General features: G+C 40.6%; 4 protein-coding genes across 20 annotated transcripts; 2 read left to right on the top strand and 2 right to left on the bottom strand.

The window, feature by feature from the left end:
• The first annotated feature begins 59041 nt into the window (after positions 1-59041).
• NFASC (neurofascin) lies at positions 59042-183411 on the top strand. Of its 16 annotated transcripts, XM_072137533.1 has the most exons (32): positions 59042-59300; positions 108782-108819; positions 110761-110897; positions 114042-114059; positions 115050-115155; positions 117707-117903; positions 118770-118892; positions 118979-119149; positions 125505-125616; positions 126058-126242; positions 126871-127002; positions 127537-127680; positions 128409-128520; positions 128598-128764; positions 130747-130894; positions 131134-131258; positions 134524-134568; positions 135019-135120; positions 146022-146219; positions 146375-146445; positions 148772-148994; positions 152169-152284; positions 152594-152798; positions 153017-153139; positions 154172-154345; positions 154871-154885; positions 159286-159474; positions 166095-166202; positions 168539-168694; positions 171526-171657; positions 172652-172721; positions 181145-183411. In XM_072137533.1, exons 3-32 carry the CDS (start codon positions 110816-110818, stop codon positions 181374-181376), a joined length of 3981 nt encoding a protein of 1326 aa, XP_071993634.1. In that variant the 5' UTR covers positions 59042-59300; positions 108782-108819; positions 110761-110815; the 3' UTR covers positions 181377-183411. The 16 variants fall into 16 exon arrangements, 15 of the variants coding, with proteins under 15 accessions (XP_071993634.1, XP_071993636.1, XP_071993637.1 ...); XM_072137535.1 differs by lacking the exon at positions 114042-114059; XM_072137536.1 differs by lacking the exon at positions 134524-134568.
• Positions 183412-205576: 22165 nt separating this feature from the next.
• Positions 205577-258344, top strand: CNTN2 (contactin 2). The gene is made up of 23 exons (XM_072137532.1): positions 205577-205753; positions 224207-224268; positions 226870-227011; positions 227141-227316; positions 227411-227506; positions 231124-231333; positions 232644-232746; positions 232960-233135; positions 234043-234179; positions 240093-240222; positions 241343-241493; positions 241908-242035; positions 243113-243288; positions 244091-244211; positions 244919-245077; positions 249771-249920; positions 250905-250975; positions 251668-251902; positions 252149-252258; positions 255225-255411; positions 255484-255596; positions 256913-257081; positions 257928-258344. Exons 2-23 carry the CDS (start codon positions 224214-224216, stop codon positions 258017-258019), a joined length of 3087 nt encoding a protein of 1028 aa, XP_071993633.1. The 5' UTR covers positions 205577-205753; positions 224207-224213; the 3' UTR covers positions 258020-258344.
• A 1181-nt stretch (positions 258345-259525) lies between these two features.
• On the bottom strand, positions 259526-260431 carry TMEM81 (transmembrane protein 81). Its single transcript, XM_072133126.1, has one exon. It carries the CDS (start codon positions 260402-260404, stop codon positions 259601-259603), a length of 804 nt encoding a protein of 267 aa, XP_071989227.1. The 5' UTR covers positions 260405-260431; the 3' UTR covers positions 259526-259600.
• Positions 260432-263046: 2615 nt separating this feature from the next.
• RBBP5 (RB binding protein 5, histone lysine methyltransferase complex subunit) lies at positions 263047-287747 on the bottom strand. Of its 2 annotated transcripts, none has more exons than XM_072137530.1 (14): positions 287455-287747; positions 285330-285355; positions 284478-284650; positions 283660-283800; positions 282219-282381; positions 282019-282128; positions 280715-280834; positions 280460-280613; positions 279278-279349; positions 272586-272703; positions 270676-270745; positions 268580-268809; positions 266325-266516; positions 263047-263807 (listed from the first exon to the last, which is right to left on the bottom strand). In XM_072137530.1, the coding sequence occupies exons 1-14, from the start codon at positions 287471-287473 to the stop codon at positions 263779-263781; spliced, it is 1617 nt and encodes a 538-aa protein (XP_071993631.1). In that variant the 5' UTR covers positions 287474-287747; the 3' UTR covers positions 263047-263778. The 2 variants fall into 2 exon arrangements, with proteins under 2 accessions (XP_071993631.1, XP_071993632.1); XM_072137531.1 differs by having other exon boundaries at positions 266439-266516; positions 287455-287746.
• Positions 287748-288358: the final 611 nt, after the last annotated feature.

Below are 288358 nucleotides of genomic sequence, written 5' to 3'. Positions count from 1 at the left end.
TGTTGCTATTTTTAGGACTGTACAACCTTTCAATAACTTTTTATAGAATTTTTAATATTTTTTTAAAATGGCAAAAAAGCGCTATTTTCCGTTGCGGAGTTAAATGCAGTGAAAAACCGTTATTATATTTTGATACATCGGGCATTTTCATACGTGGCGATTCCTAATGTATTTATAATTTTTACTGTTTATTTATATTCGTATCAGTTCCAGGGAAAGGGGGGGTGATTTGAATTTTTAGGTTTTTTTATTATAATTTTTTTTAACTTTTTTATTTTTACTATTTTTCAGACTTCTTAAGGTACTTTAACCTTAGGTTTTCTGATCGATGCCTACTACAGTATGGCAGTATATGGGGATTTTCCTCCTCGTTCATTACAATGTGCTGATAACACATTGTAATGAAAGGGTTAAAACGAGGCAGCCTCGGGTCTTCAATGACGTCACGGGGATCGACGATCCTTGGAAAGATGGCGGCTTCCATGGTGACGGTGTTACTGGCGGCGATCAACAACATAGCACCCGCGATCGGTGCTATGATTTGCTTTAAAGGACATCTACCACCACAATGAGGGATTGTAAACCAAGAACACTGACATTCAGGTATGTGCCCCCACTGACAGGATCTTGTGTTCTTTTAGCTTCTTATTCCCTGTTTTTTACAAAAAAAAGGAATTTAAAATTATGCAATTGAGCCTGAGGGGCTCCAGGCTCTATAGGTTTTAATGGAGCCTGGAGTCCTTTAGGCTCATTTGCATGATTTCAAAAGCCATTTATTCTTAAAAACAAGGGCATAAAAAGTTTAAAGAAAAGTGGATCCTGCCAGAGGGGACACACACTAGTATGTCAGTGTGCTGTGTTTACAATGCTTCATCATGGTGGTAGATGTCCTTTAAGTGTATCTGCACGAATCAACAAGCGAAGAACTGCAGAATTCATACAGCTAAATGGACAAGCTATAACTACTCAGTACTTGACTTGGTTTCACCTCACTTAGCGCTTCACCTTGGATTCCACCTCAACAGCCCTGACTTGTAGTGTATCCACTGCCATGTGTAACCATCATTTCAAAAAACTTTTGATATGTTGTAAGGCAGGTAATTTTAAGCCCTTTTGCAATTGGATTAGTTACCCGAATCTTGCTTCTTCCTTTTGTATTCTGCAGACTTCCCCTAGATGTCAGTAACTGCTCAGATAGCTGTTACTATGGACATTCTGTCTTCATAAAGATGCAAAGACTATGGAAGGAGAGACACGCCCCCATCACCCTCTCTGCTCACAGCTGATTACCTCATGTGTCACTGCTCCAGCACTGTGCAGGGAGAAGCCCTCACTAATGTAATAACCACACAACTACACTTATCTCTCCCTCAGCTTTCCCTACACTTGTATATAAACAAATAATCCACATAGACAGAAACTGCAGCCCCCTCTCCCCCCATCACCTCACACAAGGAAGTGGCAGGAGACTCTCCAAGTCTACAAGCTGTGTCCTCATGTGCTGTGCCCTCATGTGCTGTGCCCTCATGTGCTGCCCCCTCATGTGCTGTGCTGGAGTGTTACATAGATAGATAGATATGAAATAGATAGGCGGATAGATAGGAGATAGATATGAGAGATAGACAGATAGATTGATGCATACAAGATGGATAGATAGATAGATATGATGTCATTGGTCAGCAGCATTTGCTTGTGATGAGGTGACAGGAGGCATGTCCCGCCCCTCCATCTTGCTGATTGTAGTTTTTTTGAGAGCTGGAAACCCTGGTTGCAATGGGCCAAAAATGATACTAAATGAGAACCGAGAGGCAAAATACTTAGAGTTTTTTTTTTGTTCAAAATGATGGTTACACTTTAAATAAAGTAAAGGTGTCACTGTATCATTGTGTTTTTCGTAAATTTTGTAGGTTAGTAAATTGTTTCACCCCTGCTTTATGCTACTGGGTACTGTGAAATGCTGTAGACCATTTACTTAATCTGATTCTGCACAGTTTTCATTTTTTCATTAGATTTTCAGTCTAACATAATTTATATAAAATACAACCTAAAGTAAAAGGCAGACCTGAATAGACAAGTTACTATTGTAAGGACTAGGGTTGCATACTGCTGTCCTATCTGCATCCACCCTGTATAAATAGAGAATAGAGGACTGAACTGCCATTTTCCATATAGCCAACTGAACGCATGGATTGGGGAATGGGGTTTGCTATCCTTTTAATAGCTTCTTAAAGTAATGGCTGTGTGTGGGCAGTGCTGCAATAAGGCAAGTTTTAGATTAAGGTAAAAATATCCTTCAAAATTTATTTTTGCACCATGCTCCTTTTATGATAATTAATGCTGCCTTATAAGTTCCTTGCGCCTTGAAATAATGTATATCCCATAATAATCTTATTTCCTGCATCACTTTTAATTTATGCACCCTCTGTGACTGTGATACCAGGGATTAGCTCAGAGATTACATGCTGAATAAACATGATGTCAGAACCTCCAGTCTAAAGAATCTAGAAACACTGGAGCCCCTTAGCCTCTGTTGGAGTCACATGTGGGCTTTCAGAGGTATGTTTTTAACAAAAATCTCCTATAGATATAACCTGCTAAAGATACAACATAAAAAAATAGCTGAATAAAGAATGGGAGATATCTAAGATTGTGTTATGTAACCCCCATCATCGCTACACATATGAAGCAAGACCATGTTTGACATATCTTAATTCAAAAGAAATAGATCATTTTTTATTAATGGATGCAGTTTCTATGGTAGAGGTGATTGTGTTGAAATGACTGACCACTTTGATCCCAGCGATAGAGGCAGGTAAATAATGAATAATTTATTACATGCAATTAGAAAGTGGATGAGGAGAAAATGAAAATGATGGTAGGATATTTTAAAAGCCAGTACAATACTATAAGCCATTTCAATGTCAAGAACTGCTTCAGTAAAAACTTCATTGGGGAGCTCTGCATTCACTGAGAGGTGATGCCTACCCCACGCTAGGGAATGGACTCAAGGTTTTGACTCAATAAAACCAGATAACAAATTGTATCACCTTATCCTTATCTGTTTTTATTTTCAGAATACATTTGCAGGCTATAGTACTTTATTTAAAAAAGGGACCTGGAAAATTAAAAAGAAAAAACATTATTTTAGTGCAAGCTTTATTTCTAAAAGTAAATCTATCATCAAAATCAAGCCTGAAAAAACAAGGGGCACTTACTCATAGATCCAAGCACCGTGACTGTGGTAAGCTTCTTTTTGTATATTTGTTATCCATGGCCTCCTTCCTTCTAAGAATCAACTTTTAAAATTATGCTAAGTCTGAAAGGAACTGGGTGGTATTACCAGAGCCCCTCTGTGCTGTACATTCACAGGATGTCACACTGTGCAAGAAGCAATTCCCTCCACCAATTGTACCAAAACTTCCTCTTATGCCATGAAATTACATCAGGCAGAGAGAGCAGTGAAGGTTTCAGAGGATAAGGGGGAGACAGTGTAAAAGCCTATGAAGCTTCAACACTGAGGTTCTCTGGTAAAGGCCATCAAAGCCCTTCTGACTCATTAGCATCATTTTAAAAGTTGATTTCAGAAGGAAGGAGGCCATGGATAAAAATAGAAAGATATTACCACAGTCTCAGTGCTTGGATTTGTGAAAAAGTGCCTTTGGTTTATCATGCTTCATTTTGTTGGTACATTTCCTTTAACTGTGGGTCATGCCCATTATGGAATATAAACTTGGTGTATAAATTACATTGAAAGCTAAATGTGAGATATTCTGATATGTGATTCTATTTGAAGATGAGAGCTATGAGTGAAGCCCTTATTTGTTGTGAGAAGGACAGTCTCCTCTGCACAATATAGGCATCAAAGCTCATCCAGGGACTAAAGGTGTGAACATGAAAGTGGTTCATTATTCACGTGTAAAGAATGTCTTATCCTCTGTAATTGAACCTTTGGTCTGCCTCATTTGGGCTCTGTCCGCTCCTTGTTAAAGGTGAATGAGAAATGATCCGAACCAATTAAATTAATTTGTCTTCTTTGTTCAGTGCTGCCAGGCAGTCGGTTTTGTTAGTTCCTTAGTAGGAGATTTTTTTTTCTTCCATCAGGTAAATTTGTTCCTTACACATTTTATAATAAAAAACTACACAGAGGTGTCTACCATAAATCTGAATTTAATTGGTGTTTAGTGACAGTTGTATTGTTGAGTTCATTTTAGCACTGTATAGTATGACACATAAAATGATACATTGTATTATTAAAGGTGCAATATCTACACAATGGCATGCCGTTTAAGGAAACCAAACATCAGGAATATTAAGGTAGATCTGATAGTAGGTTCCTAGTAGCATTCTAAGCCCTAAACTATTTTTCCGACTCCTTAGAAGCTCTGCGCATGCCCAGTAGCTCTGGCTTCAGTGCTGCGCATGTGCATATTGTTGCTACTGCCACCACTGATGCCGGAACTACTGCACATGTGCAGAGCTCTGACGCAGCCAGTAGCGTGCGAGAAGTGCAAGTAGGACGTGCAAATTAGCATATTAGTTAGATAAGGCTAGAAATAATTATAGGATTAGGGAAAGATCAATTAGGGCTTAGAATGTTACTAGGAACCTACCATCAGATCTACCTTAAAGGGGTATTCTCATCTTGGCATTCACATTCAATTTAATTCATCTGCCATATATAGCCATATATATATACATTTCTTCAATTAAATGTTATTAAAAAAAATGTACTTGTGTGAAGATAATTTCCCATAAATGTAGTCATATGGTCCTTTAGAAACAAGACTGTCCTTAGATATAGCCACCTCTGCTGGAGTGATTGCACTAAGAAACAAAATGTCTGGGAGTTGCTGCATAACCCACAGCCGTCCTGTGGTAATGATTGCTGAATCCTGGTGGTCAGGCAGGACTCAATACAGCATGTCTGGTCACTGCTGCCAGAGTGTGGGGTGGTCGTATCCGAGGAAGCTATCTCGTTTCTAAGGGACAACATGACTACATTTATGAGAAATTATCTTCACACAGTAACATTTTTCTTGATAAAATCCAATTGAAGAAATGTTTACAGATGGCAGATGAGTTGAATTAAATGTGAAAGCCCAGGTGGGAATACCCCGTTAGTAGTACAGTAGTCCAGACAGTAAGAAATCCTCAATAAGAGAGATTTCTTTGATTTTACTAATCTGTCCAAGTTACATTGGTTCACAATGGTATTATATAGATTTGTACTGTTTCCCTGATTCTGGGATATTGATGGCTATTAGTTTGTAGAGCAACTATAAGAACTGCTTAACTTTAAAGGGGTTTTTCCACCAATCAATTTAAGTCCTATAGCGCCGCGCTATCTGTCAGCTCCATAGAGATGAATTGAGCAGGACGGATATGCAAGGTCGTCTGCTGCATTAATCTCCAGGAACACGAGGACTCCGACAGAAGTACCTGGAACCCTGTCGGACCTCACTTTCTCGTGATCTGTGCGGGGTCTCATCACTGAGACCCTCACTGATCAACAGATTAGGCCCTATCCTGTGGATAGGCCGTAACTTGATTGGTGGGAAAACCCCTTTAAGTTTAGGTTACACTTGTAACCTCCTCATGGAGGGGTAGGCATGCAGTTTGTACACCCCAGTAGTTCTGCCATCAGTTTTCCAATATGTTTGCAACCATACTCCAGATATGTCTCTTCTGTTCCATAGTAATCTGCAATTTTAGAGAATTTCTTTCCGATTATGCTGATTATGCTGTGTAATAGTTTGCTATTCTATGTGTTGAATACCACCAGTAAAATACTTTTTCTGGATAATATTATGCCTTATAGATAAGACTTCTATTTTAATGTCACTTGCATATTGCATCAAACACCCACAGTTAACACCCAGTAGCATTTGCCCTGCAATCTTGGATTCAATTGTCACCCCACATGAGGTACTGTATATAGTAGAAGTGCACAGACCCCCAAAGAATAAAGTACCCTTGGGGTATGAAAAATAGTAAATAAAAGTACAAAAAATACAAAAAATAAAAACCTAAAAGTTCAAACCCCCCCCCTCTTTTCCCAAGAACGGATCTAGACATAAACAAATAAGAACATAAACATGTTAGGTATATACAGAGCCTACAAGAAAATGGTGCAAATGCACTTTTGACAGATTTGACCACATTTGGAATATTTTCCTACTTCCCAGTGCACCGCATGGAATATTACATACTATCATTGGAAAGTACAATTTGATACACGGAAAACAAGCCCTCATATAGATTTGTACATTCAAAAATAAAAATGTATGGATTTGTAAAGGTGGGGAGCAAAAAGTGGAAACACAAAAATGAAAGAGGGCCAACTTGTTAAGGGATTAAATTGATTCCCTCCAAAAATTGGGAAGGAATTTTATGTGAAGCCAGTACCTGTGATGACAGCACCATAAACGGAACGCATATTGCTTTCTTTCAGAGGGACTTCTCTGTAGAGGTACAGAAAAAAAGGATCCAATTCCTGGATATCAAGTAGTGCAGGACACTGGAGCTTATGTATCACGTTATATCTAGAGCGCCTCAGAATGCCAACTTTGGAGACTATGCATTTCTTTGACACTTAGTAGATTAACAGTGACTAGATGCCTATGAGCAATGTGTAAGGAGACTGAATGCTGTTTCGGGAGAGGGCTAAAGCTATGGGACTTTCAAGCCTTGATATGTTGTGAGACGTTTTCTTACTTTCCTTTCACATGGGAGGTCCCGATTTTAGGGCGCTGTTCTGTGGTCCAGGTCGGTGTTAACATAGCGTTATATGCAAACCCATGGTGCCAAACGTATGCCTGTCCGGCTATGGCCTGGCCGGGATACCTTTGTGTGAATTCAGCCTAAGTGTGTATTTGCTGTGTGTATATGCTATATATAGATGCTGTATATACTGTATGTATGTGTGTATATATGTATATATATGTATATGATGTATGCATACTATATCTAAGTGTATAATGTGAAAGTACTGTACAGTATGTGTGCAAACTTGATGTGTGTATAAATGTATGGATGTGTAATTACTGTATGTGTGTATATACTGTATGATTTTGTGTATACTGGTTGTATTAGTGTATATGTCAGTGCATAAATGTGTGCATATAAGTGTATATGTCTAGTGTATACAATATAAATGTCTGTATATGAGTGTGTTAATGTGTGTGATTGTATAAACGTGTGTGTACAAATATATTTGTTTAATTTTTTAAGGAAAATGGGGGGCCCATGCAAAAATCTGCTATGTGGCCCAAGCTCTCCTAGTTACGCCTCGATCTCCGTGATGTAGTGATGCTGTGGCTGGTTGCTTAGGTAACAAGTCACATGATCTGGAGAAGGGGATGAGACGAACTGTCCACCCACATGACCCACCCCACGTGGGGGATTCTGGAAGGGGTGGGGCCTTGGTCCGGGTTATGGACGAATAGGCGCTGCACCCATCTGGACCCACAGAATGCTGGGGATACGTCACTATGTGGCAGGTGAAGCGACCAAACACATAAAGGTAAGCCTAGCCAATATTCACCACTATGGGCTAATAGCCTTCCCATTGGTCAAGAGTTCAGTGTGCCATTGGCCTGTTCTAACTGCATGGAAATGGGATACGCCCCAGGCAGGTGTGCTCATTTAAAAACCCTTCAGCTTTTAATCACTTCACACTAGGGCCGGAAGAAGCACAGCACAGCGAGAAACAGCCGTTGCCTTTTAATGGGCATTCAGCTCCCATTCGTTACCTTGCACTTGTTATGTGAGTATATGTATATGTACTTTATTCAATAAACATAGCGTTATATTCAAACCCTTCCTCCTCTCCATTGCGCCATGTATTTGCATCTACAGTCTAGTGAGTGCCATCCTTGCTTTATATACTGCATCCCTTGTGTATTGGACTTTTGTCTCTTTTCCAAGGAAGATATATGTCTCCACACATATGGAACCCATGCACTCCACAGCTTGACATTGTACCCCTTTTTCTCTGTGAATAGGAGTAGTGCCGTATAGTATTTCTGTTTTACTAATGATGGAAAAACATGCAAGCTGTGTCATTGATTTAGTTATAAGCTCTAGCTCAGGGGTTGTTGCATAGCTGGGAAAAAAAGAAGCAGAATGAGGAGCTTTGCCAGTATCTTAAAAAATTTGGATATAGCAATCATCGGGATCTTTGAGCTACTTGCCTTAGAGAAAGCTTTCTATTGCTGTTCATGTTCCCGTTCCTATATCTGTTCCTGAGTTGATCTCCCGTTGTCACCTCGGACCTGACCTTGACTTTGCGTTGCCACCAGTCCTGACTATCTGCCTGTCCCCGACCTTGAGCCTGTATTGTGATTCTTTATCTTGACCTTGACTGCCGCCACAGGCAAGTGGCTGATCTTACCACCGTTGTGGTCCAGCAGTCCCAGCAGATTGCTTTGCAAGAACAGCTAGAAAAAGTCACCGCCGTGCTGCAACAGTTGCTGGTCACTCTGTGTCAGACTCCTGTGACTAATCATGTGACTTCTCCTGCTACCCTGCCGTTGAACCTAGGCTAAGACTGTCTATGCCTGACAAGTATGATGGGGACGCCGAGTTGTGCAGGGGCTTTATTACTCAGTGCTCCTTGCACATTGAACTTATGCCATCCCAGTTTGTAACTGAATACTCAAAAGTGGCATTCATTGTCAGTATCCTCTCTGGGAAAGCCCTGGGCTACCCCTCTATGGGACAGAGGAGATCCAGTCATGGCTACCCACACTGCATTACTGGAGGAATTCCGGTCCGTGTTTGAAGAACCCGCACAAGCTTCCTCAGTTAAGACTGGGCTGCTGAACCAGCGCCAAGGGGACTTGTCTGTTGGAGAGTATGCAGTTCAGTTCCACACCCTTGCTTCTGAACTCTCCTGGAATGATGAGGCTTTGTCAGCGACCTTTGCCTGCTCGTGACCTACCGTCTACCCTGAGTGGTCTTATCACCTTAGCCACTCAGATTGACGTGCGGTTTATGGCGCATGCCGTGGAACCAAGCTTCTCCATGCTTGACTATTCCTATGCACTTCCGTTCCATCTCTCGTTCTCCGATTCAAGTTTCAGCTTTCTTGGACTCTGGTTCTGTGGGGAACTTTGTGGATGCCGCTCTGGTCTCCTGTTGGTTCCTCTCGAGAAGCCTCTCATCATTTACTAAGTGAGTGGACAAATCCTGTCCGATCTGGTCACGCACTGAGCCAGTCTCTCTGCAAAAAGGAGCTCTTCACAAGGAAAGACTATCCTTCTACTTGCTGCCACGCTCTACCTCGTCTCTCCTGCTGGGTCTCCTGTGGCTGCAACTCCACGCATTGGTCTTTAACTGGAAGACAGAGGAGATCCTTCTTTGGGGACCAGAATGTCTGTCCTGCTGTATGGTGGCGTCTTTATCTGTCTTGGCTTCCTCCGTGACTCCCAAGCCCTTGGAGGGCCTACCTACGTGTTACCAGGACTTTGCCAATGTGTTCTCCAAAAAACAAGCAGAGACTTTGCCACCGCACCGTTCCTATGATTGCCCTCTGAATTTCCTGCCAGGTGCCCCTCTCCTAGAGGCAGTGTCTACCCCTTTTCTGTTCCTGAGATGGCTGCCATGTCCGAGTACATCGAGGAGAACCTGCAGAGAGGTTTCATACACAAGTCCTCCTCTCCAGCTGGCGCAGAATTCTTTTTTGTAACCAAGAAGGATGGCTCCTTGCGACCCTGCATTGACTATCGTAGGCTGAATAAGGTCACGGTTAAAAAACACTACCCCCTGCTGTTGATCTCCTGCTTTGACTGTCTGTGCGGTTCCAAGGTGTTCTCCAAGTTGGATCTGCGTGGGGCTTATAATCTCATTCAGATCCGCAAGGGTTAAGTGGAAGACAGCGTTTAACACTTGTGATGGACACTTCGAGTATCTTGTGATGCCAATTGGAATATGTAATGCTCCAGCTGTCTTCCAATTTGTGTCGTGGTTTACCTAGACGACATCTTGGTGTTCTCCCTTGACCTCGAGACCCATAAGTCCCAAGTACAGCAAGTTCTTGGTCACCTCAGGGATAATCATCTCTACGCCAAAATGGAAAAAATGTCAGTTTCACCAACGGAGCCTTCCTGTTAGCCATTAATCTTGCTCCTATATCTCCTGACAGCCCAGCCCCTTAATCCCAGGCAAACCTGTCGGTCACTTTTTTTTTCACGCTTCAACCTGTTGATCCATTTCAGTCCTGCGGAGAAGAATACCAAGGCAGATGCTCTTTCCTGTGCCTCTGATGTCATTGGAGAAGAGCCGGTCCCTCGGCATATTATCTCTCCTGAACAACTGGTAGTTGCCGCTCTGGTGGATCTCCGGCAGCTTCCTCCGAGCAAGACGTATGTCCAACCTTCACTCCAGAAGAAGATTCTGTCTTGGGGACATTCTTTGCATCTGACTGGGCACCCTGGGGTGCAACAATCTGTGGCCCTGATCTCCCTGCACTTCCTGTGCCCAGAATACGCCTTCTCGCCCAAAACCGTCTGGCCTGTTGCTTCCATAACCGATACCCAGTTGCCCAAGGTCTCAAGTGGGTATGGACTTTGTCACAGATCTTCTTCTGCCTTGGCAATACTGGGTGGTCATCTGGGTGGTGACCCAAGATGTCCCATTTTGTTTCTCTTCCAGGCCTTCCTTCTGTTGCATGTCTTGCCAGTTTGTTCATACAGCATATCTTTCGGCTGTATGGACTTCCTCAACACATCGTGTCTGACCTAGGGGTCCAGTTTGTGTCCAAGTTCTGGCGTTCCTTGTATACCCAGCTTCAAGTAAATCTGGACTTTTCTTCTGCCTACCACCCTCAGTTGAATGGTCATTTAAAAAGGGTAAATCAGATTTTGGGCTGTTACCTCCGCCACTTTGTCTCAGCCCGTCAAGATGACTGGTCCTGCCTGCTACCATGGGCCGAATTTTCCTATAACTCCCTGGATTCTGGGTCTGCTGGAGCAGTGCCTTTCTTTGTGGTCTATGGTCGAATCCCTCATTCTCCTTTCCTCTGTGTACTCCTTTGGAGGTTTCTGCAGTAGAGGAACTGGTACAGGATCTCAAATTGATTCGAGCCACAGGCCGCACCAAGACCCAGGCTGATAAGAAGCGTCGGACACCTCCTGTCCTCTCTCCAGGTGACAAGGTGTGGTTATCTTCCAGATACGTCCGGCTGAAGATACCTATCTACAAGTTTGGTCCCTGCTTCCTTGGCACTTTTGAAGTCATTAAACACATCAATCTGGTGGCGTACAAGCTCCGCCTTCCTCCTACGATACGCATCCCAAACTCCTTCCATGTCTCCTCCCTGAAGCCTTCTATCTTGAACTGCTTCTCTCAGCACTCTCCTCCTCCTGCTCCAGAGGCTGATTCCACGAATGTCTACAAGGTTAAGGAGGTACTGGACGCGAGGACTGTGAGAGGTAAGTGATTCTTCCTTGTTGACTGGAAGGGGTTCAGGCCCGAAGAGAGATCCTTGGAGCCAGAGGAGAATATTCTGGACCCTAGTCTCGTCCAAAGATTTCTTGGGACCAAGAAGAGGGGGAGGCCAAAGGGGGGTACTGTCACGAGTGTCCCTGCGCTCCACGTCTTAGATCGCAGGCATACCTGTGCCCCTCTCTGTGGTGGCGCCCTGTCTGGACCCTCACTTCTCTCTCCATGCTCCTGCTTCCTCCCCGTCCAGTCGTCGCTCAGGTACTGCTACAGGTAAATATTGCATGTACAATGCAAAGCTGCGATCACACAATGCATTGTGTTTTGAAATGCTCTGAAAAAGCGACTTGTGATACACTATTACGTCAACCAGTCAGAGCTGGTGATTTCTTTTGTATACAGCTATTTTCTGCTCTCAGACACTTTTGATACATCTCTCCCATGATGTGAACGCAGACTCAGGCCTCATGTAAGCAACAATTTTTACAATATAGGCCACAAACAGAGTAAGTTCTGAAAGAACTGAACGCTCACGCATGTCTCATGGTTAGGTGAGACATGGTGCAAGCACTGTGCCTTACTGTGCTGTGACCATGCAAAATAAACCTGTGGTGCCACGGCTAGCTTATGGCTCACAAATATGTTTGCGTGCATGGGGCCTAACGTCAGGTTCACAAGTTGCACTTGAATTGTGTTTTGAAATGCATTTCAAAGAACAATTCAAGTGCTACCTCCAAATATGGCATATAGCTAATAACGTAAACCTAAAAATTAAAATCACCCCCATTCCCTATAACGGATATGAATTTAATTAAACAGAAAAATCAAACATGTTAGATATTGCCACGTCTGAAAATGTCTGATCTATCAAAATATAATGATGGAAAATGCCACTTTTTTGTCATTCATTAAAAATAAATTTTAAAAAAAGTGATTAAACGGCTGTACAGTGTTAAAAATGGTAGCATTGAAAACGTCATCAAAAGTCCCCAAAAATATGACACCACCCACAGCTCCGTACACCACAGTATAAAAAGCCATTAGTGCCAGAAAATGGCAACATTTTTGTAAATGTATGAAAACATTATAAAACCTATACAGATATCGTATCTACGTGATTGTACTGACCCAAAGTATAAAAGAGACATATCATTTGGGGCACATAGTGAAAGCTGTATATCCAAGCCCACAAGAAAATGGTGCAAATGCATTTTTTCACTAAATACCGTCTAACTTGCTACAAATTAGACGGGCCTGGGTGGAAAGCGGTTAATTATACACTATACAGTGGCATAACAAGATACCTGTGAGCCCTGATGTGAACTTTGGATTGGGGCCCCCATATATCTAAAATTGCGCTGCCACCCACAAACTAATAACATATCCAGCAGCAGTCTCCCTTCACTAATAACATGTACAGCAGCGGCCTCCCTTTACTAATAACATGTCCAGCAGAGGCCTCCCTTTACTAATAACATGTCCAATAACAAGTTCACCTTCTTCTTCCCGATGTATGTGCATTGGTTGCGGCAAAATTTTAATATTAAATCCCGCGCTCAGTCCGAATTAGTCAGATTGTCCAATGGCCCGCCCCCCGATTATTGTTGCGTGATTGCACCAAAATCAGATCGCCCCTTCTTTTTTTTTTTTTTTTATAATTTCCTTTATTAATGACAAACAGCAGAACAGATTACACAGAACTAACTTGCTACAAAATTTTTTCATATTAAATACCGTCACTATAAAGTGCAATTTGCTACACAGAAAACAAGCCGTCACATAGCCCTGTACATGGAAAAAAGTGGGGAGTAAAGAAATTGAAACAGAAAAACTAAAAAGGGACTGTGTGGGAAGGGGTTAATTATACACTATACAGTGGCATAGCAATACAAGCAGCGGCCTCCCTTTACTAATAACATGTGACGCAGCGGCCTCCCTTTACTAATAACATGTCCAGCAGCGGCCTCTCCTCACTAATAACATCTCCACCAGAGACCTCACCTCATTAATAACATGTCCACCAGCGACCACCCCTTACCAATAACATATCCAGCATCGGCCTTCCCTCACTGATAACATGTCCAGCAGCGGCCTCCATTCACTAATGACATGTCCCAGCAGCGGGCCTTTCTTCACTAATAACATGTCCAGCAGTGGCCTCCACTCACTAATAACATGTCCAGCGGGGGCCTCCCCTCACTAATAACATGTCCAACAGTGGCCTCCCCTCACTAATAACATGTCCAGCAGTGGCCTCCCCTCACTAATAACATGTCCAGCAGTGGCCTCCCTTCACTAATAACATGTCCAGCAGTGGCCTCCCCTCACTAATAGCTTATCCAAGAGTGGCCTCCCCTCACTAATAACATTTCCAGCGGTGGCCTCCCCTCACTAATAACATTTCCAGCGGCGTCCTCCGCTCACTAATAACATGTCTAGTGGGAGCCTCCACTCAATAATAACATGTCCATTGACAGTACCCTTGTGGCGTCCCATGCAGTAGTGGGGGCATAGACATGTCTGTGCGCTATCCCACTGCATACTGTATGATGTTACGCAGTGGGGTACATTAACTTACCTGCGCCCGATATCCTGCATGTGTCGTTCCCCGCTCAGGTCCACTGGAGTTCACCTTCTTCTTCCCGATGTATGTGCATTGGTTGTGGCACAATTTTAATATTAAATCCCGCGCTCAGTCCGAATCAGTTGGATTGTCCAACGGCCCTCCCTCCGATTTCTGTTGCATGGAAGCCGGCGTGATTGCGCCAAAATCCGATTGCGTGCTACACAATGCCCTTCTTTTTTTTTTATAATTTCCTTTATTAATGACAAACAGCAGAACAGATTACACAGACGAGAGTTCACAAAAGTATTTACAGAGCAGAAATTGTCAAATGGTATCAAATGGCTATGTGACACAACAAAAGTAATGTCCATGGGATACAATACTGAAGATGATTTCCGCAAAACATTATAAAGTTTGAGATCGGAAATTGTGCAATCACGTCCAATCGGCCTGTCTGTCTGTCTATTTTTCTCCAGCACAAAAGAGCCAAAGCAGAAGTCCCCTGTGGTCCTATGGTCTGCCAGGGGCACGAAGAGAAAGAAAAAAAAAAGAGCAGGAGAGGGAGAAAAAGAAGAGAGAGAGAAGAGTTTCGCATTTTGCCGAGAAGGGGCGGCAAGGGTGCAGGGGGATTACTGAATAAGAGTGTGGAAAAAAGAGAGTGATGGAAGGGGAATGAGTGGAAAGGGAGGGGGGGATGTCTCAGCCAGGAGGAACGAGGGTCACTCAATATTTTACAATATTTTACAATAGCTCCCTGCTTAAATTGAATCCAGGGTTGCCATGTTTTGAAGAACTTATCGTGTGTGCCATAAAGAGAGGAAGTAAGATCTTCCATTTACATCAGATCGTTCACCTTCGCCGTCCACATAGCCATTGTCAGTGGTACAGTTTGCTTCCACAGATGTGGGATGCAGGCCCTACAATCTCCTTCTAAAGTCACGGCCGCGCAAAACCCGAAAATTTCTAAAAGCCGACGAAAGTGTAAATATGTAAATATATAAAAAAAATCTAAGTAAATATGCCCCTGTGTGCACGGGCAGAGTGCACAGAACTCAAATAATCAATTGTATGTGTGTTATCTTCCCGTAATAGACCCACAGGTATCGGGCCATTTCTATCACGAGGCCTGAATGTTACGCCACTGACACTCTAACTACATATAGGTCCACGCATCAATGGATAGATACCATATGAGAAACATCAAGAAGATAGATATGTTTATAGGACAAACAAAATTATACAAAGATTTATTTATTACATATTCCAAAATGACAGACATCAAATAACAGTGAATGAATATTAAAACCACTAAAAACACAAAAGAAAAATTGTGTGTAGCAACCCAGGGCTATAAGTGTGGTAGCCCAGGAACCCCCTAATACACTCTGCCTCATATGAATCATATGAATGCAGGGGCGGACTGGCCATAAGACCCACCGGGAGAAATCCCGGTGGGCCGATTGGTTTGGGGCCGGTCTGGGGCCGGTCTGGGACAGGTGGGGCCGGTGGAAAAGTAAAAACACATGGAACTCACCTCTCCGATGCCCCAACGCTGCTCCCCTGCTTGATTCAGTCCGGCAGCGGTGACAGCTCCGTACGGGTCGGGGTCGCACAGACCATGACGTCGGCAAGCGGCTGACGTCATGGACTGTGCGACACAGGCGCGTACGGAGCTGTCTCCTCGGCCAGACTGAATCAAGCAGGGGAGCAGCGTCGGGGCATCGGAGAGGTGAGTTCCATGTGTTTTTATTTTTATGTACTGTGGTGGCGCTGTATACTGGGGGATTTGGCTGTATACTGGGGGCAGTGGCTGTATACTGGGGGCAGGGGCTGTATACTGGGGGCAGTGGCTGTATACTGGGGGCAGGGGCTGTATACTGGGGGCAGGGGCTGTATACTGGGGGCAAGGGCTGTATACTGGGGGCAAGGGCTGTATACTGGGGGCAAGGGCTGTATACTGGGGGCAGGGGCTGTATACTGGGGGCAGGGGCTGTATACTGGGGGCAGGGGCTGTATACTGGGGCTATGGGTTGGCAGGCTGTATACTGGGGCTATGGGCTGGCAGGCTGTATACTGGGGCAGGGGCTGTATACTGGGGCTATGGGCTGACAGGCTTATACTGGGGCTATGGACTGGCAGGCTGTATACTGGGGCAGGGGCTGTATACTGGGGCTATGGGCTGGCAGGCTGTATACTGGGGCTATGGGCTGGCAGGTTGTATACTGGGGCTATGGGCTGGCAGGTTGTATACTGGGGCTATGGACTGTTTGGCTGTATACTGGGGCAGGGGCTGTATACTGGGGCTATGGGCTGGCAGGCTGTATACTGGGGCTATGGGCTGGCAGGCTGTATACTGGGGCTATGGGCTGGCAGGCTATATACTGGGGCTATGGGCTGGCAGGCCGTATACTGGGGCTATGGGCTGGCAGGTTGTATACTGGGGCTATGGGCTGGCAGGCCGTATACTGGGGCAGGGGCTGTATACTGGGGCTATGGACTGTTTGGCTGTATACTGGGGCAGGGGCTGTATACTGGGGCTATGGGCTGGCAGGTTATATACTGGGGCTATGGGCTGGCTGGTTGTATACTGGGGCTATGGGCTGGCAGGCTGTAAACTGGGGCTATGGGCTATATTCTTGTACATAGGGGGCAGTATTATAGTAGTTATATTCCTGTACATAGGGGGCAGTATTATAGTAGTTATATTCTTGTACATAGGGGGCAGTATTATAGTAGTTATATTCCTGTACATAGGGAGCAGTATTATAGTAGTTATATTCTTGTACATAGGGGGCAGTATTATAGTAGTTATATTCTTGTACATAGGGGGCAGTATTATAGTAGTTATAGTCTTGTACATGGGGGCAGTATTATAGTAGTTATATTCTTGTACATAGGAGGCAGTATTATAGTAGTTATATTCCTGTACATAGGGGGCAGTATTATACTAGTTATATTCTTGTACATATGGGCAGTATTATAGTAGTTATATTCCTGTACATAGGGGGCAGTATTATAGTAGTTATATTCCTGTACATAGGGGGCAGTATTATAGTAGTTATATTCCTGTACATAGGGGACAGTATTATAGTAGTTATATTCCTGTACATAGGGGGCAGTATTATAGTAGTTATATTCCTGTACATAGGGGGCCGTATTATAGTAGTTATATTCTTGTACATAGGGGGCAGTATTATAGGAGTTATATTCTTGTACATAGGAGGCAGTATTATAGTAGTTATATTCTTGTACATATGGGCAGTATTATAGTAGTTATATTCCTGTACATAGGAGGCAGTATTATAGTAGTTATATTCCTGTACATAGGGGACAGTATTATAGTAGTTATATTCCTGTACATAGGGGGCAGTATTATAGTAGTTATATTCTTGTACATAGGGGGCAGTATTATAGAAGTTATATTGCTGTACATAGGGGGCAGTATTATAGTAGTTATATTCCTGTACATAGGGGGCAGTATTATAGTAGTTATATTCTTGTACATAGGGGGCAGTATTATAGTAGTTATAGTCTTGTACATAGGGGGCAGTAATATAGTAGTTATATTCTTGTACATAGGGGGCAGTATTGTAGTAGTTATATTCTTGTACATAGGGGCAGTATTATAGTAGTTATATTCCTGTACATAGGGGGCAGTATTATAGTATATATATTCTTGTACATAGGGGGCAGTATTATAGTAGTTATATTCTTGTACATAGGGAGCAGTATTATAGTAGTTATATTCTTGTACATAGGGGGCAGTATTATAGTAGTTATATTCTTGTACATAGGGGCAGTATTATAGTAGTTATATTCTTGTACATAGGGGCAGTATTATAGTAGTTATATTCTTGTACATAGGGGGCAGTATTATAGTAGTTATAGTCTTGTACATAGGGGACAGTAATATAGTAGTTATATTCCTGTACATAGGGGGCAGTATTATAGTAGTTATAGTCTTGTACATAGGGGACAGTAATATAGTAGTTATATTCCTGTACATAGGGGGCAGTATTATAGTAGTTATATTCTTGTACATAGGGGGCAGAATTATAGTAGTTATATTCCTGTACATAGGGGCAGTATTATAGTAGTTATATTCTTGTACATAGGGGGCAGTATTATAGGAGTTATATTCTTGTACATAGGAGGCAGTATTATAGTAGTTATATTCTTGTACATAGGGGGCAGTATTCCAATATATTTTACTTAGGGGCAGTAGTATTATAGTAGTTACATTCTTGTTTATTGGAGAAGGTATTGTAGTATGTTTTTAGTGTACATATATGGCAGTATTAAGTTGTGTGCTCCTAAAATAGAAGTATTATTCCTGTACAAGGAGGCAGTATGAGTCTCTTTCTCTGTGGTGTACATGTTGATTTAGACCATCTATTAACAGTTTGAATGGAGTTTAGTAACTCACATCACAAGGCCACACCTACTTGTTTTGACCCCGCCCACAGAATAGGGCCACTTTTACAGTTTTTTCCAGGGCCACTTTAAACTCCCAGTCCGCCCCTGTATGAATGCATACCTAAATGCAGATAAACCATAAGGAAACAATATGCATTAAACAAAACACAACAATTCAGTATAATACAATACCAAATATAGGCCATGCAAATGGCAAATGAGCAAAGGCAGTAGAATGAGAAGGGAAGCAGTCCCTTTAAAGTTTAACTGATGCTCCTCCTAAGAAGTTCCTGAGGATCAATGTTACGCAGGACTTCTTTTATCAAAATTCTTTACACCGTGATTGCAGCAATATAAAGTTATAAGAATTATTCTAATTAGTCTGGGGCACTCTGGCTATGTCACCGGAGTGCCTCAGAGTGTCTCGTATTTTAATTTATTCACTCCCCCCGTTGTGCTAGCACAATAAATTAAAATACTGCTTTATGATACGTAACTGCAAATAGCACTAATACTGGACCTGCATTATAACAGTCTATGAGTAGCAACATACAATTCTCGCACTATGGAGAGCAGTTGTTTCATATTTCCACTTGCTCACCTACCTAACTGCCCTTAAATGAGCAGTACATGGTGGCCTTGATTGGCAGTCTCAGTAAGGAGAACTCTTACTTCCCTACCTTAGTCACAAGCCTCTCAACCTCTCAAGCCAAATCAGTTCCCTACGCTGTACTGAGGAGACCCAATCAGGTCGAAACAGTTCTGTCTACAGTTGGGAGTCTGTTCCTTCTGGAATAGATATACTGGTTTGGTTTTAATCCTGCATCATGTCATTAGGCCTCTTTGAGGTCGTTCTTGATGTCAAGGGAGCTGCCTTGGTAACTAAAAGAGGTGTTGTTTTCTTTATCCCATCCTGGAAAACTTTGCATATTTTCCCAGAATCCCCCTAGTGGAGCATCCATGGCTATAAGAATCCACATGCCTACATGTCGGCCTTAATTGGCAGTTTTCCTAAGGAGAACTCTTACTTCCCGAAGCTATGAAGAGCAGCATCCTGTCTCTAGCTAAGGTTAAAAAGAGAAAAAGTCAGGTAACAGCTCCCCCCTTGACGACTGCAGTCTTTTCAGAGTGTTAATCCAGGCCAGGTGCACGGTGTATCCCCTATCACTGGTCCGGAACACACGTCAAAGAAGGGCGGCACAGTGAGATAGCGGATTCAGATCCAAAGGTGGGTGCAGGCTCAGAGGATCTGATTCACGGACCCTAGAAGTTTCAGAGGAAAAGGCAGCCGAGCAGCGATCCGTGGAAAAGAGTGTCTTTATTTCACAAGTGGATACAGCGACGTTTTGGCTGACTCTATGCAGCCATTCTCAAGCCTGCTTGAGAATGGCTGCATATAGTCAGCCGAAACGTCGATGTATCCACTTGTGAAATAAAGACACCTTTTTCCACGGAGTGCTGCTCGCCTGCCTTTTCCTCTATCACTGGTCCGGAAATTCACAGTGATGCATGATAATGGCAAGAGGCTTAAAAAGCAAAAAGGAAAGCGGGGAATCCAGCATCCGTACACAGAGAATCCAAGGTAGACGACTGTTTAAAAAGTAATACCGTAACGCGTTTCGGACTTTTTTGCGCGTTAGTCCTTAGTCATACCTAACTGGCTCTGACCCGTGGCAAGATTAAATAGCATTAATCCTGTCTCTAGCTCTTTCTCCTGTCTGTAATGGTGCCTGGACATGTGATCCTGTGTCTTATACAGCAGAGTTACATGTCCCACCTAACCAGTCACAGCCATGCTCAGATTGGTGTATGGCTATGGTTGCTGAGAGGCTGCAAGTTGAGTTGCTGTTCAGCAGTCAATCGACCATCTTGTTGAACATGAACCCAAAGTCAAAACGAGAGACTGTTATTCAGCTTTGGGGTTATGGTGAGGACACAAATTTGGCAGTTCAGGTTTGCTCATCACTACCAGAGAGACACTTTTGATAAATCTGCCCCTATGTGTTACTTATGCTACACAGTGTACTTTCCAATGAGGGCATGTATCAATCACCAAATGGCAAATAAAATGTCCCAAAACACTGGTATGTGTCTTTCTCCTCCATTTGTATAGACAATAATTATAAAAAAAAATGTCATTGTGGCTCAAAACAGGATGGTACCTAAGATGTTAATCATAAGAATCATTAAGAATCAGTTTAATACATTATTAGGAGACCTAAAATAAGCAGGTTGCCATAGCCTATGATTCATAATTAGCTGTCAATGCAGCAGACCCAGAGAACTTTCACTGCTGATTCTATTACTGCAGAGACAACTGCGAAGCATATTCATAAGTCATGTTCAACGCCAGGTGCCATTGTGTTAAATAAAATATGCTGCACTGATGTCCCTTTGGAACATGAAGCCAAATGCTATATAATTAGAGAGACAATCTAATGTGTCTTCCACCAGCCATGATTTCTTATATGCTAGTGTCAGAAAAAATAAAAAGGGAAATTTATTATGCCCATCATCTCATATGCCAGTCTTAATCTGAATTAGAATGCAAAAGAAGCGTCATAGTCTACAAAAGTTGTTGCATTTTTGGTTGTTTATGCACTAAAAAATATAATAAAATAACCCCAAAAATTTTTTATCAAAAGTGTCTCATAAGTAGTCCACCATGCTGCCGTCTAGGAAAATGTGGCTTGCTCTTCCAGTGTATTTCTATGTAGTGATTCACATGCCCACATCTATGGCATTTTGCAGAAATTTTGAAGCAAGTCTTATTCCTGCCCATATTTGCAGCCAAAGAAGTTTGTGGTAAAATACTGATGCCACACTGGTGTCATCTTTATGTACTTTGTATTTGCGGATCAGCTCCATTAGGTAATCCATTAGATCAGCTCCATCGGGGCTACACATTTAGAAAACATGAATGACTACATATCAGCTTTACTGTACAAGAAATGATGTTGGCCCATTACAATTTGTTTATATGTTATAAAATGAATGGTTGGTAAGATGTTAATTTCTGTTTAATTATGTGATCAGTCTCCACGCGCCTATAAGGCAGAAATAATTGGCAAAGTCTCCATTAGGAAAACTTTTACTACCTGACCGTAGTTGTCCCCTTGGAATGGAAGGAGGCATGTCTTGCCTTGGTTTTAGATTTAAAGGGTGTTTATGGTAATATACTGTATTTTAATCAATCTTTATGTCTCTAAAAATTATTTCATTAACATTTTTCAACTTTATATCCTCCTAGCAGAACCAAGTTAAATACCAGAGGCAAATTCATTCCATAAAAACAGCACCAGGAGCAAGTGTACAAATATTAAGTCAGAACTGTGAGTTCATGGGTAATACCATTGCCTACTGCAAATCCAGCAACACACACATAACAAGAGAAGACTCTACCACAACTTGTCTCTGCAGACTTCATTATCATCTTTTCTATCTTCTTATTCTGTTTTATTGTTCCCCTAGAAATCCCTATTATGCTCTACAGCAGTTAATGTAGTATCCACAGTAGCCAATATAATATTTATGCCCCACATTAATCAATTTAATAAAAGTGCTACCACATAGCAGCTAAGATAGTCACAGCCCCCCACAGTATCCAATATAGTAGCAATGCTCTCACATTAGTGAAGTAGTGCCAAAGTGCCTCCGCACAGTCACAGTACCCATACACAGTAGCCAATAGTCGCATTGCCCCCACATAGTAGCCAATAGTCATATTGCCTCAACACAGTAGCCAGTGCTAGCCCCACAAAAGCTAATAGTGACATCCCCAGTAGCCAGTAATCACAGTACCTGTCCTTAGACTCCCATAGTCAAAGTGCCTGCCCCCAGTAGTCCTTAGTCACAGTGACTGCTTCAAGTAGCCCACAGTCATAGTGACTGCTTCCAGTAGTCACAGTGCTTGCCCTGGAAAGACAATAATCACAGTCTTTATCAACAGTACCCAAAATTGAAATTACTTGCCACTAGTAGCCAATAATCATGGTGCTTGTTTGATGTAGCTAAAAGTCACAGGGCATGCCCCAATAGCAAATACTCACAGTGGTTGCCCGTAGTAGCCTATAGTCACAATGTCTGCCCCCAAATTCTGGTAGTTACAATGCCTTCCTCAGTAGCCAATCATCACAGTGCTTGCCTCACCACAGTTCATAGGTAAAAAAAAATCACCTACCTTTTGGTTGTCAGTCTGAATTTTTTATGGTTGATTTCCTAAATCCTCCATTATTTATACCTACAGTATACTATGACGTTCTCACTCTCATTCTTATGAACGGCAGAGCGTTCTTGGCGCACATCTAAAAGTGACTTTTGTTATCTCATTAGCTTGGATATATAGTTATTTTTTTGGGTTACTGTTGTGTAAGGGAGCAAACAATGATAGTCTGTGAAGCGCAGTACAATTTTCTGCAAAAATTGTTTGGTGTCCCCTGTGAATTTAACTTTACCTTAGTAAGTGTTCTGGATTTGTACATATTTTAGAGGAAATTTAGAATATTCTTGCAATTTTTGCCTTTTAATGCTGTTTGCTGCAAAGTTGCATGAAGGCGGTTAATTAAAAAGTTATTCTTGTTTACATGGTGATTTTGACAGCATAGGAGCTTTTTATTTTGTGTGTGATATATTTTTAAACACATTTGTGGATAGCAACCAAATATGTCATGGTTTTTGTTTTAGCATTATTGGGAGTGTAATTTTTTGATGTTGTGTTTTGTGGTATATATAAATCTGGTCATTTTGTTTTATTATTTTTAAATCCCTTTTTGTGCATAAACCTCCACTTCGATGTGTGTTTTATGTAAAAACTTATGTTATCAAGGAATTTTCAATGCACTTTTTGATTAATAATTTGTATTTGTTACAAAGTTACATGAGGGTGGTCCGGGCTGTCAACTGTTAATTAAGGCAAATGCATCACTTGGTTTTCTGCTTTCAAAAATATGTAGGTTTTCTGTTAATCTGTTGTTATATTTTGCAGGTTGTGACCATCTTAAAATTTCTATCTGAAAAGCAGATATTTAGTTATTTCAGTTTTAGTGATATTATGATGATTTATTCATGTGAACATATGACTATGAGGTATCTGTGAACTACACATGTCCATCTATTTCATTTAAGAGATGTGCAGGTAAATATTTTCTGTATGGAGCAAATTTTTTGCCATCAAAGTCAAATTTTAAGTATTTTTTATAAAATGTTTCAGTTTGAATCAAAATTGCATGAAGGCGCAAATGTCTGTACACTCTTTATCCAATTTTGAAAATGGGGCAAGTGTCTGCTTTAATTCTTTTTGCTGTAATTTTGTTTTTATTTGTAAACGTAAAAACTCTAAAAATTGATCTGGCCAATAATGCAACAAAATATCTAGAAATGTCTGGCAGTGAAACGGTTAAAAGCCCTTGGTTGAATTCCCCGGTGAAGATTCTTATCATCTATCTCCTGCCTATGTATCTATTATCCATCTGTGTAGTTATCTATCTCCTGTAATCTGACCATTTATATATCTCACTATATATCTATTTATCAATCAATCTTCTATCTCTCTTTTTCTGTATTTATCTCTCATATCTATCTACTGTATATATCATCTACTTTATAGATCTGCATCTAGAAATCTCTTTGATCTTTCATATTTATCTTCTATCATAATAATAATTAATAATTTGTTTTTTTAAAAACTGTATTTATTGAATCATTTTCATTTTTATGAAAAAGAAACAAAACAGAACCCCAACATAGGGTCATCAATACAAACGTTGGGTCTGGACCCATAGGAAAGAATGGGAGTTAAAGAAAAAAGGGGAGGGGGTTCATCCGGTCGTTGGGATTTATTTAATTCCCATTGACAACTTTAGCTCTCTCCAGCCAGTAGTGAGGTCCTCATTCAGCTTAAAGGTCCAGATCCATAAGGTATAGGCTGGAAAATTGACATGTTTACGAAGAGAACATACAAAGTCTTTGCAGATGTTGACCTGGGACTTGAACCCAGGACCCTAGAGATGCAAAGCTGTAGTGCTAACCACTGAACCACCGTGCTGCCCATCTATCTCCTATCAATATCCCTATGATCTATCTCCTATAAAACTCTCCCATATTACAGTTTGTTTTACCATACTACCGTATTTTTCGCCTTATAAGGCGCACCGGACTATAAGGCGCATTAGTCCGATGCGCCTTATATATGTAATAATTCCATATATAAGGCGCATCGGACTATAAGGCGCGGGGTCCGGGGGCGTGGCGGAGACCCGACGGGACGTGACGCCGAGACGCGACGCCGAGACGCGACGGGGAACGCGGGGAAGGTGAGCGGGGAAGGTGAGCGGGAGGTGGAGGAGGGCAGCGGACCATACTTACATAGGTCCCCGCTACCGGAGACAGCAGATCTCCAGCGGGAACTGCAGACCACGCGGCAGAAGTTGTTCATGCCGCGTGGTCTGCAGTTCCCGCTGGAGATCTGCTGTCTCCGGTCCTATGTAAGTATGGTCCGCTGCCCTGTGCCCTGTGCCATACATAGGGCGCACCGGACTATAAGGCGCACTTTGGATTTCCACGGAAATCCAAGGCTTTTAAGTGCGCCTTATAGTCCGGAAAATACGGTAAATGGAGCCTCTTACTGACTGTGACTGGTCATAAAATAGTTTTATTTTGGGGCCCCACTTTGTCTAAAAACAGCCCTGCATATAGAGTGTTAAAGGTCTACTAAGGGTGTATCATACTTTGTGAATTTTGTGATTCTATTGGAATGGGAGAAAAAAAAAGTCTCTCTCCACTGTTCTTTTGTTTACATATTGTAATCCATCCTCGTAAAATACATGGTTATACTTTGTTGGCCCTGAGCCTCCTCTCCTTAGTGCTGGTTCAAGACCTTCCTTTTTGTTCTCAAGTAGTTGGGGACAACCAGGCAATAATTTTACAGTACAACAAATTACTCAATCCTGTCTATCTGGGAGGAAAAATTCTCTTGTGATGTCCACCAGGGTTTTTAGTTTTATTTCAGTGGTGAGTAAAATATGTTGGATGCGACTGATCTCCCCTCAGCATCAAAGTCTAAAAAGTCTATTTGAATTTGAGGATATGCTAAGGGCTAAGTTATAGGATAGTAGGTACGGCAGCTAAAAATGTTTGTGTAATACTGTTTTGTGTCCTTGAAGAGTAACAATTCTTTGGAATGTGGAGTACTGCGGCAAGCCCACAAGGGGTGCAGCAACACTTCCTTTAATTTTGTGTGAATTTTGTGCTATTAAGCCATTTAATTGTTGTGTAAAACAGGCCAAGCTGTATCACTTTACATCAGGGAAGTTTAAACCTCTAAAATGCTTGTGAGTAATTAACCACTTGCGGCAAACCGAAGTTATAGTATGACAGCTGTGTGCAGCAAGGGGTGTATGGAGAGAGCTTATTGGCTAAATGTGTGCTGTTGGCACATTGTAACAGATCATGTGCAAAAATGCTAAATGTTAAAGCAACCTGGGGGGGGTCTAAAAAAATTGTAAAAAAACACTAAAAAAATAAAAGTTTAAATCATCCGCCTTTCACTAGAACTGATCTAAAAATAAATAAATAATAGACTCTATAAACATGTTAGGTATTGACACTTCCCAAAAGTCCTGATCTATAAATATATAAAAAGGGTTATTCCTGGTGGTGAGCCCCATAGCTGAAAATTGTACCCGATGTCTAAAACGCCACTATTTTGTCATTTTGCAACTCCAAAAAATGTAAATAAAAAGTGATCAAAGGGTCCTCCAGTCTCACAAATAGTATCAATGTAAACATAAGAATTATGGACTGTGAATACTAAAAAACCATCTGGAAAAAGGGGGATCTTCAGTTGGAAGTGATATTACTTTCTTTTATTTGTGGATTTTTATGAGTGGGTGTTGAATCGGCCCAGGACTTTGAGCTCCAAGAGAAGAGATTCATAAGTGCAATTGTACATCTTTATATATTACAGTACACAGGTACTGTGAATGTGGTTATCCTTCCTTCTAAAATAAACTTTTAAAATTATGCTAAAGGGCCTGATGAATATATCTCTTCCTCCCCCTGCTCTCTTCTTCCTCCCTCTGCCTCTGTAATTTAGCAGTAGCAGGAAGTGCAGGGGGAGATTAGACGTGTTTTGCTCATTATAGCAGCAAGTGAAAAGACAACACTAAGGGGCATTGGAAACACAACCAGAGCCCATCAGACTCATTAGCATACCGTATGTATACTCGAGTATAAGCCGGATTTTTTAGTAAAAAACTGTGCTGAAAATCTAAAGCTCAACTTATACCGGAGTAAAAAATACCAATGCCCCCAAGTCCTCTTATTACTTACAGGAGTGGCAGGGCCATACGTACTGGCTGAGCATATACTATAATGCCAGAGGCGGCCAATGGAAGTAAGAATAAGCCCTGCAAAAAGGTGAATTTTGACTTTATTTTTTTAAGTGTTAGGCATACTGGGGGCTTGCTATATAGGGAGGCTGGCTGGCTGTATATGGGGGGAGGTGCTGGCTATATACAGGGGGCAGGTGCTGGCTATATACTACGGACTGGCTGGGGGGCATGGACTGGCTATATACTAGAGGCTGGCTGACTATATGCTGGGGGCAGGTTGCTGGCTATACACTGGGGGCATGGGCTGGCTAGCTATATACTAGAGGGTATGGTTTGATTTGCTACATACTAGGGAGCATGGGCTGGCTATATACTAGGGGGCATTGGATGGCTATATACAAGGGGGCATGGGCAGGTTGGCTATATACTAGGGGCATAGGCTGGCTATCTATATACTAGGGGACATGGACAGGCTGGCTATATACTGAGGGACAAGAGGCTGGCTAACTATATACAGGGGACCTGGAGGCTGGCTAGCTACATACTGGGGAACATGGTCTGGCACCGATGCATTTCCCACCCTCGGCTTATACTGGAATATAAGGGTGTTTCCATTTTTTTCCGTAAAATTAGGTACCTCGGTTTATATAAAAAAAACATATAAATACTGTATATATATATATATATATATATATATATATATATATATATCGTATATATTAATACAGACACGTTTATGCACACACATATATATGCAAATATACATATATATATATATATATATATATATATATATATATTTATATATATATATATGTGTGTATTTAAACACACATGTGTGTGCACACATGTATTGTATATGCATATATATTCATATATTATATATATATATATATATATATATATATATATATATTTATATAAACACACATGTATATGCATATATATACACACACATGTATATCCTTATATATCCAGTATAAATACATGCATATGCATTTATATACACTCACATGTATATAATAATAATAATTCCTTTATTTATATAGCACACACATATTACGCAGCGCTGCACAGAGCTTGCCAAACAGTCTCTGTCCCCATTGGGGTTTTTTTGGCGTGTGGAAGGAAACCAGAGGCCCAGAGGAAATCCAAGTAAACACAGAGAGAGGGGGACTGTATGTAGTTATCATAGGGGGACTGCATATAGTTATAAGGGACTGTATGTAGTTATTATAGGGAAGCTGTATATAGTTATAAGGGACTGTTTATAGTTAGAGGGGGTGTATATAGTTATTATAGGGAGACTGTATATAGTTATTACATGGGGACTGTATATAGTTATTAAAGGGAGGCTGTATATAGTTATAAAGGACTGTATATAGTTATAGGGGGTGTCTATAGTTATTAAAGGGTACTGTATATAGTTATAGGGGACATGCTGTATATATTTATTGTAGGAGGCTGTATATAGTTATTATAGGGGGCAGTATATAGTTATTATAGGGGCTGTATATACTTAAATCGGTGTGGGACTGTATATAGGTAATGTTGGGGGCTATATATAGTGATTGCTGGGGAGCTGTATATATTTATTACTGTGGGCTGTATATAGTGATTACTGGGAGCTGTATATAGTGATTACTATGGAAGCTGTATATCATGATTACTGGGAGCTATATATAGTGATTACTGGGAGCTCTATATAATGATTGCTGGGGGAGCTGTATACAGTGATTACTGGGAGTTGTATACTGTGATTGCTGGGGGAGTTGTATATAGTGATTACTGGGAGCTGTATATAGTTATTGCTGGGGGGATGTATACAGTAATTGCTGGGTGGCTGTATATAGTGATTGCCGGGGGCTGTATACAGTGATTGATGGGGGAGCTGTATATAGTGGTTGCTGGGAACTGTATATAGTGATGCCTGGGGGCTGTATATAGTGATTACTTGGAGGCTGAATATAGTTACTGCTGGGGAGCAGTATATAGCGATTGCTGTTCAGTGTCTGGACTACATTCAATGGGGCCCCCCATAAGATTTTGCACCCAAGTTCCCCCACCAACCTTAATCTGTCCCTGATACAAACTCTTTGCAGATGTTGACCCTGGGACTTTAACCCAGGTTCCCAGCGCTGCAAGGCTGTAATGCTGCTGATAGATGAGGTGGGCAGGCAGCTGGTGGTGAATAAGGTGGACAGGCCATGGCTGCCAGAAGAGGTGGGAGAGCAATGGGCAGCAGATGAGGTGGGCATGCCCAGAGGGACCTTGATGTACTAAGGAAACCACAGCAGGGAAAAGGGGGTTGGGCCCGGGGTTACTGCATGAATAAATAAATAAAAAAATCGGTGGTTACGGCAGTAGTTACGCCCCTGCTTGACAGTACCAAACAAGTTTGTAGTCATTATACATTCCTAGGATCTCAGACAAGATGGCCCATGCTACTTTGATTAAAGATGTCTCTATAAACAGGTAAATGGGTGGCCATCCTCCAGTGAAAATGTCACCCTTATTGTGAGAAGTGAAGTTCATTCAGTAAAAACTCTTCTTAGTCTTAGTAATCCCAGCAGCACAATTTCCCAGAGTGTATGTATCCATTATTTACAGCATTAGATAAGAATGCAAGCCAGTCTCTTGTTGTCATTACTATCAGCTGTCTGACTGCTGTTTAGGAAGCTGTGATCCCTTCCTAAAGAAAATGAGACAATTAGTGGCTCCGCTGTAGAAGAGTTCACAGCAGTCAGTTAATCAATGCAGAGACAGTGTTTAAAGACAGAAGTACTCTGACAAGGTGACAGCGAGGCTCCCCCTCCATCATCCAGCAGCTTTTTCAGGTGCTTGCAATGTAGACACAAGACTGAAAAGTTCAGGTCTGTATAACAGGCTAATTGCTCGTTTTAATCAGTAACGCCGGCTACATTCCTTATTATTGTCACTTATTATGAGTTAATGCGGCCGCATGTATGTCCACATAGATGGCAATAGCGGCACCGATCCGGGCCGCACACCGCAAAAAGATAGAGCCTGCTCTATCTTTCGGCGGATGTGCGGCCGTGTGCCGCTATTTCCTATGGAGGGAGGAGGGACCACCTCCTCCTCACCTCCAGCACACGGCGGTATGCCCGCACGGCGGGCATACCGCGTGTGAATGTACCCTTACCTTTACGCGTGGTCAGTTAAATTGTCAAAAAAACAAACAGCATATTGCAGATTAATATATATATATGAATCTACACAAAATGTAATTCAAGCACTCTAATATGGAAAAAAGGGTTTTAATGGGGCATATGGCCAAACTTCAAGCGTAAATGATTTCGGCTGGTACAACAGCCTTTATCAAACACATAGGCCAGTAAAGAGTGCAGAATGGTGGCACCTGCGAACAGTACTACAGTACTCCTGTACTGTAGTACTATCCCCAGGCTATTAGGAATAACCTATTAGGTTATAGGATTAGGGACAGAGATCAATGCATTTAGAGTGGCACACATTTATATTGTGCAGTACAAAACATCATCAGATTTTTGACAAGAATAGTCAATAGAAAGAGCATATGAACCATCATGTTTTATATGCTTTGCTTGTGTCCTCTATTTCTGTGTTTACACCATGTAGATCATTCAATTTAGTCCATCCTCCTGATGTCCATATAGCACAGAAGCTAAATAAAATCAAAGCAGATTCATAGTAAAGACCATTGAAGCAGGAAAATACCATTTAAATTGCATTTATTATACTCACAGATTTCTAATGAAAAATGTTTTGCACATAAATCCTGGAAAAAACTTGAATTAGCAAAACCTGGCTCAGGAATGTTTTTGCTGGTATTTTTCTGATATGTTCAAAGTGCTTTTCTATTGGAAATCTTCGACTATAATAAATACCATTTAATGCTTACTCCAGTGGTCTCACCTATAGATTTGTGATTACCACAGAGGGCAGGAACTGATTTGATTTTCAATTCTCATTACAAAAATCTGGTGAAACGTAAACTTCTTTTGAAACCATTATTAATGATTAAATATGTTATGATTTTAAGACTCTTAAAACATTGGGGCACATTTATATACCCGGTCACTGGAATTCACAAAAACTGCATTGCCCGACTAAAAAGCACTGTGCAGCGATTCACTAAGATTGTGCCAGAAAATCATGAATGTGTCGCTTCCCCGCTCAGGTCCTCCATCAGTCTGAATCAGTTGGACAGTCTGATGGCACACCCCCTAAATTGTGTCACAAAAAGGATCGCGTATGCCACATTCCCAGCGCACAAATACCTTTCAGCCTCAAAAAAGGTGCACAGTCCGACAAAAGTGTGAACCCAACCCTTAGTTAATGAGCCCCATTGTGTGCTATGCACACAATTACATTTTATTGCTCTTGGCACTACTTTGCTTTGGATCTTTATATTGGAGCACACAACCAGACTGAGGACCCAGGGCAGAGTAGGGCCTGAACCAATCATTGATGGAAACTCTCATTGGTCTCTTATGCTGCCACTACTGGATAGGAGGGTGCACACTAGAGGATGTTCAAGAGGTGTTCAAGTCCCTAAATCAACTGATGATGGCAAAAGACCACACAGTACCACAGCAAACCAACTGCAAAACCCGCTTGGACCCCAAATTCTGGACCTCCCTTCATTCCTACCCAACTTAACTTCTTTATGACCTACAGTACATAGTAACTGTGCTCATCAGATTTGTCTATTCAAATAAGTTGTCCCAAATGTGTACCTCTTATAATAGTAACGCCCCTTTCAGTGCCCACAGATACAAGTATCACTCTTATTTGTGCCCCACTAATATTAACCGCTTAGTAACCAGCCTGTTTTGATGATTGCCCCCCTACCCCATCATTCTGCCACCACTCTTATGTTACTTACATGCCTAAAAAGGCTGAATTGCAATATGAGGCACAATGCATGGACAATAGTGCTACTAATAGGGTTTACAGAGGTCTTTACACAAGCTGAATAAAAATGTAGGAAACAGATTTTCAGACACAAAGATTTCTGCAATAAATCTGAAATGAATAAATATTGTGTCAGATCGTTCATTTACATGAATTTTGGATAAGAACCAAACTAAATTCAGTAGGTCTCTTCTCTTCTGGAACTCAGAATATATATATATATATATATATGAAATAGAAAACTATATTCACTCCACCTAGTTATCCCTTAAATGGCTTTTAGGCAATGTTTTTTTTGGGAAAGGCAAATTGGGCTATGGCTCATTCCCTCCATGCTCACTGGTTGCAGAGTTGCAGATAAGCAGACCCAAGGTTCTCGTACACTGTATATAGATAGCCCCTGCATTGCAAATACCCCTAAGTATATAGCCCCAGCTATATAGCGCATGTGCCCCTCAGTATATAGATAGTTTCAGCAGATGCGCCCTTCAGTATATAGATTGTCACAGCATAAGCCTCCTTGGTATATAGATAGCCCCAGCACATGTCCCCTCATTATATAAATAGCCCCAGCAACTTCTCCCCTACTTAAAGGACACAGGCAGCGGAAACATCTAGAAAAATATAGATTCACATAGATCATTATTGAGGACTGTGACTGCGTTGGCAGGTTTGTGGGCTCTGTGCCTCCTGTGGGTATTCTCTTTAATTGCAAATCAGGGGGTCCCCAGGAACACCGTGGTTGCAGGGTTGCATTTTGACCACTGCTACATTCCTAAACTCCTTAATCTAACATGGGATAACATGGGTAAGCAGAGCCACTGCTCTACAATGTGGAAGAAGGGAGGAGTAAGTAAAACCTCATGTGCTGTGTTAAAACTACCCCAGTCATCAGGGAACTTTTTGTTCTCCCTAGCTGACCTGACCTGTTTGGACCCTAAGGACAAATCATTAGCACATGAATTGCTGTCAGTGGCATATTTTTTACATGCATATAACGGAAATAAATGTGAACCCGCAGAGGATATTAAAGACAGAAATACATGGAACCATAGGGATGAAAAAGAGAGTCAGCCCATCACACACCATCTGTTGGACTCCGCACGCCAACAAGTCCAAAGGCCATAAACAAATGAGCACAGACAATGGAAAGTATCCAGTACTTCAAAGTTGTAAGTAAAACATTTTCATATCTTTATTTAAATATCTTCAGATAAAATAACAGTGCCCATCACAAACACAGTAAGTAACACCAACTCTAGAGTACTGGATAGTGTCCACTTTACATAGGACTATGGTATAGACACATAGAAATGTATATGGGCCATATAATGGAGCTATACAACTTGGATACAACAGTGTGCATGAACCTTAAGGGCATCAGAAATGAATTTTAATTTTATGTTGCTTCTGTGCCTTATGCCTTGCTGATGCTGCCAGCTAAAGTTCTCTGGCCATTAATAATGGATTGGGAAATTAAGAATCAGGCCCGGCGCCAGCACCCGGCCAACCCGGGCAAGTGCCGGGGCCCCGGGGTACTGGAGGGGCCCACTCGGGCCCCCGGATCAATTGTACCAGTGTCGCTATAAGACACTGGTACAATTGATCACCATCCGGAACGATCGCTTTTCTGCCTCTATGCTGCGCTGGTCGGGAGCGCAGCATAGAGGCAGAATCTAAAACTTGAGGAAGAATCTAAAACTCACCTGTCCCGGTTCCCACGATGCAGCGCTCCGCAGGGTATGCGACGGCTTTGAAGCCGGCGCACATGATGACGTCATCGGATCACGTGTGCCGGCTTCAGAGCCGGCGCGTACGGGAGGCCCAGGCAGAGACAGCTGCAGGCGCTGCTCCGTGGGAACCAGGAAAGGTGAATTTTTTCTTTTTTCTTTTCCGGAGGGGAGTGAGGGTGTCCACGGGGGGTGGGGGTGGGGGTGGGGGTGGGGTCAGTGTGTATACAGGGGGAGAGGGGGGGGTGTTAGTGTGTCAGTAGGGGGGGTCATTGTGTCCACAGGGGGAGGGGGGGGGGTTCAATGTGTCTGGAGGGGGTCATTGTGTCAGCAGGGGGGTTTCAGTGTGTCCGGGCTCAGTGTGTCCGCAGGGGAGGGGGGGGGGTTCAGTGTGCTGCCGGGGGGGTGGGGGCGGGGATCAGTGTGTCCCCAGGGTCAGTGTGTCCGCAGGGGGAGGGGGCGCAGTGTGCCAATGGAGGGCAGTCCACGGAGGGGCCCACTAAGGCTCTGTCGCCCAGGGGCCCACTAAAACCTGGAGCCGGCCCTGTTAAGAATAAAGCACCTCACTACCTTTAAACTGTTAGAATTCTATAATATTAAGCAAAAATAATTATATCCTGTAGCTTATACTATCTGGTACAATAACTAATAATGCACCAGTGACATCTTTTGGTCAAGGGGCATATTTACCTTATTTTAGATTTAACCTTTTTAGATATGTTAAATTATCTTTATTAATTTTTTTAACATACAAAAAAGAGAATAAAATAATTATATTGTTCCATGAGAAGAGTGAAGAAATCAGGCGATACCTTTTTCAGGCTTACTGAGTGTCATGGGTGGCCGGAGCCATGCTCGCGCCACTTACCTGTCCTCGTTCCTGCTCTGGCTCCTGCAGCCCAGCATGTGCAACCCTGTCTTCTAGGGCGTGCATGCACCGGTGCTCGAAGATTTAAAGGGCCAGCGCACCACTGATTGGTGTTGGCCATCCCAAGGAAATTACATAAAAGCAAGCCTCTCCCAGCATTCCCTGTCGGATTTTTGTGCTTAGTGCAACTGAGAAAGCTATTTCATGCGATTTGCTGTGTTTCCGAATTCCTGTTGTGACCCTGGATCTTGACTCTGATCCCGTGCTGCCTGCCTTGACCTGTTGCCATGTCCCCAAGTCTGATCCCGTTCTGTCCTAAGATCCTGCCTGTCCCTGACTACGATTTCTGTCTAACGTCTGTGTACCTCACCTTGGCTGCCACCGCGGATCTGTGCAAAATCTGTGGAATGACCTGATAGTACCACATCGGAACAAGTCCAACTCAGCTTTGTGGTGGGCTCGGGTGAAAACCGGGTGCCACTTAGATTCTGGTCCCAAGTATCACCTTAAGTCATCATCCGTGGTGGTCCAGTGGGTCCACTACCCCTGGAGCCTGACAGTGAGTATATTTGATGGTGAGCTTTCGAGAATACTAGTTCTCTTCGTCAGACACGATGATATGCATGAAACAGAAAATTCACAGAATTTTTAACACCTGAGGTAGTGACCATCAAAGCATTTTTTTAAAAAAATGTAAGACATCAGATTTATATATGCAGAGACATCTTATTTATGACATGATGGCAATAAACAATGATCAACAACATAAAGAAAAAGCTCCACAGACAAAAGGTCACCAACACCACAAACAGAAGAGCTCAGCCAGGTCAACAGAGCTGCATTTTGATCCTTTATCCTATGAGCAAAGTCGGGCTGGCCCACCCGAGGACCGAGGAGTCCACTGGTGGGCCCGCAACAGCTGGAGCTCTGGCAGGAACCATTGCCCGTTCCCACAGAAGGCCAGTGATTATTATAGTACTTTGAAAATTATGTATGTATATATAAGAAGGATGTTCAAAAGAAGAGGGTCTGTAAAATTTTTTATTTTATTGATACAAAAAAAAAAACACTTAAGCTCAACATCTTGTGCACAGAACAGTGTAAAAAGTCCCTCATATCAAAAAGATTATACAAATACTATAAGGGGCATAAAGACATGCATACGTCCTACAGCACAAATAGATATAGTGTATATCAATCAAGGTACATAAGCTATGGGCAGGGATGTAAAACAACATACAAGTCAATGGATAATATGCATTATTAAGTCTATTTGTCACCCTGTCCAAAGTGTACAGTTACCTGATCAAACATACTAAGCCCTGCTCCAACTAGGCAAAGGCCTATTAGAAATTCAGAGAGTCTCCACTGTTGTTAATGCTGCCAACAGTAACCTACAGCATCAAGAAGGCTGGTAGGATTGTGGTGGAAATATAGGTAGAAAAAACTGTTTTTGTTTTACCTGAATGTCTAGAAGGATCTTATTGACATCAGAAAGAAAGCCGGCAATGGATTATTTTCTCCTGTTTCACATGTCTATAAAGAGAATTATTGGAATGGACAGTGCTGTTTGTTTTGCTTACAGCCCAGTTAAAATTAATCTGATGATTATAGAAGCCCCCTGTGGTTTAAAAACTTTTTCAGGCAAGTGGGCTGTGGGAGTAGCGATTTTAAAATAACGTAAATATGTATTTCATTATTCTCCTGTGTTACTTCTTTTAGTTTGAGGAGGTCACAAAGCTGCGTAAGCTGCGTTCTAATATTGTGCTAAGTCAGGGATGGCAGCATTCCAGCACAAAGCCCACAGCACAGTGTTATATTGTCTTTTTACACACAAGGTCAAAGAGGGGGGACTATGAGATTGTGGTTTACTCTTATTAGTCCTCTGGAGTTATATTCCTGAGGAAATATTCTGCAGTCCAGTTAAAATATTCCACGTTTCCAGGTTTATTTGTAGATGTTGAACTCAAACCAGGGCATACATTGCCACAAAAATTAAATTGAGTATTATACATTTTATTTAAAGTATTCAGGATTTTCCGTTTACAGAAGTAGTGTGCCATTATTTTAGAGCAAGCAGTTGCAGCTAGTGTCCACAACACACACATTTTCTGGTTTAAATGCTGTACTTTTTGCATTTTTGCATCCAGAGTTCTGGGTTTTTTTTGTTTTCACACATTAAGGAAAGTATTAAGTGTAGAAAGTCTTGCCACAAAGTGGTCAGGATGCTTTAAGCAGGCCCGGCGCCAGCACCCGGCCAACCCGGGCAAGTGCCGGGGCCCCGGGGTACTGGACGGCCCACTCGGGCCCCCGGATCAATTGTACCAGTGTCGCTATAAGACACTGGTATAATTGATCACCATCGGGATCGATCACTTTTCTGCCTCTATGCTACGCTGATCGGGAGCGCAGCATAGAGGCAGAATCTACAACTCACCTGTCCCGGTTCCCACGATGCAGCGCTCCGCAGGGTATGCGACGGCTTTGAAGCCGGCGCACATGATGACGTCATCGGATCACGTGTGCCGGCTTCAGAGCCGGCGCATACGGGAGGCCCAGGCCGAAGACAGCTGCAGGCACTGCTCCGTGGGAACCAGAAAAGGTAAATTTTTTCTTTTTTATTTTCCGGAGGGGAGTCAGGGTGTCCGCGGGGGGGCGGGGGTCAGTGTGTATAGAGGGGGGGGGGGAGTGTTAGTGTGTCAGCAGGGGGGGGTCATTGTGTCCACAGGGGGAGGGGAGGGGTTCAATGTGTATGGAGGGGGTCATTGTGTCAGCAGGGGGGGTTCAGTGTGTCCGCAGGGGAGGGGGGGGTTCAGTGTGTCCGCAGGGGAGGGGGGGGTTCAGTGTGTCCGCAGGGGAGGTGGGGGTGTTCAGTGTATCCGCAGGGGGGAGGGTTCAGTGTGTCCGCAGGGGGGGGGGGGATCAGTGTGTCCCCGTGGGGGGGGGGGATTAGTGTGTCCCCAGGGTCAGTGTGTCCGCAGGGGGAGGGGACGCAGTGTGGCCACTGGAGGGCGGTCCAAGGAGGGGCCCACTAAGGCTCTGTCGCCCAGGGGCCCACTAAAACCTGGAGCCGGCCCTGGCTTTAAGTATATAGTAGTTATTCTCTCAAAGAGTAGAACATCGGTCCAAATAAGGGGCATTGCTAGGTCAATAGATCCAGGGCCCGTGCCCTGGATTTTTTTGGCCTATGCCCTGGATGTTTCAGTGCAGTATCAGTTTCTATGGTGTCCCCTACCTCCTGTCGCTTGCAGTCCCTCTTTTTCATGTAACTGTAAACGGTGCCTGAACAGAGATAAACACTTTCCTCTGTTCTGGACACAGGCCATGCCCCCAGCTCCTCTGCCTTCTCTAAAAATCCTGGTTACCGATTTACCATCTGTGGAGTAGTCTAACATTGTGCAAGACAAGCTCTCCACATATGAGCCTTTCCTTGAAATGCAGTGTGATAACAGAAGTCCACATGGAGGAAGAGAAAGGATTCCTTCAGTTACTACATCAGCCCGAGTGCTAGACACCTTATGCAACAGAAAGCTAGCTACTTCCAATTATCCTCCATTAAAGGACAACTACCACCAGGATGAAAGACTGTATGCAAATGTGCCGGAGAAACTCCAGGTGGTAGATGCCCTTTAAACGTAGTAAGTGTGTTATGTGAAGAAGTTCATACTGTAGTTGATGTACACACTGAATGCATATTTGTATTTATGTATTTCTGTATTTTATGTACATTTATAGCTGACTGTGCAACAGGAGAGCTGCAAGTAAAAAATAACTTATTCCCCTACACAAGGCACATGTAAAAAATTTGACACAATATTTGCCAGCTGTACATAGAGCTTTATATGTCTGTAGTTGAATATTAGCAGATGGTCTCTAAGGACAAGGAAGCAGGGCAGTGATTTGAAGAGACACAAATCTGTCAGTCAAAATAATGGGGTGCCAGTCTGAGAGGGAGAAGAGTCACAGATACCAGACAAGAGTCACAAAAGCTAATTTGTATATCAGAAAAACGACTGTAATTAAGGTACAGTGCCCCACTGGCAGCTAATTTTAGCTGATATGGGGAGGACTTGTAACCCTTCATCACCAGGGATTGTTAGTCAGGGTAGTCAAATATGGCGACAGGTCCTCTTTAAGGGTCTTTGGATACTCAAGGCTTTAACAGACCCAGACTTAGTCGATCTCCAAATCATACAGTTCTCTGTTACCAGCGCTGGGATGAATGAGCAGCATAGAAGACACACACACAAGTCATAGCTGAAACTCACTCACTCATAGTTTATTTTTGGCATGGAGCCCCCTTATATAGGAAGTCATAAGGCACTTTGCATAGGGTGTTCAAGCACAAAAGGCAGGTAATACTATTGGGTGTCTTGAAATAAAGGAATGTAATACTATTGGATGTCTTGAACAAACATAAGGAAACACCCAGGTACTCTCCTGAATAACTCTAGTGAGCTCTAAGTTTTGTGCCTCTGAAAATGTACTTTTCTTTGTTAGAATAGAGACCTGTAAGCAGAAGTGAAACTAAGAAAGGAATCACTAGGCAGGTTATGTAAAATAGATGCTGAGCCTAATATGGCTGACAGTGTACAAGATGGCATCCGAGAACACTGTGATCTCCTTTACAATTGTTTAAAGTGCATTTAAAACATGTCCCTCATGTTTTATCAACTTGATGTTGTCTGGCCCCAGATACTGTAGCAGTGCTCTGTAGGAGGTGATGATATTACTACATCATATCTCCTATTACGGGCAGCTCACTGCTACCTCCTAGAGCAGGAGGCGTGATATAGAGACATCATCACACCTCGTCCTTCACGGCAAGAAGACAGAGAATGAATTGGGAATAGAGGCAAGTATTAATATTTATTTATTAAATTATACAGTTGGGGGTCTAATGAATGGAGTCTTTGGTGTGGGAACATTATTCAATGTGAGCATTAGTGAATGTAGGGGAATTATTCAGAGTGGACGGGCAAGGCGCACATTGAGGGGACTTTTGTGTGCCAGCATTTTTTAGTGGGAGCGTTATTTAGTATTTTTATTACTAGGTGGGTGGTTTCTTACAGTCTGCTTTATTAGGAAGTGGGACACTTTTAGGTGTCCAATATGGATTTTTCATTGGTGGGCTTTATATGGTGAGGAGCATATCCACAGGACATGTCATAAAACATGACAGGTGCAGATCACCTAGGCCTTCTCTAAAACAGGGGTCTAAAGACACCATTTGTGCGGCCAGACCAAATAAAAATTCAATTTGTTTGGCTATCTTCATAACTCCCATAGGAGTTGAATGGAGAGTGACCATGCATGCATGTAAAATGCTGCATTCTGCCATCTGTGTGAATGGGGTCACCTGCCACTCATTTTTGAGATTTTCCCTTTTGTGTTTTCTTGCACATTTACTAAAGGTCCACAGACCGCGATTCCGTCAGGTTTTCCCGAATATTTCCATTTTGCGCACGCATTAGAAATTGGGGGGCGTGGTCGTCGGACAACCTGACGGATTCAGAAAAACCGCGGAATTTAAAAAACAAAATGTGTCGCAAGATCAAGCACTCACATGCACCAGGAAGAAGAAGGTGAACTCCGGCGGACCTCGGCGCAGCAGCGACACCTGCAGGACCCGAATCCTCATAGGACAACGCACCGCAGGATCGCGACAGGTCCGGCTAAGTAAATCTGCCCCAATATCTTTTAAATATCTAGAAAATTCCAGCAGTGAGCTTTTTCCAAGGTCACCTCTGTCCAAAAGTACTGGCCCTAAGTCAAAAGCAGCAAAGGAAAAAGATAAGCTCACTATTTAGTAAGATGAGACCCTCTAGTGTTAGAGCAAATAGTGGCAGCTCATTCAAGTTTTCTTTTTATTTCTGAGCAGTTTATGTACTTTTTTATGTATCTAGTTGATTTACTGCCTTTGGAGCAAAGGGGTTGAAAACAATTGTGTGGCCCATATGGAGACGGTTGGATTTTCTTTGTGTTACAGACTGTGAAGATGAAGGCCCCCTCCTCATCCCCGACACACCCAAAGACTTTTTGTACCTTTCCCAAAAGTGGGAGTCCATGAGTATATTTTGGGGCACATTGATTTTTTTTCAAGTTGGCCCAAAGACAAAACAAAAATCCTTGTCAAAAGTGGTCTACATGTATGAGTTACCAGAAGTGACCAAAATACCCACTTCTCAACATATGTAAAGCTTTAGGGACAGATTATGCAATTCACATGCCAAACCATCCACAAAGTAGCATGAAGGTTGAGGGTTGATTGGGACTCAGAAACTAAGGATCCAAAAGGCAATGGTGGAAACCGGGAAAGCATGGACCGAGGGTCTACCATTAGCCATTACAGTAAGTAAAAAAGACAGGTATTGAGTCCCTTTGAAATTTAATTTGGTTTGGTTCCTAGATTAGGATGTCATTATTCATAATGCTCCAAATGCAGTATGGAAGATTTACAGACTATATGATAATCTTAAACATGCACTGTACATGCACTAAGTATGTTTTTGTATTTTCTCTTCCATTCTAGATAAACTTTTAGGACCTCACTATCTTCAACCTGGAAATTGGTTGTTGATAAAGATAAGTGTGGAAGAGAGATGCCGCTAGATTTGATGATTCCTTACATGTTCTGTTGACAAGAGGCACCTCAGCAAAGCTAGAAGGAAGACCTAATTGTATGTACTCAAGTCAGGATTTGTTGCTTTTATGGCTGATTAAAGTTTTGATAGGGACTAATAAACTTAATATCTAAGGCCAGTGAAGCCATTAGGCCTATCAGAAAAGGAAAACCAAGAGAAGGGACATGATATACACCGAATTCCAAAGGGCCCCTTACCCCCTAATAACAAGTGCCACAGGCTTCAACTGTGGGGATGTTGGAGTCTCAAACCCCAAGTGGTATAAAGGGACATCTAGAAAGGGAAAGGAAAAGAGGAGTCTGGCCAGCAGACAATCTAAGTAGAAAGGGGGGTGGAGCATAAGGCTCTCTTCGGCTCAAACTGGTGAAGAAGTCCTATCCCCTTCTCCACTGCTGACTTAATCCTAAGGGATTAACTGGGGAGTGAGGGAGAGACTGTGAAGTATTGCTGTATGATTAATGAAAATGCATTTATTTTTATATGCTTGCTGAATATGCTGAAACTAAGATGACGCCTGACCGTTTAGGAAAGCTGATCACAGTGCAAGCCATTTCATCTTTTTTTAATTTGCAATATTAGACAGAAAACTGGCGCAACAAGTTTAATATATGTGGCCTATAATGTTTATAAGCTATACTGTTGCCCTGAGTTGAATACCTATATTTTATAATGTGTATTTGACCCTGTCCTGGTAGTACACTGTTATTTTATTTACATATTTCTGGTTTCTAGTGGAAAGGGTTTGGACATACTAGCTACCTTTGACAGTCATCTTGTAACAGAAATGTGACAGACTTCACTGTATTGCATTTATAACAATGCTTTATAGTGTAACTGTAAAGTTACTTGACAAAAATTACTTTTAGTACAGCAAGAGAAAGCATTTGACAACCATTCCAACAATACTTATATCATGCTTCTTCCTATCCTGATATATATCCTCATATATCTATCAGCCCTATCTGTAAAATCCTCTCAACTTTTCCTGATGTGGGCTGAACTTCCTGGTTGTGACATTTCCATAACTTATGTGCAGAGTGTGCCAGATTATTGAATTCTGATGCGCGGTCTTCAAAAATCAAGTGCACCCTGCGTGCGCCAATGCACTTAGACTGAGTGCACTAGTTTTTTATGGGTGTTTAATGGGTGTGCGCCACAATTATGTCAGGACTTCTGGTTTAGGTGCACAGTTTTGTGTTGCGGAGGACACAGTGCAGCTGCGACACAAAACTGATGAAAACACTACAGAAATACATGTGCAAGCAGTTTACACGAGCATTAATGTGAAAAGTGCCCTAGAACACTGGAGCAGCCAGTTTGAAAAATCTGGGCCAATGTTTTTCTTTTTTTAAAAGCTGCTACCTAATGAAAATTAATATTATATATCACAAATATTGTCAGCAGTAATATTTTAACTTTTCACTGATCCTTTGCCCATTGTTTGCATTGGAAATGAATCGTGGCTTTACCATTTAAGTCACTGTAAAATTAATAAATTCACATAGACTATAATAAAAGGTGACACTTAAATGCTATTTTAACACTAACCACTAGGTGGAAGGAAAGGATTAGACAGATTCACAACTTTTCCTATAATACTGATGGTCTAAAAGAATCTGTTATAAATAGTTAAGAGCTTTCAGCCTTAACATTTTATAGAAGTATATATGTATATATATATTTAAAGCTCCTGGCGTGGAGGTGGCGTAGTCACGTTGGCGTAGAAGCTGGGATAAATCTCCCCCATGATGTCTTGCATATAATAAGCATATACACAGACATCCAGTGGGTATGGAAAGTATTCAGAACCCTTTAAATTTTTCACTCTTTGGTTCATTGCAGCCAATTGGTAAGATCAAAAAAGATCTTTTTTTGCTCATTAATGTACATTCTGTACCCCATCTTGACAGAATAAAAACCAGAAATGTAGATATTTTTGCTAATTTATTATACAAGAAAAACTAAAATATCATAAGTATTCAGCCCCTTTGCTCAGTATTGAATAGAACCAGCTTTTGAGTGAGTACAGCCATGAGTCTTCTTGGGAATGATGCAACAAGTTTTTCACACCTGGATTTGGGAATTCTCTGTCAGTCTTCCTTGCAGATCTTCTCCAGTTCCCTCAGGTTGGATGGTGAAGGTTGGTGGAAGGCATTTTCTAGTCTCTCCAGAGATCCTCAATTGGGTTTAGGTCAGGGCTCTGGCTGGACCAGCCAAGAATGGTCACAGAGTTGTTCTGAAGTCACTGCTTTATTATTTAAAGAGTACCTGTCACCCCCCCCCAAAAAAAAAACACCAAATATGTTCCCCCAATCCTCTCCTCACCCTCGTTATATTTATTCAATTTTAATTAAAATTTTTGTGTGCAAAGTTTGTTTTAATGGTACAAGAAAAATGGTACAAGAAATACCTACCAGATGTGCCCCTTCAGCCTTTGTCAGGACGTGTGTGGGGATTGAGTGATGATAGCTACCCATACAGAGGATATGTGTCTGTCATACTACGTTTTCCAAAGACAGTTGCTGGAGTGGATAAAGAGATACCCATCATAGCACTAGTCTGCCCAGAGACGGAAGGAGACCAGAGATCTACACCTGTCATAATAGGGACGAATGCCAACATCTTCCGTACCCTGGCGCAGTGGTGCAGAGAAATTGGGGGCGATAATTATTCACAAACCTCAACATTTACCTAGCCTGTCTGGTGCTTACCTGAGAAAGGAGGAAGAAAAACAGGAGCTACAACCCCCTTGCGTGTTTTGTTCCCTGCTTTGAAGACAGTGACCTGAGAAAAGATGAAATGGAGTCACTGGTAAAAGACATGATGGAACGTAGTGCAACCTTCTCCTTAGGTGATTGGGATCTGGGCCTGGCAAATGGAGTTGAGCATCGCATTAGGCTGACTGATGAGAAGCCTTTACGAGAAAGGTCTCGAAGGCTAGCTCCTGCAGATATTGAAGACGTCAGGCAGCACCTACGAGGCCTAATAGATGCAGGAGTCATCATTGAGTCCAATAGCCCATATGCTTTTCCCATCGTTATTGCCCGCAATAAAAATGGAGAAATTTGGATGTGTGTAGACTACCGCACTTTGAATTGGCGCACAGTCCCCGACCAGTATACTGTCCCTAATATAGACGAAGCTCTGGAATGCTTACAGGGCAGCCAGTGGTTTTCTGTGCTGGATCTTCGAAGTGGTTATTACCAAATACCCATGAACAAGGAGGATCAAGAGAAGACTGCTTTCATTTCATTTCATTTGTCCCATTGGATTCTTCCAGTTTCAAAGGATGCCTCAAGGGGTTTCCGGTGCCCCTGCCACTTTTCAAAGATGCATGGATTGGGTGATGGGAGACATGAATTTTCGGGAGGTTTTGGTCTATTTGGATGACCTGATCGTGTTTGGGCAAACGCTAGAAGAGCACAACCAGAGGTTGTAGTACTTGACCAATTACAGAACGCTGGGCTAAAGTTGTCCCTTGAGAAATGCCGGTTCTGCCAGAAGGGCGTGAAATATGTGGGACACATTGTTAGCCGGGAAGGGATCTCTACAGACACTGCCAAAGTTGAAGCTGTTATCAACTGGCCCAAACCCACCAAGTTGGGGGAGCTTTGGTCCTTTCTAGGATTCTGTGGGTACTACAGAAGGTTTGTACCACAGTACTAAAAGATTGCCAAGCCTCTAACTGCTCTCACCCAGGGACATCCTCCTCCCAGAAGAAATATGCACTCTATGAAGGCAGAGAAAAAGACCTTCTTCAAGGTCAATGAGCCATTTGAAGATAGATGGACATCTGCTTGTGATGATGCCTTTGAGAACCTGAAATCCTGCCTAACCCAAGCCCCAGTGTTAGCCTATGCAGACGCTAGCAAGAAATATGTTCTGCATGTGGATGCTTCCTTTGATCATCTTGGAGCAGTCCTATACCAGGATCATGGTGGCGGTTTACGGCCTGTCTACTACATCAGTCGAGGATTAACTCCCAGTGAGTGCACGATGATCATGGGCACCTTGGTGTTGAGAAGACTACAGGTCTTTTTACAGACAGATTTTACTCTCCAAGGATGGAAGCTGACCTTAAGGGTTATCGCAAATCATGCACACCGTGTGTTCTGAGGAAAACTTTGCCAACTCGGTCAGCTCCTTGGTAGAACATCAACAGTGGCAGTCCAGTTGACTTAATATGTATTGATTTCCTCTCCATTGAGCCAGATGAGTGCCAGATGAGGGCAATGTCAGCAATGCACTCATTATGCACAGGCCTACTGTACCAAAGACCAGCGAGCTGTCACTGTGGCTAGAACATTGTGGGAAAGGTTCTTTGTACATTATGGTTTGCCAGCCCGTATCCATAGTGATCAAGGAAGAGGCTTTGAGAGTAGATCAATCAAGGAGTTATGTGGGATTAACAAGTCTAGAACTACACTGTTTCAAGCTCAAGGGGATCCTCAACCAGAGAGGTTCAACCGTACCTTTCTCAATATTTTGGGTACCTTGGACCATAAGGAAAAGGGACGTTGGAGCCGTCACATATGTCAGTTAGTCCATGCTAACAATTGCACCAAAAAAATGAGTCAACAGGGTACTCCCCCTACTTCCTCATGTTTGGGAGAGAAACTAGGTTACTGGTGGATATAAGCTTTGGAGTGTCTTCTGACCATTCAAGACCTACATGAAGTATGTGTTTCAGTTAAAGGAAGAATTGAATAAGGCCTACAGATTGGCTGATCAAACTTCTGGACGAGCCGGAACAAGAAATAAGGTTCGTTACGATCGCAGAGTTCGAGAACACATTCTGCAGCCAGGAGATAGGGTTCTCATTCAACAGTTTTTCAGGGAAAACACAAGATTGCTGATCGTTGGAAATCAGAATCCTATGTGGTGGTGGAAAAACTGCCCAGTGTTCCGGCTTACAGAGTAAGACCTGAGAATGTAGGTGGGATCACAAAGACCTACCATCGCCAACATCTGTTGCCTGTGGGACAAAACATCAGATTGCAACTGTCCGAGGAAGATGAAGTCCAGTCACTCGCCCGGCCTCCAAGAAGAAGTCACCGTCATAGGCACATGGCCAATCCAGTTGTCAACCCTGAAAGTAGTGATAGTTAATCCAATGATGAGTGGGGGCTAAACTATAGAAGGACTAGAGCCCCATACCCTATCATTTATAACAATACTCATCAGTGTCTTCATGTGGACAACCAAGATAAATACCCTCCAAAGGCTAGCATCCACTGTCCACAGTCGGGTGAGAACTTACAAGAAATAGATTCACCAGGCGAAGAAGTAGCCATCACAAAACCTGAGCCTATAAGCCAAGAGCTGGGGGTTGAGGAGGGGACTCCTGCAGTACACACTCATCCCAAAAGGAACAGTAGAACACCCATGATGCTAACTTATGATACAATGGGTCACACTACTGAGGCCTCTAGAATTGTACACCTCAACTTCACTGGTCAGTGGCCATATTTTCTCTCTACGTCTATGTGGCCAAATGATGTGTGTGTGTCTGGTAGTGGTGTTAGTCAGGATGCTTTAACACCCATTTACATTTCAGGGGGTGAATCATCATATTGCGGTGGCCTTTTAGTACAACTCACCAGGGGGAGGGTGTAACCCCTTCTGGGAGCACAGCATATACACTCACCGGCCACTAGTAACGGGTTGGACCCCCTTTTGCCTTCAGAACTGCCTCAATTCTTCATGGCATACATTCAACAAGGTGCTGGAAGCATTCCTCAGAGATTTTGGTCCATATTGACATGATGGCATCACACAGTTGTCGCAGATTTGTCGGCTGCACATCCATTATGCGAATCTCCCGTTCCACCACATCCCAAAGATGCTCTATTGGATTGAGATCTGGTGACTGTGGAGGCCATTTGAGTACAGTGAACTCATTGTCATGTTCAAGAAACCAATCTGAGATGATTCCATCTTTATGACATGGCGCATTATCCTGCTGAAAGTAGCCATCAGATGTTGGGTACATTGTGGTCATAAAGGGATGGACATGGTCAGCAACAATACTCAGGTAGGCTGTGGCGTTGCAACGATGCTTAATTGGTACCAAGGGGCCCAAAGAGTGCCAAGAAAATATTCCCCACACCATGACACCACCACCACCAGCCTGAACCGTTGATACAAGGCAGGATGGATCCATGCTTTCATGTTGTTGATGCCAAATTCTGACCCTACCATCCGAATGTCGCAGCAGAAATCGAGACTCATCAGACCAGTTTTTCCAATCTTCTACTGTCCAACTGTCCTGTTCTTAGCTGAAAGGAGTGGCACCCGGTGTGGTCTTCTGCTGCTGTAGCCCATCTGCCTCAAAGTTCGACGTACTGTGCGTTCAGAGATGCTCTTCTGCCTACCTTGGTTGTAACGGGTGTTGCCTTTCTATCAGCTCGAACCAGTCTGCCCATTCTCCTCTGACCTCTGGCATCAACAAGGCATTTCCGCCCACAGAACTGCCGCTCACTGGATGTTTTTCTTTTTCCGACCATATTCGGTAAACCCTAGAGATGGTTGTGCGTGAAAATCCCAGTAGATCAGCAGTTTCTAAAATACTCAGACTAGCCCTTCTGGCACCAACAACCATGCCACGTTCAAAGGCACTCAAATCACCTTTCTTCCCCACACTGATGCTCGGTTTGAACTGCAGGAGATTGTCTTCACCATGTCTACATGCATAAATGCAGTTTCCACCATGTGATTGGCTTATTAGAAATCTAGTGTTAACGAGCAGTTGGACAGGCGTACCTAATAAAGTGGCCGGTGAGTGTACATTGGACAATGTAATTAATGTGAAGAAGGGGTTAAGACCAGCAGTCATAAGCACATGTTTTCCTAGAGTAAACTGAACTACATATCTCAACACCACCTGCCTCCCTGTGCCACTGCCACTCAGAGAGCTGTAGAGGAGAGGGCTGAGAGGAGAGGGATTGTGGGGAAGAGAAAATGGAGAGACCTCATGTGCAGCAGAGAGGACTGACAGCACATGGCAGAGTGTAGAGCAGTGGTTCTCAACCTGTGGGTCGTGACCCCAGCAGGGGTCGAACGAGCAAAACACAGGGGTCGGAAAGCCTTCGGAGCCACGATTTTATAGTGTTTTTACTGCATGGTTTGGGGTCACCGTAACATGAGTAATTGTATTGCGGGGTCACAGCATTACAAAGGTTGAGGACCACTGGTGTAGAGAGTCCTGCACTGAGACAGACACAGCAGAGGACAACAGACAGCCCAGCAGCTGAGCCCCAGAGAAGAGGACCTGCTAGAGAAGCTCCCCCTTTGCACAGTAGCTCAGCTTCATAGGAGAAGAGGACCTGCTGGACAAGTTTACCTCTACACCACAGCCTGATCCCAACGAGGTCTTCACATCCATCACAAAGGAGGTTCCTGCCTGCCCCTCCATTACCATCCAGGTGCCTGAACCCTGCAGCCACAAGCAGAAGCCTGGGTGCGGTTACTCATATTGGTCCCCATTGATGTCTATGGAGACCGGTCACTGTGCGGTGAGCACACATTGTCTCACTGTACCATGACCACGCACGGCGAAATATAGGACATGTTCTACATTTCACTGTGTTATGCCGCTGGTCGCTCGGTTCTCTATGGAGAGAGGAGTAATGAGCAGCACCTCTCCTGCGTGTATGAATGTACCCTTACAGGAGAAATCTCTGTCCCATACACAAGTCCTGCCTCTTCAGTCTGACGTATACCAGCACCATCTTGGATTTGTTAAAAAGAATGGGAGGCATTTATCAATTTGGGCGCAGGGTGACGCTGGAAGTGTATATTATTCAGTGAGAGTTAAGTTTGTGGCTCAAGGGATTAATGATTTGGAGCAGGAACCAAAAGATTAAGCACATTAATAAAGGTGAAAATGAGTCGAAAAAACTGGAGCCCACCAGCTTCAAGTTACGCCACTGGGTAGGACTAGTGGTACTAAGTTGCTCAGAGATATACAACATAGGGGTTGTAGTACTGAGATGTACCCATATATACAGGATAAGGGTATTAGTATTGATCTGTGCCCATATTTACAAGATAGAAGTTGTAGTACTAAGCTTTGCCTATATATACAGGATAGGCAGTCACGTAACTGCCGCCCATGAGGTTAAGGGGCCCGGGGATGCACGGCCCCTCCCTCTGTGTCCCTGCTGCGCTGTTAGGCTTATGTGCCTGTCCCGACCACTGCCTCTCATCTGTCGGCCGACACAGGCGACAGTCCGCTTACCCCATACATGACTGACACAGTGCATGGTCCTCCTCCCTGCCTGCCCAAACACTGAACTTTCCTCCCCGCAGAATGCCCGCCCACCGAACTTGCAGATCTCCCGCCCGAGCACCAAACTTGCCGATCGCCCACCCATTGGCCTATTGATCAGAGGCCCACCCACCTTCCGAACATCCCACCCACTGAACTTGCCGTCTGCTCAATGAACTTCCTGCCGACTCACTGGACTAAGCGAATTTACCGCCCACTGAACGTACTGCCCGCACGAAATTCGAACCACCAGCCTGATGGCCTGCCCAAACACCCACCTTCTGACCTACACAGCCGCCTCACTGGACAAAAAGCTAGTACCATTATTTAAATGTATGCATATATATGTGTGTATATGCATATACAGGCGGTCCCCTACTTAAGAACACCCGACTTACAGACGACTCCAAGTTACAAACGGCCCTCCGGATTTTGGTAATTTACTGTACTTTAGCCCTAGGCTACAATAAACAGCTCTAACAGTTATCACATGTATCTGTAATTAAGATTTATTGTTAATCTTGGTTCTTATGACAATCCAATATTTTTAAAGTCCAATAGTAATAAAGACCCAAAAAATTCTGCCTGAATCTACAATTATAAAGTATACAGTTCCAATTTACATGCAAATTCACCTTAAGAATAAACCTGCAGAACCTATCTTGTACGTAACCCGGGGACTGCCTGTATATACTGTATGTATGCATATATATATATATATATATATATATATATATATATATACACTTACCGGCCACTTTATTAGGTACACCATGCTAGTAACGGGTTGGACCCCCTTTTGCCTTCAGAACTGCCTCAATTCTTCGTGGCATAGATTCAACAAGGTGCGGGAAGCATTCCTCAGAGATTTTGGTCCATATTGACATGATGGCATCACACAGTTGCCTCAGATTTGTCGGCTGCACATCCATGATGCGAATCTCCCGTTCCACCACATCCCAAAGATGCTCTATTGGATTGAGATCTGGTGACTGTGGAGGCCATTTGAGCACAGTGAACTCATTGTCATGTTCAAGAAACCAGTCTGAGATGATTCCAGCTTTATGACATGGCACATTATCCTGCTGAAAGTAGCTATCAGATGTTGGGTACATTGTGGTCATAAAGGGATGGACATGGTCAGCAATAATACTCAGGTAGGCTGTGGCGTTGCAACGATGCTCAATTGGTACCAAGGGGCCCAAAGAGTGCCAAGAAAATATTCCCCACACCATGACACCACCACCACCAGCCTGAACCGTTGATACAAGGCAGGATGGATCCATGCTTTCATGTTGTTGACGCCAAATTCTGACCCTACCATCCGAATGTTGCAGCAGAAATCGAGACTCATCAGACCAGGCAACGTTTTTCCAATCTTCTACTGTCCAATTTCGATGAGCTTGTGCAAATTGTAGCCTCAGTTTCCTGTTCTTAGCTGAAAGGAGTGGCACCCGGTGTGGTCTTCTGCTGCTGTAGCCCATCTGCCTCAAAGTTCGACGTACTGTGCGTTCAGAGATGCTCTTCTGCCTACCTTGGTTGTAACGGGTGGCGATTTGAGTCACTGTTGCCTTTCTATCAGCTCGAACCAGTCTGCCCGTTTTCCTCTGACCTCTGGCATCAACAAGGCATTTCCGCCCACAGAACTGCCGCTCACTGGATGTTTTTTCTTTTTCGGACCATTCTCTGTAAACCCTAGAGATGGTTGTGCGTGAAAATCCCAGTAGATCAGCAGTTTCTGAAATACTCAGACCTGCCCTTCTGGCACCAACAACCATGCCACGTTCAAAGGCACTCAAATCACCTTTCTTCCCCATACTGATGCTCGGTTTGAACTGCAGGAGATTGTCTTGACCATGTCTACATGCCTAAATGCACTGAGTTGCCGCCATGTGATTGGCTGATTAGAAATTAAGTGTTAACGAGCAGTTGGACAGGTGTACCTAATATATGTCCAAGAATAGGCAGCACATAAGTGGTAAAGTCAAAAAATCAAGGGTGAAGTTTTATTCCATTGCAATGTTTCGGTGCTTGAAAAAGGTGTGTGCCACCACTGAAACGTCGCAATGGAATAAAACTTGTGTATGTAATTGCTGTATGTACTGAATGTATGTGAATGTATGCGTTTGCTGTATGTGTGTGTATATGGTATATATACTGAATGTATGTGTGTAAAAGGAGTAGATACTGTATGTAAACACAGTATGTGTGTATATGGTGTGCTTATAGTGTATGTATAAATATATGATATATACTATGTGTATGTCTGTTTATGTAATATACAGTCCATGTGCAAATTTGATGTGTATATACTGTATGAGTTTGTATATACTCAATGTATTAGTGTATAAATGAATATATGACTACATAAATGTGTGTGTATAAATGTATACATGTGTGTATGTGGGTGCGAGTATGGAAAAGTGATTGTATTAGTGTAGAACTTTTTATGTGTGCAGATATGTCTGTACAAATTTGCATATATCTTTTAAAAGGGAAAGGGGGGCCCATGCAGAAATCTGCTATGGGGCCCAGCCTCTCCTAGTTACGCCTCTGAGGAGAGGAGTGGTAGTATTGATCTGTGCCCAAAGAGTGAATGAGTTACAAAGACAGAAACAGCATACACACAGACAAGACACACAGAAAACACGTACCACTTACCTCACACTTGTACTTGGTCTCCCCTCAGCAGGACCTGTGGATGACTCATCTTACAGGTCCTGAAATGTCAAATGTAATATATGTGTGTCAGGAGCTGACACACATGTATCACAGCAGGGAGCAGAGAAGGGCAGCGCTGGTCCCTGCATATAACTTAGCTAAGAGCTCCTCAGTGAGCCCCTAAATGTCCCTGGGCCCTGAAAGATGCAAAGTATTGAAGATCTACCTGGAATCTACAAAGCGTGTACATAATTCAGCAGGTGGGAGGTCCCCAGTGATATGACTATTCTTATATGAACAGTGACCTTGCTGGAGGAAATACCCTAAACATTGGCAGCAGCCAGTGCAAGTGCCACTACTACCGACTTCCATTTATCTCAACCACAAAAAATAAACAAACAATACAATAAATCACATATAAAGTAAAGTGTCACATAACTGGAACAGTGAACAATCTAAAAAAAAAAAAATAGGACCAGGCCATTTTGGTTTTTTTTGCATTTCCATTTTTTACTCCTTAAAAATCCAGAACAATTTTGTTTCTCTTTGTATCGAGCTCTTTGATGGCTTGTTTTCTGTATAATAAATTGTATTTCCAAGTGTCAGTATTAAATATTCCATGCCATGTACAGGGAAGAGATTAAAAATTCCAAATGCTGTGAAGTTAGTGGCATTTATTGTTTTTACAGATTTTATTGTGCTTCAAATGACAGCTCCCCTAAATTCTTTGGATTGGTATGATCATGGAAATAGCACATTTATATAGTTTTTTTTTCATCACTGTTTCATACTGTAATGTGCAAACCTGAGAAAGGTGTAATATCTTGTGGCACATGATGATGCTTTCATTATTACGATTTTGGGGACTGCAGGACCTTTTGATCACTTATTATTATTCAAATTATGTGTTGCAAAATGAAAAGGTGATGTGATATTGGGGCTAGATTTTCTGCTACAGAGTTCAGCATGGAGAATAACAATTTTTTTATTTTGATAGATTGATACTTTTTTTTATTTTTAGACTCCCCCTAGGTACTTTATGCCTTGGGGTCTGATTGCTCCTACCAAATACTACACAATAGGCCTGGTTGTCTCATATAGACTCCTGGCTGCCACAACAACAGATCGCCGCCCCCAAGATTTTCTGAAGGCGTTTAAAAAGTTAACACATATTGGGGCACATTTACCAAGGGTCTGTGGACTGCATTTCTATCAGGGTTTCCCGACTATTTCCGATGTGTGCTGGATTTAACGTTTTTTTGGCGCTGACTTTCATGCAACACAAATCGGGGGGCGTGTCTGTCGGACAACCAGACTGATTCAGACTAAACGCGGGATTTAAAATTGTAATTGTGTCACAAGACATGCACTCACATACACTGGGAAGAAGAAGGTGAACTCTGGCGGACCTGAGTGGGGAAGCGACACATGCAGGATCTCGGGCGCACGATCTTAGTGAATAGCTCCAGACTTTGTCCTCGTCGGACAACGCACCTCGAGGATCGCGAAAGGACTGGGTAAGTAAATGTGCTCCATTGTATGACACATAGGGCTAGTAAATAATTAACATTTATTATAGATACTATGGACAGTGATGTCATATATGTACAGTTACATACTTGAGGGATCAGCTTCTCCAGGCTAGTATGGGCTCTATAAGACATATACTTTAAAAGCAGGATGAAAAAACGCTGGATGAGGTCTATATTGATCAGAAGGAGGTCTCCGTCTGATAGTATGTGTCAAGAGCTCATTGACTTGATACGCACATATCCTAATATTGCTACAAAGTAACAAATCAGCATCAGACACTGAAGTAGTGTAAGGCCCCTTTCACATTAGCGCTATTATTTCCATTATGCTCTTTTTTATTGAACAGGTTTATGGTAGTCTTAAGTTCCCCAAAGAGGTGCAGAAGGCTATTTTCCACCATATTTCCAATAATAATAACTACAAAAATGACTTTTCAGATTTATTTATTCAGATTTTATTTTTTTGACATAAAGGTGATAATGTGAAGTATTACAGAAAGTATATAGATCCACATTTACACCATCTCTTGCTATTGTTGTTCCTACTACAACCCCAAAAGCATAAAAGGAGGTGCTAGATATATGTGTAACATTTCTCCATTTTACCAGAACCAGAAATTTTCAACTAATTTGTAGTAGAATGCAAGTAGTAAAGGAGTGGATGTGGTGACATCCCCAAAGCTCTGCATGTACTGGTGACAATGATGCAGCTGTAGTAAGAATCATGAATGCTTGTCTAACTAACCCTTAATGTCTATATAAACAGGACTATTGAGTGTTCCACAGCTTTGCATGTTTCTAGGGGTTTTGTGTTGCAATTATGTACAGGTGCTGATCAAGTAAAACATAAGCATAAGTTCTTGGTTGAATTTTCCATATTATTAAAGGAAACCTACCATTTGAAACCTATGATTTGATGCAAACTGAGAATGCTGTAGCTACACTGATGCAGGATCATGTCTTGTTTAATCCATGTGCTGAGTGGTTTTTCTGAGAAAACAGATATAACATTATGATAAAGAAGGTCTGTCGCTTCTATGGCTGGTTCAGCGCTTCTCCTAGCACATTAGTTATTCACAGGATGATGTAATCCCTGGGTTGTGCCTGAAGGCAGAATAATAAATTGCTGCAGCATCCCCCAGCTGCTGTGTATGAGTCATCCAGCACAGGTTGATTAGTCATGTCTTGACTGAATGTTATAATTTTTTTTTCAGAAAAACCACTCAGCTCAGGGATTAACCAAGATCTGATCCTGCATCAGCGTAGCTACAGCATAGCAAGCCACATCCCTAATCACGCCCCACATTTTTATTACTAATAATCATCTCCATAATAATAATAAACTCCATAATAATAAGAGTAATAATCCTCTCCATAATAATAAAAAATTGCCCAATTTGGATTTTGAACAAACTTTATACTCCACATGCAATAGAGATGGAGGCCTCTATCCACTAGACCAGTGATGGTGAACCTTTTAGAGGCCGAGTGCCCAAACTACAAAAAAGACCCGCTTATTTATTGCAAAGTGCCAACACAGAAATGTAATTTGTGATTTATAATCCCTTCTCTGTCACAGTTTTAATTGATAGCAGCCCCCTGAGGACACCAATAAAGCAGAAAATAGTCCCAGGTAGAGCTGTCACTTTAAAATACCTCTGCACAGCAAGTCCTGGGCTGTCTGGGACTGCAGGAACATACCTGGAGTCATCTCTGGTGATGGCCTGAGTGCCCACAGAAAGGGCTCTGAGTGCCACCTCTGGCACCAGTGCCATAGGTTAGCTATCACTGCACTAGACTATTGGCTTAGTGGATATCAGAGGGAGGATTTTATGTAACTAAGTCTTTTACTGTTACACAGTGACACTGGCTTCATGCACAGGACTGGACTGCGGGCCCCTGACCATCGCCGGGCCCGGTCGCACCTGCTGCGACCACGATTGTTATGCCACTGGTAAAAGGAATTATTGTAACAACTGTTAGGTCAAATTGCTCCCTGTGCCCCTTGATTATTTAATTGAGGGATGTAGTTTCTATTTCCCCTCCAAGACTCTGGAATAGTTAGCACATCCTTTGTAATTCTCCAAGTTGTGCCTGAAATACACATGGTGCTTTATCATTGCGGAGCCCTGTTGTATTTTCTGGCTAGCGTTAAGGATCACATGTTGTGTTTTCTTATGTCAGGAAACATGATTCCTAATCAGAGACCTGACACTTCACAGAGGCACAAAATGGGCATCACATAATGGACATGAAACTTTAGTATTTCCAGAAATAAATGCAATTTCCATCTTAGGCATCCATTGCACATCATATTTGGAAACCACCTGCAGAGGTCGCACTAACAGTTTGCCAGAAGCTTAATAATACTCTCACCGTTTTTGAGGAGTATTTTAAGCTGAGAAGGAGTATGAAATTTTCAATAATACAACTATATAACTCCTAGTCGTATATAGGTCTAACCCCTCGCATTGCAGTATTTTTTTCATTCATTTTTCGCTCTCCACCCTCAAAAATACCATTCCATGAACGGAGCAGTGTAAGGGATTATTTTCTGGTAACAATTTTTACTTCTCAGTGACGTTATTTATAATTCCATGTTGTGTACTGGGAGGCCGGAAAAAAATTCCAAATGTGGTGAAATTGGTAAAAAAAACACATTTGCGTCACTTTCTGGTGGGATCAGTTTTTACAACTTTCACTGTGCAATACAAATGATACATCTACTATTCTTTGGTTCTTTAGGATCACAGTGATACCAAATTTATGTAGATTTTATTAATTTCTGAAAATGTATTCAAACAACATTATGCCATCTGACGCTAATAACTTCTTCATACATTGGTGTACGAAACTGTGTAAAATGTCATTTTTTGCAAAATGAGATGCCGTTTTCATTGCTGCCATTTTGAGGATTGTACAGCCTGTTGGTCAATTTTTATAAAAAATTTTCTGTAATGTAAAATGGTGTAAAAGTGGCGTTTTACACATTTGTGTGCTATTCCTGTGCTATAACCGGTTTAATATTTTGACAGACCGGGGCATTTTGTGACCTGACGATACCTAACATGTTTGGGATTTATTCGGCTTATTTTTCTGTCAGTTCTAGGGAAATGGGGGTGATTTTAATTTTTATTATTTTTTACAGGGGCAAATTTAGCCCCAGCTTTTCTTTTATATAGATCACAGATAACAGTGATCTAATGGTAACAGCCCATTGAATGACTGTTATCAGTGATCTGTATAGAGAGACCTGCAGAGAGGATGCATATAGCATTCTCCCTGCAGCCTCTCACTGTAAACAGGGGTAGGGTAAAAGGGGACTGATAAAATTGGCCCCTTGTCATAGTAAAGGATCGGGCTGTCGCACACAGCAATGGGTATGGGCGGAGATACTCCCCATGGCCGCTGGAGCACATCATGTGAATATAAGCTCCGGTCACATGACCGTCTATCTGAGCCGCAAGCAGGCCTGGCAGGGGGCTCTGGTGACGGTTTGCGCTGCGATCCGGATCACAGTGAGCGCTGGCACCGCTCGGAGTCGTCAGCCAGTGCCTAAACAAGAAAATCACCAAGCTTATTTATACACTTGGTAATTTTTTGGGGGAGTAAATCAGCCTCTACATGCGTCAAAGACCTCTGACCACCTGTATGTTCAAAATGCTCACTTACCACATATTACGCCTTGCTAAATTCTCAGAGTGTGCGTTCAAAAATTAGGGTCACTTTTTGGGTTCTCCTCTGTTTTATACCACTAGTGCTCTCCAAATTTTCACCTTTTTCCCTTTTGTTGCCAAGTTTATTCAAGTACCATTACAGGCAAATACCCATATTACACCTTTGGTAAATTCTCTAAGGGGTGTACTTTCCTAAATGGTGTCACTTGTTGGGTTTTCCCGTTTTGGGCTCTCCAGATGCATCCTGACACGCGTAAAGGATTTCTGTAAAATTTGGCTTCTAAAAGGGGAAGGTCCCTCTTCCCCCTTCTGAGCCTTACTGCTTACCCATACAATATTTAATATGCACATGTGAGGCAATCAAGAGAAATAGTTTTACACATTTTTGGGGTTTGTTTCATCTTTTATCCCTTGTGGCTTATGAAAATTAGGGTTAGGGTAAAAATGACTATTTTGGAAGAATGTCATCTTTTTCCTTTTTAGGGCAAAATTTAGGGGCAAATACACATATTACACCTTGCTAAATTCCCCAAGGGGTGTACTTTCCAAAATGGTGTCTGTGGTTGGGGTTCTTCTCTGTTTTGGTACCACTAGGGCTCTTCAAATGCATCCTGACACATGAAACGTTTTTCAGCCATATTTGTCCTCCAAAAACGAAACAACGCTCTTTCTCTTCCAGGTGCCCCCCGTACAGCAATGTACAGTGACAACATGGGTATCGGAATACTCAAGAGGTATTGCACCAAACATTGCAAAATTTCATTTTCCTTATTAACCCATTGTAAAGGTGCAAATTTAAATGTGTTCAATGAATTTATTGTTAAATAAAATATCCAGCCCTCTCTTGAACATGTACATAGATTCCTCCATAACAATCTCCTGCGGCAGAGAGTTCCGTAGTCTCACTGCTCTTACAGTAAAGAATCCCGGTCTATGATTCTCTCCTCTAGGCTGCTCTCACCCCTGGGCATATAAAGATATTTGGATAGATCCTTGTACTGCTGATTCAGGTATTTGTACATTGTAATGAGGTCTCTCCTCACAGTCTTTTCTCTAAACTGAATAACCCCAAATTTTGTAACCTGTTATTGTAACCCCTAATAATGGTTGCTCTCCTTTGCGCCCGTTCCATCTCTATGTCTCCTTATACACCGTTGCCCAAAATTGTACATAATATGCCATGTGTGGTCTGACCAGTGATTTGTATAAGGGCAAAAATGGTGTCATTTGTGGGGGTTTTCTATCATATAAGCCTTATAAAGTCACTTCTAATTAAAATTGGTTCCTCCAAAAATAAGTTTGATGATTTTCATTAAAGTCTGAAAAATTGCAAAGTTATACGCCTCCTAATATCCTAAAAAAGGGAAAGGATGTTTGAAAAATGATGCCAAGTTAAAGCAGATGTATGAAAAATGTTATATGACTAACTTTCCAAAAAGTTGAACATTTTGAATTTGGAAAACATTTCAGATTTTTTCATAAATACAAACTAAACATATTGCTTACAGTTCTCAACCAACATAAATTAGAATGTGTCACGACAAAACAATCTCCAAATCACCTGGATATGTTCAAGAAGCTAAAACCACTTATAGTGACAAAGGGCAGATTTAAAAAAATGCCATGTCAGGAAGGTGCAAAATGGCCAAGTCGTTAAGGGGTTAAACAATGTAAGTGTGAACAGAGGCTTACATTTCGCATCACCTTAATAATCATGTCATGTTATACAAATCTCATTCATTTTGGCCCAGAAATCTGACCTGAGCGCATTGATAGCTCTTCCCTATGGACAATGCAGTGGAGGACCACCTGATTGGTAATGGTCGCTCGCTATAGACTGGCAGGGGGTGCCCGGGGCTGCATTCACCATATGGCCTTATGCTCTCTAGCTATAGGGCCGTGCATTGTTCCGCTGCCATCCATTCCCACTCCTCTCCACACGGGAGCTCGCACCCCCCCACAGCAGCTGTAGAGCGGGGGCGCGCTCCGCTCTGTCCTCGGGCACGCGCACGCAGGTTTCTGCCCTAATGCGGTGCACGAAGAGAGGAACAGCTCCCTGACAGCCTGTCACAGAGCACCTCGTCCTATTCACCTCCAGTGCAGCCTGGCAGTGTGCACGATCCCAGCATCTGGATAGAGCAGCACTGCAGCGGCCATCGTGCCTGCACATTCCTGCATCATCCAGCATCCTCATCCAGCCCGGGGATTGCGCAGTCATAGGACCATCGGGCGGCCGGAGACATGACAGGTCAGCACTGCGGCTCCAGGGTGCAGGGAGGGGGGTTCTGCGGATGTGTCCCGGGCTATGTGTCCTGTATCCCCCTCCTCGTACCTGCCTCATTGTCCCCGCTTTGTTTCAGGGCCACCTCTCAGCTTCCTTCTGTCACACTGGGTCTTTGTGCGATCTTCTTGGTGTCCTGTCCTGCTCCATATCCATTGTCCCTCTCTATGTATTCTGTCAGCTGGGATGTTCTCAGGGTGTCTATACCCACTACCGCTGGCATTTAAGAGGTTAATCTAAATTCCCCTTTTTCTGTGTCTTTGCCTTTAAACATGCTCCTCATCTCCATGCACCCTTGACTATGTATACCATGGGTGAAATCAAGGTGTATGCAGTAGGGGTGTGCCTGGGGGAGAGGGGCCTCATAACTGGTGCAGAACCACACCGCCATACTGCTCCATCCTAGGGTACCAGGGCCCAGACTTTACTCACCCTAAAGTCTTTGAGAGAGAAGGACGTGACCCAGGGCCTACGGCGTTGGGGGAGAGGTTCACACCTGGACACCCCAATCACAGGCTGTGGGGGGCCTCACAGTAGCTGCTCAAACTGCTGGAGTTTGGACTGTCCTTCTGTGATAGTTACATGAAGAATGTTTCCAGCTCATTCTATGGTTATTTTCCTTCTATTAGTCTGATTATTTCAATTGGATGAATGGACCATTTATTACCATTTGTAGGAATATGGTTATATTGATGGCAGAATGTCTGTAAACCTTTTCATGAGATGTTGTATGAATAGTGGTGTACAAAGTCAATTCTGGTTTAAAATCATTGACGTACTATGCAAATATATGGTAAAAGTGTATATCTGGTGTGTATGAGGAGTTAGTTTTCTAAAAGTGGAGGTATTCTGGAGAAGATGGATGCAATTTACACCTGAGTTATTGATTACCTATCTATAAGTTCAGAGAATTGAATCAGTTAATCGGTGGAGTCATCTAATCAGTGGGGGTCTTAGTGTCAGATGCCCTCTGATTTCATATTGATGACCTGGACAATGGATAGTTCATCAATATTTCAAAGGATAACCCCTTTAAGTATACCAAATTTTACAAGGTAAATGTTGTGATCACTTTCTCTTGAAGATGACAAGTCAACACTTCCAAATATGCTAGTACCCGTTCCTATATTAGATTAACTTAGATTGCCTTGTACACACATTGGCATGACATGAATACACTACCAGTGACCCTTATATGATGGGAGGCTGGGGTGATCAGTATTCACAAACAGAACAGCATAATGACAATGGTGCATATGGCCCTTTATGGGAAGTCTTTAGCATAATTTTAAAAGTTTATTTTATAAGGAAGGAGGCCATGTATATAAAATATAAGAAGATTACCACAGTCACAGTGCCTGGATGTATGGATAAGTGTCCCTAGTTTATCATGCTTGATTTTGATGGTAGTTTTCCTTCAGGACCTTGTTATTTTGATTAAAAAAATTAAATCTTTTATTATCACTACGTTCACATTTACTATGATTAGTGAACACGGTTGAAAAAAGTGGTTGGAAAGACATTGGGGCTTATTTATTAAGGGACAGGGATTTAGAAGGGCATTGCGTCTCACGCGATCAGATTTTGGTGCAATTGCGCCGGTTTTCATGCGACACAAATCAGGGGGGGAGGCCGTCAGGCGATCCGACGGGTTTGGGCAAACCGCGGGATTTAACTTTAAAATTGTGTTGCAAGCCAAGTACTTACATGCTTCGGGAAGAAGATGGTGAACTCCGGCGGACCTGAGCGGGGAATCGACACATGCAGGATATCGGGCGCACGATCTTTGGGAACCGCGGCAGAGTTCATTCTCGTCGGACACTCCGGATCGGGGTTCGTGCAGGGACCGGGTAAGTAAATGTGCCTCATTATGTAAACATGCATATGTTTTTTTGTAATTTCAAAAAAGCTTCAAAAGCAGTAAAGAAAAAGTCACACATACCCCAGACAGTACCAATGAAAATGACAGCTTATCATGTACAAAAAAATCTTCACCTAGCTTTGTCAGCAGAAAAAGGAAAAAAGTTATGACTTCAAGGGATGGCAATGTAAAAACTCATTGGGGCACATTTACTAAGGGATTTGCCCCGCACTTTTGTCGGACTGTGCACCTTTTTCTAGGCTGAAACAGCTTGCAAAGGTATTTAGGAAGTGTCTGCGCTGCTATTGTGTCAAACGTGAACCTTTTGTGGCGCAGCTGCGCTAGCTTCCATGCAACAGAAATTAGCGTGCCGTTGGTCCAACTGATTCAGCCTGAGCGTCGTATTTAACTTGTAAATTGTGTCACACGCCCTCTGTTAAAGGTGCACAGCAAAAAAGATGGTGAACTCTGTCGGGCCAGTACAGGGAAGCAACAGATTCATGATTTCTGGCGCACAATCTTAGTGAATCACTGCACGCAACATTTTACACGGAAATGTACTGAATTTCTTAGTAAATGTGCCTCATTATTTTTGTATGAAATGTGTTTTTATCATAAAAAAAACCCTGTCAAAAAATAACTAAATAAATAAATTAGGTAACACTAGAATCGTACTGGCTCAAAGAGCAAAGGTAAAATGTTATTTATGCAATATGGTAAATGATGAAAACATTTTTACTAAAAATAAGATGCTCGAATTAGTGGTTTTCTTTCATCCTGTCCAGAATTTTTTTTTTATAAAAGTCAGTCTATAACTTATAGGCACCCAAACGGACACACATACGGCATTAATATACATACAGTTTATACCCACCAAATATACATACATACATTATATACACACAGACAAACTGCACCATACACACCCAAGCAAAATATACACAGACATACAGCATAAACACATCACATATGCACACACCTATAGATCATGTACACATCACCATATACAGATATACAGCATATACACACCCAATACCCCAGGGCCAGGTCCCCATGTCACATACAGGGGTATAGTTACACCCCTGATCGTAGTCCATAATATTCTGTGTGCTAAGGCATGTCATAGAGCATGTTTTTCCCTAGAAGTATCAACAACAGTTTTATATATATATATATATATATATATATATATATATATATATATGCAGATGACCTATATATAAGCTATAAGCAGATGACTTTGTCTAAAATGTTTATCTGTAGGATTTAGAAGGAAAACTTTTCACATGAATGCACAAATTCTGAATGTCTCACCTGCTGGATCAGCCCATGCTTCTCTGCGGGCTTGTCCCGGATTAAGAAAACATGGCTCCCTTGTTTATAGGTTGTATATAGTATTGTTTATTTGGCCCCATTCACATCCTTAAGGCTGGGCTACAATACCACACACAGTCAATGGACAGGGGTTAAGCCGTTTTTAGAAAAGATTTACTTGCACCATATTAAGGACAGGACTGCAAAATAAAGTGATGTCCAGGAGACTTTTTACATTTATTGGTTTATCACATTCTTATTTTAGTAACAGATAGTTACAATTTCCCCCATAGTACACACCAAGTACATGATTTTACATGAAGGACTCAATCATGCGAGTACATACAGCTTCAGGAACAGGTCTGCCTATCCATGAATATACACTCACCGGCCACTTTATTAGGTACACCTGTCCATCTGCTCGTTAACACTTAATTTCTAATCAGCCAATCACAAGGCGGCAACTCAGTGCATTTAGGCATGTAGACATGGTCAAGACAATCTCCTGCAGTTCAAACCGAGCATCAGTATGGGGAAGAAAGGTGATTTGAGTGCCTTTGAACGTGGCATGGTTGTTGGTGCCAGAAGGGCTGGTCTGAGTATTTCAGAAACTGCTGATCTACTGGGATTTTCACACACAACCATCTCTAGGGTTTACAGAGAATGGTCCGAAAAAGAAAAAACATCCAGTGAGCGGCAGTTCTGTGGGCGGAAATGCCTTGTTGATGCCAGAGGTCAGAGGAGAATGGGCAGACTGGTTCGAGCTGATAGAAAGGCAACAGTGACTCAAATCGTCACCCGTTACAACCAAGGTAGGCAGAAGAGCATCTCTGAACGCACAGTACGTCGAACTTTGAGGCAGATGGGCTATAGCAGCAGAAGACCACACCGGGTGCCACTCCTTTCAGCTAAGAACAGGAAACTGAGGCTACAATTTGCACAAGCTCATTGAAATTGGACAGTAGAAGATTGGAAAAAACGTTGCTTGGTCTGATGAGTCTCTATTTCTGCTGCGACATTTGGATGGTAGGGTCAGAATTTGGCGTCAACAACATGAAAGCATGGACCAATTGAGCATCGTTGCAACGCCACAGCCTACCTGAGTATTGTTGCTGACCATGTCCAATTCTTTATGACCACAATGTACCCAACATCTGATGGCTGCTTTCAGCAGGATAATGCGCCATATCATAAAGCTGGAATCATCTCAGACTGGTTTCTTGAACATGACAATGCGTTCACTGTACTCAAATGGCCTCCACAGTCACCAGATCTCAATCCAATAGAGCATCTTTGGGATGTGGTGGAACGGGAGATTCGCATCATGGATGTGCAGCCGACAAATCTGCGGCAACTGTGTGATGCCATCATGTCAATATGGACCACAATCTCTGAGGAATGCTTCCAGCACCTTGTTGAATCTATGCCACGAAGAATTGAGGCAGTTCTGAAGGCAAAAGGGGGTCCAACCCGTTACTAGCATGGTGTACCTAATAAAGTGGCCGGTGAGTGTACATCAGCTGTGAGGCCAGGCTTCACAAGTTATGATAGTACACACCTGGCTACCTGGTCTGCTACAGGAGTATGACCTGCTTATTTATGATGATACATACAGTACTGTGTTACTCAGCCTAGGAGGACCTGGTTGCAGCAGCCACAGGAGTATGAACTCCAAATTTATAATAGTAAACGTTATTGTGCTAGATACACTTGAGCAATAGTTTTCCAATTCATTTTAGTAGATACTTTTGTAATAAAGATACATCGGCTGCAGGAATCTGGCCTCCCAATTCATGATAGTGCGTCATTTTGAAATAAAGGTAGTAGTTCTTGGTTATATCAGCTGCAGGATTATGGCACCCTGAATCATTAAAGTTTATGCTATCATAATTTATGTACTAGTGCCCTCATGTTTTTCCAAAAATAAGACATGGTCTTATACTGTTTAGGGCTTAATTTTAGGGGATTTTCAGGGTATTTTTTCCATGAACAAATCCACATTTATTGAAACACAATCATATCTTTTATACTCCAAACATTGATTTTAAAGAGGAGAATCTCACCTTTGAAATCACATAAGAATTGTGTTTTCCACAGACACAGAGGTATCTACTGTTAAAGTTACAGTTGGAAGTGAGAGCTGCATATGAGAATGCAACTTTAACAGTGGGTATTTAGATGTCTAGAAACACAGTATTTAAAGAAAATCTACCATCAAAATCAAGCATGGATAAACCACTTACTCATAGAGGCACCGTAACTCTGGTGATCTACTTATATTTGCTATCCATGGCCTACTTCCTTTTAAAATCAACTTTTGACCCCTTACCAACGCACGCCATAATAGTACGGCGCGCTTCGGGTGCGGGTACATGAAAAGGGCTCACGGACTCCATAGCCGGTAAGTCGATAGTATGGCAGTATATGATAGGATCGATCAGACAACCTAAGGTTAAAGTACCCTAGGAAGTCTGAAAAATAGTAAAAATAAAAAAAGTTTAAAAAAAAATTATAATAAAAAAACATAAAAATGCAAATCACCCCTTTTCCCTAGAACTGATATAAATATATGCCCGGTCTATCAAAATATAATTATTTTTTTTACCCTGTAATGGAAAATACCACCCAAAGTCGAAAATGGCAATTTTTTGCCATTTTGAAAATTTTTTTCTAAAAATTATAGCATTGAAAATGACACCACCCACAGCTCTGTACTCTAAAGTATGAAAAAGTTATTAGCGCCAGAAGATGGCAAAATAAAAAGGAGGTACAGGAGGTTTTAATTTTTGTAAATGTATGAAAATATTATAAAACCTATACAAATATGTTATCGTCATGATCGTACTGACCCAAAGAATAAAGTAGACATGTCTTTGGGACGCACAGTAAAAGACGTAAAATCCAAGCCCACAAGAAAACGGCGCAAATGCGGTTTTTCACCATTTTCACTGCATTTAGATTTTTTTTCCTGCTTCCCAGTACATGGCAAGGAATGATAAATACTGCCACTATGAATTGCAATTTGTAACGCAGAAAAAAGGCCATCACAGAGCTCTTTATGTGTAAAAATAAAAAAGTTATAGATTTTTGAAGGTGAAGAGTGAAAAATGGAAATGAAAAAACAAATAAGAGCCAGGTGGTTAAGGGGTTAAAGTTATGCTAGTGAGCCTTAAGGGCTCTGGGGCTTTACCAGAGCCCCTCAGTGCTGCAGATTTACAGGCTGTTACAATAAGCAGAACATGTCTTACCCAACCCCCTGCTCTCTCCGTTCTCCTTCTTCTGTGTAATCTAGCAGCAGTAGGAAGTGCAGAAGAGGGGAGACCTGCTCTGCTCATTGTAACAGCCTGGGAAGCTACAGCATGGAGAGGCTCTGGTAAGAACCCCCAAGCCCTTTCTGCTCATTATCATGATTATAAAAGTTTCTTTTAGAAGGAGGACGGCAATGGATAACAAATATAAGTGTCCCTGGTTTTAAAATGACACCAGGGACACTTGGTGTCAGAGTATTGAATTTTCTTTTCTTTTTTTTAAAATTTATTTTATATTATAGCCCGACTCTGAAAAGGCTGGGAAATCTTGCTAGGTGTTATTTTCAGAGGAACATGGTACTTGGTTACACCTGCTGTAGGTGTATGTCCTCCTGATTCATGTTAGTACATTCTCTTGTCATAAATGCACTTTTACTTGGTTACAACTGCAGCTTGAGGATGGCCTCTCCATTCATGATAAATATAGTAGTGCCTGGTTACACCTGCTGCAGGAGCATCCCAGGCTACCGATTCATGTTAGTACTTACTGTACACATATTACTGTAACAAAATGAATGGCACCTGCTTGGTTCTTTGTTAGGAAGTGGCAGATTATCAGTATTTGTGGACTATTATGTAATATAACTGTATTATCTATCTGTTTTGCTCCAAAACATTTCAGTAATAAGCAGCCTTTGATGTGTAAACATAAAAATGCTGGTGTTATTGCACAATAAATACTTAAGTGGCTAAATAAGGAATAACTAACTATAATGGATATACGCACTAGGAAATAATGTATAAATAATATCTTTTATGTGGCAAGTGGGACTGCAACCCGGTTAGCAGTGTATTATGGATGGATTATAATAAAATATTCAGTGAAATGGCAGGGAGGATGAAAAGGATTTAAATCGGCAGATTAGGGGAAATAGAATAATTTTTGGACATCATCTTTTTTTATCAACATACGAGTGCTGGGACGCATGATAGAACTGTAGAGTAATGATATGTTAATTCCAATCAGGGATTACTTAGAAGCAGGATAGTCATTTGCAGTGTTTGTTTCATTCTAATACTAGATTATCCATATTTTATTCCTGGCTAATCTCTACATTATTAATCATATGTATGGAAAAAGGTCACCAAATATACAAAGAAATTATATCAGGAACATACAAAATTCTACGGAATATCATAAAGATGGTTTACACAGTATTGCTCCATGTACCTGCTCATTGCTATTTCATACTAAACTTTCATGAACTTGAGTTTCTAAACATTTCGTTCATGCTATAATGTTTCTTTATTTATGGGTATTTTGTTCAGTTCATTATTAGTTATTATAAATTACAATATATTTTAGCATTTGGAACCTGAAATTGAATAAACTTTCATTTATTGCCTCTGAAATATTTTTATAATGAAAACCCTTTTTAGTAGAATTAGATCCCGTGCAAGGCTGCAGTAGGGGATTTCTTACCAACTACGCTCATCACCTACATCATAGAGAATAAGTGATGGATCAGCTATGGAACCTCTGGAAAACACTTGGCCAAGAACGGGAGTTTCCTAAGTTCCATTTTTATATGAAGAAGTATTGCAATAATGTATACTTCACTATAAAGGGGTTTCTTGGTTTAAAGGGGATTTTTGAAGACAGACTCTGTATAGGAAACGTATAAGAAGCAGTGTTGTACTGCTTACAAGATAACACTACATGTTGATCTACTTGTTGATCCTTTCTTGACATGCCGGATGAAACTTCCCTGCCATTCACTTCAGTGTCTGGATGAGAGGACATTTCTGTGTCTTTATTGGGTATTTCTTTTTTATTCTTTTACCTGTGTGAAAATGTTTCCCCTGCTGGACAGCGCCTATTAAACAGCAATGTACTTTACTTTGGATATTATAATAGTAGTTCTAGTTTCCTTGTAGCTGACCTACCGTATATGATTCTGTGTTCTTTACTTTTAAAGCCACTAAGAACTTCAGGAATAGAAGCCAGTGTAGAGTGAAAGTGGTTTCTTGTGTCCTATAGTCATTTCTATCAACTTTTGTTAAAATAATTGGTTGATAATGACAACACTCCCTTTTAATTCCTATGGATTGAAAATAGCCTCCTAGTGAGGATTATAAAAAATAGATCTCTCAGGTCATGGAAATAAATCTTGTAATGTCTCTAAAAATATGTAACAAGTGAAAAGGAAAACATAACAGTGTGTATATTTCTTTCCAGTACCATCTAACAAGTTTCCTTATTTTCCCTCCTAGACTCCACCTCCACATATGTCCTGTCCCTCTTTTTATCTCACTGTATCCTTTCTCCTTGAGCCTATTTAGCTTTTTCTCCCCATTAGTTTCCATATCCCTTTCAGTTGTTTCCAAGTACCCCTGCTGTTTCCCCTTCTGTCATTCTCTCAACTTCTTCTACTGGATGAGACATTGACTCCCTTCTGTCAAACATTTCTTTCAATTTGGTGGCATGTACCTCTAGTGTGCTACATGAATACTGCAGTGCTGATAGGGTGACAACAAAATTTACTGAAAAGAGTGGGACCAACTGTGTGGAATCTTCATCTATTAGCTGTATTGGCAACCAAAACCATCCAAGATGACAACTAGTGGATCACATAATATATCAGTGGGGGTTTTCAGTAGTGTTCATCATCCTTTATTAATAATTAATAATAATTTCTTTATTTATATAGCACCAACAGATCATGCAATGCTACACAGAATTTGCCAAGTCGGTCCCTGTCCCCAAAGGGGCTCACAATGGAATCAATCTACCAGTATGTTTTAGAGTGTGTAACGTTAGAGGCTGTAACGCAACAACACAATCTGTATTTAGTTTTTGCCAGTATTAGTAGGGTTGATCCGAAAATTTTCCATTTCTAGTTGTTTATTTGAAACATTGGCCTTGTCTGTTCATTCTAGTTGTAAAGAACATCTGTTTTAATGGGATAAATCTCTGCCTTTGACTACATTCACACGATGTATGCCCACCGTACTGAAGTATGGCGGGCACTCATCGGTTCCAGGGGGAGGAGGCGCTGCTCAACCCCACCCTTCTACATAGTAATATATGGCGTACGGTGCCGTATTCCAGAGAAAGATAGGACATGTCCTATCTTTCTCCTGGCTACAGAACAGTACAGTGCCTCACGTGTGCAGCACTGTGCGCCTTTTGCTGTCTATGGGGGACATATATACGCCGTATATACGCCTCCCATACGTTCGTGTGAATGTAGCCTTTATTTGTATGGATCAGACAAAAAAAGATTATCACATATAAATTCAAGCAGATACATTATGCTGAATAGGAAGCAAATTTTCATTACGCACCAGCAGGTCATAAAGAATGATAATTTATTGGCCTCTTTTATTTGATCAGGGCCTTTCATATCCATAACCACATCCACAATGTAATTATAAGCCAGGTAGTTTACCCTCCTCAGGGCCTTCTAGAAGAGACTAGGAAATAAAATGATATCACAACCCCTACAGCTGCACTATACAGCACAATTATTACACAGGCATCTATGACATGTGAGCTCATGGACTCGTAACCAATTTGATGAAATTTGACAATTGCCAAACTCAGATTGACTATTTGGAAGGTGTCAGAGCTAGAGAAATAGAAGGGAAATATCCAAGGCAGTAATATCTGCAGATACATTCTTGTAACACCATCTGGATGGACATGAACATTGCTCAGTGGTCAGAAGGCAGAAACTTCTCTCTATTTTGTATTGTAAAGGACAGATGTCCAGCAGGAGACAGCTGGAGTCTTATTGTCCAGTTACATCACTGGGACCCCACAAGCATCCGGCCAGTGGATAGCAGCTGCACAGAAACCATGGATAGAGGGACGTGTACTATAGGAGATACAAGGGTAAACAATTTTGTTTACAAACATGAAGGACATTTAGTGGTCTACAAATATATGTTTGGCTTCCCATGAAATATATTTGTAGAATTAGTTTGCTTTATACATATTGTTATTTTCTAATAATGACATACTAAAAATACATTTTTTACATTCTATCTGTCCACTGTAAGTCTGCAAATTTTGTACAATTTCAGTGTCACTTCCGTCTGGGAAAGTTACCCTAAGCACTTGGATCCAGATCTTCCTGGTTCACAATCAGGACACCTAAACTTCTATAAGGATTGAGGGAAAGGAAAAGGTTTTATTTACTATTATGACTGCACATAAGATTATACAGTTTCTACATCACATATTGTCACGTTTGCTTTGTGTTTATGCAAGAAGAGTACCAGTAATAAATGCCTAAAAGGATAAAATAGTTTCCTCTGCTTACTGTCTCCCTCTGTTTCCTTCTGGAAAATGTTTCCCTTAGGGCTCATTCACATGGACGTATGGGGGAAATATGTACAGCAGCAAGCTTGTGCCATGGCCCGGTTGGCAAGTGTTCCTGTGAATGTAGCCTTAAAATGTATGGTACATATTTTTACATAGACAACTGTGGACAGCAGGGGAATTTTCATGGCATTTGTCAGGGCGTCTGTTAAATGTATGTGTTGGCAGTGTTTCCTGGCATATGTGTTCAATGAAACTCATTAATATGATGAGAATGTAAAATTATTTATAGGAAGCTGTGCAAAACAAGTCTAAAATATGGACAGCATTTGCTAAATTGCAATATATATAATTCTGTTAAAAATAAATTCCTATGTCAATAAGTTTGGCTTAATTTCCTTACCCATCCTGGAAATAAAAATATGGCATGTGGTTTCACTGGGTGACATGGTCCCCACCTTATATAAGAGATCATCATATGGTTACTAATAGTGTTCTGCTCATATAAATATGAGGTAAAATATTAGGCATATAATATAGCAGTAATCCACCAGGCAACATTGAGAAATGGTTAATTAACCTCATCATTGTATGTGTGCATTGCCACTCCACAGATGTCCCATCCATATGCAGTGGTAGAAGGGGGTAGTGTTTTCTGTGTCTGGCAGATGTAGGATTATAAAGAATGAGGCAGTGATGGGAGGCGGGGGTGAGGGATGAGCTGAAGAAGGAGCAAGCACCAGCCTGGTACCCAGCACTTTCTGACACTGTCTGCAAAAAGAATTCCTCCACTCAGCCATTATACCAAGCAACATTTCATAAGCTGTGAAGACACAGGCTAATAGTAATTCCCATTTAATGTCTATCTCTAAATATCATTACATAGGCAGAGTTTGCAGGGCGTATTACCCGGGAATGACTGTATTTTATAATGAGATATAATGTATCACATAACGCACATATTGATTTCATCATTCGTAGTTACCACAACTTATATTTAATAATAGGACTTTGTTGTGTTGTACTTACCTTTTCAGTGGGCATCACTGTACATGAAAATTTAACAAACAGCAGCATGACCCAATGCCAGGGAGATCTCAGATATTTTATTTGTATAATATGGCTACAGCCAGTCCACGTGTTACGTACAAGATATGTTCAGCAGGTCTGTTCTTAAGTTGAATTTGTATGTAAGTCAGAACTGTATACCTTATAATTGTAACCCCAATCAAAATTTGGATTTAAAAAAATTTTAACCAGGTTTAACAATAAATCTTCATTACAGACACCTTTGATAACTGTTACAGCCCGAAGCTAAAGTACAGTAAATCACCAAAATCCAGAGATCCGTTTGTAACTAGGGGTCGTCTGCAAGTCAGACGAATGTACCAGATAGCAGGATGGGACTTATTCCCAGCAGAATTGGATGTATCTGGACATATATTTAATAGTTTTAGTGCTTTTGTGTGTCCATTTTTAGCCCCCCTACTTCCGAAAAGCCATAGCTTTTTATTATTTTTCTGTTTACAGAGATGAGGTAGAGATGAAAAGACCTCTTTTCGGTGGAGCAAATTCCTAGAGGTACCATTTAATATTTTACACAATGGCCCACATTTATCAAAACTAATGCAGTCTGTACTATGTGTAGTTTGCCTGTGGAGTGTGCAGGGAGCTCCAGACTGTTAAAAACTGGCGCACGGTCTTCATAATTTGGCGCCCCCTGCACTGCTCGGGAAGTGTGCACTTTTTTTTTCTTGGTGCACTTTGTTCATGCTGCAGAATTATGGCGCACATCAGTAATAAATGTGTCGCACGGTCCGACTAAGCACTAACACGCCCCTTTAGGTGCACATTTTTTCTTCCATGTTGGACACAGTGCATCCGGGACACAAAACTTCATAAATATATGTGTAAGCAGTTTGCGTGTTCTTTCTAGTGAAAAGTCAGACAGAAAACTGGTGCAAAAGTTTCAATAAATGTGGCCCATTTTATTAGGGAACTGAAAGAAATCGTCACATTTTGGCATATTTCTTTATATACATTGGGCTACTTGTTTTATATAAATATATATATATATATATATATATATATATATATTTATATTTATTCTGGACACCACTGACTGGTGCTCATGCTGTATAAACATTGCACTGTGTGCTCACCAACATTTCACTAAAATATTCCTGCTGTTCTATATCTGGTTTATATTAACTGTATCTTGCAGTAAATGTAACTGAATGTAGAGACTAGAGACTATGGACTGAACAGTGTCTGTGCAGACCCCAAGGAAGCCTTTTACAGTGAGCTATTTGATATTATAAAGTGACTTGGATCCTGTAGCGATCCTTCCAGGCCCTTCATCTTCTACAATACAAGTCTGTTCCTTCTCCAATCACTGGTAATAGATTGCATACACAACTGATACATTGATTGATACAAAGTGACACATCATTTACATGATATATTTCTCATCAGTTTTAAGACATTGGGCACATCTGCGATGCTTGATAAATAGCGCCTTCATCTTCCGAGGAATAAATAACATTTGTAAAACCATTAGCTTTGTACCATATGAGGGAACTGTGTATGTCAATTTTCCACACAAGAGATAACTGGCCTTTATCAGCATACACAAAGCCTTATTTGTGTGCATTATTTTATTTGTAGGGCATTCTGGATGTGATACATGTGTGGCACACTGTCTACTAAAGCATCCTTGTGGGCTTTATTCTGTCTTTTGTAAAATTACTATATAAATGATATAATGGAAGAATACTCTGTAACAATGATTTCTTCTAAGCAGAAATAGGTTCAACCAATCACAACCATCGTTTTCCTCGTGGTGGTTCCATAGACTGTATGACCACAAAGCAGATGGGCAGTGTGGAGGCAAAATGCTATAATGACCATGAAAGTGCAACACTAGATGAGTGAAAAGCTTTGTACATAAACACAACAGCAAAAAAAAATATTTCTACAATTTGTAAAAGTCACAATGACTTTCGTGTGAATGCCGCCTTGATGATGCCTCATTTTACGTGTCAGCCTTGTGGCCTTTATGGAACAAATCCATTCCATTTATGGGCCGTGACCTGGAGACCTTTTCTAGTAAAGTATATATATTATGCCCTATATCTTAACAGGGATCTTAAAGGACATCAACCATCGGTGGTAGCATGGTAGCTCAGTGGTTAGCATTATGGCCTTGCAGCGCTGGGGTCCTGGATTCAAGTCCCATCCAGGGTCAACACTTGCAAAGAGTTTGCATGTTCTCTCCATGTTTGCATGGATTTCCTTTGGGTCCTCCGCTTTCCTCCCACACTCCAAAAACATACTGGTAGGTTAATTGTGAGCACAGTATAAATAACGGCATTATTATTAGCAGTTTTACTGATGGTAGATGTCCATCATGACATACTCGTTTCTTTATGCACTAATCAGAACAGTTTTTAGTGCATAAAGAAACAGCATATTTGTTGCTAAAACGACTTTAAAAATTGTCAAATCATCATATTCCTTTAAATGTGCTTTACTCTACAACATTGCACTCACATATTAATAAAGCTGTCCTCTGTGACCTACATATTTAATTCTCTTGCTTCTATAGTGCCAAGATGTTCTGCTGTTCTGTAATGACTCACCATCCTTACCAGGATGGATCTTTTCACAAATCCACGTTGAGTCTCCAGTGCATTGCAAACTATAGCATGTCCTAGTTTCATCTGATCACTCATAGACAGTCATTCACCAGGAACAGTGAAAATGCCACACACATACAAGTCAGCCATGAAAAACAGCAATCTCGGTCAGCTCCATAGAGATGAATTGAGCAGAACTGACATGCACGCCCGTCTGCTTGGTGGGAAAACCCCTTTAAGGATACAAAAAAACCTCTTTTTGACCTCCAGGGTACCCACTGAACATCTCAGTAAATAAGACTATACTTACCTTTATGGTTTTTAGCAATACGGTGCTTCCTGAAAATAAGACCTACTCCCATAATAAGCACTAGTATGATTTTGCATCCTTTTTCGAGAAGGGTTTAAAGGACATCTACCACCAGGATGAAGTTTTATAAACCAAGCACACTAGCATACTGGTGTGTGCCCCCTTTAGCAGGATCTGCTCTTCTTTAAGCTTTATAAGGGGAAAAAATATTAAAATTATGCAAATAGCCTGAGGGGATCCAGGCTCCATTAAAACCTATGAATCCCGGAGGGTGCATTTGCATAATTTTGAAAGCCTATTTTTTCTAAAAACCAAGGCATTAAAAGCTAAGAGAAGAGAAGATCCTGCAAGAGAGGGCATACACTAGTATGTCACTGTGCTTGGTTTACAATCCTTCATCCTGGTGGTAGATGTCCTTTAAATGCAAGCCCTACTCTGAAAATAAGCTGTAGTTACTGGGAGGCAGACTATCAGACTGCTACGGTATATCTTCTCAACTGTAACGTTACAGTCTGCAATGGTATTTTTATATACAGCACCCACTTCCCACTGTAACTTTAACTGTGTTTGTGGAATGGAAATATCCATAGTGCCATTAAAGGGGTTATCCGGGTTAAAAATTTTTTTTATGTCCGGGCTGGGGAGGGCTAGTTAAACATAATAAACATGTACTTACCCCCTCCGGCGCCGCCGTTGTCCCGCGCCGCGGCCCGTCTTCTCTGTGCGCCGGTTTCATTACATCGGCGCACAGGGAGCTTCCGGCCGGCCGGAAGCTCCCATGCGCACCATCTCTCAGCGCTTACAACGCTGAGAGATAGGGACGCATGGGAGGAGCCGTCCGCGGGACAACGGCGGCGCCGGAGGGGGTAAGTACATGTTTATTATGTTTAACTAGCCCTCCCCAGCCCGGACATAAAAAAAACTTTAAACCCGGATAACCCCTTTAAGATGACATGAGAACCGTGTTTATAGGTGACAGAACTTATTACTGTTTGAAGTGTGCACCCTCTAGTCTGTCATCTAAAGGCAGCTTGGAGGAGGATGAGGAAGCTGCAAGGAAGAGGGAGCTGACAAATGTAATGCGCTACAAGCAGCTACATAGACAAGTAGAGAGAGCTCTTTCAAGGAAGTGCCATTCAGGGGTGTTGCTAGGGTGGTAAAAGATCCGGGGCACGGACCCCAATGCATTTATATCAGACTTATAGTAATGCCCGCTCCTGTACATAACCCCCTCACATGTGGTTGTGCCAATAACAACTTTACTGAGGGTATATACAGCTACAGAAACACAGGAGAAATCCTGACTTACATCCAGTGACTGCAGGTGACATGTCCACTTCACTATTAGGGTGGTGGCACACGTGACGTTTTGAACCCGCTGTTAGTCAGTTTTTAGTCATGCGTTTTCAGTCCGTTAAAAAAACACATGCGTTTTTGTCCGGTTTTCCCAATTATCTTAATTAAAAACAAACAAAAATGGATGTGTTTTCTAAAAACGGGTTCAAAAAGCCATATGTGCCACTACCCTTAGCCCCGGCATCACCACGTCTCCTTCCTGTGGAGTTCACCGCACAGACATCTTATGTCCTTCACTGTCCCGAAATCTTGGTTCTCCGAAGTTGCGTTCACATGTTGCAGTTAGAACTGCATCACAATCAGCTTTGAGGTGGCTTTAGGCGCAGTTTTGTTATTTTATCAAGTGAAAGACATTTGTGGAGCAGGTTTCCCCTTCAAACTCAAATTCACCAGTTCATGTCTTTCACTTGTTAAATCAACAAAACTGCACCTAAAACCACCTCAGAGCTGATTGTGATGCAGTTGTAACTGCAATGTGTGACAGCACCCTGAGGGTGCGTTCACACGTTGAGTTTTGACCTGCGTTTTCATTACGTTTGAAACGCATATACAACAGCTAAGGAGAGATGGTTTGCCTAATTACATCACTGTTAACATTTCCGTTTACAAAACACATGCTTTAACAACGTGTTAACGTATACATTTTGTTAACGCATGCGTTAACATTGTGTTAACAAATGTAAACGGTAATTTAATTAGGCAAATGACCTCTCATCAGCTGTTGTAAAGCGGTTCAAACACAATCAAAACGCAACGTGTGAATGCGCCCTGACAGTGTTATCCTGCTGCTGCCCCTAACACTCTCCCAAAATACTGTAAGGGTGATGTCACACGTGGCATTTTGAACGCTTTTTTGGCCCGTTTTAAGCAGCCTGTCAAAAAAGTTTTACGTTTTGACCAGTTTGAATTTAGATAATTGATCAAACCTGTCAAAAACTGATGCGTTTTCAAAAACAGACAGCTTAAAAACGGGCCAATACACGTTCAAAGCGGCACGTGTGTCATCACCCTAAGCCCCGGTGGGTGCGGCTTTGTCTGCGCTTGTGTTTGCAAACGCAGACAAAGCCGCACCCACCGGGCGGGCCGCGGGCCAATCACATCGGTGTTTCTATGGTAACGCCTGCGATCGGGAACAAGCCAGGGGTGTTTTGCGATAATTTAATGCAAAACACCGGCGGCTCGTTCCCAATCACAGGCGTTTGCAAACGCAGACAAAACGGCACATGTGCCACCACCCTAAGGTTGCGCTCACACGCATGGATTTAAACAAATACAAGTCACCAGGCGCTCCTTATGCATCTCATGCATTTCACTGGAAACTCATGTGAGATCAAACCTAGGCCCTTCCTACTGCCACATGTGAACACGCCCCAAGGAATGTCCTCACACAGCCCCCAGTAAAGTCTCCCACATATCCCTCCTAGTAATGTCACCCACACAGATCCCCCTGTAATGTCCCCCACACAGATCCCCCTGTAATGTGCCCCACACAGATCCCCCTGTAATGTGCCCCACACAGATCCCCCTGTAGTGTGCCCCACACAGATCCCCCTGTAATGTGCCCCACACAGATCCCCCTGTAATGTGCCCCACACAGATCCCCCTGTAATGTGCCCCACACAGATCCCCCTGTAATGTGCCCCACACAGATCCCCTGTAATGTGCCCCATACAGATCCCCCTGTAATGTGCCCCACATAGAACCCCCTGTAATGTGCCCCACACAGATCCCCCTGTAATGTGCCCCACACAGATCCCCCTGTAATGTGCCCCACACAGATCCCCCTGTAATGTGCCCCACACAGATCCCCCTGTAATGTGCCCCACACAAATCCCCCTGTAATGTGCCCCACACAGATCCCCCTGTAATGTGCCCCACACAGATCCCCCTGTAATGTGCCCCACACAGATCCCCCTGTAATGTGCCCCACACAGATCCCCCTGTAATGTGCCCCACAAAAATCCCCCTGTAATGTGCCTCACACAGATCCCCCTGTAATGTGCCCCACACAGATCTCCCTGTAATGTGCCCCACACAGATCCCCCTGTCATGTGCCCCACACAGATCCCCCTGTTATGTGCCCCACACAGATCCACCTGTTATGTGCCCCACACATATCCCCTTTTCATGTGCCCACATAGATCCCCCTGTAATGTGCCCATATAGATCCCCTGTCATGTGCCCATATAGATCCCCCTGTCATGTGCCCATATAGATCCCCCTGCTATGTGCCCCATATAGATCCCCCTGTTATGTGCCCCATATAGATCCCCCTGTTATGTGCCCCATATAGATCCCCCTGTTATGTGCCCCATACAGATCCACCTGTCATGTGCCCCCCACACCTTTTGACCTGGTGACGCCCCTGGTGCCATTGTTAGACATCAAAATTGGGCCAGTCATTCTAAATGCAATAAAGTCACAAGAAATTCACAATGGAATTCAGGGTTTGGAGAATTTTAATGTTCCAGAATGCAATGAAAAGGCTATATATTAATAAATGTTGATTTTTTAAAAATTATTATTTAAGAATAAATGCAAGACATTTTTTTGGAATAAAAAAATAATATAAGATCCTGTCCTATTTTCCAAAAACACAGAAATTCTAAGATGTACATATCTACTTGAAGTCAAAGACTTGAGTGTTTAAGCTTGCTCATATTTTGATATCACAAACAAGTGCCTTTCTGGTGGCAGTATGGACTAACACATGTGTGTCACCGTATCGCACCATAAATGGGGAAAAGATAGATCATGTTATAACTTTCCATGTTCATACGGCTGTGCGCCATGCATCCTTATGGGGAGAGGTGAGCAGCGCTCACCCCTCCTTCCCTCCAGCGCGCCTGCTCTACCGGCTAAGGCCTAAGGCCGTGGTCACACGTACCGCTAGACGTCCATTCATAACGCGACGCTAGCGCATAGGGGGAGGTCCTCGGGCCGGATCGCATGCGTTTCTCTGGAAACGCATGTGCGTTCGGGCCGAGGACCTCCCCCTGTGCGCTAGCGTCGCGTTATGAACGGACGTCTAGCGGTACGTGTTACCGCGGCCTAAGGCATACGTGTGTGTGAATGTAGCCTAACTCATTTATCAAAAGTGTTGGAAAGCAAAACAGTTCAGTCAGAGCTCTGCTTTCATTTCATAAACAGTTGTGGGAAAATTAAAGCTAAGCTCTGATTTGCAACAGTTTTGCTCTCAGACACTCTCTCCCATCTGTATGCCTCCCTAGATTAGGCAGCCTATGATGTTAACCCACAGCCAAAGCATACATACAATGACCCAGCCTAGTATACAGCAAAGCAAAATGAAGTACTCATTGCTGGTGAATAAAGTGAGAATTTTTCTACAGATAAAAGGAAACCAACCATCTTAATTAGCATAAATGTTGTTTATCTCAAAAATGTGCAAAATACTGGTGGATGCTACTGGGGTATAGAGTAGCACCTTCATGGAGCGGGAGATATGGCTACTACATGCCCCAGTAGCCCCTTTTGATCCTTTCCTACCCGCCTGTCTTCAGCGCCGACCCACTATAGCTGTGTGCACTGTTTCCAAAGCCGGAGTTCTGAGAATGGGTAGTGCCCACAGCGACAGCAAGCTACGCTGAAGAGAAGTAGAAGGCTACTGGGGTGTGGGGTAGCTGTAGCTCCCACTCTACAGCGCAGCTACTCCACACAGCAGTAGCCTCCAACCAATAATATCTTTTTAAGATAAGAATTTTCAACACTTCAGCTAAATCTTACCTTTTGCAAATAAAAGGATGAGGTGTATCAAGGATATAGCAATCAACCATCGGATCTACCTTATTAGGTAGATCCGAGATGGTTGATTTCCTTTAAGTGTATTTTGGGGTCAGTATGCCAAGACTTCATGGTTACTGCCATCCTTTCCAAATGCAAAAATATTATTCTACAATAATGACAAAACTTAAAGGAAAATGCAAAGCAAATTTTGTAAATGCTCACAATTTTCAATATGGGCTGCAACTTATAGGTGACCCATTGGATTTACTCCCTTAATTGTTTAATTGTGTGGTAAAAATACATGTAGAGATGTTAAAAATCTGTATCAGAACTGGCCAATTTATCATATTCAGTTCATTATGTGCTAAAGGGGAATGACTGCTACCACTGAACATATACATTTATACATATGCCCCAAAGTTATTAGAGAGATGTATAGGTACTTTACCACAGGGATGTATCACAGATTTATCACAGATATTGTGATATATCTTTGTAAAGACTATGCATTTACATACCTTGGTCTAAGTCACAGATGCCATGCTAATGGGTCATTTCTTACTTGCACTATTTGCATATTCAGTTTTCAAGTAGCATAGTATACACTCAACATTTTGTGCTTTTATGTGGTTTTTGCATGGTTTATTCCTAAATGACTATTATGATCAGGTGCAGAAGCCTTAAGCGGGTATTCCGGGAATATGAACGCCTGATACAAAAACCCAAAATGCTATAAATAAATGAATAAAACAAAACCCATTGTCATTAGTCACAAAATGGAGCTTAAATAGTTTGATTTTATGATTCACAAAATGTTATGGGCTTTTTAAAGTAGGCGGAATTATCACAAAGATGGCCGCCACTGGAAACTGCGAGTCCCATGATCCTTTAGTTCTCAGTAACTCCTCCTCCCTCTTATGCTCTGATCCCAGTGATGATGTAACAGACTGTCCTGCTCTGTTACCATCGTAATGATGTGGAACTGCCATCACTGCACATTACCTCACTGGATGTACTGCAACCAACAGACTACAGCCAAACATAGTGCTGATCACATGACCTGCCCATGATGTGGATATGTGACCAGCGGACATGTGTCCACAGCATTTTTCAGCTAAGGGAAGCAAAATTTTAAATAACCACTACTGTAATTACATATAAGCTTATATTCTAATGACCCATTTGTATATGAATTATGCTTATTCCTGGAATCCCCCTTTATGAAAACATATATTATCATACAGGGATATCTATGTCTATTAATTGTCCAGTGAGTATGCAACCTTTTCAAGCAATGCAGCGTGCAAATGTCTGCTGTATTTTAGCTCATGTGAAAAATAAAGATGTTTTAGAACACGATTAATTTAAGCAGTAAGCAATGTGTCTAACCAGTCTGCAGTACATTGCAGATGAATCATAAAGAAAATCTATGCTGGTGAGTGTCTTTCCTGTAATGGGCCGGTAAATAACGCTGACGCATTCTTGTCTCAAATCTGGCCCTATCAGGCACTTAACTGCTTTGTGAAAATAGCACTAGAACAAGCTAAATATACATTTTAATACTCTGAAAGACAAATCATTTTGCAGAAATTCTAACGGCTTTACATTTTGTACATATACAACGATTTATTATTCAGTGAAATGTATCTACACAACTTTTGTGTCATTTTACTCTATGGCGTGGCCATATCTTGTATTATGTCTCTGGTCTAATGCTATTTCTACACTCACCTGAGACAATTTTATCTGTTTTTTGATGGCTGACCTTCATCCATGTGACATCTGTTTTTCGCAGATCCAAATTGTAGTGTATAAGTGATCTATGAAAAATTGGTTAGGATTAGGACTTAGGATATGCTATACTTTCTAACAGGATAGCCCCACAATCTATTAATAAAACCGCTTTGTATATTAATTTGTTAGAAGTTATAGCATTTGGTAGTTAAAGGAGATATCGCAATAGGTAGAAGAATTCTTAATAGGCCGTCTGCAAGAGTAAGAAGTGACGAGGAATTTTTCAACAAGAGATGATTCGATGAACATTCAGGGAGATAAGTGTTTAGTGTGTAAGCTGAGACACCAGGACAGCACAATAGTAACCCAAAGTGTCAGGAATGCCTAGGCTTCATACTGCTTTATGTTTTATAAGAAGATTCAACACCAAGAAGTGTTTCTTCAGATTCTGATATTAAGGAACAACTGTAAAGTATAAAAACTTTTGCCTAACTCTGGACTAAGCTAAAACAAGCAATTCTCTGATTTGCTCTTATAGCTATCTGCAGCCATTTGCCTGCTAGTAGGGGTTTCACCTTGTCCTTCTGACTGCCTGTGTTTGGTTGGTTGCCATGGGAATCCATATCTAGACAGTGGAGAGGAGTAGAAGGTTGGTGGATCTTGCTGGAAGGGAGATGTGCACGCTCCTGATCACAAGCCTGCTGTAGTGGTATCCCTTTAAGAGCCTGATCACTTATGTGAACAATGGGAGTTGACTACCTGGAGTTAGCCAATGCCTCACTAAACCCTTCCCCTAATCGGGTAACCATGCCCCCTTTAACCTGATAAAATCAGGTTAAAGGGAACCTGTTAACAATGCAGTATTTTACACTAATAACATGTTCCAAAAGCCCATAATATGATAAAAGTATATGTGCTTTTGTCATGTTTGTGGGATGTTTACATCGGCGGGTTGGGAAGGTAAGTTTTGAAAACATAAAGCTGTATTCACCTTTCCCATTGATCCCAGTGTCCCATGCCACCGTCTCGCTGATCAGTGCCCCTGGTTGTTTCAGGGGCAGGGAAGCTCCGTTGAGTTCAGCTTCCGGCTGGCCAAGGTGGACAGACACACCCCCCCCATGCCTATTCCCAGTGCTGTATCATGCGCTTAGATATGGGGACAGGAATGCACCAGGAATTGTGACTATTGTGGCCAGAAAACTGGTGTACAAGCCCTGCATCCAAATGTCTATGGAGGGAGGATAAGATGGAGCTGAGTAACAGTGAAACCCACCACTCACGAGCAAGTTAGCAGAATGTTAAGAAAGCTTGGTCTGTTAAAGTACAGAAGTTATTTTCTTCTTCTTAATGGATGAGGAAAATGTCAGTGGATTTCCTTTGCCAAAGAAGGAACACCCAAAGTGTCCCGGAAAATAGTAGTCAATAAAGTTTTTGGTATTAAAGGGGCGCTGGCTGGTAAACCAATGATGTAATGATTTATATACTTTGAGTGGGTCTTTATCTAAGAATATGTTTGTCAAGAGGACTTTTTTATGTATTTTATTCCAAAATAAAGCAGTTTTGTATATTCTGGGAGTTGATTTAGAAACTTGCTGATGTTCATATTCATGTATCCTTTGGAGCCAGCACATACTTCAATGCCAATAGAAAACACACTTTTATCTGTGTCTATGCACTACCGTCCTCCTCATGAAAATAGATCTAGACAGTGAGTGACCAGTTTAGAAGGCAGAATGGAGCTAATAAGAAGAGACACAGGCATTTTCTTCTAATATTACACATATATTAAACTGAATTACCATATTAATTTAAAAAATAATTAACGACAGCTACTCTTGAAGCTGTTTATTATTATTAGTTATTAAAGGACATCTACCACCATGATGAAGGAAAGTAAACCAAGAACACTGACATAGTGTTCCTATGTTATACCCTAGTTTTTACAAAAAAGGCTTTACAAATTATGCAAATGAGTCTGAGGGGCTCCATTCTCCATAGAGCCTAGAGCCCCAAAGGCTAATTTGTATAATTTTAACTTTAAGCTTAAAGAAGAGCAAACCCTGCCAGAGGGAGCACACACCAGTATGTCAGTGTGCTTGGTTTACAATCCTTCCTCCTGGTGGTAGATGGTAGATGTCCTTTAAGATCGTTAAGTGGTCACGATTTTATTCCAGCATCTGTCAGTAGAAGAACATATCAGTACACAGATTAACAGATGGCAGATGTTGTGACGGCTTATTTCAGATCTGTTCTTTAACAGAACCTTTCACTTAAGATGCTGTGTGGTGGAATTATGCATGAAGTAGCACAAGAATTTTGTCTTGCAGAGTTTTTCTCATCTACAAAAATAAGATCTTAATACAATATTTTGCGTGTTGAGTTCCGTAAGTACATTTTATGCTGTGTTTTTTTTATTTCAAATAATTTTTTTTATTAAGAAAAAGCAAAGTTCATATTGCATTGGGGATATTATTTTCTATGCAATAGGAGATGGCAAAGGCAAAGGGCATGGGTTACAAATCTTCATATAACGATACATGAATGTGCAATTATTCTCACTTAGCACAGGTAATATAGTCTATTTTACAGAAAATGAGACTAGTGCATCAGACAATTCTGCCATTTTAGGGTTAGCTTTATATGACATGTCCAGCACAATTTTGTACCGGTTGACAATAAAATCTTACGTGCTCTGTTAATAGGTGGTACAGCGGACTCACAGTTGTGGGTACACTGTGATTGTGAGAAAACTGCTTGCCCGCCTCCCACCCCCTCACCAATAATTGGTGGCTCTAACTATGAGTCAGCTTTCATTTTTCTAGGGGCTATTTACCAGATGACATATCCATGTTTTTTGTTATAAATTCACAGCATCGTGCCTTTGGTACATGTTGCCCTTTAAGGGGTCACCAAAGTATCATCATATTCTGATCTGTTGGGGTCTGTTGCCAGGATATCTATAGGGCAACCCAGCCCCTAGAAAGGTTTACATAGGCAGTAATTATTGTTTTTCCTTAAAGCAACAGAGGGGTTAATTGTATCATGACAAAGAAGAAAAGCTCTTTTGTAAAAATAGAATATGAGATGGAAGCTTTGTCTTGGACTGAAGGAGAAACAAATAAAAGAAAAGCTCCTTTGTATCAAAGAAGTATGGCCCAGCGCTATAAATATTTTAAAGCCCTCATCCCAGTGACCGACTGTAGAGGCTCCTGGGCTCTCTGCGGCTTGCACGAATGACACTACACAATGCACATTAGCATTCCTAGAAAACCCAATGGTCACAGAATCTGAAAAATGAGGGACACGTCTTAAAAGTATTGACATAGTACATTGCTTTATAATGTTATGTACACCCAACTGTGTTTAATGTGTTTAAAACTATGGTGATTTCTTCTTGTTTTCAAATTTTGATGTCCTCGGAGAAGCGTGGTGTTGGTTTCCACGGAGACCAAATTTGAGCTGGTCCCTTGAGGAAATTCAGAAGATTCACAGAAAGGATGGAGTCTATTGATTTATCCGTGACAGGTGCATACATGCAGAAAACTGCAGATTAATCCTGCCCATAGGGACCCGTCATGTGTCTCCTAGCTCTACATGGACAGACACCATAGAAAGCAGGATATGTCAGTGGTACGGACAGAAGAATATTTTTTTTATAACACACCATGAATTGACTAACAGATCCATAACTGCATAGGCTGACTACTCCCACTCAGCAGCCACAAATCCATATGGATGAGGCTGTGCTGCCTGTGGGGAGAGGGCAATGTTCTGTACTCATCTGCATATTAACCGGTCTGCCTGCTGATCTGCTGAAACCAGGCCCTCTGGCCTCGCTCCATCTACACAGCATACACTCAGACCCCTGCTTGGTTTCTTCTTTTCTTTCCTAGAAGTACCAGGATTGAATATTTGTAGCTAGTTTGCCGGCAGAAAAGGTTAGAGGGTAAATGGATTCATTTTATGCCATAAAAATAGAGGCAGAACGAAGAAACTATTTAGGCGCGGGCCAGCTGCTATGTAAATAGTGGTTAATGAATGAGGGAATGCATCCTCGTACATTATAAATGTTAGTAAATGCTGCACAGATTGTCTCCGGAGCGCTGAGAAATATGTGAGTAGGATCCAGGAATGTCGCACTGAGGAGACTGAGGGAGTAGTCTGCTACATTTATATGGAGTATCCACAGTTTCCATAGCAGAGCAATTGAGGGAATGGAGATTGTGTCTGTGGATATAGTGTTTACTGAAATATATTATGTAACTGAGTAGCATGCAGTTTCTGCTAAAATGCTTTCCGGGGATTCTCAGACATGTCCTATCTAATACTTGTCAGTGCCATGCTTATTTATAGAGGTGGGAGGACTCAATAGGCATTCACACTGGAGGCTCACTGTCTCATAATGTATACATTATGGACCCTAACCCTTTATGCTTTATAGATTTTGAACCAAAGTCATCAAATTATCATTGAATATAAATTTACAGGTCCAGGTAGTGACTAGTCACAAATATAAATACAAATATATATAGAATTATATATTATCATTTCCTTATGTGTCATTAAAATGTAGATTTTTTTTTTATATTCCTGTTTCATAGTTCTGTTTCAATCAGCACTTATTCTGAAGGCTGCCATGCAATACTTGGGTGTTTTACAGTGATGTATGAAAGCCTTCAGAGGTCGAAAAACAAAAGCAAAAGGGCATATTCACATTTCCGTTTTGTGTGGAGTGTCACAGACTGCACATGGATGGCATCCAAAAGTTTTATAGATATATTTACTTTAATGCAGCCTGTATCTGGTGATTTACAGAATTTTAACACCAGACTGCAGTGATCAACATAAGAGTTATCAAAGGTGTCTGCAATGAAGCTTTAGTGTAAATCAGGACTTACAAAATAAAATTCAACTTAAAGGGAACCTACCACCACGATTCTACCTATAAAGGTAGATCGTGGTGGTAGGTGGATGAATGGGACGTGAGGATAGCCCTTTTTTGGGCTAATCCTCATGTCCCGGCTATCTTTAAGAAAACTTTAATTGCGGGATATGTAAATTCTTTTAAGCGGCTACTGGGGTGTGGAGTACCCAGATATGAGGCCACACGTCGCGGCTACTACAAGCCCCAGTTGCCTCTTTTCTCCACCTACCATTGCATACGCAGAACGTAGGCCTGCGGGTGCGCGACCACTCATGCGCAGATGTCGGGTACGAAGAGCTGCCCGCCGAAGATGCAATGGTAGGGCGAGAAAAGGGGCTACTGGGGCGTGGAGTAACCGCGGCGTGTAGCATCATGTCTGGCTAATCCACTCCCCAGCAGCCGCTTAAAAAAATTTACATATCCCCCGATTAAAGTTTTCTTAAAGATAGCCGGGGAGTGAGGATTAGCCCAAAAAAGGGCTAATCCTCACGTCCCATTCATCCACCTACCACCCGATCTACCTTTATAGGTAGAATCATGGTGGTAGGTTCCCTTTAAAGGAAACCTACCACCATGGATCTACCTATTAAGGTAGATTCGGTGGCAGGTTCCTCTAATCATTAGTAAGATAGCCCTTTTTAGGGCTAATCCTTTAGTCACCCAAATCTTTTATAATTCTTTATGACCCTAACATGCAAATTTACTAAAGAGGTTACTGGGGCATAGAGTAGCCAGAGCTGGGGCTACACAGAAAGGCTACCCCACACACCAGTAACATGGCCTGTTTGGGGCTGGGGTTCACAAGACTAGTGATCAGAACGGCAAACTTAACTGTTTAGTGAAGCAGCAGGGTGCATGTGTTATCATTGCAATATTTAGGTTTTTTTATTATTTTTTTATTTATTACTGCCATATGTAATGCTCTAGTGATTGGTGGTAGACCTCACAGTAGTTTTACTTTTATTTTTTATTTGAATAAGGCTAAATGCATATAGCCGTGCACGGTCCATAGCCCACAAATGAAAACAGTACATGCTTAATTTTTGACAAACCAATTCATGTTAACAGTTATTTTTTGTGATTAGATTAGGTTATAGGAGCCACTGTTTTAACAAGGCAACTTGTGAACTTTGTGCTTACTGAATCTTGTTGATCTAAACCCAGTAATATTAATTTAATGGGAAAATCAAGGACATTATACAAAAAAATATGTGGGAGGGGAACAAAGTGACGTGCAAGGACTAAATGTGGGTAACATTCCATTCCATTGATGACCACATTGTGGGCTGCTGAGAACATTTCCCAACCTACTGAAAAACAGAATTGCTCAATGAAGTTAAACTTGTCCTTTGTATGAAATGCCAATGGTGTGGGGTGTAAGGGTGGAGCTAATGCTCAGGGTAAACATGGACAATCGGAGTCAAAATTTATTTCCAGGCAAACAGAGCATGGAAGGGCTGTACAGCTTGTTCCAGGGAGGCTGGAAAACCCCAGCATGATCTCATGTTTTAGCACAAGAACTGCAAATAATAATAAATATAGCAGATTCACTATTTTCTGTAAATGATTACCTTGAAATAATTGTAACAAAGTCTCAGTTATAAGAAGTATCAGGTCTGTAGCATTTCCATCCTCTGGATGTTGTTGAGAATGTTTCCATTCCCTGAGAACTAGCAAAAAAAATGGGCTTCCTCCTTTTACACTGCCCAGTACAACAAAGATTCATTATTTGTAAAAGGCATAGGAAGAAGAAAACATCAACAGACAATGTTCGACCCCATTGCAAAAATATTTTTGGAACACATTCTAAATAGACAAATATCTTAGAAACATGAACATTTGTGTTCATTAACACAATGCTGATGTGCACACACAGAGTTTATAGTACTTGTACAGTGGATTAGAGTCCTTGCTGTGTTTGTAGGAATATCGTGGAGCTGATGCAGAGGTCAGACATAGAAATGTTCTCGTCTAACCTGTGCCTGCTTTCCTTTGTAGGAGAGCAGTTTATCTGCAGTTTACATTTGAGGTTATGACATGTATTAAAGGTGTTTTCCTGGAGGGAAACTTGTTCTTTGTGATGATAATACATGCTGATGGATGCCACAATGTTTTAACTTTAGCTTATAAAAGCAACTGATAAGGAGATGCCTTTTATTTGACAGAACCTGAGGGAAGAGAATGTAAAAATAAACCTAGTGTGAGGGCAATGTGTCCCAGGAGCTATGAAGATCATGACAGGTCTAGCACTCACTGTAAATCACAGCTGCACCTCTCCCTAGCTGCTAATTTATTTCCTATTTCCTAATTTATTGTCACTGGCATCTATTGCTTATATATCATCGGATACCTCTCTCAGGGATGTGGATTTGCCTAATTTTACTTCCAGATTTGTGTGCCATGCAAAATATGACAGGTTTGTCGTCAGAGTGGGATTTATTGGTCAAAAAGGAATTTGCATGTAAAAGTGCACAATACAGTGTACACCCTATATCTGACAGTATAGTATCTACTGTAGCTTAGTGAAAACATCTCTTCTCAGTTTTTCATGATTGATAATTGTGGAAATTGATAAATAAGCCATTGGGGATACAATTAATTGTGGGAATAGGAATAGTCACCAAGGACCTTTTACTTATCACCACTTCTAGTAGGTCTTTTTAACTCCTTCCCGCCATTGCCCTTTTTCGTTTTTGTGTTTTCATTTTTCACTCCCCACCTTCAAAAAACCAAAACTTTTTAAATTTTTCCATGTACAGAGATGTGTTATAGCTTATTTTCTGCGTAACAAGTTACACTTCAAAATGGTGGTATGTAATATTCCATGCTGTGTACTGGGAAGTGGGAAAAAAATTCCCATGCGCCACCCTTGCTTAGCCATCTTTTTAAAGCCGCTGGCAGCTTCGGCAGCGGCGATCGGTGGGGAAACACCCACAATTGGTGCTAGCACTGATCAAGGGTGTTTCCGGTAAGTCTTTGCTAGAATATGCCCGTGAGCCCTCTCCATGCACCCGCACCAGGCATGTGATGTAAAACTACATCACATGTCGGTAAGGGTTAAATGCATTCATGCAGTTTCTACTTCCACAACATCTCTTTACGGATACATGAGTAGTTTTCCATGGTAGTGTTATAATATTTTTAATGTACATACTTTATATGTTTATATGAGTATGTATCTGACTATTTAATATACCGTAACCTGCTCTCACCACCTGAGGCATGAACATTCCGAGCATAGCCCCTGTGCATTAAAACCAACTTTATTAATATACAAAAGAACAATACACTGACATATATTCTGTGCAAATGTCGCCAGTAGATCCAGTAAATTTATTATTAGCTTTCCTAGCATTTGTTACAAATATAATTTAAACACCTATCCAGATTATTATAGGATCTATATAACATTCTTTCACCAGATTTGTGGCCAAAAAGATTGTCCCTTTCCCCTGGGTTATTTAGAAGTAAAAACAGCAATGGACAAAGGAATTTGTGGTTGGATCATCCAGGATGTTACAAATACGGGCATAGCTGTTGTAATACATGTGAAGATAAACAACAACAAATTTAAATATTTTGCTACCCCAAAAAATTATAACGTGAAATCATCAATCAACTGTAATTCAACTTACATTGTATATTTGACAGCATGTTACCAATACAGGCTACAGTATGTGGGATGCACCACATGTCCTTTGAAGATGCGAATCAGGCACCATATATCTGATGTTATTAACACATCGGTAGGGGTATTATCCCTGGCTCATCATATTAGGGAAGTACAGGTAGTTACATACTACCTGTTACATACAAAATAGATTCTTTAGGTTTGTTCCTAAAAGTATATTCCCATGAAGACTGGATTTTTAAAATATACTCAGGATAACAAAATTACAAATTCACTTACACACTGTTATTAACAAAAATACAGCATTTTGAAAATTTTAAAACTTTCTTTCATTGGCAAACCGCTTTAAGTTAAATTTGTATGCAAGTCAGAATTGGCATATCTTATAGTTTTTTTTGCCCCAGTGACAATTTGATTTGCAAAATTTTGTGCTGTTATGAGAAGAAGGATTATCAAAAAGCTTCATTACAGACACCTCGAGAGAGCTTCACCAGAGGTCTCAGTGGGCAGAGGGGTCTGTCTGTAACTAGGGGGTCAACTGTAACTCAAGTGTCTTTAAGTCAGGGACCGCCTGTACATGCGTTGTTGGTGCGGACTTTATTATGGATTAAACAAGTTACTAAGCCAATAAGAAGAGGTAACCATCAACAAGTTCATGAATAAAAAATCATTTTGGATTTTCATATTGAGCACTAGACAGGCGCAAGGTGTAAATTCATGTCATAATGTGATTTTTAGGTATTAAAACAAAATGGTGTTTCTGGTCTTTGCAAATAGCAGAATATAGTGATGATATAATTGTGTATGATAAGGTGTACATGGAAATGAATTAACATGCATACATATGATCACATAAAATCACATCAGCCTCCATGGATTTCTACTCCGCTCCATCCTCCATGGATTTCTACTTCTCTCCATCTTACATGGAGGCATGCTGTGATTTCATGTGATCAGATACATACATGGGCTAGATGTTGCAGATGTAACAGGTCCTTTGATGACGTCATCGTAGTCACATGGCTTTAAGTGCCCAATGATGTAACAGAACTCTCTATACAGTAGAATATCATAGCCTGTCAATCAGAAAGGAGGCAGGGCAATGCCAGTAACTCATGAATATGCAGGGCTTCATTGGACTCAAGTTATTAATTGACCTCAGGTGAGTATAAGTTTCCAAACTGATTTGTTAAATGTTTTCAAGTGGTTAGAGATGACATAGACTAGAGGAGAACTCAGTGGAGGTTGAGAGAATAAAAGGTGGCCACGAGGGCCAGAAAGGCCAAGAAGTGTCTTATAGAAGCCCCCTGTACTGCAGCTTCACAAGCTGTTATTACAATGCAGCAGCACTACTCAGTCTCACCCTTCCCACTGCATTTCCTGTTATCTTGGCAGGAGTGAGCACACAGTAGGAGGGGGAAATGCTCCTTTACAGCATAGCCGGGAGACGCTGATGGCGTGAGAACTGCGTGCCTTCCGTCGTTTATATTCATAAGAGGGCTGGCACTACCGGGTTCCAGTTCTCGCGGGCTCACTGGATTCCGGTGATGATGGCATCCAGTGCGCAAGCACTCTCAGTGAGGCCATGTCAGTGAAGCCGGTTGCATCGTATGTATTGTGCAAGTGCTGCCGGCTCTCTGATGCGGCCCACATGTCCGCTCTCTTTCTTGACTGCGCCAGTGGGGGACCTACTGCGCATGCGCTGGGCAAACGTTTACAGTCTCCTTTGATGGAGACGTAGTGGAGCCGGAGACGCCGATGGTGGCAGGCTGACAGGCGCCCTGTTACCCTGCTGAGCCACCACTGATCTCCAACCAATAAGGTAGCTACTTTCTGCCACTATTTTATGGCCACCAATGAAGTAAAATATACATGTGTACATACACTCACCGGCCACACCTGTCCAACTGCTCATTAACACTTAATTTCTAATCAGCCAATCACATGGCGGCAACTCAGTGCATTTAGGCATGTAGACATGGTCAAGACAATCTCCTGCAGTTCAAACCGAGCATCAGAATGGGGAAGAAAGGTGATTTGAGTGCCTTTGAACGTGGCATGGTTGTTGGTGCCAGAAGGGCTGGTCTGAGTATTTCAGAAACTGCTGATCTACTGGGATTTTCACGCACAACCATCTCTAGGGTTTACAGAGAATGGTGCGAAAAAGAAAAAACATCCAGTGAGAGGCAGTTCTGTGGGCGCAAATGCCTTGTTGATGCCAGAGGTCAGAGGAGAATGGGCAGACTGGTTTGAGCTGATAGAAAGGCAACAATGACTCAAATTGCCACCCGTTATAACCAAGGTAAGCAGAAGAGCATCTCTGAATGCACAGTACGTCGAACTTTGAGGCAGATGGGCTACAGCAGCAGAAGACCACACCGGGTGCCACTCCTTTCAGCTAAGAACAGGAAACTGAGGCTACAATTTGCACAAGCTCATTGAAATTGGACAGTAGAAGATTGGAAAAAACGTTGCCTGGTCTGATGAGTCTCGATTTCTGCTGCGACATTCGGATGGTAGGGTCAGAATTTGGCCTTGTATCAACGGTTCAGGTTGGTGGTGTCATGGTGTGGGGAATATTTTCTTGGCACTCTTTGGGCCTCTTGGTACCAATTGAGCATCGTTGCAACGCCACAGCCTACCTGAGTATTGTTGCTGACCATGTCCATCCCTTTATGACCACAATGTACCCAACATCTGATGGCTACTTTCAGCAGGATAATGCGCCATGTCATAAAGCTGGAATCATCTCAGACTGGTTTCTTGAACATGACAATGAGTTCACTGTACTCAAATGGCCTCCACAGTCACCAGATCTCAATCCAATAGAGCATCTTTGGGATATGGTGGAACGGGAGATTCACATCATGGATGTGCAGCTGACAAATCTGCGGCAACTGTGTGATGCCATCATGTCAATATGGACCAAAATCTCTGAGGAATGCTTCCAGCACCTTGTTGTATCTATGCCACGAAGAATTGAGGCAGTTCTGAAGGCAAAAGGGGGTCCAACCCGTTACTATCATGGTGTACCTAATAAAGTGGCCGGTGAGTGTAGATACATGTGTTCAGAGATGACCAGTGACATCAAAGCTGATAGGATTTGGGACGAGATTTGGAGAAGAGGAGGAGGGGGTGGGTGTATCCAGAGTTTAGGGCAGTGATGGCGAACCTTTTAGAGACCAAGTGCCCAAACTACAACCAAGACCCAATGATTTATACTCCCTTCTCTGTCACAGCTTTCATTGATACCAGAACCCTGAGGACGCCAATAAAACAGAAAATAGAAGAAATTTGGATGATTATAGTAGCTTTCTTCCAGGGTCCCATAAACAGGAAGAATTGTCAGGGCCGGAACAGGAGCTACAATGATAATGCAGATCTGTCCACACCTTTCCACTCCTCCAGAAGTCCCAGGTAGCACTGTCACTTAAAAATAGCTCTGTGCACAGCAAGTCCTGGGATGTCTCGGACTGAAGTCATCTCTGTTGATGCCCTGAGTGCCCACAGAAAGGGCTCTGAGTGCCACCTCTGGCACCAGTGCCATAGGTTAGCCACCACTGGTCTAGGGCATGGATTAATGGCCACATAATGATCACACCCTGCATTTGAATATTACTCCAGGACAATAAAATGCAAGTTATTCAATGATGGTACAACCCAGGAAAATAAAAATTAATTACATTTATCGATTTGTCTCTTTCTCTCCAGTCAGCAGTCTTTCTAAAAGTTTTCTCAAATCCATACACAGCAGATAGATAAGAAGTGGTGGATAAAGTTTTACTCATTTCAGAATATTTTAATTGAAATTTTAGCAGGGACACTAACTCATAGATCCAGGCACTGTAGCTGTGGCAATCTTCTTATATTAGTTATCGATGGCCTCCTTCCTTCTAAAAGCTATGTTAACATTATGATAATAAGCCTGAGGGCCCCCATAGCACTTAAGGCTCTTTAACATAATTTAAAAAGTCTATTTTAGAAGGCATAAGTCCATGGACAGTCAAAGAGCTTAGGTCTATGACTAAGTTTCCCTGGTTTATCATGCTTCATTTTGATCTAGATTTTCTTTAAACTTTGTTAAAAAATTTTATTCTTATGCCTGTTTTTTCTCCCTTCTTTCTTCATTTAGCAGTGTGTCTAGATAAGCTTTCCCTTTAATACTCATACTGATGCTTGCAGACTTCTAGTGACTGTCTGTAAGCATTTGAAGGAAATCTACCATCAAAATCAAGCCTGATAAACCAGGGCCACTTACATATAGAACCATGCACCGTGACTGTGGTAACGTACTTACCGTATATACTCGTGTATAAGCCGAGTTTTTCAGCACAAAAAATGTGCTGAAAACGTCCCCTCGGCTTATACACGAGTCTACTACAAAAAAAAATGACCACTTAAAAAAATAAACTTAAATACTCACCCTCCGTTGTCAGCGCGGCTCCCCGATGTCGGCGCGGCTTACCGATGTCCCCGATGTCAGCGTGTTCCGTCTTCTTTCTTCTCCGCGGCTCTTCTTCTTTCTTCTTTCTTTCGGCATGGACGCGGTCATGTTTTCTTTGTGGCCGCGCATACTATGACGTCAGCAGCGGCCGCATCATAGTATGCGCATGCTAGAAGAAAACATGGCCGCGTCCATGCCGGAAGAGAGAAGAAGAGCCGTGGAGAAGAAAGAAGATGGGACGCGCTGACATCGGGGACATCGGTAAGCCGCGCCGACATCGGGGAGCCGTGCTGACATCGGAGGGTGAGTATTTAAGTTTATTTTTTAAGGGCCGTGGGGGCAGGCTGCTGTATACTACTAGGGGCTGCTGTATACTACTAGGGGCTTGCTGTATACTACTAGGGGCTTGTTGTATACTACTAGGGGCTTGCTGTATACTACTAGGGGCTTGCTGTATACTACTAGGGGCTGCTGTATACTACTAGGGGCTGCTGTATACTACTAGGGGCTTGCTGTATACTACTAGGGGCTGCTGTATAGTACTAGGGGATTGCTGTATACTACTAGGGGCTTGCTGTATACTACTAGGGGCTTGCTGTATACTACTAGGGGCTGCTGTATACTACTAGGGGCAGCTGTATACTACTAGGGGCTTGCTGTATACTACTAGGGGCTTGCTGTATACTACTAGGGGCTTGCTTTATACTACTAGGGGCTTGCTGTATGCTACTAGGGGCTTGCTGTATACTACTAGGGGCTTGCTGTATTCCCACCCTCGGCTTATACTCGAGTCAGTAGTTTTTCCCAGTTTTGGTGGTAAAATTAGGGGTCTCGGCTTATACTTGGGTCGGCTTATACTCAAGTATATACGGTATATTTGTTTTCCATAGCCTCCTGTTTTTCTTCCTTCTAAAATCAACTTCTTATGTTATGCAAATTAGCCTTAAGTGCAATGTTAAAGTTGATTTTAGAAGGAAGAGGCCATGGAAAACAAATATAAGAAGATTACCACAGTCACGGTGGGTGGATCTATGAGTAAGAGTCCTTGGTTTATCAGGCTTGATTTTGATCATAGATTTCCTTTAACTATTTACAGACAGTCACTAAAATTACAAGTGAAATATTATATAGGTATTAAAAAAGAAACATTTTAGCCACCATTTCTTATCTGTGTATGGTCTTGAAAAGACTTTAGAAACACTGATGATTGGAGAGGAAGAGAGAGGAACAGCTAAATGGAACAGGGAAGCTTTCCATTATAAAGGATGATATACAGTTCAGACCCTTGATAGATCTTAAAGTTATTTTTCTTTGGGTGAAGTCACATCTTACCACACATATTGCATTATACAGAAATATGGCTGTCTATGTAACACATGGATGGGTCTCATGTGCCAGAGTGGCTCTCTATCCTTGCTCTTAGGATGAGAGGGGATTCCAAACATAGTACATGTATTTCACCAATTAGACTTGTGAATATGAGACAAACCGATTAAAGAGGTATTCTCACGAAGACAAGTTTCTTATATGTACTAAGCACAACAAAATAACACATTCTCTAATTCACTGTTATTAACAAAAATACAGCATTACACATATATAAATCCAACCTGTCTCTATCAGTCCTGCTGTACACAATTTCAGTTGCCCCTAGACATGATGTATGTTAGAGCAAGGTGGATAAAATGTAACTTTTATTTACAAATTCATTAAAAATTCTTAATTAAATCCAATTACAAACAAGATGCTATTATAGTATGAGCCGCTACATATAGGGTATATCCCGTGTTATGTGATGCTCAAAAGTTCAAACCAGATATATGGAAAGGACGACAATGCGCTTCCATAATAAATTATCCTGACACAATAAGACACCTATCTATGCATCATAGGGCAACAAAATACAAGTTGGACTTAGTATATAAGGGTGGACTTGGTATATCAAGTTGAGTATTCAATTTAATCCACTATATATCATGCTCAATAAAGATGCCTGGTATAGACACTGAGTGGACCTATTAGCAATGTGGGCATAAACCATTAGATATCAGGTAACATGTTCTTACCTTCTGCCAATCCAGACATGAGAAAGACTGTAAAAGCATGGGGTGATCTTACCATTCCTGTAGATCTCAGGTCATCGATTCATACCATTCATGTCGAGACTCTGTAAAACCCTCAGCTTCTAGCTTGTCCTTTAGGTGCCCAAGCTCCCGTCCTGACAAGGACGGTCCACAACTGTCCCTACTAGATAACTTGCCCTAGCTTAGGTGGTCTCAGACACACAAAGATCCCAACGCGTTTCCTCTGCTGTGATGCAGATTCATCAGGGGAGATAGATAAGATTAAATCAATTCTTGTCAGAAATCATGAACGATGTATAGCTGGTTAGAACAAAGCAGTGGCTCCATTCCACATGCAACCCGGCATAGTGAGTACCGGATGCTCGGCTGGCGTGTGCAGAGAGCATCTGCGCATGTCCGACTGTTTATACCGTTTTCGGCGCGCTCAAGCCGCTTGCTTCCGCCTTCGTCACGTGATCCGGTCACATGACTGGTCACGTGATTCAGTAGGGCGGCGCCCAGGGGTATTGACGCGATGTCGGGAATCGTAAGTGAAACGCCCCGCTCCAGCTCGCTGTCAGTGTAACCAGGGCATGCACCAAAACACAAGAATCGACTATATAAGTATGTATAATTCAAGAAACGACACTTAGTTTCGGTATTAGAAATGAAGGTACATAAAGTGATACTTCTGGCAGTGGTCTAACCCCTGTCTAGAAATGTCATTACAGGGGCAGATATCAATTATTAAAAGGAAAAAGAATGCTGCGCCTCGAGACGAGCCTATCAGAGAGGTTCCGTCAGAACTAGGTAATACATCAACAATAAATTATCACGCAAAACATATCCAGAATGAGTGATCTGTCAAGAGTTTTATGCAAAGATGGATAATGCATATTCGTCACCTTGTAGACCATGTGGTACAGGAGGGGGATACATCATGTATCTATAAATGCGGCAAAGCTCAGAGTTTCGTTAAGTCCTGCTGGGGCTACCGTTCCAAGTCTAAAAATCCACCTTGTTTCCATCTGGAGGATTTTTTTATCCCAGTTCCCTCCTCTTGCATTCCGTGGTATATGGGCAATACCATGAAATCTCAGCATATTGGCATCACCATGATGGTGGTCAAGGACATGTCTGGCGACTGAGGTGTCCCTGGAGTGTCTGATGTCGGCAAGATGTTCGCCGACTCTTCGCCTAAACTCACGGTAAGTCTTGCCAATATACTCCATCCCACATCTGCACACCACCCTATATATCACACCTTCCGTTTTACAATTGATAAAGGCCTTAATCGCAATCTGTTCCCCCGTCACATTCGCCTTAAATTCCTTAATCACTAGGATAAAGGGACAAGCCACACATCCACTACATTTGTACGAGCCCTTGGGTCTTGCCTCATCAAGCCAGGTCGCGTTATTGGTGTTTGAGAAGTGACTGTGGACTAGTCTATCCTTTAGGGAACGGCCTTTTCTATAGGTGATGGCAGGTGATTCACTAATGGCATCAGCGATGTCAGGATCCATTAGGAGAGTGCTCCAATGCTTGGAGACAATCTCCCTTATTTTTTCTGAGCCATTACTGAAAGTGGTGATGAGTCTAACAGTGCGGTCGGAGTTCTCTTTATTGGTTGGAGTCAACAAGTCCTCCCGATCCTTACGTAGTGCGTTCTGAAAAGCGTCTCTTAGGATACTATCTGGGTATCCCTTTTGTAGAAACCTTTGTCTAAGGTCATCCGATTGTTTAAGAAACGTGTTCAGGTCTGAACAGTTTCTTCGCAATCTGAGGTATTGTCCTCGTGGTATCCCTCTCTTGAGTGGTACAGGGTGGCTACTTTCCCACCTCAAGAGAGAGTTTGTCGCTGTTGCCTTTCTGAATACCTCAGTATGTATTGTACCATCCTGGTCTTTGGAAAGTAATACGTCCAGAAATGGTAGTTTATCGTGACTAAGATCATATGTGAATCTCAACCCGAAATCATTCTGGTTGAGATTTTCCACAAACTCAACAAAGAGAGACTTAGACCCCTTCCAAATCACCAGTACATCGTCAATATACCGTAGCCAAATTTCAATATGCTGAAAAAAAGAAGAATTTTCCTGTGCAAAAATGACGGCATCCTCCCACCAGCCCAGGAGCAAGTTGGCATAGGTTGGCGCGCAAGGCCAACCCATAGCCGTGCCCCTGAGCTGGTGGTAGAATTTGCCGTCAAACAAGAAATAATTGTGAGTAAGACAGAACATGAGGGATCTAAGTACAAAGTCGTCATGCTGTCTGAATTGCATCCCTCTTGATCTTAAAAAATATGCAACTGCAGCCAGTCCTTTTTCGTGGGGGATTGATGAATACAGGGCTTCTACGTCAATTGACGCCAAGAGCCAGTCCTTCTCTATCAGTACCCCGTCAAGTCTCCTCAGAAGGTCTAATGAGTCTCTAGTGTACGATTGAAGAGATTCCACATATGGTCTCAATACTCTGTCCAAATAGACCCCCACATTCTGGGTAATGTTGTTGATTCCGGAGACAATTGGCCTCCCCTTTAGAGGATCAAGCCCTTTATGGACTTTTGGTAAACTATAGAAAGTGGCTACCATTGGGGTGACAGGTTCCATAAAGTGGAATTCCTTCTCATCAATAAGGTCTTGACTCAATGCATCATTGAGGATTATCATCAGTTCCTCTTTATACTTAACAGTCGGGTTCGTTTTCAGGACTTCGTATGCCGACTTATCTGATAGTAAATTAAGACACATCTTTTTGTAGTTTTCAGAATCCATTACAACAACGTTTCCACCCTTATCGGATGGTTTAACCGTTATGCTTTTATCTTTTTCTAGTTGTTCCAGGGATTGAATTTCGCCTCTAGTGCAATTAAAGGGTACAAATGATGTTTCCATCTTTTTTATGTCGTTTGTCACATCCCTTAAAAACACATCAATAGGCGAGATATCGGAAAAGGGTGGAAACCTTGTACTTTTTCTATGAAGATCTGTAAATGGACCCTTACCCTCAGTCTGCGGGCTAGAGTCCTCCAGGCCATATAGTAATCTAACATCTTGCAAGAGATCGCTGGGGATATCTAGTTCCCTACACATTTTTTTATCTCTTTTTGCAAACTGTTTCCTCCACTTAAGTTTTCTCGTGAATAGATGTAAATCCTTAACGGTTTCAAAGATGTCAGTTTTACTAGAGGGGACAAAATTCAGACCCTTTGCTAACAGTTTAGTTTCTGTTTCAGAGAGTACCCTTTTAGATAAGTTTATGATTTGGGAGTCCCTGTCTGAGTTGCAGGAGGTCTGCTCCTTGCTCTGGTCTGATAAGGTTGGTCTAAAAAATCAGTCCTAGTTCCTCTCCCTCTTTGTGTACCTCTTCCTCTCCCTCTCCCTCTCCTCGATCTAGAGTGCTTCCCTGAGGATTCTACGTCAGAGTTGTCCGTTTCCGAAGAGGAAATATCTGTCTCAATGTGTCTACGGTTGTAAATCAGTGAGTATGCCTTATTATCTCTGAAGTCCTGGAGATCACGTAAAAATTGATTATGTTTCCGTTCCTTCAAATGGTATTGATATTTTTCAATCACCAGTTGAAGTTGGCTTTCTTTCGCTTTAAATTCGGGTTCGGATTCAAATTTTTTTGTAATTTTGATCTGTTCATTCAGTCTACTCTCTAGGCCCTGGAGGATCCCTTTCTCTTCCTCTAGTAAAATCTGCATCAATTTCAAGGAGCTGTTGGTAGCCTCCTTCTCCCATCTCTTCATTAAATTTGGTGTCCTACATCTGGCTGCTGGTACTAGCGTAATTCTCAAACCTCTTGGAACAATTGAGTTCTTTATATAGTTCTCAAGAGATGTAAGTTCCCACCAAGACGTTATTTTGTCTTTGTATAATTTCGTTAGTTCCCTAAATGCTGCATTGAAAGTTGGAGTGTATTTTTGCTGTGTGTATTCCCTATCTGAGAACACTTCCCTCGCCTCATCTAGCCAGGTCTGTGTATTTAGTCCTGTTGTCAAAAAACCTGCCATATCACAAAAACAAACTGATATAGAGTAGGTAAGGTGCCACACTCTCCGTTTTGGGTAAATATGGGCCCCCAACTGTACCAACCACCAATATAAAATTAGTATGTTAGAGCAAGGTGGATAAAATGTAACTTTTATTTACAAATTCATTAAAAATTCTTAATTAAATCCAATTACAAACAAGATGCTATTATAGTATGAGCCGCTACATATAGGGTATATCCCGTGTTATGTGATGCTCAAAAGTTCAAACCAGATATATGGAAAGGACGACAATGCGCTTCCATAATAAATTATCCTGACACAATAAGACACCTATCTATGCATCATAGGGCAACAAAATACAAGTTGGACTTAGTATATAAGGGTGGACTTGGTATATCAAGTTGAGTATTCAATTTAATCCACTATATATCATGCTCAATAAAGATGCCTGGTATAGACACTGAGTGGACCTATTAGCAATGTGGGCATAAACCATTAGATATCAGGTAACATGTTCTTACCTTCTGCCAATCCAGACATGAGAAAGACTGTAAAAGCATGGGGTGATCTTACCATTCCTGTAGATCTCAGGTCATCGATTCATACCATTCATGTCGAGACTCTGTAAAACCCTCAGCTTCTAGCTTGTCCTTTAGGTGCCCAAGCTCCCGTCCTGACAAGGACGGTCCACAACTGTCCCTACTAGATAACTTGCCCTAGCTTAGGTGGTCTCAGACACACAAAGATCCCAACGCGTTTCCTCTGCTGTGATGCAGATTCATCAGGGGAGATAGATAAGATTAAATCAATTCTTGTCAGAAATCATGAACGATGTATAGCTGGTTAGAACAAAGCAGTGGCTCCATTCCACATGCAACCCGGCATAGTGAGTACCGGATGCTCGGCTGGCGTGTGCAGAGAGCATCTGCGCATGTCCGACTGTTTATACCGTTTTCGGCGCGCTCAAGCCGCTTGCTTCCGCCTTCGTCACGTGATCCGGTCACATGACTGGTCACGTGATTCAGTAGGGCGGCGCCCAGGGGTATTGACGCGATGTCGGGAATCGTAAGTGAAACGCCCCGCTCCAGCTCGCTGTCAGTGTAACCAGGGCATGCACCAAAACACAAGAATCGACTATATAAGTATGTATAATTCAAGAAACGACACTTAGTTTCGGTATTAGAAATGAAGGTACATAAAGTGATACTTCTGGCAGTGGTCTAACCCCTGTCTAGAAATGTCATTACAGGGGCAGATATCAATTATTAAAAGGAAAAAGAATGCTGCGCCTCGAGACGAGCCTATCAGAGAGGTTCCGTCAGAACTAGGTAATACATCAACAATAAATTATCACGCAAAACATATCCAGAATGAGTGATCTGTCAAGAGTTTTATGCAAAGATGGATAATGCATATTCGTCACCTTGTAGACCATGTGGTACAGGAGGGGGATACATCATGTATCTATAAATGCGGCAAAGCTCAGAGTTTCGTTAAGTCCTGCTGGGGCTACCGTTCCAAGTCTAAAAATCCACCTTGTTTCCATCTGGAGGATTTTTTTATCCCAGTTCCCTCCTCTTGCATTCCGTGGTATATGGGCAATACCATGAAATCTCAGCATATTGGCATCACCATGATGGTGGTCAAGGACATGTCTGGCGACTGAGGTGTCCCTGGAGTGTCTGATGTCGGCAAGATGTTCGCCGACTCTTCGCCTAAACTCACGGTAAGTCTTGCCAATATACTCCATCCCACATCTGCACACCACCCTATATATCACACCTTCCGTTTTACAATTGATAAAGGCCTTAATCGCAATCTGTTCCCCCGTCACATTCGCCTTAAATTCCTTAATCACTAGGATAAAGGGACAAGCCACACATCCACTACATTTAAGGCGAATGTGACGGGGGAACAGATTGCGATTAAGGCCTTTATCAATTGTAAAACGGAAGGTGTGATATATAGGGTGGTGTGCAGATGTGGGATGGAGTATATTGGCAAGACTTACCGTGAGTTTAGGCGAAGAGTCGGCGAACATCTTGCCGACATCAGACACTCCAGGGACACCTCAGTCGCCAGACATGTCCTTGACCACCATCATGGTGATGCCAATATGCTGAGATTTCATGGTATTGCCCATATACCACGGAATGCAAGAGGAGGGAACTGGGATAAAAAAATCCTCCAGATGGAAACAAGGTGGATTTTTAGACTTGGAACGGTAGCCCCAGCAGGACTTAACGAAACTCTGAGCTTTGCCGCATTTATAGATACATGATGTATCCCCCTCCTGTACCACATGGTCTACAAGGTGACGAATATGCATTATCCATCTTTGCATAAAACTCTTGACAGATCACTCATTCTGGATATGTTTTGCGTGATAATTTATTGTTGATGTATTACCTAGTTCTGACGGAACCTCTCTGATAGGCTCGTCTCGAGGCGCAGCATTCTTTTTCCTTTTAATAATTGATATCTGCCCCTGTAATGACATTTCTAGACAGGGGTTAGACCACTGCCAGAAGTATCACTTTATGTACCTTCATTTCTAATACCGAAACTAAGTGTCGTTTCTTGAATTATACATACTTATATAGTCGATTCTTGTGTTTTGGTGCATGCCCTGGTTACACTGACAGCGAGCTGGAGCGGGGCGTTTCACTTACGATTCCCGACATCGCGTCAATACCCCTGGGCGCCGCCCTACTGAATCACGTGACCAGTCATGTGACCGGATCACGTGACGAAGGCGGAAGCAAGCGGCTTGAGCGCGCCGAAAACGGTATAAACAGTCGGACATGCGCAGATGCTCTCTGCACACGCCAGCCGAGCATCCGGTACTCACTATGCCGGGTTGCATGTGGAATGGAGCCACTGCTTTGTTCTAACCAGCTATACATCGTTCATGATTTCTGACAAGAATTGATTTAATCTTATCTATCTCCCCTGATGAATCTGCATCACAGCAGAGGAAACGCGTTGGGATCTTTGTGTGTCTGAGACCACCTAAGCTAGGGCAAGTTATCTAGTAGGGACAGTTGTGGACCGTCCTTGTCAGGACGGGAGCTTGGGCACCTAAAGGACAAGCTAGAAGCTGAGGGTTTTACAGAGTCTCGACATGAATGGTATGAATCGATGACCTGAGATCTACAGGAATGGTAAGATCACCCCATGCTTTTACAGTCTTTCTCATGTCTGGATTGGCAGAAGGTAAGAACATGTTACCTGATATCTAATGGTTTATGCCCACATTGCTAATAGGTCCACTCAGTGTCTATACCAGGCATCTTTATTGAGCATGATATATAGTGGATTAAATTGAATACTCAACTTGATATACCAAGTCCACCCTTATATACTAAGTCCAACTTGTATTTTGTTGCCCTATGATGCATAGATAGGTGTCTTATTGTGTCAGGATAATTTATTATGGAAGCGCATTGTCGTCCTTTCCATATATCTGGTTTGAACTTTTGAGCATCACATAACACGGGATATACCCTATATGTAGCGGCTCATACTATAATAGCATCTTGTTTGTAATTGGATTTAATTAAGAATTTTTAATGAATTTGTAAATAAAAGTTACATTTTATCCACCTTGCTCTAACATACTAATTTTATATTGGTGGTTGGTACAGTTGGGGGCCCATATTTACCCAAAACGGAGAGTGTGGCACCTTACCTACTCTATATCAGTTTGTTTTTGTGATATGGCAGGTTTTTTGACAACAGGACTAAATACACAGACCTGGCTAGATGAGGCGAGGGAAGTGTTCTCAGATAGGGAATACACACAGCAAAAATACACTCCAACTTTCAATGCAGCATTTAGGGAACTAACGAAATTATACAAAGACAAAATAACGTCTTGGTGGGAACTTACATCTCTTGAGAACTATATAAAGAACTCAATTGTTCCAAGAGGTTTGAGAATTACGCTAGTACCAGCAGCCAGATGTAGGACACCAAATTTAATGAAGAGATGGGAGAAGGAGGCTACCAACAGCTCCTTGAAATTGATGCAGATTTTACTAGAGGAAGAGAAAGGGATCCTCCAGGGCCTAGAGAGTAGACTGAATGAACAGATCAAAATTACAAAAAAATTTGAATCCGAACCCGAATTTAAAGCGAAAGAAAGCCAACTTCAACTGGTGATTGAAAAATATCAATACCATTTGAAGGAACGGAAACATAATCAATTTTTACGTGATCTCCAGGACTTCAGAGATAATAAGGCATACTCACTGATTTACAACCGTAGACACATTGAGACAGATATTTCCTCTTCGGAAACGGACAACTCTGACGTAGAATCCTCAGGGAAGCACTCTAGATCGAGGAGAGGGAGAGGGAGAGGAAGAGGTACACAAAGAGGGAGAGGAACTAGGACTGATTTTTTAGACCAACCTTATCAGACCAGAGCAAGGAGCAGACCTCCTGCAACTCAGACAGGGACTCCCAAATCATAAACTTATCTAAAAGGGTACTCTCTGAAACAGAAACTAAACTGTTAGCAAAGGGTCTGAATTTTGTCCCCTCTAGTAAAACTGACATCTTTGAAACCGTTAAGGATTTACATCTATTCACGAGAAAACTTAAGTGGAGGAAACAGTTTGCAAAAAGAGATAAAAAAATGTGTAGGGAACTAGATATCCCCAGCGATCTCTTGCAAGATGTTAGATTACTATATGGCCTGGAGGACTCTAGCCCGCAGACTGAGGGTAAGGGTCCATTTACAGATCTTCATAGAAAAAGTACAAGGTTTCCACCCTTTTCCGATATCTCGCCTATTGATGTGTTTTTAAGGGATGTGACAAACGACATAAAAAAGATGGAAACATCATTTGTACCCTTTAATTGCACTAGAGGCGAAATTCAATCCCTGGAACAACTAGAAAAAGATAAAAGCATAACGGTTAAACCATCCGATAAGGGTGGAAACGTTGTTGTAATGGATTCTGAAAACTACAAAAAGATGTGTCTTAATTTACTATCAGATAAGTCGGCATACGAAGTCCTGAAAACGAACCCGACTGTTAAGTATAAAGAGGAACTGATGATAATCCTCAATGATGCATTGAGTCAAGACCTTATTGATGAGAAGGAATTCCACTTTATGGAACCTGTCACCCCAATGGTAGCCACTTTCTATAGTTTACCAAAAGTCCATAAAGGGCTTGATCCTCTAAAGGGGAGGCCAATTGTCTCCGGAATCAACAACATTACCCAGAATGTGGGGGTCTATTTGGACAGAGTATTGAGACCATATGTGGAATCTCTTCAATCGTACACTAGAGACTCATTAGACCTTCTGAGGAGACTTGACGGGGTACTGATAGAGAAGGACTGGCTCTTGGCGTCAATTGACGTAGAAGCCCTGTATTCATCAATCCCCCACGAAAAAGGACTGGCTGCAGTTGCATATTTTTTAAGATCAAGAGGGATGCAATTCAGACAGCATGACGACTTTGTACTTAGATCCCTCATGTTCTGTCTTACTCACAATTATTTCTTGTTTGACGGCAAATTCTACCACCAGCTCAGGGGCACGGCTATGGGTTGGCCTTGCGCGCCAACCTATGCCAACTTGCTCCTGGGCTGGTGGGAGGATGCCGTCATTTTTGCACAGGAAAATTCTTCTTTTTTTCAGCATATTGAAATTTGGCTACGGTATATTGACGATGTACTGGTGATTTGGAAGGGGTCTAAGTCTCTCTTTGTTGAGTTTGTGGAAAATCTCAACCAGAATGATTTCGGGTTGAGATTCACATATGATCTTAGTCACGATAAACTACCATTTCTGGACGTATTACTTTCCAAAGACCAGGATGGTACAATACATACTGAGGTATTCAGAAAGGCAACAGCGACAAACTCTCTCTTGAGGTGGGAAAGTAGCCACCCTGTACCACTCAAGAGAGGGATACCACGAGGACAATACCTCAGATTGCGAAGAAACTGTTCAGACCTGAACACGTTTCTTAAACAATCGGATGACCTTAGACAAAGGTTTCTACAAAAGGGATACCCAGATAGTATCCTAAGAGACGCTTTTCAGAACGCACTACGTAAGGATCGGGAGGACTTGTTGACTCCAACCAATAAAGAGAACTCCGACCGCACTGTTAGACTCATCACCACTTTCAGTAATGGCTCAGAAAAAATAAGGGAGATTGTCTCCAAGCATTGGAGCACTCTCCTAATGGATCCTGACATCGCTGATGCCATTAGTGAATCACCTGCCATCACCTATAGAAAAGGCCGTTCCCTAAAGGATAGACTAGTCCACAGTCACTTCTCAAACACCAATAACGCGACCTGGCTTGATGAGGCAAGACCCAAGGGCTCGTACAAATGTAGTGGATGTGTGGCTTGTCCCTTTATCCTAGTGATTAAGGAATTTAAGGCGAATGTGACGGGGGAACAGATTGCGATTAAGGCCTTTATCAATTGTAAAACGGAAGGTGTGATATATAGGGTGGTGTGCAGATGTGGGATGGAGTATATTGGCAAGACTTACCGTGAGTTTAGGCGAAGAGTCGGCGAACATCTTGCCGACATCAGACACTCCAGGGACACCTCAGTCGCCAGACATGTCCTTGACCACCATCATGGTGATGCCAATATGCTGAGATTTCATGGTATTGCCCATATACCACGGAATGCAAGAGGAGGGAACTGGGATAAAAAAATCCTCCAGATGGAAACAAGGTGGATTTTTAGACTTGGAACGGTAGCCCCAGCAGGACTTAACGAAACTCTGAGCTTTGCCGCATTTATAGATACATGATGTATCCCCCTCCTGTACCACATGGTCTACAAGGTGACGAATATGCATTATCCATCTTTGCATAAAACTCTTGACAGATCACTCATTCTGGATATGTTTTGCGTGATAATTTATTGTTGATGTATTACCTAGTTCTGACGGAACCTCTCTGATAGGCTCGTCTCGAGGCGCAGCATTCTTTTTCCTTTTAATAATTGATATCTGCCCCTGTAATGACATTTCTAGACAGGGGTTAGACCACTGCCAGAAGTATCACTTTATGTACCTTCATTTCTAATACCGAAACTAAGTGTCGTTTCTTGAAATATACATACTTATATAGTCGATTCTTGTGTTTTGGTGCATGCCCTGTTTACACTGACAGCGAGCTGGAGCGGGGCGTTTCACTTACGATTCCCGACATCGCGTCAATACCCCTGGGCGCCGCCCTACTGAATCACGTGACCAGTCATGTGACCGGATCACGTGACGAAGGCGGAAGCAAGCGGCTTGAGCGCGCCGAAAACGGTATAAACAGTCGGACATGCGCAGATGCTCTCTGCACACGCCAGCCGAGCATCCGGTACTCACTATGCCGGGTTGCATGTGGAATGGAGCCACTGCTTTGTTCTAACCAGCTATACATCGTTCATGATTTCTGACAAGAATTGATTTAATCTTATCTATCTCCCCTGATGAATCTGCATCACAGCAGAGGAAACGCGTTGGGATCTTTGTGTGTCTGAGACCACCTAAGCTAGGGCAAGTTATCTAGTAGGGACAGTTGTGGACCGTCCTTGTCAGGACGGGAGCTTGGGCACCTAAAGGACAAGCTAGAAGCTGAGGGTTTTACAGAGTCTCGACATGAATGGTATGAATCGATGACCTGAGATCTACAGGAATGGTAAGATCACCCCATGCTTTTACAGTCTTTCTCATGTCTGGATTGGCAGAAGGTAAGAACATGTTACCTGATATCTAATGGTTTATGCCCACATTGCTAATAGGTCCACTCAGTGTCTATACCAGGCATCTTTATTGAGCATGATATATAGTGGATTAAATTGAATACTCAACTTGATATACCAAGTCCACCCTTATATACTAAGTCCAACTTGTATTTTGTTGCCCTATGATGCATAGATAGGTGTCTTATTGTGTCAGGATAATTTATTATGGAAGCGCATTGTCGTCCTTTCCATATATCTGGTTTGAACTTTTGAGCATCACATAACACGGGATATACCCTATATGTAGCGGCTCATACTATAATAGCATCTTGTTTGTAATTGGATTTAATTAAGAATTTTTAATGAATTTGTAAATAAAAGTTACATTTTATCCACCTTGCTCTAACATACTAATTTTATATTGGTGGTTGGTACAGTTGGGGGCCCATATTTACCCAAAACGGAGAGTGTGGCACCTTACCTACTCTATATCTGCCCCTAGACATGACCCTTTAACTTCTGACTTCTGGGTGGGGTGCCATCTTGGATTTCTGTGTGATAGCATGCAGATGAGAATTCTGTGTCTTGTGCCTGTAGCCACGCCCCCTGCACGGAGCTCAGCAACACGTACACTGATTCACTTCCTAGCAGGAGATTGTGAGGAGAGACAAGCTGCAAACTACAAACTTCAAAGAAATAAGTGATCCGGGAGAAGGGGGAGGCAGGCACATATCTTTGGGAACATAGATGTAGCAATGCTGTGTGTGTAATAGGCATCTAATGGATCTCATGCATCTCTGATCTGTCTCATCTCTCTCTCTATGTGTCAGTGTGTAAGTACAATGTCAGAAGCCAGATGAAAGTGTATATACACCTTGTACCATGATAATGTAAAGACAATGTCACCCCACCGAACTAGATGGATCATGAAGTGTCTGCTTAGAGAGGCTCACCCACCCTTGGATTTTTAAAATTGTGAAGTAAGGGGTTAAAAATTATATTTATTGTGTTAACATCACTAGGGGATTGCGATGTGAGAATTTTCTTTCGTAGGAAAACCCCTTTTAATAATATTTGGTAGAATAATTAAGCTTCCTGTAATTAACAATAATATCTTCTCTTGCAGATTAAAAGAAAATCCAAGTAATAGGAATACATCTAAAAGTAAGTTACTGTAAGATAGGAAATCTGATGTGAGAATTATTGCCCACACACAACCAACAACAGGACAGGACAGTGACAGAACCACAGTGATATCCTTCTATATTCTGGGAGATTCACCATTACACAAAAATAGAAATGTGAACGTTGTATTCAATTTACCTGCAAGGAGTTATGGGGGGGGAAAGGATGGGAGGGCGTAGCCGTCCTGGCATCAATAATGTTTTACAGTACCAGCAGTTGCCAATGATGCTTGTGATGATTTACCTGGACTATAGGACATAAATTAAGGTAAGATAAACCTGTGTATGTGTTCTGCACTGCATTATATGGCATTTAACTACATCCTTCAAAGTTTTTGTGTATTATGCTGAATCTCCCAGACTATAGGACATCATTATTATCTTGATGCTGTCCTGTTTCTGGTTTGTGGGCTTAGCCTCATGACAGGTTCCCAAATCTTTTTTACACCAATTTGCAAGGTATATTGATACTTTGTGATTTAAGTTTTAGTGAGTGTAGATGTAAAAACTTGCATAATGCACATGCAAAGTTGACATGGATTTGCATGTTTGTTCAAAAGGGAGATGGCAATAAGCTGTACCTCCCAAAATAATCAAGGATGGCCATTACACCAACATCTGCCGTAGGAGAGTTTCAGTATACCTTTATACATATTGGGGCACATTTACAAAGAGTGGTGCAAACTGCACTAAATGCGGTTTGCCTGTGTACTGCCCCGACAGAGTTCCCCAACTTTTTTTTGGTGCACCTTTAACATAAGGCATGCAACAGACTTCTTAAATACTGGTGCAAAGCCCTTAGTAAATGTGCCCAATTGACTGTTTATTGGAAATCAGCAGCTTTCATATCTAGGACTACCGAGGTTGCCTGAGCTACTCTTTGACATTGTAGGAAGGGCATAGTCTAAATCGTTGTTTCTCAATACCAATAATAAAAGGGGAAACCCTTTCTTCCAGCTTGTAAAAGTATCAGTCATTCTGAAAACTTCTTAAAAGATTTTGGTTAAGATGTTAGTGATAGAGCTGTTCCAGATTTTAGATTTCTTGCACATGAGCTTACCATTTATGTCACATCTGGAAGGTGTAAGTTTTTCTTTACTAATTCTGTATATGGCACCTGCAGTATCCAAGCCACCTTGTGATCAATGATAAGATAATGTTTATTCATGCTTCATTTGCCCAAGTGACATCTGAGAATAAGGAAAGTACTTTGACTTCTCAGCTAGAGATGTTGTCAGGTTATTGTCACACAATACCTGCCTCTCATTGGATGTGACATCTTGCATGTGGGTATGCTGCATTGGTCAGATGAACTTTCCAGGGTTAGGACCACAATAGCACTCACTCCAGATGGGGGTAGTGCTGTGACGTAGGCAGCAGCTGGCTTCTCAAGCAGATGGGCGAGAGCACAGCCTGAGGCTGTATGTTAAACTTGTGCAAATTAGAGTTGAGAGAGGGGGCAGAGAGAGAGGGAATCAGTGACGTTGTAATGGAGTCTTATTGCACAGTTTCACTCCCCTTCCAAAAATGCAAAAATGTGTTATTCTGAAAAAAACGGGACCATAACATAATTATGTATTTCTTTATTCATTAAACCACTGTGCAGCAGTGAAATACTTTATACTGTATGTGTCTGTTAGTACAGTATAAAGATTTCAAGGCAAGTATTCTCCTATAAGATGTATCACAGTAAAGCAAATATCTATTCAAAATGCATTTAGCAAAACCTTGAGGGCCATGCCTAGGGGGTAGCTTTATGCCAGTATATTTTGTAGTTTTTCAGAAAAGCTTCCATGATGCACTCACAATAGAAAGCTACACATTGCTAACAATGTTAGAAATGCTGGTAGTGAGTCTGAGGATGCATTGGTAGACCATTTTGTTCTACATTAATACTTTTTTTTTTTTTTTTTTGCCATAGATCTGCTTTGCAGTGGTGAAAAAAAGTCTTACTCCCCCACATCCCCAGGAACAAGATGAAGTCTCACCCTGGTTTATGGATATCTTTTATCATACTCATTCTCCAGTTGGTCTGTGCTATTAAAGTTCCTCAGGACCGTAAGTTAAAGGGGCGTGATGTTTCCCATAATCTGATATTCTTTGTCTTCATTATTTATGTCATATATGTTGGTAGGTCCATTTTCCATACAAATGCAACATTTTTATTCAGCTATCTATAATCATGTTCATTCATGTTTATAGATCCATGACCAATCTTTTACCTGTCCTGTCTTAGAAGAGACGTGAAACAATCCACATTGTGCAGATGGTACTGTGAAGGGCTTTAAGAAGCAGCTGTGTCTTTTAACATCCACCACTGCCCCCATACAATAGCTCAATGACCCTGTCATGTTTAGGCTCCATTGGTGACAGGGGACTAGTGAGCATATACAATGAGGACCCACTCCGTCCAGCATTGCAGGTGCTAGATAAGAATAAGCGGAGCAGCTGCCTTTTTCTGGGGATACGCAGCCCTATAAGCTAAACTTTATGGTTGTCACACTCCTCTTCACAAGACAAGGAGGCATCATCTCTAGACATCTTGAGTGTCAGGCTAGACAGTACATGCAGACGTGAACTTGAGAAGATCTCAGTACAATGAGAAGGGTAGGGTAAAACATACTAAGTGCAAGTCCATTGCACCTTACAGCTGATCCACTGCACTTGTGTTTAATCCTGTTTCTGCTATGTCAGAGAGAGTAATGTGTCTTTTTCTTTAATAGTTCAGAATTGGAACAGTAGAAATTTGCCCAAAAAATATAAAAAAATATTAGGATTGAACCAGTTAAAGAATTGTTTCTATAAAAAAACATTCTGAAAGTAAAATTTGGTTTAATTTAATTACCTTTAGGACCAAAGTAAAATTTGGTATAATTTAATTACCTTTAGGACCTTTTTTAGGACTTCTAAAATGTGGTTTTGATATCAATTTTAGTATTTTTTTTTTTAATTTAATCAATTATTGATAGGATAAAGATACAATTTTCCTTACTGTTTCATTCTATGTTAAATCAACAATGAATCCTTCTCAATCTTTATCATATGGAATATGTGTACATTGTATAATGAGAACAAAAGCCCTATTTTACCCATAAGCACCTCCCTTCCTAAGCAGTGGCCTCTGTAAGTGAATGATAAGTGTACAAGCAGTTTTGTGAAGACACAAAAGTATATAGATTTAGGGTTCGACATACTGAGCCTGTTGTTGGGACCGAAAGGGTTGCATTACAATAAAGCACCGACTTCATTTCACATGGTCTCTCTCTTGACAGTCGGCAGGTCATTAGATCACGTGACAAGGGGCTGTGGAGATCTAGCTCCGACTCACTGCATAGTATTTAGACTTTCCAAAAAGGTGTCATTTTTTGCAACTTTTGATGACATTTTCAGGTACGCCATTCTGGTCACTTTTTATTAAGTTTTTAATATGTTTCAAAATGACAAAAAAGTGTCAAATTTGATTTTGAACTATTTTCTTTATGGTTCAATAAACTTTATTGCAAGCGAGCGAAAAGCCTACAAGTCAGGCACATGTTCGGGTCGCAGCCCCATATTTAGTTATGACAGAGCATCATATACGAGTAGGTTTCAAGCTCAGCAAAGCAAACATGAACATACCTATAATTAACCAAACATCCAAAAGTGAAAAAATAAGGGGGGTAGGGAAGAGAGGGAGGGAAAGGGGGGGGGGGGGGGACAAGGAATCTATCACTACATCTCCAGGTTGGGGTGGTGCCCCATGTTACTGGGTCAGCGAAACCAACTATTAAGTCACCTGTATCCAGGAGAGTAAAGCAGGTGAGTTCCTGAACGTCTCCCACCTGTACCAAGTTTTATGAAAAACATCGTATTGGTTGTTATCTAATGCTCTCAATTCCTCCATATGTCTCAATCGGTCCATCTCTTCCACCCACAGTAATCTGGTAGGAGGAGAGGTGGATTTCCACAGTCTAGGGATTACCAGTCTCATTGCCACTATACAGTGACGTAGGAGACCTTTTTTAATATCTTTAAGCCTTAACTATTTTCTTTATAGGGTTAATCGCTGGCACTAACCGTTATTATATTTTGATAGATTCAATATTTTGGGACATGGCGATATGTAACATATATTATTTATTTTTATTAGATATTTATACTTTTATCAGTTCTAGGGGACGGGGCAGGGGGGGAATGGTTAGATTTTTGGGCTTTTTTAATTAAAATTTTTTTACCTTTTTTAAAAAATTTGTTTTTACTATTTTTCAGGGTACTTTAACCCTAGGTTGTCTGAATGATCCTACCATATACGCCATGCTACAGTTTACCACATGTGCATGTTTATAACAATGTGAAAATCGCACATTTAAGATATGGGTTAAAACAAGACAGCCTCAGGTCTTTGAATGACCCGAGGCTGTCATAGTAACTGATTGCCGCCCAAATGACCTCACAGAGGGGAGGAGATCGAATCCAATATGGCAGCGCCTTCCTCAGGCAGCTTTTTACATAATTACCCAGTGGGTGTTTGCTGCAATATGTCCGTGAGCCCTCTCCATACTGCAGGAGCTGACGTGTGAGGTACCACCATTACGTGACACGTCAGTAAGGAGTTAATACCACTTATAGGTAAAGAGAGATGTTCTTTGAAGACAAATTATTACATCTTCACTGTGCTTTCAAGATGTCAACACAATACTGGTGCAGACACTTTATAAATACATTTGCAAACAGTTTGCACGTTCTTTCTTTCAAAAACTTTGATAAATCTGGGCTAATGTGTTATGGAGCCAAATGCAGGCCTAAATGGTCTGAATAATTCCCTATTTGAATGGGTATTCCAAGAATTAAAATAATCAAGGTACTGCAAGCATTTATATTAAAGTTTTGGGCTCCCCCTTTAAATATATATAACTTTTCACTGTTATTACTGCAAAATAAGAACAGTTCTATCTCATTCTGATAATAATCCTTACACTGATGTCTTGATACTAATATCATGTAAATCATACGTAATGTCAGACATATCATTGTCTTTTGTTTACATCTCATAGGATGTTCTAATTTTGTAGGAGAGAACATATGTGTTTTGACTCATTAGACTCCTCATAGTAGTTTATGTCTTTTGTTTTTGTCTTTAGGTTTAGGTTTTTAAATGTAATTTTCTGTTTGCTAACCTTGTCTATTTTTTAACTTCCCATTTGCTTTCATGGAAACTAACAGCAACCATTGAACGAGACCGTAAGTTTCATTCATCAGTGTGATTTGCTTCTGACTAATACAGTTCATGACAACCTGGACTTATTACAATAGTTTAATGAATGTGTGAACCATAGGGAAAAATATATTAAACTATAAGGAATACTGTAATTCAGGATGATACGAGTATATATGGTGATAGTGGCTAGTGAAGCTAGCCACAGACCATAGGATTTGCCCTGATCAGCATAGCAGTTTTTTTTATTTTAATATAATAAAACATACCAACTAATTGCTAGATCCATTGTACAATGGTTATTGTGAGTATTATGGGTTCCTTAATCAATGTAAATATACTGGGAAAGTAGAGGCACCAAGCAACCATAGCTCAAAGATTTAAGGGGTGTTCCAAAGGGGTCTTTGCTTATACACAGTCATCAGACCCCCACCATCATATTGTATATTGGACATTATGTTCATTTCCATATTGCAGTTATTTGCTCCACAGGACAACTGGCTGGAGCAGATATTTATTACGGACCTCTGGCACCTCACTTTCTAGCTATTGATAGGGCAGTGCAATGCATGCATACAGAGTGGAGACACGGTGACTTCATATCTCAGCTCAGAGCAAGCTCCCTGTGCAAGTGCAGGCATTGCTTGCTGCGGTAATCTGGCATCAGTGGTGGGAGGCAGAACGAGCAGCCTGTGGGATGGAGAGGGAGGACCTGGAGCATGTGAGATGGGAGGACGGATCCAGGAGTGGACGGTAGCTTAATATAATGGGCTTTGGGAACCTGGTGACAGGTTCCCTTTAAATATTTTACTACTGGTGTGTATACAATGCTCAAAAATTTTGTAGCAAATTAGGACCATAAAAAACTTTTAGAGAATCTTACTTGTCAGAAATGGGTGTCAGCATCTTTCTAGTAGCTAGATAACTGTTATTTATTGTATTAGGTAACTAGTGATTTCAATGTTGCATGTTGTGTCATAAGAAGATTCACTCTTACATTTTTGTCCTCTGTGTAGTGTATCAGCCCCCAACCATTACCAAGGAATCAGAAAAGAATTATATAGTTGACCCACGTGATAATATTAACATTGAATGCGAAGCTACAGGAAACCCATTTCCAACGTAAGTAATGTCACATTTAAGATGAAGCACCTTTTTTCTCTTTGATAGCAACGTAAGGAGAAGAGGTATAGTGTCTAGAGTATATAAAGCCCTATTAAACAATCAAGAAATACCTCCAGTTAAAGGAGGATTTGAAGAATGGGGGAAAGTGATCCCCGATCTATCTAAGGAAGCATGGGTAGATGCACTCAAAATGAATAGAAAAACCACAAGAAATCTGGCCCACATTATTTCCCAAATATTCATCTTCCATAAAGCTCACTACACCCCAAAAAGAGTTAATAGATTCAGTAACACAAGAGATGAAAAATGTCCAAAATGTAATCTAGTGGATGCAGATCTAATACACATGCTGTGGCGATGTCCTAAACTTCACCTATATTGGAATCAAGTCTTGGAAAGATTGGCATCAATATTCGGCTGCACAATTCCAGACGAAGAAGTGGTGTGTATATTAGGTTCTAAAATCGGGGTGATAGGGTCCCCTAGTGGTGTGCTCTATGTGATGAAGGGCATGTTACTAGCAAGGAAACTAATTCTATTTAAATGGAAGGAAAATAATACCCCAAACGTGCAAGAATGGGAAGAGAGAATGGATGTTTTACTACATGCTGAACAGCTAGAAAAAATAGGTAAAGGAACCGAATTGGAAAAATTAAGGGAAAAATGGTTCACAAGAGCCCACATGCACTAAAAATAGGGAAGGGTGCAATAATATAACTAGGTACCTGATTTCCTTTTTCTCCTTTTTGAGCATTAGATAATTCCTATTTGCTGCAGATTATTTAAAAGAATAGATACAAGAAGTCGTCAACCACCAAGAGAGGGTAGGGGTGGGGAGGGAATATATAGATAAAAAAAAAATAAAAAAATGGAAATTGCAATTTGTTATATATTTATAAAGGGAAGCAAGAATTGTTGTTAATGTCACAATGTACAAGGATAATGATTGTTGAAAATAATTAATGTCATATTTTATATTGATGTACACTTTTCATATTAGATAATAAAAAAAAAATTTAAAAAAAAAAAAAAAAAAAAAGATGAAGCACCTTTAAAAGCTTAATAAAAGGACATCTACCAATTTGCCATGCTTTGTGCAACGCTGCGCAATCTGTGTGTGCTATATAAATAAATAATTATTATTATTACCATAATATTCAAATGATACTGAAGTACTCTGCAGAGAACCTCCAGGCTCTGCATAATGTAATATTTTCATGCCCCCAGCTCGAGAGTGTATAGAGGTGACATCGCCGGCTCTCTCTCTACAAATCTAGTGCATGTGTGATCACAACATTCCTTGCCCTGTAAGTGTGCGAGATTTAACAGTGACATCACTACCTCTCTGAACGCCCTGTAGACTTTGCCAGCTAGGCCGGGGGAGTGAACATATTACATTTCGATGGAGAGTGGCGCTGCTCTGCACAGCACCACAGTCTCATTTGAACATTTTAAAAACATATTTTTTCCTAAAATGCGACCGTTCGAAGATATATCAAAATAAGATTACTGCATAGAGGGACAGGAAGTGATTACTAATCAACTACCATCAGGGAATCTGATGGTAGATGTCCTTTAAACACAAATAAACATTTGAAGGTAATATTTCAGAATTTCGGTAGTGCAGGGGATAATAATAAAGTTTGTCAAATACACTATTAAGGAAAAAAGTTTCACTGTCTAATGTTTTTCTCCTTTATACTCCATTAGTGAGCAGTGTATCTGAAAGCCTTCTCAAGTCCACGCACATCAGATAGTTAATCATTAGCCATCCGCCCTTATCTCTTTCCTTAATCAAATGTTTTAATTGATAATTTACCTCTGTAAGGAGATGAGATAATCTATGGACTGTAAGGCGTTAATTCATGAAATACTTTTTGAGCTTCTTATCTTATCAGCTGTCGATGTGTGTAAAGAGAAAGCTGCATTATACACATTGCTAAAAGCATGAAGAAGTGCGGGACACCGTAATTAAGACTTTTTTCACTTTTATAATCTTAAAGGTTTAGTCACACTTAGAGATATTCTCATCTGGGCATTCACATTTAATTTAATTCACCTGGCATACACATACATTTCTTTAGTGGGATGTTATTAAAAGAAATCTACCTGTATGACAATAAATTCTCATAAATGTAGCAATGTTGCCCCTGATGAGAGATGAGATAGATGTCCTTGGATACAGCCAGCCTGCACCCTAGGAATTGGTGTTCACACTTGCGCTGATGAGCCCTGCCTCAGCACCTGGATTCAGCATTCATTATCACAGGACAGCTGTGGGACATGAAGTAACTCCCATCCATTGCATATGCAAGAACTATTTGTTTCTTTGAGGAATCACTCTAGCAGAGGTGGCCACATCCAAGGACAGTTTGTAAGAGTCAAAATTACCACATTTATGGAAAATAATCTTCACACAGGTATATTTTTCTGAACATCCAGTTGAAGAGATGTATATACCCAGCAGATTAATTTAATTTAATATCAATGCCCAGATGTGCCCAAAATATGTAATAAAATATGTTATTTTATGATTTCATCCCCATAGATTTACCTGGACACGGAATGGGAAGTTTTATAATGTAGCCAAAGACCCCAAAGTCTCATTCCGCAGGCGGTCTGGGACGCTTGTCATAGACATTTATGGTGGTGGTAGGCCTGAGGACTATGAAGGGGAATATCAGTGCTTTGCTCGCAATCGACACGGAACAGCCCTTTCAAACAAGATTGTATTGCAAGTTTCAAGTAAGTACGCAGAATATATGCAATGTAAAGATCGTGAATTCAATAAGCTTGTTTCAACAACATTATAGCCTTATAGTTTTTTTTAGTTTTAGTATGACATTTGCCTTTGAAAGTGAAGCCGAAGCTGCACCTGTTAAAACCAATGGGACTGTGCAGCTCTTTGATGCACTTGAGGATTGCCAAAGTGTACCTGCCATTTCTGAAGACAATTAAAAGATTTTGATTTAATCAATGTTACGTAGCTTTAATGCAGATCAGGCTATGGATTCACATTAAAGAGATAAAAAGCCATGACAACCATGACATAATTGACATCCTTTGCCATCCACATGTACCATTATTTTATATATTTTGACACTTCTTTCACAAAACTGTACAACAATTCCAAAGCATCTAACCATTTTTCCTTGTGAGGTAGAATAATCGTTGTGCAATAACCCTGCCAAAATCACTGATAGCTACCTTACATCGAATTACAGTGACCTCGTTGTGGATGGGATTTATACAGACCCTGTCCACATGCTGCATAATAAAACCTGCAGCGTAAGGATTTACATTGTGGTTTTAAAACTACAACTTGTTAATGAACACTGTAGAATCTTTGTGTGGAATTCATTCCTTGCTGCAGGTAAATCACAGCTAAAAGCCCTGGCACAAACCAGCTATTTTTCGACCAGACATTCTTCAGGAATTATGTTTTGTGTTTGCCCAGCCCTTTATAGGTCTTTGTTATCATTAATAAAAGAGCGTGACATTTCTTGGTTTAGAAACAACAAAGTAAAAATATAAAATTTGATTACACATCTTACTCAGAGGGTTCTGTAAATGTGATGCAATTTAGTTAAAACTTCTTTAAAATTCAACAGGATCACCATTGTGGCCAAAGGAAAATCTGGACCCGGTTGTTGTGAATGAGGGCGCTTCACTCATACTTCAATGCAACCCCCCGCCAAGCCTTCCCCCTCCAGTGATATTTTGGATGAGCAGCTGTAAGTTGAAAATAAAGCTGAGCTACAGTATGTTATATATTTGGTGTTCTATTCTTTTACAGTATAATGTTTTCCACATGTTTTAGCAATGGAGCCTATTGCACAGAATAGACGAGTTTCTCAAGGTTTGAATGGAGATCTGTATTTCTCTAATGTCCTGCGTGAAGATGCACATACAGATTATAGCTGTAATGCTCGTTCCCATTTCACACACACCATCCAGCAGAAGAATGCCTACACTCTTAAAGTGTTAACCAGTAAGTGCAACTTCATTCTCTACAGTATATTCATTGGAAAATCATGTCAAATGTTGCCGTTTTCTTTGTCACGTTTCCTATATCTACAAATAATTAAGAAAAAAATGGGCTATGAAGTAAGAGTTCTCCTTGTGAAGATTTTGCTAATTAAAACTGCCTTGCAGGCGTGTGCAGACTTAGAGCCATTGATGCTCCACTAGGGGAATCTGGGAAACATGCAGATATGTTTTCCAGGATGGGAAAAGGAAACATTGCCTCTTAACTACCTTGTAAGACAGCCCCCTTAATATCAAGCATGACTTTCAAGAAGCCTAATGACATGCAAGATTAAAGCTGAAGCAGTATATCTATTCGAAAAGGAACAGATTCTGAACTGTAGACAGCACTGTTTTGTTGTGTTTGCATCTCTTCAGTACAGTGTAGGGAACTGGTTTAGCTGAGTGAGAGTTTTTACACTAGGGTCTGGAAGTATGTTTTCCTTGTACCATCCAGCAAAACATATTTGCATATTTATAAGAAAGACACAATTGACGAAATGTCCTACATGACTTGTCTTAATTCATAATAGTGTAGCTAAATTACAGTTTAAAATGCTAAATAATTATCTAAATATATACACTTTTCATAAAAAACATTGTTAATCATGATAACATACAACTTTCTCCTTTGCTCAAGATTGAAAAAAATACCACTGGATACAAATCTGTCAAAAAATGTTTATGAGTGTGTACTACGTAAGAACACTTGTTAAAAATGTTTAGTTTTTTCTTTTTTTATTCTATGCCCATACAAAGCTAATACACAAAAAAATAGCTTACACTTCTATTATATAGTTCTATTTCAAAGGTTTCATTAGGAGGTCAAAAATGTTCTTCATGCACGACTCTTCCATCTGCAAATTGTAGGACACTCATATGAAATCCCAACTGACCCATTTATGGTCTATAGTCTTCTGGGGTTCCATTTTGGACAGATGTGGGCTTACAAAGACTGTCAGGTTGTTTCAATGTCCACATCTATGAGGTTTGTGGGCATAATGTGGGCTGGTAGTTTGTGGGGCTAAGTAAAGCATACATGTGGCTACTAGTGACTGATACTAAACTAAATAGTATTGTACAACAGAATAGGTTCTACAAGTTTATTATGTCAGATTTCACACTACCTGAAGGCTACATCTGCAGAAAACTTCCCCGCTGCTGCTGTTGGTTTGTTTATTCAGCATCTTTTTGCTCAGTTTGACACATTTGCTTGGAATATTATAACCCACCTGCAGTTCCTTTATGCCCCTTTTTGCAGTTTGTTTGAATTTGTCTTGTATTTGCTTGATGTTGCTGTCACTGTATATTTTCTGCTATTTTTATGTGTTGTTTTAACTTTATACGCCACAATAACTCATTTTCCATGTAATCCTTCATTCATTGTCTATTTCGCTGTTGTTGTTTCTCATTGGAGAGACAGAAACTTTTATTAAACTATGGTTAGATTATCAGGCTTGAAATAAGGATATGGACAAGTGTATGGGTCCTATATGCACTTCCTAATACTCCTGGGAATCCTTGAGATCTTAACATTTAGCCTATAACAACTCCATTTATTGATTTACACTTTATGATACCCTTCAGCTATAACTATCTACAAGCACAAATCTTAAGCCATTGGTTGTAAATTTGGGATTTATGTAATGTTTAATTGTGTGCTATACACAGCATACAGGCGCATCATCCCTCTATATTTAGTGAATGCCCCTTGTTTTACTAGATATAAGCACAAGTGTGCACCAGTGGCAAGTTTAGTTCTTTCCTCGGGCACAACCACTTCCAGCAAGATATATTTCACTTATATAAAATTTACCACCAGGATGAAGGATTGTAAACCAAGCAGACTGACATACTGGCACACTGACATACCCTAAGGGGCTCCTGGCTCCATTGACATCTATAGAGCCTGGAGCCCCTCAGGCTCATTTTCATAATTTGTACAACTTTTTTTGTTAAAACAAGGTCCAAAAAAGCTAACGAAGAGCAGATACTGCCAGAGGGGGCACACACAAGTATGTCAGTGTGCTTGGTTTACACTCCTTCATCCTGTTGGTAGATGTCCTTTAAAGGGAACCTGTCACCAGGGACCTCATTTTCACTAAAGACAGGTTGCAGAAGCCCTTCACACCAGCAGTGCAAATCTGCCTTTCTGCCTTTTCTAAGCATTTGCATTACAATATAATTGTGTGTTATAACTTACCTTGCTCCCTGACAAAATCCTGGGGTAGTCACGGGGGGTTGGACTTTGCTTTGGATGCATTTCAAAAAACAACATGTGGCTTGTCTGTGTTACCCACTCCTCAGAGCTTGGCCCCCACCTTTGTGCTTCTGTACAGCTCCTCCTCCTGCTCCTTCTCAGAGGTCACAGCCTGGTCAGCCTGACATCAGTGGGGGAGGGACAAGCTGTACATGAGCACAAACATGGAGACAGCCTGCAGCACAAACAGGTCACATGTTGTTTTTTGAAATGCATGCAAACCAAAGTCCTGTCCCTGTGACTACCTCAGGATTTTGTCAGGATGCAAGAGTAAATTATTACACACAATTATATTGTAATGCAAATGCTTAGAAAAGGCAGAAAGGCAGATTTGCACTGCTGGTGTCATGGGCTTTTACAATCTGTCTTTAGTGAAAAATGAGGTCTCTGGTGACAGGTTCCCTTTAAACATAGTGTCTCTTAACAGCCAATGTCAGCATGGGTGTTAGACATGGCATGGTTAGATCATGTAACCTGATATATTACTACTGGAATAACATACTATTTAACATTTTCTCTACCTTTCCTTAGGCAGCAGAGAACTTAGGTTCACTCCTGTTTAAGCTTAATACCTCCCAAATTTTTCAGGGTATCTCCTGTTGACATGCATGTGTTACATTCACTGCAATTTATCTCTGTACTTTCTGCATTTTGCCTTCTCCAGCTGCATGCTTCCAGCACATGTATGTCTCACTTCATTTCTCCCCTCATCCTTCATCCTCACTCTCTACTACTCATTCTTTTACCTTATTGACTGCTTCTATGTATGTTACCCTGGGGCTCTCACCCTATCTTATTTATTACAGAGAATTCCCGTAATGACTCTGCAGTACATTCCACAGTGAACTTCACTATTATGTACCAGGGTGAGTCATTGGAGTCTCCAGACCTCCATTTTACCTCACCTTCTAGCTAACCACTCTCACTATATTCATAACAAGTCCCAAAAATGAATCTTAACTGATCAGTGAGATGATCTGGTAGCACATATCACTATATAGAAGCACTGGTTATATTATACTGTATTTCCACCAGTGAGTTGTACTAAGTTTAAAGAAACTCCTTAAGGCTACTTGCACAAGAAAGTGTGCTTCTCAGGGCCTCCAAACAATGGACCCCTGGTTCATTGTTAGCGACCTGCGTGTTATCCGCTGATGACCGTAGAAGAGGATTGCCACAGCCACACAGGCACCAATAGGACCTGATCCATAATCTGCAGCCCAAACTGTCAGCTCACACAGGGGACTGTTGAAACATCCATCGTGTGAGAGCGCATTGATGTACATGGTGCCATCTGCTAACTATATTGAAAAAATGGCCAAAAAACAGTTCATGTGCATGTAGCCTAAACCTGCCCCTCAGTCAATGGGGAGGCATCTTTTTCAGTTCTTGGTGAATAAATAAGCCTTTTGGGGTATCTTGCTGCAGTTTCATATAATTACTGCGAGTCACATAAAATACATATCATTTGAAATATAAAAGTTTTTGAAGAGTTTAAATACTGCTCTGTCAATAACATATGACAGAATAAACTCCTTTCATTTGCAGGATACACGCACATTCCCATATCTCTTTGTTTCTTTCCTGCTTTGCAGTTGCTTTATGTGCCAATGTTAACTTTGTGCTTTTGACATCTGGCCTTTGCCAACTTGACCACAGCACGAAAAACATACCACAACCAGTAATTTTCCACACTGTCATACGAATAGGGGTAATTGTATGTTCTGTGGGGATCCAGTCACATACTGACCTCTCCAGGTGCCCCATGTCATTGGTGCAAATTTCCATCAACATGGGGCCACAGGGACCATATTTGTTTTGGTCTCCAGCGGGAATTAGAAACATATTCACTATTCATATTGTATAGAATTGTATTAAGACAATTTTTAGGAGAAATTGAACTTCTGCAAAAGTGCAGGTAATGAATAGTATAAGATGAATGTCAATGAAAAAATAGATAATACAGTAGTTGCACTTCCTGAAAGATTAGTAGTCACCCTTAGGAATTTCAATGAAAGGATTACTTATTTCTGGTTTTTAATCAAAATGTACAAAAAAAAGCAAATGAAATAAGGGTTTAAAGGGAACCTGTCAGCAGAAATGTACCCATTAAACTACTAGCAGTATGCTGTCAAGCAGCTGAACACTTTCTAGATCATGTTCAGTACATGGTCCTGTGTGGCTGCATCATACATAAAAACAACTTTGCAGACAGCTGTAAATTGATTGTATAAAGTCAAGGAGGCGGCAAGTTTAACACTGAAGTCAGGCTCTCCCAACCCATTCTCCTGGTGCATGATGTCAATTGCATGGGTGGAGGCATTCAGAGGTGGGAAGAGTTTGACTTCAGTCTCTCTGCCAATTTACATCTCACTTCAAGGTTGATTTTCTTCATGATTTCACCATGCAGGGCCATGAAAGAAACACAATGTGGAAGGTGTTAGTCTGCTTGACAGCATACTGGTAATAATTAATTATGTAGATTTTTGATGACTGGTTCCCTTTAACATAATGTATGCAGAAAATATTATGTACGTCAAAAGCAATAATCATCTAACAATGTGTTTAGTCCTATGTCCCAAACCTGAAAATGAGCTGTCTTTAAGGGGTTAAAGAAATATGTTCCTTCTGCCTTTCACCTTATTTAAAAGTTTGTGTAAATCAGTTTTCTGTTCTGTACTGCAATGACAGCTGAGATATAAAGGATGCTGATGAGGTTTTTAATGACACTACTGTTTACTGACAGCTACTGGATGGTTTAATCTCCTTAGAGAGCCGATTATGTGAAATATTCTCAAGGTATCGAAAGAGTTAAAGATCCTGTCCTTAACTGTCTGAAGTGGATAGACCTCAGAAGGCCTTCATATACAACGCTCACAACAAAATAGCATATGTGTCCCAGAAATACTGTGGGGCAGTTGTAAGGCACAGGAAAAAAGGGGCAACACCAAAATTACCGATAACCATACGTTGTTGCAAGGAACAATAGATGACAAAGATGCAGTTAGAGCTTTATCTTTTGTCTTGATCTTTGTTCTGCCAATTTTAATTGTAGATAAATCACATGATTATTTTCTCTAACATTCACTATAGTGCAAGTTTAAGTCGGAACATTTTGTGAAATAAGAAATTTAAAAATATCCACTTGATGAAGAATAAACAAAAATATTTTGTAAGATTTCTAAGTCCTTTGCTTTCAATGAATTTTACAGTATATTTTGTATTACAAGAAGTTTGTGTTTGTTGTCATATTTTATTACCTCATTTCCAGTCTTTTCATTTCAGTACCCACTTAGTTTAATTATAAAGCTATCACTGGATCTAATACATATTAGTGGCCTCAGAAGACAAAGCACATGAAGTGGTGAACACTGACAAGCAGGAATGAGATGTTCATATAATAAACCTACTGATGGGTTTTCTTGAATTAACAAGTAATTAACTAACACTATTTTCCAGACCCAGTGAAAGTCTCAAGAGGCCAGTAAATAGATCCTTAAACAGACAGCAGGTGCCTCCAATAACAGATTAAGCATTGCCAAAGAGACTGAATGGTTGATTTCCAATGGGACTGTATCTAAAACAGCAGTTTAGTCAAGTAAAATGGAGCGATAAACATTTGGACATATGGATCACACCCTAGCACTGAGGTCTTTACCATCTAAAGGGATGATTTGTTAGAATATATGCCGTGGAGTTTGGAAGTGTGCAAAATTTAGTAATAAATTTGCACAAAAGGTTGTCTGAGACTGTGTGATATTTTTCTTTATGCGCACTTGTCTTGGAAGTACTGCAATACCAGGTCAGTGCATGGAGTGGACAGAGGAAGCTCTTTTTCCATATCCCTGTTCCATGTCTCTATAGTTCTAGTGCATATCTACTGATACATTTCTGTCCTTAAAGAATTAATAAGAACACCATTGCAAAATGACACAGTTTTGGTTAGAAAATAGGCAGCAGTTGATAAATCATGGTTTTAGTTTGTGAAGTTGAAGTTACTTTTGGTAACTGTGGACTTTATATATGCTGCAACTTACTTGTGGTTATTATTTGTGATTAGCCCGTGGAGTACCAGAGAGAATTCCAACATTCTTGTTGCCTATGGGCACTTCAAGCACTAAGCTGGTGTTGAGGGATGAAGATCTCCTGCTTGAATGTATTGCCTCTGGAGTGTAAGTACTGCAGTGGTGGTCCTAATCCTATTCTGTGCGTCAGCTACTGGTTCATCTACAAATAAGACAAGATTTATTGTACACACATCTGATTATTCACTTTTTTAAACTATCCGTCTGCCACTGACTTCAATGTAAAAATGCTAACATCAGCTATGCAAAAAAAAAAAACTACTGCAGCCACCATAAATTCAATAGTATAATGGATAACTGCATAACTGGACATAATGGATGATATCAAATTTACATTGAAGTCAATGGAATTTTTAACTGATGCGTTAAACCTCTGTTCTTTACTTTTTTTTAACAGAAGTAATGAACGGCGGTTTAAATCATAGTGTGAACTGAGCCCAATATAGTAAGAACTACACCTTACACAGAGTCAGTGGATTATTTGGGATTGACTAAATCTTCATCTTATTCATTTGTCTCCTTCTAAAGACCAACTCCAGAAATCATGTGGTACAAGAAGGGAGGCGAATTGCCGAACCAAAAACTGAAATTTGAGAACTTCAACAAAACTCTTCGTATTTCACGTGTGTCGGAGGAAGACAGCGGAGAGTATTTTTGTCAAGCATCTAACAGGATGGGCAGCATAAGGCACACCATCACTGTTCGGGTGAAGGGTATGAATCACAGCCATGGAATGAGTTTTAAGGCACTATAAAACCACACATTTCACAAACATTTGTTAAGATCAGTTGTAAAATAACCTCAGAGCTGAAAAATATAAATGCTTGTTAAAGGAATTTTCCATGAATACGGAAAGCGCATTTAAGCTGGGGTAACAAAAAAAAGAATACTTACCCTGATCTGGCTCCCAATTACCACTCCACTACTTCTGGTTTTCGTTCGTCTGAAAGAAGTGGCCTCTTTGAACAGGGGATATTGCTTAATTTTTCAAGGATTTTCTAGCTATTGCATGATAGACACACATATATACAGATTAGTATAATTAATCTCCCAGAATATAGAAGGACACGCCTGTGATCTTGGATAACAGGTTGGTGTCGGTTTGTGGGCCTACAGCCTTATTCACACTTGTGCAGGTTGCCATAGACTTCTATTGTGTTAGTAAGGCCTAATCTTCTTGACAGTGGCAACCTACTTTCCTAATTTACATAAGTGCAGTGAGTAGATGTACACAATAAGCACTAGGATGTTTTACTATAGACATGTGGTGGTTACAGGTATATATTCCTGCAGGGACTGTGGTTATATTTGCCTTTTCTCACATCTGTTGTCTTGTGGCAGCTGCACCTTTCTGGCTGGATAAACCTAAGGACCTGATCTTAGCTCCAGGAGAAAATGGTCGTTTGGTGTGTCGCGCTAATGGCAACCCTAAGCCTACGATTCAGTGGATGATGAATGGAGAACCTATCTTAGGTACGGGTCTATTTGTTAGGTTGATTTCAAGTTACTCTGTGACTGATAGGCTATAAAGTATAACTGCAATCACAAATACTGATACCAATGGGGTGTAATAGGACATATTTGCATTTATGATTTTTTTCCTGTGTAATCCTTAGAGGTCTTTTCTGTGGGGTGACATAACATGCATTGAAACTTAGAGCAGTATAAGTTGCTCTTGTGTATGCTACACTTCTGCGTAGTTTACTGATTACGAAGTAATTCCATGTCCCTTACTTTTTAACCTTTCTCATCCTTTTGTCAAATATTCAGTTTTATCAGGTTATGACAGACAGTCTGCTACGCTGTGAATGGGTTAAGCTGTAAAACTAAACTAGAACCATTAGTGCCCCCTTGTGGTGGAATGAAAAAAATGAAAGGACGTTCATTGCGCTGTCCAGGGTACTTGAAGCAAATTGGAATGCTGTGTTGTTAGATATGTTATTAATACCTGAGCCACCAATCTACGTACTGTCATTATATTCTAACTTTCCTTTATTTCTGTTGTAGCAACAGAACCAAACCCCAATTTTGAAGTTGCTGGGGACACAATCATCTTCCGTGAAGTTCAGAGTGGAAACAGCGCAGTGTTTCAGTGTAATGCATCCAATGCCCATGGCTATCTGTTGGCTAATGCCTTTATTAACATCCTAGGTAAATCAACATTCTATATATCATTATTATTAGTATTATTCTTGTCGCTTACAGTTTACCAATGTTAAACAGAACGTATTGTAATCTTAACACTAGGATTTCTAAATATAACGTATATATAAATTTATTTTATAGTAACTGTAAAAAGTAAATAGATCATGGTCTGGATTATGGTCGACATTGAAAATCTTAGGGTATGTTCACATGGAAATGTATTGACACAGAAAATGATTCCAGAATCTGTTCCCCATTCATCTTAAATTATTCGTACAAAAAAAAAAGTCCAACCTATTTTACACCAGGTTGTGGAAAGACACCACCACAGATAAGAAGCTGGGGCAGACACCCATAGAGGCAACTGATCTTGCGAAATACAAGCCAAATATTTATTTCCCCCAAATCTTACATTTGAGGAGATCCTTCCTTCCCAAATACATATAGCTTTAAAGGAAACCTACCACGCATGCGCAGAACCCAGGTTCGCAGATGAGTACGTGCAGCTCCTGGTAGCTGAAGATCTCAGGGTAGGAGTAGTAGTATAATAAGAGGAGTAGTATAATATTGTCAGTATGTGATATTTTTCTACCCTTTATATTGTTAATTTTATATATTTGTACAGAATGTTTGATCATAATATGATTATTACCAGTAGATGCTTTTTGGGTGCACTAACGCTTAATGAAAGGGTGACATGTTCCATATGTTTTCATTGTACGTCCTCACTGCAGATGTGCCATCACGAGTACTGGGCCCTCGAAACCAACTAATAAGAGTTATTGAGTACAACAGGACTCAACTAGACTGTCCGTTCTTTGGCTCTCCCATTCCCACTCTTCGATGGTAAGTACTTGTTCTGGTGTTATGCTTTTAGCAATGTGAAATGATCAGGTAAATTAACAGATTGTTTATATGTGCAGGTTTAAGAATGGCCAAGGCAGTAACCTGGATGGAGGAAATTATAGAGTACATGAAAATGGTACCCTAGAGATAAGTGTTGTAAGGAAGGAAGATCAAGGCAAATATACCTGTGTTGCCACTAACATTCTTGGAAATGCTGAAAATACTGTGCGGCTGGAGGTCAAAGGTAGAATTGCAAGAATAATGCTATTGAGTTCAAAATTGTTACTTATCATTTTGGACATTGTGTCTATTTTATTCTCAAGCTTTTGACCTTTAACATGACATTTGAATAGAAAATGATATGTTCACCCTCAGTCTTGCCACTTTATGCCACAGACCAGACACTATAAGAATACAGGAATTTGATATCAAATATAGTACACAACCAGAACATACTAGAAATTCTTGGAGCTCCTTTAATATTGATGTAGACCTCTTATCAGCCTCTCTTGTCTCTTGTCATTTTATCAATTTTTTGAGGGATGTCCAGATTTTGGTATTCTCACTGTTGCATCAAGTGTAATGCCTTGAAAATTTTCTTGTTCCCTTGTCCTTAGTTATTGCTGAAGTGCTGTAAGCTAAAATCCAAATTCAAGGTTTATAAAACACTATTAATAAAGAGCTCCTAAAATCAGTCAACAAACCAGCAAGAGAGAAAAACTGTCTGACCAGTGGCACAATCAACCTGATGCTGCATCAGCTACTCACCAGTAAGAACACATACCTGGTGGGCTATGTCCAACGTGGCCCATGAAGGTTCAGGAGGCCAGGAGTGCAGGTGTATGGTAATACTCTAGATTGAGGTGTGAGGTGTGCAGACCGAGGTCAGGTGAAAAGAGGGTAGGAGAGACAGGATGGCGAGGTGCATAACATATAAGATCCAGGGTGCATAGGAACATTTATAATGTTGGGCAGAAACCTGAACAGACCTTAAAGTAGTGGTTGGGGCCTAGGTCGCCCTAAAAGTCCTAACCTCTGAGCCGCAGCCCTAAACAGCTGCCACTCCGACTGCAACCTGTCCCTTGAATCGGGCAAACTATCCTTAGGCTATAATACCAAGAGAGACAGAGATAATAGTGTGCCCAATATAGGGATAAGAGATTCTAAAATTTGGGGCCAGAAGTGTTAGCACAAGGTCAGTTTGTACCCTACATGCCATGTTTCGCCTACAAAGGCTCATCAGGGATATGATAAATGACCACTAAATCTCATAGCAATAAGGAGAGTAGAATGTAACGAATCACGATTATGTCCATGCAATATGAACATGGGGTGCTTAGAGCATTACAGATTCAGCCCTGTGTGCCCTATTGATGGGGGCGATCAAAGAGCGGCACAATCGCTCCACGTGCGTTGCCTGCTGGTCAGTGGACCTGCATCACACCTCGATCTCGAGTATTACCATACACCTGCACTCCTGGCCTCCTGAACCTTCATGGGCAACGTTGGACATAGCCCACCAGGTATGTGTTCCTACTGGTGATAAGCTGATGCAGAATCAGGTTGATTGTGCCAATGGTTTTATAAACTTTGAAGCACCGTTTGGATTTTGGCTCTAGCATCTAGTGGTGTTGACGGGGCTGGAGGTCTACTCCACCCTACCCTCCTTTTTGTACTTTTTGAAGTGCTGTAAGCTGTTTACAGACCATGGCTTTTGCTGGAAAATTCAACTAAACAAAAGTCAAGAAATTTTGACTAGATCGACTGAACTGTATATGACCTATTAACTCACGTCCTCATCATGGTGGATGTTTACTGCAGCATGGTGCTGTCGCCATCTTGGATTTAATCAGCAATCCCCGTAATGTGGGGGGCGCCCACTTTCTATGACAGCTGCCCCTTCATTTTTTGTCTTTGATTTTCAGGGTTTTTTATTTTTTGGGGGACTTTTTAGGTACATGTATGGAATTAAGCATGAGGTCAGTTGTACTTTGTTTTGGACCTTAAGTCTCTAATTTCCACCTGAAAAGTCACAAAACAAAAAAAAATTCTATCTTGGAAAGATACATTTAGGAACACTGCAACAGACACAACCACCGACTAACTTATTAAGACCCCTGGCATAGCAGCAAAAATGCACCTCAAATGACCCAGAAAACCTGCAAAAAGAAGAGAACAAAAACAGATCAAAATAAAGATACATATCCCCCATACACTTGTTTGCAGAGCCTACCCGTATTATAAAGGGTCCTGAAGATCAGATAGCCAAACGAGGCACCACTGTACGCCTGGATTGTCGCGTCAGGAGTGATCCAACACTAAGATTAATGGTGACATGGATGAAGGATGATACACAACTGCACATTGGCAGCAGGTGAGTATGAGCAAAAAGCTAAACTGCAATACATGACCACCTTATGTTAGTTAAAAGGAAAAATTCAAAGGTGGTTCTCCAGATAAAATATTACCTATGCACTTAATTTACTTCTGTGAGACCCCAGGAATTCTGCTTTTGTGGCCTTACACATTCTGTGTGGTTTACGCTGTATCTATCTACTGCAATGCCTCTTAAATACTTGACTTCCGCTTCGCTGTCTTTTATGGGTCTTCTAGAATGTCGAAAGAAGGGGACGCTCTCACTATCTTTGGGGTAGCAGAAAGAGACCAAGGCGCATACACCTGCGTGGCTAGAACAGAACTGGATCAGGACTTTGCTAAAGCGTATCTCACTATTCAGGGTACTTACATTTATTACAATTCTTTTTGTTGTTGATCTGGTAATGAAAATGATAGGATTCATACAAATCTGCAAATGCTGTTGGACAAATGTCTTTTTTCAACCATATTATGTAACTATGTAACAATGTAACTATGATGTCTTGTGCTTAGGGTATTTGTAAAACATAAAATAGAGAAATATTCTCAAAATTTACCTCTATCACTATACTCCTTTAAGTGTATTGAAAAAATGTATATTTTTTTTGTCGTTTTAAGAACTTTGGATGTAAGCCAATAAGTACTAGATTAATATAGTCTCATTTTTATGTATAAAAATGCACACATTGGCCCACATTTTTTATAGCCCCTGTCTCTTATGCAACACATTTGTGGCGGCACTATATCCGACACAATAGAAATTTCCGGTGCACAGTCGAAGGGGGCGCCACATTTATCACGTAGTGTCTGACAGAATAATGTTGCACACTCCATGTTAAAGGTGCACCAAAAAAATGTGCAGTGCGGGGGGCGCTACAATTCATGAATCTGGCACACACTGCAAATTACACAGGCAAACTGCACTGGTAAATGTGGGCCATTGAGAATTGCACACATGTTTAACAAAAAAAATGAAGATAAGTGTTACTAATTCTTGCATATATTAGATCTTATAGATATATACACTCACCGGCCACTTTATTAGGTACACCTGTCCAACTGCTGGTTAACACTTAATTTCTGATCAGCCAATCACATGGCGGCAACTCAGTGCATTTAGGCATGTAGACATGGTCAAGACAATCTCCTGCAGTTCAAACCGACCATCAGTATGCGGAACAAAGGTGATTTGAGTGCCTTTGAACGTGGCATGGTTGTTGGTGCCAGAAGGGCTGGTCTGAGTATTTCAGAAACGGCTGATCTACTGGGATTTTCACGCACAACCATCTCTAGGGTTTACAGAGAATGGTCCGAAAAAGAAAAAACATCCAGTGAGCGGCAGTTCTGTGGGCGGAAATGCCTTGTTGATGCCAGAGGTCAGAGGAGAATGGGCAGACTGGTTCGAGCTGATGGAAAGGCAACAGTGACTCAAATCGCCACCCGTTACAACCAAGGTAGGCAGAAGAGCATCTCTGAACGCACAGTACGTCGAACTTTGAGGCAGATGGGCTACAGCAGCAAAAGACCACACCAGGTGCCACTCCTTTCAGCTAAGAACAGGAAACTGAGGCTACAATTTGCACAAGCCATGCGCCATGTCATAAAGCTGGAATCATCTCAGACTGGTTTCTTGAACATGACAATGAGTTCACTGTACCCAAATGGCCTCCACAGTCACCAGATCTCAATCCAATAGAGCATCTTTGGGATGTGGTGGAACGGGAGATTCGCATCACGGATGTGCAGTCAACAAATCTGCGGCAACTGTGTGATGCCATCATGTCAATATGGACCAAAATCTCTGAGGAATGCTTCCAGCACCTTGTTGAATCTATGCCACGAAGAATTGAGGCAGTTCTGAAGGCAAAAGGGGGTCCAACCCGTTACTAGCATGGTGTACCTAATAAAGTGGCCGGTGAGTGTACAGACATGGAGTAAAAAATCCAGGAAATTATTTTCCGTATTTATTTCCTGGAAACTGTAAATAAGACATCAAGAATGCACATATTGGTAGAAAGCAGGAGCAGATGGATTATTCCCTTCTAAAAAAATGGAATATATGAAGCTATATACCGTATATTCCAGCGTATAAGACGACTTTTGAAGACAGAAAAATCTTCTGTCTTGTCTGGGGTCGTCTTATACGCCGATTATCCCGACCGCCCGCCGTATTCACGGCGGTGGTCGGGTCCCGGTGCATGGAGAGGGCTCATGAGCTGAGCCCTCTCCATAGCCGGTAAGTCTTTGCTGCATATTGCAGCAAAGGCTTACCGGTAACACCCGCGATTGGTGCTAGCAGCCGGCAGCCTCAAAAAGACATCGGGGCGCATACTCACCCTCCGGTGGCCCCGATGTCTGCGCGGCTCGTCTTCAGTCTTTCGCGCCGTCTTCTTTCTTCTGCTGTGTTTTGTATGCGTTGGAAAAGGGGTAGTCTTATACGGCGAATATATCTTAAACTCTATATTTTAAACAGGAAAGTAGGGGGGTATTCTTATACACCAGGTCGTCTTATACGCCGGAATATACGGTAATCTATATTTGGCTCCATTCAACAAGGCAGCTGATATTTTCAACTGAAAGGCTTTTGTTGTAGATCATTAATGATCTATTCTTTGAATGGCCACAAATATTAAAGCAGTGTTGGCCTCGATCCTAGCCTATTCCCCCAATCAATGTTTTTTAGTGTTAGGGCTGTGATCCCCAACCATTTTTGTAATTAGGGAGAGGATACAAACACATTTCTTTTCATGGGACAGATCCTCCCTCTGATCCTTTGGGAAAACAAATTTGCATGCCCTGCCCTTACCCTATAACTAACCCCAACCATATGTTAACCCACAAACTATATTACCCCCACTTACTGGCCCCTTTTCCTTAAGCTATTCTTATGATGTCTCCTGTAGCCCCCTCTTATAATGTCCCTTTCTTGATGCTATTCCCCTTTTATTGCCCTCTTTTCTGTAGCTGCTGTGTATTGGGGGGGTTTAAATTCAGATTTATATCAGCAGTTCAGTCACATTTCGGGACCAGGTGTTCCACGACCCGGTGTTGGTGGTTTTATAATCATTTTCACATTGATTTTGTGGTGGAACTGGGGTGAGGAAAAAAATGTGATATGTTAATTATTGCCACAGTTTCTTATGGGGGTTGGAGCAGGAACCCAACACTTTGCCCTAGATTTCTTTTGTGATTTCTGTGACTTTATTTACATGTATTTCTGCTGCATGAACAGTGCACCATACATCAGCCACAGTGCTGGGTACTACAGCACTGGTTTACTAAAGTGGAAGAGACAACGTAAGGGACTTGTTTTATGTTATGCAATCTATTCATGGTTATAATTGCCATATATTTAATATCCCTAAAGCACAGGCTTATCTGTAGATTTCAATGTAAACCCATAAATAGTTTTGAGAACCAATAACCAGGTGCCTCAGAACTGCATTGATACAATCCTCTTTGATACAACTCACTTTTGGTCTGTAAGGTTCATCAGGAGAAAGATTACCAAAACATTTTACCTTAAAAACTAGTTAACATGTCTAAAATCTGAGACCAATCTGCTTGTTTCGCTTTTTGATCCCTTAAATACATTAACTGTGTTAACATATCCGTATTTGTTTTCAGAGTCCTCCACCTCACCTACTAGCCCACTGACATCAGAACAAAGAGGTAACCTTTCCCTACTAATATTCCCACCCTGTTGGCTACACCATGGCATGTTGTCCAAAATACAGTACAAATGCTTGTTGCTAAATCAGAATAAGATCCTCAGAATGACTTTTTAACATTATCTTAACATGCACAGTAGTTAACTTAAAAGGGTTTTATAACTTCACTTTATTGTGGGCCTATCCAATATCAGATCAGGGAGGTCCAGCTCTTGTCATTGAAGGACCTACAGCATTCTGAGGACTGAGGCAACTCCTTCAAATGTCTGATCGTCAGTCAGTGATACCAAGAGTCTGACCACCATCATTTTGTTTTATGATGTTTGCCTATCCTAAGGGTACTGGAAAACTTTTTAGCATCATATATTAAGGAACCAAGCTGAAGTTATTCCTTATGAAGGCATAAGGCCTTAAGCTGTATCTATCGTAATTTCATGTATACTATCTGTAGATAAACCAGACCCTCCCATGGATTTGGAGCTAACCGACCTTGCAGAAAGAAGCGTCCGACTCACATGGACACCAGGTGATGATAACAACAGCCCAATAACAGGTAAGTAGAAAATTGTATATTTTTTGGACACAGAAGAAACTACCTAGGAATCACATTTATTAAAAACCTTAGTTTAACTAAGCCTTGGTGTATTTTGTGCTTCTTTGTTTTTGGGCTTATCAGTAAGGCATGTTACAAACCATATTAATTCAATTTGCTTATCATTTGTGTTTTTATCTTTTTTTACCACCAAAAATAAATAAATGCATTTCTATAAATGATGTATTATATGTGTGCTCATTTGAGATTTGAGTGCATTTTTGATTAATGCATAGAATTAATTGAAAAAAGTTGTACAAAATTGCTGTAGTAAAGATAACTGGTTGGTGGTGGTTTGAGGGCCTTCGTGTTCGTGACAGTGTCTGGTTAAACAAAAACTCACTGAAATTAATAAAGCATTATTATTGATTTGATTTTGTGTGGGTTTTCATCATATTGCTACATTTTTGTGTTGATCCTAGACAAACACTTTATTTATGACAATTATGTAACGTGTGAGAAGACCAGGCATAATTCCCCTTACTTTTTATGCTAGATAAGCTTTGCCTGTGTTAAAAACACTGAAAGCTACATTGCCTGGTTTGGCAGGTTCCTTTTGACACGAGTCACGAACAGTGAATGGGACCACAACACTTGCCATGGTGTATAGGTGTAATCATATTGGCTCTGAATAATAATCTGATAAGTTATTTATTTGTCACTTGAATTTAAAAAAAATCCTACTTCCCATAACATGGCACACAATATTATAAACTATATTTTATAATATAAATAGTTCCAGTTAGATGTAGAATACAAGCTGTTATAGGGTTCTGTAAGCTAAAAATTAAAAAAGTTTTTTTGGTTGTGGAAGGTGGGGAATAGAAAACTGAAACATTAAAACAGAATTTACTGAAATACTTTTCAGTGTTAAAGCAAATGTGTCTTTAGGACACACATTTTCACCTAATGATTGGTTCTCATAGCCTGTTTACTACTATACCTGATCTGCTTTTATATTTAACCCCTTAGCGCTCCGCGCCGTAGCTGTACTGCGCAGCTTCCCACTATTGGCGCTCAGCGCAGTACAGCTACTGCGCGAGCGCATACTATTTTAGAATTGTCACCACGTCGCGAGACGTGGTGACATCGGGCTGAAATTTGGGTGACAGAGGCAGGAGGAGTTCCTGTCTCCGTCACCCGACCAATCAAATTGGTCCCGCCCGCCGATCGCCGTGATTGGCCAGTCAAACCTGACTGGCCAATTACAGCGATTTTAGGCTAAAAAACGTGCTTTTAGCACTTTCCTCTTCCTCCAGCGGCACCATTTTGGTTTGGTATCGCTGGAGAGAGGAAAGAGCGTTACTGTGTGCACCAAAATACACTTTTACACTATAAATAGTGTTCTGATCCTTATCTGATCCCTATTGTTCCCTACAAATTCCCATCCTATCTGTTTTTTCCTGTGTCCTGTGTGTTCCCTGTGTGATCGCCTTGTGTGATCCCACGTGTCTTCCGTTTTTCCCTGTCTGTCCCTTCTGAACCCAAACGCACTTTTCAGTGCGCTGTGTTAGCGTTGTTCTGCACTGGACGCACTTTTCAGTGCGCCGTGTGAATAGCGCTGCACAGAATCTTTAGCAATCTTAGCGGTAGTTAGTTTGTCTTAGGGCAAGCTAGGTGCATTTGTAGCGCCTTTTTGCGCGGTGCACATAGGTTTTTTTTCGGTGCCTGGTAATATTTTTTTCCAGAACGCCGTAGGTGTACCCGTACATAGCTACTTTTTGTGTGTGCCATCTGTGCGGCTGGTCCGTGTGGCTTGGTGTGCATTATCTTTTTTTTTTGTGTGCTATCTGTGCGGCTTGTCCGTGTAGTTTAGTGCGCATTATTTTTTTTGTGTGCTATCTGTGCGGCTTGTCCGTGTAGTTTAGTACGCATTATTTTTTGTGTGTGCCATCTGTGCGGCTTGTCCGTGTAGTTTGGTGTGCATTACCTTTTTTTTTGTGTGCTATCTGTGCGGCTTGTCCGTGTAGTTTAGTGCGCATTATTTTTTTTGTGTGCTATCTGTGCGGCTTGTCCGTGTAGTTTAGTGCGCATTATTTTTTTTGTGTGCTATCTGTGCGGCTTGTCCGTGTAGTTTAGTGCGCATTATTTTTTGTGTGCCATCTGTGCGGCTGGTCCGTGTGGCTTGGTGTGCATTATCTTTTTTTTTGTGTGCTATCTGTGCAGCTTGTCCGTGTAGTTTAGTGCACATTATTTTTTTGTGTGTGCCATCTGTGCGGCTTGTCCGTGTAGTTTGGTGCGCATTATCTTTTTTTTTTTGTGTGCTATCTGTGCGGCTTGTCCGTGTAGTTTAGTGCACATTATTTTTTGTGTGTGCCATCTGTGCGGCTTGTCCGTGTAGTTTGGTGTGCATTATATTTTTTTTTTGTGTGCCTGCTAGACGGTTTATCCGTGTAGTTTGGTGCACATTATCTAATTTTTCTTGTTCTCTATTTTTTTTTGTGTGCAATGTCTCAGAAGACGTACACCGTGTTGGAGGCATATAACATGCTTGCCTCTGACACCGAGTCAGCTAGTGGGGATGATGGTCCCTTTTACCTATCATCATCCTCCTGCTCATCTTCCAGTGACCTGGAAGGACCCCCAAGAAGGCGCCGTAGGGTTCCAGGGACTTCTGCAATTGAAGTGCCTGGGACTTCTGCAGGAGAAGTGCCTGGGACTTCTGCAGGAGAAGTGCCTGGGACTTCTGCAGGAGAAGTGCCTGGGACTTCTGCAGGAGAAGTTTCTGGGACTTCTGCAGGAGAAGCGTCTGGGGCTTCCACTGACCCCACATGGGTAGCCCCAGATAATTATACCCCTCAGGTCCCTGACTTTTTGGGCCTTCTTGGCATTAACTTTGACACGACAGGGCTCAGAGCTGTAGACTTTTTTAAGTTTTTTTTTGATGAGGAGCTGCTAAATATTATTATATTTCAGACAAATCTCTACGCTGCACAACATATTGCCCAAAACCCCACGTCCTTTTATGCACAACCCTACAGGTGGACCCCTGTCACTGCAGCAGAGATGTACAAGTATTGGGGCATAATACTCCTTATGGGGATAGTAAAGAAGCCTTCAATCAGGGACTACTGGAGCACAGATATACTGTACCACACCCCCATGTTCCGCATGGCAATGGGCAGGATGCGCTTTGAAGCCATCCATAAGTTTTTGCACTACACTGACAACACACAGTGCCCACCCAGAGGTGACCCCAGTTATGATCGGTTATTTAAGGTCAGGCCCATATTAGATCATTTTAGTGCCAAGTTTGCCCAGGCATATACTCCCGCCAAACATGTGAGCATAGACGAGTCCCTGGTACAATTCAAAGGGAGACTTCAATTCCGCCAGTACCTGCCCAATAAGAGGGCAAGATATGGTGTGAAAATGTATAAGCTGTGCGAAAGTTCATCAGGGTACACATACAAGTTCAGGGTATATGAAGGGAAGGACTCCACTATAGTGCCCCCAGAATGCCCCCCCTTCCTGGGTGTTACAGGGAAGATAGTGTGGGATTTAGTGCACCCACTGCTGGACCAGGGCTACCACCTCTACCTGGACAATTTCTACACCAGCACCACCCTGTTCAAGTGCCTCACTTCCAGAAATACTGCGGCATGCGGCACTGTACGCAGAAATCAGAGAGGTCTCCCTAAGTCGCTGCTTGGGCAAAAACTTAAAAGGCACGAAAGCAGGGCACTATGCAGCGACTCTGTATTGTGTGTTAAGTACAAGGACAAGAGAGAGGTCCTTGTATTAACCACAATACATGAGCACACCACCACCCCTGTCCCAGTACGAGGTGCCAGTACAGAAACCCCCAAGCCAGACTGTATTTTAGATTATAACAAATACATGGGAGGGGTGGACTTGTCTGACCAGGTGCTTCAGCCGTACAATGCCATGCGGAAGTCGAGGGTGTGGTACAAGAAGCTGGCCGTGCACATCATGCAGATGGCATTGTATAATGCTTATGTGCTGCATTGATATGCCGGCCAGAGGGGAACTTTCCTGGAATTTCAAGAGATAGTAATAAAGTACTTTCTTTTTGGAGACCAGGAAGGGGGGAGTGCTAGCACATCTGGAAGTGAGGCCACATCACGTATTGTACCAGGGCAGCACTTTCCAGGAGTAGTTCCCCAAACAGCCAGCAAGGGAAGGTCACAAAAGAGGTGCAGGGTGTGCTCCAAAAATGGCATTCGGAAGGACACCATTCATCACTGTGAGACATGCCCAGAAAAACCAGGGTTATGTATGAAAGATTGCTTCCGAATTTATCATACATCCCTGGATTTTTAGAGTACCCTGTTGTTACCCTGACGCACAGCTTATACATCATGCCGCACCTTCCCTTCTAAGCCCTGCCATGTGCCCAGCCTCTAGATTACTGTCCCGTATGCTTTACCCGGGAAAACATGCATCATGATTTTTAGGGTGTTTGTCTCCCATGGCAGCAGCTGGGCACAAAATGACATAATAGATATTTTTTACTATGCACTATCCATTTTGCACTTTTTCAGGGGTCCACCTGTGGGGTTAAAATGCTAACTATACCCCTAGATTAATTCATGGAGGGGTGTAGTTTCCAAAATAGGGTCAGTTCTTAGGGGTTTCTACTGTACTGGCCCCTATTGGCATCTACAAATCTTTCATGATGCCAAAAAGAAAAAAAAAAGTACAATGTCTGTGCTCCAACAAGTTATTCCCTTTTGAGCCCTGCCGTGTCACCATCCTACAGATTATTGCCTCCTATGGGGTATTGCCCTAACCGGGGTAACCCGCAGAATGATTTTTGATGTGTTTTTCCCTAGTGGCATGAGTTGGGCAAAATACTTTTGTCACTTCAATGGCATATTTGATAAATTGCAATACAACTGTTTCTCTGCACTACTCACTTTGTATTACATTTGAGCCAGCACCTTAGGGGTTAAAATACTCATACAAGCCTACATACATTCTTTGAGGGGTGCCCTTTCCAAAATGGGTTCACTACTTGGGAGTTTCTATTGTACTGGTACCTGGGGGGTACCCCCCATTACCAATCTAGTGAAAACGAAGCTTGAAAACCTAAATTGTGCTTCTTTCTTCCTGACCCCTGCCGTGTGCCCAGCCTGTAAATTATTGGCACATGTGTGGTATTGCCGTACTCAGGACAACCCCCAGAATGATTTTTGGGGTGTTTGTCTAAAGTGGCATGGGTTGGGCACAGTATATGAGGCACAAAAATGACTTTTTTGAGATAAAAACACAATTTTTACTCTGCACCATTTACTTTGCATTCAATTTTGACCAGCGTGTTGGGGGTTAAAATGATCATACAAGCCTACATACATTCTTTGAGGGGTGCCCTTTCCAAAATGGGTTCACTACTTGGGAGTTTCTATTGTACTGGTACCTCGGGGGTACCCCCCATTACCAATCTAGTGAAAACGAAGCTTGAAAACCTAAATTGTGCTTCTTTCTTCCTGACCCCTGCCGTGTGCCCAGCCTGTAAATTATTGGCACATGTGTGGTATTGCCGTACTCAGGACAACCCCCAGAATGATTTTTGGGGTGTTTGTCTAAAGTGGCATGGGTTGGGCACAGTATATGAGGCACAAAAATGACTTTTTTGAGATAAAAACACAATTTTTACTCTGCACCATTTACTTTGCATTCAATTTTGACCAGCGTGTTGGGGGTTAAAATGATCATACAAGCCTACATACATTCTTTGAGGGGTGCCCTTTCCAAAATGGGTTCACTACTTGGGAGTTTCTATTGTACTGGTACCTCGGGGGTACCCCCCATTACCAATCTAGTGAAAACGAAGCTTGAAAACCTAAATTGTGCTTCTTTCTTCCTGACCCCTGCCGTGTGCCCAGCCTGTAAATTATTGGCACATGTGTGGTATTGCCGTACTCAGGACAACCCCCAGAATGATTTTTGGGGTGTTTGTCTAAAGTGGCATGGGTTGGGCACAGTATATGAGGCACAAAAATGACTTTTTTGAGATAAAAACACAATTTTTACTCTGCACCATTTACTTTGCATTCAATTTTGACCAGCGTGTTGGGGGTTAAAATGATCATACAAGCCTACATACATTCTTTGAGGGGTGCCCTTTCCAAAATGGGTTCACTACTTGGGAGTTTCTATTGTACTGGTACCTCGGGGGTACCCCCCATTACCAATCTAGTGAAAACGAAGCTTGAAAACCTAAATTGTGCTTCTTTCTTCCTGACCCCTGCCGTGTGCCCAGCCTGTAAATTATTGGCACATGTGTGGTATTGCCGTACTCAGGACAACCCCCAGAATGATTTTTGGGGTGTTTGTCTAAAGTGGCATGGGTTGGGCACAGTATATGAGGCACAAAAATGACTTTTTTGAGATAAAAACACAATTTTTACTCTGCACCATTTACTTTGCATTCAATTTTGACCAGCGTGTTGGGGGTTAAAATGATCATACAAGCCTACATACATTCTTTGAGGGGTGCCCTTTCCAAAATGGGTTCACTACTTGGGAGTTTCTATTGTACTGGTACCTGGGGGGTACCCCCCATTACCAATCTAGTGAAAACGAAGCTTGAAAACCTAAATTGTGCTTCTTTCTTCCTGACCCCTGCCGTGTGCCCAGCCTGTAAATTATTGGCACATGTGTGGTATTGCCGTACTCAGGACAACCCTCAGAATGATTTTTGGGGTGTTTGTCTGAAGTGGCATGGGTTGGGCACAGTATATGAGGCACAAAAATGACTTTTTTGAGATAAAAACACAATTTTTACTCTGCACCATTTACTTTGCATTCAATTTTGACCAGCGTGTCGGGGGTTAAAATGCTCACCACAACCACCGATAAATTCTTTGAGGGGTCTAGTTTCCGTAATGGTATCATTTATTGGGGGTTTCTATTGCACTGGCACCTCACGGGCCCTGCCAACATGACATGGCACTCCAAATCCAAACGTGTGAAAACGGAGCTGGAAAATCAAAATTTCACTCCTTCCGTTCTCATCCCTTCTGTGTGCCCAGCCTGTAAATTATTGGCACATGTGTGGTATTGCCGTACTCGGGACAACCCGCAGAATGATTTTTGGGGTGTTTGTCTGAAGTGGCATGGGTTGGGCACAGTATATGAGGCACTAAAATGACATTTTTGAGATAAAAACGCAATTTTTACTCTGCACCATTTACTTTGCATTCAATTTTGACCAGCGTGTCGGGGGTTAAAATGCTCACCACAACCACCGATAAATTCTTTGAGGGGTCTAGTTTCCGTAATGGTATCATTTATTGGGGGTTTCTATTGCACTGGCACCTCACGGGCCCTGCCAACATGACATGGCACTCCAAATCCAAACATGTGAAAACGGAGCTGGAAAATCAAAATTTCACTCCTTCCGTTTTCATCCCTTCTGTGTGCCCAGTCTGTAAATTATTGGCACATGTGTGGTATTGCTGTACTCAGGACAACCCGCAGAATGATTTTTGGGGTGTTTGTCTAAAGTGGCATGGGTTGGGCACAGTATATGAGGCACTAAAATGACATTTTTGAGATAAAAACGCAATTTTTACTCTGCACCATTTACTTTGCATTTAATTTTGACCAGCGTGTCGGGGGTTAAAATGCTCACCACAACCACCGATAAATTCTTTGAGGGGTCTAGTTTCCGTAATGGTATCATTTATTGGGGGTTTCTATTGCACTGGCACCTCACGGGCACTGCCAACATGACATGGCACTCCAAATCCAAACATGTGAAAACGGAGCTGGAAAATCAAAATTTCATTCCTTCCGTTCTCATCCCTTCTGTGTGCCCAGCCTGTAAATTATTGGCACATGTGTGGTATTGCTGTACTCAGGACAACCCCCAGAATGATTTTTGGGGTGTTTGTCTAAAGTGGCACGGGTTGGGCACAGTATATGAGGCACTAAAATGACATTTTTGAGATAAAAACGCAATTTTTACTCTGCACCATTTACTTTGCATTTAATTTTGACCAGCGTGTCGGGGGTTAAAATGCTCACCACAACCACCGATAAATTCTTTGAGGGGTCTAGTTTCCGTAATGGTATCATTTATTGGGGGTTTCTATTGCACTGGCACCTCACGGGCACTGCCAACATGACATGGCACTCCAAATCCAAACATGTGAAAACGGAGCTGGAAAATCAAAATTTCATTCCTTCCGTTCTCATCCCTTCTGTGTGCCCAGTCTGTAAATTATTGGCACATGTGTGGTATTGCTGTACTCGGGACAACCTGCAGAATGATTTTTGGGGTGTTTGTCTAAAGTGGCACGGGTTGGGCACAGTATATGAGGCACTAAAATGACATTTTTGAGATAAAAACGCAATTTTTACTCTGCACCATTTGCTTTGCATTTAATTTTGACCAGCGTGTCGGGGGTTAAAATGCTCACCACAACCACCGATAAATTCTTTGAGGGGTCTAGTTTCCGTAATGGTATCATTTATTGGGGGTTTCTATTGCACTGGCACCTCACGGGCCCTGCCAACATGACATGGCACTCCAAATCCAAACATGTGAAAACGGAGCTGGAAAATCAAAATTTCACTCCTTCCGTTCTCATCCCTTCTGTGCGCCCAGTCTGTAAATTATTGGCACATGTGTGGTATTGCTGTACTCGGGACAACCTGCAGAATGATTTTTGGGGTGTTTGTCTAAAGTGGCACGGGTTGGGCACAGTATATGAGGCACTAAAATGACATTTTTGAGATAAAAACGCAATTTTTACTCTGCACCATTTGCTTTGCATTTAATTTTGACCAGCGTGTCGGGGGTTAAAATGCTCACCACAACCACCGATAAATTCTTTGAGGGGTCTAGTTTCCGTAATGGTATCATTTATTGGGGGTTTCTATTGCACTGGCACCTCACGGGCCCTGCCAACATGACATGGCACTCCAAATCCAAACATGTGAAAACGGAGCTGGAAAATCAAAATTTCACTCCTTCCGTTCTCATCCCTTCTGTGCGCCCAGTCTGTAAATTATTGGCACATGTGTGGTATTGCTGTACTCGGGACAACCCGCAGAATGATTTTTGGGGTGTTTGTCTAAAGTGGCATGGGTTGGGCACAGTATATGAGGCACTAAAATGACATTTTTGAGATAAAAACACAATTTTTACTCTGCACCATTTACTTTGCATTCAATTTTGACCAGCGTGTCGGGGGTTAAAATGCTCACCACAACCACCGATAAATTCTTTGAGGGGTCTAGTTTCCGAAATGGTGACATTTTGGGGGGTTTTCTATTGTACTTTTACTTCAGGGGCTCTTCAATTACACTGTGGCACCACAAAATATTTGCAGCCAAATTGGCCTTCCAAATTCCCGGTATCGCTAACTCTGTTCTGGACATCGATGTGCGGGGAAACAGCAGCTGACATCCACATGTCTGGTATTGCCGTACTCGGAAGAAGCAGGGCAAGAAATTAGGAATATATATTTACCTCAAATTCCTTCTGAATGTATCCGTTTTAGGGCTAAATTGGAAAGATTGAAATCAAAAATTGAAATTTCAAAATTTCCACTCCATTTTCATATGCTTCCGGAAAAATAATTAAAGGGTTAACAGACTTCTTAAATGCTGATTTGAATAGGTTGAGATGTTAGGTTCATAAAATGGTGTTACTTGTGGGGGTATATAGTACATAAGCCTTTATACGGCACTTCCAAACTGAATTGATCACCAAAAAGTTCGCATTTTTCAAATTTCAAGAAAATCTGAGAAGTTGCTACTAAAACTTCAAACCTTCTCACATCCATAAAAATAATGGAAACGTAAAACAAATAATGGATATAAAAAGAAGACCAATGGCAAAAGGTTTCTATCAAAAAAAATTTGTGGTATCACTTTTTGTCTAAAAATTATAACATTTGAAACTTTGAAAATAGTCATTTTTTTCAAATTTTTCCTAAATTTTTGAATTTTTACCCCCCAAAAAAGGAACGGATCACCGAAATGACACTACTAACATAAACTACAATGTCTCACGAGAAAACAATCTCAAAATCACAGAGATATCTTAAAGCGTTGAAAAGTTATTACCACAGGAAGAGACACTGGTCAAATTTCCAAAAAAAGTTGCGAGCCTTAACCTGCAAACAGGCTGCGTCCTTAAGGGGTTAATATTACTGCTTACATTCATTTTTAAAAGTTGATAAAAAATATATTTTGCTCCCTGCAAGCAAACTGCATTGAGTCACAAAGTCTTCTTCATTATCTTTACGTAAACGACCCAATAAACAGTGGACCATAGAGCACTCTGCGCTCAAGAAGACTTCTGATGATTGTTTTAATCTTTAGGCAGATAAGAATTTACTTGGCAATGCATTTTCAGCTCCGAAAATGGGCCTTCCTAAGGCATAAGCCGTTTACTGGGTCGTTTACGTGTTGTCAAGTATCCACTCCGTTTCCTGGAACAAGGAGTGGGTGTGGGACATGGGAAGGAATCGGCTACCTCAATGCTCTTGGTGGAATTTTTATCCACTGATGGTAGAGTTCACAGGTTTGTTCCATATTTATTATATATACACTGCTCTAACAACTCTTTAAAACTGAGTGGAAACTCTAATGTTGATTATAAGACCAAATTGGGAAGCAGCATTATAAAGGCTATGGGAAAATGTAATTAAGTGAAAATGTGAATTCCTGATGACAGGTTCCCTTTAAGGGATCAATGACTCCCATCTTATATATGAGGACTGTATGTTTGACTGTATGTTTGGCATCCTACAATTTCCTTCTTATTGATCACAAGTTTATTATTTCTCATTTAAAGAAACTCAAGCTCCTTTCCCCTTTGTTCTTTTCCTAAGCAGTTATTTGGTCAGACATTCTGAATATTTTTTTTTTTTTGCTGTCAGGTTTTATTATACAATTTGAGGAGAACCGTTACCAGCCTGGAACCTGGCACAACCTTGCCTCAGTTCCTGGTAATGTGAACTCTGCTTTGCTTCGTCTTTCTCCTTATGTCAACTACCAGTTTCGTGTTCTGGCACTAAATGATCTTGGAAGCAGCATGCCGAGCCCATCATCAGAGAGATACCAAACTAATGGGTCACGTGAGTGACAAGTTTATGTTTTGATAATTTTTCATGTAGCTAAGCTTTTGTTACTATTCCTGTCATTAAACTGATATTTTTTAGTATTTGAAGTTAAAATCCCTTTATTATACCATTGTATTGTCATATGCTTAAGTCTTGTTTCATTTTTTTAGCCCCAGAAGTTAATCCTGGTGACATACGTGGAGCAGGAACTCGCAAAGACAACATGGAGATTACATGGACAGTAAGTAATTCTTTTGCTACCAGTGTGAGAAGGGGGAGGGAAACCTGATTTACACTAACTGTGGAATAGCGGGAAGACAGGTAGGAATTAAAGAAGCAAACGGGAACATTTTTCTTTAGAAAAAGTATTAGAAAATGTATTATTATAATCATTTATTTATGCAAATGTGTTAAAAGTTAAAAAGTGTTAAAAGTTTAGTTACGTTTCAAATTAAGCTACCAAAGGGCCCCTCCATTATTATAAAGAATAGACCCAATAAAGATTACCAAAATTAATCAAATTATTTTATTAGTCTAAATATGTTGATACTTTATAGTTAGAATCTTTTATTTGCACCACGTACGTACTGGTAATTTTTTTAAAACATGTAATATTTTTTCTCTTTTATCCTGTTCATAATCATTATTAAACCAGCATTCCTGGCGAATTGTGTGTTTTTGATAATGTTAGCTTACTTGCTGTGACCAGTTGCTGCTGGTCTCAAGATGGCCGCCCCTCTATGTTGTTATACTACAATTTCCATGAAGCATTTCCTCTTTCTTCTTTCTTGCTTGTTCACATTATGCATATTGTGTCATCTTGCTGGGTGCCACATCCCACATGCGTGTGCGTTTTGGGGATTTAGTCATACAGTTTCGATGAATCTGACATACAGATTCTGTCAGAATCTGGTGTCATCTGCTATGAAAGAGGACACACAAGCTGCTACATTCAGGTTGTACACTGGTTGTTACAATGAAAATCGAGTACTAAACAAAGTGGAGGTCTGTTCAAAGTGATAAATTTGATCTTGAGAAAGGTGTATTATTTTTAGTAACATTAAATTGGGTATTTTATAATACAGGCAGTCCCCGGGTTACGTACAAGATAGGGTCCGGAGGTTTGTTCTTAAGTTGAATCTATATGTAAGTAGAAACCGTATACTTTATAATTGTAGATCCAGACAAAAAAAAAATTTTGGCCCCAGTGACAATTGGAGTTTAAACTTTTTTTGCTGTAAGGGGTACAAGGATTATCAATAAATCATTACAGACACCTTACAGCTGATTATTGCAATCGGGGACTATAGTAAAGCATTCAGCAATCAATAATAAAGCATTATTAGCCAGTGGAGAACCCCTTTAAGGTTAAAGCACAATTTCAGTGTTATTCAGTGTTGTGATTACCAAATTGTTATATGCGATCGCCCCTTTAAAAAGCGACTTGTCTTTTTCTTTCCAAAGTTATGGCATTTTCTTTTCTGAAGATTAGAAAATTTAAAAAAAAGTAAAAATCTTCAGCTGCAGTGAAGTGCAGGGAGACTAACCTCCTCCTGTATCTCCCCTGAAGCTGAGTCAATTTGAGATTGCCCTTACTTCTTATGATACCTTGTGTTCACTCATTCCATAATTTAGCAGTAAATCCACTAAACTAAAAAGAAGTAAATCCACTGAACACTGCATAGTGTACACATCGGATGTATAAAAAGACTACTCATACAGGTTTCATCACATGGAGGAACATGTGGCATGTAATAAGTAGTAGAAACCAGCATTGAAATAGTCTGGGATATGTGAGCACTAAGTGTTCATAGCTCCTCTACACTTTGCAGAAATGGGCAAGCTGGCCAGGCACTTAAGACCAGATTAACACAACATTCTCAATCTAAGAAACATGGTCTGTATGGTGAACAAATTTACAGCCTGCTTGTACCAAGAATAGTAAAAATTTCACATATGACTACGGCAAATAGATTATGTATTCACATGCCAATATATGTGTAGTAAAACTCAATGGAAGCAACACTTTGCTTTGGTACTTTGGTACTTCTTCTCCTGGGCTACTATAATGTGTCTTTGTCCTCATGCACACATGTGCATTAGTCATGAGGTAGCCAAACAAAATTTGGCTAACTCACAGCCCAATAGCCTTCTGTTGGGCATTTTCTAATCACATGCACCCTGAGGCACCATGCCTCCCTACTTGTAAATGTGCTGACTGCCCTCAATGATATGCCTTTTAGAGGGCTTTTAAAATATTGGTAAAATAATCTATTTGTAAACAAAATAAAACAAGTGTTACAGCAAACAGCAATTCTTGTCTCTGGGAAAGCTGGTGCTCCAGTACTTTATTATGATACTGCCTAGCTCTAGACAGTTGTATATTCTTGTGTGCCGCCTAGTGGTAGTTACATATCAACCGAGCACCCAACAAAAGCTTACAAAAATGGAAATACCAGCTTTTTGATATCTGTTTTCATACAGATAGGAAAAGGTTTATTTTTGTCAGTCATTATCATCATAACATATTTGCTTTGACACTGCCTCATCCTGTTCTTTACCCTCAGGCACTGAACTCCACGCAAGCATATGGCCCCAATCTGCGGTACATTGTAAAGTGGCGCCAACGTCATACAGGAGAGCCATGGAGCAATGTCACAGTATGGACAAACAAGCATGTTGTGTGGAACACCCCTGTATACACCCCGTACGAAATAAGGGTGCAGGCAGAGAATGAGTTTGGCAGGGCACCAGAACCTGGCACTGTGATTGGATACTCTGGAGAAGATTGTGAGTGGTAGAAACAATTATATCCATTTTATCACCAAATCCATGTAATTACTGTAATGTCACAATTTATAAATTGTCTATTACTCACGGCGTACTTGACAAATACAATGAATTATTTGAATGGCTAGCATCACCCACAATAAAATGTACATTAAATGTCAGCAAATGGAGGGATCAAACTTAGGGTAATGCTGAATGATAATAATATATGGCAAGGAATTATTATAAATTCAGTAAGCAGTTATGTGCCTTATATTGTAAGACAAAAGCCATAAAGGGATATTCTCACCTGATCTGATATTGATGACATATCCATTTAATGTGCCAAGATTTCTGATGGATGAGAAACTGTATCCCCTGACCTCATTTGCAATGCTGCCATATCCAGCCTCTAAAAGGACATTTATGAAAGCTGTAAATAACTGGCATGCAGGCGCACTCAATGTAACAGTCCAAGAGGTGAACATTGCATTTATCTGCAGTAATATATGGCATGTCTAAGATGGAAATACCCTCAAAATGGTCATGTGATATCACACAGGTGCACAACTTATTATGAAATATGCACCTGTGTGACGTCACATGATCTTGGACTGTTTTTTTTTTCCCACAGAAAGTAAACAGTAAAGTTTCCTGTAGAATTACAAGTAGAGATCTCAAAACCATTAGGAACTGATACCAAAAGTATATTGTAAAATTGTATAGCTTTTTATCACACAAACAGTATCAATTATTGAAAACTCAACTGCAGGGGTGTAACTAGGAAAGGCAGGGAGCCATAGCAGACTTCTGAATGGGGTTCCCCTAACACCTTAAAAATATACATATTTTTATGCTCATACATTTGAGTTATAATCACACACATTTTATAAACTCTTACACGCATATTTATACACCCATGTGCATGCATTAATGCACTTATACATACAGTATATATACTTCTTATACACACCCACAGTATATAGGAATCATATATACACATAAAGTATAAACATACAAATATACAGTATATACACACACCCAGGGGCATTGCTAGGGTAACAAAAGATCTAGAGCGCAGGCCCCAGTGCATATGTGCAGAATTTTCTGTTTAAGTCACTTCTGTTCTTACCCTCACTTTATAATTTCCGCTCACACAGCATTATACTCCAAATTCTGGTTTACTATGTCCCAATTATGGCCCACACGCTTCGGCTGTTTAACATTACTCGGGGATCACAGCTGTGACAAGTGCCATGCCACAGATTGGTGGGGTTTGAATTCGGTGTATTATATTGATATATGGTACATAGAGGTCATATTTCCCCAATACCCAGCAGAGCCATCAGTCTATGGCATGGCACTCATCACGGCTGCGATCACGGACTAATCACAGAATATAATAAAGCCTCAATTACGACCCCACACAGTTAATATTAGCCCCTATATTTAGTACTAGTCCTCAAACCCCCAAACGTACGCTGTATAAAAAAAAAATCAATACCTCTCATCACTTGTGAATGTTCTCTTCTTCTCTGTAAGGAGAAAGAGGCGCTGTGATGTCACTACATTGCGTCTCCTGCCCCAGGCTGCTATAGGGAGATGCTTGAAGCAGGAGAAGCAATGTCATCGCCTCCTGTGGAGCTCACTACTCCACAGACTATTGTAGGCTCTGTAGTGGAGCAGTCCTAGGGGTTGGGCTTTTGTTTTGATGCATTTCAAAAATATGTTCAGTACTGCTCACTACTGAGCTCTTGGCCCCACCTTTGTGCTCCTGTACAGCTACTCCCTCCTGCTTCTTCACAGAGCTCATAGCCTGATAAACTGACATGAGTGGGAGAGAGGGGAGCTGTACAGGAGCATCCAAACCAAAGCCCAACCCCTGGGACTACACAGAGAATTCTATCAGGGTGCCAGGTAAGTTATAACACACAATTATATTGTAATAATGTAAATTCTTACAGAAAGCAGAAAGGTGTATTTGCAATGCACATGTAATGGGCTTTTGCAACCTGTCTTTACTGAAAATGAGGTCCCTGGTGACAGTTTACCTTTAAGGAGGCCCCCACACACACACACACCTCCAACACCTCCAGAAAAGAGAGCTGCTTCTTGAAAAATGATTGGTGGGCTTGGTAGAAAGGAATATCTTTTTTTATATTGTTACGCAAAGGCAACCACTTGTAATGAACATTTGCGTGTTTTTTACAGAAGTATTTTGTGAAATGTAACCATAAAATGCAGTTCACATAAAAGTTCTACACTCATTGGGGAGATTTATCAGAAGTGTCTGAGGTAAAACTGTTCTAGTTGCCCTTGGAAACCAATCAGAGCTCAGCTTTGGCAATGGTATGAAGGAAAACAGTAGAACGGCACTCACCCAGAAACTTCTTTTTCGATCCGGTTTATTGAGTAGTACTCACACAAAAGTAGACATATCCAGTATAACATGACGTAGGTAGGGATGAACGTAGGGACTCACGATACAACAAGGTGCATGACAGCTGTTTTGCGCCGCAGCGCTTCGTCTGACTTGCCAGGCAAGATCGAAAAAGAAGTTTCTGGGTGAGTGCCGTTCTACTGTTTTCCTTCATACCATTGACAATACATTTTCTTAGAATAAGAGCACCACCCTGCCGGATTACTCCTTCCGCCTTATCTTCCTCATACAAGTCTGACCACTAGAGACCTGAGTTTTTGAGCATACGAAGTGGTGCCCCCTGTTTTTTCTTTTTCTGTTACTTTTCCATTGAAGAGCTCAGCTTTCATTTTATAAACAGATGTGGGAAAATTAAAATTGGGCTTTGATAGGTTGCTATGGGCAACTACAACAGTTCTCCTCTCAGACACTTCTGATAAATTTCCCCCATCTTGCGCAGTATAAACTGCCTATGCTTACAATATTCTTGCTCTGGTCATGTTATACTACGACTATATCATACTTTCAGGCCACGAGGTGGCACAATTCTAGTTAGAGGTCATATACCATGGACTCTCCTCTCATGAGGAGATGCATGTAACAATAAAAAGCAGTAGCACTTATATTTTTCCATTATTTTTATAATAATAATAATGTGGAATGCCCTGCAGGGTGTGGAAAGAACTAGGAAAATAATAAATTATTTCAAATTGATCTGCAAAGAGTGGCACAGAAGTCCAGTGTGTGGTTCTGCTAAAAATTGTCTTTACCCTCAGATCCTAAAGCAGCACCAACTGATATAAAACTGAGGGTCATGAACAGCACTGCTATCTCCCTTCAGTGGACACGCGTGGCCCCTGCTTCTGTCCAAGGAAGTCTTGTGGAATACAGAGTGAGCAGATCCAGCTCCTATTTAACAGCCCAAATAAGTCTAATTAATAGTTAATCCAACTAGAGGAGGGGGAGGGACAATGATGTAACTGCCCATTAATTTATCCTTGCGGATTTATTAACCATTGTGAACCCCAAGCATGTAAATACTTTACATGAAACTTACAAACCAGGAAAACTAATTACTAAACTGATATTAAAGTGGAATAATGTGGTCTAAATGATAACATGGACTGACAGGCTGCCAAAATTCCCCCTTACTAATATTTTGAGGCTTCTTGTAAAATGATTGGGATGTGTATTTCAAAAGGCATATTACTGGAGGGAGAATAGTTTGCTGAGGGGAATTTGGGTCTCTCGGAAGAAGCTACAGCAGAGTTTTATCGGGGATCGTGTACGAGGGATCGTGTCCTTCCTGATACCTTACAGCAACTACAAAATATATATGGTAGCTGTGAACGGGAGAGGGGATGGTCCGAAGAGTGACATTAAAGAGTTTACTACGCCAGAGGGAGGTAGGTGACCAGTATAAGAACATTTCCTCTATGATACATATTAGCTGCTAATTTCAGTGTGAATGTCTGAACTGGTCAAGAATGTATCCAAACTAATTATACAACCCCTGCAGTCTCACACCGTATGAAGCCTTATACCCCAACATTCTAATAATAATAATAATGACTTTAATGTTACTTTCATTTGACATTTATTTATTTCCTTCTCACTCTTCCAGTGCCAAGTCAACCTAAAAATTTTAGATTCTATGACCCAAACCGCGAACTCATTATCCTAGAATGGAGTCCTCCAGAACACCCAAATGGAAATCTTACAGGATACAGCCTGCGCTACCAAGCATGTAAGTGAACAGCAGTTTAATAATTTTTTTCTGTTTCATTTTTATGAGTTATAATGTTGGCCCTTGAGAAGCTTATACACATTAGATAAACAGTGACCATATTATGAGTAGTAAAAGAAGGATTGGACATTTTGGATTTCTGCCTGCCCTCACCCTTTGTTCTAAACATATCTTCCGCCTATAGAAGTGTCTGACAGCAACACATATACCTGTCCAAATTCAGAACAACTGCATAATATTGATATCTGCGTGGACTGGTTTCAGGGGAACCTGTCGCCACATTTGCACATATGCAGCCATTGGCAGGTTCCTATAGAGCTCTATTAACTGACACCCTTCTTTCAGCCAAAAATTCTTTCGCTTACATCCACATAATCACCGTTTATCTTATATTACCTGGCATCAGAGAGGGACGTGCCCTGCTTGACCGGCTCCTCCCATCTACTCCTCCCCATGCCTTATGCCTACCTACTAGTCACAGTGCATCTCATGTGACCAGAGTGACATCATATCAGGTTGATGATGTCACTCTGGTCACATGTCATGAATGTAACACAAGGCACCATGTAAAAAATTTACACAATATTTCCCATCTGTACATAGGACTTTAAATGTCTGTAGTTGAATATTCGCAGAGGGTCCCTAAGGACAAGGAAACCAAGCAGGGATTTGAAGAGACACAGAGCTGTCAGTCAGAATAATGGGACATGGTTCACTGGTATCTCTGACTCTCCCCTCTCAGGCTGCCAGAGATGAGTCAGTAAAGCTAATTTGCATATCAGAAAAAAGTCTGTAATTAAGGTACAGTGTCCCACTGGCAGCTAATTTTAAGGGATATGGGGAGGACTTGTAACCCTTTATCAGCAGGCATTGTTAGTCAGGGGGTCATAATCTGGTGACAGGTCCTCTTTAAGTGCAATTGCTACCTCTTCCCGTGGTTGTTGCTCTACATTTATTAATATGTCTTTCCTTTGTATAATATTTGCCTCCTATTTAAAGATAATCATGACAACCCTTATGTTTTCCTAACAGTCAATGGTTCCAGGTTTGCAAGACCAGTGGTTGAGATACTGTCACCTAACCAGACCAAGTACACTTTAACAAGGACTGACCCGATATCACGTTATCGCTTCACCTTAAGTGCACGGACACAGGTTGGAGCTGGGGAAGTGGTCACAGCTGACACTCCTTTGAAGCAAGATGAAGGTAAAAAAATGTGATCTGATAGCATATTCTTCTAAGTATGTATACATTTAATTTTAACACATTTAAACATCTCGGAATGTAATGGAATATCACTGGGATGTGCTTCAGGATTCAAATTTCTGGCAGCCCCACAAATACTGGCAACATGCTCTTGCATAGCAGCACATGCCAACTATTTGTTGTCCGAGGAACTAATGATGTTGTGTTGTACAGCAGTATCCATAAGAGTCAATTTGTGGAAACATCAGAGAATTTTTAGATCCCAACAGGTGCACGGGACCCCACTCATAGATGAGTAAAGGATGGTGTAAGTCCAGCCACTCCACTTACTTTTGCAGTACTATTGGAGATAACTAAGTGTAGTTAATCGCCCACAGAGAAGGGAACTGCACATATCTCAAGGGAATTAAGAGGGGCTCAGTGTCTTATTTAGCTGTTTTCTTTGTGTTTATGTGTTCCACTGTTTTTTTTCTCTTCTCTTTCTCTTTGCTTTTCCCTACTCTTGGCTTTCTGTGAGGTCTGCAGTTCCCCCAACTTCAGGTAAAGTAATAAAATAACAGGGTAACATGCATGGTGCTTCAAGCATGCTTAGCTTGTGGCATGGTATTCTGTCTTTCATAGCACCACCATGTTTGAAAAACACAGTAGATTGCTTGTAGTACAGCCTTTTTCCTCAGCACTATTAAACTAAAATCATCATCTACAGGGACATTTTCTTTTAAAAACTGGTTGTGTATTGGACACAGTGGGGCACATTTACTTACCCATCCCTGCATTCCCCGATGAGCATTGAATAAACTCTGCCGCAATTCACTAAGATCGTGCGCCCGATATCATGCATTTGTCGCTTCCCCGCTCAGGTCCGCCGGAGTTCACCACCTTCTTCCAGGTGCATGTAAGTGCATTGTATGCGACACAATTTGAATGTTAAATCCCGTGCTCAGTCCGAATCAGTCAGATCATCCAGCGGCCCGCCCCCATCTTTCTATTGCATGAAAGACGGCGCTCCTGCGCCAAAATCTGATCATGTGCAACACAATCCCCTTTTAAATACCTGTCCCAACGGTGCAAATCCAGAAAACCTCGGGAAGTCTGACGGAAATGCGATCCACAGATCCTTAGCCCCAGTATATTATGTACCAACCTTTTCTGTGGTACAGTATCAGATGCTTTGTCTAGACAGACAGCACCCACAGTCTCCTCCAGGTCCAGTCCAGAACTTACCTCCTCACAGATTAATCTGACAGAACCTATCCCTCACAAACCCCTGATGTTATGACTATTATCATTGAGATACTACAGGATAACATCGCTAAGGAATCTTCAAATAGTTTTACAAAGTTTTTATTTCACTAATAGATGCCCGAAAATGTGTTAAAAATGCCCCCCCCCATCTTCTAGACTGTTCGAACAGTCTAATTAGGACACTCTATCACCAGTAAAGTGATGGTAGATGTCCTTTAAGAACTATCCTGTCCTTAAGGAATCCTCAAATATAAGGTTCTGTCTATCACAGTAAATAAGTGAAAGAAAATTAACTAAATCAACAGGGCATCAAGCCCAACAACTTAGTGCTACAGATAGGTCACATATACATCCACATATAACAGAAAGCATGTAACAACCACAATAGTATAAAGAGCTTAATGATCTTCAGATTCCCCTTTCACTATCCCTCTGCATCACAGTAAATAAGGTTCTTATATCTACGTATTTGAAAAATTATTTTTATTTCCTAAGCAATATTTCTTTCAGTCTCTGTTTTTTGTTGCCTTTATTTGAATGTATTTTTTTCTCTTTATCCTGTATCTCCTCATCACTACCTTCTTGCTTGTTTTTTTTTTCTCTTTGTAGTTAGTTTTTTGGCATAAGGTATTTATGTTTACCTGATCTATTCATAATATTTTTAACCTCCTCCCATTTATTTTGTGTACTTTTATTTTTGAGAGCATTGTTTAAATTAAGTTTTTGCTCTCCTGAACTGTAGATCTTTTGTAACCCATTATATATCATATCAGGAATATCAGGAAATGTACCATCAAAATCAATCAGGATAAACCAGGGACACTTACTCATAGATCCACACACTGTGAGGTTATCTTCTTATATTTGACCTCCATCCTTCTAAAATAAACTTTTAAAATTTAGTATTTAATTTTAAAAGTTGCCCATCATCCCTTAGATGTCACTGACATCTCACTTATAAACTATTTTTTCAAGGTATTAGTACCAAATAGTCTACTTTTGTAGCCGAATCTTAGTCCTCTGTCTGCGGAGCAAATATATATTCTTAGGGTGACATGGGCATTTATTTATCCTTACCTTTGTATTTTTACACAATTATGATACCCATGAGGTGATACAAACACCATTTTATTCTATTTATTTTTATATTCATCTATTTTTTCGTTTATTTTGCAGTCTATTTGCCAACTACAGGACATTTAAAGGAAATCTACCACTTACAAAAAAAGCTTTTTAAACCACAAAGGGTTTTTAAACCATCAAAGGGTTCTGCCACATCACACTTTGCTGCTGGGGCACTGTCCTCTGCTCCTAATTATGCACGCCTCCAGCCTGGATCAGATAACTTCCTCACTTTCCTCTTCCTGAGAGCAGGAGACATCACAGAGCTCTCCTTTGTTTGTTTAGCAGAGCTGACCAGTGCCTTACACTATGCTGCACAGCAGGCAGCATTCGTTAACATTGCATTAACAAATGCATTTGTTAACGCATTAAAACAAGTAAAAGCGTGCGTTAATCCTGTGTCACTGGTGTTATCTGATGCAGGCTGGAGGAGTGCATAATTAGGATTAGAGGAGAGCACCCCAGCACCAAAGTGTGATGTGGCAGGAGCCACTTATAGTAATTAGCATAATTCTAAAAGCAGGGTTTTTTCCATCAAAATCCCTTGGATTTATGGTTTAAGAAGCTAATACCCTTCCTCAGCATGCCTGCAGCTAGCTAGAGGTATGTGTGGTTTGAAAAGTTTTGTAAGTGGTAGATTTCCTTTAAGTTCTACCCCTGTACCTGCTCAAAGAATACCCAGTTACATACCTAAACAATATAGACTACCCACTTTTCTCGCTGCAAACCCAAACTCTTTTCATAATGGGACATGCCAGTAAACTTTCTATTAGAATTGTCATTCATGCAGAGCACTGATTGAGCTGCTTTAATGCTGCGATATATACAATGTACACAAATACAGAAAGTATCTTGTAAATGAGCTGTACTGCATGCGAGCAATGGCTAAATTATCAGTGGCGATCCCAAGTATACTAAGAGAGGTGTGCATGGCAGATGAATGAATGTATCATTTTATGTGCTTTAGAAATGGGAACATAAGGATGTGCTGCTTCATTGCCACTGATTCACTGGACCTCTTTAGTCATGTTGCAGAGTTGTCGCTACAGGCAGCGATAGTCTGTCACAGTATGGCAGATCTTTAATATGTTAAACGCAGGCTGGGGAGGACCACTGTATTGGAAGCAAGGATGTGGCAATGGAATTATAAGAAGGCTGCAAGCTTTCTTAGTTTTTAACCTGAGAGCATCTGTCTCATAAGCTCCTTTAGTATAAAATGCAACATGTACCTGGCAGCTATAATACATATGTGTATAGTGTGCTGTGGAGACCAATGCATTTTGTCATTGCTATGCAACATATGTGAATTGCTTAGTCAGCTTTGCATTTGTGCATGCTTATTTGTTGCTATCTTCCATCTGTTACGTCTTGTACTTAGAGCAGCTTCTCTCTTGATAAGGCGGCTTGGCTGTGATAAATATTTGCTTTTTACCTGCCTGCTTACCAGTGGAGTGTCATTGGCAATGTTTTCTTCTCTGTAATGTACCTAAGCATCTCTGTTTCAAGCAGACATTGTTTCACCAGATGACTTTTTTGTCTTTCAGCCGTAAATTGTTGTTGTTACATATGTCAGATTTTGGCACCTTCTCACTGGAGAATCCTCTTATTTATTGGCTTTATTCAATAACACAAAGTATCCGACCTGAATTAGGACTGTGAGGATGGTTAAGAAGGCAGATACATCTATATAAATTAAAAAAACAGGGAGTAGATTGAATTCTTCATCTAATATCAACACTGGTAATTGATATTCTGAAACAATTTGAAACATGCTGAAAAACAGCAAAAAAAGTTTTGATTTTATCCATTGCAACCTAGTATCCGCATCAGTAATAGAACTGCTGCAGATTTTAAGCATTCTGCTTAAATCTTTTTTATTTCACAGCATTTTGACAAATCCCTTCTAATTTTCTGGCACTGTAAATAAACGTGGGTTAGCCACTGATGATTCAGCACTTCCCCACAAATTCTGCAACCTTCCAAAATGGAACTCTCACTGCTAAAAAAAACCTGTGTAATGAGTAACCATCTTGCAGAAAATCCCTTCATTAAGCAATAACTGAGGCATTGATATGTTTCTAGGACATAAGGGAAACACATCAATAAAACGCAGTAAAAATGCCACTTGTAAACACGGCCTAAGCCATAAAAGGTGCCGGGAGAAATACTAACATTTTTCCTATATATTTCTTTAAAAATCCCATTTTGGTAGTTGAAAATCTAAGTCAGATATTACAGCACCTTAACATTATGCTGAATTTATTCTTAGCAGCCAATCTGTTGCACACCTTTTCATCTGTCTCTAAAAAAAATTGCAGCTTTTCTGTGTTCAATTTCTCCCTATTTTAACTCACAATATCTGAAGGAGATAACTGAAGGCAAAACAGAGATGTGGACTGGCCCTTAGCGTGTTCTGACTTAGACCACTCTCCAAAAGACTGAATTTATCGAAGTTGTCGTATTTCTGTGTGTGAGAGGTGTATTATATTGAGATGGTTGAAGAGGTCCATTAAGTCCTGGAGGACATGCATTTCTCTTCTCTTTATTCAGTCTGTTTTTCACCTTGTTCTCAGTTCCTCCTACGTCTCCAGTACCTGTTACAGATGCTCCCACAGAAATCCAAACTGTTCCCCCAACCACTCCCAGTGCTGCTACTACTGTCCTCACCACAACTATTACAGCCAGACCCACTACTACAACTGTTCTTACCACCACTGCTACTGAGAGCCTTGCAACAACTGTGGCTAGCATCCTTGAAATAGGTACAGCACTTTATAAGAAATCATTATCATCCTTAGTAAAAAAAAAAAAGTCTGACAATATCAAAAAGTCAAGGCAATAATTATTATTAAAGAATATGCCACATACTTTATTTGAGATACTAGTATTGTATTAGTATTGAGTTAAACTCAGTGTCTATATGCAGTGAACCTTAAACTCTATGGGTAGGCATATATCTAGTTTTTTGGTTTTTTACTGAGGTTAATCCAGATGTGGATGTCTGAATTTATAGGTATAAGGGCTGCGACCCACTATAGTTCTATAAAGATTCACTCAAAAGAGGCCATGAATTTTCTGTAATAATTCTTTCTACGACAAAGTAAGCTGAACAAAACATTGTTCAATGTGCTCCTAAGTATATGGAGTTTCATTGCCCACATCAAGTTGCTTACCCCCGCACACCTTCAAACATTCAATTTCTCATCAGGATAGTGGTATTCTGAGCAGTCATGTATAGTGGTGTCCAAAGGTCACACTGAATTTTTTCTAAGAGAGCAAAAGTACTCCTCTTACCATTTTTGTTCAGTATTTTGAGCTGAGGAGGAGTATGGTATTTTCAGTAATAGAAATAGGTGTTTAAAATGGTAGTAGATTGTTGACTGTAGGCCACAATTATTTAAAAAAAATTACTGGGGAGGGGGAATTGGGAGGTCTTTAACTCTTCCATTTTTGACAGTTTTTGTTTCATAATTAATTTTTTATTTACTTTATTACTATTACTCTTTAACTGGGGCAGGAGACAGCAGAGGTCACATTATGAGTTGCATACTGATTTTATGTATAGATCATACATAGTGGTGATCTAATAGAAACAGCCCAGTAGATAACTGTTACCAGTGATCTGGACACACAGATGTGCACAGAGGATGCACATGGCATCTTTCCAGCATGGCTTTTAACCCTGTCTGTTGGTGTAGGTTCATTCATGCTTCCCTCTGCAAACAAGCTTTTTGCAGAGGAAACTCACATGACCTTAACCCCATAAAGAATCTAAGGGATATTGTCAAGAGGGAGATGAGAGATTCCAGACCCAACAATGCAGACAAGCTGAAGGCTCCTATTACACAACCTGGGCTCCATAACACCTCTGCAGTGCTATCAACTGATCACCTCCATGCCACGCTGCATGGTTGCAGTCAAAAGTATTGAGTGCATTTACTGTAGACCCCAAGCAGCTTGGATTGTGCCTCTCCACTCTGTCTCCAGACTCTGGGACCTTGATTCCAAATGAAATCACCTGAAAACACCTTGGACAACCTTGAGCAACAGCCCAGTTCTTTTTCTCCTTGGCTCAGGTAAGATGCTTCTTACTTTGTCTATTGGTCAGGAGTGGACATGGAAAGCGACACCTGTCGCCCATGTCCCATATACGTCCAGCAGCGTCTACTCCTTGTGAATCTCCCCCTAATTTTTGAATGGGCTTTTCTTAACAGTCCTCTCAAGGCTCCTTTTTCTACCACATTTTTTCCTTCCACTCAACTTTCCCTTTATATCCTTAGATACAGTATTCTGTGAACAGCCAGCTTCTTTAGCCATGCAGCCTTTTTTTCATAAATTTTTTGCTCCCCAACTTCAAATATCTATACATTTTTTGCATTTTTCCATGTACAGAGTTGAATGCGGGCATATTTCTGAGTAACAAATTGTACTTCTAAGGCCGATTCCACAATTGCGAGTGTGATGCGATGAACTCACATCACACTCGCAATGCATGCTGGCCAGATCGCACGGCCCGAACGCTGCACACCAGGACTGAACTCAGCATGTCAGTTCACTCCTGGTGTGCAGTGTTCGGGCTGTGCGATCCGGCCAGAATGCAAAATAATAAGCCCTCACATGACCAAAAAAAAAAATGTATAGCTTGTACAATGTGACAATACAAATCTGCTGTGAATAACACAGCTTCTATTCTATTCCCGGCCGTGCGCCCATACAGCAGTTTACCACCACATGTGGGGTATCAGTACACTCGAGAGAAATTGGGCATCAAGCGTTGCAGAGCTTTTCATCATTTAATTTATTTTGAAATTGTCAGTTTTGGCCTAAATGAATGTATTTTCCCCAAAAAATCTAAAGTTTCTAAATCGCAGGTCCATATTGTTTTAACCCATGCGAAACGCTTAAAGGGTTAATAGACTTAGAAGTTGTTTTACATACGTTGAGAGGTGAACTTTTTATAATTATAATTTATGGGGTTTTACTATTATTTAGGCCTTTCAAAGTCACTTGAAAGCTGAGTTGTCCCTCAAAATGTGAGTTTGACGCCAGAAGACTACTTCCTATGGCAGTGGTGGCGAACCTATGGCACTGGTGCCAGAGGCGGCACTCCAAGCTCTTTCTATGGGCAGCCGGGTCATTGCCCCAGCACTCCAGACAGGACTCAAAGAATTTTCCTACAGTTGCAAACAACTTAAAAGATGCTGCTTTCAGTGATATTTTAAAGTGATACTAACTTGGCTACTTGGGACTAAGAAGAGGGAGAATGTGTAGGCAGGGCCAAATTATCTTTGGAGGACACTGGAGAGAAGCTACAATGATGCAAATGTTCCCTCTTCCTTTCTATAGTGTTGGTGTCCTCAGGAGGCCAGTATGATTGAAAGTTGTTGAAGAACAGGGAGCAATAAGTTACTGCATTAATTTTTGGTTGGCACCTCACGATAAATGAGGGGGGATTTGGGGTTGCAGTTTGGGCACTCAGTCGCTAAAAGGTTCGCCATCACTGTCCTATGGGGTATGCTCAAGGAAAAAAAGCCTTTCATTCTAAAGATATGAAGCAAAACATCCTTGGGGAAATTATTGCTATTCATATGTTTGGCAATATATTTAGAAACGTGGAGCATCACATCTACATGTGTCTGACAGAAAACACTAGTAATAAAGTCGATTACACATACGTTAGGGAAACTTTGGTTCAAATTGCTTCACTTTAACTGAATACTTCATGCCTCTTTTGAGTGACTCTCCTGAAGAAGGAGCTTGCTATAAGAGACAGGTACACAGCAAGAAATTGAACTTAATCCTGAGGTCTTATTAATAGCTGTTGTGGTCAGCTTTATGGTTCTAACCTCTATTTCATACATCAAATAAGTTATTAGAACGCAGATTTCTACAGATGTAGTCCTTACCAAATGAGGAGATATCTCAGAGGGGGGTGGTTTCACAGCACTAGTTATAAAATATAACTTTAAAAAAAAAATTAAACAAAAATGACATCAGGCAAAGTTCTCTCTTACATTTGTGTAAGTGAGCAATCAGAGGAGTTTCCCATAGATAAGTCATTGCCAATTAGTGTAGGCAAGGGATGATATCTTGTTCCCCATCCCTTACATTTAAACAAGTGACCTTCTGCAGCCACAACGAATTTCCAGCAGGATGAAGCCCATTTGCATCTAAAGTGCGCTGATGGTTAGCACTAGTGTCACTCCATAATAAAAAGCCACCATGATAAGATGTGTAGCTATATATATATATATATATATATATATATATATATATATATATATATACACATACACAGTATATATGTTATAATCAGTACAACATCTTGACACGTTTCTTCACCTAATTAAAAGTAAGGCAAGTCCTAAGCAGACACTATTAGTACATAGAGCATTAACTAACTAGCTGTAAATAGGGACCATGGACCGATAGTGTGTCTGGTCACAAACGTAGCTGTCTGACTGCCTAGCACACTGGGAGCCTGAGGTGGGTGCCGGCATGTGACGTCAGGACACACGCAAACACCCACCATATGTGTCTTGGCGTGATAGGCAGTCAGTCAGCTACTTTTGCAAACAGACACACCATTGGTAAAACTGCTCTTTGTAAAACAAGTAAAACTGTTCTTGTTGCCCATGGCAACCAATCAGAGCTCAGCTTAAATTTTATGTACAGTTATGGGGAAAAATATATATATATTTGCCAGCCAGGGGCCCCAAACTTACTAGTGGTGGCCCTGATAATCAATACAGCTCCATCTTGCAGTGGTAGCTATCAGTACACTTTAGATGCATTTTGGCTGCTTCCTAGTGGCTGTACTTTGTCGCTGTGGGATGTCACTTGTTTGGATGAAGGGAACAGGTATATCATCCCTTGCCCACACTCATTGGAAACAACTTATCTGTGCGAGAGTCCTCTGATTGGGCACAAATATAAGAGCAGACTAACCCATAAAGTTGCACAATAAACTTTTGCATTTGTCATAATTTTTGTGTAATTTTTAAAGAACAATAAATTAAAAGTTACATTTCCAATCTAGTCCTGTGAAACCACCTTCCTCTGGGATATCAAATAAGTGATAGTGGTTATTCATATTTACTATATATTGGTGGCATATTTCTGCTTTAACGGTAATGTCCCACTATACAAATTAAGTTTTGCTCTTCCAATCTTTTCCTGTTCCATGTCTTGGATGCAGTAATTGATCTATACTACAGCGGTGGGCAAAATTAAGGAACTGACTTGAAGGGTTCATGTTTTGCAAATTTTCATGCAAAATTAGTAAACTTTATGTTTTACTTAATTCAAATGTATTTGATGTATTAAATGTTTTTAATGTATTAAATTTAATACAATTAAACGAATATATAAAGCACAAAAATCTCACGGCCCAACAAACAAAGATTGTGTGAAGTGTATTGAATCACAAACTTTACCAGCCAAAATCTGTTCTTCTTCAGGGGTATAATCGAACAGTGCTGCAATATATTGGGGGTCATTTACTAAGGGCCCGAATCGCGTTACCTGATTATTCCTGATTTGCGCCAATTTTCCCTGAATTGCCCCGGATTGTGGCGCATCGGTGCCGGCATGCACGCGACGGAAATCGGGGGCGTGGCCATAAGAAAACTTGGCGGATTCGGAAAAACCGCCGCATTTAAAAAAAAAGGGTCAAGCGCTTACCTGCACCCAGCGTAGGACAGTGAACTTCAGTGAACTCCGACGGAATTCAGCGCAGCAGTGACACATAGTGGACATCGGGCGCACTACCTTAGTGAATCGCCGGAAGACCCGAATCCTCCACATAGAACGCGCCGCTGGATCGGGACAGGACCGGGTAAGTAAATCTGCCCCATTGTATCAAAGTTATTGGAGTAACTGAAAGGAAGTCATAGATTGAGTAAATAGTTGAGTGAATGCATTAGCGGACCTGCACTATTGTAGATTATGAATGCATTTTTGTAATAAAATACCAAATGATGTAATAAAATTCCAAGTCATAGATAGTTTCTTTACACAGAAAATGACATGTGGAACAAGATTGTCAATTTTGACTTAGAGATTTGTAATTCAGATTTCTTTTAAAATGTACCTCACCTTCCAACAAATCAGTAGTCCAATTGTACTGTTTCTGGGCATTTGCAACCTAAACAGCATAAAAATCTGTGACATAAACCACATATATCAAATACTTAATAGTTGTGGATTGTTGTGCAGAGTAATCATTACTATGTCCAGGTACCCTTAACCTTTTTTGTAAAAAAGCAGTGGCTTGAGAGACAACTTCAATCACAAACCAATAAGTTATATACCGTAGTTCATGGTATTTGAAGCCTTAAAGAAAATCTACCACTTAAAAAAACTAAAACACACATACTTACCTACACTCCGCTTTATCTTAATCTCGGTGTTGTTCTTCGGTAAGCTTGACACGTTGGGATAACTTAGAAAAGAAGCATAATTAGGAGGCCGAGAGCAGGGACAAGATGTCCAGCGATCTTGGCTGCTAATTATGCACGACCCCTTAGTGATGTCATCTTCCTCTTCCAACATGGGAGAGGGAGACCTCTATCACATAGGAGGCATGAATTACATCACCTCCGTCTCCCAGCATAGGAGGTGCGGGGGCGTGCATAACTAGCAGCCGTGCTGATAATTATAAGTTTCTTTTGTGGGTGATCCCGGCGTGTCAAAGCGCCAAGATCAAGGGGAAGAGGAGTGTAGGTGGGTTTCTTTTAGCTTTTTTAATGGTAGATTTCCTTTCGTTTAGTTTTCACATAATTTCCACAGCTCCACCTTGGGGGGAGGGGAACTGTTCCTGGGTTCATGTAGCAGGGAGCCGAGTAACATCTCCCAGAGAACTTGAAATATATTTAATTCAGATGACAGAAGAATAAAGAGACTATCTCAAGAAAGTGGAAATTTTATCTGAGATTGTTAGAGATGAACTGGATGCAGACAGTGTCTGTATCAATTCAAAAACAACAAGTAAAAGATCAGATGTTGAATGAAAGCTGACCATGAATATTAGATGTTTGGCAAGCAAATCCACCTCCCAGAAACTGGTGTCAGGAGCTATAAGGATTTAAATTCCCAGGTCTTTTTATTCTTGAGTAGATAATGTTCTGCCAGAAGTGACTTTAAACATATTTCTTCCCTCTCATATTTCTACAAGCATGCAGAGCTGCAAAACATGAGAATTTCAAGGATCCTTAACAATTTGGCCACCGCTGATCATTATAAAGAGTTAAAGAGATGATTTAAGCTTGTCCCAAAGTCAGCTGTTTTATTGTATTCATAAAAAATGTCACATTAATTTGAGAATGTTTTTTCTTATAGTATGCTGCTTTATCTAACTTGTTGTAAATCACCTCCCCAACAGCACCTGAACACTGGGACATCAAAATTTCTCCCAACAGTCACTGGGCAAACATCACCTGGGTATATAATGTACAGATGGGCTCTGAGGTTATGGTTGAGTATATTGACAGTAAGCATCATATTGCATGTGGGGTGTGTGTAGCTGGAATGGATCAACAAGCCACCACCGACAACCGACCTCGGCTGCACTCTGCCCAAGCATAATATAGGATGGCACTTCAGGAGGTGGTTGTCACATAAATGGAAATAATGCAGACTTACATTGGTGCATTTCTGAACATAAATTATTATTTGCCCCATTTTAGAATGTATTATACCACCTCTCCTGGATTGTCAGCATTTCATTTATTTAGTTTTTAAAATAAAAAGGTCAAAAACATGCTACCATTTCTTTACATAGGCATTTATGGGAAACCTTTTTTAAAGTAACAGTGATAATCTGTGATAAAATGTGAACATTGTTATTGGATTTCCTCTGTCAAAAGAGGTATTGTACAAATATAAAAAACAAAAAGTCTTAAAGTTTTAAGACTTAAAAGTTTTAAAGTCCCATAAATGAATATGTACACAGTTTTGTAAAACATTACATGAGCATATATATATATATATATATATATATATATATATATATATATATATATATATGTATAAGGCGGCAACGTGCATACATTCTTGGAATCACCCTCGGTTGTTTCTTTTCTGAATGAAAGATCTTGTCACCTCATATATGAAACATATGATCAGCATGCCTTGCTATGCATATACATCATCTGCTTGTACGGCAGTCATGTTTGATAAGGTCGGCTTTACATACTGCAGCGCTGGTAATACACATACAAACAGAAAGCATGTTGCATTGTGTGCTACTTAAGTGAGACGATTCCGGCTTATTAAACCTATGGTTCTTAGGGAAACTCTGCCACAGGTTTGGTTATACAAAGAACAATTCTCATTCACCACTATCAGAGTGTTTGTGGAGACAGCATAGAATGTCCATGTTTAGTTGTTTGTTTACCACCACCTCAGCGTGAAGGAGACAGGGCTGTTGTATTTCGACGGGAATAACCCTTCAATCAGTTTCCAGTTGGTCTGTTACATAGTGATCTGTATAATGATGTTCTAAAACCTCTGTAGATTGCACTTGTTGTTATAAGTTTTAACTAGGGATTATTTTGTTGAATATGTATTGTTAAATGCATTTACATCAAGTGTTGGCTTCATCAAGCGATTGAGGGAAATGACTATAATGAAACGTTTTGAAGGTATTTTGGCTGGAGACTGCGTTGACTTAAAGAGTGGAGAGTGAAGTTATTCACTAACTTGTTTTCCTTTCCTCTTTGCTCCAAATAATGTATCCAAGGTATAACAAAGCATTCCCTTTATACTGCCTTGCAATGATGCTCTAACTCCCAGTCACTTAGTCTTCCCATCTCAAGAGCATCATTGCATCTGGATTCAAGCTACTGTACTAAAAACATCTCCTCAGTCACAGCTCAGTGTACTGTGTTGCCAAATGGCACATCTCTGCATGTGCCTTCCTGGCAGCTACTGAGCCTGAGAGGGATGGATGTCCTTAGTACAGAAGTATGGATCATAACACTAGTCATATAATGCTGGGAAACTATATGAACTGATGTCAGTAGCTGCTGGACTGAAACTTTCAGTTGTACTGTTTTGGAAACTAAATACACCATATTTGGCTGATGTCTTCAGTACAGCAGCACAAATCCAGCCTTGGTCACATGAGAAAATGACAATATATGTCCAGAGGGTAAACCATGCGAGCTGGAGCTTCCTAGTCCCTTGTACCAGATGAATTATGTTATGAGTAGAGCAAACAGGAAGGAAGAAACAAGTTCCGAAATAACATAACTCAGCATTGAATACACTGCTAAATTTTGCATTCACATAAATATGGGAACACAGCTTTAATCTGTCCTGAGATGATACTACACTTTCTATGCCAACTTCTCAATGGATGAGACTGAATGAACTGTTGTTATAAAAATGTGAAATGTTTGTAAGTTAACAATTTTGTGACTATTTGAAGCTAGAATTCTGGAGTGAAGGTGTTATTTATTCCCCAACCCTTTATATCCATTTACTCCAGTTTTGTAATATCTTGTATGGTAGTAACATTGGAGGTTTAAACTACTAAAGTAGGAATTATGGAGGTGAATGTTCAATATTTGGACCTGGTTGCGTTGTACATGGATAGAAGAAGGAATTTGGCAGCTTTGGCCTTGTTAAATTCATAGTTGTGGTGTTTTTGTACCAATATTTTTTTGCTGTGGATGAGATTAATGATGGACTCTGTTCAGGATAAGGTCTTTTGTTAGGGTCACCATGTATGTGAACGCTATTTTTAATTCATTTGCATGCGCTTGCTCTGGCCTACCATTTCCTGTCAAGAGGCAATATTCATCCTCAGCTCTTTCCTATCAGGTAATAACATGAGCAGAATTCTTCCTGTTAGGGGTCATGCCCCTACATCAATTCAGCTGTCTGATCTGGTCCCTGGGATGACCTACAGAGTACGGGTTTATTCCCAGGAGCACCATTCGGTCACAAGCCCATTTGTGACTTTTGAGACCAACTCAGGTGAGGGATTTATCCTTTCTGTGATAGCATGGACATATTGTCTTTCATCCTTATAGTAACAGCAAGTTTGTGTGAAAGATGCCTCTAGCAGCAAGTAAGAGAGTGGTTTGTTCTTTTGCATAAAGGGAGACCTAAATGGTGCCTTTGCAGCCAACTGAATGTTTAGTTTTATCCATTGATTGTTGTTTTTCACTATTTAGTTCTTGACAGTTTTTTTTTTCTTTTTTTTTAGCAATAATAATATCCATTTTTCTGAAATGTTTAATTCTAATTTGCATAAACCTAGTATTGTTTCTGCTGAGCAATTCAGTGATCATTTTGTTGTCTTAATAAGCGCTGATGTTCATCTTCTTTATGGAAATGGCAACAATCAAAGTTAATGAAAGATTAAATGTGAATTGTGCTCATATGCCTGTAATTATAAGCAATGGCCATACACAGAGGGGCAGATTTATCAAGCTGTCTGAAAGTCAGAATATTCTTAGTTGCCCATGGCAACCAATTACCAACCAATCATTTTACCAGTGCTTATAAATATTTTAAAGGGCAGCTGTGATTGGTTGCCATGGGCAACTAGGAATATTCTGACTTTCAGACAACTTGATTAATCTGCCCCTGAGTTTTTATATAAGATAACCAGACAATTCAGTGTATTCCCATGAGAATATTTAAAAAGTAAAGAAAATAAATGTTTTGTTTTTTTAATTATATTTTAATTAGACTTTGCAAAAGGACAAATAAGTGGATTTTTATAAGTAGACAAAGATCTCTCTCCTAAAACAACCCTTCAGTCTAAAGTAAAAATTCAGCTTCAGGTATAGTTCATATACTTGGTACAATCTTATTTGAAATCTGCAGCCATCGTTCTCCACTATGGAGCACTGTTTGTCACAAAATGCCTACCACTTGCACTGTGTGCTATTAAAGACCTTGTTTCCCCTAACATATTTTGTCGAAAATTGACCATGACAGGTCCTTAAAAGCGAACACAAATTGACCAAATCCTACGCACATACTGCACATACTAAAGAAAGCAGCTCCCTAACCCTCCTCCACGTATTGCATCAATAAAATCAACTTAGAAGTGAGATGTTGTGAAGAAGAACTCAGCACTGAAGTGAAGCTCTCCCCGCCTCAGAATGCCCCCTGTTCTGTAACTGACAGCCCTGCATCCAGAGACATCTCTAACTGTCTCTTATGAAGTCTAGTACCTTATGTCAATTTCACTGGAGGGGGTGTTCTGAAGCAGGATGAGCGTGCTAAACTCCGCCTACATCTTACTTCAAAGTTGTCTGCACCACACTGGGCCATGAAAGAGACATGATCCTAAATTAGCTCTATTGCTAGATAACATACAGGTAAGTGACTTATTAGATCAATTTCTTTTAACGGAAAACAATTAAAAGATTTTTCCAGTACTGTGATAAATTCTAAATCTTTATTTTAATCCATTAAAATTAATTTGTTTCATGGTAGTAAAAAGCTTGGCTTACATGTTTTGGGCAAAAACAATCATTCTTTAAATTTTGAATGTTATTACGTTACAGGAAAATCTTTTCATTATTTTCCTCTCTCTAAGGAGAACAATTTGTACTGACAGGTTCCCTTTAAACCAGCATCTAGCACCTACACCCATTCTCAGTAATTTTTTCTTGTTAATTTTAACAATCTATATTCCAATAAGACTCTCAACTGCCAAGTCAGCAGTCATAGGCTGAAGCAGATAACCCTTGCCTATATCACAGAAGAGGGCAGGGGTCTAGAACTTACTATACTGCTACAAGCAAGCGTTCAAAACAATATACAAATCTATTACCCCAAACATATAGTATATCAGCGGTTGGTAATAATTAAAATTCAAAGTTTATTATAGAAAACTCTAGCAAAAAATAGCAACACCCCTATACACCACTACACAGAGTGAAACACACCACTATTGTAAAACCACATCTGGTTTAAGTACAAAAATAACGTAAAGCATCAGTACTTATTGGTAACTAAAATATAGGGTAAGAAAAATTGGTGGAAGGTGTACCCACATCATGAACAAAAGTAGCCCGTCAGGCTGATAAGTGATGTTTTAGAGTTTTCTATAATAAACTTTGTATTTGTAGCTTATATAAAAATATAACTGCACAATTTGAGAGATTGCTATGTAAGAAATCTTTAGTCTTTGAATCTTCTAGCAATTTTATGTAAGATTTCTTCTGTATATGGTCAATCTCCCACTGATTTCTATAAGTAGCATGAAGTAACTTGATGTTAAAAATTCATTATAAAAATGAGAAATGTTCTACTTATTCCTTTGTTTCTCCATGTGTTTAGAGGATTATTTGTGGTGCTGTAAAGTTTGTGCAGAGGTCCCTTCCATTCTCATTGTGGTATGTTGTAATGGTGTATGTGTACACGCAACATGTGTAGATGTTTCTATGTATTATTGTTCCACCATTGGTGAAGACCTTTTGTCTTTTGATTTCCACTTTCTCTTGAATATTTAATTAGAGGACTTCCCATCTCTGGTCCTCAACAGCCCCCCCAAAATGCCCAATGTCTCTTCACATGAGCTCCAGAGAATCTGCCTGATTGACTCTTATGTAGCCAACTTCTCTGCTGTAAAAAGATCCTTAAAATGACTGTCTGGGTTGCTTAAAAGACAAGGTCAGGGATCAGAATTCCACAGATTACAGATTTTCATCATTTTCAGTGCAACTTCTTATAATCTTATAATGTGTTTTATCTCTATGTGTTGATTCTGTGTTATACATGTCATCAGTATATTCCTATTATATTCCTAAATGTATTATAATCTGCCTTTTGTATGTTTCTGACAGCATATACAAAGAATCAGGTGGACATTGCTACACAGGGCTGGTTCATTGGGCTTATGTGTGCGGTTGCTCTTCTGGTGCTCATCTTATTAATAGTTTGCTTCATTAAGAGGAGTCGAGGAGGGAAGTACCCAGGTAAGGGGCAAATACCCAAATCTAAGCTTGTATAAAATTATGCATATACCAAAAACATTGTGTACTGTTGACATTGTTGACTAATTTGCCATGGACTAGTGACATCTAACCACAGAAGTTTTGACAAAAAGGAGGTGTCCATTTAATAAAAAAGCTGCTTTGTGATGAAAAAAATATAAAGTAAACATACCTCAGTTTCAGTTTTTCCATTCATTTCTCTGATATTTCTCTGATATTAATTGATATTGTAGCTCTTGTCTGTTATGGGTGCAGACAGCATTCTCTCTCTTGTACCTGGTAAGCCTATGCGTTACACAGACGTACCTTGTATTCAATGGACACTGCACACTGCCCCTTTTAATGAAATGTCCACAGCAGAGCCCCCCCTTTAATGAAATGTCCACAGTAGAGCCCCCCTTTAATGAAATGTCCACAGCAGAGCCCCCCTTTAATGAAATGTCCACAGCAGAGCCCCCCTTTAATGAAATGTCCACAGCAGAGCCCCCCTTTAATGAAATTGCCACAGCAAACTCCCCTTTAATGACATGGCCACAGTAGAGCCCCTATAAATGAAAAGCCTACGACAGGGCCCCCCATAAAAGTAATGTCCACTGCAGGGCCTCCAGAAATGAAATGTCCACTGCAGGGCCCCTCCCTTTACAAAAATGTCCCCTTGAAGAGCCCCCTTAAAAAAAAACACTATACTCACCTCCGTCTTCTCCACGCAGCTCTGTCATTGCCTTTTCCATCCCGCGCTCAACATTATGACATCACGCGGCCGCGATCCGCCGTGTCATAGTGATGCGCCCGGGCCGGAGGTGGAAAAGACAGAGTCACGGGAGAGAAGAAGCCAAAAGGTGAGTATATGGTCCAGTTATACCGCCTATATGAAGATCCGCCATTGCTGGTGGAGCAGAGTTGTTGACGCAAAAATTTGCAAGATCTGTTTGATAAATGGCAGAAACATAATTATCTTTTTGTTTGTACCATTCAGTTAGGGAAAAGAAAGAAGTGGCTCTTGGTCCTGATGATCAAAAAGATGAAGATGGTTCATTTGATTACAGGTAAAAAAATAAATATAAAGGGTGATACATGAAGACATTGATACACACTTACAAATTCTATTACAAATTTGCAACATACATAGACATAGAAACGTACATGTACAGATACACATTCACTGTACATTGATACATACAATGACCATTGTTTTATACCTATATCACTTGCTCCTGATTGATGACATGAACAAAATGTGAAATAAATAATATGCCACCATTCCTTAGTATCTCAATGTCACACTTATTCAGTGCCCAACACAACGGTCCACAGCATGACACACAGGACAGTCCTTCTCCACTGTCCCAGACCGGCCTGTGCATGTAACGGCTGTGCCCTTGTCTCCCACTCGCTACGCAGGAAGGAGCACAGGTGAGGGACGTCACTGCCTCCGTGTCACCCTCTGTGCTTTGTGTGTGACAGACACTTCCCCCAAGTCCTAAAAAAATCCTGACATTATCAAATAAATGTATGAACATGCTGTAAAGATAGTTGGGGCACAGTAGTGCCTCTCCATCCAAATTCTGTGCTAACAGCAAAAAAGCTGGATATACACTATACATCTAACACCTAAACTGTGTGTACTGTAACTTCATCTCACAAGACATACATTTTTCATAAGCCAGAGTGGTGCAACCCTGCATTAGATTTTCTGAGTGGTTAGTGTCAGCATATATGTCCATGTGACATGGTGTCTCTAACTGGTATTACAGTGTCTGCTTTTCTCTCCCTCCTCCACATGTCTCTTTCTATTCTATCACTATCTCTTATAAAACATGTACATGTGTCCATTTGTTCCATGAAGGTTTTTCGGAAGGTAGGATAAATCCTTTTTGCCTTTTAGGCCTTAAGCTACTGCCATTAGCCTAATATAATATCTGCATTAATCCCCATAACAACTTCAATTGATCACTGCATAATGCAGCAATGCACATTACTCTTTATAACATATAATTGACTAATGTAACTGGTAAAATACAGCTAATGTAGATTGTAGATACAGAAATCCTAATGTATCCTCCTTTTTATAGAAATAACCAAAAACCCACACACATTTTCCACCAGCTGCATAATGTACTGGTTGTAACTAAGAAACGATGTAGATAAACCCGAGTCCAGACTATTGAGGATGCAAGCAGCAGCCCCTAAACTGTGATATAATCCATGGGTTGTGTACAAATTGGTTTACAGTATTTTATGTTCTCCATTTGGTCTAAATCAATTCTAAATCTAGTAGGTATTTATTTTCATTTGTTTGTCTTTTAAAACCTTTATATTTTCACATACTTTGTTTTATTGAGAGAAGTGAATAGAGTCTATAACCCTTACCATTGTACCACTGATGGCTTATACATTCTCATATAGTCTGAATTCCTATCAGCTTAATAATAATTTTTAAGAAATGTTAATGAATTCTTAGGAAAATAGAGGCTGAACTATCAAAAACCAAAGAAATAATATTCAACAGTAATATTAAAAAATAATCATCATTTTGAAAAAGTGCTCTTTAAAGAAATTCTACCATTGCCATAGGGCTGTATTCACCATTAACACTACAGGTTAGCTCCCAGCAGGGTGAATACAGACCTATGTTTATTATGCAATGTAGTGCTGTACTTTTGTTAAAAAAATTACTTTAATACTGGTGATGTCCCCACAAAATATTAAAGTTAGTTTTTAATGAAAGTACAGACCACAATACATAATAAACAGGTAAATACCTATTGCAATAGTAGATTTCATTTAAGTGTTTTTTTCTTATGTTAAACATGTACCTACTACAGCAAATGGAAGAATATATGTGTATTTGTACCATATACAGGCAGTCCCCGGGTTACGTACAAGATAGGGTCCGGAGATTTGTTCTTAAGTTGAATTTGTATGTAAGTCGAAACTGTATATTTTATAATTGTAGATCCAGACAAAACAAATTGTAGCCCCAGTGATAATTGGAGTTTAAACATTTTTTGCTGTAATGGGACCAAGGATTATCAATAAAGCTTCATTCCAGACACCTTACAGCTGATCATTGCTATCTGGGACTATGGTAAAGCATTCAGAAAGCTTCACCAGAGGTCAGAGGGGTCTGTCTGTAACTATGGGTTGTCTGTAAGTCGGGTGTCCTTAAGTAGGGGATCGCCTGCACATGCATACACTGTAGTTTAACACTAAAGAACAAGTTCCTTTCTGTCTTCTGACCCTGCATACTGCGTCAGACACCATGACCTCAGCTGCTTGCCGGCATCATAGTCTGTGCGCTGCCATTGGCACATACTATGATGTCAACAAGCGGCTGGTGCGCAGGGATCTGAAGCATCAGAAGAGGACCTGCGGGGGGCGTTGGAAAGATGAGTACAGAGTCTTTTTTTAATAGGCTAGGCATACTCAGGGAAGGGGGATAATGTCTATATACTAGGGGGCAGGGGCTGGCTATATACTAGGGGGCAGGAGCTGGCTATATATTAGGGGGCAGGGACTGGTTATATACTAGGGGGAAGGGGCTGGCTGTATTAAAGGGGGTGCTGGCTATATACTAGGTCGCTGCTGGCTATATACTAGGGGGCAGGCGCTGGCTATATACTAGGAGGCAGGCACTGTCTATATACTAGGGGGATTCTGGCTATATTTGGGGGCTGCTGGCTTTATACTGGGGGACATGGGCTGCTGGCTAAATAATAGGGGGCATGGGCTGCTCGCAATATACTGAGGGGCAGAGGCTGGCTATATACTGAGGGGCAGGGGCTGGCTAGCTATATTCTGGAGACTGTCTGGCTATATACTGGGTGGAGACTATGACCAATGCAATTCCCACCCTAGGCTTATACTCAAGTCAATAGGTTTTCGCAGTTTTTTGTGTTATAATTAGATACCCCAACTTATACTCGGGTCAGCTTATACTCAATTATATGCAGTGATTACGATTGATCAACATTTGATGGATTTGATGGGGTACACCATGCCTTTAGAACTGTGTTTTACCAAATGACCAAAGTATCTCCAACTAAAACCTTTATTTTGCAAAAAAGAATTTGATGATCATAATTGGAAAACAGCAATAACTACAGCAAAGAGAAAGATTAGAACTAAAGTTCCTGAAGATTACAACAGTCACCAATCTTTAGCACATCAGAAACTACAGGACATCACTAGTCTTTCACACTGCTCTGGTGAGATTTTGGTCCACACTTCTTCCAGTTTCTTCCACAATTCTATGACTGTTGTGGGTTTTTTGGCCATAACTTGGTCAGCAAGGATTTTCCAGAGGTTTTCTTTTGGGTTAAATCGGAATGCTGGGCTGCCATTTAATTGTTTGTTAATTGATGGCTGATTGAGTGAAGAACGTGTTGTTGAGGAAGGTTCTGATGCACACTTTGGGGGCTCTTCCCCTGTGTGAACTTTCAACTGCATCAGTGTCTACTCCGATGCAAGTGAAAGCAGTGACACTACAGAGCGTAATATACTTCCTACACTGCCACTCTACAAGGCAGCGCACATAACAGAAGTGTCCCAGCGCGTGCAGCGCGATAATGTCATTGTGCTGCCGGCGCAGGTATGCAGAGTGTGCTGGCCGCATGCGGAGGATACTGGTAAAAGTGTTTTTTGTTTTTTGTTTTTTTTTTTAATGAGATGAGTATGCTTTTTTTGGAAAGGTTTATTCTGAGTTCATGTCAGTGAGAAAAACATGCATGTATGTAATTTAATATAGTGTAAACAAAAGTGTCAAACAGTCTCCAATGATACAAACTGGGGGTGGGATGAAGGGGCAACTTTGAAATATTAAATGGAAACCCCCATTTTTATTGCAGATTCCAATTCCCCAGGAAAAATTACATTAATTCAATCTATGATTCAAGTAATTTTCATTGACAGATGACATCTCTCAATGTCATTTCATTGACATCTGGTGCTGTAATCACTAAAATCAAAATAGGTTAAAAAAAAGTAAAAAATTGGGGATATCTCAAGTTGACGCTGTATTTTGTTGATTAACTTCTCCCCTCTTTGCCTACAGAGTTTTCAAATATTGAATCCTCTAAATTAAGTGCTTGAATAGCTTTTAGAAAAATGCGTCTATTTTAGATAATCCAAGTATCCCCTTTAACTATGTTTTTGCACACATTTTGATTTTTGGTGATTACAGCGCCATCTGTCACCAAAAGTGACATCTGTCACCTTGTGGGTGTGGGAAGGAGGCAGAGTTTGATATCATTGAATAGATTTTTAAAAAATATTTGAAACATATATTTTTCGTTTTTTTGATCCAAAATGTATTTTGCAAGATATTCCACCGTCCCAACCTTTTTGTTACACCCTGTTTCTATATAAACACTGGAGTTCAAAATTAAAGAACACACAATTTCCTAAATGTCAAGGTCATTGTGTAGTCCTATGTGAATACATCCTAACAAGTGTCATGGTTTGGGGAATGTTTCCTGGAGCAGGAGTTGGTCCTCTCATGGCAAAGTTAATGTGTGTATCAGAACCTTCTTCAATAACACGTGGTTCCTTCCATGTGTTCTTCACTTAATCAGCCAGCATTTTCATGCAGGACAAGTCCCCTGTCAGACATCAAAAAAGGTAGAGAAGTTCCTTGAAACAGAAAACATTGAAACAATTAATTAGAAATTTCCTGGTGACAAATTTATCGACAAGAAACCCAAAACAGTCACAGAACAGTGGAAGAGACTGGAAGAAGAGAGGACCAAAATCCTACCAGAGCTGTGTGAAAGACTAGTGGTGTCCTTTGGCCACAGATGTGCTGAAGTCATTCAAAGCAAAGGCCTGTGCACTCCCTACTGAACCCTTCCAGAACCCCTTCCACTATCCCTCCTTTTCCTATAAAAGATCACTTCCAAAGCCATGGGAAAATGAGATGAGAAGAGCTAAGGAGAGCCTTTGATGAATGATTCTGTAAGACAGGGAAGGGGAAGTGTCACTTAAGATGCCCATATCTTGGACTCTACAGTACTTCAGGGCTGGATTATAGGGGCCCCAACCACTTTGCCCTTAAAGGGGCCCCCACCAAATATTAGCAATTCAGGCAGTCGCCCACAGTGTATTTCAGTCCGGGCTCTCCCGGGCCGTGTCTTGCAGATGTTTCCCCAACTTCAGTCTATGGCAGAGTGAGGAAACTACAAGTTACCTGCTTTGCCATAGATGATTGTCGAATGTATACAAAGTTAGCCCCCCCTGCTGCTGGTGGCACGGCGTGTGATGTTACAGTGCCTCAACCACCTGCGACATCCCTTCCCTGACACCTCGAGGGAAGGGAAGGAGGGCGGCGCACATTGGGGGAATGATGTAAGGTGAGTACAATTGTATTATTTTACCTAGGACTTTATTTTTTTTTTTATAATAGGTGTCTGTATATAGTTAGTTATTATAGGGGGGTTGTATATAGTTAGTTATAGGGGACTGTATATAGTTATTATATGGGACTGTATATAGTTATTAAAAGGGGCTGTATATAGTTATTATATGGGGACAGTATATAGTTATAGGGAGGCTGTATATAGGTGTTATAGGGGGTGTTTATAGTTATTATAGTTGTATACAGTGATTGCTGGGGGGCTGTATATATATTTATGCCATAGAAAGGTAATACATGTACAGGCAGTCCCCGGGTTATGTACAAGATTCTTTATATTTTATCATTGTAACCCCAGCCAAATTTTTTTTGGTTTCTGTGACAATTGGATTTTAAAAATGTTGGATTGTCATAAGAACCATAAGAATAACAATAAAGCTGAATTACAGACACCTTTGATAACTGTTAAAGCTGGTTATTGCAGCATAAAGCTGAAGTACAGTAAGTTACAAACATCCAGAGGTCTGTTTGTAACTAGGGGTCGTCTGTAGGTCGGGTGTTCTTAAGTAGGGGACAGCCTGTATTGCAACTGCATTAAGTTTTCTACAGCTCAAACTCTAGCCAGGTGTGGCGCTGTTTTTAGAAGAAAGTAGCCATGCCAACTGTCAGACATAACTTTTAAAGGGAAGCAAATTTTTTTTTTTTAGAGGGGAATGTGCGAAGCAAACTAGCTCTATTTAGTGATTAATGACTTTGAGTTTTGTTGTATTCATTTATTTATAGCATTATGGGTTTTTGTATCAGACCCCTTTAACTGTCTGTAGCTCCCAGAAGCACGAGCCCAATTTAGTTTGAAAGTTAAGATTCTTTAATATAATAACAAAGCTATGGTTTGTTAGGTACTATAGAGCCCCTGATGGGGTCATCTGATGTGACAGTTCTCCAGTGACTCATTTTTGTGAAATAGTGACAGGATCCCTTTAAGTGCCAGCTGTGTGTAAGTTTTTATTTGTTGAAATGATCTTGCTATAAAGGTTCCTCCAGTTTTACTTTATTTTGCAACAATAAATTAAAACTTTACCTTTACAAGCCTTTTAGACCTGGCTGTAAATAAACATTTTCCAAGCATGAAGTCACATCCAAGTCACATCAATAAAATGGGATACACACTTTGTGCCATTAGTAGTGGCTTGGGGGATTTTAAAAATAAAAAAGAACTTATGCCCACCTCTCTCCCTGACTATGTAGCATTAGCACGGCTTTAGAGGTGCATCACAGCCAGGCACCAACTACAAACAGAAGCTGTAGATGCATATAAACAGAAGCTGGCAGTGACTAGTGGCGCTGTGGGAGGATGACAGCGGGGAGAAAGGAGAGTATAGAGGTGTTTTTTGTTTTTTTTTTTAACCCCCCCCCCCCAATCCATATATAACATATTCATGAAAAATATATATTTAATTTAGTTTTGGATACATTTTCAATTTGGGGCATTTAAAGATGACCTAACGTATTGATCAGATCGATTTGGGACGCTAAGCCAACTACAGGTCCATGCAAACTTGCACCACTGCCAATAGGTGGGACTAACCTGCAGCTGTAACATACAGAATACTGAGTGTGCCTCTTAATTATTCATTATAAATGCTCCTGAAATCCTGGATATGACTGAAGAGACATTTTCAAACAGAGCGACTTGGGGCATTTAAAGAGGACCTGACATATCGATCAGATCGATTTGGGACGCTAAACCAACTACAGGTCCGCATAGACTTGCAATAAAAAAAATCCCTACAGATGGGTCCAGTGAGATGCATCGGACCCGTCTCTGGTGCTCCCTACACTTGCACAGTGATCAATGAAGCCGAAGTAGTACAGTCTACCTCTACAGCTTCACTGCAAAGCCTTGGAGAACCCCGGAGCTAGGCAAGTATATCATTTATTTTTTTTCTGGGCATGGAGGAAAAAGCTAATGGGTTAATTGGGACATTAAACCAACAGTCCATAAGGCGTCCTACAAAGTATAATTGTACTGCCAAGGATATTTTCCTTTATTTTTTATCCTTCCCCACCAGGAAGATGTTTTGGTAGTTGCATTGTGTCTCCTCTGTGTTAGGTTGATTTACAGGTTTATTAATACTACATTCGTTACTACATTGCTTCTATAAGAAAGTATCACCTTAACTTAGCATGCAATGGATGCTATTAGTTTCGGAATATTGTATAAAACTCAGTATGAAGTCGTGGGAATCAATAATATGTCCATAATGTGCTCTTGTTCCTAATGTTTAAAGAGAATTCCAGAATTAGCCTGTAAATTTCTTTGACACAAAGATATTTTTCCAATGTATTATTTGGAGCTTGAAAAACAAAAGGTCATTTAGACTGTAGAATCATTATGCAATCAATAGGAAAACAATGGCATACACTGTAAATAACACATAGTACATTAGGTAAAAACATCAGTAGCATTAACATTTACTGTGAAACATCTCATGTTGGCACTCAACATGTCCCTTTATACTGAAAAAGCTGTTCTCTTATACCAGGCATGCCAGGTGTCAGTGAATGTCCAGCTCTACGGTTCCTAATTATTGTACCTGCAAACCCCAGCACTGCCTAATAGCAGAAAATAAAGAGCATAACTCAGCAGATTATGTTCTTTCCTATACAATTTGCATTGTCAGCACTGTAGGCCATCTGCAATTAATGCCAAGCACATTGCACTTTCTTCCTGGTTCCTATAACACTAAGAGTCTCAGCAGAAGATTTTACTCTTCATCTCCTTGTACAGATCAGATCACAGATTGAAAAGCAACCACCAGCATGGAGCTTTTCATAGTATTATGAAGAGATGAGAAGCTTGCAGGTCCTCCCCTGTATATTCTGTCCTTGGATCTCCTGTTACAAAGTACCAATGTTCTGACTCCAAAGAAAAGATTATTCTTCTGTAACCCAATATATTGTACAGCCTTTTATTATAACTCTTTTTCTCAATAACACTTAAACATTCTCTAACAAAATAAGCGACCTTAGCTTACATCTCCCATTATCACTGAAGATAACATTCTACAGCTATAAGATTATCCACTGTAAATAAACTTATTTCTTGTTCTTTTCTAGTGATGAAGACAACAAACCACTTCAGGGAAGCCAGACATCAATAGATGGAACCATAAAACAACAGGAGAGCGATGACAGTCTTGTAGATTATGGTGAAGGAGGAGAAGGACAATTCAATGAAGATGGCTCCTTTATAGGGCAGTATACAGTTAAAAAGGACAAGGATGAGACAGAGGGCAATGAAAGCTCAGAAGCCACATCACCGGTCAATGCTATATACTCCCTGGCATAGGACAATTTCCACCTCCCGTCCAGTCTCAACTTCTACCACCTCCATGTCTTTGCCTCTTTGAACTCTCCTGGGAACACCAGATACCCTTTCCACCCAGTTAGATTACATGTTAGGAAACATGCTGTGTGCAGATTCCTTCCTCATCAGCGGGTTGAGACAACAGCCTAGAGACTTGGAATCATGGACAGCTATCCTCTTCTTCAGCTGCTACAGTCTCCATCCAAGCCACACTCACAGTATTACCTGCTGGGACATCTCCTTTAGCCTTGCAATCTATTGACTATATTTCCATTCAGTTCCACAGGAAGATAGTGACCTTATAATCACTGCTGTCTGATACAGAATTCTTTGTACTGAAAGATCAAAGTGACTTCTGATTGGGATGAAAGGAACTTTTTTTTTTACTTTGCAGTGTGGGATAGTAATGGGATGGGTGATCTAAAACACCTCTTTAACTAATCCCTATCTAGCAAAGAGGTTATGTTAACTATTAATTTCCCCCCTACCTCTTATTTTTAATGTGAACTTAACTGTGCTCCAGGGTCTTCTGTGATATATACCATATAGGGCAATAAGGCACTCTGGATTTGTGTTGCTTCAGTATCATTCCCTCTGTACAGTGCTGAATCCACTGCAAGAACTGCTTGTGGGAGCCCGGCACTGCCTCTGGACCTGCCCCAAAGCATGAAGCTGCTGTCTATTCATTGTAGCCGCTATCTTTACATATCTCATCTCGGATTTTTGAAGGGCCAACTCATGACATTCATTAATTTGCTGCCAGACAAAATGAGTGGAGGTGCACAGTTAACCCTACAAGAGGATGTTACGCAACACAGGAAATGGTTCTAAGGATACAAATGTCCCCATTGTCTACATTTATCCTTATTCTATGTGCCACTAACAATCTATGCAGAAAATATGTCCATCCATGTCCTTTGTTTTTTCAGATCACCCGATTTTCACCCATTTTTATTTTGGGAAAAAGTTGTTGGCGCTAGAATGGGTGGGAAGGAGCCATTCCTGATAATGGGTGTCTGCCCCTTGCAGCACCCAGGATATGTGTAAATGATTGTGAATATGATGAATGTTTGTGACATTGGAGGTGGCCCTGCTTCTGATTGTGACAGCAAGTACCCAAGTGAATGTGTGTGATTTTGGAACTGCTGCTGTGCATGTGTACATATATGAACGTGTGTTTTCCAGGAGAGTATGACTCTTGCCGTGCGTCTGTTGTATGTACGTCATTGTCATTGCAGATATGTAAGTAAAATAGGACTTACAGATGTGCTATCCCTGCTGAACCTGAGCTAAAATGCCTTTGGTGTGCAAGGAGGAGGCTGGATCTTCTACTGCTGTACCTGTAACCACATATCAGGTTTGGCAGAGTGTGTACATATGACGGGGAGCTGGCACTGCCTTAGAGTATCTAAAGCTGTATCCTGAAGCTTTGCCAAATCTGGCCTTAACAATCACCAGAGAGAAATGATATCCACACACTTAAATGCCCCAAGGTCTCGATTTCTATAACACACACTCTGCCTTGTCTCTCCTTTTGCACTAAAGATTCCTTCATATCTTTTGTTTGAGTTTGACTTGTAAATAGTGACTTATATCCATATTAAATATCACTAATATATTTATATCCTCTTCACCATACATTAACCGCAAGCATAATACTGGACTCTACTGGATTGGGTAGCCCATATTGGTCTGTGGTACTGAAAGGGTTAATGGTGTTACAAGAGAAACCCCATGGTGCATCATACGGAGACTCATCTTTTTCCTTTGCCAGTTATGTTTTATGAGAGAAAAAAAACACTTTCCTCAGAGCGTTAACTCTGAAGAGTCCGGCCCCTCATAATGAATGAGATATCAGCGTTTCACAAAATAAACCCTATTTAAATTTTTTTTTTGTTTGGAGCGAGCAGAGAACTGCATGAGCGTCACTAATAAGTTTATATCTGTTTGTTGTCTGTTCTTCGTTTTGTCTTTTTTAATCACTGTAAAACAATGAAAATAAATTCTTTTTTCTTTTTTTATTGCTTCTTTTTTCCCCCTTTAATGGTAATGAGTAATGATGTGATCTGTTATGTTACTATGTCTATGACCTTAGAGGGGGAGGCACATGGTGGGCAACATCTACATCTAAAGCCACGCACATCTGCAGCAGCTAACATTTGCGCATCTGTGTGGTCATTGGCCGCTGTGGGTGGGCAGGTGTTTATGTACAGGCGTTTTTACAGGATCACAGCCATCGTTATTCGTGTTGGCTCTTGCACTTTAGCAGGATTTATGTGCATTTGGCTCTGCTCCTATAACGTCTACATCCCCTGGACAGTTATGATGGTTTTTCTAGTAGAAAGAAGCTATACTATTCTAATCTTAGAGAAATTATGTATTCATTGGCGTAACTGGAAGCTGATGGGCCCTGCTGTGAGTCTGTGCCAGGCCCCCAACTATAATGTATTGTTTATAGTACTAGTCTTCTAATATGGTATGGTAAGTGACACCTTATGGGCCCCCTAAGCCTCTTGGGCCTGGTTGCAACTGCACTCTTTGAAACCCCTTAAAGGGGTTTTCACACAAAGGTAAGTTAGGGCCTAACTTACTGATCAGTGTGGGTCTCAGATCGCGAGAACAAACTCCTCGCCACTCCTTAGACTAATGGAGCAGATGGACGCACATGACCGTTCTGCTCCATTAATCTCTATGGAGCTGACGGAGATCGCCAAGCGCATAGGGCCTAACTTGCCTTAATGGGAAAACCACTTTAAGTTACGCTCCTGGATGTACTGTAAATGTTGTGCTTATGTCTTTTCCCACTCCCCTGCTCTTTTATTGATTCCAGAATTTCCACCTACTGGGGCACATTTACTTACCCGGTCCAGTCGCGATCCAGCGGCGGGTTCTCTGCACTGGATTCGGGTCCGGCCGGGATTTAATAAGGTAGTTCCTCCGCCGTCCACCAGGTGGCGCTGCTGCGCTGAAAAGCATTTTAACGCGCCGGAATTCACCGAGGCCGTCTGAGTGAAGGTAAGCGGGTCCCGAGCGACACATTTTCGGTTCTTAAATGCGGCGGTTTTTCCGAATACGTCGGGTTTTCGTTCGGCCACGCCCCCCGATTTCCGTCGCGCGCATGCCGGCGCCGATGCGCCACAATCCGATCGCGTGCGCCAAAATCCCGGGGCAATTCAGGTACAATCGCCGCAAATCGGAAATATTCGGGTAACACGTCGGGAAAACGCGAATCGGGCCCTTAGTAAATGACCCCCAATGTGTCCAGTGCTGGTGAAAAAAAATGCCTCTTATTTTGTTTTCAGTGGGACTTTGCTTCTGGGACCAACAGTTGGATTTTTTTTTTTTTTTATTTTGTCAAAGAATTCAAAATGAAAATCACATCCAGGAATGTGATTTTTATATATAACTCCCCCTTCCAACTGTAACTTTCACTGTAAATATCTCCTGTTCTGTAGCACCTATACACTCACCTATACAATCTCAAAGGGGATATGCCCCTCTATAAAATGATACAACAACTGCATTTCTGGGTGCCACAGAACTGAAGTGAGCATTATGTCAGTTGAAGGCGAAATGGAGGAGGAGGGAGCTGCAGGGAGACATGCACACTCTGCCACTGTAGCGGAACCTGGTGAAGGACGATAGATTGACCTTACATATTTTTTAACATATTTTGGTAAAGCTTTATTCAATTCTTCTGCTAATAATCTAATCTAATATCTTTCATACGTTGATGTATGGAACTGTGTAAGGTGTCATTTTTTGCAGGACAAGCTGATGTTCTCATCAGCCTGTACTACTTGATCTCTTTGGATTACATTTTTTTTATGTGTTGCAAAATGTCAAAAATGTGTCGCATTTAGGGAGGTTTTTTCCTTCTAATCATTTTTATATTTTGATAGATTGGGACATGTGGGGTGCAGCAATACCCAACATGTTTATCATTTTCATTGTTTATTTTTATTTCTGATAAGTGGGGTGATTTGAACTTTTTTTAATGTTTATTACGCTCCTTAGGGTAAGTAAAGCTGTATGGCAGTATATGGTAAACAAATACATCAGATGTATATCCGTCTTCCATAGACAGACTGTTACAGATCTGTCTTAATGGCAGTCCCTGGAATCTCAGATTCACTGCACAGACAGAGACATCAACGCTCCGCTTGCTTTAAATGCCACCTGTTGGGTGTTACCGGTGGGTGCAGCAAACAAACCCACTGTAAGAAGGGGGCTAAGCCTATAAGCCCACTTTATACAGCATTAACGTTCATGTGACGTAACTGTGTGTCACATGCTGTTAAGGTGTGAAAGATTTTAATGGGAAATATTACAAAAATAAATACATTTAAAAAATTTGTCTGCTGGTTTTATAAATGAAAAACATACATAAAAATATCCTTTCAAGTTAAAGTTTTACATGCCTGCACACAATAGCATAGTTGCTTGCAGGATACACCCCAGCAGTAACTTCGAAAACATCAGAAACCCGCTGAAATTGGCTGGTTGGTTACTACTATTTTAATAAATGAGTTGGTTATCTGGCTGGTTTTGCTGCAACAAAACTTAAAATTATGGGGACATTGATTATAATTTTGAGACTGTTTTGCATGGTTTTTTGCCACAGTTATTTGTCTCTAATTTGTGACTTTTTTGGGTGCAAGCAAAAGTGGGGCACTTAGTGGTTTTGAATTCGGCTCCTTATCTGTCACAGTGAATGATTGTTCTGCAGATGTTTGCACTGCATCTATCACTATTTTGCGCCTAAAAAGTCTCAAAAATACACCTGTTCAGAGCAGGTGCACTTGAAAAAATCCTCCCTTTTCAGTACTGGAAACAAAGGGCAACGCTTCAAAAATGTCAAATTAACTTAATGCAACTTGAGAAAATACTTCTGAACAGTTTTAAAATGTAAAATTTCATCAACTTTCCATTAAAGAGGCCTCAAGTAACGACTTCATCATTTTGTATAGAACGTCACATTTTTGAGTGGGATTATTGTCAATGCGCAGGCTCAATTTCATATACATTATAATAAAAAAGGCAAAGACTCATTTGAGCAAGACATTTTTTTTTTTTTTACATGTCTTTAACTTTTATTTTCTGCACTTACAACAATATGTAGTAAGGACATTGTACAAACATTTGGTTTTAGTTTTTTTGGTGCCTTATTCCTTATTGGTTGCAAATAAGATCTACTTTATAGTAGATTTTTTCACCATTTTCACTCCATTTGGATTTTTTTTCCTGCTTCCCAGTACATGGCATGGGATATTCAATACCATCACTGTGAAGTGCAATTTGTTACGCAGAAAACAAGCCATCACAGGGCTTTTTACATGGAAAAATAAAAAAGTTAGAGATTTTTGGGGAGTGAAAAATGGAAATGAAAAATTAAAAAAGGGCCAGGTCGTTAAGGAGTTAAAGAAAAGGGTTCTTAATTGTAAGAACAGTGAGACTATTGGACACTTTATTTAAAGGAAACCTACCACTTAAAAGTGGTAGTTCTTACACACTATACATGGCACCAGCTCAGGGTGAGCTGGTGCCGGAGTATATTTTTATTAGTAGAATAAACCGCTGTATCACCGATTTATAAATCATATCAACATTAATCTCAGCGCACCGCTCTAGGGCACGGCGCACCATGTGCGCGCCCATGCGTGCACCGGATTCTGAAGTGCTGGAGAGCTGGTGACATCACCGAGCTCTCCGACACACACGCGCCTGCGCAACTTCGCACGGGGAAACAGGCCGTGCTAAATTGCGCAGGCGTGTGTGTGCCGGAGAGCTCGGTAACATCACCAACTCTCCAGCACTTCAGAAACCGGCGCACGCATGGTGCGCCGTGCCCTAGTGCGTTGCGCCAAGATAGATGTTGATATAACATATACAATAAACAGCAGTTTATTCTACTAATAAAAATATGCTCCGGCACCCTGAGCTGGTGCCATATATATGTGTCTTAGAACTACCACTTTTAAGTGGTAGGTTTCCTTTAAGAATTACGCTGTAACCTGCATCAGGAATTGGCACAGGCTATAGCCTCCAAGTCCTGGCATGGCTCACTAACTGCTCCTCCCTGCCCAGTTGGCATGGAGGTAGGGTATGGGGGGAAAGGGAGTCACAAGTCATGGCCTAAGAGGCTGGAACCCCTTCATATAGCAGTGTAATGTATGGGGCAGGAAGAGCAGTAAGTGCTGGCTCACTAGGCATCAGCTCCTGATAAATGCCCCCAGTGTCTCTATAAGTACAGCTGCCGATAGCAACACATGAAGGCTACTGAACGCTGTTGGCTCTGCCATCGGATGCAACATACAAGCTGTGTTATAGCAAAAATAACCTTAGACCTAAATAAGTTATTTATTGAGACAATCTGTTGAACACTAACATTTTAGATGAAGAAAGTTTATGATCTGTCAACTGGTAATGACATTGCAAAACCATCTGATAAGCAGTTTTCATCATGAATTCATAGTTATCTGATTCATAAATGAGCTTTCATAATCCTTCTGATATAAACTGGAGGTGGAATTAATGTTGGATTCATGTAAACTGTAACTCATCCTGTCCAGTTCAGTCAATACAAAAGCAGCTGCTACATATGGCTAATATTCCCTAGAGGAGAATGCACTTGGCGGAGTGGGAGTTACATGGCACCATTACTGTCATCAACACCTTCTCTAATTCACTAGTCAATTATTTTCTTGTTTTAGGCTATATCTAGTAACTTGGAAAATAACAGGATAAAAGTTTGAAGAAGAAATATAATTGGTTAAATACTTTGTTATTCAGCTTAACAATGCCACAACATGCAAAGAGTTTAGGGTTTTAACAAAAGATACAACATATTAGTTACTATATAACCAGACCTGCAACTCTGTATTTTAGCAGTATATGAAGACAAATGATGGACTCTAGTGGCACCTAACATTCTCCATTGACTATATTGGGGTCTCTTACACAGTACAACCGCGATACATTACTGGCTTCATAAATACATGTGCTAGTAGTTTGCACGTTCTTTGTAGTGCAAAGTCAGACAGAAAACTGGTGCAAACACTTTAAGAAATGTTGGGCAATATCTTAAAGGCATCTGTAAATTTCATAAAATCTTTGGAGTAGATTTATCACTCCTTCTATGCCAGTTTTTGAGGAAGCAGTTAAATATTTGTGCAAGTGCAAGAATTTGAGATTTAAATAGCGAAAAAGGCCACCTCCATGCCATGGAGGAAGTGGAGGTGGAGGGGCCAGTGCGTTCCCTTCTCGTGCCTCCATTCTTTTGAAAAAGCAGGCAGCTTTTGTTTAAAGGTTTTTACGCAAAACTACGCCAGGTCAGACCTAGCATAGTTTTGACCGGTGACCATGCCGCCTGCCGAATACACCAAGAGGCCTAAGTCCCCAAGGGGGAGAGTGGCCGCAATGAAACGCCAGAGCAGGAGCGCTAGCTCATGATATATCTTCCCCATTGTTTCCCAACACCAAACAGCATTGTTCTACATTCTTAGTGACTGCTAAAAAAAAAAACCCCTGCGGCCAGCTGTTAGTTTATGAATAGTAAAATATTGTAAGGGTTACATACAAAATATATGAGCATTTTCTGGTTATGATATTCTTTATTTCCATAGGTTTGAATAACACTGGATTGCTTCCATATGTGCTTCCTTATGTACTACATTTTTCTACCTTATGTGCTAGGGTAAAACTTAAAGGTTGTGCCAACCATTGCTATCCAACTATGCTCAATCTGATTAACCTTAATAACCTGGCAGATTTGCCAGAATAAGGGTAGATACTGATATGTATGGACTTGGCTGTGGCAGTGTAGAGGCTGCATTGTTCTAGTCAACACCACTGAGATTTTGGCTACTGATTGGACAGGTAACGGAGCTGGAACCTCTCCTGAACATACATTGCCTGCATAGAGTACACTAAGGATATGAAGAAATAGGTGACCTAGGTGACACACATATGTGAACAGTCTTTAGGAGAAGGTCTGGGGGTCCATGCGGTCTAGGCCGGACATGCAGGCACTGGCTGGGTGCTGAGGGTGGTGATATGGGTAAGCTGGCTGTGTGAGGAGTATGGGTGCATGGGGTAGCTAGCTGTGTTTAGAAGAAGGGAATATTGGGGCGCTGGCTGTGTGGGAAGTAGTGGAGCATATGGTGGCTGAGTGAGTGAAGAAGGGACAACCTGAGGGGTGCTAGTTTTGTTTACCCAAGTCAACAAAATACCATATTCCAGCCTTGAATAGTCCTTCTAGGTATTGGTCTAGGTTCTAGGTCTAGGTTATTGTATTCCTGAATAAAATGCTATTAACCCGTCTTGGTAATAGTTTAGTCATGTTGTCTCTCATCTGAAAATGGAGAGAACAAAATTTTGTATTACAAAAAAGTCACCGGTTTTATAATAAATCAAGATATTTGGAGACAAGTGATTATTCATCAGAAAAATAAGTGAACATTCATTAGAAAACATAAGTGAAATCTTAATCAACAGCATGAATGTATTTCTAGAAATGATCAGTCTCCTACTGTCACTCTAACATCTCATTTTTAGCTGCCAGTTCAACAGGACAACAGGAAGTTTTATGTACATGTCAGAATCACATGAAAAGTTTCCATCTGTTCTGGGAGCGTTATCCATTTCTGTGGGGTCTAAGATTAATTACCACTCTCCCCTTATCAATTGCATTAATGAAACTGGTCTTCAGATCTGTCCAATTAACCCTACCGGAGTCATTAAATACCCAGCTTTCCATTTGGGTAATGGCTAATGTAATTGATCTTCAGATTTAATGCAGGCTGAAGATAAGTTTTGGAGCATTTAGTGTCCCTTGGGGTTTTTTTTAAGCAGGATCTGTATTTACTATCAATTCCTCAGATAATACGAGATCCCCTCAACATTCCTTTAGTGACCCAAGATTAGGGCATGTACATAAAATTTCACATAATCCTTCATGTTTCCCTGAATCATCTACATCATCACATTTTTTATTCACTTAGCCCATTATTTATTGTGTGTGTTGGGGGGATTGTTGGGAGAGTGAGGGCGGATTGTCATAAATGGCTGTAGAAACACACTTTAAGCCCAAAATATGGCAAAAAAAATATATCTAGTTACAGCCACTGCCAAAGAAAGTTTAGGAGATTTCTGTATCTTTTTGTTAAGTATACTCAAAAAAATAGATTAGATTATATAGTAAGCAATAAGCTCCCATGATTCTTCTAGTGGCAAAGCTTACATGATTTGTCAATGTTTCAGTGTTGTACTACTATGATTCAGGAAGCTGGAGCAATTAGGTAGTTACACCTTAATTTATTTGCATACCCTACTGGATTCCTGGACAATCCCAATAAAGACATACCACAGGAGTATTACCAACAATCTATCCAATCCATAGAGTCCACCATAACAACCTCCTGCGGCAGAGAGTCCCATAGTCTCACTGCTCTTACAGTAAAGAATCCCCGTCTATGGTGATGGTAGAACCACCTCTCCTCTAGGCATAGAGGATGCCCCCTTGTCCTGTACATTGCAATGAGGTCTCCAGGCAGCCGTCTTTTCTCTAAACTGAATAACCGCAAATTTTGTAATCTTTCATCTTTCCTAATAATCTTGGTTGCTCTCCTCTGCACCCGTTACAGTTCTATGTCCTTTTTATACACTGGTATCGAAAACGGTACACAGTATTCCATGTGTGGTCTGAGCAGTGATTTGTATAAGGTCAAAGCTATGTCTTTATCATGAGAATCTATTCCTCTCTTGATACTCCCATAATTTTATTTGCTTTAGCAGCAGCTGCCTGGCTCTGGTCCCTAAAATTAAGTTTACCATCCACCAATACCCCAAGTCTTTTTCAGCTCTAGTTTTACCAAGTAATTGACTGTTTAGAAAATAATTATACTTTTTGTTTCCATGGATCAAGTGCATAACTTGACATTTATCTACATTAAACATCATCAACCATTTCTCTGCCCACAAGCTTCCACAAATCCCTCTGTAATGCTAAACTATCGACCTCAGTATTTATTACTTTACACAGCTTAGTATCATCTGCAAATATTAAAACTCCACTGTGTAAACCCACTACAAGGTCATTAATAAAAATATTAAAAAGAAGTGGACCCAATACTGACCCCTGTGGCTCTACACTGGTAACGTCCACCCAATCTGAGAATGTGGCATTAATGATGACCCAAATACTCAGATTTTCCCCTAGTCCCAGAAGTCTCACATTATGTACCAACCTGTTATGCGGCACTGTGTCCAATGCCTTGGAAAAGTCCAGATATACAACATCCACAGCGTCCCCCAGATCCAGTCTGGAACTTACCTCCTTATCAGATTAGTCTGACTAGACCGATCTCTCATAAACCCATGCTAATGTTGAGTTATAAGGTTATGTACTGTGAGATACTCCAGGATAACATTTATAACATACCCCTCAAATACTTTCCGCACAACAGAAGTTAGACTTACAGGTCTGTAGTTCCAGGATTGCTTTTTAGTGCTTTTTTTGCATATTGGTACCACATTTGCTATTACAGTTACAATGTGTTGAAGTGCATGTAAACTTCAAACATTAACCATCAACAAAATTTTACTCCTCAAAATGTAGCTAAGTTTTGAGTTTTCAACAAACTGCATACTTCAATAGACAGTGAATGTATGTAAGGGATAACACTATTTCTGTTGATTATTCAACTTGTATTCTGCATACTTTGAAAGTTTTCCCCTCTGCAATCAAAGTCTCTAATTCACATTTGTCCTATAGCTTTTGGGTGTAGACTTCCTGCTGACATCTCCCGTATATTGAAGGTAGGTGAGAATCTGCTCCATAACATTATCATCAGCAGCTTTATACAAGACATTATAGAGACATAACATCCTCCAATGATGTCAATAAAGCAAATTTATTTAAGGCCTACATTATTTATGTTCCATTCTTATCAAAGGTCATCAGTCATAGAACTATGTGGGTCTGGCACCAGGCACCCCACTGATCAGCTATCCTGCAGTCAATACACAGAGAATTATTCCAACATTAGGAGAAAATATTCTGGACGGCACATCCAGACATTATACAATTATCTATATTGAACAGCATTAGTAATTCTGAAATTAATGTTCTTAGTTACATTTTAGAAAGCTGCAACAGCCCATTTACCTCTGCACAGAGATCTCATTTAATAGGTACAACATCAGATGGCATTTATTTGTGCCACAACCCCAGCAAGAGCTGAAACTCAGCAGTCCAGCCGTACCCCTACAGACAGGCTCAGCCCCCATGGTATGTGCTCCAACACCCCACCGACACCACAGCAATAGCAGATCTCATTCAGCACCATAGCATTTCTTGGCTCAGAGAGTTGTGGTGGAAACAGACACCATGTGATGCAACACCCACTTCTGTATTGATTGATAAAATTAGGTCAACATGAAGAGGTTTGAGGGTGATTCGATCAAAATGTAACCTCGTATTCAGGTTTATTAATGTAGCCTAGCCACAATAGATATTTTAATAGTCTGTATGTGCCGTTCAGATCTCTTTTTTTTTTGTTGCTTAAAGGATTTACCCATGAAAGAAAGTTCTCAAATTTAAATCACCTAGTGATGATTACACAATAAAGATTATTTTTACTTGACAATTTTATAGCTGTTTTAGCTCCTATCACTCATTGATGGTCAGTGTAATATTTCAGAGTGTGGGCCGGGACTCTTTAAGCGGACACTTTATGATTCCTCTGTGCTATGAGATGCTGTGTGCTGATGATGTGCTTAGATCAGGGTAGAGAGTTTATCTACACTTTCATTTAGCTTCTGAAAATTCTACTATTATCTGACCCATAGAAAAAGAGAGATGAAGCAGATCAGAGACACTCTCAGCTCTGCTAACTCTAACCTATACCACACAGTGTCAGCACTGCTATATGCCTCCCTTCCCCTGGATAAAGACCTTATTCTTCTGTAGCTAGTAAAGTAAGTCTCTGCACACTGCTGGAAGAGCCTGTGTCTGCGCTGGTCTTCTAATGCAGGGGGGAGGGGCAGGAGGCAGAGAGCACTGCAGTGTGCAGAGAAAAGAAGCTATTCTTAAGTCAGAAGATTCATGGTTGGATACAGGGGTAACCAAATTGTAAACAGCAGGACTGGTAGAGAAAAGTTGGAATTATATCTGTGAAATGCTTTATTTTTGTTAATAACAGAGAGTTAGAGAATATGTTATTTTGTTATCCTGAGTATATTTAAGATGCTTATCTTCGTCGCAATACCCCTTTAAAGAGGACCTTTCAGGGCATTTGGGACACTATACCACCCACAGGTCCTTATGAACCTGTGGCTTAGTGTCTCAAATCGCCCTTTAGCAAGTCCCTACGCATCGTCATGAAAAAAAATGTTTATACTTACCTTCTTCCAGTGCTCCACACCATAAGAAGCCCTGCAGCTGGGCCATTCTTACAGTAAATAAAAGTAAAAGATCTTTTTTCCGGCAGTGGCACAGGGACACACAACTGTGTTCATCGTACCGTGTACAATGCACTCCTATGGTGGCCGTATGCTAGCCGGTGTTTTAGGTGATTTGGGGAGGACTTTACCAGCCTTTACCAGCAATATTACTGGTGTGATTGGTAAAATTCTGGTGGCAGGTCTTCTATAAGAGATGAATTACTGAAAACTTATTTATAACAACATTTTTCTCTAGTAATAAAAGTTGACCCTCTATAACCTTTGACTCATTATTGGTGTGTTGTTTCTACTGATGTGAAACATGGATAGGACTGGTGACGGATCTAGTTTAGATCTGAAAAGTGTATCTGTATTATTTTTATCTGTGAAGGACTGATATTCCGTAACGATTTGGTTGATAAGTCCTACCCAAGTATCTATAGTTTTATGAGAAGGAGGAAAACTCCCAAATTCCTAATAAAAAAAAGGCCTGGAAGGTAAATCTACCATGAACATCAATCATGATAAACTAGGGGCACTTATACATTGGCTCCTTGCTTCTAAAATAATCTTTGTAAAATTTGTAAAAGTTACCAGACCACCTTCACAGGCTTTTATATTGTGCAGCAGAACGTCCCCCTCCCTGGGTGTGAGATTACAGCAAGTAGGGGAAGTGCCAAAAGAGCATGGCAGAGGCTGTGACAGTGTAACAGACTGTGCAGCTAAAGCACGGAGGGGCTCCTGTAACGCGCCCCCCCCCCCCCCTGAACCCTTCAGCATACCTCCCAACATTTGGGAAAAGGAAAGAGGGACAAAATGCCCCTAAGCCACACACCCAATCACTCCCTGGCCACGCCCCAAATTTTAGCCATATTAAAAATAATAAAAATCATAATTTAAAAAAAAAAAAAAAAAAATATTATCCTCATTGGGATTTGAACCCAGAACCTGCAGTGTCCATGTACAATAATAACACAGCGCCTCAACCCACTGAGCTATAACCTCAGTGATTAACAAGTGGAGAATTTTGGTAACTAAGAACTATATACTGCCTTGGTATATAGGGAGGGATCTTCTCAGATTATTGTAATTATTGAGACTATTATTATTATTATTATTATTGAGATGATTATTATTATTTTTACCATTATTAATAATCATCTCCATAATAATAAAATTTATAATAATAATAATAATAGTCTCAATAATTACAATAATAATCTCTGAGAAGATCCCTCTCTATATATCAGTGCATTAGTCTGTGTCACAGTGTAAATGGCAGATAACATGTCTTACTTACCAGAAATCCTCAGCTCAGTATCACTGGGCTTATAGCTCAGTTAGTTAGGCTCCTGTCTATGGTGCAGAGGGTCCCAGGTTCGAATCTCAGCCTGGGCAAAACTTTATTTAATTTAATTATATAAAGAGCTTGTGTCTGGGGAAGACCTGGAGACCAGATATGGACAGATAGAGATCTGAGCTGATGACGTGGTCCCTGCTCTCTCCACTAAGCCGACACTTCTCTGAAAAGGATTCCCTGCCCGATGTCTGCTCTGGAGAACCCTAGGAGATGCAGTGACCATATATGGACAGATGCTGATCTGAAGCTGATGACGTGGTCCCTGCTCTGCGCTAAGCCCGACACTTCTCTGAAAAGGATTCCCTCCCGATGTCTGTAGAAGCCATTCTGTACTGTGAGTTCAGACTTTCAAAGTATTTACTATGCGGACACAGCGCCGGGACACAGCGGGACCTGGGGGGAGAATCCGTGACAATATCATAGCTGCCCGTGACGCGGGGCAGGGGTACGAAAAACGGGAAAGTCCCGTCAAAATCGGGACGGTTGGGAGCTATGCTTCAGGCTCATGAGCATCAGCACCTGGAGACCCTCATTTCATTTGCATAATTTTAAAAGCCTTTTTTTCTGTTAAAACCAGAAGCTAAAAGAAAAGTGGATCCTGCCAGAGGGTGTGCACACCAGTATGTCAGTGTGCTTGGTTTACAATCCTTAATCCTGGTGGTGGATGTCCTTAAGGTCTCATGCACGCAGCCGGGTGGAGAAAAGCAGAGGGGTGAGTACTCCACATGATCCAGAGACACTGTGAGTTTTATTTATCATCTCTTTTGAAACGGAAAACTGTCAGTGCAAAGTCTGAAAGAAGTGTGTTGCATGCCCCATGTTAAAGGTTCACCAAAAACAGGTTGGAACACTCTGTCAGGGAAGCACCTGATTCATAAAGAACAGGCACCACAATTCATGAATCTGGCGCACCCTGCACACAGCACAGGTAAACTGCACATAGTACAGACTGCACTGTTTTTAATAAATGTGCCACACTCTTTCTCTAATCTATTGTGAGTGAGAAGATCTCATAGGGCTATAAAATGATAGATATTTTGGGGCATTCAGCCATCTATGTGACTCACATGAAGCTTCTACTGTGGCTCCTACGATTGTGTTGTGTAAAAAAATGCTGGGATAATACGCCTACAACTGCTTTTTATACTGAGATATTGCTTTACAAGTAATTACATTGGATTATACATGTGTAACAGGTCCACAAGGATCAGAGCGGTTTTAGCACATTGTAGAGCCAAGTGCAAATTTAACAAAAGTGTGCACATGTTCTCTATAAGGAAAATCATATACCGAGTGTCTACTTCTTATTGCAGTACAGAAAGACTATGAGATAATAAATCAGTAGAATTATACTAAGAAAAATACTCAATTTTATTAAGCAATATAATATATAATGATATATATCACTTAAGAGGGATAGACATGAAAAGCAACAATTTCCTCAAAATTGCACAAAACAATGGGTCATTATATGGACCTGTTCCTTGAGTCAGAGAATCTTTAGAAAGTTCCCACATATGATATGTATTATATGAATCAATGGACAGGAAACCTCCGCCTCTTTAGTCATATATATGGATCCTGTATAAGACTGAAGGGTCCTTGGAGAAGATCTTTCACTAACGAGCTTTGTCTTCTGATTATCCATTAAACCCCTCACTCTCACCCTGCATATTCCATTAATCCAACTGCATTATTAATGGTACTGGGAGCAGAGCAGATGGGATGCAGCGTGCGTCCATGTGACCCCCTACTATGTTTCCATTGTACTTCTGACTGTTGACACCTTCTGTCTGGGTCTGGTAGTCTTACACCCTGAAGGGTTAACCCTATGTTCTAAGCATATAGCAGGGAAGTAACAGATCGCATTGTGCAGAAAAGAGAATCATGCTGGGCTGCTTGGGGCACATTTTACAGCTATATTCATGATGTTTATACTGTATTTGTTACATGACTTCATAAATATTCAGTCATATAATAAGACATCTCTGAATTTACACTGAATATTCATAAATGTTCTCACACAGGGCAAGTGTTAAATACACTATAAAAACTGTTATCCCTGCATTTATTTATGATATAAAATGTCCTGCTTGAGATGCTGTTAGGCTCTGTATACATTGGCCCATATCTATTAAAGCCCCTGCGCCAGTTTTCTGTCTAACTTTGCACTTTCTTTTTAGTGCATGCTTCTTACACATGTATTTCTGGCACACGCTGCACTATACCCAACGCAACACAAAATTATGCACTAAAAGGGGCATCCCGGTGCACAGGTGCGTCACATTTATCATGCAGTTTCTGACAGAATTGTGCTGCATGCCATAGGTTAAAGGTGCACCAAAAAAGTTGGTGCAGTCTGTCGGAGCAGTGCAGGGAGCACCAGATTCATGAAGCACATCCGCCACAATTCATGAACTCTTCACAGGCAAACTGCACATAGTGGAGTTGCCACTGTCTTCGATAAATGTGGGCCATTGTGTTCAACCCTTGGTTGGACATACAGGGGCAGATTTACTTACCCGGTCCATTCGCTATCCAGCGGCGCGTTCTCTGTGGTGGATTTGGGTCCGGCCGGGATTCACTAAGGTAGTTCCTCCGCCGTCCACCAGATGTTGCTGCTGCGCTGAAGTTCCCCGGAACGCACTGGAATACACCGAGCCGGGCTGAGTGAAGGTAAGTGCAATTATCGCGACACATTTTTTTAAAAAAATGCGGCGGTTTTTCCGAATCCGTCAGGTTTTCGTTCGGCCACGCCCCCCGATTTCCGTCACGTGCATGCCGGCGCCGATGCGCCACAATCCGATCGCGTGCACCAAAATCCCAGGGCAATTCAGGGAAAACCGGGGGAAATCGGAAATATTCGGGTAACACGTTGGGAAAACGCGAATCGGGCCCTTAGTAAATGTCCCCCAGAGTATATAGCTTGCAGGTTTTTATATCCATCTATACAGGAGTCATGTGCTCCCTCATAGAGTAGAGAAAAAATGAGAAGTTATCTATAAAAGATTCACCTGGAGTACATTATTAGACTAGCTTTCATTGCACTGTTCTCATAGGGGATGCAGAGGCAGCATGATGATGCATTGTAAATACGCTCATACAGTAGTGACCACTGAGCAGTGAGAAGGAGGAACTACTCTGATACATATTCCAAGGATTGCTCAAAAATCTGCACAATCTTTTTTTTTGGGGGGGGGGGGATTTTTTTAATTCTGTTGCAACCTCAAAAGGTCTAAAAAGCCTTGATAAATGTGGTGCAAGGCTTTTCACACTGTGTTTTAGGAGCAAAACCGCCAGAATTGTGCCGCACCCTCCCAATAGGTGCAACTGTGTTCACATCCTGAAAACTGACCAGATTATCTAAAAGTTTGCGCCACTATTAAATAATGGGGCAGATGTATTATCGTTTCTGTGCCAAAAACGTGTCAGAAACGCACTTTTTTTGGTGCATAATTGTGGATCATTTATAATGAGTCGGCGCCAGAAAGAATAGTTGTTTCCAACTATCCCGACTCTTCTGTCTTTTTTTGGTGCAAGGCGTGGCCTCTATTTTCCACATCATTTGCCACATTTATGTGGAGTTTGTCGGCATTTTTAGGTGCAAATTTTGGCGCAAAACAGACCAGGAAGATGGTCTTAAAATCAAAATTTTTTTTAAAAGGCGCAGTCCATGTTAGATTTTGGCGCACAACTCATTTGTGTCTGCATTTTAATGTCGCTGACTGATTAGTTCCCTCTGCGCATTAATTACTTACAACCGTGAGCTACTTCAATACATCCGGCTATGCTTTCTGCAGTCTGATCTCAGATGTTGACTATTGAGATTGTGCAGATTTTTGAGCAATACTTGGAATAAGTATAAGAGTAGTTCCTCCTTCTCACTGCTCAGTGGTCAATACTGTATGAGGATATTCACAATGCATCATCATGCTGCCTCTACATCCCCTATGACAGTGGTGGCGAACCTCTTGCACGGGTGCCAGAGGTGGCACTCGGAGCCCTTAATGTGGGCACCCAGGCCATCACCCCAGAATTAAGTTCACCAGACAGAACTCCTAGAATCTTCCTACAATGATAGGCAAATTTGCCCTCCTCCTTTTCAACTGCGTTGGTGTCCTTAGGAGGCTGAAGGAATCAAAGTTGTCAATGAACAGAAGAAATAAATTACTTCTTAAATTGCTGTACAGGCACTTTGCAATAAATGAGTGGCTTTTGGTGCAAGTTTGGGCACTCTAAAAGTTTAGCCATCACTGCCCTATGAGAACAGTGCAATGAAAGATAGTCTAATAATGTACTTCAGGTGAATCTTTTATAGATAACGTCTCACTTTTTCTCTATTCTATGAGGGAGTACATGACTCCTGTATAGATGGATATAAAAACCTGCCAGCTATATACTGTATGTCCGACCAAGGGTTGACATACTTACACAAACCAAGTGCAGAGAAAACTAAGTACCACATGTATCACTCGTTTTTTCTGTTGTCTTTGCGCCTTTTCATTCAGGCGCACCAGTTTTGCGACTAAATGCCAAACTAGCCGCGCAGCAAAAATAAGCAGCTTTCTCTCATTTATCCTAGCAATCCAGATGTTTTGCTGCGCCTAATGATATTCATCACTTGCCACTTTTTAATTTAGGCGCAAAAAAGGGTGCAAAAACACTCCAGCCCGAAGGTGGCGTTAACTGAGAAGTAGCACTGAGCCCCTTTGCAGAACAGCTCATTTCTAGCAGCAAAGCTCACCCAGACACTAGAACAGATAATAGACTCACTACATACACTGCAGACAGGAGCTGCAGACTCTATTTGTAGTTCATCACCTTCTATTTACAAAACATTCTGCAAAATCCTGAGCTCAAAGCAAGAGCTGAGAACTTTGCAGAATGTTGCAGATAGTACAGACAAGTGTCCTCCATGTAATTCTGCACAGTATCACCAGTGTGTCTGAGTGGGATACTGTGCAGAATTACAGGGGTGCAGCAGGAGATCAGCACTGGGCGATCCCCTCTAGGAGAAGCCCCTGCAGAGGAGATCACTGGGTGCAGCTGTGAGTGTTATCTTCATTCAGGGCTGTGGGAGAAGCAGAGAGGAGCTTGTAGCAGGATCACATGTAAGTGCCTGAATCTAACATTGCGCCTAAACTGTGCCAAAATTGCGCCTAAACTGTGTTAAAGTAAAGTGATTAATAAGAGGCAGGAAATTACCATATCACAGTTGGTGATAATTCTAGAAAAACAGTGCGCCAGAATTTAGGCGCAACTACTACACTTAGGTGCACAAAAGTGATAAATGTGGCCCTAAATGCACAGCACACCATTTGTAATATATCTGGACTTATATGCATGAACAATGTGAGACATTTATCAAAACTGGTGTGCAAGAAGAGAAATGTGGTGACTGAACCTTCTCTACATTACCTTTTGTAGAAAGTGCTGTTAAAATGAACTTCGGTTTCACAAATCTAGAGTGAAAAAAGTTTGTGCGACAAAAAGGGAAATTCTTATTATAGATGCCCTAGTTATTGAGAACCTAAGCCAGTGTTTGCCTATGATATTTATGTTGTTCTTTGAGAAAACTATCTGATGGGAGGACAATGCCTACTTTATACTAGTTTGGATATATTCTTTTAAGAGCTCTATATGACAAAACACTTTTTTATGAAAGGACACAAGACTAAGCCATACGAAAGAGAATGAACTTGGCAGATGTGCAATAAGCAGACAATCCCATGAAAGATCTGAATGACAGAGATTTCTTTTATAAACATATTTGATATCCCTCTGTAAACCCCCTACTATATCACTGGCATAGCAAGAGTTACAGAGCTTATGTACAAAACATTTAAATATGAGAGCACCAGTTCAAAGATGTAATATTTTAGCTGTACCATTGTGATATCTCTCTTATTTATCTCAATGAAACGATAATGTCACTGATCCAGAGAACAAAAGCCTCGTTCTTCTCTGCATTAACATCTGTCATTGGGGAGAGTTTGGAAGCCTTCACACGCATTTGATGGTCAGCTCCTTAAATCGGTCAACTTTATTCTGATCATATATGTTGTTTAAGGAGCACATTTACTAACCTCCGTGTGCCAGTTTTCTGTCGAAATGTGCATGTTCTATTCAGTGCAAACTGCTTGCAGAGGTATTTAAGAAGTGTTCGTGCCACATTTGTGTCATATACGACCTCTCAGTGGCGCGGTTGTGCTATTCTTTATACAACACAAATTTCTGGCCTGAGGTGGGTGTTCCGGTGCTTAGTCGGACCATGCGCCATATTTAACATCCAAAGTCTGACAGAAGTTTGTTGCACGAGCAGTGTAGGGAGCGCCAGCTTCATGAAGTACGGGCACCAGAATTCCTGAATCTGGCGCACCCTGCAATATACACATAGGGGGATATTTATCATACACTGGCGCTCTTGCGCCAGCCTATGATCGCCCCGCCGCTGCAAATTCGCAGCCCGATACATCAAGAGGCTTCTGCCTCTTGATGTATCGGGCTGCCAGCAGCGCAGCGTTTAACCTACTCCAGGCAGGGCCTGGGGTAGAAAAAACCGCAGCCGGCGACTTTTCACGTATAAAAAGTCGCCGGCAGCAGCAAGTGCGCAGGCGCGGGGACAGTAACGCCCCGCGCTGGCCCACTCCCGTCCGGCCGCGCCCCGTGCTTGGCCGGCCGCGCCCCCCCCCTTCACGCCTCACGCCCACTGGCCACTGGCGGTGCGCACAGGTCCTGATAAATATGCCCCATAGTGCAGTTTGCACTGTTCTTAGTAAATGTGCCCCATAGTGATCTTAGTGTATATAAACGTTTGACTTTGCAGAAAGTAATAAAAATGATTTAAAGAATTCCCTCTCTTTCATTATTCTGGCATTTGGCAAATATAAATAGTTATTATAATCCTAACTTACCTAGAACGGAAAATGTCTATTTAGATTTCATGTTAAATAGTGAGAAAACATGCATATGTCTCTTTTTATATAGTGTATGTAAACTTCTGGTTTCAGCTGTAGACGTCACAATTAGAGATGAGCGGAGCGGACATTTTCGTTCAGGTTCGTCCAGGAACCCTGAAATATTGCTGTATTGTAATTTAAAGTGATACATAGATCATTGAGTCTCCTAAATGATAGCAATTAAAAAATGACACCTTTCATAGTTCCGTATACTGTAGTATGTAAAGTTATTAGTGTCAGAATTTGCGAAACAAAGAAACATTTTTTCTTACAAAATGTTTACATTTTTTAAATATAATAAAACCTATATAAATTATGTATCCCCGAGTTTGTGCTGAAATAATAAGGGGGTGTTGTCATTTGGAGTGAACAGTGAAAGCCTTAACAGCAAAGCCCTCAAAAAAATTGCACTAAAGTATTTTTGTAAATTTCACATCATTTGGAATTTTTTCATATGGCATGGAAAATAAAATTTGTTACACAAATAACAAGTAACAACACTTGTACAGATCTGTACATGGAAAAAAAGGGACACTTACTCATAGATCCAGGCACTGTGACTGTAATAATCATCCTTTTGTTATCCATGGCCCTCTTCCTTGTAAAGTCCACTTTTAAGATGATGCTAATGAGCTGGTAGGGCCGGAAGGGTGTTACCAAAGCATCTCAGCAGATTTGCAGGTTTTTACAATGAGCAGAACATGTATCACCCAACTCCATTCTCTCTCCCTCATCACTCTGCCTGTGTAATCTAGCAGCAGGAAGTGCAGGGGAGCAAGTACCCTGCTCATTATAACAGCTTGTGAAGCTACAGCACTCACCAGAACCCTTCAGGATCATTAGCATAATAAGAAAAGTTAATGTTAGAAAGAAGAATGACATGGATAACATATATAAGAAGATTACCCCAATTACAATGCCTGGATCAATGAGTAAGTGTCTCTGCTTTATAATGCTGGATTTTGATGTAAACCAGACTTTACATTATGATCAGTGCCCAAAGTAATATAATTGACACTACATCATATAACAATGCTCTGTGGCTGAGGCCAAGTTCACACCAAAGCTAGTGGGGTCTCGTTACTCTTGTCTAGCCCTTTCATTCACATGTTCCCATTGCATGTATGGGTTATCTTGCTGCAGCCCGCATTATTCTTGCTTTTATAAAGAATTGAAGTTATCGATGGACACTAATGATGGTGTGATATCTGAACATTTCTTAAACTGGAACAGACCTAAATATTTTTTATCTTCAGTGACTGTATTGATTTTAATCTTCAACCCATAAATACAAAAAAGTTGTGTTAACTACATAGATCCTGAAGATAGAACACTGACAACACCAGAACTAAGGTTAATACAGTACCATAAACACCGTCCCTTAACAAGGTTGTATAGGTAATATAGTAACAGTGTCCCCCACGGTCGCCAAAATAGTAATGGTGCTACCCACACAGCAGCCAATACAGTGATATTGCCGCCACAGTCAATAAAATAGTGATAGTGCTCCAAACAGTAGCCAATATAGTCAAAGTGCCAACCTACAGTAAGTAATCTAGTCACAGTGTCTGAAAATGGTTCCCCAACTCAAAAGTCAATAGTCCCATTGCCCCCACAAAGTTGCGAACAGTTACAGTTATCTACAGAAGCTGGTAGTCACAGCACCAGCCTGCCCCAGTAACCAGTATTTGCCCCGAATAGCCCCAGAGCCTGCACCCAGTAGCCGACAGTCACAGTGTCTTCTCCCAGTAGTCACAGTGATGCTCCAAGTAGCCACAGTGATGCCCCCATTAGCCAGTTGTCACAGTGATACCATTATAAGCCATTCTATTGCACCTAGTCGCCAGAAGTCACAGTATTACCTTCTTTATCCGCAATAATGAACCCAGTAGCCAATAGTCACAGTGATGCCCCACAGTAACCAGTAGTCACAGTGATGCTCCCATTAGGCAGTATTCACACTCATTTTCGCCAGTAGCCATTAGTTACAGTGAGGCCCCCAGTATCCACAGTGATGTCCCCAGTAGCCAGCATTCACAGTGATGCCCCCAGTAGCCAGTAGTCACGGTGATGTCCCCATTAGCCAGCAGTCATAGTGATTCCCTCAGTAGACACAATAATGTGATAAGTAGCCAGAAGTAACAGTGATGCCCCACAGTAGCCAGTAGTCACAGTGATGTTTCCTGTAGCCACAATAATGTCCTCAGGAGCCAGCAGTCACAGTGATGCCCCGAGTAGCCAGCAGCCACAGTGATGCCCTCAGTATCCAGTAGTCACAGGGATATCCCCACTAGCCAGTTGTTACAGTGATGCCCACAGTAGCCATATACCACAATAATGCCCCCAGTAGCCAGTGATCTCAGTGATGCCCTCAGTCATGATTTAAACAACCATCTTGCCCAAGTTGGGGGGAACGGTTGGTTCCCACCCCTGCACTTGGCACATTACTGCTAAACTACATTTATTTTAATGCCAAGTTGCATTAAAGCAGTCGGACAACACCTTTAAAGGAAACCTACCACTTGAAGTGGCAGGTTTCTGATGGAAATACCGGGCACCAGCTCAGGGTGAGCTGGTGCCGGAGCTTATTTATGTTAGTGTTTTAAACCGCGGTATTGCGGTTTAAAACACTTTTTAAACTTTATAGCCGGCGCAGGGAGGTACGCGCTCGGCGCTTACCATGCGCGCGACCGTGTGCGCGGCTACATAGGAAGTGAGGGAGAGCCGCGCGCATGGTAAGTGCCGAGCGCGTACCTCGCTGCGCCGGCTATAAAGTTTAAAAAGTGTTTTAAACCGCAATACCGCGGTTTAAAACACTAACATAAATAAGCTCCGGCACCAGCTCACCCTGAGCTGGTGCCCGGTATTTCCATCAGAGACCTGCCACTTCAAGTGGTAGGTTTCCTTTAAGTTTCTGGATAATAAAAACTAAAGTGAAGTTTCCAATTCATTATAAGCAAGTAGTTATCTATAAAACAGTGAAGATTTATGAAGAAAAAAAAAGTTAATTAATTGTAGAACCCATGCATTACATTATGCAGCATTATAGATAATGCAGTACGTTTCCTGACAGTTCTACGGACTAAACTGCTAAATGAGAAACTTGTTAATCCTACACTTGATAAACTCTACTGCATTTGATGACTGCAATGAGAATCACCTTACTGTAGCCTAATGTAATGCACATATCCCAGAGCATATGTTAATCCATGTTATATGATGACACCACAGGAGAGAGCCTACACTTATCTACAGTATAATATACCAGTGCAAGGAAAGCTGGCACAGTCTGAGCATCTGCCAATGTGTCTGCGCTCCTGCCCTCTCAGGGAGGACTCTGGAGGGAAAGGGAGGGAGTTAGAGAGAGACTGAGGAAAAAGGGAGGGAGAGAATAAGAGAGAGAGAGTGAGAGAAGGAGAGAGAGGAGGAGCGTATACTGATGCAGTCAGCTTGCAGCATCCTGATACACACACATATATATATCCACAGCACTGAACCTGCACCCTCCCTCCTTGCTGCAGATTTCTGTATGTGATGTGAAGTGAGCGACACAAGTACCCGCTGCTGTGGAATTGGCATCTGTCTTTATAATTCAGGTAGGGCTCATCATGCAGTGCTGGCAAAGGATGGCATTGCAGAATATGTTTATAGTTGGCATAGTTTTTCATAACCATCATTATTATTATTAGTGATGTGCACGGATCATTGCGGGGTTCCTAGTTTGTTTGTAGATTTTGTCTTGTTTTGTCTTCTTACTTTAAATCTGTATATATTAAAATGGAAATGTTTTAATACAGAGCCTAAATGGTCGGAGGAGTGTAGGAATGCATATCTTGGATACATACATCTAGAAACAAGGAGGCAAAGACTGCTGAGTCTATAGCTTGGTAGATAGTCTATAGATTAAGGTCTCAACGTGGCCTTCAGAGAAACATCTGCAAGGCAGGACAGTTCAGTTATGAAGGTAGATGTGCTGCATGGAAGTCTAACTCACAACTAGTGTTCAGCTGACTAGATAATATGACAGTAGTCGAACACAATTATGAGCTCAGTCAAGTCTAGAATATCTGCCAGAAATTCTATGCAGGACCATAGCACCCAAGTGAGTCCATGACAGATTACTAGCTGTTCTCAATAGTAAAAGTGGAAGAAGTGTTGTTACAAATCCAAGAGTTGGCAGATTTCTAGCTTTAGTAGGAGACAGAGAGTCTACAGATAAAGAATAGAGTTTATAATGTGGTATGGGATGTATGGGATGTAATGGATGTATAGGTCACAATTTAATTTATCCTTGCTTCCCATTACAAACACTTCCATATAAACTGTGTATGAGTAGGCCTTAAGTGTTTAAGAAACTGGGTGGATCACTAAAGAAAGATTAGAAAGCACAAGACAACTTAAAGGACAAACTAGAGAAATGTAGAAAGATAATAAGAACAGAATAAAAGTAACAGCAAGTAAGCAGGAGTCACGGCCTGACTTTTGACCTCACAAACCTTTCAAAGAGATGCTCCATTGAGGTTTCAATCATAAGGATGGTTTATGGCCGTAATAATCTAAATGCACCCATTGCAGTCCTCTGTGCTCTGAACTAACATTCCTCTTGGCACTGTTGGCACATAGTAAAGTAATGTGGGATGTTGTAGATTATATCGATTGAGTGGTACCTATATACATTTGTATTATCCAACCCTAAACTGTTGATCTAAGTCAGTAGTTCAATGTTTACAACAATTCTATGAAGTATCAAAAACTTGATTGGAACATTTTAGATTCAAAAAGTTGAAACAAAATGAAAGCAAGAAAATTATAATTTTATATCTCTCCATTATTTTCCAATAATTTGCAGCCCAATAGACGCCAGATTGAAGGCATTGAATATGCATGGCCCCTAATTCACACAACATCCATTCTAATGTGCAGGACATCAGTTCCATTTTCCCCTAACCTTTGGATATGGGATAGATGTTCCTGAAACAACAACTTTACACTTTTGTGTGATTTAAATCATTTTGAGGAAGTTCTCCAAGTTACTTTTTATTTGGAATTAACATTTTTTAATTCTTTTTAACTAGAGAAATCAATGTTGAAAATGTGATCTGTTAAGTAATTTACATTTAGACAGCTTACATCCAACATGATCCTGGCTTCTATTAAATGATAAAATAAATCATTCAAGAATGTTATACAAGTATGTTGAATTCTTAATTGATGGAAAGTAAAAAACACATATATTCTCAATGTTGTAATATTCATATCAAGGCATTTTATTTCATCTTTCTTTTTTAAAGGAACTGAACTCCTTTAAAATTCACATTACATTTGAGGGCAACTCATTCATTCAGTTCGTTTGTACTTTTGGCCCCCTTCATAAGGCATTTTTGACCCATCTGTTGCTACATGAAATGATAGCCTGGGGTGATAGAAGCAAATTAAAAGAAGCTTAAAATCTGAAAAAATCTCTGAACTAGTCCTATAAGGGACCACACACATCTGTATGTACAATACATTTCTTCTGTTATATCCCAAGTGAATATATACAACCTTCATGAAAAAAAGATTACCATAAAAAAACAAAAAAAAACATTTCTTTGCATTATTTGTTTCTGATTAGTTATTAATAAAATATATTTTTGTATATCAATTTTGACATTATTTATGATTTATTGTCTTCTTGCTACCATTAAACCACTGTAGTGTGTTACAGTAGCTGCACCTTTTCATTAAAATTGCACAAAATTTAGCTGAGTTTTATAAAAATTTGTTACAAAACTTATACCCTTACATTTCCTTGGTGACACAATTAGAAAGAACAGAAACCAATGAGACAACAAAAACAGATGAATGAAAAGTCACAAATTATGTATGTTCCTCAATGTGATGACAATTTTGTTTACTCTTAAAGGAAACCTACCACTTGAAGTGGCAGGTTTCAGATGGAAATACCGGGCACCAGCTCAGGGTGAGCTGGTGCCGGAGCTTATTTTTGTTAGTGTTTTAAATTGCTGTATTGCGGTTTAAAACACTTTTTAAACTTTATAGCCGGCGCAGGGAGATACAGGCTCGGCGCTTACCTACCTGCGCCGGCTATAAAGTTTAAAAAGTGTTTTAAACCGCAATACAGCAATTTAAAACACTAACAAAAATAAGCTCCGGCACCAGCTCACCCTGAGCTGGTGCTCAGTATTTCCGTCTGAAACCTGCCACTTCAAGTGGTAGGTTTCCTTTAAACTGTCTTAATAGTGTCTAAAAGTTGAATGTTAGACAGACAGACTTAAACGGCGCCAAATTTGTCTATTATCTGTAAGTGGTGAATCCAGCTAAGTTTAAGATTGTTTATTCTCACAATAATTCCTTTGTAGTCTATGCTCAAAAAATGCACCACAATTTGGGTACATTGGTATATCATTGGGCACATGCTGCAAACTAGGCATGCCTCTTTTCTATAATGTTACATCTCTTTACATGGAGCCATGCCCTTTACCAAAAAGTCATAAAATGAGTCTTAAGACTGTCTAAAAGATTTAATAAGTGTATGGCAAAGCATTTTACACAGTTGTGTTTTATTTTGCACAAATTATACCAGAAGCAATTTTGGTACTAAATATCCTCCAAGTACCCACCAGCCCTCTACATGTATTTATGACGATGAAGAACTTCCATAGCTCCCTACATAGCCTCATAAGAAGAATGATGTTAAAAAGTAATGAACCATGCATCATAATTTCAAATTTGTAATTTTCAGAGCCTGAGTCACAAGAAAAAGATGCAGTTTAAATTCTGAAAATGTAAACCTGCTCTTATGAATAATAAATATAAAGAAGCCTAATAAGCATTATCAAATGCTAAATGTACCATAGTGAACAAATGGTTTACTGAACAAAAATGAAGTTACAAAAAAAGAAGTAAACACTATTTTGAAGACTGGGATATTAAAACACTAATTGAAGTGTACGATTATTAATAATTTGTGATTTTTTTTGTCTACTGTAAAAGAGTGGGGAGATCAGATGTGTAGAGGATCGCAGGTATGCCAAGAAGTTAGATAGTGCATAGTATAGTTTCTCACAAATTTATTTTCCAATATATTTTTATGAACAGATTTTCATGAACAAGAAATCCTTCCATGTACCATATGTTTTGACCATTAAAGAAGATATATTTTGGTGACCACTTTAAAAAATAGCTTCTATCTTATGGCACCCTAGTTAGACTTTATAGCTAGGAAGCAGAACACTATAGTGTGTTTCAATTGTAAAATGGCAATTGTGAAATGTCAGTATTACATTACCAGGACTGGCCATAGTTGTGAAATAACTTTTTGACAACAATAACATTGTAGTCACCTAATGTTGAACAAGTAAAGGTTACATTAATTATTCCTCCTAAACTCTATATGATCATACAGATAGTTAAAGGATCTTATGTTTACTGCCCCTGATGTCTGCCATTGACTGATACTGATTCTGATTGATTCTGATTCACTTTTTGTTTATAAATGTTTTATTTAGTGAGAAGTTAGCACAACCACTGGGAGACTAAAAACCTGGTCTGTACTATTACGTTTCCTGATATAATGTACCTGCCATATGTCTGAATCTAAGACATGTGGAACAAGTGGCCGAAAGTATTTCTAGTAGGATCAGGACAGAAGTGTTCCATCTAATTTGTCAATTATTGATGAGCAGTTACTAAAGAAAAGACAGACTGAAATCCAAAAAATCAATTACTTTTCTGTATATATTGATCAGTATGTTCTGTGTAAGTATATCCACAAAATCAATAGATCACCATTGACCATTAAAACAATGAATGAAAATTTCAGACGGAACTTAGTAGTAAAGTCATTGGCATGACATACTTTCCCATCTCCCTAATAACCTTAAGTCATTAATAGGTGACCAATCATCATTCTAGGTCAGTCTTTTCTAGTAAAGATGTAAATTCATCATAATATATAATATTCTGGATCTTTTCTTATTACTGTGTTTTAAGCTGTTGCTTTGTAATTCCTCCTAGAAATGTAATAAAAAAAATAACTTAAAATCCCTTTGGGATCCTTTTTAATTTATAGATATAATAAAATTAAAAGAAATTGAAAGTAATAATAATAGGAAGTATTTCAAACAAATCCAATATTAATAAAATAAATTAAGTCAAGTCAAGGCAACCTCACTTTCATTAGAAGTGCTCTTCTCGGGTCTCTAGGGGGGAACACTATCTATGGCAGTCTGGTACTAATATATCTCTTCAATTTCTCTAAAAATAATATTCCTAAATGTATCACACTTACACCTATAGTACATTTGTCTATGTCATCTAATGTGCATGTATCATCTAATGCACATTCCTTGTCCACTGTACAGCTGTCAGCCTCTGAAAAAGGGTCATCCAACACTAATACACTATATGTGTAATGTACTCTGCACATCTTCTACTCACGTTATCTTCTGCACCTTTGTACTGAAATTCTATAAACATCCTTACTACCCATGTCATCCCCTGTACATGTACCCTCCCCTGCGCATCTGGCAACCTCTATTCATGAAGCACCCTCTGCTCATGTGACATCTTCTGCACCTGCCACTCTCTGTTCATATTTCATCTCTGCTCATGTTATTCATGTGTCATCCTTTGGAAATGTGTCATCTTCTGTGCCTGTCATCCTCTATTCATGTATCATGCCCTGCACATGAGATATCCTCAATTCATGTGTCATCCTCTGTTCATGTATCATCCTCTGCTCATGTGGCATCAATTCATGTGTCATTCTCTGCACGTGTCATTCTCTGTTCATATATCATATATGCTATTCATGTGTTGTATCATCCTCTGGACATGTGTCATCCTCTGTTCATATTTCATTCTCTATTTGTGTGTCATTCTATGTTCATGTGTCATTCTCTGTTTTTGTGGCATCCTCTGTTTATGTGTTATCCATCCTCTGTTCATGTGTCATTCTCTGTTCATGTGTCATTCTCTGTTCATGTCTCATCTTCTGCACGTTTCATCCTCTGTTAATGTATCATATATGCTAGTCATGTTTCATTCTCTGTTTCTGTGGCATCCTCTGTTCATGTGTCATTCTCTATTTGTGTATAATCCTGTCAAGATCAGGGGTAGTGGACCCAGTGAACCACCGCGAGCAATGATGTAAGCCGACACCAAAGCGGAGTCTAAGTGGCCCCCGGTTTTCACCAGAGCCTGCCGAAAAACGGGTTGGACTTGCAGTGGGTACCAACAGGTTGCTCAACAGGTGTGACTTTGCTTGCGGTGGCGGCCAAGACGAGTTACAGAGGGGCGGCACAAGGCACAAAGATTCGGTGGGGCGTATAGGAAGGGGCTGGCTATTTCTAAAATGAAGTGATGGCCAGCACCAATCAGTGGTGCGCTGGCCCTTTAACATTCAGACAGCCGGCACGTGCGCCCTAGGAGACGGGATGCCTGCAGGACAGCATGGGGAAGAGCAAGAACATGGACAGGTAAGCCAGCCAGCCATGGACATGAGGGGGCACAGAGAGAGACATGGGTGTGCCTGCGACACGGGACATTGGTCACAGGAGCATCTGTGACACATCCTCAGTTCATGTGTCATTCTCTGTTGGTGTGGAATCTTCTGTTTGTGTATCATCCACTGTTATTGTGGCATCTTCTGTTCATGTGTCATTCTCTGTTCGTGTGGCATCTCCTGTTTGTGCATCATCCACTGTTATTGTGGCATCCTCTGTTCATGTGTCATTCTCCATTTGTGTGGCTTCCTCTGTTCATGTGTCATTCTCTGTTTGTGTGGCATCCTCTGTTCATGTGTCCTTCTCTGTTTGTGTGGCATCCTCTGTTCATGTGTCATACTCTGTTGGTGTGGCATCTTCTGTTTGTGTTGCATCCACTGTTATTGTGGTGCCCTCTACATGCGGCATCCTCTGGTCATGTGTCATTCTCTGTTGGTGTGGAATCTTCTGTTTGTGTATCATCCACTGTTATTGTGGCATCCTCTGTTCATGTGTCATTCTCTGTTCGTGTGGCATCTCCTGTTTGTGCATCATCCACTGTTATTGTGGCATCCTCTGTTCATGTGTCATACTCTGTTGGTGTGGCATCTTCTGTTTGTGTTGCATCCACTGTTATTATGGTGCCCTCTGGACATGCGGCATCCTCTGGTCATGTGTCATTCTCTCTTGGTGTGGTATCTTCTGTTTGTGTGTCACCCACTATGGCATCCTCTGCACAAGTCACATAATTTACTGTGGATTGCACAATTTGTGAATTAAATAATAATCACATTGCATTGAACCCGTGTGCTGAGTTGCTCATGAACCTGAGTGCTTTGTTGCTCATTAACTTGTATCCTCTTTTCATGTGGCACACTCCTGTTCATGTGGCATCCTCTGCACACATGCCATTTTCTGCATAGTATCATTTGCACAGAAATTCAGGGCACATCTCTCATCTGATATGTTCCCAAATGTCTCCACAATGGACATAGAACACTTTAATATTCATTAAGTAATATTGGCTAGAAATCCATCCCTAAAGCTCTTTTCTGAACGTAATCCAATAAGTTATCATTATTGTATTACATATGCTAAGTATCAGTGATGGGCTATGTGCAGAATGCAGGCACTCACTTTGCCTTATCTTAATCATTTTAAAAGGATACATTGTAATGTTTCCTATCATGAGATTGACTATGATGGGAGGGGGCATTTTCTGTAGTGTTTGATAGATAAGATACAGGGTCGAGTGTCATCTATAACTTTAAACACTAATGGAAAACCATAAGTCAGACACGGCTTTCTCATTACACCCTAAGTAACATCTCCTAATCTCAGATGAGATCATAGAAATTAATTAGGGATGCGCCTTAATGAGATGATGTATGATGGCTAAGTTATAGGTCCTCCTAACCCGGAGCTGATATCTTTTATACTGTTCATTAATGCAGATCCTTTTAATATTTTTAATCACTTAGATATTTCATGTCAATTTAGAAATATACATTTTACTGCGGGTCAAAGTTTTTGAAGCTTAATTTGGCAAAGTACAGATGGATTCTTGAGCAGATGACAGCAGAGAACTGAATCTTCTTTAATACTTGTAGAAAGAGCCATTAGATTGGCAGATAAAATCTTTTCTGCTAAATCAAATAGTGTAGGACAATGCAGTCATAGAGCACTAGTGCAAGTTAAATTATCTGGCTATCATTAATGGAGACAACTTAAAATGATCAATTAAATCAGCATAATATTTAAAAATGTCAGAATATCCTTCAAAAGACAGAATGTATCTTTCTGTGCTCAACCCAATTAAAAAAAAAACATATCATTGCCTGCTAAAAGGCGTTGTCTCAGAAATTAGTGGTAGAATATGAATAGCGCCAACATACTCCATGGCACTTGTTGACAAGGGGGTCACAACTAATTTCTCAAACAGGCACACAAACTTATTTAAGACAAAAAAAAAGTTATCCAAATCAAATGAAGGGGCATATAAACTGCCGTGTTTTAATGTGCAAATAGGCTTTTTGGAATTTTTGCATTTAAACAAAATATTTGACAGTACTATGCCAATTAAAATTGAATGTCCTTGTGTAGCAGTTAAAATATATGTTTAGCCAGCTCACCAACCCCTCGAAGTGGCTACATCCGGTGTATGGATAACTCCTGGTGCAGCTGGAGCAAATGAGGAACAGAAAAACAATTTTCCAGCACTCTGTTGTTGTCCAACAATGGTTCCAAACTATACTGTTAACAGTCCATATCTTCAAAACATGTCCATAACAATTCATGGCGATAAACGCATGTTGGCTAGAATTGTCTATATTCTTTCCAAAACGTGTCTATTATAACCAAGCCTTTTATGGATGTTCACATGTTGTGAGGATATGGAATTCTAACAATAAAGTTTGGAACCATTATTTGACTACACCAGAGTGCTGGAAAATTGTCTCTCTGCTCCACATCCACGAATAACACAGAGTGAGTGTATATACAATGTACATACTATGTATATACTGTGTACAGAATGGGGGATTTATCAAAACTTTCATAGGTCTAATGTGAGTGGTTTTGCACAGAAAACATGTATGTAGTTGTGACATTTTCACATCAAATGGTGCAAATACAAATATTTTACTTTTTTGGCTGAGAAATACCCTCATCTGACCCATCAAAGTTTTTCTAAATCCCCCAAATGTACATATATAGGGGCTTACTAAGGGTCCGTGCGCGCATTTTCGTCTGATTTTCTGACGTTTTCAGGTTTTGCAGGGCTGTGACAGGTGACAGGGGCTTGTGCTGCCATTGTGTCGCATGCAATCAGATTTTGTCACAGCTGCGCTGGCTTTCATGCGAAAGAAATTAAGGGGCGTGCCGCCTGATTCAGACTGAGTGCGGGATTTAACTTTCAAATTGTGACGCAAGCCAAGCACTTACATGCACCACGAAGAAGAAGGTGAACTCCGTCGGACCTGAGCGGGGAAGGGACAAATGCAGGATATCGGGCGCACGATCTTAGTGAATCGCAGCATAGTGCATTATCGTCGGACAGTGTACTTTCGGGCAACTTCGTCGGACAGGTGAGTAAATGTGCCGCATACTGTCAATAAGTCGTAGATATAAATTGATTGACACAGCCAGACTCTCCTAAGCAGAGAAATAGTAATTTCTTAGCCTGTCATTGTGTTTTATGTGCAGTTGTTAAAGTATTGGTCAAAATGGCCCGCTATATAATTTAGAAGCTTTTAGAGAACCAGATTGTCTTAACATTGGCTCTAATAATTTTTTTTGTAAAATTTAACCAATACGACTGCCATTATGTGAGACTGTCATAACTTAATTTAAATGCACTTACTTTAAATGGTTACTTGAAAAAAATGACATGTCCACGAACAGTAGGTGATGTAAGCAGGGAAACATAAGAACATTGCAGAATCTGCTGATCTACATACCAGCAGTCTATCCATTATGCTTACTTTCCATAGGGACTCTCCATATATCAGAGGCTTTGTATCTGTTAATCCCTAGAGGAGTGGAGATTTATCAGTCGTGTCAAAGGATACATGCGCCATGAGTCAGCAACCTAGCCAAATATAATAATTCAAATTGTAGCGCAAAATGTGCCAAATTAATTATGAGACCAAACAATGCACCATATCTGCCAAAGCAAATACCAGATTTGCTGCAGAGCTCATCTTATTAAGTGATGGTATATTGCTAGAATACGTCATGACTTCATGATCAAATGGGATACAATTGCTGGACATTGATCATAAAAATATATACGGAAAACAGATTGGGATATAATACTAAACCAGCATTGCACCTATTGTGAGTTTTCTCAGTACAGCAGTGCTACCTGCCACTTAGTTATCTTTTCATGAAGAACAACTATGCAGACTCTAATGTGCTGGCTCACTGATTATCTTACTTGCAAATTACATAAATCCAATGTTAAACCACTTTTGCCCACATTTATCAAATATAATGCACAATGGGCAGTTTGCCTGAGTGTGCAGATTAATCAAAACTGGTGCACGGTCTTCACCTGGAGCAGCCTGCACTGTTCTGGAGTTTACTGAAAGTGTATTGTTCCGACGACCATGCACTCTGCCACGATTCACCAAGATTGTGCACCCGATATCCTGCATGTGTTGCTTCCCCGCTCAGGTCCGCTGGAGTTCACCTTCTTCTTCCTGGTGTATGTAAGTGCATTGATTTGCGACACAATTTAAATGTTAAATCCCACCCCTAGTCCGAATGAGTCAGATCGTCGATGGCCAGCCCCCCCATTTCTGTCACTTATAAGCCAGCGCAGCTGCACCAAAATCTGATCACGTGCGAGACAATCCCCTGCTAAATACCTGTCACAGCGTCGGAATACCCGACGAAAGTGCGGCTGCGGACCCTTGGTAAATAAGACTCATTGGGGCAGAATTACTTACCCGGTCCATTCGCGATCCAGCGGCGTGTTCTCTGTGGAGGATTCGGGTCTTCCGGCGATTCACATTTGGTAGTGCGCCCGATGTCCAGTAGGTGTTACTGCTGAGCTGAAGTCTGTCGGAGTTCATTGGAGTTCACCAAGCTATAGTGGGTGCAGGCAAGTGCATGTCAAGCGACACTTTTTTTTAAAAAAATACGGCGGTTTTTCCGAATCCGTCAGGTTTTCTTATGGCCACGCCCCCCCATTTCCGTTGTGTGCATGCCGGCGCCGATGCGCCACAATCCGATCGCGTGCTCCAAAAACCCGGGGCAATTCAGGGAAAAATCGGAGCAACGCGACGGAGAAACGCGATTCGGGCCCTTAGTAAATGACCCCCATTGTGCACATTTTTTCTGTCTTGTCGGACATAGTGAGGCCGCGACACAAAAATGAGGCATACACTTTATAAATACATGTGCACGTAGCTTGCACATTCTTTTCAGTGGAAAGTCAGACACAACACTGGCGTAAAAACTTTAATAAATGTGGGCCTTTGTCTTATCGTTTCCTTCAAATCAACAAAGACACTTATTGGTGTCACAATCATTCTTTGAGGCACAAAGGCAGCACCACTGTGAATAATGAGCATTCCCAGGTTCTTCTACATCCTTAAACCCCTTTTTACTTGAATGGAGCTTTCAGAATTCAGATTACCTGTACAAGAGAAAACCAGGTAAGGGACTCATTCTCATGGTGACAATTAATTTTCAGAATTGATTTGTGTCCCATAGTTCGAAGTCCCACAGGTCAAACAGTGACAGGTTTACTGAAGTGGATTTTGGCCAATATGCCCTTTATTCTGACCGGCAAATGACAGCCTCCCATCAATTTAAAAATCCACTTTGTGGTCTGATTCTACATCTGCATTCTAAACTTTCGTTTTGTTAAAGGGGTTGTCCAGGATCATGTGTTTTTCAATATAGGTCCCAGGATGGAATAAAAATTAACAAAACAAATGTACTATAATAACCCCTCTCCTGTGCATTGGTTCTGCCCAGCACCACCCTTCAGGTGTGGAGGTAAGAAGCGATGTGCTGTGGATGGTTGCAGGTTGATAACATGACATCACCACTAAGCCTCTGTATACAGAGGGTCAAAGGCCTTGTTCATAGCAGGTTATGTTTACCCTGGGGCCATATTGAAAAAAAACCCTGATTCCTGCCAGCCCCTTTAAAGTTGGTGTAAAAAAAAGGTGCCTAAAACACATACAATTATAAACTGTAATACAACAATAAAAAGTTTGTCAAAATCAAATAATCTTTTTATGGCAAGTTTTGCTTTAAATCAGTTGCATTTTGCTTAGTAACTCACTATCCATCCCATAATTTTGTTGTCAGAAGCATGCTTCTGGATCTATGGAAGGCTATTAGCAGTTAATTTATAGTACTTGCGATTGACTTGTATGAGATGTTGTTCAGTAGAGGCTATGAGGGGCATTTATTAATTTTGGCGCAAGGTGGTGCTATATTTTTTAGTGGGATGTAAGTTTGTGGAGCAAGAGATTTATTAATTGGCGCACATACTAAAAGGTTTAGAATTTGCTTTTAGCTGCTCTCTTTTTGCGCCACAATTTGCGCCCAAAATATGTTTCTGAAAGATAGAAGCACCAGAAAACTGGTGGATATACAAGCTGCACAAGAGTGTCAGAAAACACCAATCTTGTGTAGCTGAAACTTCATAAATTCAGGCACAAGAGGCGCTGAAATGAAAAAAAAAACACTGCCAGATTTCAGTTTGAAAGGCCATAATAAATGACCCCCTATATGTTTCCTTAAGAAACTGTATTTACAGGTCACCTTTGTAGGTATGTGGCGTCATACATGTTCTACAAAATATTCTGAGAAAGGGAATGCCACTCTATCCAGGAAAACCTATTTGCTTTTATGAAATGTAAGAGATAACAGTCAGTATTAATCACATGTGACTTGAGCTCCAGGATGACCTTCACGCTCCATCAATAACAACCTTCTCTCCACAAAGCGCAAACATTTCATTGACTGCTACAAAGGTATAGATGATACTCATATATAGGGGTCACATACTGTATTTACATAGTTTTAGGCTTAAGTTCTTCCCTAGTTGTCAAACTCCTTGAGAAGAACATGTCTAGTTCCACAACATGGAGCTCTTATGTGACCTGCACATGTCTTTATTCTACAATAAAATAAATATGTGACTACTTCCTTTGAAGCTGTGTCTGAAACCTCTTCACGCAGATTCATACAATATGCACAAAGGTATTAAGAAAAAGTCACTCATGTGAGAGTGGTAGAATTTCCAGTACTTCATTTCTGTAGACTTTTTATTACTTTTCCTGGCATCTTATACGGTCTGTAGAGGGTCATTACTCATTCCTGGAAAAATGTGTGATTGCCACATATTACCGGTGATTAAATGTGTGTATAAATAGCTGTCAACAGATGAATACTCTAATACAACCAGCTGGAAGATTCAATTTAGTCATAATTGGCAAAGTTTTCAGATAATGGAACAAAATTAAATTCACATTATTTTTTCAGACTGAGTAGTAGATTAAGTGCACACTTTGTCCTGGACCTATTGACACAACATGGGTCCCGCATTGTTCTGTCTACCAAATTAATAGTCAGCATAACCCTTTTACAGTTCAATAAGTTTTTTCAGGTGAATCATGTGAATGAATGATTGTTGCACAACCAAGAAACAGACAAATATTTCTTATATCATATCACTTTTAAGTGGAATATGAGACAAAATAGGACCAAGGCGAAGGCATAGTATCCAAACTATTAGTTGTAAATATTGGGGTATTCAAATCCCATAAATGTTGTTCAGTTTAAATGCACCTCGGGCAAGTACAGAACAGGAAACATACCAGCATATCGCCACTGCCTCCAAAAAAGGACTGGGTCTCTGGCATCCGAGCCTAGAAAGGGGCAAGATTGGAGACTGGTTTGGGGTGGTAACAACAGGATGAAACTGATGCCTACTGGGTTGCAGCTGAATTTAAAATGCTTTGCCTCAGTAGAAGACAACAGTGGTGGGCCGCCAGAAGAGAAAGATAAGAAGTCCAGACATTACAACCAAGAGCGGGTCAGACCAGGGTCTTTTTAAATAATGAGTATTACAGGTGGCCAAGGGTATCCGTAGATCCTAGAGCCCCAATGATCACTTAAGATGCACACATCATAATCCATATTAAAATTGCAATTGCTAAAAAGACAGTGGTTGTACTATTTGTTTATGTGATAAGAGGCAAGGAGACATAAATAATGGTCTATAATCTTGAATTCTGAGAACCACCAGAAATAGTGATATATGCAACACAGGGAGGTTAGACATAGGTTAGTGATGCTATCAGTTCATGATATGCTGGCTGCTATAATTTGCAGACAAGAGAGGGGCGATATTCCACCTTATATTACATTTTTGTCTTATTAGTTAAAACCTCAAATTCCTAAAGTGACAATTCCTAGTTATTCTTTATACAAGTCAGTATTCTGATTATTAGTATGACTTCTAGTAACAAGTCATTTCTGAAGGTATGCCATTGGAACATGCTATCCTTTTCAGAAGTTGTGTCCCACACCATTGTTATCTGTACCTTTCACAATTATCGTATTATTAGAAATGTAAGCGTAGCCCAATGGGGAGGGGACTAACTTGTCATGTCAGTGTGAAATTATAGTGCTGTGGATTATTTACTTGGGTGACTGGACACATTTTTATAGTTTTATGGTTCATAAGGATGTTAGATCTTGTTTTTGATAATCGTATCGCATGTACATGAATAAATCATATGAAAATACTGTATATGAGTGCTCTGTAATGCTATGTCTAGTATATGGACCTTTATTTTGAACTATGGGGTGTGCTTCTGTCCTATAAATAAATGATGACATTGTGGATACTCTATGCCCTCAGCTTCTAAGAGCTTGTAAATGAGCTCGCCTCTTCCTACTATCCCATAAGGACCCTTCAGGAAAATGAGTATGTCCTTTTAGTAGAAGGGGGGTAAAGGTAACAGACAGTGAGTAGAGTGGAGGATTGGGGGTCTAGATTTTACTGTTGTAAGAAGGAACACTGTGTGACCTACTGTAATGGATTCAGTGACCCCTCAAGGGAACTATGATAAAGGATTAACAAAAAAGGAGGGGGAGTGTACAGCTCAATATCAATGCCCCCATCATATCACTCCAGGGAGATGGTCATTAGAAACAAATTTATTAGCTGAGTCTTTTTAGTCTGGCAGCTTTTGTATGGCCTGTTCAGAGACTGGAATACTATAAAACCTGAAATGGAACAAACTGGTTCCCTTGTAAAGCTCATATATTGATTTAGAGAAATAAATGTCCAAATGAATGTGATCTTTAATGTATGTATACTGCTCTATAAAATATATATAAACTAAACCGTAAACCTAGTTCAAATAGCACATAACTGTGCTAGGGTTCATATAAGGTGGGCATCTGGTACCATTCTAGTCACAGGCAACAATGAAATCAAATAGTGCCAGGTTGAGAATTTTTTTTATAATAATCACTAATCGAGAATTGGAGATGTTACTATTGAATATATTACTGATGGTCATGTGACTTCTCCAGGCCCTGATTTGACTACTTCCTGTGATGTCGCATCCATAGCCAGAGTCCTGCATCTGAATGAACAGGTATATCACCAGTGATGTACACAAGCAGGGAGGGTTAAAGGTGGGCAGAGGATCACAGGCTTGGCAGAGGTATACTGGGGCAAGAATCTCTGGCCTGTGCATGTTCACATGATGATCTATAACTACATCAGGCGAAAGCAAAATGAACAGCTCCTGCTGGTACAATGGAGCGGTTAAGTGGTATTGTGCTGAGAGACGTGGATGGAAAAATACGTGATGTGGGCAACACGTATGGGGGCGTGCCACGGCTCAATTGCAAATGCTTTTCTTTGGTGTCTTGCATTTATTTACCAATTGGAAACGGGATCAAAGCATATGACCGCAAAATGGCCTTCAGAACACAGCACTTTCAAAAAGACATCACTTTTTATTCTTTTATCCAACATGGACATATGAGGGCTTGTTTTTTTCAGTAAGATTTGTATTTTTCTATTCGGTATTTTTTTTACTACTTTAGCAAATAAAATGCTTTTTTTGCCGTATTCTGAGAGTTGCAACATTTTTATTCCTCAATAAAAGAGGATTATTTATTGCGGGAAAAGGTAATGGTTAGATTGGTACTATTATAGGGTACATCTGACTTTTTGATTGCTTTCATTTACATATTCCTTTAGGGGACCAGGGGTATATGTGACAATACATGTCTTAGCTAATTATAGTTTTGTCAATTGCCCTCAAAAAGGACATATTTAAGAATAAGATTCAAATCAGACCAAAATCTAGCATAAAAACAACCCCTGCAACTTCTATAAGTACACTTCATAATTTGATTTGGCAAAAACAAAATGAATATCAGTAGACATCAAATAGTTAAGAGATAACTTCCATACAGCTATGCCATGGTGAAAAAAAATACACAAACCTCACTTAAATCTGGACTCTGCCAACTTGCCTTACTCAAGACAAGCAAAGAAGCCATTCCTGTTCAATAGGGTGCAGTCTTTCATTTTTAGTCCATAACATTTTACATGGATGGTAGCAAATGCAGGGATGAAGGTAAATTACTGGATAGCACCTGTCCTTCTCTTACCTACATTACCCTGTCTACCAGCAGAGCCTTGTGCTGCAAAGGATGTCTTGAATTTATTTGCAATATGTAATGTGCCAAGGTTTCCCCTGTTAATAATTTTCGGGCTGAACCACCAAGGTTGCAATGTTATAAGTCCTCTGTCACAGGAATGACATGGAGAAGTGCAACTTGAGGCTCCTCAACCTCAATGTAAAATCTATTATGGGCGCTAGCCAAATATAAAATTTTGAGAACTTCATTTATAAAAGTACAGCCATTGGGCCTTCAAGCTTAAGGGGAATGGTAATGACTTTTTCTTTTGCAAACTTTATAGCTATACTTCTGCTAACATCAAGATACTTAAAGAAAATCTATCATCAAAATCCATCATGATATACAAGGGACACATACTCATAGATAGGTACGTGAATGTGGTAATCTTTCTTATACTTGTTATTCACGGCCTCCTTCCTTCTAAAGCAAAACTTTAAAAATTATGCTACAGACCCTGAAGGGCTCTGGTGGTTGTTTCCAGAGACCTTCAGTGCTGTAGAGCAAGTTTCCCCTTGTCATGCACTTCCTGCTGCTACTAAAATAAACAGGCAGAGAGAGTGAGAAAGTGGAGGAAAGAGTAAGACATGTTCTGCTCATTGTAAAGAATGTATAGCATCGAGGAGCTCTGAAAACACCCACCAGAGCCTTTCTAGCTCATTAGCATAATTTTAAAGTTAGTATTAGAAGGAAGGCCATGGATAAAATATATAAGAAGATAACCACAGTCACAGTGCCTGGATCTAAAAGTAAGGTTGATGGTAGATTTCCTTTAAACAAGTTTTGTCACCTACGACAAATAGACTTCAATTTTGTTTTTGCATCACAATTAGAAGGAATTAATCCAGCAAATGAAACGCTCATAAAATTTCAACTTTTATTCTTCCATATTGATAAAACAAATTCCCAACAGTAAACCGTTCCCTGACTTATGTTTAGTGTGATTTATTTATTACATTTTATTGAACTACGGAAGTAAACTACCCTCTTTGGTGAAAAGTAAAGCATACAGAACACTGTTTATGTAAAACCCATAGAGATTCCATACCATATCTAATACCACAATCACTATTGACTCACCAGAACTGGCTATAACATGCTATGAAGGATCTCTATGCCTATGCTTTTACTTGGGGATATGCTATGAAGTCATATTCTTCTGACTCTGTTGTATAGTCTAGGGTCAAGGTCAACATAAGATCTGAAGTAATATCACATAGTACAGATTACTCATAGATATCCCTTGAGGTTGCATTCATCTGCAATATTCATAATGGATATTTACAATAACACTGATAGATCGTCATCATACATTGACCACGGAAACTGGGGATGTGAAGATTTCAACAATAAATGATCAAGGAGGAAGACAGTCACTTTGTGATGGAATCTGTCTACCTCTAGACTCCAGTCAAGTCATTATGAGTTATGGTATTTGGATTTTGAAAAATACTTGTAATGTATTGTAATGTTATTTTAAAGCTATTTATACAGAGATGGGAAAACATCCTATCCCTATTGAAGTATTTTAATTATGAGTTAACTAGATAGAATCTGAATGATGTAAATTTGACTATGTGCCTGGAGATACTTTTATAATTGTTATTTTATTTGTTTTTATTGTTGTTTTGTGGTCAACTCACTTGAAAATTCTGGAGACCACATTGTATTTCTCCAGAATGTCCAATACTCTGTTTCAGTCGATGGGCTCCTCGATAATATGTTCATGAGAATGCATTAAATTGTATTTGAGAAATTCAACTTATCTTGGAGGAAAACATATCTATTAAGGGCTTTGTGCCAGTTTTCTGTCGGACTTTGCACGTTCTTTCTAGGGCAAACTGCTTGCACAGGTATTTAAGAAGTGTCTGCACCACAAATGTGTCACATGCTACCGTTTTGTGGCGTAGCTGCACTAGGCATCATGCAACACAAATTAGGGGTCATTCCAGTGCTCAGTCGGACCATGCGCCAGATTTAACATGCAAGTCTGACAGAAGTGTGTCGCACCCCCCATGTTAAAGATAGACCAAAAAAAAGTGGTGCACTCTGTCGGGCCATTTCAGGGAGTGCCAGATTTATGAAGAACAGGCGCCATAAAACATGAATCTGGCGCACCCTGCATTATACACAGGCAAGCTACACTTAGTGCAGTTTGAACCATTTTTAGTAAATGTACCCCTTTCTCCCTGAAAAGAGCACTCCTCTGAGTAGACTCTAATATACAGACAATAAAACAACAATGTAGGAGGCGGTATTACTGTACAACTGAACAAGCCATCATTAATGGATTCCATTTACTTCTACAAATGCTTTCACTGTCTTTCCACTCTCCATTTACAAATCTATTTTCTTCCTGTGCAGAAGCACCATGCTGCCATCTTCTTTTGCCTTCTTCCTGTCCTCTGTCCTACTCTGCTGTTCAGGTAAGGGATGCTTACTGTATCTTTATTTCCATTATTCCATTGCTTGCTTTGCTTTCAGATTGTTGTTTTACATTATATTTCGTTTAGTTTACATGTTTGTGACACTGCATAGCCTCACAGGAGTATGTGCTGTCATTTGTAAGTATTTATGTTTATAAAATCAAAGCATATGGCATATGGTCCATACATAAATATGGTGGAAAGTTGTTCCATGTTAAATCAAATCAAAAGACAATGGGGCACTGTCTCCGTCTGGAGAAAACAAGGTTTACTAACTAGAGCCGACATGGCTTGTTTACAGAAGGGACAGCAGAGAGCTAGAAGAAGGGTCTAAATGCCTTTCTACAACTAAATAACATTGATGGTTATGTTATAATATAGAATTGTTTTCCTTAAACCCTTTACTCATCTTATCCCTTCCTTTCCTTGGTTGAACTTAATGGACATGTGTCTTTCTTTCAACCATATAAACTATGTAACTATGTAGATGAGGGGTGTCAAACTCATTTTCAACAGGGGCCACATCAGCCTTATGGTTGCCTTAAAAGGGCATTTCAGTAATGTAAAAATGTAGATACTTCTTAAGAGTTAGTTGAGCTGTTTAGTAGTTACATTACTACAGCAATACCATCACAATGAGACCTTTGAGAACAACCAAGCTGAACAGATAAAAAATCAGAAACTATCAAAATACAAGCACAGCAATTCAGCTATATTAAAATTAAGCTTTTAGACTTGCCTATTTTGTTTCTGACCATCTCTCACAAGGTTTGCCTGGTAGCCATCTGTCACGGGGTAGCCAACAGTCACAGGGGTAGCCCAGGTAGCCATCTCTCACAGTGGTAGCCCAGGTAGCCATCTCTCACAAGGGTAGCCCAAGTAGCCATCTCTCACTGGAGTAGCCCGGGTAGCCATCTCTCACAGGGGTAGCCCAGGTAGCCATCTCTCACAGGGGTAGCCCAGGTAGCCATCTCTCACAGGGGTAGCCCAGGTAGCTATCTCTCACAGGCATAGCTCTCACTTATTGTAGCAGCTGTTTCTATGCAGTGCGATGGCTCCGAGGCATTGCAGGGGCAAGAGGCAGGCGGCGGGGGCTCCGAGGCAGGGTGGTGGCAGGGAAACGGAGCGGAGGTGAGAGACGTAGGTGCGCCGTACAGCATGGCTGGCTGTGACTTTCATGCGTAAGTAGCGCAGCATGGGGTACCTGCGCATGCCAGGCCAGTCAACACAAGCCTACAGTCCGGACCTACAGCCCGTGGGCCTTCTGTTTGACACCCGTGATATAGATATAATAAATAATATATAAAGATATAATAAAGTATCATGGAAGCGTATACATGAACTCTATACAAAATAAAGGTTGCATATAACTAGGTATGGTCCAAAAACAACTGGCCAGATTCAGGTTCAGAAATTGGAAAATGTCAAGTAAAAGATTTGATATTGTTTATGCAATGGGAAGATGGAAACATTTATCTCTATTATGGGAAAAAAAACTCTTGCCCATAATGTGAAATTGTATGCTACTTTCTGGGTGGAAAATCTATTTAAATATTCTCACATGCCACTATATTTAAAGAGATTTTCCACCCATAAAGTGGTATTTTGCACATGTAGTATAGGTGCAGCTCCTAATGCTACAACAGATGTAGCAGTGTTACACTGCTGGCTTTATTCGAACCCTCCGATAAAGCTAGCAGTACAATAGGAACCCTGGACCAAGCTCACAGCAGTTTCGGCGTATTAATGAGGGGGTGGGACTAGGAGGCAGTGACTGCCGCATGAAGCCCAACACTCACCACCGGCCTATGGAGTGGCAGGGACGGTCCTGGGGAGAAGCAGCGCCTCGGATTGCCCACTCATGAATACGCCAGACCACTTTGAGCGCAGTCCAGCGTTCCTATTGCACTGCCCGGCAGTGTCTGCTAGTGGTATCGGAGGGTTCCGATAAAGCTAGCAGTGTAACACTGCTACATCTGAGGTAGCATTAGGAGATGCTTACTTTAGTAAGCAGATACCTAGTGCCGTTTTTGTGGGTGACAGGTTCTCTTTAAACTACCAACATCTCCTTATACATGTCTGCCAGCATAATAAAGTAAAGTGTACTTTTCTTGAATGCTCTTGACATAGATCTCGGCCTCATCGCTAGCAAGAACTTTTAGAAACTAAAAACCCCACCGAGTGCTGTAAATGAACTTGTAGGTTCCCAAGAATCTCCTAATTCTAAGCCCCAGGAACACTAGGACATGCAATAAGTGTTTTATTCTGTATAGACCTAAACATAATAAAATAAAAATAACTAAAATATATACTGGTATCCAGTAAGTGTTCAGTGCACTGTGCTATTCTTTACCCTGTGTGGTCCTCATTATGAAACACATGGTCCATAATAGCACATTAATTTTGAGCGATATGTGTTGACAGCACTGATGGATTTTAATGGAAAAATTTCTTATCAGATATGTGGTCAGTTATCTAGTGTGTGGTTATTCTGAGGTCTCTCACAATATAGATCCCATTAATACACGCCATGTGCTTATAAGCTCAAAACAACTGTTGCTGTGGTTTTTTTTTTAACAAAGAAAATATTTTTCCAATTAGCCTTTAACCCAATTAAAGGAACAAGTGGAGGATATGGACCAATATTTGAGGAGCAGCCACAGAACACTTTGTTTCCAGAAGGGTCAGAAGAACAGCTCACCCTAAGTTGTCGTGCTCGGGCCATACCTCCTGCCAATTATAGGTAAAGGATTATTTGATAGTTTTAGTCTGAAAAGTTATATAATATAAACATGATAATGCTCTATGACTTCCCTCTACTCAATCTTTATGGAACAGAAGCTCATTGTGCTCTTTTCTGGTCTTTTTGCAGTTGGAATCTGAATGGCACAGAGATCAGCCTTTCGGCAAATTCCAGCTACCGACTAGTAGGAGGGAACCTGGCCATATCTAACCCAAGTCAGTCCAAGCACACAGGAACCTATCAATGTGTGGCCTCTAACCCTAGGGGTACTGTGCTTAGTAATGAGGCCTCGCTGCGCTTTGGATGTGAGTGTCCTGTGAATATCTTTTCTATATTATCTTTGTATGTTGGCATGTAAAGTTAAACATAAATATTTTGTTCTTTGTCTATTTTCCACAGATTTGCATGAGTTTCCACCAGAGGAAAGAGATACAGTTAAGATAACAGAAGGATGGGGAGTTATGTTGCCATGTAATCCTCCACAACACTATCCTGGTAATTCATTCCTCAGAATGGATCTCCTGTCCGTCTGTATTTCTGCCAGCTTTTTATATGTATCTCTTAAATATGGCCTTTCAGAAAACATTGCACAGATCAGTAGTCAATAGAGGGAATTCATTAAGACTGGTGTTTAGAATGCCAGTCTTAAAATTATCCCTGCTGGTGGTCCTGTGCCCATATTCACTAAGAGGCTCCGGCACCAGTTTCTGCACCAGTTTCCTACCTGTAGACCAGTTCGGAATTGGCAGTGTTTTCACGAGAGTTGCAGCAGAGACAATGGTAAATGTGAGGAGCTGGGCATTCATTCCATAGCCAGCCCCAAGCCCACCTGGTCTCTGCCCCAACGTGCCTATAGTGGCATGCGGATAAGAGAAATCCTGAAACTAGCAGGAACAGATTAATGTGGTTTCTCCACCAGAAAACTGTCTGAGAAGCCATAATGACTTTCCCCCAATCTATGCATGAGGAGTAACATAATGTGACTTGTTTACTGCATTCTATATAAAGCTTTACCTCTAATTTATAGTTGAGCTAGTGGTTGGTTGGTTGCTAGCTGCTCTCACTGGGATCCCCATCCCTCCCCTCAGACCATGGTGCTCTAGAAAGAGGGGTTCAAGAGATGATCAAAAGTTTCATTTTAAAAAAAGAGAGTTGATAATTGGATTTTTCTGTGTTAAGATCTATTGCAAAGATTCATATATTTACTTGGGAAGTTTGTGAAAATGTAACTATTTTAGTTTATTTAGCATTCATTAAATTCAGTTAATGTTCAGCAATAGTATGGAGGGCATTGGTTAAGTACGGTCATCAGGGCTTTGTGACATGAATAAGACATTCAGCCTAAAAATAATGAGTGTCAGAAACAACCAAATCCTTAGTCTAAAGGAGCCTGATCTTATTATATATTCCCAGAGGTGACGCTTCATATTCTGTCCTTTTGGCTGCAGCCCTCTTGCTATGCTCTTGAATATGATATAAAACAAATGGAGATGGCAGAAGCTTAGGGAAACAAATAAAGAGTAAGAACAAAGAGAGGGAAATCCCTAGTCACCTGCTAATCCTTACAGCCACATAGTGGGTATCATGTCTCATACTGTGTGATACATCTGCTGACCCTAGAGTCCTATCTCTAGAAGTCTCCAGTTTGCCAATCGGTAAATTAATTCACTGGTGGCACCAGAGGTTTCTGGTCTCGCCCCTGACAGCAAAAGCAAAGTATAAAAATGTAAAAGTGCCTTGGTAAATTTTGCTTTCTTTTTTTCATTTAATTTCATTTTTCTTTCATTTTATTTTTTTTCATAAAGAAATAATTAAAGAAATGTAAAAATGAATGTTCATGAGCGTAAAGGACTATATTTTTATTCTTTCAAATTATAACACAACAAGCTTTTTGTCTACATTAGATTACTCGGGGTTTCTTTTCTTGTTGCTAAAGCAAGAGTACCGTATTTTTCGGACACACAAAAAATCCTTTGATTCTCTCAGAAATCAAAGGTGCGCCTTATAGTCCAGTGCGCCTTATATATAAACAGCACTTACAGACAACAGCTGACTTGAGCTGTGCACAGGTCTGCCACCTGCTGGTCATAAACTCTTCAGGTGCGCCTTATAATCCGGTGCGCCTTATATATGAACCTAGATGTTTTAGCAGGCATTTATTGAAGGTGCGCCTTATAATCCGGTGCGTTTTATAGTCCGAAAAATACTGTAATAACAAACTATTAAAATGTAATAATGAATGTTCAGAGGCTTCCTCGGATGCAGATGAGAACATAGCCTAATAGTTTGGTAGCTCATACAGGTGCAGCTTCTGAATCCATATGCCATAAATCTATAGCTCAATCTCTTATATTTTTAGGTTTTGTGTTCTGACGAGCAGTATAGATGCCCTTCCTGGTAGTGGGTATAGAAACACTCGGACACCCACCAATCACAAAAAGAGCTGTCCCTTATCAGATTTGCAACATCCCACACTGGGGCCTAACCTTTTCTTGAGGCCTGGAGGTAGCCGGGGCCGAGAATACCGGAGTGGCTGGCTATTGCGGCCTATTGCACGCTGCAGTCAATGTGCTTGGTATGGGGACCAGAGGGCAGTCCTACAGCCTGGCAGGTCTCCAGTGGGTGGTGTGTGCAAGAAATAAGGAGGGACAGGCTGATGTACTGGTTTTTCCCTGGGGCAACCCCTGAGTGTCTGTAGGATGAATCCCTGGGTGATGGATAGGGAAGCCTGTGGTGGTAATCAGCTGTATCCAGGGATCTGACAGAGGCAACGTTGTGCAAATCAACAGAAGGCAACAGACTTAACATCAGAAAACTTCTTCTGGAAGGAGATAGCTGGTCGGATCTGATTCCTCAGGGTGATGGGCTCACAGCCTTGCAAGGTGACTTCAGGCTGGAGGATGGTGGCTGCTACAGCAGCAAGGTTGAGACAGATATCTGGTGATGGAGGTCTGAAGGCCATGTGCTGAGGAGTGCTGTGCCTCAGCACTCTCTGAGCTCCACCTGGACAGACCTCAGGGGAAAGAGAGCAGAACCTTCCACACCAAAGGTTTATATAACCTTGAGGTGTGTCCAGCTCAGATGGATCATCCAACCACCTTACTCCTTCCTTACAGCAATTACTAAGCATAAAATTGGCTAACAACATTCACATTGTTAACTATTGCCTTGCCAGGCAGTATCGACAGCTGCAATTACACAATGCCCAGGTTCTAGAACCTTCCTAGAGAGGTGATCAGCTCCTGACCTGGAGAGGGCGCTATTCACAACTACCCACCTGCATATGCATTGGTAGGGTTGTTGCAGATTCTTTTTGTGAGCAGAGAGGAGGCTGTTGCTGAATAATTTTAAGAAGGCACAGATATTTAAGGCAACAGCACAAGTTACAGAAGCTAAAAAGTGAAGGAGACTTAGCTCATGCTCACATCTAATTTACTTCACGCTGCCACCCTGAGGCCAAAAGCTCAACTGGTCTTGTGGAAGATGCTCAAAGGCTTTGTCATAAATTAGGCACACAGCCTAGCCCTAGCAAAAATCAACTCCATTAAGACTGATGTGAGCTTACAGCAGTTTACTGGTGTGATAGATGGCACATTCATCGGTGGCTGATAGCCCTGGCTTATTTGGAAAGTGGCAAGAGATTCAAAACATTTTTGTTCAAATAGAGCAGAAAAAGACATAATACCCCTGATAAAGAATACTGGAGTTATTTTGGTGTTATTTTATAACAATACTTAGTGCCACTTCCTGACCAATATATCATACTTTATGGTATTGAAGATATACAATGTAGGGTACATTTATCAAAGGTGTCTAAAAATTACTACAAAGTTAGACGAAAAAGATTTAAACTGTACCTGATGTTGGTGTATTTTCATATTTTTGATACACCTCTTTTCCACTAAACCATGCCTCCTTTAGTTAGGCAATTCCCTCCATTACTACTGTGAAAGTGTCTAAAATCTGTCAAAACCCCTTAATAAATGCAATATGCACTACATCTGATAATACATTAACATTGATTTATGATATAAATATGTGTCTTTTGTACAAGGCCATCATGCTTTTATCTTATTTCTTGTGTTTCTGATCTCTGAACATTTGCCTTACAGGTTTGTCATACAGATGGCTGCTGAATGAGTTCCCAGTGTTTCTGCCCACTGACAGCAGGAGATTTGTTTCTCAAGTGACAGGAAACTTGTACATTGCAAGCACAGATGCCCAGGATGAGGGAGGATATTCCTGTCTGACCACCAGCCACATTGCTTTTACTACCAAAAGTGTTTACAGCAGCTTTACTCAGCTCAGTGTCACTCCAGAAGGTTAGTTATCTCTTAAATGATGATGTTCATTGTTATCAGAAAAGTCCCACAATATATTAATCTTTCTGTTAGATCTTCTTGAAGGGAATTATGGAAAACACTTCTGTGTCTAGATATTGCTGTTATTGCGCCCCCTGGTGTTCTTTTAATTCCCTCTCAGAAGGTCCACAACTGGTGGAAAGATCACCATCCTGTATAAAAGATCATCATCCTGTATAAAATGGGCAGCGGGACTGAGCTACAGAGCAAGTGTGATACACGTTTTACAATGGAATCCTACTTATGACACGTCGGGTGTCACTACATTTGGTATTTTATTAGTATTATGTTGATTATTATTTATTTTTAAAGCACCAATAATTCCATAGTGCAGTACATTCTATAAGGAGTTTACAAACAATACTTTAAATGAAATCTACCATCAAAATCCATCATGATAAACCAGGGACTTACTCATAGATCCAGACACTGTGTCTGTGGTAATGTTCTTATATTTGTTATCCATTGCCCCCTTCCTTCTAAAATCAACTCTTAAAATTGAGGTAATGGGCCAGAAGAGCTATACCAGAGCCCCTCACTGCTCTGGCTTTACAGGCTGTACCCCCACCATCCTGCTCCCTGGCACTTCCCCCCTCCATCTCCCTGCTTTATTCTAACCATGGTAGCACACATTCAGAGGGAGGAAGTGCTTCTGCTTCTGTAACAACCTGTGGAGCAACAGCATGGAGGTGCACTGGTAACACTCCCCAGAGCCCTTATGACTCATTAGCATAATTTTAAGGCCATGATAACAATTATGATGGTAGATTTTGTTTAAAAGAAATCTAACACTTGATTTCACCTCTAAAAAGATCCAGTATTGCTTTTCAGAGATGAACATCCACATTTCAGTCATACCTTCAATCTGTCGATCAACAGGCTCTTTTGTTTTAAAACATAATTTTATATTTACATAAATAAGGCCGAAGTGCTTTGGGGGGTGTTACCAGAGCCCCTCTCGGCACTTCTACTACGTCACCCTGCTCATGGGACCTCTCGTGCAATGGCACTATTCACTCCACTGGACTACTTTGCGCAGTGAGCAGCAAACACTGTACTTAATATTGTTTCTTAAAGCCATAAACCTACCCTCCATGAAGCAGGAATTCCACAATTAGCAGGAAAAAGGGGACCGTAAATATATGGCAGCTCTACAAACTGTCACACTAAATGCTGCCATATATTTAGGTTGACTGGTTGTAATGGGTAGTATTAACACCATTATTATAAATCTAGCATTGAACTATTTTGATTTTTCTTTTATCTTGCAGCAGAGCCACGGTTGTATGCACCCAGTATTAAAGTCCGTTTTCCAGCAGAGACATACACTCTTTCTAGGCAAGCGGTTACATTGGAATGTTTTGCCTTTGGAAAGTAAGTAGTTTCAATTGTTATATTGTTTGTCTCAACTTCACATTTCAGGTGTGGGGAATGTGCTATAAATATATCTCCACTCCAATGCATGTTGCCCCAGACCACTCTGTGTGGTAGTATCATATAAGGGCATTGCTGATTCATAGTAGATATGGATGCATTGCACTAGGGTGTTATGTGCCATTTATTTATGACACGGAATATCATTGACAGCCCAGTACCTCATATTCGATGGCGGAAGGTAGATACATCACAGCCTCCTCAATGGTTTGCCTCAGACCCCATTCTGCATATTGAAAGTGTCAGCTTTGATGATGATGGAACCTATGAATGTGAAGCAGAAAACTCTAAAGGCAGGGATACCTACCAAGGACGTATAATAGTGCAAGGTATGTCATCATTGTATACTGCCTGTTACTTTGTTAAATGCGTAAATCATCTACTAGAATGAGAGTAAAATTCTGTGCAAACTTTCTAAAACACAGTGAAGCCTCTGAGACGACCACTCAAAATTACATTGAAAGTCTAAGTGCCAGTTCACACAAAGTAAGGGCAGTTTCAGATGATCGTGGTTGGTCCATGAATGCTGGATAATGACGTAATTAAACAACAAGCGGATTCCCATAAAGCAAATATTAAATATAATTCACTTTATTAATTCATCAATACAACAAATAGATTAATAACAATTAAAAAGCACACTACGGTGCTGTACACAAACTAATGCCCCCAGTGCACAAGAATATGCAAATAAATATTGGTAAACAGGCTATACTTCACCTAAGTAAGATAAAATAGACTAAATGTAAGGTATTGGAGTCAAGAACACATGTGTGGTTCAAGAATAATCAATCCATAAATACAGAAGATGCCAAAGTTTACCTATGTAGTGGGTTGGGCACTTGGGTAAAGGTTCCCACGCGTTTCGCCTGTATGCACAGGCTTCCTGTGTATCCCCTGTATATAATTTGATATTTTGGATGTTGTTGATTATCTATGACCCAAACCCTTAGATAATGTGAATCCTGGATAACGCCACATCCTGTTTCATGGAACGACCACTGTGTTGCATGAAAGTAATATATGATGTACAGAGTCCCTGCTTCCCACTTAAATAGCGGCATAGACCTGTAATCATGATTATAGAACGGCGCTGCTGTTCCACTGGGACCACAGTTGTCTGATACTGCACTTATTGTGAATAAAATAGTCATTTGTTAGAATACAACAGTGCCAGAATGGATTTTCAGTATGGATCTTTTTCTCCCCTGTGAGTGCATTTCCTCTGTTTCACAGCACAACCAGAATGGCTCCAAATTATCTCTGATACGGAGGCCAAAATTGGATCTGATCATCGATGGAACTGTGCAGCATCTGGAAAACCTCGTCCTACAATTCGTTGGTTGAGAAATGGAAAGCAGTTAAAATCACAGGTGAGGAAAACAAGCCAAATACCGTAATGACATTTTCCTAAATTGGCCTACGTGTGCTCATTGTCATTTTCTTCCATTTTTTTTAAAAGTAAATATAAGAAAGGCATCAAAATGTTATATAAAAAGCATGAAATACAGGCAGTCCCCGGGTTACATACAAGATAGGGTCTGTAGGTTTGTTCTTAAGTTGAGTTTGTATGTAAGTTGGAACTGTATATTTTATCATTGTAATCCCAGCCAGAACTTTTTTGGTCTCTGTGACAATTGGATTTTAAAAATGTTGGGTTGTCATAAGAATCAATATTAACACTAAAGCTTCATTACAGACACATTTGATAACTGTTTCATCTGTTTACTGTAGCCTAGGACTAAAGTACAATAAATTACCAATATACAGAGGTTTGTTTGTAACTATGGGTCGTATGTAAGTCGAGTGTTCTTAAGTAGGGGACCGCCTGTAGTCTTATTCAGGGCCGATTCTAGCATATTTGCTGCCTGAGGCGAATATTAAAATGCTGCCTCCCCCCCCCCCCCGCTCCCTGTTAAGTAAATGCTGAAAACTTTACTAACAATTAACATCCCTACAGACAGCTCCCTGACACTGTGTGACTGACTACAGGATCTGAGAGACATTAGTGGCATCTAGTACCTTATAGATGACAATCTCTTCCATCAGGAGGACTTTATTCCGGGTTCTCCAATCCATGACGTATCACGGCTGAATTCACGGGCAGATGTCTTCAGCTCCGTGCAGCATCTCCACCCGGCGTCCCTAAAAATACCACAGTCACTTACAGTATGAAGTATATACCTCTCACAACACAACTGACCGCACTCTCCACACATATAAAACATCCCTTCATTATATATATTCTACTGGAATTATAGCATACACAGCACCAATCAATATACAACACCCCCAATTTATTAATACAGACCCCTAACATTTAGTTTAAATGATGAAAAGTAATCTATTGTATCCTATAACTAATATATCCCACCCTGTTATTATGTTACATGATTTTACATACAGTGCTCCCCTGACCAATGTGAATATATAGCATCCCCTAATATACAGACCCCCCCAGCTTAGTAATATACTGTATCCCATATACAGCCCCAGCTTAGTAATATGCTGTACCCCATATACAGCCCCCCCAGCTTAGTAATATACTGTATCCCATATACAGCCCCCCAGCTTAGTAATATACTGTATCCCATATACAGCCCCCAGCTTAGTAATATACTGTATCCCATATACAGGCCCCCCAGCTTAGTAATATACTGTACCCCATATACAGCCCCCAGCTTAGTAATATACTGTATCCCATATACAGGCCCCCCAGCTTAGTAATATACTGTACCCCATATACAGCCCCAGCTTAGTAATATACTGTATCCCATATACAGCCCCAGCTTAGTAATATACTGTATCCCATATACAGCCCCCCAGCTTAGTAATATACTGTACCCCATATACAGCCCCCCAGCTTAGTAATATACTGTACCCCATATACATCCCCCAGCTTAGTAATATACTGTATACCATATACAGCCCCCCAGCTTAGTAATATACTGTATCCCATATACAGCCCCCCAGCTTAGTAATATACTGTATCCCATATACAGCCCCCAGCTTAGTAATATACTGTATCCCATATACATCCCCCAGCTTAGTAATATACTGTACCCCATATACATCCTCCCAGCTTAGTAATATACTGTATCCCATATACAGCTCCCCAGCTTAGTAATATACTGTATCCCATATACATCCCCCCCAGCTTAGTAATATACTGTATCCCATATACATCCTCCCCAGCTTAGTAATATACTGTACCCCATATACAGCCCCCCAGCCTAGTAATATACTGTACCCCATATACAGCCCCCCAGCTTAGTAATATACTGTACCCCATATACAGCCCCCCAGCTTAGCAATATACTGTATCCCATATACAGCCCCCCAGCTTAGTAATATACTGTATCCTATATACAGCCCCCCAGCTTAGTAATATACTGCAACCCATATACAGCCCCCCAGCTTAGTAATATACTGTATCCCATATACAGCCCCCCAGCCTAGTAATATACTGTACCCCATATACAGCCCCCCAGCTTAGTAATATACTGTACCCCATATACAGCCCCCCAGCTTAGCAATATACTGTATCCCATATACAGCCCCCCAGCTTAGTAATATACTGTATCCCATATACAGCCCCCCAGCTTAGTAATATACTGTATCCTATATACAGCCCCCCAGCTTAGTAATATACTGTATCCTATATACAGACCCCCCCAGCTTAGTAATATACTGTATCCTATATACAGACCCCCCCAGCTTAGTAATATACTGTACCCCATATACAGCCCCCCAGCTTAGCAATATACTGTATCCCATATACAGCCCCCCAGCTTAGTAATATACTGTATCCTATATACAGCCCCCCAGCTTAGTAATATACTGCAACCCATATACAGCCCCCCAGCTTAGTAATATACTGTATCCCATATACAGCCCCCCAGCCTAGTAATATACTGTATCCCATATACAGCCCCCCAGCCTAGTAATATACTGTACCCCATATACAGCCCCCCAGCTTAGTAATATACTGTATCCTATATACAGCCCCCCAGCTTAGTAATATACTGTATCCTATATACAGACCCCCCCAGCTTAGTAATATACTGTATCCTATATACAGACCCCCCAGCTTAGTAATATACTGTACCCCATATACAGCCCCCCAGCTTAGTAATATACTGTACCCCATATACAGCTCCCCAGCTTAGTAATATACTGTATCCCATATACATCCTCCCAGCTTAGTAATATACTGTACCCCATATACAGCCCCCCAGCTTAGTAATATACTGTATCCCATATACAGGCCCCCCAGCTTAGTAATATACTGTATCCCATATACAGCCCCTGCAGCTTAGTAATATACTGTATCCCATATACAGCCCCCAGCTTAGTAATATACTGTACCCCATATACAGTCCCCAGCTGAAATCTGGACCCATATAAATATATAACCCCCCCAGGAAAAGAATAATCTGGCCTCATACAATATATACAGCCCCCCGGTATAAAATTATTCTGGCCCCATATAATATATAGAGCACCCCCCCCCCGCCCCAGTTTAAATGAATCTGGCCCCATATAATATATACTGCATCCCCCCAGTATAAAGCAATTCTGATACAGTGCCCCCCCCCCCCCAGTATAAAGCAATTCTGGCCCCATAAAATATATACAGTGCCCCCCCCCCCCCCAGTATAAAGCAATTCTGGCCCCATAAAATATATACAGTACCCCCCCCCCCCAGGATAAAATAATTCTGGACCCATACAATATATACAGTACCCCCCCCCCCCCCCAGTATAAAATAATTCTGGACCCATACAATATATACAGTACCCCCCCCCCAGTATAAAATAATTCTGGACCCATACAATATATACAGTGCCCCCCCCCCCCAGTATAAAGCAATTCTGGCCCCATAAAATATATACAGTACCCCCCCCCCCCAGGATAAAATAATTCTGGACCCATACAATATATACAGTACCCCCCCCCCCCAGTATAAAATAATTCTGGACCCATACAATATATACAGTACCCCCCCCCAGTATAAAATAATTCTGGACCCATACAATATATACAGTGCCCCCCCCCCAGTATAAAGCAATTCTGGCCCCATAAAATATATACAGTACCCCCCCCCCCAGGATAAAATAATCCTGGACCCATACAATATATACAGTACCCCCCCCCCCAGTATAAAATAATTCTGGACCCATACAATATATACAGTACCCCCCCCCCCCAGTATAAAATAATTCTGGACCCATACAATATATACAGTACCCCCCCCCCAGTATAAAATAATTCTGGACCCATACAATATATACAGTACTCCCCCCCCCCCCCAGTATAAAATAATTCTGGCCCCATGTAATGTATACCCCCCCCCCTCCCCCCCCCCGGTATACATCAATTATGGCCACATATAACTCCCCCACATAAAATAAATGACAGTAAATGAAAAAGAATAAAATCATACTCACCTGCAGGCAGGTGCTCCCTCGGCGCGCGGGTCCCGTCTTCACGCGGCTCTTCTCGCAGCCGCCGCTCCGCACAGTGACACAGGCGCATGACGTCATGACGCCTGTGTCACTGATTAGAACGGAGCGACGCAGCTGCCGGAAAGGCACTGCGTCGCTCCGCATATAAATCGCGCCTGTGTCTTAAAGAGACAGGCGCGATTTATTTAACTGGTGGGCGATTCGGGCGTTAATGGACGCCCCCGAATCGCCCACTTTAGAGCGGCGAATTTCGCCGCCCTTTACAGGGACCCGCATTCTGCCGCCTGAGGCGAGATTTTCATCTCGCCTCATGGCAGATGCGGCCCTGGTCTTATTGTTTGAGAATTAAGATTTTGAGACATTAATGGGAATCCATCATTAGTTTTGACATGTCACACAGCATCGAAATTAGGACCTGTGCTTGTTGTTTTTTTCTACAGCTAGCACAGGTTACCATTCACTTCTATGAGCGGATAACAAGGCAGTGGAATCTGCCCTGAGACACAAAAGACAGAGCAGGTCCTATTCCTGCTCAATGAATACCAATAACCGTACCCACTTCTTTGGTAACTGATCCCTATGCAGTTCAAACAATAAATACCAACAGAAAACATATGAGACCATAAGTCATACTACAAGTACCGAAAATTAATTCAAAATATAAATCTTTATTAATTCATATAGACAATCAAAAATTGGGCATTAAAAACATACACATTAAAACCACAAGAACAAACAGCATGGTGGTGGTCAATCCATTAACCATAGTAAAGAGTACCACGTCATAATAATATACAAAGTCAATCCATAAGTGTAAAAACAAGGGCTATACTTCCTTGAGGAAGCGACGGCGAAACGCGCGCCAGGGTGCTGTGGTGGTGGTCTGGGGCTGATTTGACCTGAGGCACAGGTATATTACTTTGACACTTGTGTTTTAATTGAGATGGAGTTTATATTTTCTGTGCCCAGTATAGCCCTTGTTTTTACACTTATGGATTGACTTTGTATATTATTATGACGTGGTACTCTTTACTATGGTTAATGGATTGACCACCACCATGCTGTTTGTTCTTGTGGTTTTAATGTGTATGTTTTTAATGCCCAATTTTTGATTGTCTATATGAATTAATAAAGATTTATATTTAGAATTAATTTTCGGTACTTGTAGTATGACTTATGGTCTCATATGTTTTCTGTTGTTATTCCTATTCCTGCTCAAGTTCGCGGCTCAGAGAGTCATCGCTCACCCACTGATTACACACTGGATGAAAACAATGGTCCATTGGAATATTGTTTGCATCCCATACAACTGCACGTCATGTGTTGAAGAAGCCCAAAACTGCAGAAGGAGACAAAAGCCCTTGAAATATGTACAGTCATACCTCTGTATGTGTTGTTAGTGGCAGAAGGCATGTGAAACATAGATTTACATTCCAGGATTGTAGCTGGACTAAGAGCACTCTGATTCACTGGTATGTGAGATATTTTCCCTTAACAGAGCACAGACCTTCCCGCTGCTATGTGTTAATGATGCAGCAGGCTTCTGTGTGAATACTTCAGCTGTTACTCAGAGATCTCACATTACAATGCACTAAGGTTCTCTAAGTCCAGTTACAGTTCTGGAATATAATTCATTTTCACAGTCCTGCTGCTACACCCACACACACAAAGGTATCTTTACACAGATCTCCATATGTACAGATGCTACCTTCCAGTGTCTGCAGATTTAGATGTCAGCAGTCAAAACTGCTGACAGATTCCCTTTTAATACACACCAATACAACTTCTGCTAACACAATTTTTGTAATCTTGAAATAGGGACGAATTGAAGTGAGCAATGGACAGCTGAAAATCACAAATCTGGATCAGGAAGACTCAGGCATGTATCAGTGTGTGGCAGGAAACAAGCATGGCACCATTTATACAAGTGCAGAGCTCATGGTTCAAGGTAAGATAACAATACCGGGACACTAACTATTTATAGATATTGTCATTCCGAAAAAGAATACCACCTATGAGATCAGTTTCCTTTGCTTATCTCCTCAAGTGCCACATACTAAAACTTAGAGTATGAGAAACATGGTGGTATAAGGTAAAGGACAATACTATTAGTCAGGAAAGTTGATTTTAGAAGGAAAGAGGCCATGGATTTTGATGTCAAATTTTCTTAAAAGTATTGCTGCAATGTACTATATTCATTAGCAATAAAGCAGGTTTATTTATTATACAATTTGGTCACAATATGGAACTGCAAACTAGCCACTGCACACTATTCCGCTAGCGGTTGGCGAAATAATTCCTCAAATCTTATATTAGGTTCCTCTTTACCCTGGAAACAGGGCAGTGTCCATTATACCTGTGGTGGTACACAATTTGTTAAAAGAAAACTACCACCACGGATCTACCTATGAAGGTAGATCGGGTGGTAGGTGCATTTATAGGACGTGATGATAGCACTTTTAAGGGCTAATCCTCACATCCCTTCAATTTTTAAATAACTTTTAATTCCCTAATATGTAAATTTTCTAAAGAGGCTACTGGGGCGGGGTGTAGCCGGAGCTGAGGCTACACGGCGCGGCTACTCCTCGCGCAGCTACCGAAGCCTGCATGCACAGAACAGCAGGATTCGGAGCAGTGACCGCGCAGACGTAGATGCACCTACCACCCGATCTACCTTTATAGGTGGATCCGTGGTGGCAGGTTTCCTTAATATAAGTTTGCACATACTATACCAGTAAATATAAGGCTCTGCTCATATTTGTCTTGGGGTTTCTATTTATAACAGAAGCCATATTGCTGTGTACTCAACGTCTATTCAGGCACACAGGTAACACAACCAACACCAACAGTGCCCATGTTGGCAGATGTGAACAGAGACTTATCAAAAACTATAGTCAGTCAGTGACATATAGTAGATCTAAACTTAGATGAGGATATCTAGCTCAAGCAAGGGTGTGATAGCAATAAAATTTTAAAAATAAAAAGTTATATGTCTTGCTGTATAGTCTTGTCTAACTGTCTACCCAAAAACAAACTTCTCTTCATCTTCTATTATCTCCACCATGAAGCTATGGCCCCTGACTTCCGTCTGTCACCAGTGAAACCCCTGATTCCTGCAGCTCGCGGTGGGGAAATCATGATAAATTGTAACCCACGGGCTGCCCCAACCCCAGTTATCGTATGGAGTAAAGGGACTGAACTTCTACGCAACAGTAGCAGGTAAAGGTGTGACGCATGTGGCAAAAAGAGAAATCCATTGTTGATGTCAAACATATTGGAGCAGATTGGAGCAGATTGGAGCAGATTAGAGCAGAACTGTCTAAAAGCGAGGAAGACAGTCTCCTACTGTGCCAGATTCATCACAATGTCTGATGCAGGAAGAGAAATCTGTCACATTATATTACACTGTTGAGTCTAACGTCTAACCTGATGGGGCATTTTTGTGCACAGGTTTTAAAAATGTCTGAAAAGTTGAAAAAAAAAAAATGTGATGAGGCAATTTATAAGTAAGTTATTTTTTGCAAATTACACCAGAATTGTAGTGCATTATACAGAATAACTCCCCCTAGTTTTTCTGCTTCTGCAATGCAAATGTTCATAGGTCCATACATATAATATGTCTTTATTATTAAGGATCACAGTCACTGCTAATGGAACCCTAATCCTGAAGAATATATCGCGCACAGATGAAGGAAATTATACGTGTTTTGCAGAGAATCTCATGGGAAAGTCCAATAGTACTGGAATTCTTAGTGTGAGGGGTGAGATGACTTGATTTCTAATAGAATAAGTAGCACAATACAGCTCATTCTGTTTTATGATGGATTACTTTTCATAACAAATTTGCTTTGCTATATTGAAATAATGTGCAACATGTAACTATGCATGGATTCCCATTGGTTGCATAGTGAAAGTGAATTATAGTCTGTTTTTATCAGTATTTTGTCATAGTGTATTAAATTTGTTTAATAGGATATTGAAGAATTTAATTCGATACACAGTAAGTCCTCAATTTAAGGTGAAAAATCTATACCACTTCAAGCGGTCCCCGACTTAAGGACACCCGACTTACAGATGGACCTCTCTGCCCACTGTGACCTCTAGTGAAGCTCTCTGGATGCTTTACTTTAGTCCCAGTCTGTAATGAAGATTTATTGATAATCCATGATAGCACAAAACTCTGAAAATCCTGTTGTCCCTGGGACAAAAAAGAAATTTTATGTGGAGCTGCAATTATAAAACATACCAATTCCAACTTACATATAAATTCAACATAAGAACAAACCTAAAGAACCAATATTTTTTACGTTACTTCCTGTACAGCCAGTCCCCAGGTTACGTACAATATAGGGTCTGGAGGTTTGTTCTTAAATTGAATTTGTATGTAAGTCGGAAAATGCATATTTTATAATTGTAATCCCAGCCACATTTCCAATGTGACAATTGCATTTTAAAAATGTTGGATTGTCATAAGAACCAGGATTAAAAATTGGTGGCATCTGTAATAACTAGCTGTTTATTGTAGCCCAGAGGTAGATTACAGTAAGTTACCAATTACCAGAGGTCCATTTGTAACTAGGGGTCGTCTGTAAGTCGAGTGTTCTTAAGTAGGGGACCGTCTGTATATCTAAATGTTCCTTTGCACACTTCGGTAGAGATAGTAGAAGTGGATGTGGCATTGTTTTTCTACAATTCTGCTTAAACTTCAGAAATACAACATGCAGCCTAATTCATATTCTGTCATACAGTACATTGATACATATTGATGTCGGGTTAGCATCTACATTATATGTAGGAGACTTTATGTACAGTAAATACCAACTATTTTTATCTTGCAGAAGCTACAAGGATTACTTTGGCCCCTTCAGGATCTGACATCAATGAAGGGGAAAGTGTTACAATGCAGTGCCATGCTTCCCATGATCCTACCATGGATCTCACATTCACATGGGAGCTGGATGGAATGCAACTTAACTTTGAGAAGGAGGAAGAACATTATCAAAAAGTTTCAGGGGTGAGACACCTCACATTATTGTCTTCATACACGGCATTCATGTTCTGTAAAATGCACAGTAAATAGTCAAAGGTATACATGTGTGTTTTGCATCTACATTGAGTTCAGAGGTTTTTTCGGATATACCCTAAATAACTGAAGTACAAGTTAGGTTACATTCACATCAAATTTGATGAAGATCATTAAAACAAAGGGCTAGAATGTATCCAACTGTATACACATATAGGGGGAAGTGTCTTCCTGCTCCACCACACCCCCAGAAAGCTGCGAATATTTAGGGTGCCTCCTCTTTATATGGACAGTTACATCACTATGGACCTCCAAGGGTGGATGCTCAGAGCTCTTGCTGTGTTTTTCCATTCAGTATTTCCTGGTGGATCCGATGCATACTGGGCGGACAGAGGCAACAATATGCCAGTAAATGTCTATGGATACTGGATGTATCCAAAAATCTGATGTGAATGTAGCCTTAACAAGGTGATAGATTAGTCCTGTTTAGCCTCAAGTACAACATATTAATAAAAGTGTAGTGGATATACTGTATTTACTAACCTGGCATCACCTGATATTTGATGATGATACCAATGCAATGAGGATGGCCAGCTACACAAAGACTTGCTTTATGGTGACAAAAATAGTAATGGACAGACATTCTGAAAGATCCTAAGATGACCTAAATTCATGCGCATTATTTATTTATTCAATCTGATACCTAATGAAGAATGACCACCGTAAGCTCTTATCTTCCTCTGTTATAAACACTTTCATTATAATAGTGTCTAAGACAATGTACTTCTTGCAGGATGAATCTGTTGGGGATCTTCACATTATTAATACTAAATTAAGGCATGCTGGGAAATATACATGCACAGCTCAGACCGTGGTGGACCGTGCCTCAGCCTCAGCTTTTCTTCTTGTGCGAGGTAATAATTCTTGCATCCTTGAGGTCTATTAAGCATTGGACATTTATATAACTTTCCAGTACCGATCTATTATTATATTATTTTCAGCATGTAAGGTTCATGGATAGTTACTCCCAGTACAGAATATAGCAACCGATGTATCCACATGTGCATATTTATGTCATAATAAAATATGGACATTTCCTTATATCTAATGCATACAATGGTGGATATTTAACCAGCCTGGATCGTCCTGTTCCAGTCTTCATCATCCCTGCACAGTTGAGAATTGCAGCTCTCTTGTGGCATAACCTAAACCTACAACAGCTAGAAGCTTGTGTAGTTTTGGTTATAATTTACACCATCTTCCTGTGCAAATTATAATAAATCTACAGGACACATTGCCTTGGTCGTGCACCTAAATGTGGAACTTATAAAATACATTTTAAGCCTGAAAGGAAATCTATCACCATCTTTAAAAAGCTTAACCCTGGTATACCTTTATTACCTATAATGGCCGGCTAGTTCCTTTCTGTTCCTATCTGCATGTAAATTAGGCTGAAGGGCTGCGGGTAGCATTACCGGAGCTCTTCTGGGAACCAGGATCACGTCCCCGGCAGACCTCGTAATCTGCCAGCTTCTTCCTCTCACCAGTCTCCTCCATCAAGAGACGGCTGACATCATTGGCACTATGTGTATGTTCTCCTATGTCTGCTTCCTTTATACAGGCCCACCTGGACCACCAGGAGGTGTAGTAGCTAGAAGTGCAAAGGAAACAAGTATTCAGCTGAGCTGGAGTCGAGGGTTTGATAACCACAACCCAATCAGTCGTTATACAGTGGAGGTGAAAGAACCAGAAAAGGAAGAGTGGAAAACAGCTCGGACAGGTCAGTCTAATTTGATATTTCAGGAGTGGAAACCACAAATTTTGCTTTGTGTACTTCATCTGCAGTATGGCTCCAGTGACCAGTAATGTCAGTTGAATTGATAATGTCAATGGAACCAATTTATTATGCATTGCACAACATTTTTCTGGCATACAAGCATACCTCCCAACTTTGGGGCTAGAGAAAGAGGGACAAAAAGTTCTTCCTTTTTTCAGAAGCCATGCCCATTGTCCCACCCCTTATCCCATCCAAAACAAAGTATAAAATCAACCTTTTTTTTTTTTAAACAATCTTTATTATATTTTTAAACGAAAAACATTTACAGTATAAAATCAACCTTAATGGCCCCTTCCCGTAAGCAACCCCTCTCCAGGAGGACCCCTCATATAGTGGCCTCCTGTCCTCTATCTCCTCTCATATTGTAGCCTCCTGATCTCCCTTGTTCGTGGGTATTAAACAAAAAACTTTGCTACTTACCTTTCCTCGTTCCCCCGCAGTCCAACTTCCTTCTCTCCCCGGACCTCTGAGATGACGGAGGAAGGACGGGCCATCCAGTGGGGATCTACCTCCACACATCACTGCTGTAGAGCCCAGCAGAGACGTGTTGTGGCAGCAGGAGCTCATCCTGCCTCCTTGTCCTGGCTCTGAAACTTTAGTAGGTCAGTGCAGGGAGTAGGAGGCAGGCAGCCTTGGAAAAGCCAGAACATTTTCCCAACTGCCTGGGACATCTGTACACTAACAAACGCCTCATTCGTTATATGTATTGTCCTGGAACACAGTCACACTTCACCTTGAAATCATTCTAGAAGCCAGGGCAAATTAACACTCCATCACTTCAATGCTGCCGATACTCCTGCAGCTGATGCCGTGTCGGGAACTCCCAGAGGATCCCCCGGAAATGCTGTGAAGCTTCGAGGGTTTCTCTGTTATAAAGGTCCAGTCTGGATATGTCTGTGCAGCTAAAAGACAGAATGGCAGACTAGTGCAACACTGTTTATTGAAAGTAAGTTAAAAATTATGAAATCAGGAAACTTCAAATTAAAAAGGCATGCCAATCTTTATTAAGAAGGCATAATTAATTAGTTTCACCCAGGTCCGACCACACCCCACTCATTGCCTTCTTTTTATTGCATCACATCCGTTAACCCTAAACTTGCTGCTACACCAATGCAAATTTGTTAACTCTTAACTTGCTGCTACACCAATGCAGATCACAAATTTTCCACATATCCAATGTCTATAGCAAAAATTAATTTATAATAAAAAAACATATATATAAGGATTCCATTTGGCTCATTTTTTTTAATGTAGTTTCCTTCTCTCCAATGATTAGTCATCTTACCTATAACAAGAAAATAGTGCCTCGTGGGTTGCTGTAGTATTTTAACGCATAATGTGCTGCGAATAGTAAAGAAAAAAAATTACCCTATTCTTTCCTTTCATTTTCTGCAGGTCCTACTCCCCAAGTACTGCGTATACTGGGTATACTATCATATAGATAGTAACTATAGAGTCAAAAGTAATATGTTCTTTCAATTCATACTTCATCTTACAATCTGAAGATTTAAAAATAATTTTAAATAACAACTAATTACATATTCGCTTATATTTTAAGAAACAATTTGTATATATATTATGCTGATTCCTGGAATACCCCTTTAAGGTATTCTTCAGTTTTCACTACATATGCCTCACTTAATATGGTGCATCCCTCATACTAATGGAATTGCAGTCCTGAAATACATACTTGATTAAAATTTTTTAAAGCCCCCACCCTCTGCGGTTTACAAAATAACTATTTCTGATATGGAGGCTCCTACTTTCATCAGCCGACACAACTATGGGGGCTGATTTCACCCCTAGCTATGCTAGTATTTTTATGTCCTCTGGGAAGAAAATATAATTTTTCCACCACCAGCTAACAGAAGATATATTGAAGATTCATAGACGATATATTCATTGTATAGCAGGGAGATGTACAAATTTGGGAACAATTCAAATTATATGTGAATAACACAGACACTTTACATTTTACCATACCATTTTTGGATCTGGAAAACATTAAAGAACAAAACCACTTATACATTAAACATTTGATTATAGTAGCTGTAATTATAATCCCTGGTTGAAAAATATACTAAAAGGGCAACTTAAAAGAGTAAAGAGACTCTGTACCAAAAAAAATGGCTTATTTAAAGCTGGCCAATATGTTAAAAGAGAGGTTCATGAAGAGAAATGATGAATGAGTGGGTTTCCTCCGGGTCCTCCGGTTTCCTCCCATACTTCAAAACATACTGGTAGGCTGATTAGATTGTGTGCCCCATGGGGACAGGGACTGATTTCGCAAGCTCTGTGCAGCGCTGCGTAATCTGTGTGTGCTATATAAATAAAGAATTATTATTATTATTAAGCTAAGCTTATAGAGAAAACTCTTTGGGATATAGATTTTCAGAATGATATGACTACAGCAAGAACAGAAATATTAAAAAAACAAGAGAGTGTTTAAAAACATTGGCATTTACTGCAGCATGAACCAGTCATAGGAAACATGAAGGGAGACAGCCATAATCACAGCCATAATCATCAGAATAAATAGGAAAGGAAAGCAGATTTGTTCAAATGTTTTGGTGGTTGACGCAAGATAAAAGGGGGAATCACAGACTTTAAAACTTTAGATTCTAAGATGAAGTATGAATTTACAGACAATACTACTTGTGACTCTATAGGTGCTATCTATATGATCATATGCCCATGCGTCTTATAGTATGTGGGTAGGGCCAGCAGAAAATTAAAGAAAAAATAGGGTAACATTTTTAAAATATTCAGAAGGGAATGATGGAACATTCCCTTTCATGATTATGTGGTAAAACATGAGAAGAACCAACAAAGCACTATTTTCTTATCATGAGAAGATTGACTAATCATTACAGATCATTGGAGAGGAGGAAACTACATTAAAATGAGGCAAAGGGAATTATTTGGGATATTTATGTAAAAAACCTTAAAGGAAATCAAGCAGTTAAAAAAAAAAATTTAAAACCCTACAAATACTCACCCCTGCTCCTCTTCATCTTGAACCTGGTGCTGGCCTTCACTAGTCTTGACACACCGGGATCACCTACAAAAGAAACGTATAATAAGCAGCAATGAGAGCGGATGTCCGGTGCTCTGGGCTTATAATTATGCACATCCCCCGTGAATTCACGTCCCTGCTGGGACGTCACCTCCCTTTCCAGCATGGAAGAGGGAATTCTGGGGGGTGTGCATAAGTATCATAATCTTGTCCCCGTGATTCTAATTATATGTTTCTTTATGAGGTGATCCTGGCATGTCAATACTAGTGACGGATAGCACCAGGATCAACTTCAAGAGGATCAGGGTGAGTATTTGTAGGTTTTTTGAACTGGTTGATTCCCTTTAAAGGACATCTACCACCAGGATGAAAGACTGTATGCAAATGACCCTCAGGGGCTCCAGGCTCAATTAACACCTTTGGAGCCTGGAGACCCTCAGGCTAATTTGTATATAGTCCTTTATCCTGGTGGTAGATGCCCTTTAATCGGTTATGGATTGAATGGCGAATTTGAGTTAAAATGCTTTTTATGAGCTGTATGAGCTGAGGATATATATATAAATAAATTTTTGCTATAGACATTGGATATGTGGAATATTTCTGATCTACATTGATGGAGCAACCAGGTAACAGTTAACTAATCTAATGCGACATAAAGACGATAATAAGTAGGATGTGTTGAGCCTGCATGAGGCTAAACCTAGGCGAAGGTCAAATAGGGCAGCATGAACTTATTATGCCTTGTTTTTAAAGATTGATGACATGCCTTATTAATTTGTTTTTTTAAGTATATTTCATAGTTTTTAACTTGCCTACAATGAATGGTCAATAACATGTCAGCAGAAATGAAACAAAGATGATTTCTCTAGCTTCTAGATGGGTATCTACTTTGGATTTTATAATATCTCTCAAGTGTGACTGTGTTCCAGGACTATACATATAACGTATGAGCGGAGGTAACAGACTTAACTTTATGTGGCTTTATCTGCGCTGGTGACTAAAATCATCCTCCAGGTCCTTTTATTTACTTTTAGTGAATCAGATAAAGCGGCTTTAGATCAGGGGTCACTCTATTTCTATACACCATGATTAAGAACGGCTAGTCCGTTCGAAACGCGTTGGATTTAAGAGGAATACTGGAACCATGCTGTGGATACACGATGTTGACTAAATAAAAGTCTTAAAGTTTCATTGGAACCTGGCTGGATCATTGAAAGTTTTTTCAGTCACTCTATTTCATCTCGATAAATTGACCACATTATCTTTTCAGGTTGTTCTCCTGTATATTTGTGGTATGGTACATAAATATGGGTTCTTGATTTTAGCATTCTGTATAAAAGGGCTTCCCTTATCATACTGAATAATCTCCCTACAGAGCTGAATTATCAAAGTAAAATATTCTGTAGTTATGAGCAGAGAAGAAAAAGAGCACAAAAATGCAAAAGAGGGAGTTTTTTCCCTCAAACTATTTTGCAAATTTTACTATTATCAACTGTACTATTCATTTCTGAAATAGAAGTCTGGAAAAGCCTTTAGGAAGACCATGTATTGTGAAACAAGTTTCTGCTGTGATAATGGTTAGCCAATGTCTACCATGCTCTTGTGTACCTTTCTTTACAGATCCTGCCACTGTAGAAGGAAATGCAGAGTCAACTTCAGTGGTGGGACTCACACCATGGACTGACTATATATTCCGGGTTGTAGCTAGCAATATTTTAGGAGCAGGAGAACCCAGTGTACCATCAGCCACAATAAGAACAAGAGAGGCTGGTGAGTTAATTAATGTAACTTTCAATATTAATGATACTTAGATATTTAGCATCTAGTGATTAAAGGAGTATTCCCATGAAGATTCTTAAATATACTCAGGATAACATTTTCCTATTCGCTGTAATTAGCATAAATACAGAATGTCACATATATAAGTCCAACCTATCTCTATCAGTCCTGGCGTTTACAATTTTGGGGGTCCCTGAATACAACCATAAATCTTCCGACTATGGTTGGATTCTTCTCATGAATAGCTTCTCTTGTCTGTATACTGCACTCTGCCTCCTGCTACTCCCCCCTGTATTACAAAACCAGCACAGACACAGGCACGTCCTGCCAGCAAGCAGCAGTGTACAGAGACTTACTTTACAAGCGACAGAAAGTTAAAGACTTTATAGCAGCGCTGACTGTGTGTTTTATTTAAGCGAGTTGATGAGAGGGTTATTGCATTTTATATCCATCTCATGGATCTCATCACCTCTGAGCTGTCTCATCATTTTCTGTGTGTCAGATACTAGTAGAATGTTCAGAAGCTAAATAAAAGTGTATATAAACCCTGTGCCCTGATGATCTAAGCACATTGTCAGCACACGGCATTTCATAGGACAGAGGAAGTGTTTGCTTAGAGAGTCCCCGTCCACACAATAGCAACAAAACTGAGTAAAATTGCAAAGTAGGGTTTTTTTTTGTGTAGAGGTCATTGATGAGATCCTTGGTTGTGACATAATTAAATTACATTACATGACTAGTAATGAATGATATCACAGTGTACAGATAATCAGCCTCTGAAATATTAAGAGGGTCTGGTCTTGGGCTATTTGAGACTATAGTTGTGCCCAGGAATGTATACTTGAGCAATTCTAGAATACTGTACACTGTACCGCTTTTAAATTCAAACAAACTTTAATTCTAGCACATATAATGTGATGTTTATCACTGCGGATTGCAGCACCCATCAGATTTTCCATATTTCCCATATTTTAGCACCAATTGTGGCCCCATCGGGTCTTAATGGTGGAGGAGGGGCACCAAACGAGCTCACGATAACCTGGAAGGTAAGTGTGTTTTATTACACACCATGTATAATTATTTTCTTCACAAAAATACAGAGAAAACATACAGAAGAACATACAGACTATTATGTATACCTTTCTAAAAATTCAAGATGAAGTTCCCAATAATCAGTTATCCATCACATGCACTTGTTTTGTAAATGACATGGGGTTATGTATCAAATATAGCACATCTGCTCTGATTTCCAAATAGCTCTGCATTAGTAACAGGCATTATGTGTGCTGTCATATAGTGCCTCCGTACAACACCATATTACAGAGGTTCTACAAGTGGAGCCCCACTGAGTCAACCACATGGTCCCATTATAAACATAACTGTAAGCCAAAATCAGGAGTGGAAACCAATCAGAGCAAAACCAATAAGAAAATATTGGACTTCTTCCATTTTTATATTCCACTACTGATTTTAGCTTACAATCACTGATACACCCAACTGACCAGAAAACTCTAGTACTAGTTCTATATTTGTATCAGAAGAGGCATACACTAGAATCCTGTTGAAAGCAAATACTAGAATGCTCTTGAAGCACATACATCCAAAAAACTCTATTGACAGGTCAATGAAAATATTTGTTCGACTTTCATTGTCTTTTTATTGTACAGTCTATGGATCTTGGCTGTGTTGCTATAAGTATACATGAATTATCACTGTTTTCTTGTTCTTGATCTAATAGCCGCTGGAGAGGCAATATCAACATGGAGATGGTTTTGGATACACCATTGCCTTTAAGAGAACATCAGAGGAGTACTGGCAGACAGTTAAAATGTTTGGGGCACAGTCTCGACACTTTGTCTATAGAAATGAGAGCATAGCTGCATATACCCCCTTCAATGTTATGATCAAGGCATTTAACCAGAAAGGAGAAGGACCTTACAGCCTGGAAACCATTGTATACTCAGCAGAGGAGGGTATGATATTAAAGCATTTTTTTAGGGTGCTTTATACTAGAAATCCTTCATGCATGTTTTAGGTTTTCCACTTCTAAGAGAAATCTTGGGGAAAAAATCTGATTTGATGCATTTTATTAAATATAATAAAATATAATATAAAGTATACATGTATTTAATATAGTATGTTTTTATTTCATTTATATTTTTACCGTTTTATTGCTTTTTCATGTGTTTACAAAAATGTAAATTTTTTTCTGCTACTAGAGCCGAGCATCTCACCATCTGATGTGAAGGCCACAGCTCTATCATCTACTGAAATTAAGGTGGAATGGAAGGCTGTGTCAACTGTCACTGGTGTTTTATTGGGCTATGAGGTAAGTTGTTTGGAGAAATCAACACCAAACTGGTATTTTATTTCCTTTTAAAAAAGATAACAATCCAATTACATCTCTGTCAATTTTATGAAGTATTTGGTACATCAAGTTCCTTTGTATTTATGAAAATTGATATACCACCTGCGCTAGTCCAACTAAACTAGTGTTGGATGTGATACAAAAAATACAAAGTGGCAATTGATAGTCATAGCATCACATGGATGTATTAGGATGCTTTAGGGGTGGGTGGTTGATATCCATGAATCCGTGCATCTAAACCATCCGTGATCATTAGGGATCAATATCCACCTAGAATTACGCAGCTCTGTGTTGCAGAAATGAAGAATTCCCACTAATAACATCCAGCGTCTCCAACAAGTTTCATTCTCCAAGATCAGAACTGTAGTCCTGTTCAATCAGAGGCTATCCCCTATCTGATGCTTAGTGTACCCCTCTGTCGCCACTGTGGATATGGACAGTGCATTTTGAAAACGTAGACGGTTTCCTTTAACCTTTAGTATGACAGATCAACTTTACTACTGAAGGATAATAAAGAGAGGTGGAGGAAATGAAGGGACTACTGGAAATTGTATAGGCAAATATAAGAAATACATACATGCACAAATATAGAGAAAGTCGTTCAATAAAATAGCATATAGATCGTAAACTAGTGATCTATACCAGAATAGCCAAAAAACCTCTCAGTATAACTAACAAAGACCGAAAAGAAAGAACAAGAGGAAAGGAAATCAAGACTTCACACAACAGTAATATAAAATTAATCTTTATTAAACATAGAAGTGATAAAATATGTCATAAAATAAATGCATCTCAGGAAGAGTAAATGCATACACTCCAGGTAATAGGTCCTAATATCAATAACAGCAGCTGATAACACACTGAAAGATACAGATAGATACAAACATATAAATAACCGCCCAAAGAAATAGTATAGCCCAAATAACACTGAAATATAGAGCAAACAGTAATGTAAACATAAGCGCCGAAAATGGCAAGAAAGTAAACAGTGTGTGGGGCTGGGTGGACAAACTAGTATCTGGCGTGCACCCCCGATGTGCGTTTCAACCGCAGCAGGTCTTTATCAAGGGATCAGCCCAGCCCCACACACTGTTTACTTTTTTGCCATTGTCGGCGCTTATGTTTACATTACTGTTTGTTCTATATCTCAGTGTTATTTGGGCTATACTATCTCTTCTGCCATCCCCACTTTATGCATTATTGCCATTTGGGGAGTAATTTATATGTTTGTATCTATCTGTATCTTTCAGTGTGTTATCAGCTGTATTACATTAGACTATATTTATAGTATTGATATTAGGACCTATTACCTGGAGTGTATGCATTTACTCTTCCTGAGATGCATTTATTTTATGACATATTTTATCACTTCTATGTTTAATAAAGATTGTTTTCATATTCCTGTTGTGTGGAGCCTTGATTCCCTTTCCTCTTGTTCTTTCTTTTAGTTCTTTATTAAATACAAGAAATACATTGGATGATAATGGATACTTGAGTAGTCTACTGTATGCTGCTAAAAAGTATATAAATATGTGTATTATAATCACACACTGCTAAGGGACTGGTTGTGTATAAAGTTATAACACCTTTCTCTAATAAAGTATTTACTGTATTTTTCGGCCTATAAGGCGCACCTCTAATAAATGCCTGCTAAGACATCTAGGTTCATATATAAGGCGCACTGGAGTATAAGGCGTAGGATCAAATGCAGTACCTAAAAATGACCAGCAGGTGGCAGACCTGTGCACAGTACAAGCCAGCTACACTTCCTGGGAAACTTGTCTTCAGCGTGTCAGAGAGCTCCGATCTCAGAGGTATGGCTGCTGGGGGTTAACGCAGGGTGATGCAGCAGGGGTTAAGCGGTTAAGCAGGGGTTAACACTCTTCAGCCAGGGTGTTATTCCTGTGGGGTTCTCTGTGGCTCCTTCTCTTTCCCCTGTTACAGGGCTGTCAGGTATGGGGGATTGTTTACTGATGATGATGATGATGATGATTGCCTCGTGGTCAGCACTATGGCAGCTCCGGTCTCTCCATGCTAGGGGAGGGCAGGATGGGCACAATGTTAGTTGTGGTGCCAGGGCACATCAGGAGCCAGGGACCCTGTATACTGTGTGGGAAGGTGCAGGAAATTTCTGGGGATGGAGCTATTAGACACTGGTACATGTACAGTACATCTTGTCTGTAGTACATTTCTGTATAAGTTCATATACACCTTTGATTTCTGAGAAAATTAAAGGATTTTGGTGCGCCTTATAGGCCGAAAAATACGGTAGGTGGTCTAAAATAAAATGAATTAAGTACACTAGAGCCAGAACAAACAAAGGACATTCTGGAGGTTTATTAGTTATAAAAATAATTAAAATACAAAAAATACAGACTTTACGCAATATTATCCATGATACGTATATATATATAAATGCAAAAAGCTCTTTTCAAACCCTTTGGGATTAGCGTATCCAGTTCAATATCCACTACTCTCGGCACAGGACAGCTGTTTAATGTGGTTACCCTTTCTCCAAAGACCAAAGACCGTTGAGCCAAAAAAGTTCCACTTTTTGGGGCCATGGTCATGCCGGTGGTCACGGCAGTTTAAAGTCTCTCTTTTCATTTTTTTCCCTTTATTGGTGAAGACTGATACACCTCCCCCCAATTTTTCAAAGCTGATACATTGCGTGTAATCAGTAGATTTGACACTTGTAGATTTGGCAATGTACGCTAGTACAAAACTTCATAACTCTCAATTTTTAATAAATCTGGCTTTGCAGGTTAACCACGCACTCTCTCACACACCAGAACTATACGAAGTGGTGCAAACATTTAAAATGTGAGCCACAAATATCACAAATTCCCTATTTGAAGACTTTTGAATTCTGCAGTGCAGAAATGATACTTTTCTTGAGTTCTTGACTATGATCTATTTTCCCTTAGATCAGATACTGGAAGGTGGGTGATAAAGAAGGTGCTGCAGATAGGGTGAGGTCGGAGAGCCTGGACACAGCTGCCAAAGTGAATGGCCTGAAGCCAAATACTCTGTATCATGTAACAGTTCGTGCTTATAACAGAGCTGGCACCGGGCCATCTAGCCCTATTGCCAATGTTACTACCACCAAATCACGTATGTATAATAAAACCTCATCCAGATAATCCTTGTATTTTATCAGATTATTATAATATTGTCTTTCTGTAGCTCCAAACAGGCCCCCGGATAATATTTCCTGGACATTTTCCCGTGTCAGTATTAGAATCAAGTGGGATCCAGTGATATCAATGAAAAATGAATCTTCTGTAACTGAATACAAGGTAACTGTTGGAAGGCAGTTCACTATGTTTTTTTTTTTTTACCATTAGCAAATCTAAGCCTGTAAAAAGACCTGAGTGAAGTTGGCCCCCCCACCTTGTTCAAATCAAACAAAATTGGTGTCAAACGTTTGTGCTAAGTTTGTGCTGGTTTGTGCAGCAAAAATTTTCGTTTGTGCCGCTATTGTTTTTAAGATATTAATGAGAGTTTCCAGAGGTCATCAGAGGTCAACCAGCCCCCCCACATTGTCCAAACCAAACAAAACTGGTGCCAAACAATTCTGCTACGTTTGTGCTGGTTTGTGCTGCTTAAATTTTTGTTTGTGCTGCTTTTGTTTTGAATAAATGAACAAAAAATGAAAGTTCAAAAGTTCAAGCAGCCCCCCCACATTAACCAAATCGAACAAAACTGGTGTCAAACGTTAGTGCTACGTTTGTGCTGGTTTGTGCAGCAAAAATTTTTGATTGTGCTGCTATCATTTTTAATATATTCATACTTTTTTCCAGAGGTCATCAGAGTTCATTTCTTCCAAAGTACAATGTGTTTGCTAGCTCCCCCTGGTGATCAAACTAGGGAAATGTCACTAAGTTTGTTTTTTACCAGTTCATCCTAAACACCTTCAACCTATGTAAACACCTGAACATACCGTAAAAATGATAGCGGCACAAACGAAAATTTTTGCTGCACAAACCAGCACAAACGTAGCACTAACGTTTGACACCAGTTTTGTTTGATTCGGTTAATGCGGGGGGGCTGCTTGAACTTTTGAACTTTAATTTTTTGTTCATTTATTCAAAACAAAAGCAACACAAACAAAAATTTAAGCAGCACAAACGTAGCATAATTGTTTGGCACCAGTTTGGTTTGGTTTGGGCAAGGTGGGGGGGCTGGTTGACCTCTGATGACCTCTGGAAACTCTCATTAATATCTTAAAAACGATAGCGGCACAAACGAAAATTTCTGCTGCACAAACCAGCACAAACGTAGCACAAACGTTTGACACCAATTTTGTTTGATTTGAACAAGGTGGGGGGGCCAACTTCACTCAGGTTGTAAAAAGTTGTAATACAATTGTATGGTTAAGACCTTTCACATTCACATGGAATGATCATTATTTTCTGTTGGCATTTGTAAATCAAAATCCAAACTGAATCAGAGAAAAACAATAATGGTTTTCGCTTACTTATGATAAACAAAACTAAATCAGTTTTGAAAAAGAGTGAAACATGAATGTTCTGTAAGTGGATACAAGGTAACTGTTGGAGAGCAGGCAATGTCTTTTTCTCATTAGTTACAATGAATACTCCTTTTTTTGTAGATACTTTATAGGGTCGACTCCCACTCATCTCCTACCCTATATTTAACAAGCAATACACAAGCAGAGCTTCCACTCCCTGAAGGTGCCAATCATGTGACTATTCAGCTATGTGCCAGTGGAGTGGGAGGCGATGGAGAGCCAGCAGAGGTGCACATTCCTACTACTTCAGGTATTTTTGTTATATGTGTGTTATTGTCAAGCCAGGTATTGCTCCTGATAATGCCTGCCATGTGGTTACTTTTGTTTAACCGTTTCATCATAAATTACATTTCTAGTTTCTGATAATAAACCCTAGGTTACAGGCTTACCTCCCAACCATCTGACAATTAGCAGGATAGTCTCAGGCCATGGGAGGTATGTGATAGATATAATTTAGAATATCAGAAGATGCATGTTTCCAGACTGTTTGGCATAGAATTGCTCTACTGTAAGCAATCGTTCTGCCCTGAACAAGTGCAGGCAATAGTGTGCAAGAACGGGACAGGAATGCTCTGTGCAGCCCCACTCCGCCACTGATAAATGTCCCTCATAGACTTAAGAATAAAAGTCACTCAAATACCAAAAAAGTTTTAACCCTCATGCACACACACTGGACTACTGAAAATTGAACACATTAATATCAGTTGGGACTCACTTTAACTACCATCATAACTGCACAAGGTAGAGAGCACACTGCTCTGTACACAGTGTAGTTGCAATCATTGACATGGTTGCTGAGTTGCTATACCCCATCCTGGCCACTAAACATGCCTGATTTCAAGCTTCATACAACATGCAGTTATGGCAGCAGATGATCAATGAAAATGCTAATGTGAGAATATAGCAGGGAATCAATTATTTCCTATATAATGCATACATTGACTTAACTTGTGTTATTACTACACATTTCTTACTCTAGTGTTTGCTACTCACCATGTACAATTCTAATATGCTTACTATCAATAGATTTGCTTGTCCTGTAATCATATTTTATTCTTACTTAGAATATATTCTATATTTTATTGTTACTTCACAGGAACCAGCATGATGGTAGATAACTCTGCTTCTCAGAATTGCATGACTAAAACAGTCGCAGTCTTGGTCCTGATAAGGTATCTCACAGTTTGAGGCGCAACAACAAGTATGAACATGAAGATGGAGTATTTGGCTGTTAAGCCTAGCCTCTCACCTCCCAGAAGATGAAAAACAACCATCCCTAACAGCAAGACAGCATTTTTCTGTAGAGTCTAAAGAAACATAAACTTACTGGCAGAGTGAAGTGCCCTATAGAAGCAGAGGGCCTTGTGGCAGATGCGTTTTCCTAATACTGAAGTGGGATTTACTTTTAGAAGGTGGGGAGGGTGCAAGCACTTTTTGATGGGACACACTTGGGGGATTTTGTCTTATGAAGCCATGTGTACATGCTTTATAAATAGCAATTTTTTTTCTACAATTGCCTTTGTTTTCATTTATTGCCTTTATTTGTCTATTGCTGCAAATATTGAAAAAGAAATCTAAACAATTCATTATGTAATATCAACATACTATAAAAAAAATGAAATTCTTACAAATATGTTAAAGTTTAAAAGTTCACAGCTCTTTCATGAAATGTGGCAGAAATGAATAGTAGGTGATAAGAAAATTTGTATTTCATCATATCCTTATAAAATGAGGTCTTGCTAACAAAATAGATCAAAGTTTGGAGAGTCAGTAGGTCTTCACACACGTCCTCTTAAACAACTTCCAATGAAATAGAGGTTGCAAAGGGGAAAACTGAAGCAATGCTGCAATAGGGGAAGCTGGCGTAGAAGCACGGAAATTATTGCAATTTCTGGCGCACTGCAAGAATTTGGGATTAATTCCCTATGGCTCAGCCACCAGTGGAGTGGGCTGCTGCAGGGTGCTCCTGCCCCACAGCTGTGCTCTTCAGATAACTTGCCAACATTCAGGCCTAAATGTTCGCTGTTTTTTATGCAAAACTACAGTGGCCTGCCATAGTTTTGTCCGCCAACACATGGCTGGCAAATACATCAAAAGGTCTAACCCCTAAGCCATGGCAAGGGGGCTTCATCATACAATAAAATGTCACAATCATTTCCGCAAACTTTTATCATGTACAAAATCGGTTTCTGTTAAGTGTGTTGAAAAGTCAGGGGTATGGGGAACTGTATGGGGAAACTGCTTATCATTTCAACCCACGATGAGCGGAGACAACTGATGAATAAGATTGGGGAAAGAGTTTAATAGCTGGAGAAGGCAAATTTAAGCTGGGACATCTGCACTGCACTTTTCAACAGTGGTGGTGGTGGGGCTAAGGTTTACTGCGCCTCTTCTTGATGACAGGTTCCCTTTAAAATCCAATTGTCACAGAGACCAAAAAATATTTGTCTGGGGTTACAATTATAAAGTATACAGTTCTCACTTACATACAAATTCAACTTTAGAACAAACCTACAGAACCTATCTTGTACGTAACCCAGGGACTGCCTTTATCACTATCAAGAACATACAATTTATAAATATGAAAACAAAAATCGGTCACATGATTCATTATCAGATTATGTAAAAAAAAAAAAAAGTAAGGAGAATAATTTTATCGCTGCATTTTTATTTATGTAATTTCTATTTTTTTTTTCCTGGCATTTAAATTCAGCTTCTCTTCTGCTAAGTAATGGTGAGGGGTGGTGTATGTGATGAAGATTGCAGATGTTACAATGTACTAGTGTAGTCGTCAAATGACTCCTTTTTAGATCTAGATGTACATCGGATCAACACTAAAACAAGTATGCCTGTCAGTATCCCTACAGCACTCCCAATTGCAACATAGGTGTATATACCACCATACAGTTCAAATTTTTCCTCTGAATCTTGGTTAGTAAGTTCTTTAGCCATGGACGCTAACTTCTGTTTGCTGATGAGGTACTTGTTGTAGTTAATATCAATAATTCCAGGGCTAATAATCCGAACTCCATAGTAAATGCGTTTTACTATCTTCAGGTCAACTTCGTTTTGCACATCACAGCGATACGTTCCAGAAGCTTTCTCCTCTATGGATTCAAAAACAGTTGTGGAATTCTTATTTTTTACTGGTCGGAAATAAATATCATTAATGGTTATAATTCCAGCAGCATATTTCCAGTAGTAATGGCGGGGTCCACCTAGGGTTCCAGTAGATGGAATCTGACAGTCCATAGTGAAATAGTCACCAACCCGCAGAGTGTAGGCTTCTAAACCACACAGCCAGTTACTGAGACATTCCACCCTTATAAGTTCACAGTCCTTCTGAATGCCAGAGCGGTCCACAAGGCAACGTTTTTCTGTCTTGCTTCCTACTCCACACGTCACGCTACACTCTGTGGTTTCTACAACTGCCTGAGCAGAAGCAGTTTCCATTCCACGGGGTATGGTGACGGGATTAGTTTCCTTTTTTTGGCCAAAAGAACCGCTTAGCTCACATAAGATAAAGAGCAAGGAGAGCAGTGTAAGCATGACGTTCCTTCTATAGAGCTCCATTGTGAAGTCTGCTCACCTATTCTACAGACGCAGAATGTGGAATTGTGTAATTTCAGAGAATCAGAATTCTGACATCATAATGGATAAACATATAAAGTGCTGGAATGTAAAATTTAAAGGGATGGTAGAACATTAAAAGATCAGGGCGATTTCCTTTTTGTATGGCAGAGCAGCTCATCCTGTTAAACTTTAGCTTGCATGCATAAATAGAGGGATTTAGAAATTTAGAAACATTCAGATCCAATATTAAACTAAATATATAGAGACCGAATATGTCATCTTGAAGTATTTATTGAAAAGCCAATATCTCAAATAATCAAGTAATATTAAAGGGGGTTTATACTGGGCAAAAACTATTAATAACATATCTTTCATATAGGTTATTAATAGGTGATTAGTGGGAATATGATCACAACCCTCTCCCTGCTACCAATTGGAACTACCCACGACATCAGTTGCCCATTGGGTGCCATGACAACTGGGAGCCTCCTATGTCTGGCAATTAACATTCTTTATCACAGCCTGTAATATACTGTGTCACAATATATTGCAATAAGTTGTAATTGCTGTATATTGCATGAACAATCAGACCCACTAGTGAACGTAAAAAGAAAAAAAGTGAAAAAAACTTGACCATTTCCCCAACACCTGAACAAAAAACATGGATCTTTGAGTTATGGCACAGTACATCCGTGAGCGCTCGGCATCAGGAAGAGGGGTGCAAGCTCACGGCCAGATGGTATAGAGTCCCAAGTAGACTACACATCATCTACACAGGTCTACACCACGAGATGTGGAGTGAATGAGGAAGCCTTACTTCACATGTTCTGGTCATGCCAGGTCCTAAACTCATTTTGGCAGGAACTGCAGCACCTCACCTCCCTAATTTGCAGAAACTCTGCAGTGCTGGGCACCCTCTGCTTATTCTTCATCACTGTGACAGCTCAACATCCACATACAAGCCCTCTCTACAGCTATTCTTAGTTATTGCTGTCTGATCTTGCATCCCAATACGACCACCCCTACGACAATACCCATGTAGATTAACAAGGTCAATGACATTATGCACATGGAGGATCTTACCTCATGGTTCTATGGCACATATGCAAAGTTTCATAAAACTTGTCTATAATCAGCTGGAACAGGAGCCAAGGTTGCCAAGTTATTTGATACCCTAAAGGGGCTTCTGCTTCTTCCCTAACTGACCCCCCCACACACCTCTCCCCAGATCTAGATGGCCTACACACTTTGAATACCTACAGACACCCAAAATAGTATATAATAAATAGATGAAAACTATGATTTATTGGATCTATATCATGTGCATACCAAAATTTATACTGCTAAAGATTTGATAACAATTAAGGTTAACGCCATGCTAGAAACCCTTGTCTACTACTGGGGGCGAGACACAAAAGAACATATAAAGTATATACTTAATTAAAATAATACAAGTATTTAATAAACAATGTAATATGAATCTTGAGGTAAACATGTCAGTTGTTAAAAAATAAACCCAAAGCATAATGTCAGCATTTTCATATTTCCCTGGTCTGTCTTCCGGTGTTTGAAACACAGCTGACATGCAGTAGTTAGGCAGAATATTGCTTCTTCCCATGAATGTGTACTGCCTATTACTACGTAGTTTCGGTATAGTGACCCGCACCCTCAACTTTTCTGTGTCCTCTCTAGGGATGAGTTACTGCCAACATATTACCCCTGAGGAAGTCTCTGCGCACAGGCAATACGTGTGTGGACTATCTCCCCCTCTCCCAGAATATGATTGGTTATATTCATAAGGTTAATATATGTACCTGGGGATACCACTCTGTATGTTGGTGTATATCAGGGTTACATTTATTATAGGCCCATTGTAGTGTTCTGACTTTGTGATAGAGAATGATTTAGCTTGCTTGCATTTTTTTCTCTGTATCACACCACTAGATATTTTGGGTCATCTGTGTAACCGTTGTTCCTCTAACTTATCTTGTCATCTTCTACTCTGTCTGGGGGTTTCTAGTATGCAATCACTTGTTTCTGCTTTTTAAATTGTTTTTAAGAATTTGTGTAAGGCAGTCCCTGGATTACGTACAAGATAGGTTCCTTGAGTTTGTACTTAAGTTGAACTTGTATGCAAGTCAGAACTTATAATAGTAAAAAAAATTGTAAAAATTTGTCCCAGTGACAATTAGATTTTCAAAAATTTTTGCTGTGATGAGACCAAGGATTATCAATAAAACTTTATTAAAGACATCGTAGAGCTGATCATTGCAGCCTGGGAGTAAAGTAAAATATCAAAAGAGCTTCACCAGAAATCACAGTGGGCAGAGAGATCACTAGGGATCGTCTGTAAGTCGGGCTTCCTTAAGTAGGGGACCACCTGTAAATGAAATAATGATATGTTTGTACGATGCTAGACAAGCATCCTTTTCTTTTGTTACTGTTGTATTGGTTGCAGGGAGGCTTTGAACAGTAATTTATGAGATAAAACCTATGTTCACTTCATAACTGTAAACACAAGGCACTGTGTAAAAGAATTGGACACAATACAAGTACTAGGATTAAAATAAATATCTGAAAAATTCACCAGTAATTTATATGTTATCACTAAACTAGAGACAAAGTCATACACCAACATAGCATAAAATGTAGACAAAGAAGTTTATTTCCCCAGTGGCCAGGGTAAAACAGAAATCCATGGGATCAAAATGTATCTACACAGGAAAATAAAGATGAAAAGCATTTTTTAAAAAATAATAAAATAAAAGGTGTTACTATAAAAAGCATCAGGCAAATTATAATCCTCTTCCATTGCAGAGTAGCATCAATTTGACTTGCTTATCTTGAGATTGATGAAGGTCTCACACAAGGCTTTACTCCAGTGGTATCCACTATGTTACAGGAAATATCCAAAATTGTAGGACATGTATTTAGGGTAATGTTGGGCAATACAACAGGAAATAGACTGCCATATAAAAATAGAAAGGAGCATTTTCTATCCAGTGACCAGGATATCGAAGTGGAAGTCCAGGAACACAGAGACTGGCTGCATACCGCCTCCACGGCAACAGACTACAGACACATTTATATTACAATGAATGCAGTAGTTTAACTTGCTGTCAAACATTGATGTTTTACTTAACAGCGAAACTGAACCTACACTATAAAAAAAAAAACTAGATGTATTTACAAACAATCCCACAAAACTGCTGCAAGACTCACAAATATTTCTGCCAAAATAAAGCAAGATAAATGGGGTGAGAATACATGATCTGTCCAGAGAAAAGCTCAAAGCCATATTACAGAATCAACTGAAAGTCTGCAGAATTCTCTGTAATTGTGTCCTAGAGAAGGTCCAGACCCAAAACATCTTCTCACAACAGCTCAGAGATAGCACCACCACCTGAAAGATAAACAACATGGATGTAGAAAGAGACATCTCTTCATTGTGTTTTTTCACTAGGTGATTTGTTTTTTCTGGATTTTATACTTGGTAACTCTATAACCAAATGGAAATAAAGGCATTAGCAAAGGGGATAAAGCAGCAAAGCAGAAAAGCGCCTGGAACTCACTGGAACCACAAAACACTAAATATGGACATGCATGGTCTTCCAGAAAAATAGGTCTACTGGCAATCACTCACCTCATAACTTTAACACAATAATCAACATTTATGTTTAAATGTTTGGGATGATTTTTGGGAGGATTCTCACTTCCCAATGACATCATTTGGAGAGACGACGACTCTCTCCAAATTGACCACACGCAGTGACTTGGAGGCTGCTGCTGACCTGCCGTTGTCATTTAAATAGTTATTATCCAAGATCGCACTGGATTTTAAAAAATGGATTCAGCCGAACTCAAATTTCAACGAGTCCACTCTTGCAAAATGACTCTCACTACACCTCTGCCCCCCCTATCCAGGTCTAGGCACATGATTGCAAGGGGATGGGTGATGAATGGCACTGAAAAACCATTAAAAATGTGAGCAAAGTCACAAAACAATCTCCCAAAGGAACACCACAACATGTGATAGTGTTAGTAATCCTGGGACCACTAGCTCCCCCTAGAGACTAAATCCTTATGTAACAGAAGGAAATGCAAAGATAATCCTATGAGAAATTGCCCAATGGGCTTGGGACAGTGTGGTGCCAATATATCTATACAAGAAGTTTGTTAAAAATTGGATAAAAATAGACATATACAAGCAAAAGTGCATGAATGAGCGGTGCCACATTGCTACCCTAGACCAAGAAGGATGTACAATTAATACTTGTGCGGAAGGCGTCACACAAAAAGGGGAGCTGGGGAAAACGCCCCACGTGTATCGCCATCTGCTGTGGCTTCTTCAATTGTTTACAAACTTCTTGTATAGATATATTGGTACCACACTGTCCCAAGCCCATTGGGCAATTTCTCATAGGATTACCTCTTTGCATTTCCTTCTGTGTTACATAAGGCTTTAGTCTCTAGGGGGAGCTGGTGGTCCCAGGATCACGAACACCATCATGTGTTGTGGTGTTCCTGTGGGAGATTGTTTTGTGACTTTGCTCACATTTTTAATGGTCCCTATACATGAATCCATGAGTCCTGGCTGGTTAAACAACAATGGCAAACTATCTGGGTGAGGACTCGTAAATCTTCTATTTGTATGTAAGGAAATTTAACTAAACATTTGCTGAATTGGTACCATACACCAGAGCTTTTACACAAATTTGACCCCTCAGTACCTAACATTTGTTGGGGATGTGGAGGAATGGATGCCTCCCTATTCCATATTTCCTGGAGTTTCCCAGCTCTGCTCCATTTCTAGCTGGAGGTTAGATTCCTCATTAGGGAGGTGTTCAATGTGCAAGTCCCTTTGGGCCCTGAAATATATATTCATAAATCTATATCCTAGCTCCTTTCGGGGTCCGAGTGTCAGGTTGCTCCTACAAATAATAACAGCGGCAACGTATTTGATATCCTGATATTGGAGGCGCTCTGTTCCACCATCATTATTAGAGCTGTATGCACTCCTCTTAGATCCATGCAACATGCTTCGTCATACTACAGATAAATTTGAAAAGACCTGGTCTATAATGCTACATTGTTTTCCTAAAATGTCACCTTTTTGCTAGGCTAATTATGGTGTTATCGTACTTATGCCTTTATGCTGAAATTATTCATTGTATGTGACAAATGGTTTCATTTTCTTGTTTATTGAGTTGTGCTACTATGTATCTCAATATTCCTCAATGGTTTTTCCTCAAAACTTCTTTTTAAAAAAATTAAAAAGTAAAGATTGGAATAAAAATAACTCAGAAGGACCTCTCCATTTTTGATACATATCCAATAAAAGTTAAAGCATAAACTAACAATCACACTTTGTCCTACCTTCCCCTCCCTTTTCAGTTCATCAGACCAGTGGTGGACACAGACTTTGGGTGCTAAGGAGTTCAATAGCTTTATAGCCATCTGAACACTACAATTGAATGAAAACCGTGTTCCATTTCTATACGGTTGTTTATGGTAACTTATAACAGAGGTAATTTATCTATAGGACTGAATCATTGCAATCAAGGGAGACAAGGATGATACGCAAGTCTTAAACCAATCATTAACAGGGGAAGTGTACGTGTCCAATGATAAATGTCCTATTTAGTACTGGCTAAAATAAAATGTCAGCTTCTGCTGAAATGTTAATAGAGAAGTGTGGATGTATAAATATAACATCTGACATACAATGTAATGCAAGCTTTCCCTGATTATCATCCCAGCTAATTGGCCCTTCCAGAATAAATTTACCCTTGTGAGGTTGCAAATGGCTCCCACCTGGTGTGAAAGGTTTAAGACGATTGTGCCAGGAGACGGAGGCTGCAGGAAGCCAGAGCCACAGGAAGCAGAGGTATGGGTCTGCACCTATTTGGAGTGCGCTTACCTGTCAGCACTTGTGGCAGCTCACCTGGAGCTTTGCCTTTCATTGCAGAGTCCAGAGGCATGCCCCTGTCACCCTTGAAGATTTTCGATTTAAATGGAGAGTCTCTCTCTTTACCTTTAGCTCCTTTTGGTCGTCCGGATTGCTTCTTTTTTGATTTACTGTCTCCTTTAACCCCCAAGAGCGGATGAACTTCTGTAAGTGGATAAATTTGAGTGAATTAGAGAAATCAGACAAAAGGAGGATAAAAAAAAAAAGTCATTAAATGTACAATTGTTTTTGATCAGTTTGCCACCATTTTTATTTTCTCATAAAATCATGATTTGGAAAAACCTGTAACAAAACCCATTTCCAATTTCAAAGGGAGGTTCTGCTTCCAATGTCAGCCTGTGGAAGAAACAAGCGATATTCCCAACATTCAGTGCGAATTACAAAACAATTGTGATTGTGCAAATCAAAATCTGCAATGGAAAGTCCGACATGCAAATTTTCTAGCGAACACAATTGTGTCATAAAAACGTAAAACCTTTGTGAAAACCCACAGATTCAATTAATATCCCGCAGCACAATGTGTGTTTGCACAGATGGTTTTATTGCTGACCGTTGCCCAACAAGAAAAAGGACAGCACATAAAAAAAAAAATTACTGTAGGAATGGGTCTAATGGCAGAGAGGCAAAAATAAACCATGCTCCTATGTTGTTTTTCCCCATAGACCCAATGGAGCTGAATGGAAAGAGAATAAGTGCAGATGTTAGAACAACCACTATGAAAAACACAATACACTTTTAGCTATAGAGACATGCAAAAGATGAAAATCCGGTCCCGACTACCAGTCAAATGGCCGACACTTCCCACACCACAAGGAGGAAAGGATTTTTAATTTAACATGAACTCCAACACCTAAGATGACATATACTAGAAGGGAAAAAAAACCTTTACATCTGTTGACTTAAATTCAGTTACAAAAGAGCTCACTGGGAACAGAGTACTGGGTACTTACAGATAAAAGTACAAATGCTGGCACTACATCTTCTAAATCAACAGGCAATAAATATTACTTGCTTCTGCAAGCTTAATAAGAATGCATCAGAACTGCATTACAAATGACTGATGTCAATGGGGGGAAATTAACAATGTGTCTCAGGTTCTCCAATCTTTTGCTGCGCCAGATTTATCACTGATATGTTGAATTCTGGTGCAGTATAACACTGTCGGTTCCTACTTTAGACCTAATTTTAGTTGGTCTAAATTGTGCTCCAGAATTTTTGGTGAACTACCACTTTTCTGCAAGCCACGTCACCTTTCTTGTGAGACCACAACTATTTTCTGAAGGTTATGGCCCCTCAGTCAGACAAGTCGGAAAAGTGCCAAAAAAGGTCTAAAAGCCTTGGTATATGCGGCACAAGGCATTTTAGAAAGGGGCAATACCACCAAAATTCTGGCACAAGTACATAAATAAATTCCCCACAATGTGTTTTACTGACTCCTGCGCCAAATTGTAAAAGTAATGCATCTGGTCAGCAATGCAGACATTGTAAAACTGTAAATAAGGTCTGGCCTAAAACTGCATTCAGAAGCCCATGTTATATCTGTATTATAAATTCTATTTTGTGGATACAAATCCTGACTGATCACAGGTCTGATGGCCTGAACTTACCACAACAGAGATCCTTATGATGCCACTATTTGATTAGGGGATATTACATAAAAAAACCTCTTCTGGTTGTGACAGTTATCAGCTTTTTAATTGTCCATAAAAGCAGGAATATAAAATAGTACCTTTTTGACCATGCAAACCAGCCCAGCAGATCCTGGTCTTCATGGTGCAGCCATCGACATATTGTATGTTGTACATTTTGTATATAGCCAGTAACAGGCCAGTGAATAGTGCATGTCTGTGCATGTCAGAGCTGGATCACTCAGGGTTACATTACTAATATTTTACACTTTGCAATGGAAGGAACACATACAGAATGTACTTTATTGAAGAAACCCCCATTTCCTAACAGTTTCTTAAATATTACAGTTATTATATTTATATGGTCTGATACTTTTTTCATAAAAATGTTCTGCCCCAGAAAAGAAATTTGTTTTATTTATTTTGATATGTGTTCTAAGAAAAGGGAGTGAATGGAATTTTAGGTCCTCCTAGGGTGTGATTGCTCATCCAATATTCTGCAATATGTCCGTATCACAATCCTACTGCATTACAGAAAAAGGACTTGGGTAATGACAGAAAGCAGCTTACAGCACTCACCATCACTGGGCACTCCTTGTAACTCAACCATTGTAGTCTTTGGTTTCTTCTTTGGAGGTTGGGCACCATCTGAAGACGCCTGTCGCTTCTTTTCTGTCCCCGTCCCATCCTCAGTCAGTGACATCTGACCTGCATCTGGAGGTGGGCCATAAGGATTTTCCTCTGGATCTTCTACTTCAGGAGCAATAGGAAGATATAAAAGTGCTTTTGTATCTTCTAGTTCTTCATCACTGCAAAACAAATACATAAATAAATTGTAACTGCTGAGCTTTGATACAGTATAAGACAAGTGAAAATGAGGGTGGGAGCAATACCAATACAAATTGATGTGACAAGACACTACACTGTATTCAATTTTAACAGCATTTCTGAAGCTACGGTGCTCTGAACAACTCTCTTGTGCAGGATTGTCTTCCCAAAGTGGAGACAATTGGCTGATAGGTGGGGTCCCAGGTGTTGGACCCCAACGATTTTATGATGACGACGGGGGAGGGGAGAGCAGGCTGAATCACGATATCCTGCAGCAGTCCCTTCCTATTCAGCAGAGCTCACATATGTAAACAAAGATACACAGAGAGTTTGCAGATAGCACTAAAGTAAGCAGCAGGACCGCTGAAATCACCTGATGAACATAAAGGAATTATTATTAAAGGCATATGGGAAACTTTTGTAAAGAAAATAGTGCCTGTCCCCTTTAAAGTAACCTTCATTCTGAGCAAAAAAAAAACAAAAAAAAAACAACACAACAAAACTAAAAAACGTAATTCTGCTCCAGGTGTCCCTGGGAATCATTCCTTAAAGTATTTTGCCTCTCGGTCCTCATTGAGTACCAGAGATGAGGGGCAGTGCACACAGTGGTTTTCTGAAACCAATTTTCTCAGACCAACTGTTGACATAAATGGGATGCTTAGCAGTATTCCTCCCTCACCGGACCATTGTATATGGAGCTACCCCGCTAACTTAAGGTGAGCACGACAGATGGTCCCTACCACGATATAGGGGATATAATGCTTGGTGACTAAGTACTTATACAAGTCTAATTATAATTGCTTTTAGGGCAATTTATGTATGGATTCTCTCCCTCTGATGAAACTTCTTGTGGAAACGCGTCAGGGAGGTGTGACATGATATTTAGTACAAGGGACAGTATTTGGGACTGCCCTTGTAAGGGCGGGAGCTTTTGGGGTTTAGGGTAAGTCTAATTTAAGGCGTCATATCCCTCCCACATTGACCTCCAGAAGAGGAAGAGGTGGCTCCTTCCCAGCCCTACCACTGAGACTGACATTTACAAGTGTATGGGTAAGCAAGATCACTGATGGGTCCGACACTGAGACGACCCTAGGGTAGGTATACCCCTGCTGGCACCCATATCACCACTTTGTCAGTCCCAATTGTATATTTAACCTTTTAATGGCCGGATTAAATTTTGTATATATATTCACGAGGGTGTGGTTGTTGGGGCGTCTAGGCCTTTGGCCTGTCATTTTATATGTGAGCATCTGCATTAACATTGATTCCATTTTAAATAGACTAAAATAAAAGTTATTTTTTAATTGTTTACTCAAATGCTGCTTATATTTTGATTAGTAACAGAATTACTAGATGTATGCTTCTATTGCTTTCTGCTCCTAAAGAAAGCATCTATGTTTACTTCCAGTGGATAGAAATCTGTCCATGGTGAGGTGATGAATATGCAGGTGCACAAGTGGAGAAATAGGAGCAGTGTGATAATAAAGGCTCCTGAACCTGCCTGTATCACATCATCATGGACAGAGTTCTGTGTACTGGAAGTAAACATAGAAGCTTTCTATAGCAGGACAGCAAGAAGAGATCTAGAAAACAGTGAGGAATTGATACAGAAAGTATATTGGAATATTGTATAACTTTTCCTTATACAAACTCTATCAATATGCGCTGAAAGTGAACAACCCCTTCAATGTCCTCCACAGAATCCCAATAACGTCTAAGACTATGGTATTGGGGGAGGAGGGGCACAAGAACATTACTTTTCTTGGATGCCCATGTATGACTAAACCAACCATGAATACATAAGTCACACATACTGAACACAATAAATCCTTTCAACAGCAGGGTACCTGCTACAAAATGCAGCAATGCGGTCCACGCTGGTCACATCCACCTCTTCATCTTCTGCTGCATCACCTCCTAAATATCAGATAAACAAAAAAATAAATCACAAATTGAAACTAGAGAACTTGGCGAATATCTTACAAGTCACACTCTGGCAAATTTTCCATATGTTCATATTTATAAACATATGGAAGCACATTTATAAGCATCATGACAGTGGCCAACTTCAAACAGCTATATCTCCTTAATCCTGTCACCTAGAAACAAAATCTGGATTGTGCATGGATGCTCATCAGAACCAGAGATATCCACCCTTAAAGGAAAACTACCATTTGGAAACGGTCGGGCTAGTCTCGGGAAGCGCCAGATTCCTGGCAGACGTTCTTAATGAATCTGTTGCACACAGCATTATACACAGGCAGAGCCCTTTAAAGTGCAGTTTCCTACAATCTTAGTATATGTGCCCCAATGTTCCCTGCACTGCCCTGTTCCTCATTGACAGGTCTCAATACTACCAGCACGAAGCAGGTATGGAACTAGTACTTAGGGACCATCTGCTAAAATTTAACTACAGACATATACAGCTTCCTTTACTTTAGCCTCTCACAGGTGAGCAGGAGAAAGAATTCCTGAGGATGGGGTGAGGAACAGCTAAAAGAGAAAGACAGTTGATCTGTATGATTGTATGGCTATATGGAGAAAAATAATCCTTCCTTCTCACGCCACCCTCAGGAATTCTCTTCATCTGGATAGCAACGTGAGTGTGGAGGGCGGGGTAGCTTGACTTAGAACAGAGGACAGAAACAGAAAAGTCTTTTTTTAGAAGAATGGTGGATCTAATCCTATGGATAGATGCATCACGGAACATCTAAAAACGTACTTTTTTTGGGGGGGGGGGGGGTGGCCACTCTGGTTCGCTTTAAGAGCACATGTATGGACTGTGATGGGTATGAAAAATAGCATATAGGAGGTTTCACCGGTTTAAAAGAAGAATTGTAAAGTATAAAACCTTTTCCCCAACTGCAAGAATAATCAATTCTCTAATTTACTCTAATTAGATATTTGCAGGTGTTAGCAGAGGTCTTACTTTGTCCTCCCAAACTAATATCCAATTGCCATGCTTTTGTTTAACCATAGGACAAGAAAAGCATCACATGCTTTAAAACGGCCAATTACAAACATGCTGTCCTTATTCATATGAATGCCCTCAGTGCTCTGGCCTTAGTGCCCTTAGCTGATGTCACAACCAGGAAGTCCCTGCACACTTCAGGAAAAGCTGAAAGATATACGAGGCTAGTGTCTGAGACCACATGGAACAGTGAGTATTCAACACTTGTTCACACACGGTGAGCCTTTTTCCTTTTCATATGGTGCGGTATTGCATGGCGTCCGCTGCTTCTGTTGTGCGGTGCTGGTGAAGACCCGGGCCTGGAGCCAAGGGGGCTATGCTTGCCAGTACGGGTGCTGGCGGGCAACCAGGTCTTGGTCCCTGCCGGTGCTGTGCTGCAGCGGTGGTGGACGCCATGTGATGCCGCACATAATAGCGTAGGGACCCACCATAAAGAGGCAGTAGATCATTGTGTGATGTGTGGATGTGCGGTCCAGTTCTTTTTCTCTCCCTATGTTGATATACGAGGCTGTATCTCAGAAGAAGCCAGCAGGATGATACATGCATTGTTGGAATTGTTGTCAAATGCTCTCTCCAGCTGTGCTAAAACTATTTTTTGTCTGTAACTTTACAGTTACGCTTTAAGCATGCCTGCCTTTTGTGACTGCCATATATTGAAAGTGCATGATATGATGCATATATACCATATGTGTCTTTTGCTTGCTACAATGGATGGTAAAATATATTCCCCTACATATATAAAACTTGAACTGTGTGACCCAACAAGAAACATCTATCACCCATTACCAGTTTGTTCAGGTTCACTCTTATCTTCATCTTCAATATCAAACTCAGATTCCCGCTCTTCATACTCCACATTTTCATCCAATTCCTTAAAGTCTGGAGCAAAGGCACTCCAATTTTCCTGAAGAAGAACAGAAAGATAAGCAGACATCTCTAAGATTTGTCTCCTGAATTAGATGTTCCTGCATGATGCCAACACCAAGTGTCAGCAAAGAGCCTTTAAAACCATGGTGGCAAACTTATGGAACGGGTGGCAGAGGTGGAACTTAGAGCCATCTCTGTGGGCACCCTGGCCATTGGTACTGCACAGAGTTTACCAGCCTGGACTCAATGCATCCTCCTGCAGTCCCAGAAAGGCCGGGATGTGCTATGATCAGCGATATTTTTGTACAAAAAATCCTGGGACTGAAGGAGCGAGGTGATATGGACAGAACTTTATTATAATTGGAGCTCTTTTCTTTCCAGGGAAAAACTGGAGCTGTGAGAGCAGGGAGAAATAAGTTACTGCTTAAACTGACCTTTGGTATATTGAAACAAATAAGGGGTTTCTGGTTGTACATTTGGCACCCAGTCTCTAAAAGGTTCGCCATCACTGCTCTAAAAGATGAGGAACCCCACAAAAGGGGTGGATGGAAATTTTATTAACATTAACACAATAAACATTGATAAACGTTTTCATCTGTTGAGTTGTTTGTCAAAAGAGAACCATTAGTAATAATCAATAACACTTAAACCAATAAGAAACAGAGGGATGCGTATTAACATACCCAAATATTTGTAACAAAAAAAAAAAAAAAACAACTTTATTTGTAATCACATATAAACAACAGGGCATACACAAAAACCATTTAAAAAGAAAGGTCCAACAAGGAGTAGGGCGAAGCTCTGGAGGGGGAGACACGGACCCAGCGTCTCCACCTCCTGTGCTTCGCCCTACTCCATGTTGGACCTCTCTTTTTAAATGTATACTTGCTCCTACAGGGACATCAGATGGTAATGCCCACTTCGGCTCCTTTTTAAGCACTATTGCTTTTTGCACACTACATGTCCCGGTTTAAGATTTCTTATCAGGGTATATATGTAACAGTTTATTTTGGCTTGCACTCCACAGGAAGGGTTTATGGCCTTTGCCCTGAGAATTGCACAGAAATCCTGTGCGGTTTTAGGTGTGTTTTATGGGTTTTGTGTATGCCCTGTTGTTCATGTGATTACAAATAAAGTTATTGATTTTTTTTTTTTTTACACATTTGGGTCTGTTCATACGCATCCATCTGTTTCTTATTGTTTTGATATGCTGTTTTTGGATGCGCTGACCATTTGTACCTGCCTCTTTTCCGTAACTTACAAGGGAACCCGTCACCACTAAACTAAGCACCCTATGGTTAAATGTCCTTGCATTGCTTTTTTAAGTGAAATCATGCTTGTTAACCCATTAAAAAAATCTTCTCCAAAGTCATGTGAAAAATGAGCAGAAAATTCATTTTTGCTTTGCCCCACAATTTCCAAGATACCCGCACTTTAACCATATATTTCATCATTACCCCTCAGGTAGGATATGAAATGTCCTTTCTACAATTCCCCCTTTTATTTAAAAATCTCACCTGTTTAGCAGTAACAAATTCTCCCAAAGTCATGTGAAAATGAGCAGAGTGAAATTGAGTTGAGTCAAGTTTAGAGGCCACAGGGGAAGTGTCACATCAGAAGTCCTTATGTTATGTTGTATAGTGCCTAGAAACATGCCTTTGATAATATTAAAGATAAAGATCTCATAAATTCAGGTTGTGGTTCTGTAGCTGCAGAACCGGAAATATAGGTAAAATAATGGACGAGAGGTTTGGCTTTTTATCTGGAGCCTCACCGCTAATAACGGCGCCGTGTAATGGGTTAATGCCCTCGATCGGAGGAAACTCTGATCACGGGTGCTAGGAGGCTAGCACCCGCTGCTTCTGGTCCCGGCTCCGTTCAGGATTTCGATGTAATAGTACTGCAAAATGTGGGAACGCACCTCCCGCCATGCAGTACTATGCATTTCCATGGCGCTTAACTTTATAAAAAGTCATGCCCATAATAATATCATTTGTCACCAAAAAGAAATATTTAACTGGGCATAACATTCTTGCATGCATGGATAGCTAGGGGTTACCACTCTACCTATTCTGTTTACTCTCCATGGGTTTCCATTTTAGTGTCTAAGTCTCTTCTGCTGGAGGTACTGCATGGGGCCTGAGACTATTAAGGTCAGTCTGTTATAGCACATTCTGTTCATAACTCTACTTTCACCATTGTGGCCCTGTATGCTCCTCCCCCATTTAATCCTGCTCTACTACAACTGGTTTCTGGGAAATTGAGCACATTCCCATCATGATAATTTTCTGTGCATTTAATGCTGTTGCGGATCTTGGAAGGGTTTATGGGTTAAGGGTTCCTCGCATTTACTTTCATGGTCACATGCCTTACATAGGTCTGAAAATGGAAGTTTCCCACTATGCAGAACCTTCTCTGGGATTAACCTGATCTTTGTCTCTCCTACCCTATTGCCCTGGGTTTCCTCCTACCCTGTTTCCCTGAAAATAAGGCAGTGTCTTATATTAATTTTTGCTCCTTAAGAGGCACTAGGTCTTATTTTCTGGGGATGTCTTATTTTCCCATAAAGAATTTACATTTATTGGTAAACAAAAAAATTACTTCTAAAACATCCTTATAACTCTCCAAACTCTAAACTATTGGGATATTTGGCCCCAATCTCTAATGTTTAGCATTAACACTTTCCTTAAATAACCACTTCATGTCCATGTAGCTGCATGTAGCGCATTTGTCCTGCAACAGTCAGTGATTTTATTCTGCAATTCACAACCTATTGCAGTATCTGAAAAATCTACTAATACTAATGTACGGCTTGGGGGGAGCTGTAGCAAGACTGCTGCAAGGTCTTATTTTCAGGGGAGGTCTTATATTTCTAAGCCTGAACAAAATTGTACTAGGTCTTCTTTCCGGGGGATGTCCTATTTTAGGGGAAACAGGGTAGCGGTGTCTCTGACCGTTCTGCACTCCTGGTGACTTATGATAGGTTCTCCTGCTGCAGTTAGATTCTCATTTATGCATGCTCACTTTAAATTTCCTAGACTTATCACCCCTCATAAACGTTTGTTGGGCGTCATTGGGGAGGTGATTCAGGGCCACAGGGATAAAATATTTTTAGATCTTTTTTAAATTCTGTTGTACTTGTATGGTTATAGTAATGTCTTGGAAGGACCCTGATAAACCAAAGTTGCAGAGTTTTCTGAATCCAGTCAACTTCTATACCCACCTTTTCCGAATCCTATATGAGAGTCAAAAGGTAAATCAAGGTGGTTGAAGATATGAGACGACTGGCTAATTTATATCCTATTGTGTGGGGGGATTGTGGATGTATGGGTGAATGTGCAAGTGAGTTTTCTGTCTCGTCTGTCTGTTTATTGGTGGCATAAGCGATTTGTCCCCTCTGGAGCCATTGTCTTAGTCTATGCTGTCATCCATCAGTTTTTCTCCTAGCACAAAGTGTCATTTTGTGATATGTACAAAGAATCATTCCCACCTAATGGTCTAATTGTATAGTTCTTTATTCTAAAATGCATAAATAAAATCTTTTAAAAAATAATTAGTCTGGAAAGCTATGGCTCCGTCACCGGAGAGCCTTGTTTTTAAATTTATTCACTCCCCCATTCTGATAAATGTCCTGATCAGTCCTGCCCTTCCACAATGCATAGAGCAGGTTAAGGGTGGAACTTGTATCGGAATGGGTGGAATGAATAAATTAAGAGACTAGGCAGTTAAACTCTAAATTGCTGCATACAGTTATAATAAAAAGTCCTGATGTCCCAATGTGACATTCCCTCTCTAGCTTCTAAACTAGACTAGGGTTGCACAATGTATTAAAATGCATAAAATACTTTTTCAAAACTTAGAAACTCAATTTTTTTTAAATTTTCTGAGCTTTAGTCAATCGGGGAAATCCCATACTGTAGTATGGCATTAGGTAGGATCAGACAACATAGGGTTAAAGTACCTGTGGGGGTCAGAAACATAGAAAAAGGTAAAAAAGTAAATAAATAATTTAAAAAAAAACAAAAAAAAAAAACATACAAATTCAAACCACCCCCCTTTTTGTAGATCTGATCATAAACATGTTAGTTATTGCCCGGTCTCAAAATGTCAGATCAAAATATAACAATAACAGTTATTCCAGGCCTTTAACCCCGTAACAATAAAAAGCACCCAAAATTGAAAATGCCACTTTTTTGTCATTTTGGAACATATAAAAAAAAAAAATTGTTCAAAGTGTGATCAAGGCCGTACAATCCTCAAACTGGTAGTATTGAAAACGTCATCGGATCTTGCAGAAAACGACACACAGCTCCGTACACTGAAATATAAAAAAGTTAATAGTGCCAGAAGATGGCAAAAGAATTTTTTTTTGTATAGGAGGTTTTCATTTTTGTAAATGTATGAAAACATTATAAAACCTATGTAAATGTAGTAACGATCCAAAGAACAAAGTAGACATGCCATATGGGGCACAAAGTGAAAGCCATTGTCAATTGTGCAAATTTTTTTCACCAATTTCACTGAATTTGGAATTTTTCTCCCCACTTTCCAGTACATGGCATGGAATATTAAAAACCACCACTATGAAGTGCAATTTGTTAAGCAGAAAACAAGCCATCACACAGCTCTTAATATGGAAAAAAATTTTAAGAAATTCTGGTCTTTAACCCCTTAATGCCGCAGCCCTTTTTCGTTTTTACGTTTTCATTTATCACTCTCCACCTTCAAAAATCTGTAACTTTTTTATTTTTCCATGTACAGAGCTGTGTGACGGCTTATTTTCTGCGTAACAAATTACACTTCAAAATGTTGGTATTTAATATTCCATGCCATGTACTTGGAAGCGGGAAAAAAAAATTCCAAATGCAGTGAAATCGGTTAAAAACCGCATTTGTGCCGTATTCTTGTGGGCTTAGATTTTACGGATTTCACTGTACGCCCCAAATTACACGTCTACTTTATACTTTGGGTTGGTACGATTACGGGGATAACAAATTTATATAGGTTTTATAATGTTTTCATACATTTACAAAAATTAAAACCTCCCCTCCTGGGGGGATTTTGCCATCTTCTGGAGCTAATAACTTTTTTATACTTTGGTGTACAGAGCTGTGGGTGGTGTACTTTTTTGCGGATTTTGATGACGTTTACAATGGTATCATTTTTAGGACTGTGTGACATTTTGATCACATTTTATAGAATTTAAAAATTTTTTTAAATGGCAAAAAAGTGCCATTTTTTACTTTGTGCGCAATTTTCCGCTACAGGGTTCAACGCAGTGAAAAAACGTTATCATATTTTGATAGATCAGGCACGGCAAAACCTAATGTGTTTATGATTTTTACTGTTAATTTATAGTTATATCAGTTCTAGGGAAAGGGGCGCGATTTGATTGTTTAGGGGTTTTTTTACTATATATTTTTTTTTAACTTTTTAAAAAATTTTTACTATTTTTCAGACTCCCTAGTTTACTTTAACCCTAGGTTGTCTGTAAGATACCATCATATACTGCTATACTACTGTATAGCAGTATATGGGGATTTTACTCCTCATACATTACAATGTGCTGATAGCACATTGTAATGCATGGGTTGACCCGAGGCTACCATGACGACGGATCGCCGCTCCCCGATGAGGTCACGGGGAGCGACGATCCTTGCCATCTTTTTGGAGCCGCCGCCGATCAGCAGGAAAACACCCGCGATCGGTGCTGGCACTGATGGCGGGTGTTACCGGTAAGCCTTTGCTGCAATATGCAGCAAAGACTTACCGGCTATGGAGAGGGCTCTCCATGCACCGGGACCCGGCATGTGAGGTAACACTACATCACATGTCGGTAAGGGGTTAAGGGATTAACCAACTAAGCGCTTCGCTAGAGATTCCATGGAGTTACACCGTTATCTCTCTATATACCAGAGAACTGAACTTATCCAAGAGAAAAATGTATCATCCAAGAGATCTCTATACATCATATCCATTTTTAAAGCTTAATTAGTACAGTCAAATTGAATAAAAATGTATATGACACAAAATAAATTAAATATTTTATATAAATGTTTCCAGAAAAACCTTTACATTACATATAATAAACGGCCATAAAAATTATAATAAAATGAAATTCTAGAAAGAACAGTCCATACCCTAACTGAGGGTGCTAGTAGTTTAATGGGGTAAAAACTGGTGACAGGTTCCAGTTAATCCTCACCAATTACATTCTTAAAAGGAGTTTCCAGGAATTCAGGTGGTATTGCAGCTCACCAACAAAAAATGTTTCCCCTTGTGGAAATTGGGCACCGAATACTGCAGCACAGCACTTGCCATCAGTCATTGGAGCAGTGATGGTTCATGTGCCTAATATAATGCCCAATCTTCCATGCTGTCCCACTGGCCAACACTTTCCCGAGGACTACAGCATGCCAAGTGTGGATGTTTTAATGTGCAACGACAGATTTTAACAAGGACGTGACCTGAAGAATCTTTGCAACAGTATATCTACAAGTTCCCTTTAAAACATGACATTATATGTAAACAATTTTATAGTACATAATTTTGTGGGACTGCAAAACAGAGAAAATAGAGGCACTTTATATAAGAATTGTTATGGCACATACCACTTGGTTTTGTGCCCATATGGACACAACACCACTTGAAATTGATGCAATTATTGGTCGGACCGGATGCCACTGAAAAAAAAAAAATAATAATATTTATTTATGAGAGAATGGACACAGGCGTTTTTGACATCATTGTAATACTCAAGAAAAGAGCGCTCAAAAATGGACAAATTACAATAAATAAATTAATTTAATATCCAATAATTCATTAAGCATGTGGCATCTAAAAACATTTAAAAGTACCATAGTACAGATGCAAAGACAGATGGTATAGTCACTCCACCCGCATCACCACCCTCAGCCCAAAGGGTAAATCAAATCTAATTGTGCCACATTACCTACCAATCTCAGAATCAATGATAGGTCCCCAAAGCACATGGAAAAATACAATCTATCAAACGGCAGCTTGTATAAACCAAGTAAAAACTGTATAAATATACATAGCCCACCCTTATTACTGCAAACAAGTCATGAAAGAGTTCATGAATGTTAAAAAGGTAAATTTTCAAGCTAAGTTGGCCAAATAGCACCAGTCTCTATAAAACAGAGTGCTTCCTGCAGCCGTGACATGTGGACAACTAGTAGTAGATCCTAACTAACAAGGCATTAAAGGTATGGCACAACCCAGTGCTGGGGTGTGAGGCTCCCCCCACGTATGTTTTGGGCGACTACCTCCTCAGGTGCATGAAGCCTCTCACTTATGGACGAACTGGAAGTACCACCAGATTACACAAGAGTTGGTGATCAAAGACTCGATTAAGCACAAGCCACGGCCGTGGCAACTGACACGTCCATCTGAATGAGCGTATTACTGAAGTCCTAGTATAGTACAATGACCAGCTATTGACCCAGGGATGGCTCCTTATATAAGCATCCAAACTGAGATTTCCACGTGCTTCGTGAAAAATCCAAACAAGACAGGATGCAATCAATATATTCAATAATTCTCAGAGTGAATACAGATACCCTGATGAAATGTATCACAAGAAGCAATATTCCATTAAATGTGCAGAAGTGTCGGATCTGGATAGTTTCCATGCGATGTATTCGCTATGTGCGAGTTTTTGGACAATTCATGGACATTCACCTGTATTCAGTTTTGAATATATTAAATGTATCCTATGTCGGCATTTAGTATTATTGCAGTGAAATCTACATTTGATGTTTTATGAAACTTACAGCAACATCTAACAACAGTTCACCGCGAGTTCCGTGCAGAATTTTCACTAGATTTCCAATGCTCTTCTCCCAAATGTATAGTGCATGTTGCCTTGCAGAACCTGCTACAATGTATTCACCATCCCCAGAAAAGCAACATTTCTTCCAGGGAGTTCTAATGGGGGAAAATAAAAATTATTTCACAAGTTTGCAGAAGTTTCCGTATTTTCAAAAATACTAAGTATCAGGTGTTAAGTCCATGGTTCTGATAAATACCTGTTCACCAAATCTTGAAGTTTCTGCATGGGTTCGGGCTCCCCATCCCTGCCACATGTCAGTATTTCCCGTCCGTCATATACTCTAATGATTCTATCAGCTGTGTTTATCAAGAAACAGCTAAAGAGAAAAAACAAATAACAAAATAGTTACAATAATAAGGAAAAAAAATTGTACACTTTCAAGCACAAATATGAAAAAAAAAAAAAAAAAATTTGTGCTTGACCAGTGTGGACATCAAACAGAAGATGCAATTCTCTAAAGCAAAATGAAGCCAAGCTGTTTTGTGGGTGATACAGTAGTCTTACAAATTTCAATGTGACAGAACTGAATTTATTATGCTTGCGCGTCTAATAAAGTCCAAACATATCCTTACTAGTGGGAGAAAGAGTAGATGCTCAAAAGCATCACATGTACAATAGTCTGACTTGTAATTCAGGCAGCTCATGCTAAAGTACAACCACAAAAATACTAACAGAGAGACAAGCCAGAGGACTGAATAGCGAAGTGGACTTCCTGTCCACAAAGAAGACACAGGATCTGCTACAGTATGATTACTGTTCACATGACAAAAAGGGAGAAGATACCGGTATACATATTATAAACACAGCCATCCAGGAGCGAACCAAGCCTCTCTGCTGCCTTAGGCGAACTATAGAAAGACATTCCCTCTCCTCACACCCAGTCCCTCTTCATATATGAAGAGGGACTTGTCATCCTGCATTTGAAGCAAGTGTCCCAACTCGCCTCTTGGCAAGTCTGCACCTGAAGATGGACTCTTCACTACAATATTCTAAAAAGCCAGAGAAAAACATTTTTTTCTGAAAGTTTTCCTTAGTCCCATGCAGGAGGACTGTAACCTTTCATTTAGCAGCTAAGCAGCTCTCAACAGAACATGTAATACTCCATTTCCCTGGTGACACTTTTGATTCCGTTTTAGCAATATCATCAGCGAGAAATCGGACAAATTAACATGAAGGTAATTGTGAGACTGATCACTTGAAGTAACACTGCTAGGTCCAGGCACTAATCATATAAGTTAGGTATAATGGGTACAATAGATCACTGTAATTAGGAGTTTGATTGTTGCAGAATTGTTCTACAGCAGTTTTGCAACATAATTGCGCAAGGATCAGCAGAACCCCCTACAATCAATCATTCACTTATTGATGGATAATGAGTTATTACGGTGGGACAAAGACTTCAACTCTAAACTCCTTCAGTTGGATGATAAGGTGCAACAAATCCAAACATACAAAACAACAAATCTACAATGATACTATGACTCAAGCAGCATCACTTACGTGCCCTTGCGGGCAAATTCTATGGATTTGATTGCTGTTGTGTTACTGGTTCCTGTTGTAACCCGGAAAGAAGCTACCAACGTCTGAGTGTTCGTTTTCAACACCAAGATCTGAGAAGAATTGTAAAAAAAAAAAATTAAATTTATGCAACTTCAAGACATTTTTTTTTTTTTTTACTTATAATTACTATGAGATCTTACTTTGCCCTTTGCATTCCCTGTATAAATATAATCTCCACGTCGATCAAAAGAGGCAACTACATTAAGGTCAGAGTCATCATCCACTGGTAAGACTACATGGCTGGAGTCAGAGAGTGTTAACATGACAGGTGCAGACTTCATGGGGCACACCAGAACCTTGTCCCTGTTGAGAAACACATAGGAAAACTAGTGAAGAGATAACATGACACAATCTTATATTTTATAAATGATAATTCTGATAAGGTATAAGGACAAACATGCTGATCTTTGGAGGAGGGTGCTGTCCTGTGGTTCATTAGCATAAAATGAAAAGTTGATTTTATAAGGAAGGAGGCCATGGATAACAAATACAAGAACATTACCACAGTCACAGTGCCTGTATCTATATTTAAGTGTCCCTGGTTTATCATGCTTTGTTTTGGTAGGTTATCTTTAAACTATATTATGATTGGGGAGGGGCAGACATCTAATCAGTACAAATGCCTTAAAAGTGCACACAAAGTTGTGTATGACACACTGCATCAGGTAGAGCAGGGCTATGGCTGCTTTCCCATCATGTCATCATTACTAGAGATGACCAGACCCAAACTTTAGGTTCACTTCTGGGGTTCAGATGCGTCCTGCGTGACCCGGAAAGATTTCTGGATTTGTGGCAGTGCAGCCAATCGGGCAAATTGACGCCCCTACCTTCTAGTCATGGCTGTGACATTTACCCCTTCCCTCAGGTTAATAACAGCCATGGCTAGGAGGTAGCTGCGTCAAAGTACAGCCACCAATCCAACAATATGTCTGGGTCACGCGTGAGGCACCCAAAATAAAAGTTCATGTCCTCTCATCTCTAGTCGTTACACGTCTGCCTCACTATAGGACATAGGATCGGCTCTTTTAACTACTATTCCATATGCTGTGTTCTGTCTGCAATGATACAGTACACAGCTAAAGCACACTGTGACCAACAGTGGGGGGTGGGTAGGGGGAAGTAAAATTATTTAATATTTACACTGAGGCTGCAGAATATAATGTGTTTTATCCAGTACATTCACAACTGTTAACACTATGATTCCATTGTCACATCAATTGGTCGTTATGATTTACCAGATAGCAATATAACAGTACCTATGACTGTACTGTACTGTCCCAATGTGCATGTCTATTAAATGAATACTAAATAAAGGATACTAAGCAACCCCATACCAAAGTACAAAAACTATTTCTTAATTATTATTATTTTTTTTTTTAAGAAGTTCCTTTTTTTGTAATTAACAGTTTTTTTTCACAAGAGCCAAGGCCCGGAATCTCATCTTAGCTCTCTGACAGTTTCTTTTATCAGTTTCTTAGTTTTGGAATTATACTGAATAAAAGTGAACAGGCAAGTCATAAACAGAATCCTGAAGGAAAAATAAAGCAAAAATATTTGAAAGAAAAAGATAAGATTACTTACTGATCCCGTGGGTGAAACTGGACCTTCAGGATAGGAGAAGGAAATCTAAACCGTTGGTCACAGTCACCAGAAAGGACGTCCCACAAGGATACAATGTTATCAGTGGAAGCACTCACCAGCTTATGCCCATCTCGGCTCCAGCTATAAGGTAGACAGAAAATTTTGATAAATATGTATGTATTTTTGGGCACCCACATTGTGAATGGAGAGGTATAGTATGGTCTCCATAGACAATAGGGGCAGAACTGATTATTTCATGAATTAAGGACTCCAACTGCCAGGCATCATGACCATGGCTTCTGTGAAATGTTGCATTCATTATTTTGATGCTTATGGCAAACCTAAAGGCTCTTTTTAGGTATGCTATTGGTGCTGAAGTATTAACTATGTTTTTGGAACATCGTCATTATTACACTAGAAGGGGCAAAGAAATTCTGTCAGTAAAACGAACACCTATGATGCCACAGATAATCACTTCCGGGCTTGATTGGTGCCTGCATGGGCACATCTTATGGGTTTGTACAAAACAGCATGAACATATGGATAAGAAAACACAGGACCATTTACAAAAATGTATTGAATTATTTACTCTAGAACCACCACATTTTCATTTATAAATGCCAATAATGAATATGTGTCCTTTTGAAATAAAATATAATTTTTAGCGATACGAATCTAATGTTTTACATTTGCTCTATATCCATTTACAGTCTGCATACATTAGCAGTAAACTTAAACAACCCAAAACAGAAAACGTTTCTAACGGTTTTTAATCTTGATCTTTCACACTTGAAGTAAAATTTAAAACAAATACTTACCAAAGAGAGCATACTGGATGAATGTGGGCACTTAAAATCTTAGCAATGCCCCTGGTAAGGAAGTCCCAGATGACAATGCGACCATCGTTGCAGCCAACAGCAAGCAGTGTGCCCCACCTATTAAATGTGCAGGTGAGGGCCATGCTGATACAATCCAATGTGCCATCTGCTTCCTAAAACACAGAAAACGCTCGTATCAAAAGAAGAACACAGCAGTACAACATTTCTGGGTTTGCATTCCTTAGTCCAGTGGTGGCGAACCTATGTCAAGGTTACCTGAAGTGGAACTCAGAGCCCTGTCTATGGGCATTCATGCCATCACCCCAGAGAGGGTTAGCCAGACATGACTCAACGCCTCTTGCTGGTCCCAGGCAGCCCAGCACCCTGGAAATAAGCAACAATGATAATCCAAACTTCTTCTTCTTTCTACTCTATTGGTGTCCTCAGAGGCCTATACAATTTAAAACTGTGACAGAGCAGGGAGTAATAAGTTACTGCTTAAATTGTCACATCGGCACTTTGCAAAAAATACCTGGCCAACACTTGTTCAGCAAAAAGCTATTCCACCATTTTCAAATTCATGATTGAGAAAGTACATGAGGGCTGAATGGCAGCTTACCTTCCCTAAGAAGTAATGTGAACAGGGATTTCTGTACCAAAAGCTTTGCAGTCAAAGCTTTTCCATGTTAACTAGTTCTGGGAATTTGTCTCACCTCTCAAAAACCTCAAAGACTATAAAAATGAACAAAACAACTTTGAAATAAATAAATAAATACACCAAAGAAAGCAAAGTCTGCAGAAAGCACAGTCTTGTATATAACAAGCTGCACACTGAACACTTTATGCACTTACCTCAGGGTAATTCTGACCAAAGGATTCTAGAAGAAAAAAAAATATGTTAAATATTCATCAAAACATGACAACATAAAGAAAACACCCATGAGCTTACATGTGCAGTTTTGGGGATAGGTATCTGAATGTTGGGGGTTCCACAATTCCTAAAAAATTGTATATTCAAATAGCCTATGTAAAGAAAGCAATGAAGCAAATGTGTTGCCACTGGTCCACTTACTTTTAGGAATCTGATGGTGATTGACAACTACAGATTCCTCTTAGTTCTATAGAAGTGGCCCATTACTGCATCTATATGGATATATGGAGACCCCTATCCTTATTGTCACACAATGTAACCATCCCTTCATCCTGACTAAGTGTGCAGGCTTGTCCTGGAGGATGCTGGTTTAGCGTGCAGCCAAGCCAGTTAGAAGGATGACATTTTGGCTTCCTCCAGTAGATGTTTCATGTTTAAAGGACATCTACCACCAGATTACTGATGGCAGACTCTGCTCTTAAGCATGCTCGTTACCTCTACGGGATGATAGAAATATCTTTAGTTAGTTCCAGGGTTCTAGGCTTCCACAGACAAAATATGTAAATGAGTCTGAGATGCTCATGCCCATTCACCTGAGCACTTCATGGCTCCAACTTTGACCAATTATTTACACCCCTAGCACTTAATATGCAACCCACCGTCCTGCTATGATCAAACAGCCGGAGCAAAATATGCTTGAAATTTGCAGACAGCCAACTGGGCTGTCTGAGGATAGTGGGGTGGGACGGAGGGGTGAATATTGAGTGGCAGGGGGTGTGAATAATTTGTGAACAGAGCATCGGTGAGATGCTAAGGTTACGCGAACCTGAGCGTCTCAGGCTCATTTACATATTTGGATAAAGTTGTTATCTGCAGAATCAGGGACCCCTGGAACTAACTAAAGAAAATTACCCTAAAAGTAATGAGCAGGCTTAAAGGAAACCTACCATTTCAAATCGTCGGTGTAAGCTGTAAACACCGAGCACCAGCTCAGGGTGAGCTGGTGCCGGTGCTTAGTTTCGTTAGTGTTATAAACCGCGGTATCGCGGTTTTGACACTTATTAAACTTTATAGCAGAAGCTGCTTCGGCGCTGCGCGCGCAACGCCTGCAGCATTTCCTATGTAGGCGCGTGCACGATCGTGCGCACGCAGCGCCGAAGCAGTTTCTGCTATAAAGTTTAAAAGTGTTAAAACCGCGATACCGCGGTTTATAACACTAACGAAACTAAGCACCGGCACCAGCTCAGCCTGAGCTGGTGCTCGGTGTTTACAGCTTACACCGACCATTTGAAATGGTAGGTTTCCTTTAAGAGGACAGTCTACCATCAGTAATCTGGTTTCTCATCTTATTTTATAATTTTTGTAAAGTAAAGGAGAACTGACAAAATAAAACTTAGCAAAAATCTGCCCATTAACAACCACGTGACGGCTGCTCTAAACTAGATGATATAAACTGGAAAACAAAGAAAAAAAATTTGCAAATACATGCTGCATTCATTTAAGAAAAATTCAAGGATTGTTCCCACCAGGTAATGTCACATTGCTAAAATATGCTAGGGATACGTCCTGGGACAACACCAGTCCAATAATAAAATTTCCCCTGTACAAGGTGGCCTGAGGAACCGCAAGTGAGGACAGCGGCAAGTTTAGGCTCCTTTCTACATTACAGCAGCCCCCACCTGTAACATAAAAAACATGTATCCCAGACAACCCGGTAATGAGTAACATGGTCACATTTGTCTAGCTCCAAATGTAAGATAACTGACTTCCAGCTCCAATATAAAATCAGTTCACTTCTACAGTTCACTTGTACAATGACAAAGTAATGCCATCATCATGGAGCTAGCACTGCACATAAGACCTGTTGTGTTTCTAGTGACATCAACAGGATCCTACTTTAACCATCAAGTAATGTTACTAGAGAATAAGTACAAGAGCGGAGGATTGCAGCCCCTAGGCTAGTTACAGCTCCCCTCCGTGCTGAACCATTATAGCTTTATGTATTACATCCCCACACTGCATCGGCCCCCCCGAGTGCGGAGCCATTCCCCAGCACTGACATTTTTCATACATCCCGCTCCTTCCGTCTCCCATTGTTGCACTTACCCAGTAACTCTAAATTCATGGCTTCAGCTTTCCCTTAACGTCCCGTAGATGCACCGCTGCCCCTGACACGGGGCTGACTCGTCCAGCCCCCGCTGCCGGTAACGTCAGTCACGGAGCTGCAACAAACAGCCTCCGAACATTACCCGATAGCGATATTTCAATATGGCACATTCAGGGGCAGCTGGAGATCTGAAAACAGGCATCTAAGAGGCCAGCCCGGGGCCTCCTAGTGTGTACAGCGCATATTATTGTTCCTACTACAACAGCGGCTCCCAGTGAAAGGTTCCGTGCGCACACAACGTTCCTACCCCACACGTCCGCATAATATACATATACTCGATCTCCTATTCTATTTATGCATTCATACACGTATCAAGTATTGAAATAGTTATTTATTCCAACATAATATTTCAGCCACAAAGAAAAAGAAATATGTTCAATATAATATCAAGTTCATGCTTTAACCAAAGTTTGAATAGTTGGATATTCACCCAGCTTAGAGGAACCTTTCTACTTATCATGATAAATCTATGGCGCTGGACAAAGATGTGCCAAATTCATTAACAAACACCTGGAAGAAAGGCAAACCTCTGTGCAGAATCTGTAGTGTAAATCATGTTTATATCTGAAAGGCTGTGGGAAGGCTCTATCTCCTGCTAAATCTGCCAACTTTACCCTTAGATCACCTCCACGCCAAGTGGTACCCCCTGCACGCCACACTAGCCGCAGCTTGTGCCAGTTGTACAAGCCATGATAAATTCCCTCAATGGGGCAGTTAAAATAAGGCACTACCCCAATGCTATCCATATGTCGTATTTTTTTCCAGACTGTTGCTTGGACACTTCTTTTAAATTGTGGTGATTTTATTCAGATATACAGTTTTGTGTTAAAGCTTTGTGGAAAA

This window comes from Engystomops pustulosus, chromosome 2, assembly GCF_040894005.1.
Source record: "Engystomops pustulosus chromosome 2, aEngPut4.maternal, whole genome shotgun sequence".
Taxonomy (NCBI): Eukaryota; Metazoa; Chordata; class Amphibia; order Anura; family Leptodactylidae; genus Engystomops; species Engystomops pustulosus.
Note: the sequence above shows the minus strand (reverse complement) of the source record. Positions and strands in the feature narration are given on the sequence as shown.

Excerpts from the sequence above, each read along its gene's own strand:
- NFASC (XM_072137533.1), top strand. The coding sequence starts at position 110,816 with ATGAAGTCTCACCCTGGTTTATGGATATCTTTTATCATACTCATTCTC. Across the intron at positions 126,243-126,870 it reads CATCACTGTTCGGGTGAAGG|CTGCACCTTTCTGGCTGGAT; the intron begins GTATGAATCACA and ends GTCTTGTGGCAG. Across the intron at positions 166,203-168,538 it reads TATGGTTGAGTATATTGACA|GTAATAACATGAGCAGAATT; the intron begins GTAAGCATCATA and ends CTTTCCTATCAG.
- CNTN2 (XM_072137532.1), top strand. The coding sequence starts at position 224,214 with ATGCTGCCATCTTCTTTTGCCTTCTTCCTGTCCTCTGTCCTACTCTGC. Across the intron at positions 227,507-231,123 it reads TCCTCCACAACACTATCCTG|GTTTGTCATACAGATGGCTG; the intron begins GTAATTCATTCC and ends TTTGCCTTACAG. Across the intron at positions 232,747-232,959 it reads GAATGTTTTGCCTTTGGAAA|CCCAGTACCTCATATTCGAT; the intron begins GTAAGTAGTTTC and ends TATCATTGACAG.
- TMEM81 (XM_072133126.1), bottom strand. The coding sequence starts at position 260,404 with ATGGAGCTCTATAGAAGGAACGTCATGCTTACACTGCTCTCCTTGCTC.
- RBBP5 (XM_072137530.1), bottom strand. Across the intron at positions 284,651-285,329 it reads TTGGTCAGAATTACCCTGAG|GAAGCAGATGGCACATTGGA; the intron begins GTAAGTGCATAA and ends TCTGTGTTTTAG. Across the intron at positions 280,835-282,018 it reads GAATTTGCCCGCAAGGGCAC|CTGTTTCTTGATAAACACAG; the intron begins GTAAGTGATGCT and ends TTTTCTCTTTAG.